The following is a 213,895-nucleotide window of genomic DNA, read 5'->3' on the forward strand; positions in this document are numbered from 1 at the left end:
TAAAATGTAGAGCCAAAGCTCCACCTTGGTTTGAGACATCTGTACAGATTGTGCATGCTCTCATACTTACACAGGATTTCTCAGCCATATGAATATGAAGCTCAGGTGGCTGTTTATTGCAGTGATGTGAACTTCAAAGAAATTAACATTTTCAGAAAAAGTAAATTCAGTTGCTTTGAAAATGCAATGTGTACTTTGGTCCATGCTGCTTATCTTGACAGCAAGACCGCTTGCAAAAGAGATTAAGACTTCCTGGTTAAATAAAGATTAAAAAAGAAAAATCATTCAGGTATTTTTAAGTTGAGCATTCACCATTGAAACTATATACACATGACAGTAAATAAGTTTAGGTCCACTGAACCAAAAACATCTAACTGACGTCTTAAACGTAAAGTAGTAAACGGGCACCAATGTAAGCACAAAGCCACAAGAAGTCTGATTCAAATTATGCTTTATTTGTTAGGTTTTTAAATGGAATAACATGAAGACTACATGAGTGTATTCAGGAGCCTGGCCCTGACGACATCCTACACAATAAATAGGAATAACATACTGGATGTTAAGTGTGCAGCAGAGTCTGCCTCTTACGCGCACAGAATGCCTGATGGTTCGGAGATTACCTCCATCATCACTTTCTCTTTAAGCTCCAGAGGCGGGGAGGGGGAGGGAGGTGCAAGTAGGACTGCACGCTTGGCTTCACCACAAACACACACACACACACACACACACACACACACAAAAAAAATAAACACATCACACACACAGAGCGACAAGATTCCAGTCTTCTTAAAAATATATAAACCAAATAATACCATGGATTCATGTAAAACACTACACTACTATCTGTGCAGCTCCCGTTCGTGTAAAAGTCTGACATGTGGCAAGTCATCCTCAAACAATTACTTAAAAATATGTTCTCTTTAGCTTTTAGAAGGAAAATCTGCAAATTTCACAAAGTAAACACTAGAAAAAAAAATTGTTGCGCAGCATGTCCTCAAGTAGTAAATCCCTATGGGTCATAAAAACAGGAAACATGAGATATTAAAAGAGAGAAACGTAGCACCAGACTGACCTTAACGCTGCCTAACTAACCAGGCGCATAAAACACAACAGCTCCCTTTTAAAAGTTTCAAACACTGATTGCATTCTCCCACTCAGAGCAAATAAAGCAATCAGGTCTGGCCTCAGAGTATAGAAAAATACTGCCCACAACAAATCCGCTTCCTCGCAGCAGCGTGAATTCCCTAAAACTTCCCAAATCATCGAGTCTCCCACTTGCTTCAGCATCTCATTACCTTCCCGTTCACCTCTTCCTCACTAATGCCCTCAGCGCTTTCAAAGTACAGTTTAGAGAGCACATACAATTTGCAGTACCTTCATTCCCCACATACTGTATTTCATCTGTATCCCAGTCAGTCCCGGTACAGTACTGTACCCAGTAAAGCTTCAGTCCTTCAGAAAACCTGAATTTAAGCCCTTTGTGTTGGTCCCATAAAAACAGCATCTCCCATCAGTCTATGCGATCAAAGAAACAAGAGCACAACATATGCAGGAAAAAAAAAAAAGCTCATAATGTACACCTCTCCCTTTCATTATATCCTGTATAGTGGGACAAATGTTACCATTTACATCATTAATCAAGCAAAATGCAGAGACCATTAGAATCAAGAAGAAAAATGTTAACACTTGAAACTGGCAGTATCTTTCATTTGTTAATGTTTAAATGTCTATTTCACATAGAAATGACACCGACAAGTCTCTGATGCCCCAGAGGCCCAGCCTCCAGATACACGACGCTCATTTCAGTTTCCGTTGATCTCCATGGGACCTCCTTTAGGTATGAGGAGGCTCATCCTGCCTGCAGTGCTGGCTGCACTTTTGATCACCTCCATCCATCTGTGAAGAGCAGACATGCTACTGTAATCTGATGGATGAAGAACTGCACGGTTGGAGGAATCAACTGACCTGAATCAACTTACCTTTCAAAGGTGTACTCGCTCTCTGCTCTGAAAAAGTATACGTGAGACTTGAACTGAAGTTTGAAGACGTACTCCTTGTGAATGCTGTCCGATTCCTCGGGCGTGCTGACCGTGTAGCCGAGCAGTGGAAGGCTAGCCAGCGGGAAGTCGTCCTGCAAACGAGACATCGACAGACACCTCAGTGACGTGCTTTTACGTGGGCTCGATCTTTGTCACAGATCTATGAGGGCTGACCTGATGTGTCTTATAGAAGAACAAGCAGAAGTTGGTGAAAACGACCCAGAGTTTCTGCCAACCGTTACTGTTCTTGAACTTCCTCAGGAGGTAACCCGAGAGCTGGTTCTACAGAGGAAAGAGGAGAATGGAACAAGGTTAGACACTGATGATTGCTAAAATTAAATGGATTTAATGCTGGAGTTTAAAGTTTCATTCATGTGATCTGTAGATAATGCATGTTTGTGTGTTAATTCTAAGGTGAAAGAGTTAATGCATGCTGGCGCTCTGAAGGTGGAGTTTGATCTGTAGTAATTATAACAGTAGTTTTGTTTTGCTCATGCACGTCCATGTGATACACGGCCTCACTAACCCTGCGTTTCATCAACAAGTGGTTGTAACTCGGCTGTTTTTGCTAATGTGCTTCTGCGTTAGCTGCCAAGAAGACTATTCAGTTTGTTCACCATTACCATGGTGATTTAACCAGGTAAAGAGAGACCTTCCTGGCACAGTAAACTCTGGCTTGCCAACACACAGCCCTCAGCTCTGATTTGCATCTAAAAATTTGAAACCGCCACCATCTTAGTCCAACCGAGGAGAGATACAAGCATGAGCATATCAGTTCTTGCTTAAACTCTGATTCAGATTTTGATTTACAAAACCCAAACCTTAAAAAACAAACCATTTTTGCTTTCATGCTTCTGTTAAATTTTTATATAATTCTATTCAGTACACTAAGGAGTCTACCCAACAGGGAGATTAGCCGTGGAGCTGTTTTTCTTTCTGACACTTGGAGACTGAAATAAATATCTGGCATTTTTAAAATGCTAAAACACTTTTCTAGTTTTCCTGACCAAAGTGCTTAAAATTTCATTACCCAATGTGAGGCTCAAACACAACCCTTGAATAAAGAGTCTCAAGCTCCACAGCCTGGCTCCTTCGCTCTGCTTCCAACTTCTCAATCTGGTATTTAAAATATATGCATTTTCCGTTCTTCATTATCTAAATGCTCGTGTTGCCTTCATTTTTGCGTGCTTTACTTCTAATAATTCTTCTATTTAACATTATTTGTTTTGGTAGGAAGATCCAAACTGAAATGGAGACTTTAATTTGTTTTGAATGCATCTCCTGGGACACAAAGTAGCAATTCTAGCAATAAATTGACAAATAAGATGTTTGTATTTCTTGGAATTCCAACATCACTCTTCATCAATTCTAACTCTTTATGACTTTAGGGAGGGAACACGGTCACTGTGTAGCTCAGTATTCTCTTTCGGGTCAGTGGATCGAGTACCTGGTTCATGCGGAGGTAATCAGTGAGAGAGAGGTTCTGGTTTCGGTACCAGCAAACATGTGTGATGGTATTTGGTCTTTGGCCCTGACCGAGGAGATAGCGAGGAGGAAGTTCTGGTGAGATAGCCGGAGAACCAAAGACTGGAGGAGGTTGAAGAGAGAGAGAGAGAGAGGCGGGGAAAAAAGGAACAAGAGGGTGCAGAAAAAAGTGTTAGCATGTTAGCTCTGAGAAGTGGAAAGAAGAGCATGTTAGGAAATCCTTCAGGTCTGTGGGGTGAAAAGCCAGTGTCAGAGGAAGGTTCTTGCATGCACATAAAGAACAGAAGATGATCTATCAAGGAGAAATTGACTGTTAGAGCCTTAAAGAACTTAAAATGGAAAAAGGTGGAAAAAATGAGCATTTAAAAAAGGCGTTAAAGGGTTCAGAAGAAAACAGAATGCAAAGCCATTTCCGCTCACTCCACTGATGCTGGTATGAAGATGGGAGGTTTGATGTACGTGCTGTTGGTGTGTGTCGTGTGCATGCTGGTGTATGTAAATGGCAGTGTTTGCATGTAATTTGGGGCAGGGGAGGAGTACCTCCACAGCCAGGCTGTGGTCAGACATAGACACACTGGTGTTGCGATGCCAGCACACATGCATGGTTGTGTTGGCACGGTGGTGCGTCTGCTTGTCCAGTGAAGTGCGGGAGGAGTTCATGTCATCCTCAGACTCCTGCTCCAGAGAAACCTCGTCGGACGACCCTAAGGGGGGAGGATGGAGGACAGGAAGTTGTGTAGAGGAGAGGAGGGGGAGGGATTAACAGTACGTTTGGGGTGTTTGTGTCCAAACGGGATTTTCTGCTCACTAAGCTGAGAAAAAACTCAAAATAGCCACAAAAACACACATTTACACTCAAGGCTGTGTAGGTATCGAGTTTAAAAGAAAACTTACGGTTGGAGCGATCGCTGAGTCCAGCGTCAAGAAAGATGCTGGATTTCTCTTGAGACTTCTTGGCCATGTCGATAGCCAAGTTCAGATCCTCAATCCACTTTCCCATCTCCACTTTAGAGCTGAAATCACAAACAGACAAATTACGGCGTTGCGGACACTTTTTTAGAGAGAACTGAGGATGATGTAACACATTATTGGGATACTTCCAGTTTATTATAACAGGGTTCTTCGTTTCTGTGCTTTTGGCCTGAATTTGTAGAGATTTTAAATCAAGACCATAAGAACTTTAGAGATGTAAGAATGTGGTGATGTGGCCAATGAAGTCTGACAGGCCAAAAACAACATAAGCCACTTTACTTTGAGGAAAAACCCACCAAGTATTCAGACTACTATACTAACAAGGGCAGGTCAAGGCAAACCAGAAACATGACTCTTATACTGATGGAAGTTTACAGTGGATGGCTCAGGTAATGATGTTTATATTACAGTGAACACACATATTTATCACTCGTGCCAATAAAAGGAGCAGTATTTGACTGGATTCAGGCACCTGGTGTTTGCTGAAGGTTCACTTAGAACACCTGTTTGGATCTGCATTAGATTTACTTGCATTTATTTGATGTTTATTTGTGATGGTAATAATTACATGGGACTGGAAGTACATGATACACACAAATGTGCTGTTCACTGCATGCACAGTCACATGCCACTACTCCAACTTCTCCCCTTCCTAGTCTTACCTGGCAGCCACCACAATGGTCCTCTGAGCAGAGTAAATGGTGAAGCAGTGAGGCACCGACCATTCATTTTCACTTTCTTCTACCTATAAGCAGAAAAAGGAAACTATTAAAAGAAAGCAAAAATGCAAGCTAGATGGAGGAAACGGGTGAAATCCAAATAATGTTCTTCACCATGAATGGTTTCAGATCAGGAGCAGAAAGGGAGAACAAATGTAAAACGTCTGGAGTCACAGCGAGACCTGGGAAAGAGCCTCTACTGAAGCATCTATGTGTCTGGAGGTAAACTGTGGTGTGGTCATCTTATCTTTCATATCCTAATGATATCCATGTGTAAGTCAAAACACACATCACCGTGCCCTGCTGATAGTTCACCCTTGTATTTATTTGTATAGAATTATGAGTAGTTATGACAGGCAGAGGCCGACATGTCTGTGTGTCTTGAGTAAACACTGTATATTTAATTAAAAAAAAAAAAAAATGGATGTAGCCATTAAGACATCACCCATTGATTTGTGATCATTTTGGCAGTCACCACCTCAGTGTTTTGAACCTGTACAGATGATGGAGGGGTGGATCTGACTGAGAAACCAGCAGAAACTTCTCCATCACAAAGTCGTCACACTGAATTATTCTTCAAGTCTCAGTTCAAGTAAAATAGCTGATAATTTAGTAAACATGTGTATTAGGTACACAGGAGTGTGTAATGCTGTCATAAGTGAGAAGCAGGCTCATTTTCTCAGATTTCTATGCAGCATTACTTCTTTTTGGAATCAGAATCACTGCCCCCTGCTGGCCATTAGAAAGAATGCAAGTTTAGGCTTTAAACATTTGCTTCATGTTTCAAAAGCTGAGGCTATTTCCATTTCTTTTTATATGGAGTCTATTGTCTTGAGATGAGCTTTTTGCTTTTTCTACATGGGCATGGGAGGAAAGAAGGGTCGGTTTGGGCATCCAAGCTGGCAGAGCTCAGAGGACTTACCGGTGCATCCAACACTATGAGCTGCAGCCAGAAGCAAAGCAGAGACATGTAAAGTTAGGAGACCCTCACCCTCCCTTCTCAACACTTTGTGTGTCAGAAGAATTGGAGTACCTGATTATGAGATGTTAGCTTTTGTGTAAACCTAACTACAGAGTCTTATTGGGAGCTTTAATGGTTAAAACAGGATGGCAGAGGTTAAGAGAAGAGACTGCAGACTCACTATCATGCCATGAAGGGGCAGCTGTCCATGGACTTTGAACTGATTGGTTGCTGTAACACCTTTGCTTGTGTAAAGGAGCATGTCAGAGAACTGAAAAGACATGAAGGCAAAGATTAAAAAGTGCTAACAATGATTAGAAGCTTTAGACGTTAAGTGGAAGTAGATTTTGTTTTTAACTAACCAGGAAAAACATCCTCTGCTGTAGCCCCTTTTTGGTGAGCTTGTACAAGCACCCCTCTCGAATGAACTCCTGTAAAAAAAATAAAAAATAAAAAAAGACAACCTTGTTAGATTGTATGCACTCATTTCCTGCACTTCGCTCTGTGCCACTGCACCCACCCTGCCTGGTGCAGTCAAGTTCTCGATGCCGATCAGGTCTCTCTGCAGCTCTGTGAGCTTCTGGAAATTCTCCAGCCGGATAAGACTGCTTTGAAGCTGAGTGGCTATCTCCGCCACTTCCTTCAGAGCCTCTGTATGGGAAGACAAATGAATAACCAGAAGATGATACATGGCAGACTTATCACATTCCTGCTACAGTGACGACCAAGTAAAGTGGAAATGATTTTCCACATGAATACCGTTTCCTTTGAAAGTTTTAATATTTCTCTTACACATTAATATATGATGTATTAATCTTGTCTCAAAGAATGAATAAAACTAGACTATTTCACTACAAACCTGCTTGTGATAACACTCAAAGATAGTAAATATACTGAAGCATTTCCAGATTAATAGCGGTAGTCGTAGCGTTTTCAGTGGGAGAAACGTTTGTCACTCATCCAAGCGTCTTTAGTGTCAGCTGACTGCAGCTTTCCCCACCTTATAAACTGTACATTTTCATAATTCATATTATACAAATGTACTACATATTATATAATGCATATGCAGTGAATAAACTTGTGAATACTTGATTGGGTGAAAGTAAGCGGTCTTCACCAGAGGGACAATGTGCTCTTGCTGCATGCTACCATTTGCAGTTCCCTTGCTTACTACTAGTTGATGCATTCGAATGTTACAAAGGACTGATGCTGTGAGATGGTGGGGTATTATCATCACCGTCATGACGTAAAAGAAGCTTTAGAAAACTCACCCTTGCAGTCGTCATAATCGCGGTGGGCAGGGGAATAATGCTTGCACAGTCTCTCCAGGATTAGCTTGTAGTGCATGAGTCGCTGGATGGGCTTGAGCAGGAATGTGTTGAGGGGCAGGTAGCAGACCTTCTGCAATTCAAACTCTTTGTAGACTGTCTCCAGCTTCTTCAGCCTCTTGGAGGCCTTCTCCAGCTCTGTTAACACTTCATCGTGTTTCTGTAGATAACTGGTGAATTCCTGGAGACCAAACGAGACTCTGGTCACTCTGTTTGTCAGCCAATTGTGAAAGAATAAATAAACATGTTAAACTAACTGAAGTTGTCCTACCTTAAGGGCACACATGTTCTTCAGCATCACGTCGCCAATCCTCTGGTAGTCTCCTTTGACATGAGCATTTGAACGCCCCTCCCTTAGGAAAAAACAAACAAAAACATGTACGGAGTTTCTTATTAGTGAAGCTCCTGCCTGATGAAATGGTGTTTCTCTCACTCTCAAACACAGAACTTTTTAAATTGCAATGACGTCACTCCCCAGTTACAAAATCCAACTTCCAAGGTACATTGAACACCCACAACCAGAAGCACCTACCAGAGAGCCAGTCTCTGGTCCAATTCCTTCAGGAAACCTCGGTGGAACTCGTAGATGGGGTCGATGTTGGAGAACAGGAGGGTCATCAGGCCTTCGGGCATGGCGTTTTCTTTGATCACAGCACTACGGAACCACTGGGAATAGCCAAACGCAAAAGTCCCGTTAGTACATGGGTGTGAATGAAAACGGCAAGTCTGGTTTAACGCTTGCTGATGCTGAAGAAAAGTGTCCCAACTCTTCTTCACAGCGTCCTTCCCAAAAGCAAATCTCGTCTCTATGTAGTTATTTAGGCAGCAATTCTGAAGGAGGATAAACTTTATGTCTCAGTAACCATGAAAATACACTGCATGTGTTGAATCCCCAGTGAAACCTGATTGCAAAAAATTCAAGTTTAGTAAAATTTGCTAAGTTTGCATGTGCAAAGTTTCATCACAGCTTCATTAACCATCAATCCAAAGCACTGCTCACGCCACCAGAGCCCTGAACAAAGGCCATGCTAATTCACACTATGCTAGAAAAAGTACATGTCGACTACAAGCATAAATGCCTTTAAGGGGAGCAGTGTTACAACACATCTGGCTTTCTGAGATTTCATTCTGATGCCAGTGTCCGTCTCTCTCTCTCTCTCGTCATATATTGGTACAGAATTAAAAGCATGAGGATTTTATTCCAAAACTTGACATTCAACCTATGAAAGCACCTGACGCTGACTCACTATACATTAAGGAGAAATGGGAAAGAGTGTGTTCGTAAGATTAGCCAAAACTATTCTACAAACAATGGTATGGCATTTAAAATAGAAGGCCTTTTATTTCTTTATTGGACTTCAGAAAATATAAATTATAGGGTTTGATGCCAGTTTCGCATCTTAAGGACTGAAGGTTGAATTACCCAGTAATATAAAAACCCCAAGAAAAACATCCAAAACAATTATCATCATCAATATGCAACACACTGAGTTAGACTCAATTTTACACATGGAAACACTGCATGTGCATGTATTATGCAAAATGATATCATGTTAATAGAAGTTCATACATGCATGACACAGCAGAACTGCACAATTTCAGATTGATTACCCATTTTTGCTCCTACAGCTTTTGTTTATGTATTTTTTATTGATTTTGTCCAAATGTCCTTAAAGTTTCAAAAGAAAAACTTACCACAGTGATGACCTCGAGGTCCTTCAGGTATGTTCGCTCTGTGGTCAGAATCTCTTTGGCAATGAAATAGGCCTTATCGGTGGGATATCGCTGCGGTGAGAGACATCAGTTAACACTCGTGCTGTCAAAAAGAAAACTCAAAACTTTTAAGCAAAACTAACTTTCCCTCCACTGAAAAAACAAACAAAACAAACAGAACACCCCCCCAAAAAAACCTCCCATCCCATTGTTAATTAGAGGGACTGAGTGAGTGAGTGAGTGTGTACTCTGTGCTTTAGGGTTGTGAGGCAGGTTGTTGGAAGGATTGGCATGTAAGAGGTGTACCTTCCTCCTGCCTTCCTCCTCCTCCTCTAGCCTGGCATTGCTGCCCACCTCGCTCAGGATGGGGCTTTGCAGGGGCGACGGGGTCTGGCCCGGCAGGCTGAGGTTCGACATCTGGAAGGAGGGCGACAGGCAGAGGGGACCTTTAGAGGCGACGGGGGAGAGCTGAGGGCTGTCCACCACTGAATCTGTGGAAGAGGGAAAATTTAAATTATAAAATGCTTATCTTTATATCACCTTATATTGTGTCAGATTTCAGTAAAAGGATAAAAACAAAGACGGGTTAAAAAACTAATTATACAGATTAAACATGAGCTTTTCAGGGCAGAGCTTAAGACAACCAAGACCTCTGCGTGTAGTTGACCTCCTTCAGAAACCGTACGCAACTATTAAAATTGATCTTCATCCAAACCATTTTTTCCACCCCTAAATTATCTCATTTCCTATTAAAGAAAAAACAAAGCCACAGATTCTAACAAATCCAAGTTCATCACACACAAGCCACAAATAAAGGGAAGGCAACAAAGGCAAGTAATAGTTCCCACATTCCCCCCCCCCCCGCCCTGGTTTCAAACGCCCTCTACGAGGAAGACAAACAGTAAGCTACACAGGCTCGATTCACGGCAGAGAACCGGCTCTGCTGCTTTTGTTCTGCACAGAAAATCAGGAGACAAAACAAGCAGATGAAACGCCAGGTCATTATCTTAACAGAGTCATGGGTCACCACAGCTGTTCTTCCACTTCTATTAGAGAGGGAAGGGGGGGGGGGGGGGGGGGGGGGAGGCTGGGAGGAGAAAGAAAGAAAGGAAAAAAAAAAAAAAAAAAAAAGACCGCTCCACGACTCACTACTCGACCCGGAAATAATTGCTCATGCAAAGAGTTATCAGGAATGCGGCCTGTCTGGAGGGCAAACAGTTGTTTATAGTTTATTTGAAGTGCCCCCACCACAGGGACTGACACGAGGGGAGGAGAGGGAGCGGACGTCGGGCTCCACAGCGGGAGGATGGGGGGGGTTTGCTGTGGAATGACTTGGCACAAGGCCCGTCTAAACAGAGAGCGCGAGCACACACACACACAGCTGGAATTAGGTTGAGGAATCTTGTGTACAAGTCCGACCCAACCCCCAACAGCATGTGCGTCTGTTGCCTCAAATATGACGGGAAACTGCTGTATATCGAATTCTTCCTCTAATAACGTTAGCAGGATCCCTGGAGTGTCATGCGATACACTCTGAACACACCAGGGAGTGGTGTCAGTGTAGGATATTAATGAGTCAATGCAAACATTTTGGCTGAATGACAGATTTGTGCGCAATAAAAAACCGATTTGTAGTTGTTCCTGCAACTAAAACACCGTCAGGATACAGCAGCAGATATATTATATGCAACATACGTAAACTTCATCCTCCACGTTCTTGACCATTAAGCTAATATCCAACACCAAAAGGGTTTGTGTTCCACCATTACTACTCCTTTGAGTTTAATCTGCAACTTTAAAGAATTTTAAGTCTGACATTCATGGTACCCAAAAGTGATTACTTTATTCTTTAAAGTAAAAACATACAAAACATTAAGTACAGGCTGTTTATGATTAGTAAAAATATACATGTTCAGGATTAAGGTGTGATTACTTTGTGTCTAAGTGCAGGTTAGCTGGTTATAATTGTCAGCTAGTCGTTAATGAAAACTTTAGTTAAGTGGGAAGAATCACATGGTAGAAAAAAATAAAAATAAAGAGCCATCAAGACAAATCCTCCAGATCAGAAAACTCTGAAGCAAAATACGATTACTCCATGGTGACACAGAAACACCCGTCCACACCCGTGACTGCAGAGTCTGCAGAAACACTTTGGGTGTGTTTTGCCCATCCTTCAAAATGACAATGAGGACAGATGAGATTTACCCATCTGATGTCTACTGATTACAAAAAAATAAAGACAAAAAAAAACTGCATTGAGGTGCAAGTGCTGCACACAACAAAGGAGATTCTGTAAAATGTACAGAAAAATCAAGTAGAATTGAGTTCGGGCACATTAAAGAGATGAAAATCAAAGCTTGTATCATCGTCATCTTAGTTGGGTTAAATGTAGAATCAGCCCTTACAAATCCTTACACCAGATATATCTCAGTCGAGCAAACATTACAGGGAAATATTCTGTCCACACTGATGTGTTAATAACCCGACATGCCTGGATTTTTCCTATAAAATTACTTAGAAATGTGCAAAAAAAACCAAAAACAACCCTGTTTCCTAAAAAAGTTATCAAAAGGATTTCCTGTAAGTTTTTAGGTCTGATCAAATGTTTGAAAAGGTGCTTCATTGCTCTGCTTTCATTTGTTAATCAAGAAGTTTAAAACACTAAAGCCTTACATACAAACAGGTGATACATTCATTCTGTAGAAAGTGGTGCTAACGGCGCACTTAATGGCTCATCAGTACACCGTTTACATTCTTTTTTTTTTCATGTTGAGCTGAGTTAAAATGTTAGCTGGTGTTGGCTTTCTAAAAATATAATTATATAGACATTCTAAACCTATCAAAACAAAAGAAAACTACCACAGCTGGGGATTTTGGGATGTGAACAATGCTGACTTTCGCCAGCAGGTGGCAGCAAGGTACAAGTGGGGCAGGGAAAAAAAAAAAAAAAAAAAGACTTAATGGCATGCCCTGTGTTTTTTTTTTTTGTTTTTTTTTTTTTTTTAAAAAGGGGGGCTTTAATATTCATTTGAACAGGGACTAATATTGGTTTCATTTTTCAACCCTGAGATTAGACACAGATTACCATCTACCAGAAAACTCTACACTGCCCAGTAAGTGCCAGATATTATTTTTAAAAACAAACAAGTAGTTAAGAAGTTAAATGCTTGTTAAGTACTTTAAGTACATTTAGCTCATTTTTATTCCAACCTGTAGGTCAGGACAGAATTTTCTTTTTAAAAAGTAGAAAATTATTAAAAATTCTGCATTACTTACAAGCTTAAATTATCTGAAACCATCATCTCAAGTGATCAACTTTACACACAGAAGAATAACTTTTCCATTAAACACTCACTATTCAAGTGGAAGGTAATTTGGATAACTTGTCCTATGCTAATGCGTACATTAGCGTTTTAACAGGAGTCATGTTGTGTCTTAAAAAGATAAAGCTTCCAAAATAAATGCTTTTTTCCAAAATGCATTTCAATATTTTCTCTTAAAAGGCTAAATGTTACAGAGAAGACAACTGTAAAAGAGATGGCATTCGAGGCTCTCGTAAAAATAAGAGCCAAATTCCATGAGAAGATAGAAATGATGTTAAAAATAAAAGAACCTCCTCAACCAGACAAGGCAGGAAATAAAAGCTAAGATTATAGCACTGCCTGCAACTAAAGTTGTGTATGGGGAAGGTCAAAGTGAAATGATGTGGTGTCTTCACTGAGAAGCCTCAAAGTTCAGGTGATGGCGATGATGATGAAGAAGAACCCATTTTTTTCAACAACTACAAACATCTTTTAAGTGCTGGTTCAATGGTGAAATGTGCCGAATTATGCTTCAGTAGGAAATCTGCCATGTAGCCAAAAACTCCTCTTAACCTTTCACATAACCAGACGTGCACCTCTTGAGAAATGCAGCCCGCAGAGACTGATGTGGAAGGTTATGGTGTAGGGTTAAGAGGAGTTTCCGGTTACCACACAGATTTCCCGCTGAAGCATAATTCAGGTAATATAATGTCATCTCTACATTTGGACAGCCCTAGACTGTCTTCAAGTGCTTTACATTTTAACATGTGGGGATCCAGAGGGGTCTGCTAGTGTCAGAGCCTGCAGATTGTGACACTGCAGGAGGAACCCCTCGATTCCACTGTTTCCCGTCAAAGGATTGCTATAAAATAGGTTCTGCTCAGGGGGAAGGACGCTGTCAGAGCCCCAGTCGGAGTCTGAATCTGAGCTACCATTCCCTGAACCCTCTGTGGCAGTGGGCGGGTAGCTGAGCTGCTCCAGCTGCTCCACCAGGTCACTGAACTGCACCGCGGAGCTGCTCTCCGAGCGCACAGAGTACGCTGGGAAGTTGACCATGGAGCTGGCCTCCGACTGGATGTCAGACCCAGGCAGGCGAAGCGAGGAGGTGTCAGCGCCTCCGTAGCCCGCTGACATGGACTCCCCTGCAGAGCTGAGCCCCAGGTTATCCAAGGAGCTGCACTCTGAGCGGTTGTTAACCAAAGAACTAGTCTCAGAGTGACCTACAATACTGTCAGGGAAGGGATTGGGGTTCCCATTCAGATCTTCAATTCCCACACTAAAGAGCCGGTTTTTGCTAAGCTCTAGTTCCTCCATTAAATCAAAGTTATCTACTTTATCCTCCAGCCCATAAGAGTAGGCCTCAACACCCCCGGCATAGAAGGAAATCTCAGTGGGATCGTCATCAATGAACTCCTCAGTAACCTGCAGTGGTGAGCTGGACAATGAGAACATGGGGTTCTGTTTAGTACGCAAAAGCTCTGCCTCAAAAGCCTCAGGTGTAAAAAACCCCGTCCTCTTCCCTCCACCCCACTTGGCCCCACGCTCATTATCCTCATTGCCATTTTTGGAGGGCTGTGACTGAGCAGTGCCACTCTCTGAACACACAAACAAGGGGCTGCAGTGTCCTGCTGCCTGATTGCTGGGGGCACCTTGAAAAGCGTAGGGTGACGGGGAAGTAGGCTTGATGGGCTCTTCCTTCGGAGGGCTGGGGGGTCTGGTGGCTTGCAGAGGGGACTGAAGCTGCTGCTGCTGAGAAGGTGCTGGAGACTGACTCAGTGCGGTCAAAGGCTGGGGCTGAGGTTGGCGTTCTGTTAGCGGGAAAACGCTAGGGATGTGCATTGACTGGAAAGTCACGGCTGCGGAGGAAGACGAGCCCGGGAACCTGAGACTGTCATTGAATGAAAAGCTCTGAAAAAAAACAAAGCAACACAGAAGAGAGACACAAAAAACAAAAAAAAAAACAAAACCAGAGAGAGGACAGCAGAAAGAGATAAAGGGAGAAAAAGATCCGTGTTAGCTTATCCATTAACCAAATCTATGGCTGTATTATCACCACATGTTGCAGTATTTACCTGTTTTGGCACATCGGTTGCGAGGGATCGAGCTGACATTCTTACTTTACTGTTCCTTCTGAAAGAAAATAAGATCTCCATGTCATCTTGTAACAATTACCGTTATGATTTTATGCAGATTTCTCTTCCAGTGGATGCTTAAGAAGAATTAGAAAGAAACGGCTTCTCTTTGTGATAAATTGTGTGTCTAAACTCAAACACACACACATACCTCTGGTAAGGGGTCCGCTTTGCTCCATTTTCCCTGACATATTCCACAAGCTGCTTCTGGGTCCTTCCGCTGGCAGAAAGAGTTTTAATTAAACCACTTCAATGTACTAAACCAGTAACAGTGACACATGGCATTATTTTTATGTCTTTAGTCAATACCTGTATCTGAAAGAGGAGCCTCTAGTGAAAAGGACAGCTTTGGATTTGGGCTGTGGGTGGTCAAACAGTCGGAAGAATGAGTGGTACTCAACGCAGATCTTCCAGAAGACTTTGCACTGGTCTCGACTGCCCATCAAAAATTCAAGAGTGTCCTGATGGGGGCCCTAAAACAAAGATTAATAAAAAGCAGAATGCATACAGCCATCTGGTCTCAGTCTCAGTGTATATGAAATCTAAGATTGAAGGACACTGAAAACACTTACATGGACTTCTGGGTGAAGCTTGATCAGGAAACGTTTTCTTTTGAAGCTCAGTTTGCGAATCTTGGACCAATTGAAGGTATTTATTTTTGTGTGGCCCTGAGAGAGAAATACAGGTGGAATAAAAGACAGACACAATCATCAGTAACACTGTTAGGATATATGCACAAGGAAGACATTTGGATTTAGAGCAGCAGTCACCTGAAAAACCTGCAGGCCCATGTGAGCGACAGAGAGGTTGATCTTGGTGCCTTCGCGATCAGCTGCTGGGTGGAAGCGGACGCCGTACATTTCCAGTTTACGGGCGATCTCTAGGATCTGGAAGTCTGATTCAGCAGGAGTCTGCCCCCTGGTATCAACAACATAACAGAAGTTATTAATACTCACTGTAACAGCAGGTCCTCTACGTGCTGTTCTTACAGTGCACAGGTGGAAGGGTTCCTGACAGGTTCAGATTTATGTGCACATAAACAAACCCTTTTTTTGGCTCTACGTTCTGTGTAACGTGCTGGCTTTATACACAGCAGATTTAACAAACAAGAGAAAGATACTATGATGGGCCTAATGTAGAGTAGGGCCCGTCACAGATTTGTTTCCTGCCAAATTCAGTAAATAAAAATTACTGTGTTTCAGTGAAGGAACTGAGACCTCCCAAATAATTGCATTAGCACTGAACAAGCTAGATGCCAATTACACCCCATTATGGCTTGTTTAGCACAAAGACAATGCCTCTGTTAATCACAGTCAGTGCTTACACTACAGATTACAGCCAAGCAGCTCAATCGCATTTGTTGCAACAAAATTGGGAGATGAGCTAAAAAAAAAAAAAATAATAATAATAATTTCAGCGCATTGTCAATAGAATCACAGTCACCGACTCAGCCGTGACGCTGTCATTCAATCCAAATGTACAATTTTGATCAGGCGGAAGTTATACTGTAAATGTCAAATTTACTGATATGAATGTGAAGTCGTTTTGTGTTAACAGTGTTCCCACGTAGTTTCAGTCCTTGGGAACACCATTTTTAGCTTTCTGGCTGTTACCGATTAAACTTGGGTGTTTAAAATAAAAAGCCTAGTGCCAGAGGGCTTAAAACGCTGCTTTTTAAAAATCTTCCCATCCGTGTAGTGAAATGATTAAAAAAAATAAATCATTTTGTAGTATCTCATGTAGTGTTTGTAATTTAGCAGCTTTGAGTTGCTCTAGATCACTTGTATAAACACACCAACATGTCACCTTACGGTCTTGTGATTCACATCTTCCCTTAATCAAATTAACTGTCTACCCCATTAATTTATTGAATTATTTCTCATCAAGTTGGGCAATAATCATACAGCATTCAAAGTGTTCGGTTTAACACTACACTATAAATACGTACAGTTAAAGAATAAAAAATAAAGTTACCACATAAAATTGAAACTGAGCACGACAGCATGAACTTTAGAGCGAGCAGCGCGACCTTAAATCCCTTATAATTTCGAGGATTTTAGTTATCTAAAAATGGTGTGATTACAACCAAAAAGCATGTTAGAAAGACATATCCATCCAATCATCACAGTCTTCTAATTTTGTTCATCTGTTAAGCAGTTAAATCTCCTTAGGGCCCTCCCCTGCCCTACTGGCCTTATGGCTAATAGACCGGCCAGAGCAAAGGATTAGGCCAGGGAGCTCGTTGCTTGTGCTTCCACGCTGGCAACCAAGGGAAGATTAGCAAAAGTCTTTAGAGCTGCCTAACACACTGGGTTGAAAAGAGTCCCCATTGGCCACAGGATAGCACTGCTTTAGCATGGGAGCCAATGATGGGAAAAGTGGAGTGAGAGGTTTTGTAACACGCTGAAAACTGGGAAAAACCCTCACTGTGGTTTGTTTAGCAAGAACACTCAATAGTCACACTTCATTGACCTCATTACAGTAAACCGTGTTAAACATCATTAAAAGAAAAAGAAAAAAAGTGCACTGCGCCTGGGTGCTAAAGTTTCAAGATCAGTTTTCAGGAAATTACTATTTATTCGAGCTCATCCAGAAACAAACACCTGAACAAATAAACATGTTGAATAAGTCTCCAGCATCTTCCTACATAAGGGCCTTATTTCTTTATAGTCGTACAAGGCTGGTTGAGGGCGGTCACACTAACAAATTGTTTTCACACATGAATTTTAAGCTATTTCGGGTGAATATGTGTTTCTTTTTTCTCCTCCCCACATTTACTAGTGGCACACAGCAGGAACTGGCATGCTTGAGAGGAGTTTGCACTGCTGGAAATACTCTGTGGGGCTGTCTGGGTAACGCATGCAGCAGGGACAACATGATTCCCAAACGTAGCAGTGAAGCCTCAAACATGCTCCTCTACCAGATGTTTTGTAGAAAAGTGCAGGGCTACAGTGCAGTGGAAGAATGGCTACAGACAGCCAAACATGAGTAATCACATGGGATGGTTTTATGTAAAGCTTAGGAAGTGACATTTAAACACATTTTTATGCCCAAATAGCTGGAACCCATTTAGAGAACGGGACAAAATAACCAAGAAACTTTATACTCAACATGCTGGAGTGTTTAGTCAAATGCTGAACACTCACAGTGACTCTTTTCAGAATGGTTTATGCATGTCTGAATAAAACCAGGGAGACACAGTAATGCAGAAACTCAGATGTCTGAAAGAAGCAACACTTAACAGGCTGATGCGGGTGTTACAGTTTCCACATCAGCGAGGGACCACTTCGATCTGAGTGACGTAAATGTAGTCATCAAGCAGAGAGCGCAAGGCTCCGTCTGCACGCTCCGTCTTTAGGCAGACTTGGAAAGAGACAATACAACATAATGACTGCTTGCCTGTGGTGACTGCAGCTGTCTGTTTGCAGCTGAGTATAACCCCTGCCTGTCAAACCAACAAGGCTATGAATCCCATGTCTTATATAGGCCAATGGTACATTCCATACAAGATGCATCTGGACTTTTGGGGCTCACTGCTTTGGTTTTGTTTACTTTGCAAAAATGCGTTTCACAAACAGTCACACAGCCTTGATGCGGATTCTGCAACATGTGCTGCAGACAGCACAGAGCGCATTATAAAAACACAGCCAGAGTCCATCTGCTGGAAAAATTGTGCGATAACAGGCTTGCACAAAGCATACTTCTCAGCATGTTTCAATATTAGAACACGCACACGCTGATAACGACAACATGTGTCGCCAGCGGTGAGCTATGATCACCGACTGCTGGGTTGAAGCAGGGGGAAAGGAGCTAAAATGGTTCGTTTCAGATAGACGATCGACTGTAGGGTAACCCAGTACAAGATAAAAGAAACAAAACCTTTTTGCTGTGACTCATGCAAAGCTCCACAAGAAGAAAAGGTCTAAATAAATGAGCCAGTACTACAGTACGTGCTGTGCGTGTGCACTTTTAAGAGGAAAAGCTAAAATCATTTGTTTAATTTGAAGCTTGCATCTCATCTGCCAGTGAAATAAACCCGTGCTATTTTTCATCTACCAGTATGAAAATTCAGCTTCTTATCATCCATACCAATCATGGTATCACAGTGATCGTTTGCATTTCCCCTGCATCCTCACTGCAGGCCAATCTAACAAACCCACAATATGATGGCAATGCCTGGAAGCGACTTCGATGTCACAGTTAACTTGTTTCAAATCGCCTCAACATGTGGTCATCTGGAGAAAATAATGAACTGCATTTATTCTCAGAAGTGCACAGTCAGCAGCTGCATCAGAACAATCTGCAGGCGGCTGGTCTACCGTGAAAGTCGCTACATGACCGTCTGAAGAAGCTGAAAGTCTGGCTGACTTTAATTTTGGTAATGACATCAGGAACACGGCTCGCATCCCTGTTTATGTTTACAGGTCAGATTCAAGTATTCTGAGTGCGCGAGGAATGCGAGAAAGGAAAGCAGCCATAAACCGAACTACAGGAGTCAGACGGTTAGAGCAATTTGGAAAAGAGGGAGAAAGATTTCACTTAGACAAAACTTACAGGTGCCTGCGATGGAGCTCCATGATCCGTTCTTGTACTTTCTCTTGGTAAGGTAACAGCTTGTTTATCCTCAGGTATTCCCTGTCTGCTGTGTCATCGTAGTCGCCGATCTCCGCTGTGATTTATGGAGAGAAAACGAAGCGAGACTACGCTCATTTCAGGTTTTAACAGATTGTTTCTATTCTTTTCTGACCTGTAGATTTGCTATTACTTTAGATTATAGCTCACAAATGATTCCCTACACAATTTGCTGCAAATTACCATAAGAATTGCTTTTTGAATCTAGACATTTGCGCTTTCTCATCTGGTCTCTTAATACCATTTTTAAAAACCTTTAAGAGGAGGTATAACACACTGAACCCTGGGATTTTTTTTTTTACAGAGTATAAGAAAATACTGAAAAGAACCTTTTAAGATCTGTGGTTTCTGTGAACAGGATTATGTTCTGAAACAAATCGAGCAAACCAGTTACTAGAGATTTTACAAGTGCTCTTACTACTGCATAATTTAATTTAGTCTGATAACACTGTCGGCTTTAACAAAAACAGAAAGAACTTACATTGGACAAGGTGAGAGGCCAGCAGGGCACCAGTATTTTCTGTGCAGATCAACCTGCCCTCCATCAGATCCCTTTTCATTTGCAGGGAGAATAAATACCTAAAGGAGAGGGGGGAAAAAAGCATGTGCACACACACACACACACACACACACACACACACACACACACACACAGTCATAAGCTAAGTGTCCATCTATTTATGTTCATGAGAAGTAAATAAGCACAAACTAAGCTCATCATGGATTAAGCATCTTTAGGAACCTTAAGTGCCATTTAAACAAATAACTCTTGGAAAAACAACGATCACAAAGTTTTTAACTGCAGAAAAAGTAATTTTAAAGAAGACAAAGCATAACAGAGCTTCTATTTAAAAAAAAAAAGAAAAAGGGGGAAGAAAAACAGAAACCATGTTCCTCCAGCTCCTCATACAGGTAGAGATAAAAGTGATATTCAAAAGGAAATTACAGTCACTGACCGGGTGTACTCCTCCTGCAGCTGACCCGGATCGGGGGGAAAGAATTTCACTGACAGTCTAAAAAGCGTATTTGCTGGTCCTGTAAACGCACAAGCAGATTATCAATGCCCAAAACACTTTATTAGGTGGATTCAGAGCTAAGAATCAGCCTCACTTACTTCTGACTTGTTTTGAAATGGGTTTTGTGGGTTCCAGCCAAACCTAAAGAGAAAAAAATAAATAAAAATAATAGAACATAATGTGAACTATAACTTTGACAGGTGGTGGCAGGATAACTTCAGTGACTCCCTTGTAACACAGCGACTGTTTGCTGCTTCAGCCCCATTTGAAACAGAAGAGAGATGTCACAATGCTGTTGGCAAAACACTGGCTTCAGTGTAGGAGGCTGCTCAAGCCGTACATCTGGGGCTGATTGAGGGAGGAATGCGCTCGATCCAGACAGACATACTGAGAAATTGGTATCAGCTGATTGCTGCCTGAATTCTACTCAATTCCTAGTCACACATGTGCCAGTTTGTATATAAATTTCTATTAAAAATGAAAAAAAGCTTTCTGGTTTCTGCTTCTACTCCAATTCTACTGGCTAACCACACTTGAGCAGGCTTTGGTAAATGGTCAGTGTAGAGCATAAAAGAGGGATTACATTTGCCAAAACATTCCTGAAACCATCAGCTATCATCTGATGTTGTTTTAAGTTTAAAAACAAATAAATACATAAATAAAAACCTGCATTTGACCTGGATATCCCATAGCTACACTTGAACTTTAAAAAAAAAAAAACTACCCACAAAGACTGACTAGTAGCAATGGGCTGGTCGAGGAATGTCACTGAAATTTAGAAAACATTGGGGACATCAACTATAAGGACAACATTAAAGTTAGCGTCAAGCCAACTACACAACCACTGCGCAATCAGTGATGGGTGTGTCGCTCGATACGTGGGCAGGATTACATCAGCAGACTCGCTGATTGGTTCTGGAAGTGTACAAATGCATGTGTAGAAATAATCAGAGGCAAAGTACTGAAACCATATCTATGGGAAACCCAACGAAATGAGTAGAATGCAAGTATTCCAAGTATTGATTTACCAAACATGTAATAAGCAAACCCTTCAAACACACGAGCTTTTCAAATGTGCCAATTTGAGGCTTATTCTCATCTTACTCTGCAGCACTGAATATCTGAGGATTTTGGACTGTTTTCACAGCTTTTTTTGGTACGTCATTTAAAATCCCATGGTGCAGTGGTTTACACATTTGTCTAACAAGCAAAATATGCCCAGATTGATTTTGAGAGGAGACATAAACCCCTTATTGTTGCTTGAGGAAGGCCATCCAGTGTAAAAATCTGCCAAACCAAGCAGGATTTAGAAACTTCAGATATGTAGTGCCATCATGAAATTTGGGGGAGACTACTCCTTAAACAATATCTGAACGCCACTTTGACCATTTTCCCTTCAAAGTCACCTTGTTCACCTGGAGACCTTTTCAGGTTCTGCTACCTTTCTGAAGTCACTCCTGTTTGAAAAGTTGTACATTTTGGATTTCATCCAAGTTCTCAAATGTTGTGCAGACAGCAAACAACAACAACTCTACTTTCATGCCCAGGATCATCGCTGGTGATCAAACTGCAGTCCACAAGATGTTCGTGGAAGAGTCTGCAGTGCATGAGGAAGATTGACGCCATTAACCCTCTCCCCATAAGTCACAGGACTTGTTTAGCTCTGCTTTAACACCCTTTGGCATCTGGTGGAGAAGATTCTATATAAGCAGAAGTAAAACAATCAAACCAATGCTATTCACATGAAGTGCCTCTCATTGACTTCCACACATTTCCATTACAGCCATTAAATGCAAGTTTAATGGATGTAGAGGAGATCAGGTGAGCAACACAGAGCCTCAAGATCAACGAGACTGAACAGGACCTCTGGAGTGATATAGAAACAGCAGAGGTGCACACAGGGGGTGACCCCGTGGGACAGATTAGCCCAATTCAAATTAGTTTTTGGTTTTATGAGTACCGAATTCAGTCCTCACAGCTGGGAAGCTTTAACAAAGCGAATGATTCATGACTCGGATGATTAATCATGAAAACATTTTCCAATTATTTGTTAAACTCTCAATATATTATTATTCTTCTGAGTAAGAGCTTCCTGAACGATGAAATAACTGATGAGGACACAGCAGCTACTCCCAAAAGAATCTCAGTGTGTGCCCTGCTGGGTCACCGATAGTTCATGACATCAGCTGCAGCCAAGCTTCCTTCATACGCTCAGTAAAAATTCACTATGCGTAAAAGATTTAGTTTGTTAATGGAAGAAGCTCCTTTAAAAACCAGACTGCAGAGCAGCAAACGTAGTGTATATTTAAACACTGTATAGTTTTCAGTCCTCGGAAAGCTGAGCGTACATGAGCAAAGAGGCCGCGGTGCGTCTTATTAAACAACACTGGCCTCATTCTCTTTGAAGAAGATATATAGTGGGCTCCATAACTCCTCTCTGCTGCTTTACAAAAACTGCTAGGTGGTCTTGAATTCCACTTATGTTTCTGGAAGAGTAAAACAATGGAAAGTCTGACATGTGTATATGAGCACTGCTGCCAGACAAGTTAAAAATATTCCAAAGTAATATACTACTCAAGTCCAGAGAAAACACTACCTCACTGTTTGCATTGCTGAAGAAGAGCAACTAATGACTTATAAGTCCATGTTGTTCCCCGAATGCCCATCCTGTTGTCATCAAGCATTTTAAAAAGTTTGCCTCAACCAATCAGTGCACAAGTCAGCTCCTCCATGTCCAATGTGTCCGCTTCAAACAGGAAATGGAGATGTACGTACCCAGTTCATCTGCATGTTCTGAAACTCGAGGCCAAAGTAATCACTCTCTATGAGGTTGCCTCTGTGGAAAACCTCAGAGAGAAGGATCTGTCCAAGAGCCTTTGGCTGAAAGAAAAAGAAGAAAAGCAGAAGAATTTCATCACTATGTCAACACAAAGATTTCAGAAGTTCTGTGACAATAGATCTTATGAGAAGCGAAAGTGCATTGCTTTAAAAGACAAAATATTCACAAAGATTCCACAGATGGAGAGCATCATCAAAAACCAATTTCAACTAAGCCCGAAGAGAACGAGGACACGCTTGTGTTCAAAGCGAGCGCTGAATAAATGCCGTCTGCCTGTGTGGTGCAGAAAATATTCGCAGCTGTAAATGATCCACTCCATTGTGTGTTTTATGGTTGCGTATGTTCCATCTGTCGATTTAAATACTTTTTCTCGACTTGGATGAGTGTCTGAACTTACTGTATTTCGCCGTTTATCTGGGCCTGAGAAGTGTGCATGCGGGAATTCTGCACAAGTTTACCATCTCAATGCTCTGGGGTTTGCTTTCACTAAATGAAGAACTAATTACTATGTATGAAGAACACACTGCACTTGAGGTTTGGAATCCTAGCTTGCGATTTTTTGAGAAAATTATAGCCTGAAACATCTGGTTGTAATGTAAAATAGTATTTTTAAAAGCCTTATAAAAAGTACTGCTTTGCATTGGCTAAAGTAAAGGATTACAACTCAAAGCATGCCAGGAGATTTACTGTAGTCGGTCTTTTCATTACTTTGATACAATCACATGTTCTGCATTCAGAAAATCTATAAATTGCAGGTGAAACCTACTGACACAACATCCATAAATTTAGGAATCTCTTGTAAAATTCCCCCTTTTTCCACACATTCAAGGTATCTGATTCCAGCTGACCTCAAACGGAGAACAAAAAATGGTGTGTTAAAATACTTTGTCTGGGCTGCCTTTGAGTGCAGGCCAAACATACGATCCAGACAACGTCAGCGAGATTTTTTGCGCAATGACTCGGGAGCCAAATGTAAGGAACGCTTTGAGGTATTTTGTCAATTTGACTCATTCAGTGAGTGCTTCATTAACAAAGTTATTAGAGCAAAACCAAATCTTCCCTGTGGTTAGACAATGTTTCCATACACTAATCCTCATTTCTTCTCAGTGTTCTTGAGGTTTACCATGTACACCTCATCCTGTTACAAGTCGGGGGAAATTCAGTCTAACCAGCAAACAAAGTTTGAAACCACACTGTCAAACAGCTACAATCAGCCTAATCACCACACGATTAATGTTTAGGTTTAATCAAACAGAACTGAGGCCGCTAGTTCGACAAGAAACCCAGAAGCAGTTGGCAGGTTTGACCTGCTGAGGATTATGTTCTCAATGCAGTAGCCATGAGCAAACTATTTAATGCCATCTTTTTCTTGGCACTTTGTCATTGTGTTACTCATTAACCCTCTGCTGGAATTGTGAACGTGTGTTTTAAGAGCACAGTAAGATCAAACTTTGACATGTAGCATTATCTTTTACAGTCAGACAGGGAGGGATAGCATTTTCTCATTGACCCAGCTAGCCTCTTTGCTAGCTGCCAGGTGAAGCCAGGCAGCTAGCAAAGAGGAAAGGGTACAGCTACTGCACATCATTCCCCCCCTAAGAAAGTTCTTTCCAGCATCACTGCAGTGAAATTCCATGTAGCCCGCAGATAATATTTTCCCCTCAACCAACTTCCTCTTATGCTGTCCAATTTGGTTTATCTCTCTGTGAAGTCACTGTTTACTTTGTGGGCACACACTTAAATGTTGGCAACCCTGCAGCAGTTTAAGTACAGCTGAAGTATTTTACAGTGGAACAAAAAAAAAAAAAAAGAAAGATAAAAGTAGATGTTATGAAAAATGCCTGAATTTAAAAGTTTATAAACTACAAATATAAATTGGCCAATAATGTACCAAAAGCAAACATTTTGGTACAAAAGCAGTCTTCAAGTTCAGACAACTCCAAGAAGCAACCACAGTACGAATGAAGTTTTACACTACACAGACATCAGAGTTAAACGGCTTAAAAATGAAATTGACTTTTAGTCGCGGTTGCCAATAAATCCATATTTTAGCTGTTGAATCACATGACTCATTCTTTTGGAAGGGCCTGGAATCTAAACTGGTTCCAAACTGTCCAATCCATTTGAATTGTTTGCCTCCGAGCTTATCAGCTCCTTTATCAGAGCTGGCTTATTTTTCCTGACAGTTGAACATTGCAACACTGTGACATCAGTATCATGGTGGTGGAGCTTTTGCACACCTGAGTCATATGAAAGCCTTTAAAAGAAACACTATTTGAGTTCTCAGAGTCATAGATAAGAAAACAATTGTACCGACCCGTGAAGGCGTCTGACACAGAAAACTGAGTTGAAACTAAATGGCATGGGCATATCCAGCCCCGTTTCTAGATATAAATATCTTTTGAAAGCATGAAAATCTACTACCAAAATTGGCCAAACTGATTAAAAATAATCCAAATTTACTTTGCTGTTTAACTCCACCTTTAAATGTAATTTATCAGTTCTTCTTTGCCACTAATGTATCATAAACCAATGGGCGGCACCGCAGAAGCCCTCCTGGCATCTTAAGTAAAGTCACATCTGTGATGTGACAGCGAGATCATGCAGAGTTTGTTCACACCCTACTTGTGGTGTGGACCACAGTCTCATCTCCACACCAACATTAAGGCAGGTCAATGGGTCACCCAATCAAGCTCCAAAAGCAGCGGGGGATTATGGCAAACAGATGTTTCTCTGGAAGACAAATCTCCCCTTGTTTGTGTGTATGTGCGCTGGGAGCAGGGGTGAGTACAAGTAAAAGCTTAAAAAACAGCCTGCTAAGGGAGAGGACTGCCTTCCTCATGCACAGAGAATTTCAAGGGGGGGAAATGGAAAAAAATACAGGTGCAATTCAAAAATGCAGGGATTTGTTGTACCTTGCATGACAGGTTAAACACTGTTTAAAGATCACGGTGAAAGGCAGAGGGCTCTAGCAGAACCTCCCACTGACAGCAGGGGTGTGTTGGGGCTTGCATTTGCCACAGTGGGAGGTACACTGTCATTTTTCACGGTGGTATACATTTTGACGTTAAACAGGTTCTTCGATGGATTTTATAACTGAATGGCAATTTCCCTTCTTCTCGCTGCCTGGCTTTAGGACACGCCCGTGGACAGCTGGCAGTCATGTTGTTTGTTGGCAAATCAACTGTGGAAGGTGGTAATCGGGATCAGATGTTTTACAGAGTGCCTTCTGCTCAAGTCACCTGTATAACCCAGAATTTACAGCCTCTGCTTGGCATTTAAAACATGAGGGGAGAAAAAGGAGAAGAAAAAAATTCAGTAGGTGGTGGTAAATTACTCCCTGCAGCAGGAAAGATTACCATAACAGTAAGAGCAGAGAGGAGTTGTTTGAGGTATTTAACAAGAAGTCCTTCAAGGCACAGCCATTAGATAGTTTAGCCACTTCAGTACACAGTGGGGTAGCGTGAGTGCTTTGTGGGGATGAGAGCCGAATGCTTCTCAGCCTGTGTTTGGTATGAAGAACAAGATTACTGCTTTTGTGAGCATGTCCGCGTAACCGACGCCACAGATAACAAACTGAGATACACCACTCTGACATTACTTTATCCAAATTCCCTTTGGAAGAAAGTCTTTCCACTGGACAACCATCGTACAACACTTCCAGGAACTTATTTAGCTATCCATTTCAAACCATTATCTAAATTGACTTTAATTTCAAACATCACGTAACATAAAAACTGCATGCATAGAATCATTAGTGAGATCAGATGGGGAAAAAAAACTCTTAAAAATCTTTGCTTTTTCTGCTCCCAAAATAAGGTTTTGAACAGTTTTTCCTCTACAAGAGTGCCATGTGTCTCGATCTTGCAATCTCTTGTTAATGCCAGAAACTTCCACACAATTTAAATAAGTTTTTTTTTTACCCCTCTGGATTGTAGTGCCATTTATTCATCTAAATTGTTCAACACACAAAACAATTATTCATTAAAAATCCATGTAAAATGTCTCTAAAGAAATGACAATCTGAATAAATAACACTCTGGGCCAGAGGAAAATTGTGTATTGTTAACTTTAGTGTAAATCATCCATTTTAAAGGATAATTAAACACTTTGTTGCATTTCACACCGACTGCATCGTTGCAAGAACGGCTCACAGATGAAACAGGACTTTAAAGCACACATCACGGTTGAATTACACTGTTTGAGTTATCTAGTTAGTCCAAATGTGATTTCAGGGACAGGCCAGGGGGGTTTGGAATTCCTCGGCCCAACTTTCGACAGGGCTTCACTCCTGACCGTGTCCCCTTCCCCCACCACCTCGGCTCAAACTTTGTACTAGCCATGACTGCTCCCTCTGAACTGCCCCTCTTGGTTGTCAACCTTGCTATTTATGTGCTTGTTTGCTAACACTAAAGCAAAGCCTGCCTGGATTCCCTCCCACCAGCACCCTGACTATAAACACATTTTCACACAGCTAGGTTCCGCAACCCACTCTCTGCCCTTTTTTTTTTTTTTTTGCAAGTTTTAAGCTGGAAGTTAAGGCCAGCAAAGGGGCTGGCTGTGCTGGATAAAAGAGGCCTGTGTTTCCCCTGCCCCGCTGGCCCAGCCTCCCTGTCCAGAAACCACAAGGCTGAGCTTTCTCCTGTGCTGGGTGGCTGTGGGAGGGGTCTGTGGACAAGAGTCGTGCAAGCAAATGTCTGCTGATGATGACCCATGTCAGGTAACTGCAGCAGAGGAAGGCCAGCAGATCAAAGACTGATCTGATTGGACTGTCTTAGGTCCAGGCTAAAGACATTATATGGCCAGAAATACAAACACCTTCGCACGCAATATGATTTTACAGTTCAGAGTTATCACACGTAATGAAAGATGTGATGTAACGGTAAAGAAATAAATATGGAGAATGACAGCTGTTATTCTAGGAATGCACCAATATATCAGCAGAATATTGTAATCAAAAGACGTCAAAATCTATAAATTATGCGGCATCTACATTTTAAAAGCACAACGCAAAGCAGAAATACTCCAAAAATGTTCCCATACATTTATCCCCCCTGACTCAGAGAAACCACACAAAACAAAGCAGAAAACAAGAACATCTATATCAAGAAAATTTGCACAATGGATGAATCCCTTGTGGCTTTCCTGTGTGTAATTTTGAGTGAAGTGTATTTTTGCTTCACTGTACAGTAAGAGGGGCAGTAAATGGCAGGTGATGGAGACTGTACACAAGATATTTGGGCAGCTGAGCAACCAAAACGCCACAATGAGGGGAGGCAGTTACTTGAAGGCCACAACCATGGCAAACATTCCACACTGCAATTTTGTATCTATTTTTGCACACGGACTCCACGAGGGAGAAAAAAAATATATAATTAAAAGCATAGGAAAAGTTGTGCTGGCTCAATCAGTTCTCTTTGAAGTGACTGGACAGATAGGCACAAACTGAGCGCACATTTCTGATGCGTTTAGCTGAGCAGCCATTCAATACACAAGGATAAAAACTATTCACCCACCAGCCCACGACTCCTCACAATGAATGAACAGAAATATTAAGCAGTGAACAACAGAGCCTCTCAGAGGCCATCTTGTTCCTGGTAAACTCCAGTCTGCTTGACAACAGCACTGCCGTCATTCTCTTTTTGCAGCCATGTATTTCGGTCTGCCACCTCCTATCAACACCACGTGCGGAGCCGCGCTGAACTCAGACCTCAGTCAGCCTGTCAGAACTCAGAGAACCACATTTTCTTGAGACCAATTAAATTTTCTTCAGACTGAACAGCACACAGGTCTGCTTCCATGCAAGTCTAACATATGCCCGTTACGCGCTATTAGCTTAAGACTTTGAGACAACATATGGTGCATAAGATTATGAAACGTCTGCCTCAGCAGTACTCCTGAACTGCAACTCTTGTGGCTACACAAGGATTTAGGATACACACAGGAAAGTATAAATATACAAACCTATTCGAACACAATTAGCAGCTGCCAGGTCTTTTTATTACACTTCACCATCAACCAGCCACTGAATTGAGCATTTAATCATTGTACAGACTCTACTTCGATTTGTTTTCCCCTTCACATAAAAAGCCAGGAAGCATGCTCTGATAGAGTGGCTTCCTTATTGCTTCCTATTGGCCTTCTCGGTGACTCCTGCTGCAACTTGGCAAGCAGACATGGCAAAGCAGAGTCACAGCATGGATCTCAAAGTTTGTTCAACAGCGAGTATTTAAATGGGATCAACTTCTCTAAAGTAATTCCAATGAATAGAAGAAAACAAAAGCAAGAATATTTGGCTAGGATTTATACACTGTGTGTGATGACTGTGTGAGTAACCAAATGCTTCTGTAAAATTTAGACTTCGTAAATCCCCCCCCCCCCGAAAAAAAGAATTATAAAAACAACCCAGAAAGACCAGACTCCTAACTTTTAATACCTACTCCTTTGGAAGTCAAGCTTTAGGGACAGTAAAGAGAACTGCTACCACTTGGACCTGGAGCAGAAATCACAGCCAAGAAACCAAGAGGCGCCCTGCTGAGTTACACTAAGTTGCCCCAATAAGAAGCCTTAAAGAGGAAGGGATTTCAGCACCAAAGCCATGTGGCAGCTGTCACCAAGACACACAGACACACACAAACCAGGGCGACCAAGGCCTCCAAGGTAAGATGGAGCAATCCGGAGACATATTTTAAGTAAACAAACGAGGATGCACGAACCACACACAGTAGAACCTACTTCTATATCAAAGAACTCCTGAGAGTCGTCCAGCCCCTGCACACGGATCTGTATTCCTCTGCCTTGGCTTATTCTCCTGTTGACCATGTTACCACTGAGACTCTGGCCCGGCTCCAGAGTGCTGATCCCAGCATTGAACTGGGCTCCCAGTCTTGTGCCAGGGGTCTGCAGGACCCTGTATGAACCCTCTATCTCCCCCATTCCAGCTCAGGGAAACGCTCCTGCAAATTCAGAAAGCAACAAATATTAACACAAAACTTCCACTGATCAAATATTTTCTTTGTTCTAAGGACAAACTATTTGGGCATAAAAAAAAACAAAAAACAAAAACAGTCCAAACAGCTTCCTTTAACTGCGAAGTTGCGAAGCCGTTTACGCACACCTGAGGCTCATTCATAGGAAATGGACCGCATTACGCTTACATACAGAAGACTAAAGTAATAATGACCCAAACCATTTATATTTAACCTCAAGCAGAAGTGCAGGTTGGCACAAAAGACGGCCTAACATACGAAAAGAACCGACGGCGCACCGATTTTGCCCTTCATGCGGGGCCCAAAAGTCCCACCAAGACGTAAACCGCGTTTACAGCAACACTTAAAGCCAGAAAAGCTTTCGGGAAAAGCATGAGGAATGTTTAAGGTGAGGTTTGTTTTCTTGATGAGAAACTCAGCTCAGTGGATTCCAGTGTACGGTCGAGAACCGAAGCTAAGTTAATTATCTTAACCGAGAATTAGATCCGAAAAAGTCGCCACACGAGAAAACAAAAAAGGAAATTTGCTCAAAAGCGGTTTTAAACTTACCGTTCTGCCCGAAAAGAAACTAAACGCTAAAAGTTTGAAACGCCGAAGAGGACACTACTCCGCTCCATGGTCATCGTCAGCCAAACGAGTGCGCACTCAACAGCGGTTTATCATTGGCTACAGCAGAGCCGTCTGTCCTGCCATTGGTTCAAATGTGGCTAAGGATCGTAGGCAGGAGAGCCAAGATATACTTTCTTCTACTTTAAATGGCTTTCACGGATGGAGAAGAAGGAACTCACCAGTCGGAATATTTCTTTTACGAGAGTAATGTTGCAAAAAGTAAATGGGGATTTGCGCCAAGAGTCAAAGTCGATAATAAGAAGTGTTTTATATCATTAGTTTGGTCTGATTTGACCCACAAAGCGAAACTGCCATTATTTAAGTTTGGGCTAAAGTCTGACCCGTAGGTGATGTAAATAGACTTCACTGTAAACTTCTAAGTGGTACAAATTTAGTAACACAGTTCTCCGAACACATTGTGTGTGAATGTGTGTGTGTGTGTGTGTGTGTGTGTGTGTTATCCTATTTAACCATCCAGTCTGATCTATAAGTCTTTAAATACCTCAGATCTGAATTACATCAGGACAATGGGCACTTTGCACTGCGGTCCAATGTCCGGTAAGTCCATTTTAAAGACAAAAACTATGTGAGGTAAGGAGGAGGACTTTTTTTTATTGTGGAGGCGCTCCCCCTACTGTTCTCTCTCAAAAAATCCCAAACAACGTTGCATCATGCTTTAAAAATGCTTTGATAGGTTCTATAATTAAATCTGATGTATATGCACGCATTTCGACTGAATGTGTGTTTCTCATAAACCAAAATGTGTACCAACACACCGCAGAAATAATGTTTATGCTGAAGTACAAGTATTGATAATAGAAATCCTGTTTGGAATGAGGAATGATGGGGATAAGGCGAGGCTATGGGTTACTAATCGAATGCAATCGATTAACTGATCATCAGTAAGCGGGAGCACCTCTATGAAGGCAGAGGTTTTGGCAGTTTGCTGGTCTGGAGCAGTCAGGTCAGACCATTTACAAGTGGAAAACACTCATGGCACTTGGTAGTCCCCCCCAGGAATGGACGACTCAGCAAATTCACCTGCAGCTCAGAGAAACTGCAGAAAACCAAAGAGCTACATGTCAGACGCTACAGACGTCAGTTAGACTTCTGAAACGATGTCCTTTGGACAGGTAGAATCACAGTGGAGACACTTGGCTATAATGCACGACATGTAATTTAAGCCAAAACAAAATACAACCTATCAACACCTCAGACCAACTCATAGCACGGTGGTGCTGACATCTGGGCTTGTTCTGCAGCCACAGGACCCGGGCACTTCGGAGTCACTGAGTCATCCATGAACTCTTCTGTGTACCTGCTGATTCCCCTCCCCGACTGGGAGGAAAGTTCCTGTTTGAGCCATCCGTCCCATAGCTATTCTGAATATAGAAATCAATTGTTGGCTATATTAAAGCTAAAGGGTTCCCCAGTCCTCTTGCCAACATAGTGATAGGAAGCCCTCTTCTGTTACTAGTTTGTTTCAGTGCTCTTTGCCTGTTAAACCTGTTTCTCTATCTCCCTTTTCAGTCCAGACTCATTCCTGGAACCCTGTTTGTTTGGTACACAACTCACTTGTGGACAGTGGACACCTCCGGCAAATTTTGCCTGCTCTTGCTTGTTTTCTCTGCTACTTGCAAAGGAAAGGTATTAGCCATTCACAACCTACCTGATCCCCCCCCCCCCCCCCCCCCCACCTCTCTGACACCCCTTGATTTTCTCCTGCTGACAAAGTGTTCCTCCAAAGCTTCAATTTACCATCCTAACAAGTAAGACTGTCTGAAATATTCATAAGCTCCGCAATAATCAATTCCTCCCGCCTGGGCTGCAGTTAACACCCTCTCCGCCCTGCAGCAGAGCTCCTCTGCATCCCTGTAGTGAAGCTACTCTTCCCCGTCACTTACCTGTTGCCCGTTAATAACTCACTACCATTCAATGAACTCTGTAAAGCTGCCAATCGTCGCTGATCTTTGAGTCTGATCTTTGCATTTAGATTCAGACTAGTTCATCACAACACTAAAATATTCTAGAACGGATCTGTCTGCAACATAAAGCTTGGCTACACCTTTTTCTGAAGACCAGAAAAAGAAAAAAATTAGGGTGTCAAATGCTGTGGCAGAACCTTAAGAGAGCTGTCCATAAACGAATGGCCACAAACCTAACCTGAACGACCTGAAGCATCATTTCAAAGAGGAACAGTGATATGACTGATAAACACATACAGAAAATGATTAGTTGCTGCTGAAGGTGGTTTTGCAGGTTAATGATTCACGACTTTACTGCAGACAGCCCTGTGAAAACTTTTCCACATAACTGTATTTGAATGTAATGTGCAAATTATTTTCGTAATATGAAAATGTGTATCTATCACCTGGTATTTCAAGTCTTAACAAACACAGACATTCAAATAACATAAGACACTTTTCATGTTTAAAATAATTAATTTTTATCTAAGATAAATTCTCTGCTATTATATGTTGTGTTTTATTGCAGGACTTTAGTATTTTTTAGTATTTTAAAGCAGACAGTGCCCAAAGAGAACTGGTGCTTTTCATTGGAGCGATGACAACTGACAGCTGAACCACTATGACCTTTGCATATAACCAGCTACAGTCCTGGCCATAATTATCAGTTTCCCTGAATTTCAAATTCATAATTGAAAACCTGAATGCAAATGAAGCTATTTTGTTTATACAAGCCAGGTCAAGATGATCACCATGGCATCTGGAAATGTTGTAGACTTCAGAGAGTAGTTGACCACAATTATTAGAAAGTATTTGCGGCGGAGGTGTGGTTCGCGGCTCCACTGCAGAGGTTGGGTGGTCCAGTGGGCTCAAGGGGCAGTGCCAGGGAGCCTGGCAGGGCAGCTGGAAGCAATTCCGTAATTACACTGTCCCTATTTCAGTGACGTCGGGACCTGGAGGAAGGAAGGACAGGTGAAGACAGCTGGAAGTCTGAATAGTACTGAAGGGATAGAGGGATTTGCTACAGCAGCATCTCTTTGAGGGAAAGGATAAAGGGACTGAGGGACGCAGAGATGCACATTTTGTAAATAAACACACGGTCACAAGCATGCTGAGTGTCTTGAGTGTTTGCTGGGGTCACATCATTATTTAAAATTACGCTATTTGTCCAAATACTTCTGAGTCTCTGAAAATGAGAGACTATGTATAAAACCAGATTGACAAAAACTGTGTCACTGTATAAATAGTCGTAGACATAACTGTATCTGCTTAATGTCTCAACAAGAGGCCGTCATTCATCCTTGCTTCTTTTTGGAGAGAAGTTTTGATGATGTTTTTCTGATTTTTGTTCATTTAAAACAACATTTTATTTGATGCAAAACATTAAATGGAAAGATAAAAATGATCTGCTAATAGAAAGACAAAGAATGCAATCTGAACTGGATGACTTTCCCATGTTCCACACTGTCTTTTGATCTGTGTTCATTATCTGCAAGAAGCCCTGGGCCTCATCACAGTGCCCGTCATGTGTGATGAAATTAGTCTGGTAGATCTGAAGCCTCGGATTTGTTTGAAGATACAGTTTGTGCTGTTTCTTTATACGTGATATTATTTAAAAAAAAAGAGCATAAATTGAAAACAATAAAACATAAAAATTAACTGTGTGTAACAGATATTAAACATGACCAAACTTTCAAATTATGATGCCAGTTTATTTTTGGGTAACCCTGTGAACTAAGACCTCTAAACATTTGGTTTGTTTTTTCAACTCTTTATGATATTAGTGAGAGCAGTTAGCCCTTTGTATAAATCCAGAGACAGACGCCACAAATTCTCTACTCATACAAATATCTAAAATACTGAAATAAACTCTTTTCATTGACAGACTGAATACATTTATAACTAAGCACAAAATATTACAGATCAAGATCCATTGCATTAACTAAAATTGTATCAATCAAAGAAAGTATGCAGCTGGAGCTTTTATCAGCTTAAAGGAAGATTTTGACACAACTGATCACCAGGCTTTAATGAATAAAGTGGAAAGGTATGGTGTTAGAGGGGTGGCACTAGACTAGGTGGAAAGCTAAGGCAACAATTTGTGGAGATAAGACAGCACTAGAAAAAATTGTGTGAATGCCTTGCAGTGGAATCTGAAAACAGCAGAAGGAGGAGAACAATCTGCTGAAAAGAGCTGAAGAAGCTGAAGTTTGTGCCGAAAGCAGCTAAAGAATCTGGAATTTTTGCTGAAAAGCAGTGAAAGCCAAAGATTCTGCTAAAAAGCAGTGAAGAAGCCTAAATTTGCACTGAAAAGATGTGAAAAAGTTAAACTATCTCCTGAAAGGAAAGTTTGCCACAAGCTGGTTAATCAGCAGAACTTGTGCTGAAAAGAGGTTTCTGCTGAAAAAGCTGGGAGCTGAAAAGGGGTGAAAAAACAGAAAATTCTACTGAAAAGGGGTGAGAAGCTGAAATTTGTATTGAAAACGGTTAAAAAAAAAAGGTTAACTGTGAACTGAAAAAATTGTTGCCATAAGCAGGATTTGAACCCAGGCCTCCTGCTCTGAGAACGGCTGCTCATCTCACTGAGCTAAAACACAGCTCAACCCGGCAAGCAAAATCAGTGACCACACTGATGATGTGGTCCATTCATGTCAATGGGCAAAAAAATTGCATGAAAAATTCAATATCTCAAAAAGTATAGAAGTAATGAGTACCAAAAGTCATATTTCAGCATTAGCAGAAAGAGCAGAAATTTTTTTAAAGTTTGAATGGCGAAAATCGGATAAAAACTGTGGAAGTAGTTCCACGGCGAAGAATCATGGAGCAACTAGAATAAAGTATAAAGAATAAAGAGAAACAGGAACTCAATAGTGTTAAAATGATTGAACATTGCTTGTGGAGTCCCACAGGGGTCAGTATTGGATTCAAAACTCTATGTGAGCTGGGATGTCAAATTAACCTGAGGCAGTGGGCCACACTTCTGTCAGTGTAAGGAAGTCCAACTACACATTTAGAAAAAGAAAAGGTGTAGTTTTTCTAAATGACAAAGAAATGCTGCTGTAGTAAATGAAAGAAATGTGTATTTTTTATTTTTTTTTTTACTATTGGTCCATTCTAAAAATAAACAAAAACTGATTTTTTTCATAGTAGATTATAAAAACAGGACTTTTCTGACATTTAATTGTTTATTGATTAGTATGAATGGCTATGGGGAAGGTCATTATTAGTAGGAGAAGCTGCAAAACTTACAATTAAAAGTCCAAAATTTATCTTCTCCTTCTTTTTTCCAAAGCTTTCCAGTGGCCCAGATTTGAGTCTTTGTTGTGCCAATTCTGCCTTTTGTTTGACACCCCTGATGCAGATCATCAGATACTGTTCTCATTTTATTTGTGGTTGATACAAATATTCTGATAAATATAACTGGACATAAATGTCAGATTAAATTTCTTGGGCGGGCGGGCGGGCGGGCAGGCACACACGCACACACACACACAAACACACAGGGGCCAGGGGCGGGAGCCTGCAATGAGCACCACCCCGGCAGAGGAGAGAGACAGAGAGAGCAAAAAAAACAAAAAAACCCCAAAACATGTTGCCTATCACAGAGTCAGCCAGCAAGGCACGGGGACCAGGACAATTGTAAAGCAGGTAAAGTTTCAAGAACACAATAACATTTTATTCTTGAAATCAAACTTGTTCAAATTAATGAGCCTTGTTAAAGATCATACTGCACAAGTACTGTACACTGTAAAATCTAATTAGTTCACAGAACTCAAAAAAACTATGCAAACTCGTTGCCTCAAAAAAAATTGAGTAAAGTTTTACTTAAGATGATTAAGCTAGGGCAACTTACCCATGATGAGTACACTGTAAAGCCTCAGTAGTTCCTAGAACTCAAAAAAAATGAGTAGAGTTTGCTTAAGATAATTAAGTTACTCATTTTGAGTACACTCTACAAACTCGTTAGTTCCCAGAACTCAAAAAAACTATGCAAACTCGTTGCCTCAAAAAATTGAGTACAGTTTACTTAAGATGACTAAGTTAAGGCAACTTATTCACTTTGAGTACAGAGTAAAAATCTATTTGGTTTCCAGAACTCAAAAAAAATATGCAAACTCGTTGCCTCAAACAAACTAAGTAAAGCTTACTTAAGATGAATGTTAGGACAACTTATTCATTGCAAGTATGCAGTATTAAGAATAACTTGATATTTCTGACTGTATAATACTTATTGTTTACCTACTGTCAAACATTTCAAGTTCAACTAAATGAAAAAAACAATTTGTGGTAACCTGAATATGATTAAAAATAATTAACAACACTTTTTGTAATGATGTTAAAATCAGCCCAACTTTTATTTTCAAACACAACAAAGTATAACAGCCAACATATCTTCTGCTGAACAACAAACAATTATATTGCCATCACTGTTATAATCTTACAATGAAACAAAGTCTCAGATTTAATTATTCAGAAAACAAGTTTAGGCCTACCACAAGTTTGTTTTGTACTTACATTACTTATATAATCAAAATAAAATATTTATTGTTCTGTCACAAGTGCAGTCTCTAATTTAAACAACACATTTGTTTTTCATTCCAACACATGAACTGGAATGTTGGAATGTTGTAATATTTTAAGGATGGCTAGTCATTCAGGCATTACTGCCTGAATGACTATCATGGATCGAGGTGAACCAAATGTAAGTGCAGAAGAAAGTCTTTAAATTCCCTTAAGTACAGTGGCAGTGGATGTGGGTTGGAGATGCAATGAGCTTGAACCTGCAGACGACCATCTTCACTGACCACACCATCTGTGACGGAGGACTCATCTCTCCTGGTGTCCTGCAAGCAAACAATCATATTTTTTGGAACATGAACTTAATTGCTTTCTCAAAACATTTTTTTTATGCATTTGGTATAGAACAGACTCAAATTTAGACAATCTCAGGCTCAGGTGAATTGGAACAGCACTTGTTCTCCGACGTATCACAAGTCCACCAGACAAGTACACACAAGTAGGCATACACAGGCTCTGACAACTGCGGTGGACAAATGCGATCCTCCTTTTCCCCAGATTACCCTTTCTGGGTAACAAAATAAACTTTTAAGATATTTTCAGGCGAGAATGTAGCTGTGTAATGCTCAAATATCAACTTAATTTATCAAAATATCACATATTTGCAAAAGTGCTTCAACGTTTTCGGAGAGCTTTGTTATCCACCAGCGCGATAGCTGACCGGGAGGTCAAGGCTGAGCACAGCTAACTCTTGTATCGTTTTCAACCCCCCTGCGGTCTTTTGATACTCAGGTTAAACATTATATATATAGTTAGTTATGGCTATGGATTGAAAATACCCCCCACACCCCACCCCTAATGGCTGCACCTCCCGAAAAATTTTGTCTGGGCTCTTATCTCACTTTTTTTTATTTCAAACAATCAACAGAAAATTTCACAGACATATTTTTATATAAGGTTTTTAAGGCTGTGGTGTTAATTTGTAAGTAACATGAGCCCAGCAGCAGCAGCAACACTAGGCTAACACTAACTAGCTAGCAAGATTATAAACCTGGTGCTAAACTAAGAGATGCCACAAAATCAGTTTGAATAAGAGTAAACATTTACTCACCAAGTCAGTGTATCAGGTAAAGATCCACAGCAATGACAATAATAATATCTTGAGCTGAAGCTTCTCCAGGTTTGCTCAACATATTCCATAAAAAAGGCTGGTACCATGAACATCTGGACTGATCTGAGAGGGAGGAGGACAGTAGTGACGTGGTATTTTCAAAACACATCTTTCATCCTTCTGCACCGAGAAGCAACATTTCCAGCTTACTTAGTTTTTCTAAGTTAAGACAACTCAAATAAATTAAGTCGATCAGCGTTTTTGCATAAAAAGTACTGGTAACTTACTTAAATTGAGTTCTAATAACAAATTGATTAAAAATTGAGTTCAGCCTACTTAATATTTTTAATTAAACAGAATATTAGATTTTACAGTGTATGAAACATAGAATAACCTGTCACCAGCAAATATATGGAAGATGTTCTCTAGAGATGGGTTATAATCTAAGGAGAAAATATAATTTAACACTTTGTAAAGCTCAGACAATAGAGAAAATCTTTTGTGTTTTTATCTGTGGGGTCAAACTATGGATGAATCTTTCAGTATAGAATAAAACATTAAAAACAAACAAACAACGACTTTCAATTCAATTCAATTTTATTTACACAGCACCAAACCATAGCAGCAGCCATATGATAGTGAGAAAGACAGCTTAAAATATAACAGGCAAATTTACAGATACTGAAGGCTGTTGGAAACTGTAAAACATGGAAATTTCAACATCTTTGACAAGAAATAAAACTGGAAAAAACACTACAAGGATAGCTGAGTGACTTCAGCTGTTACATAAGTTGGGGTACAACTGTGCAGATTACAAATTCAGTGGATGGCAGCACCGTTGGTGCTGTTGCCAAATTTTAGGTTGCTGCCTGTTCTGCTAGAGAACAGAGCGAATATTATCTATACTTACTTACTTATTTCATTACAAATGTCTGACAGCTTTAGATTTTACAGCTAACACTATTAGACAGTGAAAATATTTGCCAAGATCTGCAGTAATATGTTTATTCAGCTTCTAAAGCTAAAGAAACGAAACATTGCCAGGTAAGTTGAAAAATGCATAGCCAGAAAGATGACAACAAGACTGTTGGGATTACAGAGAGGAACCCTACAATTATTTGAATAGCTTAAGGGATATGATGTCTAATCAGTGTATTAAACTATAAACAATGGTAATATGCAACAAAAACATCAAATATAGTAAAATACTGATAGGACAGTTTTTCTGCACAATAAAGACTTTTAGTGCACACTGCTGGTAGTACTATCTGCCATTTGTTAAGTAGGTTTAAGAATGCAAGATAAATATTAGTGTATAATTAATAATATAACTATTGTTCATCATTTTACCACATTAATCATTATTCCACTGCTTTAAATTTTGAGAGTTCTTTACAACACTGTCCTATTTCAGAAACTAACTGCTTTTCAGTATCAGTTTCTTAACTTAATTTGTTCATAGCACCTGTTTCCAAAACCACTCGTCCAGATGTAGCTTTGCATACTTAAGATACTGACCTTTGAAAAAAGCCTGCAATAAAGTTTTCTTAACTCTTTCCCTGTTTATGGATTATCTTTGGGAAATTCAGCAGTGTAGTAGTTCTCTGTGCTATGCTGCTGCTCCTCTGCAGTCCTGTTTTTGTTTTCCGAGAGAAATTCAAGTTTATCTATACATTTTCTTTTCTTGTCAGGTCTTGAATTACACAATTTTCCTTAGATGCCATTACTGAATCAGGATGTACAGTTGTTATTGTCAGCTTTGTTTTTATTCAGCATTTCTATTAGAGTAGCAACATATCACACCATAGTTCTTATACTGGATCTTGGTGCAGCCAATCACAACCTGTCAATAGAAATCAATTTTCTTCTGATTGGTTACCCCCTCCAAACAGAAGACGTGAAACGCAGGTGGACGAGGGTTCTCTATTCACAGCCAGAGCTATGGGCCTGAGATGACCATATAAGGAATATCCAGTCTCCCTGACACTGTACAGAACTATGATAGATGATCCTGACTGACTATAACGAGTGTCAGCTTTTTTCTACATTCACAGGTGTTGGCTCTGTGATGTCAGAGATGGCTTGGTGTGTCTAAATGCTTATAACGTCACATGGCGTGTAACAAATAATGATGCAAACTTTCTGTGACTTTTGTTTAAGGTGACGCTTAAACATTCAGCAAAAGATGCCAGCGCAATAGTCTTGAGAATGTGACTAGACAAGTTTTGTTGACTTTTTAACAAAGATTATTAAGGTAGATACTGTTAAAACAATTACACCAAGCCCAGTTCTTTGGTATTGATTCATTATTATGAGTCACCTCAGCAGGTTATTCAACAAGACCTAAGCATGGGTTTATATAATTTCCATGTTGTCATTGCTGTTTGTTTGACTTGGGGATCATGTCCATCACCGTCGAGGCGGTTTGACCCTTTAAACCTTACCTAACAGCAAGGCCGACTGCCAAGCTTGTCAAAATCAGTGTCCTTAGTATGAGTCAACCTGCATGACCTGGGAGGGCGTTAAAGAAATATGTTGTCCATAATTATAATATAGATCGTGGAATAGACATGTAAGTCATTAGATTCATCCATCCATTCGCTTATCCTTTTTCAGGGTCACGGGGGAAGCTGGAGCCTATTCCAGCTGTCACCCTATCCCAGCGGGGTACACCCTGGACAGATCACCAGTCTGTTGCAGTGCTAACACATAGAGACACAGACAACCATTCGCTCTGACATTCACACCTATGAATCAATTAAACTATCCCCACCAGCTGCATGTCTTTGGACTGTAGGAGGAAGCCGGAGTACCCGGGGAGAACCCACACAAACACGGGGAGAACAAACTCCACACTGATGGTGGAACTGAACTCAGGACCTTCTTGCTGTGAGGCAACTGTGCTACCACCGTGCTACCGTGCTGCTGTGGTTAGAATCATAACCACAAAATTTAAAATAATAATAAAAATTAATTAAACTCTCACCAGTTACTTTTTTTTTTGTTTGTTTTTTTCTTTAAATTGCAGAAATTTCCTTCATTTATGCCTAATATTTATTTCATTTGAACAACAGCCATCTCACGGCGCTTTAGTAGGGCCAAGAGCCTATAATATCTGAGAGAAAAACAAAAACTCAGATGATTACATATGAGTTGTTTTTGGGATTGTATGAAGGAAAAAAGACAAAGTTTAAAAAAAGAAGGAGGAGGAGGAGGAATGTAAAGAGGGAAGTGGAGAAGGTAGGCTTAGTGTATAAGAAGTCCCCCAGTAGCTGAGTCTTTATAGCAGCATAACTGAGGGATGGTTCAGGGTCACCTTTTTAAGCCCTAATCTTAAGAGATGACCTGGGTGACTGAGAACCTACACAGATAATCTAGCACTAACTAATCTTTATCAAACAGGAAAGGTTTGAGCTTAATCTTAAAAATAAAAATGCTGTCTGTCTCCTGAATCCAAACTGGGAGCTGGCTCTGCAGAGGAGGGGCCTGACAGCTGAAAACTCAGCTTCCCATTCTACTTTTGGAAATGGTAAATGGCCTGTATTTGTATAGTGCTTTACTAGTCCCTAAGGACTCCAAAGCGCTTTACATATTCAGTCATCCACCCATTCACATTCACACACTGGTGATTTACATTTACTTTGTTACAACTTTGCAATTAAAATGGATGGAAAAACTGATATGCATTTTTTTTCTGCACAATTGAACTATATCGCATATTTGGAATTGTTAGTTGACCTACGCATGTCTTTGGATGGTGGGAAGAAACCAGAGTGCCCAAAGAGAATCCATGCAGGTTCATGCAGAACAGGGAAACTTCACATAAAGGCCTGAAGATTAGAATCCAGGACCTTCTTGGTGTGTCTCCCTTCTTATTTATTATATTATTATAATATATGATTGTATATCATTGTTGCTGATTATATAAACAAAATGTAATAACAATGTAATTAAAAATGATAACAAAGACTTGCACTTAATTAGGCAGGATTCACATAGCACTTTGAGAATGGGCCCCTATGTGTAGAAGCATGAATGGGGTACATGGTGTAGCCTATAGATAAGGGACCACTCTGTGCTACCTGAGATAAAGAAGACTTCGAAAAACGTGTGTATTTTATGTTTGAGTGAATTAATATTAATGAGCTATGGCAATTTTCCTTTGGGGAAGGTCAAAACCTCTTTGGTAGGTCCCCAATTATTTTATATGTAAGAAACACTTATGAGTTAAATGTTATACTGATCACTTACTTAAAAGCCCTGTTTATTTCATATTTAAATGTGATATTGATAATAACAAATGAATTTGTAGTTGTTATTTCATTTTATTAATTTATATTTTACTTTAGCGGGACTTTGAACTGTTTAGAAGAGAGGACAACTTTAATCCCGTTTTTTATCACATGATTTTCTTGCTCAGTGTGATCAAAGTTCAGAACTTATACTGCTGGAGATGAGAAGAAGTTATTTGTAACCAGACTCTCTGGAGTGACGTTGGAGGACGTGATTGGTGGGCGGTTCTGGTATATATCCGTCCGGCTTCCATCCCACCTTCTCGCCAGTGGAATTTCATCTCAGCTTCTGCACCTTCAGGGCAGACGAGAACATAAAAATAAGTAAGTACTTTTTAGTTTCCTCCTGAACGTGACTATATCCTCTTTACACATGACTTCAGTTTTTTATGCCATAGCTGTGCTCGTTAAAAGCGGACAGTTTTCCCATGAACCCAGATCGTTATAGCGTGCTCTGGCCTGACTCCGTGTCATTTCTCCCGTGCTCAGCTGTATGCCTACGTGGACTTAGCCAGCTAGAAGAACCAACTGTATTCGAAGCTAACATTAGCACGCTAGCTAAAGGCTCTCAGTTCAACTAGTTTTAACGAGCTCAGCAGTGTTGGCTAAAACATATAAAAACGACAACACATCGGGTTGAGAATGTGTTCAGAATTACGGTACTGTTTTAGTTGTTGATTCGCTGCCATCTTAATGCTGTTAGCTGTTTTGAGGCACAGCCTGAAGTTGTGTGTGGGTCTCGTTGAGCTAACTTCACCATTAGCTGAGGGGCTACGTGTCACACGCCGCATTCAAAGTTTTTAGCAAGTTTGCTAACCGGCTAAGGGTTTGGATTCAGTAATCCGTGACTCACTGATTATCCCGGTGAATATCCCACCTCAGATAGGAGACCCATATATTTACAGTAACCCCGACAGTAGGGACAGTGTTAGTTTGTCTCGATCTCTTACATTTTTTTTAATGGTTGACCAATGTTAGCCAAATGACGGCAGCTAGCATTAACTAAAATGTGTCGTTGGCAGCTGTCAGCTTTTGGTTAACTTGATATCGTGTTAGCTGGCAGTCACACTAACCAGCCTCTTAAATCCTTAATCTGGGATTGGGGTATAATGTCATAAAGGCTCGAAGGTTGTCATGCTGAAGCTAATGGGAGTTTAACTAGCAAAGGCGAGCCAGGCACTCTGAACTTGTTAGCAGTTCGTTAGTACAAGTTGTCTCCAATACGTAACGTAAAATGTCATTTAGCTGCATTACACTGGTTTAAACTAGTAATAAGTCTAATTAATGGTTGATACAGCTGTACCCGTGGCATGTTTATTTAATGTTCTGGGGTCTCTCTGGTGAATGCTCTCCACTTACACTCTTATTTTGGTTTTAGGCTACACATTTTTTCTTTCCTTGTTATTGTGTTTTTTGTTTTTTGTTTTTTTTTTTTTTTTTTTAAAGAAAAAAACAACCTCTTAAATTCTTTATCTTGTATAATTGCATTAATAAACATTATTAAATTGCACAGGCTCTGCTGGAAGAAGCGGTTCACTTGTATGGTTTTAATATTGACTGTGTTATAGTGTGTAGTAAAAAAAAAAAATGAAAGAATTTGCTGATATCTCGGAGGAGAAGGCAAAGTAATTTGTCCTGACAGTTGAGGAATTTGCATGTTTCATTTCAAGCAACGGATGTATACTGTGGTTACATGTGAAGAGGTGATGGCTCCAGGACAACTTCAAGTATAAAAAGAATCTCATTGCTTAGCACTGTAAATATGTGGCCTCCGTCTGGGTCACGATCCTGTTTCTGGACCCCCCTTTTCTTTCCTTTTCTTTTTTTGAGCAGACTTTTTACTCTGGAATTGCCAAAGTTGTGCCAAAACACACTTGCACTTTAGTGCTGTGGCAGCTATTTGTTGAACCAAACTGCTAATCAAAAGGCCTCTGGCCTTTCAAGGGCAAGTATCATATCAGGCCAGTTCTTTCTTTTCCAAGGAAAATTTGTTCAAAGAAAAGGGTTTCCTGAATCCTGTTGCTATTCTGGAGTGCTCTCCGTATTGCATATAGACTGGTCCTATACCTGCTTACCTCCAGCAGATGATTTAAAAAAGATAATAGTGGTGTCCTGATACACAAAGTGACGATATCATGAGCATGCCTTAAACATTTGTTATTTCTAACAACCACTTTATGGCTGTGTAGAAGCCTATAGAAAAACAAGTCCTTTCTGTGTGGCATTTGTAAATGCCTGTTGACTTTACTGTGGATAATTTCGGATCATACTGAAACTGAACATTTTGTAAATGATATTGTAAATTATGGCATCTGAAGCAATCAGACTTCCAATTTATGTTAATTAATAAATGGCGACTACAAATGTAACTTACCCTGTTTACATAAGAACTCTGCCAAATCAACCATGTGGAGCTATCTGCTGGGGCGATCCTTTGTGGAAAAAAGGAAGCAGACAAAAGTATCTTTCGTTTGCATAGTGTCCAGACTATGCTTTCAGGCTCTTGGAAATACTCCTGACACTGGTTTAGTTTATAAACTGATCAGATAGAAGCTGAGACATTTTGAAGACGTTCCTCAAATACCCATGTTGGATTGGGTCTGATTAGTTTGAGCATGCATCAAGACATCATTGGTAGGCTCACTTGCATTTGTAATTTCATCCTTATTGCTTGGTACTCCCACCCACTGAGATGCCGTCCTCTGACATGTCGTCCCATTTGCTTTGCAACAAGTCAGCCAAAGTTTTCCTCCGCCCTGACCGCCTTATGCTGGTGTTGCTTTCAGAGAAGTGTATTCCTTTTCAGTTCCACCTTATTGTTTCTTCACACAAAGAAATCTCAGGTCTTCTTGCCAATGCGGTTCCTTTTTCCTCTTCCTTATGGTTTTTCTATGAGCAGCCAAACCTCTGCACCCTGTAACACCAGCACGTGAATGGTCAATTAGATAAATGTACAGGCGTTTTTTGGGGGGACTCTTTATTAGAAACTGTTTTGGGCTTGTGATTTGTCTTCCAAATAAAAACATAAGTGCTAAGCTTTATTAACAGCAGCTGTACACGGCCATTCTATCACTAGTCGCTTTAATAATATTAATGAGAACAGGCCACATGTTGTCACTTCTGCCAACGCTAACAAATGGAGCTAGAAACCTACTTTTTAGTGCGTCTTCTTATAATATTGGGCTTTCCAAAGAAAGTGCCTGGCAGATCGTACACCTCTTCCCAAACAACACTCGTTGAGTTAATAACATTCGTCCTATGGGAGTCTGTCCACACCTCAGTGGAAAATTTGACTGTTTCCAAGGGTTGTTGAGCAAGTGAGGAAATCTGTGACATCAAACTAGCGAAATGAATCCCAAGTGTTTCTGAGACCTCAGCACAGCCATGTCAATAAGGACATTTAATGCGAATTGTTCACTGTGTGCTTTTACAGGCTCTTGCATGAGAGCGTGATAGCCTGGTTACCTGGCTCACACACAGCAGCTTCATCACTTGCCAGCTCTGTCCTTTTTGTACGACAAGGCAGCGTCCTGATTATGAAAGCCAGATGCTTGTTGAGGAGAGCGAGCTCCAGCGGCAGCTATGCTTTACTGCTGTTCACTAATGCATTTCTTGGCATCTGCTTTATCTGAACATTTCTTAATTTACCATTTGGTTTCAGCCATGAGTTGGCAGTGTTTATCTTACTGGGCTCATCAGAACCACAACTATAACAAAATGTGCAATTAGGCCTGACGAGTGGATATGTCTGTGAAGCATGAGTATGTTTTTTCTTTTTCCTTATATTGGCTCTGTTTGTAATCAGTATCCACTATTACTGTGCAATTTAATGATCTACATTTTAAATGCAGGTCATGGTGTAAGACTCATACACAGACGTTTATCTGAAAACATGGTTTTCTTTGTGGATTTAAACTGAGGTCCCAGATTTTTTTTTTTTAACAGTTGTTTTTTTTTTTCTTTTTCTGCTTTCTAGGCAAAAGCTGGCAGGCTGACGGGAGCTTTCATCTTTACAGGACGGATTATCTGGTAACTGACCATTTAGCTGGTAAGTTTGTACAGTTTTTATATTGGCACTTACTTTTGCCAACATAACATTAAGTCGTCTTCTTCTTTTTTTTTTCTTTAAGTTATTTAGACAGTTTTACTCAAATATTCACTGATTAGTGAGTAATTATGGCCTCCAACAAAATGATACATTGTCATGAACTTAGAATTAATGCATTAAAAATGCATCGGCGCAGGCCCTGGTTTGTGGAAGCAGCCAGGTTTTGCCTCCATTTTTAATACAGTAGTGCTGTTCTACCTAATCACTTGTGTATAAACAGCTGCCACATACATGGTACAACTAGTTTAATTTAACAATCGCAAATACATTTTTCAAACCATAATAAGCCTTTAAGTTTTGTACATGTATTTTGTATCTGTCCTCCCGCATTTCCTTAACCTCCTCACTTCAAGCCCCATCTCCTGAACTGTGTCAGGGTTCTAACACAAATGTGCAAAAATATGCTTATTTATTCATAATGTCGTCGTAATTACTAGTTATCAGATTAGATATACGATCCTCTCATCTCCGTTTGGCTGATAATGAGACTGCTAAACAGTAGCTGGTTTTAAGTTAACATTATGGCAGCTAGCATGAGTCCTTAAAAATCACTCTCCCTCTGATAAACGGTTTGATCACATTCTCACATTATAGGAGTTTATTCGGTAAGAGTCCAGGTCCAACAATTTTGGCTGTTTAGTTAGGATCTCCTAAATAACTCACCTCAGTATCCTTATCATCAGACTCTTTTCACAAAGTTTTACAGCCTCACCCAGAGTAAATAGACATGGACACCCATCATATTGACAATCAAAGTAAACAGCAGACTGACCGCCTACGCTCGTTACAGATGATCGTTACAGTTTTTTTTTTTTTTCTTCTTCTTTTTCTTCCTTCCCCTCATGGATAACTTTGGATTTGGATCACTGGTGCTTTAAATTTTTTTGCAGTGAAACACTTCAAAGTTACCTGACAGCTTCACTTAAAATAAGTTTCCAGGCCAAGAATGATCAGTTGTAACCGTAAAGAGATTTAATTTATAGTGCCGCTAATGAGCAGTGGGCACAAGAAGTTTATGCAGTCTGACAAGGAGGAGGCCCCACTGCAAGGGTGTTCATAGAGCAGCTAAACACACAGCCACATGGAAGCAAATTTCCCACAATTTACAGATCGATGACAAAACAAAGTCAGGATGTAGTCTTTATGCTTTCAGATGAATTTCAGTCACGCTTGGGAGGGGAAACTCCTCACTGAAGCAACTTGCATTCCTGTGCTTTGGCTAGAATTGATGTTTGTCTACAAAACAAGAAGAACGAGGTGATGGCTTTGGCTGATATCAAGTTTCATCATTGATGGTTAAACCGAACTGACCTGTAGTTGGAACACAGAGTGCAGTTGTTGTTTTTAATGGAACTCTATCATCAACTTCGTTTATAATTCAGAAAGCCGAAACGTCAACAAGATCAATTAATTTCATTTTGTTTTTTTAAAATAACTGTTATAGATAAGCGGATTGGCCTTGTGGTTTCTTTCTTGGAAAGAATTATTGGTTCAAAGATCCTAGACGGGGCTGCTGAGCTTTATGTTGGCGGATTTTTGCTTTAATCCTATCCAGCGTGGACATGCAGAGGGGTCAGTGGGGTAAAATCCTCTTAACCTTGCAGCCTTGTCACTTGGCTACATTTCTTAGAATAGAACTGGAGAAGATGGTTGAACAGAGTTCCTGTTGGAAAAACAAAATGTGCTGTAGCTGCAGCCCCGCCCACACCACCGCTCTGCTAGGACGTAATCTCTTCAGTTACTCCCCACTTAGACTCGGCATACATTAGCAAAGTGCTGACGTGTGAATGTGATGAGTGACTATTCTGTCGCACATGGCTTTCTCTGATAAATGTAGATTAGATAAAGGTGAACATCCCAAAGTCCGTGTGTGATAAGCTTGTTTAGCACATTAAACTGTGCTTGTGACACTTTCACCACTTGAAACAAGGGCCTTGCTAAAATTGCCTGTGAGTGCATGCAAAACTCAGTTTCTTGGTTAAACAAAGAGTGCATTATAGCTATCACTGTCACTGCTGTTATGCAAATTACATACACAGGGCTAACTAACTGGTTCAATCCAAAAAGTTAAAACCCAGAGACTTATAGTGAAGTGTTGTAACGAGCATGCACCAGTATAATGTTTTCCAATACAATACCAGTATTCTAGCTTTGGGTGTCTGCGGTTAGGAGGGTTATATTAATAAGTTGTATTTATCATTGGGAGAAAGAAACAGGGATTCATTTAAAAAAAAAAAAAAAGAAAAAAAGAAAAAAAATGCATCAGAATAAAAATGTGCTGAATTGGTAATTATTGATACAATAAATGAAAACAGGCTGAAGATAAAAGCCATGGAAAAATAAAATTCAACTGGCTTCATTCACCTAAATTATTTGCTCTAGTCTCCTTTCAGCTCAGTGTGAGTCATAAGGCTGCAGACTGCCAGTTCACCTCACACATTTACGCTCATGGTGCTGTTATAAGTGCAGTGCAAGTTTAACACTGAACAAACATCCTTGATTACTAATCTTTTATGTAATGTTTGTCTGATGAAACATGACTGAATGTGAATGAGGGAGAGAGAAGCTGACTCGTCGAAGCTTTTCAGCTAACTCAGCCAGTTTTGAACTAGAGTAAAGGAAACAAACAAACTTCAGCACACAGAAAAGTTATTGTAGCAGGTTATTCTAGCTGCTACGGTTGACACAGGACGAAGTAAAAACAGAACGACAGAGAACTGAGCGACCTCCATTTCGAGCATCAGCTCTGTCCATCCTTAATTTCTACAAATCAGAAAGAAATCCGACGACATCTCTTGTATGAACGAGGTGAATTTGAGAAAAAGCTCAAAATGAGCAGACTACGTCTCCTTTGAGACTTGTATATGTATTTTCTTGCTATGTGTACTGTTACTAAGCTTGTGAAGATGACGTAAGCTCTTCTTTTAGTGGCACACTCGGACTCCGTGTTAACGTGGGATTTCGACCATGAGCTCAGTCGCTGTACTTACGCAGGAAACCTTCAATGCGCACCGCAGTGGGCTTTTGCCAGAGCAGGGTGGTGGTGAGTATTTGGACATAAGACTCTATGGCCTGTAAAATGCAAGCCGAGCCACAAGTGGCTTCATGGTGTATGTCTTTCCTATGTGCACAGCTGCTGTGGCAGGACCCAGTGCTGGAGAGGATGAGGAAGCCCTTCCTACCTACAAGGAAGCCTTCCCACCTCTCCCCGAGAAGGCGGCCCAACCTGAGGGGACCCAGGAAACTTCCAGCGCCTGGGCATCAAAGATCCGTCCTCTCAAGTCTTCGATTATCACCCAGGTACAACTTCTCCTTTGAAATAGTAATGCAGTTATAGAACTTTTTTTTTTTTTTTTAGAGTCTGCCACAGGATCTTAATTATATGATTTGAAAGTAAATGACAAAGACATTAATTAAGAGTTTACTACATGCATTATATATTTAGAGATATGTGTAGCAATAGGAGACTTAAATAATCAAATGACAAATATGATCCTTCCATGTAAGTGGATTGTAGTTGTGTATGTCAAAGCTAAAATGTCTGTTTCCTGCTGATGATGGATTCTTCTCCACTGGGCATGGCAGCTGTTTCTGTGTACAGGGCGACACTGGATGTTGTAAAAAGACGAACCTTTAAGAAGGGTTTTCCTCCTCGTCGTGTAATAACTGTCTCTGTATGTTCTGTGACACTAGTGGTTGGTACGAAGACGGCATGCTCTGCGACACGCAGCAGTAAACATGGTGAAATAAACAACCATAGCACAGACACATACAGCTACAGTGACACAGGAAGCCTTATCAGTCATTTAGAATCAATTAAAGAAATGATTACCCATAAATAGCAGGAGATTTGTGTGACTCAAACCGTTATCTGTGGAAATTAGGCTTCTGTAAGCAAGTCAGGAGAAAAACTGACTCAAAGCTTTAAAAAGCATCGGCGGGTCAAATTTTTTTTTCTTGTTCTTTCCAGATTCTTCTGGAAAATGACTTAATTGATTAAACTTGGGGAGGAGAGAGCTTGAGCCTTATCTAATAGATGAGGTATAATGCTGTTTACACAAATGCTGTGTTTAAAGACCATTCAGAACAGTCAGTGTTGTTTGATGTACGGCCTTGATTTAAATAGTGCAGAAGCATGTGCCACTTGGCTCCCTAAATAACAATGCATTTGTTATACATCTGTTAGGCTAACGTTAGTAATGCTAGCACTGCAGATTTATTTATTTAATTTTTTTTCCCTGTGCAGGTTAACGTGAGCCTGTGTTGTTAGTCATGTTATTTACTCTTCTAAGCTTTCAGCAGTCTAAGCACTCCGCTGGTTGATAGGGACATCATCAGTCTTACTTCCCACTTGCCTGTTTCATAACTTGCCGTCCAAAAGTGGGTTGCTGTCGCCCGCTTCCGTCAGTGTGGGCAGCTAGCTGTGTTGACCCGATGGTTGACGGGTGTTGTACACAAAGAAAAGATGAATCATTAGTTTCCATGTCTAAATTTTTTGGTGCTGATTACTGCAGTGTTTAAATAAATCAGATGTCTACTTTAGGGTGGGGGGTGGGTGTGACTAGTGAATTAATGGATCATTATCTTTCCTTTTTAAATAAAATGTTTAATTCATTGGCATGTTTTCAGTATGATATAAAACGGAAGGAAAAACATTTATATTTGAGAATGAGAAGGGTTTTAGTAGAAGGAACATTTTTGTGTATTTTGGTTACAGATCTTGGTGAGGATTACCCGAGCTGGTGGTGTTCTATTTGAACGCATTTGTTTGCCTCACATTTTAGGTTTTCTTTGTGTCAAGCTAATCCTGTTTGTCACAGATTTTTTTTTACATGAACTATGTTTTCCTAGGTTTTCCATGTGCCGTTGGAGGAGCGCAAGTACAAGGACATCAACCAGTTTGGGGAAGGAGACCAAGCAAAGGTTTGCGTAGACATCATGCATAAGACCGGAGCGCACCTGGAACTCTCCTTAGCAAAAGATCAGGGTCTCTCCATCATGGTGTCTGGAAAGTTGGATGCCGTGATGAAGGCCCGTAAGGAGATTGTGTCCCGACTGCAGACTCAGGTTAAGAGATTTGCCTTTATTGGTTTTCTTAAATGATAAGTTGCAGACTGTGGTACCAAATTTGCCTTCTAATCTAAACCAACAGGCTTCAGCTAGTGTTGGCATCCCCAAGGAGCACCATCGTTTTGTCATTGGCAAAAACGGGGAGAAGCTTCAGGAGCTGGAGCTCAAGACTGCCACCAAAATCCAGATCCCACGACCTGACGACCTCAGCAACCAGATCAAGATCTCTGGTACCAAGGAGGGGCTGGAGAAGGCAAAGCATGAGATCCTGTTGATCTCTGCTGAGCAGGTAATTTACCACCTCACGCCAACACCTTTTTAAGGATATCTGTATATAATTTGTTCAAAGTTTGTTTTATAGCTCTTCCAAATCTGATACATTAGCAATTTTCCTCTTTTTAGGACAAGCGTGCTGTGGAGAGGGTGAACATTGAAAAAGCGTACCACCCATTCATCACCGGTGCCTACAATAAGCTAGTGGGCGAGATGATGCAAGAGACTGGTGCCCGCATCAATGTCCCCCCTCAGAGTGTGAATAAGACTGAGATCGTCATCACTGGGGAAAAGGAGCAGGTGGCCCTTGCTGTGACTAAGATCAAAAAGGTTTATGAAGACAAGGTATGCAAATAAGCACTGAGAAATTGTGTCCAGACTGCAGCAACAGTCAGATTTTCATATTTTTCTATAGCTGGTATTGCTGTTTATCATCTAGATTGACACCAGTAATCGTCCTGCCCTGCACATTGTGTTCCTTTGTCCAGATAAATGGAACAAAAAATGAAAATATTTACTTTGTGCAAAGTCCCTCACCTTCTTGTCTGTCTTGTAGAAAAAGAACACCACCACTATTGCTGTGGAGGTGAAGAAGTCTCAGCACAAATATGTGATCGGCCCCAAGGGAAACACCCTGCAGGAGATTCTGGATAGAACTGGCGTCTCAGTTGAGATCCCACCTTCTGACAGCAGCTCAGAAACTGTCATCCTTCGTGGAGAGCCCGACCGTCTGGGTCAGGCTCTCACTGAAGTTTATGCCAAGGTACATTTACCATGTGAAGACTGGTAATGTTAAGAGTTATTTAAACATATGAGAATTGAGGAGTAACGACAGCATTTTTCCTTCTACAGGCAAACAGTTACACTGTTTCCTCGGTCTCAGCTCCTTCTTGGCTTCATCGTTTCATTATTGGGAAGAAGGGCCAGAACTTGGCAAAGATCACTCAACAAATGCCCAAGGTGTGTTAAATGCTCTTAAATAAAGTACTTGTTTAATTTTTTTTAAACCTGCTTTTGACTTCTGTCTCATGTATTTTGAATGAAGGTGCACATTGAGTTCACTGAGGGAGAAGACAAGATCACCCTGGAGGGTCCTATCAAAGATGTGCAAATGGTGCAAGGCCAGATTGAAGCCATGGTTACAGATTTGGTAAGTGTGTTGAATCTTTAGTCACACAGAAATTTGTCAGGCTATGTTTCTCCCTGAAATTGGCTGATAGGGAAGCCTGTCACCTCCCTGTGGCCTTGCACACGGTAATGAAAACTGTAAGCTTCAGCGAAATTTATACGCTTGTGTTGTAAATTTTTGTAAAAGGCTGTAAATGTGTTTATTCCTGCTGTAAAGTTGAACATTTTTAAATGTTTAAATTTGAAGTCGTATCAAGTGAGAATGAGCAAACCTTAAGTGCTAGACAACAAGCTCCTCATGATTTTTGTTGTTTTGATAGGTAAGCCGAATGGACTACGCAGAGATTAGTGTGGATCCCAAATTCCACCGTCACCTGATTGGAAAAGGAGGTGTTAATAGTGAGTATATTGCTGTCAGATGCTGCAACAACAACAACAAGGAATATTTTTCTGAAACAATGCATTTACTTATTAATTTAGTCAACCGGATCAAAGAGGTGCACAAGGTGACTGTCCGCATCCCCCCTGATAATGAAAAGAGCAACCTGATCCGCATTGAGGGGGATCCCCAGGGTGTGCAGGAAGCCAAGAAGGAGCTGCTAGAGCTTGCGTCACGCATGGTTAGTTCAAGCTTCAGTTTAGAGGCAAAATTCTGCAAATGATTTCCTGTTATGTCTCTAATTGCATGGTTTCATGTAGGAGAACGAGCGTACAAAGGACTTGATCATCGAACAACGTTTTCACAGGGCCATCATTGGCCAAAAAGGGGAGAAGATTAAGGAAGTGCGGGACAAATTCCCAGAGGTGAGCTGTAAATCATCATTGTGGTTGTTTCTCTGTTTTGTTTTGTTGTCCCCCCTTTTCTTTTTCTTTTTTTTTTTTCTCTCTCCCCTTCTTCTTCCCTCTGCTTTAACCTTGGAAAATTTACTCCCTTACCTCTAAATGTTTGTTCCAGGTCATCATTAACTTCCCTGACCCAGCACAGAAAAGTGACATTGTTCAACTTCGGGGCCCAAGAACTGAAGTAGAAAAATGTTCAAAGTTTATGAACAAGATAGTGGCTGAAATGGTAAATCTCAGTTTGACTTGAAGTTTAAAATGCTGTGCTAGTGTATTTGTATTTTATTGCAGCGTTGAAGTGTCATTAAGTGTTAACCTTCAGTGATTCCTTTGGTCAGGTGGAGAACAGCTATTCTGTCTCAGTCCCCATCTTCAAGCAGTTCCACAGAAACATCATTGGAAAAGGAGGGTCAAACATCAAGAAGGTACTGCACGTTTTCCGATTCTGAATTCACGTTAAATCGGCGTGTTAATTTATTTTAAGTTTGATTTGACACCTCCTTTATTTTTTTGCTTTGTAGATTCGAGAGGAAACGAACACCAAAATTGATCTGCCTGCTGAGAACAGCAATTCAGAGATGATTGTCATCACTGGGAAGAAGGCAAACTGTGAAGCAGCACGGACTCGGATCTTGGCCATTCAGAAGGATCTGGTAGGCACTCATTTTAGCATGTGTGGGGATTTTTATTTTTATTTTTTTTTAAATTTAAACTAGGGTTGTTTTCAAATCTTGTCTTGTTTGCTTTAATAAATTGTCATGTTGTCCAGGCGAACATCTCAGAAGTGGATGTGTCCATTCCCTCGAAGCTGCACAACTCCTTGATTGGGTCGAAGGGACGTTTGGTGCGATCCATCATGGAGGAGTGTGGCGGCGTGCACATTCACTTTCCCACAGAGGGCTCAGGGATTGATAAGGTCACCATCAGAGGCCCTGCAGAGGAGGTGGAGAAAGCTAAGCAGCAGCTGCTTGCCTTGGCGGAGGAGAAGGTTTGTAAATATGTGTCTGAATTAAAGCTGAACTTTTGTTCAACTCATTGTTTTGAAGTTGTGGGGTGAAGAGAATGAGAAGGTAAAAAGGCAAAGAGCTCCTTTTGTATTAGCACATGCTGAGCATTTGTTTCGGTCATCCTTTTAGTCGCTCGCAAATGGCTAAGAAAATGTTTCTGAAGTTTGATTTGGTTAGTTATTATCCCATTATCAGGGAGTTCATGCATTTCAGTTGGAAAAAGACTTGAACAAAGACCTTATGTAGTTAAAAGCTACTTGTAATAAATGTCAGCCTAATTTTATCCATTTTGTTTTCCTTAGCAAACAAAGAGTCACACTGTTGAGCTGCATGCAAAACCAGAGTACCACAAATTCCTTATTGGGAAAGGTGGTGGAAACATCCGTAAGGTTCGTGACAGCACCGGCGCCAGAATCATCTTTCCCACCCCTGAGGACAAAGACCAGGAACTCATCACTGTGGTTGGCACCGAGGAAGCAGTACGGGATGCACAGAAAGAGCTGGAGGAACTCATCAAGAGTTTGGTAAGATTTCAAATGAGTTCTGTCAACAGTTGGATGAAATGAACCAACAATTCGGTTAATTTTATTTTTTGTGTTACAGGACAATGTTGTTGAGGACACTATGAACGTTGACCCCAAGCATCATCGCTACTTTGTAGCCCGCCGTGGCCAAGTCCTTAGGGACCTTGCTGATGAGTATGGTGGGGTTATGGTGAGCTTCCCCCGCACAGCTTCTCAGAGTGATAAAGTTACCCTTAAAGGAGCCAAAGAGTGTGTGGAAGCTGCCAAAAAACGCATGCAGGAGATTGTGGAGGACTTGGTTAGTAGTGTTTTGTTAAGGGAAGTCTTTCTGTTTATTCTCCTCTTTGAAATGTAACAAGCTTTTCTTCTTTTTATTTTTCAGGAGGCTCAAGTGACTATGGAGTGTGTAATTCCTCAGAAGTTCCACCGTTCAATCATGGGTCCTAAGGGCTCACGGATCCAGCAGATCACTAGAGATCACAACGTGCAGATCAAGTTCCCAGAACGCGAGGACCCACAAGGTAAATAGTAAAGACCTGCAGTGTGTCTATTACTTTAGTTTCTGTCTTAATATAACTTTCATTATGAGAACATTGATATTTTTATTTATTTTTAAGTAACACTTTATTTATAAATAAATAAAATAATTGTACTTAGTTTTGAAACTGATGGTTGATATTTTTAGCCAACAAAAAGCATTTGGGCATGTACATTTATTTATTTTTTTTTTTGAATACTCTGATTTTCTTTTAGCTGCACCTCCTGCTGAGGCTCCTGTCCAGGAGAATGGAGAAGCTGACGGTGAAGTGAAGGAGCCAGTTGATCCCAACGCGCCCAAGAAGTGCGATGTGATTATAATTTCTGGACGCAAAGAGCGGTGCGAGGCTGCCATCGAAGCACTGAAGGTTGGACTTCATATTCAAGCTCAGGAATGTTAAAAAGCAACTTTTTGAAGAACTACAGCTAACTGTCTTCCTTCTTTAGGCCCTGGTTCCTGTAACTATTGAGGTGGAAGTGCCTTTTGAGCTTCATCGCTACATCATTGGACAGAAAGGAAGTGGAATTCGCAAGATGATGGAGGATTTTGAGGTGTGTTGCAGATGTCTTTATAGGAATGAAGGAGCCTTGATGTTTTACTGGATATTTGATCTGGCATCACTGTCTCTCTCCAGGTTAATATTCAAGTGCCTGCTCCTGAGCAGCAGTCTGATAAAATCGCCATCACCGGCTTGGCCAGTCTTCTCGACCGCGCCAAAGAGGGCCTCTTGGAGCGCGTCAAAGAGCTGCAGGCCGAGCAGGAGGATCGGGTTAGTATTTGCTTACTAAAATGCATCAATTGTGGCACTTAATGTGTGTTGAGGCTGAACTATGGTGTCTTTATTTCTGTGTTGACGATTTATAGTCAAATGGTGCACTAATCTTTTCAGATTAGCTCAAAGGGCACCCTTATCATAATCCTCAAGTGAACAAAGGGCTTAATAATTAGTCTTATCTTAGGCAAACATCAGGTTGAGTAGTAGTGGGAAATGGCCAGCTGTCAGACTTTATGAAATTCCAACCCAACATTTTGCCACCTTTTCTCAAACCCTCTGCAGGCACTCAGGAGCTTCAAGCTGACCATCACTGTGGACCCCAAGTATCACCCCAAGATAATCGGCCGCAAGGGTGCCATTATTACAAACATCCGCACTGAGCATGATGTTAACATCCAGTTCCCAGAGAAGAATGATGAAAACCAGGTATGTCTATGGCTTATGGTATTAAATCGAAATGGGCTTCCTGATAATGGTGCTCGATATCGGGCCAGATGCTTGGTATAAGGGTGTTTTTGTTTTTTTTTTAAATTAATTCTGCTGTGTCTCCATAGGATCAGATTACTATTACAGGGTATGAGCACAAAGCCATAGCTGCACGAGATGCCATTCAGGCCATCGTGGATGAGCTGGAAGAGATGATCTCTGAGGACATCACCCTGGACAGCAGGGTCCATGCTCGCATCATTGGCGCCCGTGGCAAGGGCATTCGCAAGATCATGGATGAGTTTAAGGTTAGGATGGTGAAACGAGAAGGTGTAGGTAGCTGCTCTACAAATCTGTGTATAATGACAGAGACAAAGAGGTGTGGGGGGAAAATCCTCTCCCCCCCACACAAAAAAAACTATCAGAAGGGAAAAGGTTAAACCTGCCAGACAGCACAGTCACAGCTGTGCTCACATACAGAAATGAATGATATTGTAATTAGTGGAATAGGTCATTCCAAATACTGCACTTTCTGTATTCTTACAAACTTTAACTTCTCTTTTAAACTCTTCAGGTTGATCTCAGGTTTCCCCAGAGTGGAGCTGCAGACCCAAACCTCGTGACAGTCACCGGTCGCCCTGAGCTTGTGGATGAAGCCATCGACCATCTCCTCAACCTGGAAGAGGAATACGTAAGCTTCCCTCTCCAGATAATGTCCAAAACAAAAAGTGCTTTGTGTGAGTTAATTGGTACTTACACAGTTTGTTTTGTGTCAGATGGCAGATGTTGTGGAAAATGAGGCAAAGATGGCTTATATGAGGCCTTCTGGCAGTAGCGCTGCTGCCGCCGACGAACAGCGTGGCCCATCCAAAGGCTTCGTGGTGAGGGAGGCTCCCTGGGCTACTGCCAATGAGAAGGTGAGGGTCTTCTAATATCAAGGTCAAAAATCTGCAAAGTGGTCACGCCCTTTTCTTTTTAAATCCTCATTTTCCTTTTTTTTTTTTCCTACCCTTAAGGCCCCTGATATGAGCAGCTCTGAAGATTTCCCAAGCTTTGGAGCCCCAGTGGCAACCAAGGCCTCACCCTGGGGACCAAAGCGCTTCTAAGCCGTGCTGCTACAGACGGGCCTGAAATTAACCAACACAATCTACCCCGTTATTCTCCCCAACCCCCTCTTGACCTGGACTGACCGCTGACCCTAAAAGTCTTCAGTTCTAAGACTGTCATCCTTCTGTCTACTTATCTCGGTCTAGCCTCGCAGATTCAGTCTAAAAGTGTTCTAAGATACTGTAATTGACTTGTGAGCTCTGTTTCTGCATTAAATACTGTCTTATGCTTAAAAAAAACAAACAAAAAAAACAACCCATTGTTACGGTGAAGTCTACAGTCTGTAAAAGACCGATGTTTAAATGTTGATTAGACAAGACATTTCATTGTGGTTTGAACTGTTATACCAAATTCAGTGGTGGCCAGACATGAGGTTCTTTTTATTTTATTTTTAAATTTTTTTTTTTTTAAAAATTTAATTTAATTTAAAATTTTTTTTTGAGCTGCCCTTATCTTAGTTGCCTTCGCAGGGTGGGGTGAAGCAATTGAATTGCTGCTGGTGACCTATTCAGACATGAAGCCTGACCAGCGAGGCCAGCTGTTTCAGTATCCCACCCCTCTCCTGCCTTATTCATGTAGCTGCGTGAAAATTGTCAGTCATTAGCCCTCAAGCACACTCTAGTGGTTGTCCTCCGTCACGTCGTTCCATTTGCTTGTAACTGTGCTTCTGTGTATACTGTCAAGTAGTGGCATGTACCTTGTAGCCTTATGAATTGGTGAACTTTTCAAAGGGGGTGTGGGAGTGGAGGAAGGGTAGGGAAGGGGGCGGGGGGTGGTTTTAGCCAGTGCAGAATGGCACCTACTCAAACTGCCAGATGCTTGGAGATCATGCCAGAACTAAACCTCTTGCAACACTAGGCCTAGAGCTCCAACGTATCCAACCTCACACTAACTGTTGGACCTATATTTTTTTTTTTTTCTTTTCATTTTTCTTTTTTTTTCTTTTCTTTTTTTGACATTCAAAAGTAAGTCACTCTACAAAATAAAATGACTGTGTGTTTGTGATCAAAACGGCAGACCATCGTGTGCCAACTACCTGTCTAGTGATGTCCTGTGTTACTCATCCTCTGTATTGGGTCAGTGTCCAGTCCTTTTGTCTTCCAGTTGCTATGCAGATTGCTCTGTTAAATAGCAATGGCCCTTTTTATTTTTAATCAGCCTTACAACTAGAAAGATACAAACCAGGTAGAGATGATGTTGAGGTGCATTTTTAATGGACAACTGGAAGGTATGTCTATTGTTTCCTCAAACTCTCGGGACAGTCCCGCCCCCCCCCCCCCCCCCCCCCCCCGCCCCCCCACCTCTCCTCCTCAATTACTAGTTTACTTTGCTCGAGTGCAGATTTAGCTTGTCAGCTGCTAATTCAGCATCTAGCATCAGCCTACCTTGGTTTCTATCCTCCTAGTATTGAATGAAAGATTATGCAAATACCATTGAAGTGAACGGTTATGGATGACACTGGAAAAGAAATTGTCCAAAAAAGTCAATAAAAATTGAAAACGCTCTGTGCTTCTTCATCCTCCCCCCCCCCCCCCCCCCCCCCCCCCCTTATCAAGCAGAATTTCTAATTTTTCAATGAACTCTCACACACAGAAAACACGATCAATATAATAATCTGCCCATGCCATGCATGGAGACTCATCGAGATTGTTTTCTCTTTTCTAATTTGATGTCTGTGGTGATCTAAAACTAGGTGCAACGTTAGTCAGATATTGTATTAATGAACAATAACATGATTCCTAATATTCAGAGCAAAAATCCCAGGAATTGTATCACTACTTCGGTCTTATTTTACCAAATTTAACAGTTTTAAAGTCACCAGAATTTATGTTTTTATAAATAACCTAATGAGAAATCCCTTCATTGTTGGTGTTTATCCTGTTAAAATAATGTGATGTTCAGGTCCCGGAGATGTCACAGCATATCTTTACTAGGCAGCAACGGTGATGTAAAACTTAGTGCTCATCATGGTGTTACATAAAAACAAACAAGCAAACAACAACAAAAAACAATTTCAACAAAAAGTGCAAAAATAAAGTCACAGAATATAGGTAAAACATTTCACGTTCATCAAATAATAAGAAAATTTATTTTAAGCCACAGATTTATCAATAAGCCAAAAAAGAAAAATCCAGGCAGAAGATGAGCCTGATTATTGGTTAAAAAAAAAAAAATAAAAATAAAAAAGACTTTTCATAACTTGTTTTGAGCTGCTATCCCATATGGTGATCCAAACCTTTAAAGTTTACCCCAAATGCCAGTTTTTAGCTTTTCTCCAGTTTATTAAAATAAAACACATCAAACTTCCAGGGTATCAGTGCTTGTTTCTATTCCTCTAATGTCATAGACATGAAACTGGTGTAGTTGTACTGTTGAAACTACAATACCTGTGATACTGATACCTGTGATACTGATGAAATCAAAAGGTTATTACAGAAAAATGCTTATCAGAAATCAGGTGTTGTCATCAGACTGTGACATAAAATGAATCTGGTTGTCTTCAGACCTGGAAATTTGATGTTGAGTTCTGACAAAAATAAACAAAAAATGAGCACATTTAAAACGTTTGGCCTGTAGTTTGGAAAACACTCATTTTATGAGGGCAAAATTTTGTCCTCATAGTATGAACTAATGCAAAAAACGGGCTGACTCTGAGGGGGTCAGGTGGGAAATGGAACCATCTTTGTAGTCCTTACTCTTTTCTGAGTCTGGGCAAATGTGTGAAACAGCGCCCCCTGGGTTGTAAAGGCTGATAAAAATCAAATAGCCTCAAACGAGAGTAGGGTTGAATTGATGAATTGTAGCAAGGTGAGTTCATAAGCATTAAATAAATAAGAATAATATAGTTACAGTTGAGGTCAGTCTATAACTGTGGATGGGAAGGTCTTGGGACGGAGCGGTCACACGTTACCTGAAACAAGCCTGGAATTGTTAGCTAGCTAACATCAGCGTTCTGTTTGCTAACAAAAGCTTTGGACAACTTCCAGCTGTATCGAGTTTATTTTATTTATTTATTTTTTCAATAAAATCGTCGGACGTAACATAGTGTGGATCCTTCCTCATGAAAGACACAAAAGTGGACGGGACATCAATAAAGTGAGTAAAAGTATCTCTTCTCAGTTTGTGGTCACCTGGTCACACCTGTGGCTGAGTGTGAATTTAACTACGTCTGTTTATTTGTTATTGTTCGTATCACACGTCTTCGTTGGGTTTTAGTAATATGCTGACGGTAATTTGTGATCTAAGCCAGAACACAGTGTATTTAAAAAAAAGCTTTAAGAAAGCAGAAACAAACAAACAAACAAACCCAAAATATAATGACAACACAAAACAGCTCAAGTTGGTAAAAAAAAAGAAAAGAAATACTAGGAAGTAGTGAAATAAAATAAATAAAAATTAAATAAAAAAATTAAATAAAATACAACTAAAAGTCAGGGGAGTGGTTGAATGTGTTACAATAAGGAGCTCAACAAGGTTACAATCTAGAGTAAATAAATTTTTATTTTAATAAATAAAAATGGAAATAAAATTATATCAAAACTTAATATCTTCAATTAAAAAATGTTCGATTTTCTTGCTGCTTCATATTCTGTCCTTCATTAACAAAAAAACAAACAAAAAAAACAAACAAAAAATACTGTGTTCAGTTTCACTTAAATGCAGGTCAATAAAACGGCACCAACACACTATCGTGTTCATTCATGACAGTTTCGGTTCATGTTTTTCATATAGTTGTCTGGGCTCCATGTCCAGTGGTTCTGTGCCCCATCAGAAACAACGTGCCCCTCAGTTTGAGAACCACTAATATGACAGAAAAGTGTTGAGAAAGAGCAGGGTTGAATAAACTATTGACATAAGCGAACAGATAATTCACTGCCAGACTGATGTGGAGGACTTCCTGTGTTTGTCTGTGAAGATTCTCAGTCACTTCCTGTGTTTGTCAAATACACCTGAAAGGTAAACTAAAAATGTTATTTAGTGTGATGGCCAGCATCATACCGAAAAGATAAAATCTATAAAATTAGTTTGTTCAGTTTGCTGTTTGTTATTGAATTTGCTGATAGAGCAGTATATTAGGGGTGGGGGAAAAAATCGATTCTGTGTAGTATCGTGATATTTTGTTTGCTAATAATGTATCGATACAGGGACAGCAGAAATCGATATTTTGTTACAAAAAAGGTTTTGTTGATCCTTTTTCTGAGCAAGAATCCTGACATTCCTTCACTGTCCAAATGTGTTTAACTTTTTTTTGGCAGCAATAAACATGACAGTTTACTTATTTTAATTTAAGACATGTTTTATTTTAATTAAGTTTAAAACTTTTTTATTTAATGTAAAATTATATTTTGTTTTAATTTACTTTCAAATTCTTCAGTTGCTGAAGGGGCTGCATAGTTTTCATAAATTGCATAGTTCAGAATAGCTAAGTTGGACTAGACTGTAATACAAACCGTTCAGTTTGTCAACAATAAAACTGACTGAAATGAGAGAAAGACTGAGTGCGAGACTTTGATATTAGATAAAATGAATATTGATAAAGTTTACCTTTATGTACAGAATCTGAATATCGCAAAATATTTTTAAAAAATTGCAATAATATCGTATCGTGCGTTAAGTATTGTGATAATATCGTATCGTGGGATGTATGGTGATTCCCACCTCTACAGTATATACATATATGAGAAATATTCACCACAATGTAGAGCAGACGACAAAGAAACTAAATGTAGGGCAAAGATGATGTGTGTTAGATAATTTGAGGAACGATATCGGTGCTAAGAGGTCGTGTAAATCCTAATAGGAAACACTGTTGGTGTCACCATTATCAGGTCATTGTTTTGGAAATCCTCCTTCCTATTGATGCTCCTGAAAACTACTGAAAAAGGTAGTTTGTAATCACTGTTGAGTATTCCTCTGCTGAGCTCTTTCAGTATCACAAGGTTCAGAGCTCTCCTCCCTTTCGTGGATTACATGTGTACATGTTTGTGAACAGGCAGCAAAGAAATGGAGATGAATGTTTTCCTCCCTCCCCGGTCTCCTCTTGAAAGCTGATAGTCGCACTTTCAACACTCATGAAGCGCTCCTGTGTTTGAAAGGAGCAACGTAAAGCTCTCACCAGAGCTCTGAGGCATAATCATGACACAATTAAGATAATTTCCCAACCACTGCTGGTGGCAAGAAAAGCAATTTTTACGCCTTGTAATCGAGTCTGGCTGTCAGATTAAGATAGCAGGTGATTTGAGGGAAATTGTCTTGGCTAACTCTTTGGAGTGGGATCCAGGTGGCCTCAGGTATCTCTTTGCCCATTGAGGTTGCCTGGAAGGTAATGCAGGTTTGATTTTGAAAATGAAAGAAACATTTGAGTGGTGGATTTGTGTCTCTGGGCATTTGTCATCTTATTACCTGCCTCTGCTGCCATCTACTCCTGCATCTTGCCACATGAAAGAGCCAAGTGGCCCGTTATCTCTCTCACACTTTCTTTCTCTGTTTCCCCTTTTCTGTCTCCGACTTGCCATCCAATGACAAACTCCAAATTTGACCCATACTGTATGAGATTACCACATGTGGGGGTTGGAAATCTTGGTCAATGTTAGCTTCTTGTGGTTGATTTTTCAGCCATTTTGGTTTTTAGGAATGTCAGAATGGAAAAAAAAAATGCTGTCCTACTTGGTCAAATGGATCTGGTTTTGGATCATGGCAAGTTAACTACTTCAAACAATACAATTTAAATATCTGTAACAATTATTTGATTAATTCAGCCAACTGACAAACTAATCAGGAAGTATTAAAAGCAAAAAACCAAAAATGACAACAATAATCCAAAGAAATATAACGTAATGATTTTCAAATAATCATTAAGTTATAAATGGTCTTCGTATTTCTTATCTTAAAATGTACTTTTCCCCCTTGTTTCCATCATTGCCTGGCAGTTTGTAACATGCTGCTACATCCAAAAGGTAATGCACCTTGAAGCTGTTTGCCAGCCAGCAAAAATAGACGAACAGCTGCTCGCAACCAGGTGGCAAGATTAGATATTGCCTCTGTACATGCAAAGCCAAAGATGGCTACTGTGGAGCTTCTTCAAAAATATAAATGAGAATGAAGTCCAGTCCAAACCAGGTGAAGCTACCATGTTACAAGTTTACACCAACTATGTACACTATCGTTTGAGAGCAGTTTGGGGTCGTTGTTCTTTAAGGATCTGAGCGTATATCGAGTAATATTTCTGCTTGAAGTATTTAGCAGTATTTAGCGACCTGAAAGAAGCACCTCGTGAAAATCTGGCAACTTTTCAGAAAATCCTAATGGATTGTTCAATGTAAGAGTTGCTTGCTTTATTTTTTTTGTTTCTTTGCAGCTGGCACCATTCAGTGAGTGACAACGGTTTACACAGCTTGATATCCTTAATGAATGTGAATTAGCTGAAGATTTTAAAATGAACTGTCTGATTATTGATGATTTTACATGTAATTATATTCACATATGTACATGTTCACATAGCATGTCTATGAAATTTGTATCTTAGCAAAGCAGCATGTACTTAGCTAACAATGTAGTGTTTAACTTCACTGTTTTATGCTTGTTCTGTCATCTAATAACAGAAAAAGCAACTACATAAGTTAAACATGCATCTCATTTCTATATGGAGAATATAGTAGTGACATTGGTACAGTATTCCTGCAGCAGACAAGTGGGCCATGACATTAGCCTCCAGAAAAGAAGGACATTGTTGGGAAATTCACAAAGAACCCAGTGACTGGATCATGAAAATGTATGTTAAGCTCTTCATTTTGTAAATTTGGGTGAATTTGCCAAAAAAAAAAAAGAGGCAAATAATAAAAGACTGCAAAAGACCTTTCTAAAAAAAACCCCAAAGTTCTAGTAAATTTCTTTTTATTATAATTTCAAATAGAAGTATGAACTGCATAGCACATGTGATGGAGAATGAAGCTGCAGTTGAAGCCACAGTTTAAATCCTTATATCCACTAGATGGCATCGATAGACTTGAGTTTGATCTCTCAGCCAGCAGCAGCCTCTATACTACTGTCCAGCTCACCCCATACATGTTCACATATTAAATTCATTGTAAACAGATGTGGATAGCCCCTCACTGTTCACTGAAATATACTGTTCACTGCTGTTTTTCAGGTGTTGAGAGGAAATGCTTGTTACATTTTTGAAGTCTTTCACCCGCTGTGACATTATAAGTAACATTTCTTCCTTTTCTCTTATTCTGTTAAATTTGAATTCTTGCTTTCCTGGTAGTTTTAACAGAAAAAATAAATTGACAAGTTTTCTCTCCACCAGTGGAAAGAAAACCATTCAGACCCTGAGTGTACATTTTACCTGTTTTGGCATACCGGCTGAATTTAGTCATTTTCATCTAGTTTATAATGAGTTTGATGGTTTACATCCTGTGTGTTAGATGCATCTAGTTAAACATTATGGTGTTCATCTTAAGCTATTCTACATGATTGAAATAGTAAATAGTTATAAAAGAAAAGTAGAAATTGCCATAGTGTCTCCTGGCTTGCCTCCCTAATTTTCATATTTTAGTTGCTAAAAGAAATTCTCCATCTGTCTGTGTGTCTAGGTCAATTTGGATTTTAGGGCCCTGGCAGTAAATGGCACTGGCAGACTGTGGAATCCCCTTGCGTTCAAGACTGGCAGGGCTCAATCAAATGATGAGAGGCGACACATTCATATGCTGGTGAATACAACGTTCCCTGACACACGCTCTCGGAAAAGGCTTGGCCACATGAAATATTGCTGAACTTGAACACTTCCATAAAAAACCCTACTTCAATTTGCCTTCTGATTTGCCTTGCATTGGGTTTGACTCGGTCAAGTTAATAATAATAAAAAAAATCAACAACCACATTTCGGCGAATTCTTGAATCCGTTGACAGGATAGGAGTACCGTATCCCAAGATTTTAGCGTGAGAATGGGCAGGCCACATAACTCAAATATTTATTTGACTGTGTCAGCACTTCTGGAGTGAAAAGGAGCAAAGAAAAGCAGGCTGTGATGGTGGGGAATCTGTTATACTGACCAGTAGGGGTCACATTTGGCCAGGAAATTTTTTTTCCAGCCATTTCCATGCCCTTTGTGCAATTAAAATGTAAACAAAAGAATCTGCAAAATCAAAATCCTTTCTATATTTTTTAATTTAAAAAACAAAAATTGCAGTTTTATTTCTAATGTCCTGTTTTTTACCCATTAGCTGATAGCTTTGTTTGTTTGTTTTCCCACCATGCACTAGACAACAATCTTCCCTACCACATTTTTAAGACATACAAAAACAATCAGTTTGAATAATATCCTGCTTAACATGGATAGCCAATACAAAAGTTCGATAAGATACTCCCATATTTTCGCAGTAGTCACACAGCAACATTCTTGCTCCTGCTCACATGCTTCAAACAACCTTTGACATTATATATTGGACCACATTTGGCTGCCAGACTACTTGTGATTTCACAAAATCAGACCTGCAGGTGCACATCTTAAATTCGGATTCAAAGCAAGTGAAAATATACTTTTCTCCCCTTCAGCGTTTGAGAACAGCCCGCATGGGTTTGCACGTCATTCTGAAGGGTGAAGCTCAAACATTCAAAAATAACACATTATAAGCACTTCGAGTCGAGAGAGGGGGGGGGTCTTTAATATCCTCATGAGCTGGCAAAGGTGTGTTTGCATCAGTAGCGTTTGTATGATGACGGCAATGTTTTAACATGAAATTGGACATTTCATATTCATACTTTCATAGTGGATATAATGGGGTTTTTTTTTGGCTGTGAAAATCATGAAGTGAAGTCTTAGTGAAATAATATCTACTTAAAAATGAATTTGCTAAATTGCCTCTGTAAATGTCATTGCTAACATTGTAGAGGCTCTATAATAATGCATGGTTCTGTTGATCACTGTGCACAAGAGGAAAATAAAGGATCATTTATGAAACTAACAAGCAACAAGAGAATAGAGCTTTTATGGTCCTTGGTGTATCAGCTGAGATAGTGCATGGTTGACCAACCAGAGCAACTTTGAGTACTTTAAGAGCTGCTGAAAGCGGTAGAAGAAGTGGAAAAGAGAGTGAAAGAAACTGACATGAATAAAAAGCACATATAAGTAAATCACTGACTGGCAGAATAATATGATAGTTTTCAGTTAGCATTAATTGCACTGGATTGGCTAGAAACAAAACCTTGCTACTTATTAAATCAAATCAAATCACTTTTTATTGTCACATCACATGTGCAGGTACATTGGTACAGTACATGTGAGTGAAATTCTTGTGTGCGAGCTTCACAAGCATTAGCTTCACAAGTTATTAGCTGAATAACTGCTTAAAACTGAAAGCCAGGTTTCCGTACAGACATGCCAAGAGGGAGGTTGTCATTTGATGTTTATTGCTGCTTTAATTTATATGATTCAAAGCGAGCCTTTAGCACTGTAGTGTGTGATACTTGAAGAAAAAAAACAAAAAAACACTGCAAAATGATAAGACCGCAGGAAATGTTTGACGCTTTTTCTTCCCAGCATTGCAGTCTGTGTTTAGCAAGTTATTTTCTAGGTAATCTGATTTGGCTGCTGTGCCGAAACACATCTGGGTGTTGTTTTTAAATTGTTTTACCACTTAAACAAAGCACGGGGAGAGAAAAAGAGAAAACTTGAGGTGAGTTTCTACATAAAAGGTGTTAGATAGCACACATAGCCTCATGTTCCTGCACGCTCCAGCCCGCAGCTGCTGCCATCTCTCATTGCTCAGCCTTGTTTTTAAGACAAACCTTACCACAACACCCTGATGTACAGACAAGATGGCACAGAGCATTACTGTTTGTTGTTGCATCTCGAACTCATAATTTAAAAGTTGTTTTTGTTCACTGAATTTAAGGTAACTGTTTGAATGGCAATTAACTTGACTTTTGGGTGAAACAGTTGATTCATTTTGCACTGGGTCATAAACCTGTTAGATACATAAATAATAGTTATATTTAAAGGGGCGTACCAATGTTTTTTAAGCTTTAGCTCTTATCATGACTCATGAATACTTAAATGCAGTTTGTTCCGTTAATTTCTGTAGTGTTTAAAAGTCTGTTTCTCTGAGTTGTGTGAGCAGTCACAGAAACATCAGGTCGGGAAAGCTGTTATGTTAAGTAACAATTATTTATTTTGTTGCATTCAGTAATTATTTTAGATTACCTTGGCGAAAGTAAGTAAAAGCAAGTGTTTTCTAGTATTATTTTTTGTTGTACATAAAGAAAATGCAGCAAATTTGAGTTACTTTATCTTAACGGTGCCCTGTGGATGTGCAGTTTGTTTTGTTGTTGGGTAAATATTTTGTTTGTTGTTCTTACATGCAAATATGCAAACACGTGGGTGCCGTGACACACATTCCTGCTGTGTCGTTAACACTATTAAAGTGACTGACAGGTGGCAGTAAATTAGTTAAGAGAATCACCCTGACAAATGCAAGGACAGTTTTTTTTAAAAATATGTTTTGTTGTCATGATTTAAACCTGAACGTGTGGGTTTGTAAGAGACCCATACAGGATACCTTTGGTCTGATGGGATTAATGCGGTATCAGAACTCCTCAGCATCTCTTTCCCTGTCCTGCAGAAGGTTCATGCTAGCTGGTGATGAAAAATGACTGCAGGAAAGGGGATCTGGTGAGGCCCTTTTGCACAATGACAATGTCTGAACTACAGCCTCCTCGACTTGCCGTGCCTCAGCGACAGCCCTTTAGTATTTCCTGTCAAACAGAGCATTGTTGCTTTTAGTTCACCTTAAGTGTCTAGACAGTGGTTTTCCTGCTCCGTTGGTTCTCTTGGATTGAGGCCAAATCTTCACTCTTGGAGGTGATAAGAGTCTTATCTTGCTGTTAGAGGGTCTAGAGACTGGAGCAGAGCTCAAGTGAGTGTCACTCAGGTGGGAGTGTGGGCACCTTTTAAGAGCAGCAGGGGATAGTCAGCCAACTTCCAGTATTGACGATGAAATGTGCAAACATCAGACCTGCATAGTCACATGACTTTTGCCAAGTTTGACGTCTCCAAGCTCTACAGAAAGAACGCGTGCTATCCCCGTTTTAATTGATATTTTCATTACCATTTGTTCATCAGTTTGCGTATTTACACGAGTAGGCAAAAGCAAAGTGTCCGATGTGACCGAAACTCGCTAGAGGGGATCACTGACAAAAGAGATCCCATAAAATTTTAGATCTGGATTGCGCTCTTTCTCTGCTCTCCAATTGTCCTTCTAGTTTTTGAATTTCTCTGTATTAGTAACGCATTGTACAACGTACGGGGGCATGTAAAGGTGCCCAGAAATATGCAGAAACTAACGAAAGGGCTGAACAATGGAAAACAACAGTTTCCAGAAACAGCCTTTCACTTTCCAGCACGACTGTGATAAATTATGAGATTGAGGTCATCCGTTGACGTACAATAAACAGCCTACGTTCTTGCTGACAAAGGCCAAGAGGGTAATACAACGAGTATTCAGACGCTTCCCTTTATGCTTGTCTTTGCTGAAGACGGTTTGTTGTGAGTCCAAGGTCCCTCAAGTAAAAATCAGTCTGTGAATTGTATGCTGGTCCTTGTTTGAAGTCCTTTGTGGTGAAATTCCTCAGAAGGTAACACAAGAATGCTGCTTTTATTCTCAGCATAGTTGATCCACAATATTGGCAAATGGTCCTTAATTCCTCTCCATGCAAGGTAACTCTTCAGCTTGAAGTAATTCAGACTCTTTTCTTTTCACTGTGAAAGGTGGGCTTGTGTTGTGAAATGAAAAGGATTCCATAGATGTGGATGATTTATTCAAGGAAAAAGCACTAAGACTTTGGAATGAGAAGCATGACTGTATTCTTTTGTGAAGGACACGTTATTTTGTACACACAAGGCAAAATCTATGGCTGCTCAATTCATTCTGTGCTGCACAAAAGAAACTGAATTGATAAAAGGATGTGAGGGGAGGGGGAAAAGTTTGTCTGAATTCATAGACGGTCCCCCCCCCACCCCGCACCCGACGTGTTCAACCGATTGACACCGTGATGCACATTTCAAAGCTGATAGCCTTGTGGACCATTTTGGGCCATTTGAGATGAAGGCAGATAAAAGCTGTAACCCTGCACACGCATTTTGATTCATTTTTTAATGATTTATTTTTTTAATACAGCTCATTCTTTAAAAAGTTGTTTTCAGAATCCATCCTAAAAATACATGGAATAATGGGGCATATTCAGCTCCATTTTCCACCATTTTTCATGTGAAAATGACATCAGATAATTGAAAGTTGCCTAAAATTCAGACTTTATATTCTTAAATTGTGTTATTTTTTTATTTTATTTTTGCCATATGTGTTGTATAATCACTGTTTTGATGCTTCAGTGGCGCTGACATTTGATGGCGCAGGCTGTCAGGCCTTGTCTTGGATTAAGGGCAGCATCAGGCAGACATATGTCCTTTCTGCTTTTGTAATGGTTGGTTTTTTTATCTGGGTGAAATATAATTTTTATCTCACTTCATTCAGTATGACAGTTCCTCAAAATCGCTCCACACCAAGGGATATTCATTACTTTTTGTAGACCTGCCTGGGTAGCCCGTCAACTTTTCATCTCCCTACATCTCTCATCTATTTCACTCTCTCAGAAAGCCTTTTTTTTTTTTTTTTTTGTGGCAATTTTCCTGCTTTACTTTGCTATGACCTTCCTGCTTAAATTGCTTGGCTTGTGTTATTCACAGTTTGAGATTTACAGAGAATAATATTGCGCCATAGGATTTCCCACACTCTTAGGTGCCCAATAACTTGTGACAGAATTTCTGTGACCTGGTTGTCTGTATTTTCTCAGCTTAGGTGGAGGTGATGGGAGGCTGTAGTTCTCATCTAGCTTCGCTGAACAAAATGCTCAACCTGTCATGTGGAGCTGAAACTGCGCCCCAAGTTCAAAGGAGCCGATTCATTCAAGAACACTCGATGAAAAACGGAACTAATAAAGCATATATTTCAGCTTTTTAAATAATTTAATCAGCAGCAGCAAGGCCTGAATGAGCAGGTCCCTGCATAGGTTTGCGTTAGCTGCACATATTACAGTGCGGCTCTGGACTCAGAGGTCAGCAGGAGTAGCCTGTAGCAGCTGCACTTGCAAATATGGAATATAATAACAGCCATAATGGGTGATGTAAAAGCCTCTTTACACTTTTTTTCCCTCTTTTACTTCATTTGAGACAGTGAGCGCTTATCTCTTGTCTTGTCACTACAACACAAGATGTATGAAAGGAGATGTGAACAAGTAGACCTGATTCAAGTTTCTTTCCCTCTATCTTGCAAAGAGGCTTTCACATTGTCAGTCTCTTATTTGTGGCACATAATGGTGTCTGGAACTCTCTGTGGTCCATTGTCAACTACAGGACTGGTTGTCCATTTGGAACATCTAAAATACTGGGAGGGCTTTAATCTTTCTTCATTATTTTCCAATTTTGGATAAATGTGCTCATAATGCCCCCCTCCTCTTATAAATGAAACTCTTTGACTCTCTCTCCACATCCCTCATTTTTTCCTCGCCACACTTTTCACCTGCTTTCATCTTTTACGCAGGACGAATAAGTAGTCCAAGTGTACGCTCCAAATGTGGAGATAGAAGGATAATTGAGTCGATAAACATTAGGGTCAGGGTGAGATCATTGTTGGGGCTTGTTCAGGAGGTGCTTAGTCCAATATCAATACGCATATTACCATATTTTGGTTATTTGCCATATTTGCCAGCAGGAATTGACCCATGAAGGGCTACTTCGCAAAACTGTGATTGTGTGGATGGTTAACAGGACACTTAGGGTCACATTGTGACTGCCTGCCTGCTATAGCATTTTCTGTACAGAGCAGCATCTTATAATGCAACATGCAACCAGTCTGCAATTTATTTTGATATCTGAGATGAAAAATTGAAGAAGTATGACCTCTCTAATTCTGCCGCAGACTACATTTGTGATGTGAAAATTTATATAATTTGCGACATGCTCGGTAGAAATAGGTCACATGAAATATCAATGTGCCTTGATCTGACCCCAGAGAATGTTGCGAGTGTGACAGATGTGATTGGTTACGAGTATGCACATCAGCCTGAACGCTTGGAGCTCTCGCTGCTGGTCACCAGCACTTAGAAGAGCAGATATGAAGCACAGAGTGACACTGCTAGCATAGGGATTGAACCATGGTTTCATAAAATTACAGGTTACAGATGTAAACAAGGAAACTTTTGTATAGCCCTAAGTAATGAAGATGCATCAGTACATGTGTGCAATTATGAATTATCTGAACCCGAATAGGGGGAATCCCCCTCCCACCAAAAAACCACCAATAACAACAGCTGTAAGCTAATGCTGTTCCACTGCCTGGAGGTATGTATTTGGAAATAGGCTAAAAAAATCCCAACAGATGCTCATTTGATGCCCATGTCAGCCATGTTGATTCAATAACTGTGTAGTGGAATGGTTATCATGCTGAGATTCACTGGGACATGCACAAATGTGACATTACCATATCATGTATATAAATGAAACCTTATTTCTTTCGCCAAATGTGCTTTCAGTTAAGTGAAAATATCTGTTAGAAAATTGGAGCTACTTTTTAAAATGACAACAAATTAGAAGTTAAAGGGACAAGCAAGGGCAAGTTTTTTTTTTTTTTTAAACTGCCACCACTGAATTTTAATATATCACATATCTTAGTCTGGAGGGTTTAAAGCGATACTTGGAGGAAAACCTGTAATAATGTGGCAATTGTGTGGCAGTCGCCTAGTTTGAAGTCTCAGCATTAGCATTTTGACCATAATGTTTTTTGAATCTACTAAACTACGCTAAACAGCAGACTAAGAAAATAATTGAACTTCAGCAAAACTGAAGCATAAACTTTGTTTATAATTCACAGCAAGTCATATTATTTATTAGAAAATGTTCCAAAACGAAGCAAAATTCCGAACACTGTGAAGGCATCCAGGTCAGTGAAATGAAGTAGTTAAGGTGAGGCCTAGCAGACACTGACCAGTTACAGCTGATGTCAGCAAACCAGTCTGTCAAAGTGGCCACACTGACAACTTCGGGCCATACCAGTATCCATATTGATGGTAAAAAATAATTTAAGGGGACAAAACTTTTTCTTGTTCCAGGTATATAAAAGTGCTTTTTCATGTCAGTCAAGCTCGGCATTTTAACAACACTCCCAGAAGAACAAACTACTAACCACAACACTTAAACTACACTGTACTAAACTGTAACTGTAATCTGACCGAACCAATGCTCTGTGGTTTTTATGATATTATCGTGTTAGAGCAGGTTTTAAACAACATCGTACTCCTCTGGTCTCTAAAAAATCTGAACACAGGTCATGTTTTCTATAATAAGTATAATGCTTTAAGGAACATATCTCTGATTTTTCTTTAGTCATTAAATGTGTGGTCTTTAAGCTGCATCCAAGGTCATTTCCCCGGGCAGTAGACTTAAAGTAGGAAAAACTAAGCTTCTTAATGTTTTATACTCATAAAAACAAAGAAAACAGGAGTTGTTTTCCTATATTCTAAAATGTCATTATTTGTTCCAGAAACTTGTTAAAGATGCAGTCAAATGACAGCTAAATGACATATTTTAGTCTTACCTGCAGTTTTACTTTAAAGACCTTGATCACTCAGAAACCAGTTTCATATCACGAGCACAGTAAGTGACTCAGTAGCCATTTGTCAACTGACTTCATTAAAAGCATACTATAGCGTCTGCTGCTGTTCACTGTTGCTCACAATCCTGCTGTTGTTTGATTTTCTTTGTGTTTCCATTTTAACCACCTTCTTCAGTTTAGCCTTCACCTGCTTGGGTTTTAGTGGCACATCAAACACCTTGTTGCTCATTGAAGTTTGAAATTTTGCCAACAAGCTGAGGTTTTATTGCAGACTATGAGGAAAAAGGACAAAAAAGGACAGTGTTTTTAGCCTTTGTCCTTCAGTGATGTAAATGTTATATTTTTTTTATCACTTCACTGGGTAATACTGTAAGTGTGAAAATTAAGGTGTGACATTAATTTTCTTGGTGTGTTCTTGTCTTTATTGCCTTTAAAGAGCTTGATCACAGGGGGGCGTGTGATTGTTGGAGTTTTCTTTGTTTTCTATGTATTATTATAGTCTTTACTTTGGGGTGGCAGTAGCCCAGGTGGTAGAGCAGGCCACCTACCAATTGGAAGGTAGGTTGGTCTGAATACCAAATGTCATTGAGTGAGATGCTAACTTGTCGCTATATAAATAAAATTGCATTTAATTAACCATACTTTGACAGGAACTTATGTAAAAGGCTGAAAATAATAGAGAGCTTGTACCTTTGGTCCATTTTATATACAATGACCAGCCACCTCATTAGGTACTGCTTGTAAGCATTGGGTTGGACCTCCCTTTAGCTTCAGAACTACCGTAATTTCTCATGGCACAGATTCAATAAGGTGCTGGAAACATTCCTTTTGGTTTATATTGACATGTTGATAGCATTACATGGTTGCTGCAGGTTTGTCAGCTGCGCATCCGTATTGCAAATGTCCTGTTTCACCATATCCCAAGAGTGGTTTATTGGAATGAGATCTGGTGTCTGCTGAGGCCACTTAAATGGCCACTTGAACCATTTTGAGATGATTTGAGCTTTGTGACACAGCACGTTATCTTGCTGCTGGAAGCAGCTGCCAGAAGATGGGTACACCATGGTCATAGAGGACGTGGTCAGCAACATAACTCTGGTAAACTGTGGTATTTCAAGAAGGTTCAGTTGAAACAGTTGACACAAGGCATGGGGAATCCATACTTTCATGTTTGTGTCAAATTCTGACCCTAACAGACTCATCATATCAGCATTTTTCTAGTCTTCTATTATCCTATTATCCTTTTTTTGGGAATTGTAGCCTCAGTTTCCCGTTCTTAGCTGACAGGAGGGGCACCCAGTGTGTGAATATTAATGTGGTGTGGTCTTCTGCCTCTGTAGATTCAAATATGTTTTGTGTTTAAAGATGCTCTGGCTATTCTCTTCTGACCTTAAGTAGGCATTTTTGGATATTTCAGTTAAGTTGCTGCCCTGTGATTGGCTTGAAATGAATTTCTATTTTCTTTTAAAAAATCCTCCAGTGTTGAAGATTATATTTCAATTTAACCATTAAATATATTAAGAGCTTTTGTAAATGTTTTAGAGCACAGTTATTACTGGGACCATAAACATTGCTAATGAGAAAAACTAGTTAACCAGCAGAGAAAAACTAGTTAAAATAGGCCCTACCTTCACCTGGTTCAGTAGTTAAAAAGTGACTTTCACACAAAAAGCATAAATGCAGGACTTGTTTACATTAAATTTATGTTTGGTGTTTCTTTATGTCTCTGAGATCACTGCCATACTAAATAACAAATTTATTGCTACCACTTTTGTTCACTTCAGACGTTATAACTGTAAGACAGGGGTTAGACGTAGCAAAGTACGTCTCTAATCCCCGTCTGTCTCCTTGAGGAGTCCTTAATTCCAAAGAGCACCTGAATTTGTCAAGTAGCACTCTGGCATTTACTGTTTCTACTGTAGTGAAGTAGTTTATACCTTATCATTGTTACATTTACTTAATATTTAGCCAAGAGCGTACCTATTTTACCATTATATTAAGTATTTTGTTTCTGAGGAATCATCACCTGTGAAGATGACAGGCATTTTAATGATTGTACTGTACTTTTCAGCCTGCCTATCTGCTCACACAGCATCCTGGATGCTTCATATTATGGTGTGACACAAAGAGAATGTTAAAATTATCATATGTGCTGCACCTCATGAGCAATAGTGAGTCAACAGTACAGTCATGTTTTAACAGTAGCGATGAGTAAGTGAAGTGATAATAAATACAGTGTACGATACTGTATGAATGATGGAACTTATGGATAAAAAACGTCTTTTCTCTGAACAGTTGGGAGAGAGACATAAAGCGTCTTTATTTCCACTCGTATTGGGTGGAAAGTGAGTTTGGAAAACCGCAAATCTCTGCTTTTTGCAAAGCAGTCATTGGTATGGATCAATAATCCTGCCAATCCATCACAGATATCTGCTGAGCTGTGGGGCAGTAAATCTGACTCATTGCCCCTTAAAGCCTCGCAGAGGGATAGTGTTTGAGAAATCGTTTTCCTAGAAATAATTCAACTTTAATTCTTAAAATATAATAAACAGCACAGTTTAGGCTGTAATAGCAGAACATGTATATCCTAAAGAAAATCCACCACATTTGTTAGAGTCTGGTTCCCCATCCCAAGGCTTTCAAACCTGGTCACCTTTCACCAAAGACTTGCCCTTCATGCTCGACTGCTTACCAGCTCAGTAGTGCAGGCTGGACATCACCTAAGCGAAAGAGAGCAAAATGGTCACACATTATACCCCCTTTGATAATTTTGCTCTTTTATTTTTCATTTCTGGGATTTCTCCTGGCATGTTCTGCAATCACAAACCCAGGGCAAGTCAGATATTACAATAATTACATCAGATTTGTCGTGATCACAGGACACATGCTTGTTGTAGCTCAAAGGATCATTTCTGCTGTAGATGGTTTAGTTTTGGTCATAAGGCAGAATTAATACACATTTACAGATCAGTGTTAATATACTGCATCTCTCAACAAAGCGGTTAAAAGAGTGCACACAGTCATATTTTCACCAGCGCACACGGTGATGTCTGTCAACCACATTTGTACCTAAAAATGTCTGCACGACATGGAAGCTTATAAAGCTGTCAGGAGAAAACGAGAGACAAGGTATAAATTATCAATATAATATGGAGGTGAAGATGAATAGAATAAAATGAAAGCTGGTATGAGGCATGCAGAAGGGAGAGAAAAAAACAGTTTTGAATTAAGCATTCATTGAGAAAAAAAAAAAAAAATCTGAATTTCTGGGTCCTAATCTTTCGCTCCAAGCACTGCACTGCTAAGCTCTGGTTTGGGATGACAGGTCCCCCACCTGGACAAGCTTGGACAATGTCTCTGCTATGTCTCATTTCTGTGGGAACAGTGCTGCACAGACAGCTAATCACGTCCGGAACCAAAGGCACCTGCCCTATCTGCCTCTACATTTGGTCGGGAATCTTTAAAGAGGCTAAACCTCACTTTCATGCTTGTCTTTTATTCACGGTAAGTGCTTATCGAAACCGAGCTGTTGCCACTGCCCCATCTTCCCTCCCACAAGCTCTGAGAATGCTTGACGTAAGTACAGCCAATCTGGGTAAATACGAATCTCTCCTTACTGTCACTGCTGGCATATTATGCCCCTGAGGGAACATTCTTTTCATAATATCATAAGCTGCTTAGCGGTGTGCTTCTATTTAAGGCATACATATTAATAGCTATAAGGAAATCATATTTGAACTGTTCCCTGCAATCAATGTCTTTGGGTTTGCTGTTATACTTTGTATAAGAAGGTGCTAATAACTTGAAGGCACTTACACTGGGCAATCTAATCCCTTTGTATGATAAAGACTTGTCTTGGCAGGAGAGTGTGCCAGATCATAGGACAAGGTGCTGCAGAGGTTTAGTCCCTCAAATCACAACCCCGCGCTTTCTTTCCCTCCTCTTTTCACTGGGAAATACAAGCAATTTGAGACGCAGAAGCCAAAGTTATTACACTAATACAAAAAGTTGTGTGATGCACTTGACAACAGCTGATTTAACCCCTTCCTGTAATGTGTGTTTGCAGAAAATTTCAGCAGTGCCAGCAGTGCCATGGCTTCTTCCTGCTTCATGCTTGTAGCGGATTAAACGGCAGTAAATTTGAGTGAGAGAGCATTTGGAGGGAATTCTAATGAGCAGAACTGGATCTTTAGTTCAGGAACAAATATCGGCATTATTAAAGAATCTATTATTTATTTTTGCGATTAGTTGTTTTCTGCCTCAAATAATAAATGGTGAAATATTTCCTTTTTTGTCTCACGACCATTTAAAAATCTAGAGAAAACCTGAAAACTCACACGTTGGAGAAGGAACATTATTTGCGTCTGCCTAAAAATATTTTAACCAAACGTTGCTACAGATTAATTGAATAAACTTAGAATTTGCTGGAAATAACAAAATCTTAAACTGAGAATTCTTTACTTGTAATTTGAATGGGTTGTTCTTTTTAGAGAAAAGAAAAGCAATCACAAAATGTACAAAATAACATCTGAGGTGCTTCAGTAATGAACACACAACTACTACATGTTCCAAATAATACTAGCTTGCGCTGAAATATTAGTTTGTAGTCCCATATTAGACTCGTCTTTCGACTTCACAGTGAACATGAATACTCAGCAATTAGGTCTTTGCAGGAATCGAGAAGGAGAAATTATTACACTCTCACGGAAGTTGGTGATACTGTAAATTTTTGAAAACGCTTTGATTCTTTCTCAATTGAAGTTCAGGACAAATCTCAGTGAAGCTTTATAAGCTGCGGGAGTCAGATGATTCAGGGTAGAATCAGAACTCATTAAAACACTGATATTACTCTCCTCTCCATTTATACTCCAAGGATATTTCTATAATAAGAAAAATGCATTTGAGACGCTTTAAAACTGCACTCGCATGCAAGGCGCTCGTATAGACTTGGCCGTTGGCACCGGAGAACACAGGTTCAGTAGAGGCTAATGGTGTAAGAAGACATGGACACTTGCTTGAAAACTATATCACCAATGACAAGGAAAAAAGACTCAGCGAGCAGCTATGTGAGGTCAAAAACACATCTTCTGTACACCTGAAAACATTTTTTCTTTTATTGATTTCTAAATCATAAGGACCTAACTCACAGACAGCCACCCAGACACGGATGAGCATGGGAACGTCACCTGAATGTTAGCTGATACTGTGGCAGCGTGTCCCTCGTCCAGCAGGGGGTGCTGGCTCACAGTACTTAGAGCCGGCAACCAGGAGGAAGAAATTGGCGCCGGTTGCTGGGGCACAGCTCTCTGAGCCCAGATGAGTGCTTCAATTGTAGGGATATTTTCCTCTAAGCCTGTGGTTGACAGCAACACAGTGCACTTATTTAAAGCAATTTCAAACATGTCTTGTCTGACAAGTTTTAAATCCTACTTAACACCCCGTAACAGCCACGAGTTTACTGTCAGAATTAAAGAAGAGAATTCTCAAAGGGAGAGAAATTATCACTTTCATTTTGTTCACCGCTGTTGTTTATAAAGGACATGGCAGGGATGTTTACCTAGGGATGAATATATTATTACCATTTTGCTACACAGTGTTTTTCATCTTGGAGAAAGGGCTCTTTAAAAAGTTTACCATATATTTTTTTTAATTGCTGCCATTACAGCTAAAGGAATAAAAGCGAGCCTTAACCTTCAGTGGCTTTCAGACTAAAAGCTCAGATTTGAATGGAAAGAAAGCCCTTTAATGCCTCATATTAATAACAACAGTCTATACATTTTCATCTCTCTTTGTCACCTTCAGCATAAAATGATTCTCTTTTTGATTTCATTTCATGATCTAATTTTCAGCATTTGCTTTGGCTGCGTCTTCTCCGGCTCGCACCTTTTGTGTTTATTGCTGTTGCCACCCAACAAAGCATTTTATTTACATTAAGACATAGGGGAACAAATCTAGGCCTGCCTTAGCACCGGCTCATGTCGTGCCTGCAGAGACGGGCTTTTCCTGCTCAGATTCCACTTTTTTTTTTTTATCAGTCACCAAAAGAAGAAAAAAAAAAAAACAAATCACCAAATGTAACAATCTTTCTCCTGTCCTCCTTGTGATTGCATGTTAGGAACGGAGGTGATAAGCACACTGGTACGTGTTGTTGCTGTGTGAAAGACACCCTTTATCGGCTCATACCTCTGACTTGTGCTTAGTCTAGTCAGCCGGAGAAATATGACGGAAATCTGATATGGGAATGGTCCCATCTCAACATCAGCGCAAGTGCACGCCTCGCAAGCCAATGTTTATGCTTCCCGGGTCTTGTGTTCTCAGGGGAAAAATGTCAATAGAGTGTCACGGGGCGCATCTTGCCAATGAGAGGATGTCGTCTGACCCATGAGCTGAATAATACTGTCGTGTGTTTGTAACACTGTTTGTATTTTGGCATTAAAATTGGGAATTTTTTGGAACATTTTTGTGTTTTATTGTGTAAACTACACTCGCAAAGCTCAGATAGCGATCATTTTGTTAACATCTGTCAGTGCATGTGGATATAAAGGATATTTTTCTCTTGTCAAACAGCAGTATGACAGCTATGAGATCGGGACAGAGCGTCTCTAATTACAGCTGCGGTAGAGGTCAGCACATCTCGCCTTTTCTGCTTTCTCACATGAATCACTGCATGTTGAAGTGTCAGGTCTAAATTTCACAGTCAGTTCAGTCATTTTCTGACATACTTGCACGTAAATTTAGTGTTTGATGCTTTAAAGTCGAGGATGGCTTTTTCCGGGGTGTGCAGTGTTGATGCAGTTTTTGAAAGATCGCTTCTTGATATTATTGTTTCTTTTTCTTCCCAGATAACTTCTCAAAGGTTATCCTGCCCCCTTATCGCACGGTGGTCTTTGCACCTCGCCCCTCCTGACTTTGTGTCGTCTCCTTGAGCACCTTTTTGATTTCTCGGCTCTTTCGAGGTTTGTCAAAAACGACCGGGGGGGTCTCGGAGAAAGACTGAACAAAGGCATTTGTTTCCAGCTATTTTGCCACCATCAATGGCAACATCTTGCTCGCTAGCTGTGCAGAGCGAATGGCAATGTGGATGGGGGTATTTGGAGGTGGAAGAAAGAAGATGCTATCCGGGCTAAATGAGGGAAGATTCACACAGTATAATGAAGGCTGGACCCATGGCTTCACAGCTGATGTGTATCTAAAAAGGCCTGGTAAATACTGTTTCGGAACAGAAGGCTTTATCTGCAGATATACATATCCCCTGCAACCACTGGCCCCCACATGAGGGCCAGAGCTATCTCTCGGATCACTTTTATTCTTGTTTTTTTTTTTTTTTTTTTTAATCTGAAAGGGTGAAAATGTGAGACTTCAGTTTAACTCTTTAAGAGTTTGCATGAATTCAACTGAACTGGAAATCTAATACCGAATCTAAGAAAAATATGGGAATGTTATTTTTTCTTTCTACATTTTTATGACAGCAACGCATCATTTATTTCTGTATAAACTAAGCAGGCAGGGTGTGTTCTGCAAGCCCAAGTTTCTTGCAAAAGGCTGCTAGTAGGATTAAAGCTGATGTAAATGGAGCTTCCAAGCATTTTTACATGTCATTTACTTTGCTGAGGGCTGGTGGCAGTCCCACTCCCCATGTTTCCTATTTTAAATGACTATAGATAATATATACAGTACATGATTCAGAGTGCACACGTCTTGTAATGTCTCCACTCATTATTTAGTTTACACCAGCAGAGATCCTTCACTAAAAGAATAAAATGTGTATGATGCACATTTAAAATTAACCCACTGTGGCCAGATGGGTGGTTTTAGACTAGATAAAAAGATTTACATTAATGTGTCTTATTTATATTGTATTTCGTTTTTTCATCAAAGCTAATGAAGCCACACTTTACATGACCTAAATATGTAAATGACTTTTTTTTAAAGGTTTCTTTTATGAATGAAACATTACATTTAGACACAAATTATCCTATCTGCCAAAAGCTAAAACAGAATTCTGTGAAACCTTATCCTTGTTCATTTTTTACTCTGCATGAGAAAATACATAAAATGGGAGAGATACAGTAACTGAATAAACATTATCTAAGCCAAAGTATGTTTTCTTTTGCTTTTCTCAGAGACAGATTTTATGTATCCTTGAGATTTACCGTCCGTCCATCAATTCATCCATTTTCTTAGCCGCTTATTCAACTCAGGGTCGCGGGTGGACTGGAACGTGTTGAATGTATTTTTTTGTCATTAAAACTTTTTTACAAAGACAGTTTGAATTTTATAAAACTTGAATTGTTTATGTTTGACATTGGCTGCAAGTTGTTGTTTTTTTGCATCTTTACATTGCTGAATTTGTTAGCGTATTATTCCTTTAAAACAGTGAAACCCATATCACTTTTAGTGGTTAGAAATTTCACAAGAATGAATATGTGTGTATATATAATATAACAAATATTATATTGTAAAATGAGTCAGATGAAGTCAGATAATGTTAGCACCAAAGTTTAGGTAGTTTGATGCAAACTTCTTGAGGGCTTGTTGCTCTCAGAATTTACTCAAAATATCCAGGTAATTTTAGGGTTTGAAGCACAGCTTTCAAGTTTTACAATATTTTTGTAACTCTGCTTATAAAGTTGTTTGTAAATGTTGTACAAAGCGCAGATAAAATTGAGGATTTTCAGATGTTTTGCTGCCTTGTGGCAAACAGCCCCCGGCACAGTGCAGCTCTCAGACCGGACGGTATGGAATCTCAGCTTTAGGCAATAAGATGCAAAGAGATGTGGAAATTGACAGACATAAATAATGAGTAAGCCTGAGCAATCCCATTTAGTTAGTTGAAATCACAGTATTGCTTCCAAGGAGCCAAGACCTTACCATTCAGAGAAGTTGGGCCTTGGCTTAGATGGTGCAGGTTGTGTGTCCTCTACAGAAGAGATTGTTTCCTCCTGTCACTGCAATTGAGCTATTGCAAAGGTGTGAAAAAAGAGTGGGGAAAAAGGTCAACTGGATGTGAAGCTACTATTATCAGCAATCTTCCACTGGCTTCCATAAGCAGCTTGTTTCTAAGCTGCAACCTAGCCAAGCAGGAAGAGAATATAATTTTAGCCAATCTCCTGGTAGCATGGGTGCACAGAAAGCCATTGTAAAGCTAGCAAAATAGTCACAATAGAGTCACTGGCCTTCCAGATAAAGATCTGCATAGGTAATGCCAGGGCAGCGATGAAGGCAATTTTTAAACTCCACTCCCTCTGACCACAATCCCCTGGCAAAGGAAGAGGAGGATGGCAGGTTTTATTGTGTGTAATTATGAGTGGTGCAGAGAATGGTGAACCACCTAATCTTTAAACCTACTCTAAGCTCTGCTTGCTTCACGGGCTCATTGTGTTTTAAAGGACTTTAAATGACCTCCAAGACAGACTGTTTTTGTTTCAGTGCAATTAAGAATCGACAGAGGTTTTCTTACTATATTTTTTTAACAATGTAGTTGCAAGACCAGCTTTTAGAAATGAACGAATTAAAGCAGCAGTCTCCAACCTTTTTTGAATTGTATTGTAGGTGCATTATAACTACAACACTGCTTTACTGAGGCACAGAGCAAAGTAAAGAAAATAAACTGTAGTTTGAAGGTTTTTGGTACAATAGTGTAACAGACAGACTGCTGCAAAGCTGAATTTAATGCCTCTCATAGAGTGTTTGTTCATCGTCCTTGTAGATTCTGCATATACTAATCAAACAAAAACAACTGCCTGGTCCAAACTGTGTGTGAACATTCTATGAGAAATTACAAAAGACACAAATGCTGTCCTTCGTTCATCTTGAGCTATTTTGTCCATTTAAAGTCATATATTGGCTCAGTATATTGAATTATAACAGTAATTATAATAATGATTAATTATTTCCCCTGGAGTAAGAAGTTCTAGTCACATGTTTGACTCTTAATCCAACAGGAATACTTTTGCTCAGCAGTCCACCTGAAAAATCGATGTAAACTCTAAGTTGTGAACTCGCTGGTTTGATTCCTGTCTCCTACAGTGTGCATGGTGAAGTGTCCTGAGTCAAGTCGCTGAATTTCACACCCGAGTTGATCAAAAAACGATTGGTGCAGGAAAAAACGGGGATGCCAAGCTAGAAAACTAAAAAAAGTCGGGCGACTCAATTTAAAAGTCTTTGATGTCAGAAATCCAACCCTAGGTTTAGTCAAGAAACTGTCAGGTCATGTTAGTTATATCTCTTTACAGCAATTATTTAAAAAAACTGTTCTATCATTGACATAAAAAAAAAACCTGTTTCTTGTTAGCTTGCTGGTATCCATTAAATTTGCACTAGGACACCTTTGAGTTCTGCATTTAATCCTTATCATGGAAGAATAAAATGAGTGATGTTGAGTTTTTAAAAACTCAACATCACAAGTCACAATAACACGTTCGTCTGAAACGATAATAAAAAACACAACCTCAAAACTGAAACAATAATGTAGAAAAAAATATTATTTTCAGTATTAAATGTATTCTCTATCAACTTTCTTTCTTTGTGTTCCTTTATCATCATGTGCAGCTAATGCTAACTATTTTTTTTTTAATTAAATATCAGAAAGTGAGTTTGTAGCATATATCATGCTTATTGTGTCAGTGGGTGTTTTTAATGCTTTAGATTCCCTCCATACAGAAGCTGTGATGTTATCTGGTATGTGACGAAAACATCGATACAAAATCATTACATTCTTTTTAGTGTTAGCGCATAGCTGATAAACAAGCTTTTAATTGAGGAGGTTGACCTCTGATCAACAGGCTGAAAAAATGTAGCAAAACTATGCAGCTTGTTGAGGGTTTCTTGCAGTAGCCTTGTGGTGAGTGATGGCGGTGATGGAAGTTTGGTTCACATTATGAACCAACACCCCCCCAACTGGTTTGTGAAAGGAACATGAAGTATCCATGCTATGGAGTTATTTAATCCATTAAATATTTATTTCACTAAAAGTGACGAAATAACCAATTTCTGCACCTCTTGCGTGCTAAAGCTCCGTGCCCATTTGGCATCGCTACCTGACGAAGTAATTCATTGATCATGCTTGCATGCCATGTGAGCACAAAAGACGAAGCCATGCTAACTTCATCTTCTGAGTATAGGCATGGTGGACATTGTGCCTTAAACAATGTACTGTATCTCATAATTGAGTCCGGCACTTTCATCCTTTTTAATTACACAGGCACAAGCTCTAACACCTCACCTGGGACTCTGGGCTTTTCTCTTTACTGTTGTCTTCATGTAGCTGCAAGGCTTCACTGAACCAGTAGGAAGGTGATACTACTCATCGTCGGTATGTTTAATGGCCTTAAGCATCCTTCGTTTACTGAATGACTAAATCCCACACTACACAGGTGCAGTCTTAGTATATGCTAATAGCATGCAAGTTTTATAGCTACAGTTCACTTCATTTATGATGCCAAAAACAGCAGTTTTCTTGCTGCGAGGTCTGGCAGATGGTTGGCAGTGAATACTAGGTGTGTGTTCAATTCTATATCCCTTATGTTTACATTGGATCCACAGTAGTTATGAGCTAGGTGTAGATCTGGGCATTTCTAACTGCTAGGTCTGTGTTAGCATCACACACTGTGTATGAAGGACATTAACCTTCATGGGTGCTTGTAAAAATTGAAGCTGTATTGGCACCAGTTGATTTTTATTAGTGGTCTCAACATAGTTTGCTATTTATTTAACATTATCATCTATTGTGCAGTTAGTGGTAACTTGTATCACTACTAAAAGTTGCCATTTTTGTTGTATCGCCCCCAGTGAACTTATGATACATCAGGTCTTTTTATGTAAATTTAGAACAAATCAAGAATAAAATGAATGAAAGTGAATAATCTAAATAAAAAGAACATCAAGTCACTTGAATTGAAATGAACCTGCAGTCCTATCACTCCTTTCTGACTATACGCAATCATCCATTGAAACTGATATAGATCAATCATATCAAGCTAAATAAAGTCAAACACATTTGTTTCTTTTAAAACGACTTATTTTGCCTTCAGCTAAGCTCACACAATTCTCAGACTGAAGTATAATATGACAGATAGCCTGTGTTAATGTTACTGCTGTTAGAAATAGCTCTTTAGCTTGACCAACCTTATACAAATCACACCAGCTTAATCAGTCTTTTGGTATTTGCTGCCACCAGTAGAAATGAGGGAGTATTAACACTGCAGTTCAGCATGTTTTGTTTTAGTTTTGTTGCTAAAGTGCTGCTGGTCCTGAACCTCAGCTCGGCCTGTGTTAGCCAAACAGCTGCTTGGTGCTTCATTGTTAGTTTAGCATTGACATGAGATTCAGTTGGCCTCAGACTAGACTTGGCAGCTTTCAGACTGCAACTCTTTTCATAACTTAAAGCTGGAGAGTTCATCAACAGCTAGCAGAGCCAGGCAGAGAAGTTTTTTTCCCCTTTGAGTAGCAGTGAGGTGCACTCCTTTCACTTTTGTGTAGCATGAACAGAAACATGCCTGTAACACGCCAGTAAATGTAGCTGCCTGTGCTGTCCCATGCCTTCCTGCCTATGCTTAAATAGCACAAGAAAGCTTGTTAGAAAGGATCCACCATTTACACAGCAACGTTTAGCAAAACCATTGCTACTCAGTGTTTCACATTCGATCCCCTGAATATGGAAACTCTAAGTACATAAGATTAATGATAGAGCTGTGTGCTAACAAATACTTATTTCTGGAAATTAGCATTCTGATGCAACTTTTCAAAATGAATTAAACCTTTAATAGTTCAATAACGGCAAATGATGAAATATGACTAATGGCAGAGCCAAGAAGAGTTGTTTGGCTGGCAGCAAGGTTGACTTTCAGGGTTTTATTCCTCCTACTGTTTCCGTCTTAGCTACTAATTTCCTACTGTTCACATGGTTGCTTGGTATTGCATACATCGTTGCCTCAGTATTTAAGAATGCAAAGCTCACAGCAGTTAAAGAGGAGCAAACGCATTCTCAAATCAAGTCACAATCTCTCAGAGATTCTCTATGCCCACACTTTGAAAACAATACGGTACATGAAAACAGAACAATTCAACCCCTCAGAAAAACAGTACTAAACACTCAGCTGAATAATTATGCTCTTAACTGTTCATCTATCATTTTTGTGTGGTCAACCACAAAAGGGTCAATAAAATAGCACTAAAAATGTTGAATTACAATAAAACCATTCACACTGATTTATCAGCACATTTTAGTTTATTGAGCTCTAGAAAGACTTGACTTCATGCTGTTGGAACATTTAGATATTTTTCATTGACAAAACAATTAATAAATGTAATTAACTGTTAAACTTTGTTTTCTTTGGCATTTTTTTATAGATTCAAGTGGGGAGGCTCTAATGGGGATCCCAAGTGACAAAATCAACATGATGTTGTACTCAATACGACTGAACAACAAGCAACCAAGTAGCCTAAAAGCTCATCATCAGAATGTTTACGGGGGTCACAGGCTAAGAGGGACTACGTCTTCTGTAAAACCAGACGTCTTTTTGGAATTTACCTCTGCTGGCAAATGTAGACTGACTAAAATATGTATATAGACTTTGTGATTTCACTCACTGGTTAGCCAGTGTCCCCAGCCTTGATCCGAGCATTTGCATTATCGTGTTCGGGGTGGATTTAACTGTCATACCGAGGGAGATTGCAGGATTGTAAGCTTACAACCCTACCATTCCCTGCTTTATTGTCTCTTGATTGCAAAAGGAACCAAAACTTACAAAATAAGACTCTTGCAGCTAAGGCCATAAATGAATTTGAAAGGCCAAGTCTTTGTGTAAATGTCTGTAAAACTGGACTTTTGTAACCACAGAAGTCGCTTCCAGTCCAGACCTATTAGCATGCCTGTAAACTGAATCTTGTTCTTCTAGTCTTTTTTTAGTAATAGAGTTTTGTCACTGACATTGCAGCTGGTTAGAAAAGTCAACAAACCACTGACGTATTTCTCCATTGTACATACTGGATCTTGTTTTGCAGTCTTTTATGTGTCATATCTTGTATAATGAGTTGCGAGAGAGGTTTGGGATTCGAGGCCACTGTTTAGTGTTTACCTTTACATAGTCATGCTTTTGGTTTCTGGTGGTTTGGGATTTTTTTTAAATTAAAAATCAATACATACAGTTTTTAAATCTGTTTACTGTATGTCCAGATTATTATACAGACCAGTTTAGTGTTTGAAGATAACGCACAGACAAAACAATTCAAGGTTGTTGTGGAATTCCAGCATCAGGCACGAAGCAGATAAAATTCTTGAGATCTGTAAAGTATCACTTCCAGCTGTTGTTAAAATCATCACAGCTGTCTTCAGTTAAAACACTGTATTGTCTGATGCAAAGGTGGCTATAATAGAGGCCTGTGATTGTAGCCACAATACAGATGGCATCTTCCTGTTATCTTCCATAAAATCCTAACAGGACAACGAAGGTGAGGTTTCAGGCTCGAGAAGAATGCCGGGATTACATGTTTCAATGTTTTTGAAGACGAATCGCCATCCTTTATGTCCCACTGTAATATTTAATTACGGTAAATGTTTGTGTGTCTTGCAGCTGGTGGTAGAGGTACACAAACCTAATCAGTGCTAAAGCTGCAGATGTTATTATTCATGTGGGAAGCAGTGAATTGTTTTTCCGTCTACATACCGGAAAGGCATGTTTATGTGTTTGGAATTTTGCAAGGACAAACCAAAGTGAAAATAAGGCTAATTTCTCAATGTGTGCTATCTAATTAAAAGCTAATTATTTGAAATAGGCTTTATAATGGCTAGTCTTGACCTTTTCACGAAACAGTAATAGGAGAGGCATACGCATGCAGCATCTGGATGTTTTAGAATAATCTCTGAAATACTCTAAAACAGTTTGTCCTTAACCACGCCAGATACAGAGGTGCTATCTCACTGCTTTTGTTTCCTTAGTTTTACTGTATTGCAGGGTTCACTGGAAGAGGTCACAGCTTTGTATCAGCATTGTGGGAGTAGAAAAAAAACAACATTTTTTTTTAAGATAAACCATTCTTTTCTTCTCGGTGCTGAAAAAAATAGCTCTGCGCTCACACATCTTGTGCAGCATAAAAAAAAAGCCACATTCTCTCATATTGGCCTGTCTGGGATGGAAGAATGCTGCTTTGCTTGAGGTAAGGAGAAGCAATGGCCATTTAATTAACCTTTCCTGCCTCAGTCTGCTCACGACAATTTTGCCTGTGACTCCCTTTAATAGTTTAATGACCTTGCTGTCAGTAAGACTGAGAAGGACTGAGTCAAGGTATGATTTAATTAAAAGAGTCCATATGTTTAAGACTGTACCCACGGAGATGCAGAAACATTGGGGTTCGTGGTAGTGACAGAAGTGACCTCACTATTGAGTTTCAAAATGACAGCGTGCAGCGCAGTGTAAATAATTAGACGGGAAATGCGAAAGAGAAAAACACCCTTTGAATAAGTCGTCTGTTTGTTTGTCACTAGCCTTAGGTAGTTTTTGTAATCAATGTCCAGTAATGCTGACTTTATCCACAATATGGTGCTAGTGTCCCTTTCAGAAAAGACATTGCTTCCATATGCAAAGTAGTTGCCTTGAAGAATATATATGCAGTAGCCAAAGCTTTATTATTGCGGTGTGGGTTTGGAGAAGGTTAAATGTTCCCATTACTGCTTTTCATCGGTAGGTCTAGATAACTGTAGATGCAAAGGTTTTACATTTAAATAGCTTTGTTTCTGATTACACTGAAATGATTTAGGAATTTTCACAAGGTTTTGACAATGCTACATCTTCCTCAAGAAAACTGACCCATTTACTGCAGCTCATATTTGCTTATAATATCCAAATACCTGCTATGTTTATCATTCTCATTATTAAAATCCTGCTGCCTAGTGTTCCACTGATTTTCCACGTACTGCTGGTACGTCATGTCTAACAACCAGTTGTGTCCTGATTTCATCCTGCTGTTGGTACCCAGACTAATTTTGCATTAGTCATTTTTGTAGTTTGAGACACTGGGTGGATAGGCTGAACCTCAGGTCTACTAATAGTGTTGTCTACTTACATTGCACGGAGATGGAACATTATGTATGTCAAATAGTGGTTTTGGGCTTTTGGAGAATAAGTTTAGGTTGCAGGTCTATATAATGTTTCATGTCAGGTGGAACCACAAAGTACTTTAATAAGCGTTAGCTACCATAGACCTAGCAGTCACCAAACTATGTAGACAATGTAAAAATTAAGTCTGTAGAGCTCAGCCATAAGCACCCATTTTTTTAAGGGTTTTGGTGCATTTCTCATTCATTTTCGTCACTAACGTTTTAGAAAGTCTAATAATGAACTACTAATCCCACAATGCACTGTAAATCCCCAAAATTCCACAGTAAAGAACCTTAAATTGAATCAGTTTCATTCAACTTATAATAATAATATAATTTGTCATTTTTGTGGTGTGTGTGTTTAGTAAAGTATAGCCTGGTTATCAATATGACACAGTGGTTCATTTTAGACTGTGAACACTGCAGTTTTGGACGTTTGGCACTTGCAAAGAGCCCACATGTTTGTGGGTTGAAAAAGTGGCCACCGATCAGAGATATTGCTATTAGTTTAGGATTGTGGATACAAGAGTTTGCTTCCTTGGTATTGTTGGTAAAATATGTTTTTGTTAAAACATGCTTGATTTTATTCAGACTTGTGGTTTCTACAGGAACACATACAATTGTTTCACAATGTTGTAACCTTTAGTGAAACTACTTTGAATGGGTTCAGTGTTATGGCTCTTAATCCTAATCCTAATGGAGAATATGAGTGGAATTTTTTATTTCAGGAACATCAACACTCAATTTTCAGGCTTTTTTAAGGTCCTGCTATGGGCCATTGACATATAAACATGGGTGTAGCCACCTTGCTGCCATCCATTGGTTTTGCAATCTGCATTTTGAACCTGTAACATTAACATTACTTTTTTAAAAACTAGTTACCTTTTATGGGTGCCAGGGTAGATAAAAGCTAAATTGTCGGCTAACTCTAGCAAGCTTGGTTGGCAAGTTGCATTCATAAACTGTATGTGTGCAAATCACAGACACACATAATAGAATGTTACTCACCAAAACTGAAGGATAAACTTCTGGGATGGACAGTATAACAAGCCTTAATAGCCATAATATTAATCAGTCAGAACACTGATCAAATGATAAAATACAACAGACATAAACAAGAGCTTTCATAGTTAACCCCACCCCCCCCTAAAATCTAAGACTAAGACTTTGAGTTGTTCGAGCAAAAGTATAAAATATATTTGCTTGCAGTTCTGTTCAACTTGCTTCTAGGCATACACCTCATTGTGAAGCAATTTAGAGAGAAAAGGAGAGGCTGAAAGAGGATTGCAAGAAAATAAAGAACAACAGGAGGTGATGTTTCTTAGCAATTGCAGGATATCGCTTCATAATAGCTGTTAGCAGTGCTAATGCTAACTAAGATTTCATCAGGACATCAGGGTGAAGGAGGCTGGAGTTTCATCTTGTTTCAAGAATTTTCATGAATGCAGGGCTGTTGGAATACATGGCAGGGGGCTTTAGCCAGGTGGTAACTCTATAATTGCTATGACCACTTACTAACACATAATAACATGGTCTTTTATTTTCTGGTAAGTACCGGTTCTCCCACTGTGGAGCCAAAATGGCCACTCTGCTGTAATCATTGTTTAGTCATTTAATGTAATAGCAACACACTGGGAAGGCAATAATTTCCTTGCTCACACATAAAAAGTTGCAGCAGAGATCTTAAAAGTTCATGTTTGGAGACAATGACTTTAGCTTCTTACGTTTTCTATTTTGTGGTTCAAACGGGACACTGGCTCTCTATCCCCCCTCGCAGCAGACTCTGCCTGCTCAGAGAATGATGGAAGACTGCCATGGTCACCTGTGACAGCTCAGCTGACTGTCATACACAGTACCGGTCCACTGATGAGAGTGAAATTACTTCATAATAGTAGGGGTGTTCCTGGGTTTATATAACGATATGATAATCCTCTTTTCACACAATGATGATAATGATCATTATTATGGCAGGGGAGTAGGGGGCGAGGAAACCGCTTGGAATGGAGACTTTGCTGCATAATCCTCCTGCCTTGAAAGGTTAAATACGGATTTGAATATTATGATCCCCCACTCTGAAAATGATAGTACCGTATTTGAAGCAAATGTGCTCATTGTGCACTTTACCTTGTGGAGCAGCATGAGTGGCACACTCCACCAAAGAAGACATGCTTGCAGTGCTGTATTTGCACAAATGCTAGTGGGAAAAGAGCATTATGAAGAATAACTGACTGGAGAAATCCACTGTTAGAGGCATTGTTGTCATACTTAAGTTTAATTGGGGCTGTAGTAGCCTAAAGGTTTGCAAGACAGACTTTGGACCAGAATCACCAGAGCAGAAAAATATGCTTTCAGAAGTAAATGTGCGATTCTTTCTGCTCCTTTAATGTTGCCCTACAGTATCACCCTGCTTTCTAACTTAGCTACAGCTGTTGTAGTTCAGTAGTTTTGTGGCCATCATGATAACGGTTTATTGAGCTGCTTCCAGGTGCTAATGTACAGTATGATGGGGACATCAAAGATTTTAAAGGAAGAGTATTTTCATTCTAGCCAAGTGTAGCTGCTCAGTTTGTGGTTAGCAGTGTAGAAAGGACATACTTCCTATATAAAATCACTCTTTGTGCAGGGGGTATGAAGTATAGATAATTTAGTTGGGAGTCTTTAACTCACGGTGATGAATTGGTGGCGTGTGGAGGCTATACTCCGCCTTTCGCCCTATGACACCATGAATATGGTCAAGCCATTAAGAAAACAGCTGTATGGGTTTTTTAAGCCATTCCTTTTTAAACCAGTTCTCATATGTCATATTTTCATCACAGTATGATAAATCTAATGATAAGGAACACAGCTGTTTATTGCTTTAGCGGTTAGCAAACTCCAGATTTAACATGAGAAATCTTGAAAGACTCAGTGCAGGTTAGTGTGGGCATCTCATATTCAGTACTTAAAAAAAAAAGCTGGTTAAAATGGATCTTTGCTTATTTGTCTGATGACACCTAACAGTAACAGATTGTGGCAGATCAAGAGTGATGTCGCAGTGCACTAAAGTATACGTAAATATAACCACAGACAAGTAAACAGATTAAGCTGCTAGTTTAAGGAAGTATGCAATGATTGTGATCTTTTGATTTTTCAATGCTTTAAAAATGTTGCTAAAAAGTTGCCACTAACTTTCCTTTTTTCTAGAATTCTAATTCCACTGTGTAATATTGTGCTACCTAGCATAATCATTTACTCTGCATGGTGTAAATGCCTTTCTTTGCTTAAATTTAGTTATAACTCGATAATTAGGCCTGCTGGAGTTTAGTATATCAAACAGCTTCTATTCAAGACTGTGTGCTGACTGCAGCTCTGTTCATGAAAATGAGTCACTCATGTTTGTATAAAGACCTTGCTCACATAGTCTTTCTATTCAAACATTCTGATTACTGATGATAATCAATAACTGGGATTGGGCATTTTTAAATATGTGACTCACCACTCAAGGATTTTATAATTGTGTAGAGACCTTGAATATTATCAGCGTATTATTAACTGACTGGATTTCCTTTGACTATATATGTACATGATTTGGTTCTTGGATTCTTTTGTCTTTTGGTTACATGCACCTGGGGTCCACAAATTTTAGCGAGCTTGTGGGGTTGGTTTACATCCATGAATAGATGAATATGGAGTATTAGAAGTTTTTAAGGTACACTTACTGTTGTTCTAGCAACTCTGCATGCAAACATGCTGCTGTCATTGGCAGCAGTCGACAAAATTGCCAAGACTTGCCACAGAGCATTTGCCAGAGAAATGTCTTTATGTTGCCAAATAAATATTGCTTTTTAAGGCACATAATGCAGAATAGACTGTTTGCTTGATCTGTAGCAAATGTAGCAGAGTAGCATTCCAGCTGAGCACAGAGGTGATAAATTATCCGTTCACTTTGAGTAACAAGTTTGTCAAAGATATTCCTGGAAAGGTAATAAATGTTAACCTCGTCATTTTCCCATCTCAACATAACTAATGTACTGTGTGTACATATATATATATATATATATATATATATATATATATATATATATATATATAAACACCCAGCACGCCCCTGCGGGCGGTTTATCCTTCAAGCTCGGGTCCTCTACCAGAGGCCTGGGATATACACATATATATATACACACATATATATATATATATATATATATATATATACACATATATATATACTAGAGATGGACCGATCCGATATTACGTATCGGTATCGGTCCGATACTGACCTAAATTACTGGATCGGATATCGGAGAAAAATAAAAAATGTAATCCGATCCATTAAATATCATGAAAGCACTTCACAAAACTTGCAACACGCCGTAACTCACCTCAGAACGTTAGCACGTCGGAGCAGTATGCATCACGTGATAGAGCGGCTGTGGCATGCGGGACCTGTGGTGGTCTGGATAGCATGTGGAGCTTCGCTAGCAACCCGGCATTTCATCTCCGACAAAGTTATCCCCGAGAGAAGTAAAGCACGTGTGTAAGTCCATCTCTGAATGTTTGTAAAGCATTCCTGCGTTAAGCTTAACGAGCGACTGCCTCTCGCTCTCCGGCTGCTACTTCAATCATGAAACTGCTTAACGATCAGCTGATCGGCTTTTCTGTCGCAAGTCCGTGTCTCTTGTTTGCTTTTGGCCCACTTTGCACCAGACACAGGAAACCAGCGGCTGAACAACAGCAGCACGTTTAAGCTTGATCAGCTGTTGTTAGAATTTATTTATTATTACTTTCTACACCAGGATCTTTTTCTACGTAGCTGACGGCTGGTAACTGTGCAGGGGCGGATCTAGCAAAGTTTAGCCAGGGGGGCCGATAGGGCATTAACAGGGAAAAGAGGGCACAAAGACATACTTTTCTTTCTTATTCTCATTTAAAATGTCGAGCTTTTAATTATTTAATATTTATCTGAATCTTACACCCAAAGTTTTAATCTGATGTAAAATGTATAGAAGTCCATTATTGTATATAGTAACTGTTAAGTCTAATATACCCTAGTAAAAGAGCAACTCTGCAGCAGAGACATTGAGCTGTTAGCCATTAGCATGCGTCCGTACTACCTGCCCCGGGAGTTCTCGCATGTTATCGCGATAACAGCGTATGTCCCCCCCTCGGCCAATGCGGATGCAGCCTGTGACTCTCTCCACTCTGTGGTCAGCAGACTGCAAACACAATCACCGAGAGCCCTTCTCATAATATCAGGGGACTTCAATCATGCCTCACTGGACTCCACACTGCCCACCTTCACCCAGTATGTGACCTGCCCAACCAGAGTCAATAAAACACTGGACTTACTGTATGCCAATGCAGAAGAGGCATACAGTTCATCACCTCTCCCTCCCCTAGGCAGATCTGATCACAACCTGGTGCACCTTGTCCCTGTGTATGAGCCCTTAGTGCGCAGGGAGCCACCAGCCACCCGCACAGTACAGAGATGGTCGGAGGAGAGCGAGGAGGCTCTTAAGGATTGTTTTGAGTCGACTGTGTGGGAGGTGATTTGTGATGACCACGGAGAGGACATCGACAGCCTTACTACATGCATTACTGACTATATAAATTTCTGTGTGGATAACACCGTACCTACCAGGACTGTACGGTGTTTCTCCAACAACAAACCTTGGATTACCCCAGAAATTAAAACCGTCCTCAAGCAGAAGAGGAGGGCCTTCAAATCCAGAGACAAAGAGGAGTTGAAAAGGGTGCAGAGAGAGCTGAGGGGACTGATAAGGAATGGGAAGGACAGCTACAGGCAGAAGATGGAGAACCAGCTTCAACAAAACAACGTTGGTGAAGTCTGGAGAGGCCTCAGAACCATCTCGGGCCACAAACAGCAGAACTCTCTGCCTGGGAGGGATGTGAGGTGGGCAAATGAACTGAATCATTTCTTCAACAGATTTGATTCAGCCATGAGGCAGTCTGCAACATCGGCTGCAGACTCACCCACCCCCACTGCTGCTGTTCCACCTCAGACTCTTCACACCTCCTCTATTCACCCTGCTCACTCCCCCCCACCCCCAACTACAGCATCCAATACACACTCAACACAAAGCTCCAGCCTGTCTCTCTCAACCACCCAGGTTAGGAGGGAACTGAGGAGGATTAATGGCAAGAAGGCAGCGGGTCCAGATGGCATCAGCTCGAGGGTCGTCAGGTCCTGCGCGGACCAACTGTGTGGGGTGATGGAGCACCTCTTCAACCTGAGCCTGAGGTTGGGAAGAGTCCCACAGCTCTGGAAAACCTCCTGTGTTGTACCAGTGCCAAAGACTTCACGCCCCAAGGACCTCAACAGCTACAGGCCGGTGGCTCTGACATCCCACCTGATGAAGACCCTGGAGCGGTTGGTCCTGGCTCAGCTTCGGCGCCTTATAAGCTCATCACTGGACCCACTTCAGTTTGCCTACCAGCCTGGCATTGGAGCGGATGATGCCGTCATTCACCTCCTACATCGTTCCCTCGCTCACCTGGAGACCGCTGGAAGCACTGTGAGAATTATGTTCTTTGATTTCTCCAGTGCCTTCAACACCATTCTTCCCTCGGTTCTAAAGGACAAGCTGGTGAACTCTGGAGTGGACCATCACCTCACTACCTGGATTTTGGACTACCTCACCGACCGACCACAGTATGTGAGGACTCAGGGCTGTGTGTCGGACAGGGTCATCTGCAGTACGGGGGCCCCACAGGGAACGGTTCTGGCTCCGTTCCTCTTCACCATCTACACTGCAGACTTCTCCCACAATTCCACCCAGTGCTTCCTGCAGAAGTTCTCTGATGACTCTGCAATAGTCGGCCTCATCACTGATGGGGACGACAAGGAGTACAGAGGTCTGACCCAAGACTTTGTGGACTGGTGCCAGCTGAACTACCTCCAGATCAACGCCAGTAAAACCAAGGAACTGGTGGTAGACTTCCGCAGGCACAAGCATTCTCCACTGCAACCACTGAACATCCAAGGTATGGACATTGAGGCTGTGGACAGCTACAGATACCTTGGTGTTCATCTGAACAATAGACTGGACTGGACTCATAACTCAGACGCCCTCTACAGGAAAGGGCAGAGCAGGCTGTACCTGCTGCGGAGACTCAGGTCATTTGGAGTGGAGGGCCCACTCCTGAAGACCTTCTATGACTCTGTCGTGGCTTCTGCTATCTTTTATGGTGTGGTCTGCTGGGGCGGCAGCATCTCTGCTGGGGACAGGAAGAGACTGAACAGGGTGATCCGAAGGGCCAGCTCTGTTCTAGGATGTCCTCTGGACCCAGTGGAGGTGGTGAGTGACAGGAGAATGGTGGCTAAGCTGTCATCCCTGTTGGACAACATCTCCCACCCCATGCAGCAGACTGTGACAGCACTGAGCAGCTCCTTCAGTGGGAGACTGCGGCACCCACAGTGTGGGACGGAGAGATTTCGCAGGTCTTTCCTCCCCACTGCTGTCAGACTCCATAATAAAGACTTTAACTGATCAAACACACACATCCATACATATGCAATAATACTAAGTGCAATAATCCTTTCTGTCATCGTTGTATTTTTACTCAGTTGTATATAGCATTTGTATTTGTATTCTATTTTTATCTTATTGTATATTTATTTTATTTTATTCTACTGTATATAGTATTTTATTTTATTCTACAGTTGTGTACTGTATTTATTCTTATTGTATTCTAATTTTTGCCTCATAACTTTTGCACTGTCCACTTCCTGCTGTGACAAAACAAATTTCCCACGTGTGGGACTAATAAAGGTTATCTTATCTTATCTTATCTTAAGCTATAGTACTTTTCCCTTTGGGAAGGTACCATCTGTGCAGTCTGCAATTTTGTTGAAGAAAGATGTTGAATCTATTTAATATTTCTTGAAAAATAATTGATTTCTGTGCATTTTTTTCACACTGCATCAAATTAAGGTTGATTACGTCGATTAAGCATCATGAGGTGGAGCGTGAGGGGTGGTTCCCTATTTTTTATTTTTTTATTTTTGTTGTTGCTGGGAGTTGGAACCCTATTAGTTAGGTTGCTTAATATTTATGCTAAGTACTCTTTAAAATACCAGAATAGGGAGGTGTAGGTTTAAGTTTATTAGATTGATCAGTATTGCTGAACTATGAAATATTTTTTTTTGCATACAGGTATAACAGAATAGCTTTAGTGTAGTTGTTGTTTTAAACTTGAGTATGAACTTATACAAAATGCAGCAAGATATTTAAAAAACAGTTTTGTTGATTAAAACACACTATATCGGATTCATATCGGTATCGGCAGATATCCAAATTTATGATATCGGTATCGGTATCGGACATAAAAAAGTGGTATCGTGCCATCTCTAATATATACACATATATATATATATATATATATATATATATATATATATATATATATATATATATATATATATTATATATATATATATACACATATATATATATATACATATATATACACATATATATATATATATGTGTACACATATATATGTACACATATATATGTACACATACATATATGTACACATATATATATGTGTATATATATAAATAAAAAAAATCCAGTGTGGTTGAACTGCAGTGCATTTCAGTCAGCATTGAAGGAAGCGGCCCTGTCTTTAAAGGATGTAGTCAAGTGCCAGGCTAAACTTTGTTCATGAAAGAGAACTATAAATGTAAGTATTGATTGTTGATGACCACTGAATGTGAGAAGTTCTTGACTGACAAACTTGTTGAACATGCAGACATTTTTCCAAAGTACCTCTGGTCGCTCACTTGACGAAAAATTGAATGAACTTTGGGTCAACTATTTTTATGTGTGAATGAAGTGTTTTTGCGCCATCTTTTCTATCACAACATCACACACCTATTGCATTATGTGCTGAACAATTGTATCTGCACAATTTAAAGCTGAAGCGTTTGATTAAAGCAGCTGCTGGCTCTCAACCCCATTTTTTTTAAAATTCACTGTAATTAAGGAAGAAGAAGAAAAGCTTTTGTGCGGTTGAAACTGCCACATAGTGATGTGAGCGATTCATTCAAAAGGAAGGTTAGGCACCACTTCAGAGTAAAAAATTGCGAACTGCTTAGTACGTGCAACAGTGAGGCATCTAGGAGTAAAAGTGAGCACAGCAGGCTTCTATGTGGGAGATAAACAATGTGTTTCATGCTTAGACCTCTCCTTCTGGCAGCATCCCTTGATAGTAATCCTGACATTCGGACTTCACACATCTCTCTGACTGAATATCCAGCCTAAATTCTGGTGGTTGTTCCCATTTAATAAATAGACCATGTGACATGTACACAGCAAACTGGATAATCCACAACACATAGTGTAGTTGATCAACTTGCTTGATAATTTAAATCGCCACTATAATATATGATATACCATAACCAATTGTTAGGGATTACATGGGGAACAAGTAATATCTTAAGTGGACGTCTAACAAATACAACACAATACAGATGTACTGTTTGTTTTGGGAAACAAAGCATCAACTGATTATGTGTGCACTATGCGGCTCCCATGAGACATGATACTGAAGAACATCACCGGTGTCAACCATCAGCCTCTTTATTAATGCTAGAAGACACACTGTGCTGATGTTGAGCAGTATTATGTGTCGTGGTACTAATAGTTGTTAGAATTATGTGTTTTTCCTTGAATAAATCATAGTAGGTAATCATAGTATGCCTCATCCTCAGTCTTTTTGTTATTTTTGTATTCTGTGTTTTCTTGCTATTCTTTATATATGTTTCTTTGTGCTCAGATTTAGTCTAGACTCCCCAATGACTCCCTGGTGTGGCCTTGTATCTTGTGACAATACTTTGTAGACTTAGTCTCAATGTTAGGTTTTTCTCTCTTACATTACTTCCAGTTTCATTTTGATACTCTCTCTTGTCTCCTGTGTTTAGTTTTACTTTCCTTGTCTGATTCTCCTTAATTATCCTTAATTTCAACTGTGTCTTGTTATCGAAACAAGAATCCTGGGGTTTCCAGCTCCCCCAGTAATCTCACATCTCTCTCGCTATCTCTCTATATATGTATTAGCACAAGAATGACTGTGATGCCAGCCCATCAAAAAAATCCATTATTAGAGCACAAACCAGGTTTAATGATTGATGGAATAGAAAAAGCTAGAATTAGCGCAGCAATAAGGTGTTCGAATAATTATTCATAGTTAGAACCTGCAGCAATTATTGATGATTGAAAATGTGTTTTCAATCATCCAGTTTCCTCAATAACATTGGGGTTAGCTGCTGAAACAGACAGCTTCAGAGTAATTCTTTGCTCATTTTCTACATTTATTATAATATTTCTGTACTTTGCAAATTGTTTTCTAAATCTTCCTTTTCTTGAGAGCCATTGTAATATAATGAACCAATAATTATTTTTAGGGCTTTATGCTAAATCACAACTTGATATCAGATTTTAATTATGTAATCTTGTGACTAAATTATCTTTCTTTAAGGCAAAAAAAAAAATCCCTAAACTGTGCAACTTAAAGTATATTCTGCCTGCAGAATATTTAGTGTCTGCAGAGCTCTGGCTACAGTAGCCTGTCTGCATATATGTGTGCCTGTGTCACTCTGTGCTTGCTGTACACGTGTATAATGTGAGACTAGTATGTGCAATACAGTGGGAGAGAGTGCAGTAGAAGCTGTGCAGTTTGTGCCAAATTTCAAACATGATTTACATTCTCAATGTAATGTATTAAAACGTTGACAGGGCAAAAGGGATTCACAAGATGCTGCATTAGAAACTCAATTTCTGTGATGAATTGCCTGAAGCCACTGAATTACAAACTGCTCCCTACCACCTTCCTCGACTCACCCCCTCCCATGGCTCAGAAGTTTTTTTTTGTGCGTGTCAAAATCTTCTTAAACCTCTCTCTTAATCTGATCTGCTGAATGTGAGAGGGTGAAAGGATTTTCAGACTAAAAAGCATTCATTTTTCGTCTTGTTGTGCATTGCCTTTTCCAAGTGCTGGGTCAGTAATATTCAAAATTTGCTGCTTGGCTCTTCCGTCTCCCCGGCAGCAATCTGCTTGTCTCGGGCTTATGGACGTCCTTTCCATACCTGCATTTTTTTGTCATTATCTGTGACTGGTGAAAAGCTGCCACTAGACTAAACTAAGTGTAAGCATTATTAACTAAGTCGTTTATGTTGGTGATGACAAATATTTGTATGGGTTTTAGTACCATATAATATACAGCGATGATATACCATTTACATATATCCTTTATAGACAGGGTGACTCTGAAAAGCTAAATAAAAAGTAACACCCTTGAAAGAAACATTAATTAAAAGGTAAAACAGTCATTATAGGGCTTTATACGATGATAAATAACATCATTATCATCAACATCACTAACATCATCAATAGCAACATTACACACTAGTTCTTTAAGATTAGCATGCTTTATTATGCATTTATTAGGCGATAACTATGCCCCTTTTGACAGTTAACTATGCTTTCTGCAGCTACTAGTTCTCAATAGAGAACAATAACATACTGTGATTTATAAATATATTAGGCTAGACAATTTGCAGAGCCTAAACACCGCCTATGGAAAACCGCAGGAAAACAGTTGCTAACAGAAACACACAACATATAAAACTAATGTGTTAAAAAGAGGGCAGCTATTAAGGCTGTTTTACTAAATATATGTGTGTTATTGCTAATAAACACATGATATGATCCTGAAGGGTGATACACCAAACACGGCTGCATCGTGTTCGGCTCTGCTGTGGTCGCTAAAGCTAACTGTTAGCTAATGAGTTGCTGGACATGTCCATGGTGCCTCTTCTTTTTGCTCTGGGTTATTCTTGATAAAAATCTTCAAAATAAAAGTCTGAAGTTAGACTAAAACTGCTGTGCATTACACACTCACAGTGTGATTTGAAGCTCTGGAGATGATGGAGCGAAACCTTGTCTTATGTCACATCCAAGGTAAATGAAGTTGCATAAAAATAATTTCATTGGGTGTTTGCTTTGACTGAACCAAAGGAAATGTGATAACTGTTATTTTTGTATTTGAACCCAAATTTTGTTGCAATGTTTCCCATGGTTTGAGAATTTACTTGTGGTGTTAGACGGCGAGACTTCAGTTTATAGGTGTTCAGTAGCTAATGGACATGCGAGAGATCAGCAGCTGTGAAATTTACAACAAAACGACTTTGTTTGGATGAGTGTCATTTATAATATTTCTCAAACTATACACCGCCCTTCGAGACTTCATCGATTCCTCAGGAAAACATCAGTGCAGTGTAAAGGTTGTTTAGAATTGCACAAAGCATTCATGCATGAAAAATTATTTTATTTATTAGTGAGGTACTTAAAGCAAGATATGTGTTTCAGTTTGTAAAGAATCTTCCCCTATAGAAGAAAAAGAGTGTAAAAAGTTTGTTGCGCTAAGGTCGAACTGTATGAGTTAGAATGAAAGAGCTAAATTTACAATAGAAATAAAGCAAACAAAGCTTCAGTAGAAACTTCTCTAACTTGTCCTTACAGTACAATACCTTTCGTTACTTTTCACGCGCTGTTTCAAAACACTGTTTTCATAAAGTACACGGTTTTGTTTCTTCGTGCTCATATTAAGACTGAAGTTTTGACAGAATGCAGTATTTAGATGTATTTTCATGCAACCATTTGGAACTGCAATAGTCGGCCTCATCACTGATGGGGACGACAGGGAGTACAGAGGACTGACTCAAGACTTTGTGGACTGGTGCCAGCTGAACTACCTCCAGATCAACGCCAGTAAAACCAAGGAACTGGTGGTAGACTTCCGCAGGCACAAGCATTCTCCACTGCAACCACTGAACATCCAAGGTATGGACATTGAGGCTGTGGACAGCTACAGGTACCTTGGTGTTCATCTGAACAATAGACTGGACTGGACTCATAACTCAGACGCCCTCTACAGGAAAGGGCAGAGCAGGCTGTACCTGCTGCGGAGACTCAGGTCGTTTGGAGTGGAGGGCCCACTCCTGAAGAAATTCTATGACTCTGTTGTGGCTTCTGCTATCTTTTATGGCGTGGTCTGCTGGGGCGGCAGCATCTCTGCTGGGGACAGGAAGAGACTGAACAGGGTGATCCGAAGGGCCAGCTCTGTTCTAGGATGCCCTCTGGACCCAGTGGAGGTGGTGAGTGACAGGAGAACGGCGGCTAAGCTGTCATCCCTGATGGACAACATCTCCCACCCCATGCAGCAGACTGTGACAGCACTGAGCAGCTCCTTCAGTGGGAGACTGCGGCACCCACGGTGTGGGACGGAGAGATTTCGCAGGTCTTTCCTCCCCACTGCTGTCAGACTCCATAATAAAGACTTTAACTGATCAAGCACACACATCCATACATATGCAATAATACTAAGTGCAATAATCCTTTCTGTCATCGTTGTATTTTACTCAGTTGTATATAGTATTTGTATTTGTATTCTATTTTTATCTTATTGTATATTTATTTTATTTTATTCTACTGTATATAGTATTTTATTTTATTCTATTCTGTACAGTTGTGTACTGTATTTATTCTTATTGTATTCTAATTTTTGCCTCATAACTTTTGCACTGTCCACTTCCTGCTGTGACAAAACAAATTTCCCACGTGTGGGACTAATAAAGGTTATCTTATCTTATCTTATCTTAACACACTGTGCTTCTCTGCTGAGAACGACAACAGAGAAATCGATTCGGTTGCTTAGTAGTTCGAAGATGTTCAGTGATGTTTATAATTCAGAAAAAAACCCACTGAGTTTGAGATGAATACAGCTGCTCCCCATTGAAACACAGCAAAACCTTTTTTCTTCTTGTGAACTGAAATAAAACCATGCAACAACCTTCAAAACTGGATCAAATCTAGAAATGACAGTGATTTAAACTGTTTGTGCGTTTTGGATATTTGGATACATTAAAGTTACTTGTGTTACTTGAGTAACCTGTAAAAGATCCTTGAATAGTGACTGGTTGGAGACACGTATCTTTGGTTGTGATGTCAAGAAGTCTTTTAAATTTTACAGAAAAAGAGGAATTTGATATTAAAATAATGTATCTGGAGATAATGGTCATTTCAATGGCAAAATCATAATTCCCTGAATGCATTTTACTTGTTAAACAATCTGCATGAATGCTTGATTTGAGTCTGTTCTTTACAAAAAGAGCTGTCATGACTGTGTTTCAGTTGGAGCTCACACACCATTCTCAGCCACCCAGCATGATGGTTGTGCGGGAGAAATGATTGTATTATACTATGTCAGGTCAGGTAATTACAGCAAAACACTAATAAAGGTGAATCTTGACCCACAGTCATTTTGAGGTCCTTTTGTCTTTCAGCACATTATTTCCTTTGCTTTACTTACTCCCAGATTGTGGCATGTGCAGTTCATTTCACGTTTATTCACTTATGCAGTTTTGAAGTTGAAGGAAATTCAGTGAATCAAAGGGTTTTTCTTAACTCTGTGAGAAAATAATGTTTTATGTACTTATCATTGTTTAAAAAAAGTTATCCTCCTAATTTTTGCCTGAGGTGGTGCATAATAGAGCATACATACTGTACCATACCATACTTTATTTATATAGCGCCAACACATGGCCGACCAAATGGCTGTACAGCAGAAATATAAGAAGTACAATAAGAATAATAAATACAGTTAATATATAACAATAAAATAACACTGTCAGTTGACCACCATCAAAGGCCAGCAAATAAGAATGTTTTTAACCTGGATTTAAAGACTACGGCCTAATGTGAAGAGGAAGATCATTGTAACGCTTCGGGGCCACAACAGAGAATAGATACATGGTCCATATGTTTTTGGACACTTTGTAGTTTTGCTTCTGTACATCACAACAGTGGATTTTAAAAGTTATCATTACGGTGTGATTGAAATAAGGATTTTCAGATTTAATTATGTGGCTTTAACAATGTACTGTATTAACTGTTAGGGAATTACAGCTGTTTTTATACACAGTCCCCCTTTTTTGAAGGCCCAGAAGTAATTGGACAGTTGAGTGACTGGCAGTTTTATGGGGAGTAGAGTTGCCTGTTGCCTTGATATTCCATGAAAAACTGAACAGATAAAATATTTGGAGATGATGAGGTCCAAATACATTGATGAAAGTAATTCAAAGCTGTGAGCTAACATGTTCTTTTCCTGTCTAGGACCGTTAGCACCCTGGGAATTATGACTTGATGGTGAAAAGCAAAGGTGGAAGTCAAGGCTTGGGCAGGCAGGGACTTTGAGTGGGTGAATAAGTCAAAACGGGGTGTGTGTTATATGGTTATGGATGTGACATCCGAACACGTTTGTGTGATGCTTCGTTTTCTCTTTTACAATGGAGGACAACAGCGCTAGTCATTGGCTTAGTTGAATTACTATGTGGATGTCAAACTGAATTTTACCTTCAGCACAGAAGTATCAGAAAAAAAATCTGATTTTGCAATTAACTTGGTTAGTCATTATGAAAATGTAGCAAATGTTAATTTTAATGAATACGAATTTAAAAGATTCTTAAAATATCCTTTGCAGACGTGGCTTTTGCAGACTGTAGGGTGCCCACCCAGAAAAACAAAGTGTGTGCTCTCTTTTTTGTTTTTCTTTTGGCTTTGAGATGCATGTGTCAGAAATAGGAAAATAAAAATCTAAAAATTGAATTGAGAGCTAGAAGATGAACACAATAAGTATCCGGAGGAGGAAAGTACTTTTTCACACAAGTGTCTGATTCATTGTTCTTTGGGTTCATGTTTTATAAGGATGATGGTGCCGGCCCATGTGATTGTGCCTCTCCTCATTGTTCTTGTTGATTTACAGCAGCAGTACAATGGTGTAATAGGAGTTTGGCTTTGGTGCTTTAGAAGAGGTTTTGAGTAATGCAAGCGGGGTCTTTTGTTTGTGAGCTTGATTGCGAGGAGTGGGGAAGCCTCGGAGCTGTCATCCCAATAAAGAAAGCTCCTCTGCACAGTGTTAACACCAGCATCCACTCAAAAGAGGGGGAAAACAGATTTAGTTCACTGCTGTTTGCTTTTCACACAGAAAGGCCATGCATTAATGGAAATCCAAATATTCCAGCATTACCAGAGGATGATAATGTAAATTCAAGTTAATATTGGTACAATGTGTGTGTGACAGTTTGCCATAATGCGCTCTTCCTGGATTAGTCATTCATTAAACAGGTTTGCCATGCAAAGCCACTGTCAGATTTTTGTCAAGGAGGACAGAAAAAGAGAGAAAACAGTGCCAGCAGAAGCTCTTACAATTAAAATCTGTAGCCTGATTATGGTGACCAGTTTAATCTCACGCATGTGAGTTCCTCTGTAGAATTGGAGCAACAATTCTTTGCAATAATAGAACAGAAGAGACAGGCAAGACAAAGGATTGTATTAAAGCGCTCTGTTTGGTGTAAAAGAAGCTGGGAAGCATTGTCAGGAAAATTATGTTGTTTCACATTAGATGCTTTAGAATAACAGCATCTATTTATACCTCTTTTCTACTCCTTCAATGTGGCAGCTATTTACTTTGCAGTGCTTTATAATGTGAAATCTGAGAGAAAGATCAAGTGCTTTTGTGTTTAGTGTGCAGAGATCTCACAGAGATGTATGGGTTTTGTGTTATAGAGTCCTGTTTTGTTGTGCTTGTGGGTTTGTATCTATGGTGACACGTAAAAGTGGTTCTCCTTTGAAACATTCTACCAACATTTTTTATTTTAAATATTTATTTTAAGGTCTGCATGCAATTCTGATTATAGCTTTCTTTGGATCAGACTATCTGTTGCTTGATTTAAAATTTGTCATTATATTTATACTGTGTATATGCCCAAACACCTTCATGTCCTGTCAACGTCAAGCATTCCTGATTGAATTAGGTACATTGAGAGCTGCAGATCCTAATTCAAACTGCTTGTCTGAGTACACAAAGTTAAAATTATGGGTAGAAATAACTGCGCTCCTGCCATTCTTGTAAATTAGAATGCTTTATTTTGCAGTATGTACTTTTTTCATATCACATATTACTTTGCTACATCAACAAGAATGATTCCTGATTCTCCTTTTCCATATGTTAAAATGCTTGCGGCGGGGGGGCACAGGGAAAAACCCCGAGCTGATCTGTAGTGTGTTTGCTGGTCTCCCTCTAGAGTCAGCAGTTCATCAAAGGTTAAAAATGTTGGCCTTAAAAAGCTGTCAGTTGTTACACAAAGCTTGGCCAAACTGTCATTTTCATCACAAAAACACATCACACCCAAATAACCATGTAAATCCACTGTTTTCCATCAAACCAGATTACAAGTCTGATTCCTGGCTTTTAATCTGACTACTATATACACACAGGGTGACAACCACACACACACGCACACACAAGCCCGTTCAGCTATCTTAGTGGGGACCTTCATTGACATAATGGTTTCCCTAGCCCCTTACCCTAACCATTAAAAATGATTGCCTAACCCTTACCCTAATACCTAACCATAACCTAATTGTAACCCTGACACTAGAACCACATTTTGAGCCTCAAAAAGGCCTTCAAACTTGTGAGGTCCGGTGAGTGTGTCCTCACAAGTGACTGTTGGTTCTCACAAGTATAGTAGAATGCAGATTTCGGTCTTCACAAAGATAGCTAGACAGGAACACACACACACACACACACACACACACACACACACACACACACACACACACACACACACGATGGATACAATTCACTGTTGGAAACTAAAGATGCACACAGCTGCCACGAATTATTGGCTTTTTCTAGGTGACAATAAATGACACAGACATGATTACTTAGCAGCTTCATATATTCACGGTTTGTAATAGCGTTGGACATAACAAGAGTGTCAAAAATGAAGAATTCTCAGTTATCGGTGGAATCTGTGTGGATGAAGGTTAACTGAATTTCTTTAAACAATGTATGAGATGCTTTAAATTGTAACATACATCAATTTGTAGATTTCTTTCAGTTAAAGACAAACTAGCTTAAAATATACTCCAACACTAATGACGTTTGCCTTCTTGTAAAGACATAACCTACATTTTTACTATACATTAACAATGCAGATAAAAGATGTCTGTAGCCACCGTGACGTCACCCATTGGGTAACGAAGCTGTGAAGTGATTTCTCTGACAGCTTCATGGTGTTTTGAAGACTAACAAGTTGTCAGTCAAAAGCTGTTAACCAATGAGCGTGCAGTGCCCCCAGAGTCAGCTCACATGCTAATTTACCCTCCTTTCTCTGACTCTTAGAATGTCCATAATTTACCTGACGTGAAAGTAGCGACTGAGCCCTTAAACTCTTCGGTAAGGTGTTTACTGAGGGGACAGAAAAAGGCCAGTATGAGTCTGTTTAAAACGGGGTGACTGTAGTTCAGGAGGTAGAGCAGGTCATCCACTTATTGGAAGGTGGTGGTTTAATCCTTGCCTTCTCCACTCTGCATGCTGAAGTATCCCTGGACAAGATACGGAACCCTAAGTTCCTTTCTGATGCTTCAGATGCGTGAGCACTAGATGGGAATGGCTTTTTTGTATAAAGCACTTTGTTTTTAGTGCTCCACCATAGTAGAAAACATTGCTGGCCATTTCATTTCATTTCATTTCATTTCAATTCAGTTCAGTTTTATTTACAGTTATCTCAAGATGCTTTATATTGTAAGGTAAGGTAAGAAAACAGAGAAAACCCCAACAATCAGACTACACCCTATGAACAAGCACTTGGCGACAGTTGGAAGGAAAAACTCCCTTTTAACAGGAAGAAGCCTCCAGAAGAACCAGGTTCAAGGAGGAGTAGCGATCTGCTGCAAATAACTGGGGGTGAGGGGAGGAGGACAGGACACACTGTGGAAATAGTAAAATAATAGGAAAAAATAAAATAATACTGAAGTTAGTATAACCTCAAAAATATGTCTAAATAAAAAAAGACGTCTATATAATATGTGCAGTTGCATTCAGTTTTATCTATATAGTGCCAAATCACAACACGAGTCAACTGAAGGCACTTTATATGGTAACGTATACCTTACAATAATAAATCACTTTGTAATGATTCCTCAGAGAGAAAAAGTCACACTTTTCTTTAACATGTTAAGTTACTGACTTACATGTTTAGCTGTAAGCTTCATTTTGTGAGGAAGGCACACTTTCTGCTTCCATGAGGCTTGAAACTATAATTAGGGCTGCATCAGGTGACGGTACTATAGAGAGGTTTGTTAGACCCATGCAACTGGTCAGCATCCTACCTTCACATATAATGTTGACATTTTTGCAGTCATGTTTCCATAGCCCTGTCTCTATATATGTAAATGGACACCAGCTTCGAACCATAAATCCTGCTGTTATGCAGGTATAAGCTCAGACTGTTGGAGGACTTCCCCGATGTGAGTGCGCTGAGCACTTCTCTAGTCTCTTTTTTCAGTTATGTGCTCTTTCATATGCTACTACTGCATATCATTTTTTTTGTTTTGCCTTCTCTCTTTTGTAGTTGCGTTTTGTCCTGTTTATTTGTTGTCTCTCTGTGTTCCTTTCGAACCGTTCTCAGCCCCAACTAGTTGCTACTTTAATCCAGTGTGAGGATAAAAATATTCATTTTAGCAGCTTTAAGTAAAATTTGAATAACTGTTTATTGGGTTTATTGTGTAACCAAAAGGTTTGAATACTTCTTCTGCCACTATGTTACAGTATTCCTAGTTTCGTATCTGCAACCAATAAATGCAATCATTCTTATTCATAGTGGATTTGGGCATCTTCTTTTTCTGCTGACACATTTCTTCAAGGATTTTCTGTAGGGTGCGGCTAGTGCCTCATTCATTTTGAAAGAAATAACGAGATACAATGCACCCGTTTGGATAAAAAACGGCAGATAGTAATACAAGTTTGTTTGACTGCTTTTGTGATCACCACCTTCAGGACGCACAAGCATCATAAATACTCCATACATCCTCTCATACAATTCTGGCTTTGGGTGCACGCTGTTTGTCCCTCTTTGGATTTGATAAAAAAAGATTAGTCTCTGGAGAATGTGTTGTTACTGTCATAAAGGGAAGGCCATGTCCACATTATTATATTTCTCATCACGGGCAGCAGTGTGCAGCTTTTCAGAGCACTTTAATCTGCTCCCCAGCCGGACACATGGGACTTGGCCTTGCCCCCTCGTCACCCCGGCTGACTCACGGTGGTAAATATCAGATGGGGCCTCTGCACAGCACAGACACGATACAATCAGCATTCAGAACAATGCCCTGCATAATAGGAGTTTTTCAACTGGTGGCTACAGCCCAAAGGACCATTCTGACATGCATATATGACAAAAAATAAGAAACGAAATCTTCACTACCTTTTATTACCCTCGTAGCTACCTGGAATGTAGGTTTTGTGAACTTCTGTAACACATTCATGTCTACAAGTTATTTTTCTTTTCAGTTTTCTGACCTTTCTTATAGCAATAAATTTACTTTTCTATTTTTTTACTTTTTCTTAAATAAAGACCCTTTTCAGACGGCTTTGAAGACGTATAAATACTTTCTTTTGACTAAAGGTCTGCATATTGTTGTTGCCGTCTCTTCTTTGGTTTTCCATTTAAAAAGGTTCAATTGCTTGGCTGCCTGGTTCCCCTCCATTATCAAAAGAAATCACAATCTTTCAGTATGTGAATGAGTGATGACCATGATTTTCAATTATAAGCATTTTGAATATATCATATGATTTGTTTCTCTTGCTGTTGTGTTGTTGCGGTCTCACCAATCATGCTCAAACACATTTTATCCTGATTTTTGGTGTGCTTAAAAAGCTCTGCTTACTATATGTATCTTTAGATCTGAGATGTAGATCTTGGACTGGTAATTTTTTTACAAAATCAGTCAATTTCTACCACTAATCACAATTGCTTCCCTACTCCTGCACAATTATCCTTTCAGAAGAAATGTTATTTAAAATCTGTTTTTAAAAAAATCATTAAAAGCTAAATCTAGGCAAACAGATTTTTTCAGGAGAAGACGCAGCAAAGTTTTAAGATTTTGTGTGTGGCACCAATTTTTTGAAAAGCTGTAAAAATTGCAGAAATGCTGCTGAATAATTGTTTTCCTTTCATTCTGACTGACACTTATTGTTATTCCTATTTGAGCACCGTTTTGTTATTAATCAGTCAGGTCATGTGGCGAGTGCTGTCACTGTTGAAATAGCTTTAATATGGACTGCCCCTCTGGGACAAACTTGGTCATTAACTCTAATGCCATTTTCTGCTACAGAAACCTTCACCCCTCCTATTTCACCCCCTTCATTGATTCCAAAATCAAGAGGCAAACGACTCCCAAGACATTTAAGCACACTCAATTCCCCTCCTCGGAAACTAAAGAGGCAGGATCGAGTCTTTTGTCTGAACTCTGACCTGTTACTCCTCTGCACATAATCTGCGTCAGCCTGAGGACACAGGGACTCACTTCACCTAGACTGACTTAAACAATTTGTGTCTTGTTAAAAGCACGTGGGCACATCATTTACGGGGCTAAGTAGGGAGGGGTGCAGGGAGGGCGTTGGGAGAGCGAGCCACAAAGCCTGTGATGAGGATGAGGGGAGGACAGGTCAGATGGTAAGCTGCATCTTTAACATAGCTGCTATTGATTTTAGATTCTCCCCATGGGAGAGACAAAATGTCAGATGCACAGAGTGAACAGTTAGCACCTCTGTCTGTGTCTCTATTTGTGCTAAAATTGGCAGTAAGCAACAGACTGAAGGCTTCAGGTGCACAAAATATCTAATCAACTCTCATAATACAAAGCTGACAACTTTTTTATGTCCTGCTCTTCAGACGAGTTTGTTCTGTTTTGTGAAACTGGAACTGCACTATGTACGTATGTAGTGTAACAGAATTTTAAACTGGATTATTTTTGTGCTTAGGAATCATCTCATACTCTATATCCTTTAACATTTTTAGACTTCTGTGCTTATATAGACAAAAAATTACCTACAAAGAAGAAAACCTTGGTTATTTGTTGACAGTCTTGGTGTGGCAGGTGTGTGAATATTTGACAATGTGGGGAGACTATCGAATTATTTATTATTTGAAAAAATATTAGCATGGAAAAAGACACAAGAGATAATTTTAATAGGCAGTAATCTAGTTAAATTAACGTTTAACATTGCTGGCCATTTGTACACCCCCTGAAAGGTTGTCTGATGCTAACATGTTGTCATGTTTATATGCGCTGGGTACTCCTTTAGCATCATTGACCTTTGTCTAAGTTAGCATTTTGCTAGATGAGGGTGTCTAACAACCAATAATGCCACATTTTCTTCCTGTTTTAGAAAAGTGATTGGTTCTCAAATATTTGATAAAAAAAACAGCACAGTCATTCAAAATGACTTCTAGCTGAAGTTCTTGAGATATTAGAATATTTGATGTAAATATATTAAATAGTTAAAGACAATATTAGAACACAATTGGTCATCTGTAACAGACTCCAACAACAAGAAGGCTTCAATGCACTGTAGAGATCTATTACTGTTATAACTGAGATCCACAACTATCCAACCTCATACTTAGTCACTCTCCTCCTCCTCAGCCAAACTACCAAAGCTTGTGTACCTACTTCACTTTACTATGTACATCTTGCTAGTACCAGGTCAGACCCACTTCAGAACTGCCTTAAGCGTAGCTTATACTCCATTGCAAACACAGTCTAGTTGGAGACCTGACATCTTTGAAGTTCAAAGACTTTGAAGTCAATGACCACAGTGAAGATGGGCACACTGTGGTCATTGAAGACTGAACAGCAGCAACAATGCTCCGGTAGGCTGTGGTGTTTAAATGATGCTCAGTTGGGACTAGAAAAGCTGCCCAAAGTGTGCCAAGAAATATTCCCTACACCAGCGGTCCCCAACCTTTAAGGTGTTGTGGATAAATACAACAAAATAAAACCAGTACCGGTACCAAAAAAAGAAGATTTATTCACAACACACGAGAAAACACGGAAAAAACGGGCAGGGATAGCTCAATAGGTATAGTGGTCGCCTCACGATCGGAAGGTTACCCTGAGGTACCCATGAGCACACTGCTCCCCAGGTGCTAGATTGGTAGCTGCCCACTGCTTCACTGAGTTAATGGGTTAAATGCAGAGAGGAATTTCCCCACGGGGATCAATTAAGTATACATTATTCTTCTTATTATTAAAAGACCAAGGGAAACCGAGTTAATGATAATAACGATAAAAACCGATAAAAACCCCGAAAACCATAAATTTTATACCCGAGCCGATACTCTCGTGGCCCAGTACCGGTCTGTGGCCCGGGGGTTGGGGACTGCTGCCCTACACCATTACACTAAAACCATCAGCCTGAATCGTTGATACGAGGATCCACAAACGTTAAAACCCACAAAAAATTTTGACCCGACCATGTGAAAGTGGAAGCAGAAATCATGACTCATCAGAATGTTGGTCCAATCAAAGTCCAATCTTGGTGAGCCTGTGTGCAGTGTAGCCTCAATTTTAGCTAACAGGAGTGGTACCTGGTGTGACCTTCTGCTATTTTTCTGCTCCCTTTCTTCTTCAAGATTCAGTGTGTTGTATATTAAGAGATGCTCTTCTGCATCTATCAACTTGAAGAAATCTGGCCATTCTTCTCCGACGTCTGACATCGACATGGCATTTTCTCACAGAGAACTACCGCTTACTGGATATTTGGTCTTGTTCTAATCTGGTCGTGTGGGACAATCCCAGTAGATCAGCAAACACTAAGATTGCCTTTCTGGCACAAATACCCATACCACATTCAAAGTCACTTAAATCACCTTTCTTCTCCATTCGGATGCTCAGAACAAACTTTAACTCATTGCATTGACAATCTCTATTTGCTTAAATGCATTTAGTTTTTGTGATATAATGGGCTGCAAATATTTTCATTAAAGTGTAGTCGAACAACTATACTTAATGAAGTGGCTGTTGTAAATTTCTTATTGATAAATCCTTGTATCCTAGTGAAAAATAGTAGTGAAAATAGTAAAAAAATGTGGATAACTCAGTTTTCTGTTTCCCTTGGGCATCAGGATACGGGCATCTCTCACCGTTACAGGAAGTGGTATTCTCCTTCAGTGGACCTGTACAGGGCATTCCAGCTTGATTGGATAGCTGTCAAGATCAGTGTTAATACCAGGTGTTAATACCTGGTGTGCATGCTATGTAAAGCTTTATCGGGGTTTAGGAAAGCCAAATATCTTACTAGCATTACCTAAAAGAAGTCCCACACCAGTGAGAATTCTTTACCTCTCAACTGAAGGTATCAGCACAGCGTTAGCTCTTAAATATATGAACTCGGATTTTTCTAGAAATAACTTAATTTTCATTACTACCTTTTAGAAAAACTAGACCTAATCTAAAATTTGTAAAAGTAGTTCCATAAAAGGATGTACTGAACCAAAAATGAAAAACATACTCAAAAGCATGCCTTTTATAAACTACCAATTCACTATTGTATACTGAAGAGGTCAGAGAAAAATGCCTGTACAAGTGCTAACAATATAGAGAGTATAGTAAATAAAGCATGAAATCCCTCTCTACCAAAATGAAAGGTACTAATGCCCGTTGAAATAAGCAATAAGGCATTGAAAATGATGCATTTAAGAGAAAATATATTACCATTTGAAATGGACTCAGCTGTTGTCTGTTAATTAGATGTCCTTGAGCAATAGAGGCTGTCTTCAAAAGCAACAATAGATCTTTTCAGCATGTTTCTATGGCTTTGCTATTTAGGCCTTCCCTTCTAGACTGTTCAAGGCAACCACGAGCCCCTCTTTGGACCGAGCATGTTTTCCTTGTTGTCTTTATCGTTTTGTATCATTTAGAGTCACTGTTATCCTTATCGAGATATTTCAATTACATGGCTTCTTTGCCACAATGTAATTTATTGAATCACTGGTTTGCAGGAGATGTGGCCTAATCACGGATTCTTTCTGTACTTATCAATGAGCTCCAACAGGAAAATCATTTCAGTCAATAAATGCATTTTTGTTTACTATTCATATACCATTAAAATGTATTTCTGCTTCTCTGAAGTTATAATCCTTGAAGCTTTTCATCACATGACAGTGCATTCTTGATACTACATACAAACTTTCATATTTACATCCGGTAGTTACCTTTCTGAAATCCTCTTTAGTTTTAATTCTGTGGCATGATCCATCATTGCTTTGGAAAAAAAATCATGATGCATATGCATTTTTTAAACTCTTGGAGCTGTATGATATTGTAGACAAGGTATATTCTTGATAAGATCATCTCAGGTGTAGATCTCTGGCTGTGTGCACACCCCCTGCTGTTCAGACATTTTGTTTGAGAGGCAAAGCTAGTTGAAAGAAAGTTGTCTTAAAGGAGGAGGAGCTAAAATTGCTTTTTTTCAGACACGATGAACTGAGGGGCCAAATAGGATTGTTCTGAAATATAATTTAAAGATACTGTAACAGAGTCCAAGAAAAGAAAGCTTGCACTAGATGTGTACTACTAATACTAATACTAATACTACTGCAACTACTAATAGTAATAATAATATTTAATTACCACATTTTAATCTTGTATCTAACTAATTTTACTATATTATTATAGTTTATATTATACTATATTTGATTGGGGGAACTGCTGTATCAAAGCAGATGGCACCAAATATTACAATAAAAACACACTTTAACAAGGACAGATGTGAAGTTTAAGAAAAAGGTGAAAACTTGCAGTTTCAGATATCTCCTCCGTGTCACCTGCAGGGGAGTGCCACCTCTATTTCAAGCCTAAGCTTTGACTATTGCAGTATTTAAAGAGCCTGTCCAGGGTGTAGACAGGTGTCAATCTGATGCACAGCTAACACAGAGAGACACACAACCATTCACACTCAAATTCACACCGATGGGCAATTTAAAATCGCAAATTAACCTAACCCCACAAACTGGGTGGCTTTGGATTGTGGGAGGAAGCCAGAGTAGCCACTCAAACACGGGGCGTACAGGCAAACTCCCCACAGAAAGGCCCTGGTCAGGCCTTCTTGCTGTGAGGCAAGAATGCAAACCACTAAATATAATGTAAAAATATATGTTAGATTAAAACTCTGATGACACCCAGCTATACTCAAAAGAATTCATGCCACAATTGCTTTATATATGTCCAAGAAACAAAAGTATTTTGTTTCCAGAGCTGTAATTTTGTAATTTATTATTTATTTCTGTATTTTTTTGGGGTGGGTGGGTGGTGGGTTGGTTGGAATGTTTAGCTGTTTGCATCAACTTCCTGCCGGCGGAGTAAGAGAAGAGACTTGACGCAGCAGTCTGGTGTGGATCAGAGGTTTCCCTTCCCTGAATCAGTAGTGCACAGAGCAGGTTAACAGTCCTGTGCCCAGGGAGATGAAAAAGCATAAATTAAAGCGCTCCCTCAAGGAGAAGAGGGGGTGCTGGGTTACCACGGCATTATCAGCGCCGGGTGAGAAGCACACAGAGCTCAGTTTCATCCTCATGTTCTTTGTTAACACAAAGGGGGTCACCTCCATATGAAAGGAAATATAATAACACACAGATCCTCGCACAATGGCCGACTGCTGACAAATTCTCACCTAATTCTGCCCTTATATTCGCCATTCTAAACTTGGGAGAGGCATCAAAGCTGATGTGATACAGAGCAAGAAAAAAAAAAGGGAGAGAGAGCCATGTGGAACACAATATATTTGCTGATGAAAAATATAGCACGAAAATAAAACAAGCATGCACATGCTCACTTGAGAAATGTTTTAATTATATACAAAAGAATGTGGCTAATAAAGGAGGGAATTAAGGCAAATGCTCAGAGCGATTGTGGGAATTTGGCCAAAAGGAAATGAGTTGCCTCACAACCTCGCTCCCTCTCTCCTTCTCTCTCTCACTCCCCGCCATTAAAAAGCATGCAACTTCAAGCAGTTTTTTAATCAGCTAAAAAACATATGTGGCTTTGCAGCTAAGACAGCTTGCCCAGGCGCTGATAAATGCCTATCACTAATTTGCATACGGTAGAAGCTACCCTTTAATCAGAACCTCTAATCCCTGACGGTATTAATGATTTTTTTTTCCTGCTCGTATAGTATCATGTTTGCTAATTCCAAAGTGATCAGCTTCTTGTATGCGTCTCTTTTTTTGTGCTGGCATAATGGCCGAGTTGAGAACTTCTGTTATCCTACTTTGGCACATAATTAGGACTACAAAGGGGGACAAATCATGCTGAATGGGACTCACAAAGAAGCGCTCCTTTTTTCAACCCCTTCTTTTTCTGCTGAGCTCTCGTTAACAGTTGTGTCACTTCATATATAGCCGCAGAAATGGGGAGAATTTGATGCCAAATCTCGAGCACACGCGACAGCGCTTAAGAGTTCTGCCCAGGCACTGAGAAAAATATCAAAATTTACCATGTAATTAAAATGTCTATCACCCTTCGGCTGCTTTAGAGGTTGCATTTTCTCCTTAAAGTGCCACTCTAGGCTACAACACATTCCTCTTAATTTCTTTGCTAAGCACCTTGCTGAGTACTTGTGTTTGACCTTATTTTCTACTTTCATAAAAATAAAATCTGCTCTGACTTTACTGAATTAAAATGAAAACAACCGAAGAGAAAATATCACCGGCTTGACGAGGACCATTGCTAAAATAATTGCTAAGTAAAATAGTCCTGTACTGGAAAAGTAAATACCTCAAAAGCAGCGTGGCCTGTAGTTTTGGGTCACGATGCTGTGTGTGTGTAAGAAGTGGATTAAAAAATGAAATAGAATGTCAACTAGGTACACACGACAGCTGATTTATACAATTCATTTGGGCCATTACTTTTCATTAAAGATCAAATGAAATGGGTACTTACTTACTAAGAGGCCTTTGGGGAGCTGAATTGCAGAGAAGAAAGAAGATTAAACTTTACATTCAGCCCCAAATTTAATTCAGAAGTAATCAATCGCATAATGGGCCAGCAACTGTAGCCGGGGTGATTGAAATGAAATTACCATATTTTTAATCTTAATTTTCCACACTGTTTATCTGACACTGTCAATATAAAATACAAACAGATAATGAAATAGCATTATATTGACACTACAATCATCTCTCGAGCAGCCCTCTGTGATTAAACCGCTGGAATGTTTGATTACATTTTGTTGGCTGACATTACAAATGACACGGATGCTTCGCCGAGACTTGCTGCCGGCTGGAAAATGAGCCTATCCATCAAGGACTCCTGGCAGCTTCTCCCTTCCAGTCGATGGCTACTGCCAACGGTCTGGGCACCCTTCTGTCAAGCCGTTTAGCACCCTAAAGAGGGAGGGAAGTGTGGTGGTGTGCGGGGGCTCTTAGGGGGTGGAAGGAGGTTGAAAAAGATGGTGGCGGGTGAGGGGGTGAGACAAGTGATTCACGGCTAATGATACAAAAGCAAAGAAGCCACAGAGTGGGAGAGAGAAAAATGTCTCAGGCAACATATCGCCCATGCAGGTGTCTCTTGGCCTACCATAAAGGGACCATAAAGCCCTCACAATGCAAGGCCCACACTCTGCAAATCAACAGCTCAGCCGCTGCCCTGGATTTGGTCTGCACTGCAGTCATCAAGCCCTGTCCACAGCTATACCTAACCGACTCCATGAATAGCCTAATTACTTTTTAAGGGGCTCATCAATTATTGGTTTGCTCTTTGGAAATCAAGACAACGGGAACAATATGACTACTTCATAATATTCACACAGGAGGGTATTTCGTTCTTATTCTTAAGTTTATTTTACAACTTTACAGTTTAGGTGACCAGCTGCCTGTTTAATAAGGAACATTTTACTATAAGAACAACGATTGTGAACAGTTCTCAAACTAACAAATGAATGTTTCATTTATTTATCAAGGGGAATACATAAGTAAACATATCAGATTTAGCCCAAGTGATCATTTTCAGTTGCAGATTAATATATATATATTTTTAAATAGCTGATATGAAATGCTTTGAGTCCTACAACCCACAGTTGTTTAAAAGAGACGAAATAATGGCTGTCCTCCAGTGCAACTCATTGTTTCATACAACAACAAAAATGAAAGAAAAAGCTGATCTCCTACACAAACGCAGACAGATGAGAAAATTGTCTGCCTTTGCACATCTGCACTGTCAAACTGTGGGAGAAACATTAATCTGGCAAACCACCTGTTGAGGTGACACAGCATTTTCTCTGCCGCTGAAGTGCCAACCTCAGATAGCGTTATTAATCTCGCTGCGGTTTGCTTAAGTGCAGCAGAAGCCTTTACGATGTCTGTCGTGAGATTCGTCCTTACTCTGCACTCTTAATATTGCATTCTGCATTAACAATGAAAGCACACTATTGTTGTTACATTGTGACAAAGTTGCAGGAAGACAGCGAGGATGAGCTGAAGCAGTCAATCTGCAGCTGTCACAGCTGATGGATGGAAGAGCCGCTTGACAGAGGGGTAGTTACCATAGCTGCACTCTTCTTTTCTAAAGAACAGGCCTTGAGTGTTGAATGAGGCTTTTACCAGGCTAAATATGGGACTGTCTCATTCCCACTATTGCTACTATTGCTGCTGCCGCCGCCACCTTTAGTGCTGCTCCTGAGAGTGGGAGTGAACTGTCTGAAGTAAGGTCATATAAATCAGAAAATATATCATACATCAAAATTACAGACAACGTTACTGTTTTTGCTTTTAGAACAAAAATGACAAAATCATGGTTTGCAGTGTCTCAGAGTTGGAAGCAAACGATGGCCGCATTTGTGAAATCAGTGGTAGTGGCAGTACTGAAGGTCACGCTGATAAGACCTAAGATTTCCACCCCAGAATTGCATTGTGTGTCGACCTTGAGGCCCCCCGAAGTCGATCAAACCTGCATAGCGGCTGCTCCACCACAGGACAGCCAAGTTCAGAGAGATGTGGAATAACTGAGGATCAGTGCTTAGCCTGGGACCTGGTGAGGCAGAGCCTAACAACACACTGAAATTATTTGGGTCAGAGAACCTCAAACCCAGACTCACGTTCCAAGTAACTATGTTCAGCATTCCTTTGATGTGATGTCTCATTTTCTGATTGATATGCTTTACTTTTGTGAAATTTTACTTTAATGTAAAAGGTTTTATAGTGTATTTTAATGTAGTTGTATAAAAAAAATCTTGTTTTGTAACAAGTGTATGAAACATTAAATATCAAAATCAAGCAAGTTAATCTTACCTGAAAAGTTATTATGGATGGATGAGTGGATGATTATGTGGGTGGATGGATATATCAATGATACGTTGTTAATACTTAAAATCCTGCACTTCATATTTGGTTTGAGCAGTAAACATGCTATATCTGTGCTGAATATTGTACATAAAAGTAAAAGAAATCTCTTTTTGTCAAGTAAGATCTTGAGAGTTGAACAGGAGCCTAACTGAGCTAAGCTCTGTTTTTTGTACTCTACTGTGATTAAATGATTTAGTTGGTGATTAAGACAAGTTTTAGACACTTTTGCATTTTGAATGAATGAATGAATGAATGAATGAATGCTTTATTGGCCATATGCAGGTTGCCCCACAGAGGAATAGGACCCCCTATTCCTTTTGTGTTACAACCTAAAAATAAACGGTTGTGAATTTTGAAGCTATTAGATGTCCCAGACATGCTATTTGCTAAAAAGAAAGCAGCTAAATGAGACTGCAGAATCTTTAAGGACATTCAGGATCATAATGATCATAAAGTCATGTGACCATACTGTAGCATTTTAAAAACCATAAAAGAGGGATCAAGTATCTTGCTGAACAAAAAGTCTAATTATCACACACGTTTCCCCACAGAGCTTCCATTATTTTTGAAAGTTATTTAAATTTTTTTTTAAATTTCTGATGAAAAATCCTGAGAAAGCCTGAGATCATAGAAAATAGCATTAGCTGTTTATGGGAAGCAGGATGATGCTTCCTTGTAATTTTGCCCACAAAAAACTGGCTTCTGTTTTGATCCCTTGCATATCTTTTCATATAAATTTTAGTTGTTGATTGATAAACACTAGTTATATGTATTTATAGCAAGTTATATTATTACAATTATTATTATATTGTAGTGATTTATAAAAGTTTAAGCAAGTTGTTAGGCACTTCTGTACAGCTGGAATAGAGGAATACTTACTTTGAATGCTGATCTATTTCTCAGTGCCCAGTCACTGAACCGTACTGAGGCTTGTCACAGTGCTGTTATGTGAAAAAAAACCCTTACATAACTATAAACCTTATATAACTAAAATACTTGCAATAGAAATCTCGTGCTTAAAAATATCCTCCCCTTATCAATATCTATACCTGTATCTACTCTGCAGGGAAATAGTTCCTATGCAGAGCTGAAAACCTCGCAGTTGGATCAAATTTGATATTCCAAATTGGGGTCTTAGTAGATATCCTGGATTAGATGCTTCTGGTACAAAATAAATAAATATATATATACTGAGTTGTTATATACCCAGATGCCTTAGACTGATGAAGGAGACAGAAATACATCTCGCAAGCCCAGATATCGCACCGGACGTATATAGCTCTGGTTGTAGTACAGCTAATAGGCGATGTTCATAAATCTCAGACTGGCCTATCGATGTTTAATTAGAATATTAGTGCACTGGTGTACAGGAGCTGTTAATCTAACTATGTGGCCGAATTGTAAGTGACCAAAACATGCAGAGCTGCAAAGTGTTGTTCACATGGACTTGTTTTGTGTCTAGAGACTCCAAAAAGATAAAGTTAAAGGACATTCATGCAGTGCAGGACTCGGTATGCCTCACAAATCTGTTGCAGAATTATGATGTTCACTCTAAATGTTTTTAAAAAAATTATATTATGGAACTAATAGAACTATAATATCAACATGATATAAGCATTTCGACATGAAAGTTGCACTTTAAACATAAAGTGCAACTGAATTCTGTATCATAAACAAGTTTCCAGCATCAGTAATAAAGCAAACCATAGCTGCCACTGATACACAATTTTGTGGAACTTCCATAGCCAGTCTAACATCTGAACAATTGACAGTTCATAGCGTACGGATAGTTGATGCAGTCGGTTTTGACTCATGGCTGACTTTAGGTGGGGTCCTATTGTTGGCAGCAAAAGGTTTCACACCAAGCATCAGAGGTGTGAACACAGAAACTATCCTGAGGCATGTTACTGTTCAGGTTTCCTTTTATATTTCTGCCTCCCTCTGTCTTCCAACTCGTCTTCCATTTAATTTAACATCTGTAGACAGGTGTTCCACTAATATTATTCCTCGAGGTAATTCAATCTTGTATTTAGCTGCAAAGTTTCCCCAGAAGAGTGAAAAGTAAGCGTCACACATAAAAACAAACCAGATAAATATTTGTAACCCTGCTTCTGTGCAACTCCTCATTCCTCAGCATATCTACAAAAGAGGAGAACACTGCAAATTTAGCATGTTAGCATCCACACAGCAACAACGGCTATATTAATGAGAAATATGCTGAGATGAAACAAACCAAACTTGTCTTTTCTAATGGTTGTTTAAAGCGAATTACTGTTCTTTACTAGAATATGTAGTGCAGTATATCCAGATATTAGAAATAAATACATATCACAGTGCAAGGTGCAATCTCCTTTTGGGAGGTTGGAATGGCAGATAGACAAACACTATACCCCACTTTCATTTGCAATTAAAACCTAACCTGTGTTAATTTACTGTGACCACCTGTGCTAAATATACCACGGTCACTGACGCTGGAGCTTGTGGTTAAAAAAACCGCACGACAGAATCCCAGCCTCTGGGATCCATATCACACTCTTTGTATTGAGTGGTGCTGTCACAGCACAACAGTGTCACACAACTTCAGCCTTTGCTACTGAGACAGTCTTGTGTGCTCAAGTGCAAAAGCTTGCTTAAAAGGAATTATAGGGCTCCACACAGAGGTGTCTTCATTCAAAGCTGAACCTATTCCACCTATTCATGAAAAGTCGGACCCGTCCTTGGACACTGTGGTATGTTTAAATAATTACATTTTTTATTTTTATTTCTGTCTTTGTTCAAGTTTTTGTGTAGATTTAGGTCTTCTGTATCCAAAGGAGAACCTTGATCTCAAATATAAAGGAACAGAAACTATAGGAAGCCTCTGTGTAAGAAAGTACATAACATGAAATATCAGGAAAAGGCCAGTTTTGTAGATCCGTGGGTGTACTCACAATGATGGGTGAACATCACGAAATACTGCAGCTTTTAAACCCTCAGTCATATCCTGCAGGTTCTGGAACCTAGTATGGCCTTTGCAACCTGTTGATGCTACGCTGCTTCTAACCTTAGTAACATTTACACTACCTGAAAATTATGTAATTTCATAATCATTTAGAACTTGTTGACTCCTTGAAACCTCCTCCTCTGCATCCTCTTGATGCTTTTGCAACATTTTGTCCTCTGTCTCTGCATCTGTTGATACTGTTTTGCTCTTCCAGCGACCTTTTACCGTTTGCAAATTATCTCTTGTTCGGAGACTTTTTGCTAGCAGGAATTTCCAGCATCACCCTAGTCTGTTTCTCCTTTAGCTATTTTTAGTCCTCCTTTACATGAACATTACATCTAACGGCTAGTTGAAAGCATAAAATACACTTGGGTTGCTTGTAAGGCTGAATGCCCTGCAAAGATGAATACCTGAAAGTGAAAAAAGAATAAAGATGTTGTTGTTGTATTATATAGCTGTCAGCAGAGTCTTGCTTGAACAATACTGAAGTAAAAATGTATGCTTTAGAAATGTCAAAGTGGTAAAGAAAACTGCCTAGTTAAAATGAATTGTTGTTTTTCAGCATTTCCCTGTTTTTCACTGTTAAACAATGAAAGGAAGGCTTTATTCAGTGCTGAGATCAAATTAACCTCAAAACACTTGTTTAATAAAGAGCTTGTCAGTTTTTTTAAATTCATAAAGTCTCTGGGTACTGCCTTTGTGTTTCTTTTACAGAGATTCTCTTTAACCCAAGGACTAAACATTTTAAGAAATTTGTGAATAGCCTTTGCTTTAAGACTCAGTTGAGGAGTTTTAAAGCTAAGACCGTACCTCTAGAAGGAACAAAGTTGCATGAAGAATCAAGCTCATTTTTAAAATCATTTTGCCTGCTAGAACATTGGCTTGGTAATTTAGGTTGGTCTTTACAGATTTAGTTTGGATTGCATTAATATTTGATAAAAATGATTATTGTGAGGTAGTGAATTCTAATTTCTTGTGACCTCACCTCATTTTTTCTTCAAAAAGCACCAAAATTAAGCTGGGAGTTTGTTCTAAAAAGTCTTCATAGTGGATTAATACTGCTGTCCTTCAAGGATATGTATTTCCTTTGGTGCTACTAGTTAGTAAGAATGAAAGGTGGAATGGTTTTTATGATCATCTAGCCTTCTGTTGCCTTTTCGGTGAAACTTTCCAACACATTGAATGGAAGGCCGTTATAATGTTTTAGACATGAATCAGTCATTTTTCCTGCATGGAGTACACAGTTATTTTGCTTTACTCCCATTTTTGGTCTGAAAAAGTGCTGGTGTCATTAATATACATAAATGTCCTCCTCCATCAACACAAGGTTCACATCTACAGGTCTAATAGACTTGAAGTAGCTTTAAACAATACAGACACTGGAAAATCACCCTGCCACTCCATGACCCTGAAGCAAACTGGTAACAGTTGTTTTATATTAAAGCTTTTGAATTCACAGCAATGGCCCCACATTATGAGAACAGTTTGAACTTTTGTTGTATTTCAGTGTGATTTAAATTTGCATCACTGATTTGTGTCGTGAAATGACCTCTTCATCTTCTTTCTGTTGTCTAATTAGGCTTTTGATGACAAACCTGCGTCTGTGTGAGCGCACTGTAACATCATGACATCAACAACACTGGACATAAAATCTGTTGATGGGTTAACAATATAAAATGGGCATTAGGAGCAGAGTTGAATTACAACAGAAACTTGCATGTGTGTATGAGAAGGAGGAGCTCGTGGTGGTGGTCGAAGGTGTCTACTATCAAAAAGCTGTTGCTTGAAATTCCTTGCTGCTCATTTCATGGCTGAAATCAAAGTAGAGGCTGGAGGTGGCTCATGGTGCATGGTCCTGCCTCTGATATTTATGTGAAAAAAACCTTAAATATATATTTTTCCAAACCCCTTTGATCAAAACCATAATGAAGACTTTCAGAATCACAGTGTTTACCCCTCAAAGTTTGCAGTTTCAGGCTACAGCTCTATGGGGGCCCATTTATTGTCACCTATCTTGTGATGAATTTTGGTGAAAAAAGAGAGTGAAAGAGAGGTATTTATTGCAATTAAAAGGGTTGTGTTCTAACATTATAAGCTAAGATGATGAGTATGTTAGACCTAGCATAATATAAGCATGTCGACATTGTGATTTAGCATGTTAGCTTTAAGCTTGGGGCAGTGGTAAGCACTTTGCACAGTCTCACAGGCAGCCAGCATGGCTGTGGCCTCTCTGTTAGTCAACCTGGACAAAAAGTCACACAGTAGTTGAACTCCAGCCATTCTGCCAGAATTTCAATGATGGAAAAAAAAGGAAGCATTTCACAGTCCCCCTGACAAGCTAGCTAAGGGACAGCGGCCACTTAGGAATCACGCCACCTGTTGGAGGACAATGAGCCTTTCACATAAAGTGAGACAGACATCCCCTTACTCCCCCCTCATTTTGTCAAGGCATAACCTTTTTCCCCCTTCAAAATGCAGCAACTCTTTCCAATTGAGTTGTTGTTGCTGCCATTGCTATTGGCTTTCAATAAGGCACGGGGTTATCAAAGAGTGAAGGAGAAATTGCCTTGGCTCTGCCGTAGCCCTGATTGCACTATCAGAGCCGTCAGGGAGGTTCTTTATAAAGGGAGGGCACGAGGGAGAGCGAGGTGGCGGCTGGCGTTGCCCCCCTGATAAATCAGTGCGTGCTGGCAGCCACTGCTTAGTGCAGCCAGGCAGCACCAGAGTGTCGCAGTTCAGGGTCGGTACTTGGCAAGCCCCCCTCTCAAACAGGGCTGTCTGCACCCGACCGCAGACCGCGCTGCTCCCCAGCCTGATCCTCCACCGCTGCCCTTGTCAAGGTTTGTTTGTTTATCCCTCATCCCCCTCTACTCACCATACAATACTGCTTCCCGCCATGCCAAATTATTCTCCCCCTTTTTTCTAACTTATTCTGCATATTTCTCAACTTCATTTATTAAATTAGAAAACTCTCGTCACATGAATTTGAAACATGCCTCTGTTTTGTTTTTCTTTATTTTGGGGTCTTGCAGCTCTTTACAGAACCAGAAACGGTTACCTCATAGGCAGAAAAAGAAAAGTTCAGTTTCTTAGTTTTAACTTTTGTTTTGATTCTTTCTTTAGCTGGCGGGGTTTTATGACTATACACCGAGAATATTACAGTTTTCAACAATGAAAATCCTTTTTTTTGTTATTTTTTTTTAAGAAAAACTAAGAGAAAGAAATGCAGAAATGTTTCAAGAGCTTACACATTTATGATTAACAAGATTGTATATTTGTTTAAAGTGCATATTTAGATAAACTTCAATAAAATCTCACCATCTAGGGAAGAAATTATGCCACCATTAACATTTCTCATAAATTTGTCCTCTTCAGCTCCCATTGGATGCTCAAGTTTATAACCCCCCAATAAAATTCTTGATTTGTTGTGCTCTCAAGTGTTTGCTTGATAAGGCCACAGCACAGCCATAACTTCCAGTGAACTGACAAACCTACACCTCCCTCCCGCTTGTCTTCCACCGCCGTTTTCATTCTGCCTTCCAAAGAAACGTGATTCCGATTGTTGAAACTCATGAAATCAAATGAAATTAAAGCGTTGCAGTTACACAAGGGAGAACGAGAGCAGGGGAAAAATATTTAATTAATCCTCCACTCCAAGTGCAATGGGTTAATGCAGATGCTTCTTGCTGCTGCTGTGAGATTGCCCTTAGTGTTCAATTACACATACCTAAAAAGGCACGGGTTTAGAGTCCTGATTAATTTCAGATTTATACTGTCATTTGCTTCACCTCTCTAATTTCTCCTGCCACTAGAAATCAGTTTGGAGATGCACTGCACCTCAACTTTTCCAATTAGACGGACATGAATATAGTGGTTGATGACATTAAGAGTGTATTGATGTACATGAAGCGCTGGGACTGTGATGACACCAAGAGACCAACCATCTGCAAAAATGTTAATATTAACAGGCCAAGTTCTGTTAGCTTCGTTTAAATTTACATTTAAAAATATGCATTGGAACATCTGAGTTGATCATTGATGCTTCCTTATGTATCTGAGATTCTCATTTCTCATTAGGGAGAGCTGTACATGTTATACATTGGGGAGAAATGCATACATTTACATGACTCTTGTGTGCTTGCACATGGATGCTGCTTGACGTGAGAACAGTGAGGAAAATGGTAGTGCATAGTAAAACGATGCAAAAAAGGTTGAAAAAGTAAAAATAAAATATATAAATGATTTGGTGGGCATTTACCTTGGAAGGATTTGACTGACGAACCAGGATTTACATGCTAGGAGATGTGTGCTACAGTATATTCAGCGACACGACAAAGAACTGGCCATCAAACACAAAGTCTGATGTTAAGAGTGCGCATTTAGAAACTCAGTGTTTAGAAAGGTTTAGCAACTCTAACTTTTATAAATAAGATAAGATAAATTTACAGTCCTGAAGTAACTACTTACTACTGAGTCCCATGCTATTGGAGGCTGTATCTATCATCAGTTTCGGTGATGGTAAATTCTTAAACTGTCAGTGAAAAAGTGTTTTAAACCTGCATTCTTTCTACTGGCCTGCAGGGGGCAACTCAACTTACAAAAGCACATCCAGATGTCTATGATAAAATGACTCTTGGCTCTGTTTGTCTTTGACCTCAGTAAAGACTTTCCTGATGAATTTCAGGCATGAATTGCTAGTTTGAACCCAAAAAGACATAATGTCTAATTTATCAAGTATTCCCGTTAAAAATAAGAATAAAGCACAACTTTACAGTGTTGCCTGGTTTCTCAGTCAGATCCACCCTTTGTTCGTCATGCTTTAGAACAGTGATCCCCAACCTTTTTTGCACCATGGACCAGTTTATGACCGACAATGTTTTCACTGACTGGCCTTTAAGGTGTCGCGGATAGATACAACAAAATAAAACCGGTACCAAAAAAAGAAGATTCATTCATAACACATGGGAAAAGACCCAGGGAAACCGAGTTAACGATAAAAACAATAAAAAATAACCCTGAAAACCATAAATTTCACACCCGAGCCTCAACTCTCGCGGCCCAGTACCAAAGGACTCACGGACCGGTACTGGTCTGTGGGCCGGGGGTTGGGCACCGCTGTTTTAGAACACCAAGATGGCAACCATGGAACTGTGCTCAGCTTGAGTCTTCACATGATGGTTGTTGTTGTCACGTTGCAGAGCTTTTATTGCACTCATAGAAACATGATGAATTGTTGTCTCACTGTCTTACCTTTAATATGCTTCGATGTGCCGCTCTGCTCCGTGTGTCTTCTTTCAAAGTGACGCACTCAGAGTGTATCAGAGCAGAGGAGAGACATACTCAGAGAAACAGAGAGAGCAACAGAACTGCAGCGATCGTCACAGTGAGCCAAGACTCCAAACTGCTTTGGACTGTGCTGTCATTTTGCTTTTACAGTGAGGTGTGGAAGTCGCTCTTTCAGGATCTTTCATTATTAGTAGTAACATTTTGCGAGGCATGGACTAATGTGCACTAACATACCAGCCATACCAGCTGCCTGAATAATTAACAGAGAAGCTCAGATTCCTACAAAAAAAAAGGTATTGACACAATTACTCCTGTCTAATGTAACGCGTATAAAATGTTTAAAATATACTTCTACAATCTTTATTTTTATGTGTAGATTTAATATGTTGCTATAATGTTGTTAAAATCTAAACTCTCTTTCATTTCCTGCAATATTACTAAATCTAATAATATATTAGGTTTGTTTAAATAATCACTTGTCAAAATTGTGTCAACAAGTGAGTCTCATCATCCCTAAAAGATCCAGAGTGTACTCCGGCAGCTTCCTGCAGCACTGGAGACAGACCCCTCGGCTGGGCCTCCTCCTCCTCTTCTTCCTCCGCCCGAGCCATGAAGCCAAGGGACGCGTGGGGCCTTTTGTCTGTGCAGTGTGGGGGGCCGCAGATGTCATTCCCCAGAGACATGGCGGAGGTTAATGATCTCACAGCCTCTGCTAAAATAAATAAATCATTTCCAGCCAAGAGTGTGCATAAATCTTCGCTCAAACGGCGATTTGCTGGAGCAAGCACCACCAGTTGCTAATGACTGTGTTTTTTTTTTCCTTGATTGCCCGAGGGGATAGGCTATGACACAGCTGAGTTCTTTCTCTCACTCTCTCTGTTCCCTTTCTCTCCCTCTTGCTCTCTCTCTCTCTCTCTCTCTCTCTCTCTCTCTCTCTCTCTCTCTCTCTCTCTCTCTCTCACTCACACACACACACACACACACACACACACACACACACACACACACACACACACACACTTTTTGTAGCTATTTTAATTCCCAGCATGTTTTGTCAGGGGACATTAGCTGGCTGACGGGCGTCTGGTTTGGATTGGGGGGGGGATTGGTAGTGACAGTGGTAGCTGTTTCTTGTTATAGTATGAGATGCGTGTGGGGGTGCTGCTGTCATGCGCAACACAGGGCAGCATAACGCAACACAACCCTTCACTCACAAATCTGTACAAATCCGTTTTTGTAGCCTACATCAGCGTATGCTTTCCTTAAGTCTGCATACCCAAAGTAGACAATTTTAATATTACTTTGAGCTGTGTTATTGTTATTGTGGTGTCATGCTGTCTAGAATTTATACTCATTAGTTGAGCCATTGATGAGCAGCTGTATCATATCTTATACTATACTTATACTAAGTACCAATAAGTAATTTTAAATTTTTTTCTAAATAAAATTTTAGTTTACAATGATCTGTTTACATACAACAGAAATTATTTTTTTTAGTAATTTTTCAAGCATATTACTGATATTTTTAAATGAGGATTTCTGTATTTAAAAAAAAAAAGTTTGCTAAAAATTATGAATCTGTTAACTATTAGTTGCAATATTGGTTTTATTCTCTTAATTCTCTCACATGTTTAGAAACACAATAGGTCACTTTTGTTCTTAACACTGACAAATGCATTAACCTAATGATGTAACACATGCTTTTATGTGGTGCCATGCAGTGGTCCCCAAATTATGAAATGATATGGTAATTTATGCGTGCACTTACTCTCAGTCTACAGTATGTTATAAGATAATGACTGACAGGTTGAACAAACACTGTGCTGTATAATGACACAGCAGTAACTTGTGTCACTAATTAGAGAACAGCCTCGTCTTGTGTGGCTTTAGCTGTTAGCTGCTTAAGTAGTCTCATCAATAGACATGGTTCAGTAATCAATGAACACATTCAGAGCTAATTAAGAGAGTCACACTCAATTAGTAAAAATTCACAAGATGAATGATTTATCTTTATTGGAAATGACTGAAATAGAAACATATTTTATAGAATGATTCAACATGTGGAGCATTTAGAGAAATGCCATGAATTTGCTTTTTTTTTAAGCAAATAAATTACAACCAGGGTTTTTATTAACTTACATTTTCACATGTTGTATTTTAATATATCAAAGCCAACTCGAACAGTTTTACTCGTGGTACACTACCTCGACAAAGAAAATACATGTATGGATCTTTATTTCAAGGTGAACGGGAGGCCAAACACTCCTAGAATTCATAGATCAAATCATAACTGTATTGACTGGTGGGTTGTTTTTTTTTCCTAAATAAAAAAGCAACAACAAAGTAAATAAATAAAGTCATTACCAGAGCTTAGAACAGAGGCACCCGATTTTCTCTTTTATCCTGCAACAACAAAAAGAAGAAGACAGAGGAGGAAGAAATAACAAAAAAAAAAGGAGAGAGAGAAAGAATTGCACAGAGGCTTTTCTTTTCTTTAAAATGCTGCATTAGGTCTTTTCCTGCAGTCAGTTTTCATAGTTCAAAGCTGGCAGTTCAATAAATAGCTGGAACTGGCACATCTCTGTTCTTGCAAAAAGAAATCAATGTTAATCCTATTACCGGCAGTTATCACCTAGCCCAGAAACGGTGGCAAGTAAGGAAAAAAAAACTGAGATGTCAAAGCGGGAAGGGGAAAGAGAGCGAGAGAAAGGGAGAGAGAGAGCGAGTCACCCTTCATTCACTTTCAAACACAGTTTTGATAATTTACTTCTGTAGAAGAAGAAGAAGGGAGGCGGGGGGATGGGAGGAGGGGAGTGAGCTTCAGTTACTAGGAAATGTGTGTGTTTATATGTGTGTGTGCGTGCGTGTATGCGTGCGCTTGTATGCCTGTGGAGAGGGGGGTCCAGGGCTACTGATGTATTCGCACATAATGCTTGGATCAGACCCTGCTGCTGTAAGCAAGATGTTTGAGGCACAAAACATCATTTTTGAAAAATGTTCACACCGCTTAGCAATCCTCTTCCTGGAGCGCCCTGACATCTGGCCTTTCTCCTTCTCCCCTTCTCCCACTTCCACTCCATCCTCTTTGCTTCTCAGTCGGTTTTTGGAGGAATTGAGGGCTGGTACTGTGGCACATTTGAAAGAAAATTATCACTGTGCTAAATGTGTAGGTGCTTTCCTTCCATTGTAATGTTTTTCTTTTTTTAAAAAAACCCCATTGCAATGGAATCAATTAACAGGAATGATTCCGGTGGATTTATTTTGGGGTGCCGTTCCCTTTTCTTGTGCTTTCTCACTCTCGTTTTTCCTTTGGATAAGACACGTGATATTATCTACAACAATAAATTGTTTTAATAATATAATCCTTCTTTAGTCTACTGAAATTTCAGAAAAAAAGCCCACTATTTCTTGAATCCAGAGGTGATGCCTTCAGATGCTTTTTTTTTTTTTTGTAAGAGCAGCAATCCATATATATTATGCTCGGAGTCACATAAAACAGAGAACAAGGACCAAGTATTTATAATCAGGAAGCTGGACCTGGGGCATTTTTGTTTAAAGCAAACCAAAAACCAAATCAGTTATTGAAGTATTTTCAGATTAGTCTTGTGCTGATCAGAAAATCAAGTATTTAATCTCAAAACAAAGGCAAACTTCCAGTGAACTCAGTCCATATCAATGATTGACTGAATCCAAATGATTAATAGTAGAAAATATTTATGATGGAAAAAAACAAAGGTTTTAGAAAACGCTTAAGGCTGGTCCCAGCTTGTCCAAAATGTATTTTACTCACTTAGGTTTTAAACATTCAGAAAAGAAAACAATAGAAAAGACATTTAAAATTTAAGAAGTCTCTGCAAGATGATGCTGTCATTTTATAGACAGAATAATAAGTAGTTGATTAATCTGTAAAGAAAGTTGATGCAGCTTTATAGGTAAGTACTATGCTCTAAGACAAAATTCAGCCAGAAAACTTTAAATGATTAGCTGATTAATCAGTTTGCAAGAAAATAAGCGTTTTTAACTGTTAGTGAGACAAAAAAAAGCACAGTCTGTTTGTATTTGACAAACCAAACAGCCTTTTATGAGAGAAATTTAAAAAGACAGTTTTAATTCATATTTTTTAATAAAAATTGGTATTTGACTTTTGTTATCGCACAAAATAAAACGTTAAAAACAAACAAAAAAAGCCAAACATTTGCTGTTTCCTGCTTTTCAGATGTGCAGATTTGATGCTGGTCTGTCATATGTGATGGTAAACCTTTGGGTTGTGCACTTGGTTGGAAACGATGAGCTTCAGCTGTTATCGGAGACTTCATAGACGAGAGGTAACGATCAGCAGATTGACTGTTAATGAAGATCGTTTTTAGTCGCAGCCTTCCTGCCCCCCTCTGCTGAATATCAGTGCCACAAAAGATGGATTGCACTTCACTTCAGTGTTCTATAACTGTATATACTGACTGCAAATAAAACTCTCACAAAACAAAACACGTTGCCATTTAAAATCGCATTTCTCCAATGAACACACCAAAACCCCTAGATTAGGCCTAATCACTGTCACCAGGAAGCAGAATCGGGCCCTCTCACTGGCGGATTAAGTCTTCTGTTGTTGTTGTCCTTATTGTTATTGCTGAGAAATAATTACAGCTGAATCTCATCAAAGCCAATTCAATTCTTGGCAGGACTCTGCTCCGTTTTTCTCTTCCTTTCACAGAGGAACCTGAGTTTTCCCCTGTATGAAAGTAAAGATTAAAGTAGTTAAATACTGAGGGGGAAACTGAGGAGACGTGGACGGACGCAGGAAAAGTCTCGTTGCTTTCAAATACTGTTGTTCCAAAGAATGACAAAATGCATCTTGCTGACATAGCTTTTCACCTTGACTTGAGTGACTTTGTATGAATTTATTTCCTGTGCCGCGTGCAAGCAAGTGACCCCATTCCAGACTAGCCCATTCTATATTCTTATAATAAATTAGATGGCGATGCGGGGGCTTTAACATGTAAAATAGTGGTGACATGCTAAATAATGAGGCAGGCCAGAATTATGTAGCCCTGGCGTGCGGGCTCTGGGGTATTCCCAGGCCTCAGAGTAGCCCCGGCCTCCTCCTCGGTGCCCGCTGAGGAGGGGAGGGGGGGACGGCGGAGCACTGAATATGAAAATGGAATTAATGTACCAACGCCCAAAGGTAGATTACACTGTGGCATCCCTTTTGGCCATGCTTCCCTCTGTTTAGGACTAACAGCAAAAAGAGAAACGTTTTATTCATCATGGAAATTGGGGTTTTTATTACTCCCCGGTGGAATTTGAGATGTATTATGCTGTTCTTTTTTTGATGCTGTAGGTCATTTCAACACAGCGCGTTGAGGTGTAATGTCCCGATCATCTCGCTCATGTTTGGGCAGTTCATAGGGCACTTTTGGGAGTGATGCACATCTAGGAGTGAGTAATGATTGCGATAAAGATGCAGAGCGCTGTGAATTCTAGCCAGAATGTAATCATCTTACAATGACTTTGTGACTTGGACAACTGCAGCTATTTGACTAGTATCATTGTTACTTCTGAATACTGAGTATATTTGGCGCTTGAGTGTTGTGCAACCTTGAAGCTCTATGGTAAACTCTCCTGTTTTATTGCCATTGTTGCAGCAGGAGACAGATTTACCAGGTTTAATACAGGCGATTTTAGTTTGCTTGTAAACCTGCTTTACAACCCCCCTGGCTTTTTGTCTGGGGTGGGGGATTAACTGATGAGCATTACTTGTCCTTCAAGTGACAAACACACAGCAACCCAAACTCGTATCAGACACTTTATTGCCATCTCTCAGCAAATACAAGAGTGACTGATCTGTTAGCCCATTAGGACATTTAGCAAAGTAATTCCTATCTGAAACACAAACGCTCGCATTCTTTGAAAAATATCTGAGCGATAAACGCAGACACGCTTTGGGATTTGTTACAGGATGAAAAATGACCTCATCCTCTCTGTTTTCTTTCACTTTTTGCCAGCTTTCCTCTTTGGCACAGACACTGTCCTGGCTGTTATAATGGGTGATATGTTATATGTGTGAATGCTGGCTGGATTAAATTTTTAATGGCTCCAAGGGCAGTCATCCTGACCGTTAGGGGGGGAAAAAGGAAAAAAACCCTCCCTTGCTACAACGCATGTTATTGCAAACACATTCCTGTTCTTCTCTCTAAGGATTGTTAAACACCTTTCTCCTGCGACAGTTGTCACAACTTTCTGATACTGCTGCAAATTAGAAAGCTGTCTGTCTGAGCTCAGGATCAGCAAGGCAGAAGTTGCATCAGATAAATGGCGCGATAAGAAGGCAATCAGTATTCAAGGGGTGATGTTATGAAGTGGGAGATCACTAAAAGCCCGACGTGAGTTATGTGCGCTGATTGTCACCCAACATTATGCACACTGTTTGAGGCTAAATAACCCAGTGTGTGGATCATAAACTGTTCCTCTTGCATGCCACCTTGAAGCAAGGGAGGCACCCCCTTCATAAACAACTCTGTCATTTTAAGTAAGTATCACCCTGCTTACCAGGCACCTTTCGTGCGTGAGCTGCACCTAATTTAGAAGCTTTTAAATCTTTCGCAAGTGTTGTTGTGAGAAACGCCTGGTTGCAAATGTCTTTTATTGAATGCTGACTCTGTAGTATTACAGGCTTGCAGATATGCCTGGTGTAATATGTCCCTATAGCTTTATCTTGTAATAGTAAAGTGTATTAATTTTCCTGGACTGGAAGAGAGAGAGGGAGACAGTGTGTGTGTGTGTGTGAAGGGTTAGAATTGACTCTATTTGGGATTGGAACGACTTGCCTCGGACGCCAAACACGGTTTTCACGCAAGGACTGCAAAAGATGAAGTGTTTAGGGGGGGAAAAAACGTGCTTTCAGCTGATAGATTTCTTAAATAAGCCTACTGGTTTATCACAATCCGCAATGAAGAGCAGGATCGGAGTAATTAAAGACTTTTACAAGAGTAGCATTCTCGAAATTGGAATTCAAAGTCTACTTAGCATGGTCACTGGCAGGGGATTCACCTATGACGTTGTGCTTCATACTAATTTACTGTATAGTTAAAGTACATACAGAGCTATTTAGACAGGCCAGTGTGTGCATTATACATAGAGTATAGAGGCAGACTATGAGGTGCATGCGAATGGTGTGACTTTATGTGAACTGCTGGTGAGAGACTCTTATAGCTGCCTACTTTATAAGTAATTTGATTTGCGCGCAGAATTCATAATTCAACCCTGTTTGTGACTGGATTTCGGCTAAATATAATGAACCAGTAAAAAGACTGTCACGCATGTACGTCCTCAGAGTTCAGAAAAACATCACCTTTTCTGTTTTATTTTAGTCATGTCCAGACAATAAATCTGTCATTTGTATATTTGGAAGGACGGCAAAGCTTCATAAACTCTTCACAGATTGTCCCTTATAGCTGTTTAAAGTCGCCCCTAAAATCAAGCTGACTAAAGAGTCTCGTATTTGCTCAGATAAAAACACTATACACACCACTCTAAGCAGTGAGGAAATGGCAAAAATGGAGGAGACTGCCGGTGGTCTCCCAAGTTTGTACAGCAGTGCTTTTCCTGATAATGCCACACATTCGGGTTTCTGCTTTCAGTAGCCTTCGCACGAGTGCTCCAGTCTCACACGGCACTTAAGTGTGATTAATAAGGTGCAGCGTTGTGTGTATGTGTGCGCGTATACGTGTGTGTTGGGGGGTGGCGGTGGTGGGGGAGTTTATGTCAAGATAAACGTGGAAATGACCTAGCAGTCACCAGCTTTTTCCTTTCGGCAACTGCACAGCGCCTAGCTCGAGAACAGGAGAGGCTGGGGTTTTTATCAAGCCGAGGGCTCAGACCACCAGAGGCTCTTGTGAAGGAAGGAAATTACCGGGTGCAAACATTCACAATACCCCAACTCAATTCCCCCTCCCTCATCTCTCTCTTTTCCTTCTCTCTCTGACTTCCACTCTCCTGTCCCTATGTTTATCAGGTTTTGGGGCACTGTATTTTGATGTCAATAAGCAATTTTTCTTGCCTGGTCTCCTGCCTGACCCCTTTAATCCATCAATATATTATTAGAGATAAAGTTTTGTGGACGCCTGCTGCAGTCACAAGATAAATGACATCTCTGAAGTCACGCATTAAAGACTAGATTAAGGCCTTGTGACTGTGTCTTCAGTGCTCATCTGTGCGCCTCTGTCCAACCTATCACACTAAGTGACAAGAAAGAAAAATAATGAACTGAGGCAGAAAAAGCAAAGAGATATTTCTTACACACACAACCCGCGTCTGTCTTCAGCCGGGATTAGGACGCATTAGAGGCGTGCTGGAGAAGAGGAGAGAGGCAGCGAGGGAGCGTTGCTGTTTGTGTGTGTCTAGGCTGAAAGAAAGGGAATTTTAGCCCTCTATCCTCTTTAAACCAAAGGGAAACAGGCGCTTTGTCTGAAACATTGTCAGCCTTATTTGTTGATCCAGCAGATGGAAAGATTTTATTATATTTAACACGCACAGAGTATTTGTATGCAGTCCATATTTGAGTGTGGTGTTTATTTAAGATTCAAATTAGATTCTTAGCTTGATAAATTAAGGGACTCTGTGAAAATTATTCAGGTGGGGTGGAGAGAGAATTTTATTACATTTTCCTCTTTTCCGGCATCGCAAAATAATACAGTATGGAAAATTCGTAGTATGTTAATGGGACAGCAGGTGAAATTATCAGAAATCCTACTAATTTGGGCCAATTTGAGGGTGCAGATTGGTTGTTTTTCAGAATTTAAATTAGCTGAGATCGGCATGATATCATATGTCAAAATCCGAATTTTGTCAGTAAAATGCGATTTGTTAGGCAACTGCAGTCATTTCCATGTTTCTTTCTCTGTTCTTATTGGGTATGTCATGTTGCCGTCTTTATAAGAAGGAATGTTTTTAAGTAGCACTGATACTTCTTTTTTAAAGTAAAGTAATATTTCATATCCTTTCATACTGAATATCTGTACATCGAGGCTCGTCACTGCTCTCTTTATTCGACAGTATTCCTCTAACAAGTAGGCCCGTAAAACCTCTAACTAATAGACAGGATTACAGACGTAAAGTGACATTTTTATAGCTTAAACTCCTGACTACCTGGACTAGCAGATATTAAAAGCATATCTGGTAGCACTTAGCGTTAAGTGGGACCAAGTGCTTATTAACTTTCTGATGCTCTAAGTCCGTGTCTGTTCCAGCCTGGGCTGATACGAGTTGGAAGTCCACGGTAAATGAATGCGGATGGATTTATGCTGGTCTTAGACCCGGTTATCAGCAGTTGTCACTTAAAACGGCGCCGGCCACGCTGACATTGTCACAACTGTGCAACAATGGGCGATATTTGAATTTCCCATTAAACTCTTCATGCCGCTTGTGTTTTCATGTGGAACCCCTTACCTGAGCAGGCTTTCCCTCCAAAAAAACACAGCTATATTCTCCCTCCAGCCGGAAAAGAGAAGAATCTGTTGTAGAATTATTCTCGCTCACATTCACACGTAACCTCTTTAGTGTTTTTGCCCTTTGAACCCGTCGACATGCATTCCTCAAATTCTGCATCCATTCGGTGGTCAGTTATTAGTAAGGAGAGGGCATGGCATTATTGTGTTTGTTTTGTGCAGAAATACATTGAAAAATCTAACTTCTAAAATCAATTAAATCCTTTTCACATGAGGTTGAGATAAAAGAGAAAGCAGACATGAAGCAGATGAATGCCTCAAACTCAAAAGTGTGAATTCATTTGACTGGCTTTAAGAGACAAAATGCTCAAGGTTTTTCTGCAATAGCCAATTATATTAGATCTGCTCGTTCTCTGTATTTATCGTGACTTTAAAGGTGAGGACTGAGGTAAATGGGGCCCTTCCGTGCTCACATATTGTCCCCTTGTTTCTTTCTGTAGACAGTTATTTAATTTCATGCATTCCATAAACTCCATCATACAATTACAAATTAATTTCTTTACCACAGTCATTGCTTTTAGAAGGTCCATCCTTTCTCTTTCACGGTGATTTCAAACTTAATCTCTTACATAGTTAACTTAGTTTAAGCTGAATATGACTGATGTTCTCTCTGTTATAAGAATCTCACTTCATTGAATGGTTTGAGGCTTTTGTCAAAGAAACAGTCCTTTTAGCCTTTAGCTTTAAAGTCTAACATTTAACAAAACCATAGAAATAATTGTAATTGTAAGTGAACTGCTTGTGATACAAATTGCAGCTATTATTCATTCAGTTTTCATATAACTAGATTTAATTTTATTATTTAGTTCTGCTACAATTCACACTGAAAGTATGTATTTGCACATTTGAAAACTTAACCTTGTATCCCTGCAGGAGCTATTTTATTATGTGACAATATTGCCACACATTAACTTGAATTTTTTATTTTTATTTTTTACATCTTGAATGTTTAATGTTGGCTTTTTAATCTGCTACTGAAAGCCCTGCTTTTCAACCATATAACTCCATCAGTAATTTTCATTCAGTGTTTTCAGTTCCTGTCATGCGGAGTGGAACTGAGGTTAACTATCAAGTGTTCCGCCAATGCTCTGTGCTGTCATTTGTTTACATTTTCATCCCTTTTGCCGCCTGGTTGTGCTCGATGTGTTTCTGCCTCAAGTAGTGAAGCAAGTTGTTGTTTCCACTGTTAGAGGGAATAACCTTCTTGCATATTTTGCAAAGTACTGTGCTTTGTTGGAGGTTGTCATAGTAGCTTCCTTTTGGTGGAATTAAATCATGCAGACATGCAGTTCTTATTCTCACACATGCCTGGGCTTGTCTCATTGTTTTACACTAGGTAGCTCCATGATGTTGCTTGAGCATGTTATACCGACATATTATTGATAATATTATATTACATAGCTTTATTGACCACCCTCTGTATCACTTACTGGACAGACAGCAGAGCACCCTAACAGACTGATTCATCTCAGCTGCCACAAGGACAAATACTGGTAATCTTTTATACTTCATGCATTAAGTCTTTTAATACTTTTTTTAGTACTCCAACTGCTGCAAAAGAATAATTAATAACAGGATAAATAGAGTATTTCTTTTTACTTCCTATTTTATCAGAATGTTTTAGAAGTCTGTTCTTTATGGCCTTTCTAAGGCTTAACACATCTTTTCTGAATAGTGTTGATTCATGTAAAACAAATGGTTAAATCTTTTTTTTTTTTTGTAAATTGAATCTCCACCTCGTTCACAAGATACTGCTGTGCCTAAGTTTTGCTAATAAGTTTGTACTGTATTGGGAATAGATGACACTTAAACAACTGACCATGTTATTCTGGCTGATATGGTTGAAAAAACATTTTGGCTTATAGCCGTTGACTGACGGTTGATGGTTTTCTTTCGTCTTTCGTGTCTTTGTTCAGTTTTTTGAGCTGGACTGTGCAAAACTGATAAATGTTGGCCGCTGACATGAGTGACTACCATCGTATTTGTTGATATATCTTTCAGCAGGGCTCATATTTGGTTTTATATTCATGTTTTTAATGTGTTAATGAGAGCCAGTTTCCTTAACGCGTTCTCCAATTACTCGTATTTCTATCTACTGCTAACATTTTAACCTCATATATAGTTAAAAATGGAAGACCATAACATTCTTCTTCCCTATGGCAGTGAAAACAAGGATCGCAAGAATAAGATGTGAGTGGTGGGTAAAAAATTCAAATCATGTACAGAAGCCCCACCCACCTGTTGTTCAGAGGAACTACCATTTAGAAGACAGCTGTCTTAAATAGGGCTAAATCTGCTTGTTTCACACTCTGGGTAACATGAGGGACCACATAGCCTCAATATAAGAAGGATTATTTTAAACCATGAGTCATACAAAGCTACTCAAGAAGAGTCCAAGAATAGAAATTTAGAGCTTGAAATGAGCAGAAAAGATGCCTTTTCAGATACTAACAGCACTCTCCTCTAAATGGTATCATAAAAGTTGTTTGTGTAGCTCATAGTTCATTTGCAAAGTTTCTTTGGTTTTAGTACTTTCTCCTTCATTAGTCAGCAAACAGCTCAACACTTCCTTCCTAATATTTGCTTTTTTCTACTCAGCAATAATTACTATTATGAAACCCTGCAGTGGAACTTTACTTTTCTCGATCATGACTACTTAAGGAACCCATATGGAAAGGAAATAGTAAAAACATATATGATTTACTCATGAAAGTGGCCACTTTCTCATTACTTTCATATACACTGAACAAAAATATAAACGCAACACTTTTGTCTTTGCTCCCATTCCCCATGGGATGGACGTAGAGACCTAAAATTCATTCCAGATACACAATATAACCATCCCTCCCAAACAGTGGTCACAAATCAGTCCAAATGTGTGGTAGTGGGCACGTCTGCTATATTGAGATAATCCATCCCACCTCATAGGTGTGCCACATCAGGATGCTGATCTGACATCATGAGTAGTGCACAGGTGTACCTCAGACTGCCCACAACAAAAGGCCACCCTGGAATGTGCAGTTTTTTGCGCTATTGGGGGTCTGGGGACCCAGAACCGGTTAGTATCTGGTGTGACCACCATTTGCCTCATGCAGTGCAACACATCGTCGCATGGAGTCTATCAGATTGTCAATTGTGGCCTGTGGAATGTTGGTCCACTCCACTTCAATGGCTGTGCGAGGTTGTTGGATATTCGTGGGAACTGGTACACGCTGTCGTATACGCCGGTCAAGCACATCCCGAACATGCTCAATGGGTGACATGTCCGGTGAGTATGCTGGCCATGCAAGAACTGGGACATTCTCAGCTGGCCTCTGCCCTGAACAATGTGAACCATGATTCATCCGTGAAGCGCACACCTCTCCAACGTGCCAGACGCCATCGAATGTGAGCATTTGCCCACACAAGTCTGCTACGGCGACGAGCTGGAGTCAGGTCAAGACCCCGATGAGGACGACGGGCATGCAGTTGAGCGTCCCTGAGACGGTTTCTGACAGTTTGTGCAGAAATTGTTTGGTTGTGCAAACCAATTGTTCCAGCAGCTGTCTGGGTGGCTGGTCTCAGACGATCTTGGAGGTGAACCTGCTGGATGTGGAGGTCCTGGGCTGGTGTGGTTACACGAGGTCTGCGGTTGTGAGGCCGGTTGGATGTGCTGCCATATTCTCTGAAACGCCTGTAGAGACGGCTTATGGTTGAGAAATGAACATTCAATGCACGGGCGACAGATCTGGTTGACATTCCTGCTGTCAGCATGCCAATTGCACGCTCCCTCATTGCTTGTGGCATCTGTGGCATTTTGCTGTGAGACAAAACTGCACATTCCAGGGTGGCCTTTTGTTGTGGGCAGTCTGAGGTACACCTGTGCACTACTCATGATGTCAGATCAGCATCCTGATGTGGCACACCTGTGAGGTGGGATGGATTATTTCAATATAGCAGATGTGCCCACTACCACACATTTGGACTGATTTGTGACCACTGTTTGGGAGGGATGGTTATATTGTGTATCTGGAATGAATTTTAGGTCTCTACGTCCATCCCATGGGGAATGGGAGCAAAAACAAAAGTGTTGCGTTTATATTTTTGTTCAGTGTATTTCATATATACAAGTTTCATTATATAATTTTTCAAGGGATCTTATATGTGTTTTCACTCTTGTATGCTTTTCATACAAGTTTCATACAAGACAGATAAAAACTTTATAAGACTTATATATATCTTTTCCATATGGGAAGTGCCCTCTTTTTCTATGCACGCATATTTTTCATTTATTTTTTGCTGGGTGAATTTATTTATTTATTTTTGAGCAAATGAATGTGACGGCACTTTAATAGCTGCATGTTCTTGGACATACAATAGCAGCTCTTTGAGTGTGGTGGGCTGGGGCTGATGGCATTGTGAGTTATGTGCCCCCGCCCCCTATGAGAGCTAACCAAAACAGATCAGTAGATAGCCTTTCTGAGCATGCTGAGTGTTAATCTACACTGCAGGGCCCTGTGGAGTGCATGATGGATCTGTAGTGATCAGTTAAAACCACATTGATGATAAACTAATGAATCAAGGCCTGCATTAATCACATCGCAGCTCGCACAGAAAAGACGAATGGAAATGCAAAAGTTCCATGCTAATGATGAACTACTAACAATTTGCAGGTGCACAAGGAGAAGGGGAAAATTACACACTGCGGTTTCATGCATAATCTTGGAAGATATTAATATATCTCACCCCCCTCCGCCTTTAGAGGCATAATCAAATTTCATTACCAGCCAAACCGACATGATTAAACAGAACAGAGTCGGAGTTCAGAGCCTCACACTGCGGCACACGTTGGCTGCCACTCACAGACGTCTCCACCCCCTTCATCATTCACAAACTCCCGCCCCCACCTCCACCCCTGCACCCCGGCATGGCTGGCCCCACTGGCTCACACAGATCCAAATCAGCATTTCATGTCCAGCCTCACATCTTTGACCACAGGTTTACTCTGCTTATGCCTTTATCTGTCAGTCATGTGAGTCCCGGGAGAGCAGCTCATCTGGAGATTCTGAAAAAACTGGTTTCTCTCAGGTGGGATAAAGACAACAGTCGTACAGTGAATACCTGCCCCGAATCATGTCTGACAAACTGATAAACTGCTCTGACGTGCTATGAAATGCATACCGGCTATAGGTTTTGAAATCAAATAGTTTCATGTAAGAGTATGATTCATGCCATGTAGCATTAGGAGGGATAAGCCTACAGTAAATGCCGTTTCTGTTCAAATTTCTGCATTGGTGCTTCGTCTCCTTCTGAATTCATTCCTTTACATAAACCGCCCGACTGTTATTTTCTGTTCCAGCTGTCTGCATGTCAACTACGGTTAAATAAAGTCAAGCTGTTCCCATCCTAGCCTGAGTTGGGTTGGGGTCAATCCACTCTGCTCTTCTGCTCCATTGACCCCTCCAGTTTCTGTTATCTTCTCCCATCATGCTTTTAGAGTAAGAGTATCTGCTTGTGACCTGTTTCCTATTCGTGCTCTTCTGTTTTTTTAACAATTCATTTATTAACTTAACTCTGGATCATATGTGTTTCCTCCTGTAAATGTGTGTGATGCAGAGTGAAAGGGATATTCTATATTTTTTTGTATCTGTCATTTTCTTTCTATCTCCCGTATGACTTCTTAATCCATCTGAATGCATAGAAGATAATGTTTTGGGCGAAATAACATAAGAGGAAAGATAGACTCCCAAGGACCAATATCTTTATTGCTTGGAGGATAAACGGATTATGTCAACCATTTTCTGCTGCTGACAGCTTTTCTTATTAACCGATTTTATTTTTAATCTGCCAAGGAAGAAATGCGGTTTTATGTCACAATAAAACGCTGGTCACATCTAATGCTGCCCTCAAACAAACAGATTTCTCAAAGCCATGCTGGGAAATTTGAAATAACTTTAAAGAGGGGTTTTGGGGAAAAGGGTGGTGGTGGTGCTAGAAAGGGGGTGAGGGGAGGGGGGGCGGTCTTCATCCACAAGCTTGTTTAACTGAGGAGTAAAAAGATTTTTAAAGTCCTTCACAGCTGTATTCTTCTTTTAAATATTTATTTCTTTATTTTTGCTGATCTCCGTAGAAAAAGCAGCATCCATCATGACAAAATAGCTTGCGTGTGGGCTCTGCTGAGTCCATTCACGCGGCTCACATTAGGATAATACAAAGAAAAGCGCGGATGCTTCACTTAAGTGTGTAAGAAGGCAGCAGTGGCTTCGATAAACAAAAGTGGGCATCGTAACGCTGCCAAAATCAGCCTTACTATCTCAGGTGAACCTTCTACCTCTCCGTTAAGTGTGTGCAGGAGATTCTGGGGATAATCTAAAATGAAACCATTTGACCAGATTTATATGGAGGGGGTGTTGGGTGTGTGGTGCCACGGAGCTATCGTTAACCTCGGGGCTTTAGCGCTCACTGCTCTCTCATTTCATGCTCGTGATCTGAGGGTGTGAATTAGCCATTGCCCCCAGCAACCCAACTTAGTTACCGGCTGGACAACATGAAAGCAATACACAGAGCTGCATAAAGAATCCTCTCAAAGCCCCCTCCCTCCTCCACACCCTACATCCCTACCTTCTCCTGGGGGACTGAGAGGGTGGTGATGGGTAGGTGGGGGAGGCCCGTGTCATGTCTGTAATGGACAAGTGGCAGGATCATCTTTTCCTGGGCTGGGGAGCTTAAAGTAAAAATATTCAGATTTACTTTGTGATTTTCAAATGTACTCAAGCTTCTAGTAAGTCAGAAATAACACAGAGGGAAATAGCGCATCAGGAAACACAGATCATGACTGAGAATAGAATCATTTTTAATTTCTTTATGAGCACAAAAGACTTTACTTTTTTTTCTTCCCCTTTTAGAAAACTGAGAAAGCCCCCCCAAAAATGCAGAACAATTTGATCAACAGCTAATGTATTTCCAGCCATATTTGCCTACATTCACTTAATCCATGTGGCCATAAAGCAAATGCAATTCTATATAGCGTAAGTCTGTATTTTGGTGAAAGTATTTCAGCATTTTAAATGGATTTGGTTTGTGTGCAGACTGTTCCAATGATGGAATAACAACGCTGTTTTTTTCAGGAAGGAATGATTGAGCTCGATACTGTCTGTGTGTGTGTGTCTGTGTGTTTGCACTGCTGCTGCAGGAGTAATACTGACATCAGTGCAGATATGGAGGCAGACGCCGGAATCAAGTCGCATGTCATTAAGGCATCCAAATTCTTCACAAATACCCATGACTGCATGCTGACACACTCTGTGACAGGCAACAGTTTGCCTTAAGAAGGAGCAATATCCACTCCTGTTTAAATGTTTATTGGAAACTCATGGAGGCAAAAATAAGGAATAATGCATAAACAGTAAGATACAGGAACACCATATGGACCATTTAGAGCTCATGCAGGAACTTCCTTAAACTTGCTTAAACATTTAATAAAATCTCGTCATGCTGATTACTGTGATTATGATCACATTTTTTTAAATCTGCTTTGACGTCATCTACTTGTAGGTGTTCTGCGAGTGACATCACCTATGATTTTTCCTCCAGCCACACTGTGGCGCTGCTTTGTGAAGCTGATCACACTATGGATTCATTTCATTTGACTAATGCGACACCTCGCTTCCTCTTGACTCGGCTCCTCCCAGCGGGAGATATAAGAGAGGGAGAGAGATGTGAGGATGGAAGGGTTGTGTTTACCACACAGGATAACCTCACTCCCTCCCTCCAGCATCATTTTTGAAGAGACGGCAACTACTCATGATTCACAGCCTCTCAAATGTCAAAGAGTTCCCCTGAAAAATGCTGCGTGCCTCTTGACACAAAATCTACGACTCAGATAGTCTGTGAAACACTGAAACCGCGTTCTTCTTGGGCTCAGGCTGGATAATCATAATAAACCTTGATATTCTTTATTTGATAATTAATATGCTGCTGGTACTGCCTGTTCCTTTTTACCTGCAGTATTAAAAATGATCAAGTTCTACTACAGTAAAGGTGTTTCCACAACTGCTAATTAGATAGTGAAGCTCATTATGATCAAACGGGGGAGACCTTTCATTAAAACTAGAACTGCAGAATACTTCAATTCAATTCAATTTTATTTATATAGCGCCAAATCACAACAAAAGTCACCTCAAGGCGCTTCACAGATACAGAGAAAAACCCAACAATCATATGACCCCCTATGAGCAAGCATTTTGGCGACAGTGGGAAGGAAAAACTCCCTTTTAACAGGAAGAAACCTCTGGCAGAACCAGGCTCAGGGAGGGGCGGGGCCATCTGCTGCGACCGGTTGGGGTGAGAGAAGGAAAACAGGATAAAGACATGCTGTGGAAGAGAGACAGAGATTAATAAAAGATATGGTTCAATGCAGAGAGGTCTATTAACACATAGTGAGTGAGAAAGGTGACTGGAAAGGAAAAAACTCAATGCATCATGGGAATCCCCCGGCAGCCTACGTCTATTGCAGCATAACTAAGGGAGGATTCAGGGTCACCTGGTCCAGCCCTGTTATGACCCAGGGTCATTATCTGCGGTACGGTGTTGTTATTGTTTGTGTTTGTATTCAGTGATGCTTGTTTCCAGGTGGAGGCCGCCCATTGGTGGAGGAAGGAAAGAGGCCAGCTACAAAAGGGGTTGGACTGGGCCGGCGAGGAGACTTCCTGGCTTCCCGTGAGCTGTGTGTCTGGGGGACCGTCGTGGGGTGTGACTGTACGGGGCTGCAATATAAATGTTGAAAAAGAGTTTACCTGAGCTTGGTAGCTGTAGGAGTGGGAAGCCGTTTTCTTTCATTACCCTCTTTTCTCCTGTTTCGGGTAGGGAGACAGGTTAGAGAATTGTATGTTGTTTTGGAATCGTGGGAGGTAAGGTAGTTTTGTTTTTCTTTCTAGTGTGATTTGTTTGTTGTTTTGGCATCGCCCACCCTGAAGCTCGCTACCTGTTCAGTAAATAAATTAACTAATTCTCGTCAATCTGCCGCGGTGTGATTTATTTTGTCGTTATTATGTGTAGGGTTTATCTTTTTGTTGTGTTGCACCCCGGCCTCGGGCCGGTGTGTAACAAGCCCTAACTATATGCTTTAGCAAAAAGGAAAGTTTTAAGCCTAATCTTGAAAGTAGAGATAGTGTCTGTCTCCCGAATCCAAACTGGAAGCTGGTTCCACAGAAGAGGGGCCTGAAAACTGAAGGCTCTCCCTCCCATTCTACTTTTAAATACTCTAGGAACAACAAGTAGGCCTGCAGAGCGAGAGCAAAGTGCTCTAATAGGGTGATATGGTACTACAAGGTCATTAAGATGGGGCCTGATTATTTAAGACCTTGTATGTGAGGAGCAGGATTTTGAATTCAATTCTGGATTTAACAGGAAGCCAATGAAGGGAATCCAATACAGGAGAAATCTGCTCTCTCTTTTCAGTCCCTGTCAGGACTCTTGCTGCAGCATTTTGGATTAGCTGAAGGCTTTTCAGTTTTTTGGACATCCTGATAATAATGAATTACAGTCGTCCAGCCTGGAAGTAATAAATGCATGAACTAGTTTTTCAGCGTCACTCGGAGACAGGATATTTCTAACTTTAGAGATGTTGCGCAAATGGAAGAAAGCAGTCCTACATATTTGTTTAATATGTGCGTTGAAGGACATGTCCTGGTCAAAAATGACTCCAAGGTTCCTCACAGCGTTACTGGAGGCCAAGGTAATGCCATCCAGAATAAGAATCTGGTTAGATACCATATTTCTAAGAGTTTCAGGGCCGAGTACAATAACCTCAGTTTTATCTGAATTAAGAAGCAAAAAGTTAGCGGCCATCCAGGTCTTTATGTCTTTAAGACATTCCTGCAGTTTAACTAATTGGTGTGTGTTATCTGGCTTCATGGACAGATAGAGCTGGGCGTCATCTGCATAGCAGTGAAAATTTATGCTATGTCTTCTAATGATGCTGCCTAGGGGAAGCATGTATAATGTAAACAGAATTGGTCCTAACACTGAACCCTGTGGAACTCCATAATTAACCTCAGTGTGTGAAGAGGACTCTCCATTTACATGTACAAATTGGAGTCTATTAGATAGACATGATACAAACCACTGCAGCACAGTACCTGTAATACCTACAGCATGTTCTAATCGCTCTAATAGGATATTATGGTCAACAGTATCGAATGCTGCACTGAGGTCTAGCAGGACAAGCACAGAGATGAGTCCACTGTCAGAGGCCATAAGAAGATCTTTTGTAATCTTCACTAAAGCTGTTTCTGTGCTGTGATGAGCTCTGAAACCTGACTGAAACTCTTCAAATAAACCATTCCTCTGCAGATGATCTGTTAGCTGTTTGACAACTACTCTTTCAAGGATTTTTGATACGAAAGGAAGGTTGGAGATTGGCCTATAATTAGCTAAGACTGCTGGGTCTAGGGATGGCTTTTTGAGTAAAGGTTTAACTACAGCCAGCTTGAAGACCTGTGTTACATAGCTGATTATTAGAGATAGATTGATCATATTTAAGATCGAAGAATTAATTAATGGCAGGACTTCTTTGGGCAGTTTTGTAGGAATGGGGCCTAGGGGCAAAAGTTTGTTGTTGGGCCCCATTTGATACCTAGGCCCCACCTGGACTTCTATGGCTGAAAGGATTCAATTTGTTGATTATCTGAACAACAAAATACAAATAATCCCCAGGGAATGGAGCAAAATAGTCATAAATATAAATTATTATTTCAGTATCACTTGTACATTTTCTTTAAAAAATTATTTAAGTCATATCACAATTAACTTTATTGTAATCACATCATTATCAAGATGTGATTACAAGACAGTGCTGACCTGTATTTTATTATATCTGACTGTGGATAGGTTTAGGCAGAAAGATGGCATGGTTGACTTTAGTCAAGACCCAGTTACACACTTGCCTTAGACACCTGTCGTCAACCACCTGGTAACCACCAGTTGCTAGGGAAAAGCGTAAATTCTTTATCTGCTTGGCGAGTGCTTGCTGGAGATTTCTGGTATTGGTTGCAAAGAAGTATATGAAACCACTGATGTGATTACTTTCATTGCTAGAAGGTTTCTGGGGTTGGCAGTAGTTTGCTTGGAAGATTTGTGTGATTTGTCTACAAATGCTTGTAAACTACTTGGAGCCGCAGTGAAACTGTGAAAGCTGGATTCAAACCAGAAACAGAGAACATTCACTTTCAATGTGAAAGATTTGCTTTTTGAAATCTGTAGGTTGGAGCAGCAATGCACAACTTTTGCTCCACAACATCAGTGTGTGCAGACATATCAGTGTCTTGCATCTGCAGCTTTTTGCAGCACTCTCACTGCCACCAATGCCACTTCATGACAGCCAGCAACCACTCAGCAACTGGTTGGGGAATACGCATAGGTCTCTAACCGGTCTCTTAGCTTGTGTGACTGAGTCCTTTGATCCTTTTGTAGCATTTACTAAAAGTTTCTCATTAATTTTCCTGGTTAGTGTAGTCAGGATTTCAGAAAAAATAAATTTTTCACCAAGGCAAGATGTTCCAGAGCTTAACTTGAGTCTGTACTTTAGTTGTGCAAATTTAAAAATAAATGTAAAATGAATCAAATTGGGAACAACCAGCTTCATCCAAACTGCAGCTGGTAACTGTTTCATAAAACAGTCTTATCTTTTCTTATTTTCTAAATGCATCTACTGTAAACGCCATGTGTGATTTACATTTACTTTTGACATTGCACCATTTCTCCGCTTGGACTGTTTATTTAAGCAGTTCAAGTGATGCTGATCAGTCTTATCTGTAGAAAGGAGAGCAGTGCAAGAAACATTAACAGAATTAGCGGAGATAGATCCATCCCCTATCATTAATAACAATCCTCCTCAATTTCTCCTCAGACTTTCAGATGTTTGCATATCATTTGTATTTTTAATTGGTGAAGTTTGATTAAACCCAGCCCCTAGTGTTATATGGCATTAGGCACTGCCATATGTTTAGTTGTGTGCAGATACCCATTTCCATAATCATTTTGCCTGTTTGAGGCGCTCGTTTATTTGCTGCTCGGCTTTGATTGCATCTGCCTCAACTTAAATGATGCCTTGTGAGTTTTTCAGTTCATCGCTGTGACCTTTAATCTACGACTTACAGAATGCTCCCATCTATCATGGTTGTCACTTTGAAATTCCTAATCTCGTCTGAAAAGTCTTTACAAGTGCAGCTGGATTTAGTCTGTGATAATTAATCATATTCAAATGCATGAAAACAAATTTTGTTTACATGTTTGCGATCACCTAAAATGAGAAAAATGAGGGAGGAGTGTGCGGCCCTGTGAGTGAGGTGAGGTGTGCATTTGCATAACATTTAGTTTAAACAAGCAAGAGGAGGATGATTTGTTTAGAGCAGCACAGAAATGAAGGGGGGGGGGATGTGCTTCTTTAATTTTTCATTCAAATCTCATTCAGATCAGAGCATTTTATTTTCCTTCTTATATTTCTTAAAAGCAGAGCTGTTAATTTGACAGATCATGTTCATTTTTTATTAATGTAAATGCTGTTCGGCTGCGTTCCACCAAAGGCAGCAAAAGTTAATCTGCTTTATCACACAAGCAACAGGGGGCAGTTTTTGTTTTACAACTTATAGAGTCATTAAGTCAAGTCAAACATGAAATTCAGTATTTGTGCTACAGAAGTAATCCTTGTGTGCTTATGGGGTAATTACACTTCTGCCTTGATTTCACGCATTTCAACTTAATAATAAATGCCTCCACCCAATCGCTACTCGCTCGCCATCCTAAATATACCATACAGTTAGGGCGGCCAGATCCCTGCAAGCTAAATGTGTTGCAAAGAGTCAGTTTGTGTGGGACAGTGTGGAACATGTTGCTGGAGCTCAGACATACATATGTGCAAACAAATTCTGCAGTTTAATGACTTTGGTGTTCAAATACACTGTATTTTAGTTTCTTGCAAACATAATGAGACGACAACATTTTCGATTAAAGAGCAATAACATTTTTAAGCGTTTTGAAAAATCTACACAGATATAATTGACATAGTCAAAAACATCAGGACAATGGTTTTTTTATTCATCGCCTGCATTGCATGCAGTTTGGCAGTGCTGATATGCATTGTCTTCAAAAAATAAAGTTCCTTAGCTGTACTTACTTAATTTAAGGGTGTTTTTTTTAAGGATAAGTCACATGAACCTATATATACAGAATATTAAACTAAACTTATTTAAAGTCAAATGCACTTTACACAGCCATAGTTTATGGCTTATTCACACTAGAGTAAAAACAGGATGTCACCTTCCTTGTGACTATGTGAATCAGGTTTCCCGGTGATTACATTGAATTTATTTCCTGCATCATGCAGGCAAAACGTACAGATCAAAAATTAAGAGAAAATATATTTAAAATCACTCATTTAAATGACGTAAAGGCATTGTTTGCAACTCAGTCTTGACAAGCTTAAATTTCTTTAGCACTTACTGGGATGGGTTCACATTTTTTCAAAACAATAGCTGCACACCCATATACGCACAGAGCCATTAATACCAGGTACAACAATGTATCTGGAATTTCCATCTTCATAAACATGTACTATTTTTGAAGATGGGTGAGGTCCGAGAACTCATTGGCATTTCAGTTGCTGTAATCACATCTAAGGGTTTACTATAGGGTGTTTATTTATTTATGAAATAGATTCTTCTCTAATAAATCTCTAGACCTGTGAAACCACTGCATTTAACTTTGTCAATAATAATAATAATACTGATAATAATACCTAAATGTTCTTCATTTTGTTTACTGTATTAACACAATCATATTTATTTGTGATTAATAACTTGTGATGTCTGTTTTCCAGTCAATAATTTCACTGTCAAATGTAGTATAATTTAAAGATTGTAGTGGATCTGCATAATCACACAATTCCCATGGAACTAAACAACAATCCCATTTGTATTTCTTTATGATTTTGGAGACCCCTAACTCTTCTTTCCCACACCTTTACATTACATTACAATATGAGATTCAGCAGCGTATCAAAAATTTGATTAAAGATGTTCCATATGATTCTCACACAGTCTTGGACACTTTGGCTGTGTGTTCTAAACTATAACCTATTTAAAGATGGCTGAGGTTGAAATTCTTCTTAGAGATCCCACTGAACAGTGAAAATCAGACTGCTTGAGACAGTTTTTTTAGATTTAGAATCACAGATTGATTAGGAGCAATGATGACAACAAGCAAAACCTGTTCGAGTGCTCATACAAGCATGCGATTATTGGTATAAAGAAAAGAAAACATGATTGCAGTGAAGTCTTCTCAAGTTACCTCAAGTGATATACACCAATGCACTATGATGACTTTCTGCCTTTGTCTTATGCCCATGATATAACAATGTTGTGTAATGCTCCAAAACCAACCGTGCGGTATAAACAGTAACTGCAGTTTATTAAGACCGACTTCAGATTTTTAAAAATGCATTATAAACTACCAATAAGTGCAAACTTGGAATTTAATTGTATTTATTAATTATTTACCTATTATATTTGTTAATCTTAATTGTGTTTTGTTGATTGAAATTGTAGATTAAAATATGCAGTCAACTTGATATCATCTGACATTAATTAACAAGGCATTTCTGTAGGTTTAATGTACGGTTTTTTGAACTACCATTATTATGTGGTCTTTACCTATAATTACCTTAAGGTGACTGATGTGATTTGGTGCTATATAAATAAAACTGAACTAAACTGAATTTAATTATATATTTAATTATATAGTTATAAATGTTTTGCATTGGTCTATTTCTGTTCATCATAGCTGTTTTCACTCAGGATGGAAAAGTTTGCCACCATGAAATCACCCAGAAGTTTAACCAACTGCATCCCCAAACTGTAAAGTGTAAAGGCACAGATACATGCATTGGTTGGTTAGTGCTTAGTTACAGACTAATGAAATGTGAAAAATCTCTTACAAACCCACACAGTAAGATTATTTGTCAACTGACATGAAAAACAAAAGCACGAACACAGCAGAGAGGTCTACCTTTGTGACTCCTGTAAGATGTAACTATGCTTAAAATGTTTGTCAGTTGGACGTAGTTAAATAGAAGTCTGTGGGAAACGAGTCTCAACTGGCAGTTTTTGGCTCTTTGACAGTGACTTTATTTTCAGTCTTGAAGGTTGTTGCTTGGTTTTTGCACATGAACTCGAGACCACAGCTTGTCCAGAATTGTGTTTCTAATTAGTTAACAATAATTGACATTGTCAAAGGAGCTTGCAAAGAAAAGCGTCTGGACTTCTTTAAGTTGCTTGAAGACGTTTCACCTCTCATCCGAGAAGCTTCTTCAGTTCTAAGGTCAAATGGTGGAGAGTCCCAGATATAAACCTAGTGGGAGTATCCCCCCACAGAGGGACAAAAGGACCCCCTGATGATCCTCTAATCGCCTGAGCCAAGGTGTGAAACTGGGCGTGGGTCCCAATCAGCCAGAGTTTCGGGTGTGTTCATTGTGAAACCTGGCCCCACCTTATCATGCGAATTCCTGAGGTCAGATGGCCCAGGATGTGAGTGGGCGTTAAGGCGTCTGGGATGGGATCTCAAAACTGGATTATAGATGGAAGAGAGTTGGTGTCGTAAACCCCCGCCTCTGTTCAAAGATGGTCGCTCACAGTGGACATAGATGGCTTCTTTCACTCCTCTTTCAAACCATCTGTCCTCTCTGTCCAAAATGTGAACATTGGCATCCTCGAAAGAGTGTCCTTTATCCTTAAGATGCAGATGGACTGCTGAGTCTTGTCCTGTGGAGGTGGCTCTTCTGTGTTGTGCCATGCGCTTGTGAAGTGGCTGTTTGGTCTCTCCAATGTAGAGGTCTGAGCATTCCTCGCTGCACTGTACAGCATACACCACATTGTTAAGTTTGTGTTTTGGCGTTTTTGTCTTTCGGGTGAACCAGTTTCTGTCTGAGCGTGTTGCTGGGTCTGAAATACACTGGGATGTCATGTTTGGAGAAAACTCTCCTGAGTTTCTCTGATACGCCGGCTACATAGGGGATGACAATGTTGTTGCGTCTGTCCTCCCTCGCTGGTGTCTGATCTTCTTTTCTGTGCCTCTTTGCTGACTTTAAGAACGCCCATTTAGGATAGCCGCACGTTTTGAGTGCTTCCTTTACATGTGTGTGTTCCTTCTTTTTCCCTTCAGGCTTAGAGGGAACATGTTCTGCCCGGTGGTTCTGCCCTACACCACCGGGCAGAACAAAAACGCCAAAACACAAACTTAACAATGTGGTGTATGCTGTACAGTGCAGCGAGGAATGCTCAGACCTCTACATTGGAGAGACCAAACAGCCACTTCACAAGCGCATGGCACAACACAGAAGAGCCACCTCCACAGGACAAGACTCAGCAGTCCATCTGCATCTTAAGGATAAAGGACACTCTTTCGAGGATGCCAATGTTCACATTTTGGACAGAGAGGACAGATGGTTTGAAAGAGGAGTGAAAGAAGCCATCTATGTCCACTGTGAGCGACCATCTTTGAACAGAGGCGGGGGTTTACGACACCAACTCTCTGCCATCTATAATCCAGTTTTGAGATCCCTTCCCAGACGCCTTAACGCCCACTCACATCCTGGGCCATCTGACCTCAGGAATTCGCATGATAAGGTGGGGCCAGGTTTCACAATGAACACACCCGAAACTCTGGCTGATTGGGACCCACGCCCAGTTTCCCACCTTGCTCAGGCGATTAGAGGATCATCAGGGGGTCCTTTTGTCCCTCTGTGGGGTTTCACTCCCACTAGGTTTATATCTGGGACTCTCCACCATTTGACCTTAGAACTGAAGAAGCTTCTCGGATGAGAGGTGAAACGTCTTCAAGCAACTTAAAGAAGTCCAGACGCTTTTCTTTGCAAGCTCCTTTGACTACGATGACCTGGATGACTGAGAACCTTCACAGACAATAATTGACATTCTCACTCATGGAAATGCTTTGTCATTTTTTTCAATATAAAGATGCTTTCCGAATAGATTCTGCAGGAGACAAGATAGAGTTTCACCAGCTATGAATACACTAGACTATAATCTACACTGTTCTCATGCAAGTGCAGTCAGATTTTGTACCTTTGTCCTCTTCCATACATCTAAGTTGGGTAACATCTTTTAAAAGTTGCACACCCATATACGCACTGAGCCATTGTTGCCAGGTACAACAGCTAATGTGGAATTTCTACCTCAGTAAACATGTACTATTTTGAAGATGGGTGAGGTCCGAGAACTCATTGGTATTTTGCATCTAAGGGTTTACTCTAGGATGTTTATTTATTTATGAAAGAGAGCTTTCTATAATAAAACTCAACTATCGTTTCTAATTAGTTAACATTTAGCAAAGATTGTTAACTAATTAGAAACACACACACACACACACACACAAAGATGCTTTTCGAATCTATTCTGCAGGAGGCAAGACACGAGATAGAGTTTCACCAGCTATGAATACACTAGACCAGCGGTCCCCAACCCCCGGGCCTCGGACCGGTACCGGTCCATGAGTCGTTTGGTACTGGGCCGCGAGAGTTGAGGCTCAGGTGTGAAATGTATAGTTTTCAGGATTTTTATCGGTTTTCAGCGTTATTTTGTTATCGTTTTTATCGTTTACTCGTGTGTTATGAATAAATTTTCTTTTTTTCGGTACCGGTACTAGTTTTATTTTGTTGTATTTATCCGCGACACCTTAAAGGCCGGTCCATGAAAATATTGTCGGGCATAAACCGGTTTGTGGCGCAAAAAAGGTTGGGGACCGCTGCACTAGACTATAAACTGTTCTCATGCAGGTGCAATTAGATTTTTTACCTTTGCGCTCTTCCATGCATCTAAGTTGGTTAATATATTTTAAAAGTTCAGGGCTTCACTGCATTTGTGAAAGTGTCTTATGTCTATATATTGTTCATGTAAAAACTCTGAAATACTTTAGACAATGAAGCCTAAGCATGATGACCCTCTAACAAAATATTCACTTTTCGTTATATTTTTCTACAATTTGTTACCTTTCGTATGTGTATTATTATTTTTTGCATCTTCAGATTCTATTGAAGTTTGTAGTGTTTTCCTTTAATAAAGAACAGATTGAAGTAGAAAGGACACTCGCATTCATGAAAAACGAACCACATATTCCGCCCAACAACAGCGGGTTTTTTTTATTGTACGTCTAAACTGTAGTAATGAGAAAGAAGCTGACCTCCAATGAAAGAAGATTGATATCTTTGTAGACTTTCTCTGCTGTGGACGCTCCTAAAGGGTATTTCTTTAGCAGAAGCGTGTCCTGGTTATGTTTTCTCTTTGAAAAAGACACATTCTTTCTAAAGAGGAAGGGAAAAAACATTTCACTTTTCAATTACCCCCAGCTCCTTCACCTCTCCCATCCTCCCCAGGTTTAGTTTCCAAGGAGAGGAGAAAAAGAGAAGGGATGCTTTTCATTGGCATGGCAGCAACCCTCCCTCTCATTCTTCTCCTATCATTCCAGCTACCACTTTTATGCATGAAACAGAGAGGCAGATTGAAAGCATTCACTGGCCATTCAGACAATGAAGAAAGGGGATCCTCAGAGCTTTATTAGATATGAAGATCTACAATAAAAATCAATTTCTGGGCTCTTTATGCAGTTTAAATGACAAAGCCTCAACCCATTCAGCCATTGTGTGCAGGAAAGTAATTCGGCAGCACCGGCCGAGACAAGAGCACCGTATACTTTCTGACCTGCGATTGCAGATTCTAATATGATACAGACCTACTGACATAATAGGAGGCACTTAATATCATCTGTTGAGAAGAAAAAAAGTTATCTCATATCTTTTGGTAGATAGATGGATGGGGGGTGAGGTTTAAACCATTTCATGGGCAGAATACTAAACAGGCTGAGATGGACAGTTGATCATTTCACCCTAATATATAATGTCAAATGTAACACTGAATTAAGCTAGATGGTTAAGTACTGGTGGGGAAAATGGTAATAACAAGGTATGGTTACTATATGAGTTTATATATGATCTTTTTGTATCAATCTGTATGTTTGATTTTTGTCCTGGCCAGGCGCTGTTAAAGAAGACTGATAAGACAACGTAAGCCTGTGGACTTCGGATGATTAGATTTTGATCGCCTAATGCCATCAATCTGATTGGTCCCCAGATTCATGCAGCAACATAATAATGAGCCCAAAATACTGTCAGTCGTGATTGAACCTAGAGTCCTGAAACGCATCATATTGTGTTTCACCAACAGAACCATGACTTCAGTATCATTAATCAGTGCGTGATTACATCAAGAGACGGAACCGAGCCAGTGTAGCTCTACAAACAACTCTGGAAATGTCTTAAAAAATGTGCAAAATCTGCCTTAAATTTGGGCTTTTTTTTAAAGACAAATTATGGCAAAAATATTTTTTTAAGACAAATGAGCTTGTCAGTCTGTCCAGTCACAGTTTAATCAAAGTTTCACACAGTGATCACCCAAACTGCACAAGGTCAGGGTCATATTTGTTGGTTTCATTTTTTTTCTAATTTTCACAGCATAACCTTTATGCACACTACTTAAAATTTCACCAAATTCTCGCTCCTGATTTATTGAACAATGTTAAATTCAAACTGTTAAGAAGGTCGTTAATGTAAGATTCTCCACAATGACAAAATCTGAATGCAAATAATCATAAAGAAAGAACTTCATGAAACTGCAAATTATGTGATAGCTCCAAATATCACTTTGCCAGAAGTGTTGCATATCATGTGTTTCCTGTTAGATGGTATTGATCATGATCATGAAGGGAGTAGTCCTACAGGTTGACTTCCAAATTAGGAGGAAATGGTTAAGGCTTCGCTATCATTATTATGTTAAAATCAGTACCGTATTTTCTGCACTATAAGGCGCACTTAAAATCCTTTAATTTCCTCAAAAATCGACAGTGCGTCTTATAATCCGGTGTACCCTATGCATGAATTCTGGTTCTGCTTATTGACCTCGAACCGATTTTACGTGGTACACAGCGCTCAAAAATCTGTCAAAAAATGTTTTAGTACGACTTTAGTAAGCTACAGAGCCGCACCGCTTGATGGATTATCGGAGCATTGCGGCTGCTGTAGTCAGGAGCCTCACGGAGTAATCTGGGTCCAAGCTCCACTTCAGGTCCCAAAGCCAAACGAAAACTGCGGCATCACTGACAGTTAAAAACTGTCCAAATTCTTTCATTTTTAATAAAATGATCAGCTTTGCTGCTTTATCAGGTGTAACACTTAAGTTTAACATTCAAGCATCCATGAAAATAGAATTTATTAAATTCAACGGAGTTAGAAGTTAGCAGGAAGTTAGCTCGCTAGTTTCCACCAAAACATGATATAGCATGTTCTGACTGAGAGATTTCTGAAAAAATTTAAACATACAGCTCTGCTATCGCTTCCAACATAAACGAAGACAGAAAACTAAACAGCAGTGACGTTTGTAGGGTTACTGAAGTTGGGCTAGCTGGTATATAATGATGTGCTACGTGATCGCTAGCGACACAGCTATGTTAGCATAACATAAACACAGTGAAGCTGGAGGATGAACGCTAATTTTTTTCCACTCGATAAAAGTTAACGTAAGGGTTCCTGATGGTTAGGGACAAATGCAATTGCATGGCAGGATGCTGTAAATGGACCAAACTTCAGTCAGGAGAACAACTGAGATAATCCATCCGCAATACGAAGTTAGTCATTAATATACTGCAACAACACGGGAATAGAGCAGCTGCGAGAGAATGAATCAATGGTACGGAAGTGGAGGAAGCAAGAAGAATGAGTAAAGTTTGACTTATCTGATTGTTTTGTTTCACTTAATGCGCCTTATAATCCAGTGCGCCTTATGGTCAGAAAAATACGGTATTATGGTCATTGCTATGCTGATGTGTTCACATGTTTCCAAACTTTTTATGGTCATCGGTACTACTGACAAAATACTCATAGTACTCGTAATATTTCTCAATCAATACATTTGTCATGGATATGACTGTTTGTGAGCCAACCAATAACAAGAAAACATATAATATTTTTTCTGTACTTCACCAATTAAAATAATTTATGAACTCTAATGGATCATGTGCAGGATATGCTTCTGGTTTTATGATGTTAACCAACTAGAAAAACAAAAAATAATAATGGCCCTTTTTCAAAATTTGGTGCCTATACACTTTATGCAGAATTGAAACTGTTCCATTTATACTGACTACTTGATGTGTGATGGCGCACTCGAAACTACCATGTCTTTAAGTAACGATGTGTAGATGTGAATTTTAAGTTCAAAGGCTGCACTGATATGTCAGGTACAGGTTAAGATCAAAGCTGGTTCTAGTGATACAGTCATGAGTTTGGAGGCTCATCAAATACTTCGCACAAACTCACTTTAATTCTTTTGAGAGTGCTTTTTCTGTGTTTATGCTCAAAACAGAGAAATTGTAGTGAGCATCTTTAACTTAAGACTTGTCAGAATAAATGACAAACACATTAAGTAAAGAAAATACGGCTTCTGTGGCAACATAGTGGCCTCATTTAAACCAAGAATGCTTTTTAAAAATGTGGCACTAATGAAGCTTTACACTACCATGTGCCCAGAAGATGATGATAGACTACACCCCAATTTCCAATCACATTACTCTATCTCAAATGTTAGGTCTTTCAGTGTTTTAGGAGCACTGTGTATCTTACCAGCTGTCATATACAAGCTTGCAGTGACAGTAACTTGAACTGCATGTTGCTGTAAATATCTAATGTTTAATGAAGAAAGTCATTTGATGAAAAGGAGCAGTGGGCAGTGCAGTAATACAGAGATAATGTGTTTGAAATGAAGATGTAATTGCAGTTAGAAGGCTGTGTTTATGTTGTTTTGAGCCTTTCGTAATAAAGTACATTAATATATAATACTATAAATCAAATATTTTCCCTGTCATATTTATATTCATTTGTTCTGTGCCTGTAGCTCTTCTCTTGGTGTCTTAGATGTTTTTGTTGCAACCCCAGCTGTCGTCTCACATTTCAGATGATTAGTTGTTGTGTTACACCTTTCTGCTTGTGACCTGAACTGCGGTGTTCTACTGTTTCAAGAAAACTCTTGTAATCGATGACATGTGACGGAGCAAACTCAACATGATAAATGATCCATGTAGCTGTAATGAAAAGGACTCCTTTTTTTGAGACCATGCTTTCATTCTTCTCTGATGGAGACATGGATGAATTGGATGTGCGTACCACATCTCCAAGGGCAGGGAGATAAATATTATGCGTTACTTCTCCTCCGAAGTGTCACCTCAAGTCTGGTTACCAGCGGAAAAGCAATTGTTTCATTTCGGTGTCTCGACTGCAAGACATGTGCTATTTCAAATTAAACCTTCAAGGTCCCAAAGTCATTTATTTGTGTCAAAACGAAGGCAGAATGGAATTCTGAGAAACAACAATAAATTCACTGCGGATGTAAGAAATCACAATAAATTCTCAGCATCTTAGCAGCAAGTGCTGTTTGCTTGTGGAGCAGAATAATATCCAGGATGCAGCGCGTCATTCAGGGCCTGAAAATGTGGAACTAATCTTCCTAAAAAGACTACTATTTGGCTTCTTTGTTTTTTTTTTTCCCATTCAGCCTTCCCCAAGTGTCGGATACCCTAACGTTCGTCCATGGGGAAAGTCGATGAATATGACTAGCCTCCTCCACCTCCTGTGCCATGAGAGTGTGAGAGGATCCTGATTCAGTGATAGCGCAGAGAAGCCTCCTTGAGTGTTTGCAAAGTGTGGACCTTGAGAAGAACGGCTTTGCCAAAAATCCTCTTGTGGCCCCAGAGACCACAGCACAGTGCTCAGTGAAAACAAAGATGTTATAAGCTAGCTTAGCTATTATCGCGCCTTTGCACTACATCTCCCCTGACGCTGCATTCAAATCAGCCTCTATTTATTTGCTTTTTTATTTATTTACTACCACATTTTTCTCCCTTTTTCTGAAGCAAAAAATCACTAAAAGGATTATTTGTGGAATAGCTACAATAATTAGCAATGCTCACGCCTTTTAAATTCAGGCAAACTGGGCTGTATTTTCCTTCAATCCAAGCATTACCATTAGCATAGAGTAGGTGAGAGGCACAAAGGGTTATGAGTCTGTGAAACTGACAAAAGGGCGAAAAAGGAGACTACTGTACTTCAGTAACAGGCACACAATTTTTTAAAAGCATGAAATAAATAATAACATCAGAATTTAAAGAATCATATGTTTGTCTCAATAAAACTGTGTGTACATCAGTGGGGTTCACAGTTCTTCCGATCACTTTAGAGCAGATATTTCAGCATAATATAAAATATTGCTCTACACAGATCAGAAAAATGCTACTAAATGGTGACATGTGAGAGGAAATATTAAAAATCTCCACAAGCGACGTCCCTCATCCTCCTGGTAGGTAATTTAGTAACAAAATGAAGAGGACTATATGCAGAGGTGGCAAGAGTGCAAGTCAGGCACTTAAAAACAATCCGGTAAAAGTTCAAGTACTGATTCAACTTCTTCACTCAAGTAAAAGTGAAAAAGTACACGCTCTGAATTGTACTCAAAGTAAGACAGTAAAAAGTAGCTCTTTGAAATACATTCATACAAGCTTCTTTTGTGCAAAGCTAACTGAACTTTGTGCTATATTAATATACTGATATATAAATACAATAATATTAACACACAGGAATATAAACTTTCTTTGTATTGCCATTACAGTGGGGGGTTTAAGTAGGATATGGCAGGTGGGGAAGCTGTAATCTCAGTTGCAGTAGCCCAACATTGGGAAAAGAATCACAACTCACAATAATTTCTGATGTGAGCTCCAGTAGATTTTTTCTTTTCTGTAGAGGCGGCAATCAGCTGACCCGTGCTGGTGCTTTTATGGCTCTGAGGTTTACTGCTCTTTGTGGATTTTCACAAATTAATTCAACGCGATGTAAGCAAACGCTTTATCGCTAACCCTTAGATTGACAGGATACCATTTATACTGTCCTTATACTAGACAGTATACAGTTGGTATAAAGACTTAATTCAGTGAATGAATCTAAGCATCATCAGCTTAAAGTCAAATTAATCTCTACTGTAGCCTAACGCTGGCCATGAACTGCAGTCCAACACAAGGCTTTCCTGTAAATTCAGTACATTAAGGTAATCTGTCCTGCTCTAAACTGCCAGTATTTGAATAACACAAAGTCAGTATGTCAGTTTGTTTTCACAAGGCCGTTTCACAAAATGAAAAAACCCAAGTTCAGATCCAGTATCTGATTTTTAAAAAAATGCCACTGAGCAGTCCTTACCTTTAAATATAACCTCTCTTTTTCCTCTCCCGTCCTGTCTTTCTTACATCTTTCTCCATCTCTGAGTGAAGTTATCTCTCACTCTTTTCTGTTGTTGGGAAATACAGCAGGTGTACCTTTTGCTAGCGACACACTGTGTGACAAACTGCACACAGTTTGTGTGTTTGCTGATATTTGTTGAGCTGATAGAAACGTTGCATTTAAAATTACCTGCCACTTAAGAAACATTACTCCCGTTATGCTCACTCCTCTTCAGTAGCACTAGCTAGATGCTGAAGTACCGCGAGCACAACTTATGGACATTTGCACCAAAAAGGCTGTTTGTTCCAGCCCACTTTACCCCCTGAGTATAGTGCTACAAATGTGCTATAGATGCATAAATTACATATTTTTTTCCCTTTCAGCTCTTTGTATTTGTTAGGCCCCGGTGATAGATAAACCAATAGGATTCTCTTTTATGTGTTATTGTTCCCTCCATTTAGTTTGATGTTTTAAGGCACGCAGTGATGGGAAATAATAATTCCCCTCAAATACATTAGACTAAAAGTAATGAGCCTGGTTTGTAAGGATGTAGGAAAGTACAGATATAGGAAGTAAAAAAGTTGTCAGAAAAATAAATAGTCAAATAAATGCTCAACAAATTATTTCCCACCTCTGATTATAACACTATAAATAGATACAACAAGAGGTGATGTTGCAGCATCATCTGTATCCGGTCGTTAAGTGATGACGTGACGAATCCTACTTCCGGGCCTAAAGTAGTCTGCGTTTAATATGGCTTTTGTGTTGTTAACATGTTTAATGTTATGTATTTTCTTCTATTTGATCTCAAAAAGCTCCTAAAACAGTCAGTGATCACTGTTGACCTCCCTCGGCTTTTATTACCGCTAATCATTTATTTAAGCTTAGTTTTTAAAACCTTAGGATGTAACTATAGCCCAGCCCATGCAGCAGTATATGAATGACTAACCTCATATTATGGATGGATTATCTCAGTTGTTCTCCTGGCTGAAGTTTGGTCCATTTACAGCATTTGGCCCGCGAAGCCATACCAAATTACTATTAGAGCTGGCCTACTGGTATTATACAGCTAATATATATATTGTTTAGTATTAAGCTTTGCTTGTTCCATATTCAGTTTTTCAGCAAAACTTGTTTGAGTCCATAAGAAAAGATTCATTCTTATATCTAGAGGAAGACTTTTTTTTCAATAAATATTAACGTTAGCCCGCGACTTTGTTCCAGTTTTGAATTTTGGCCCGCTGTGTATTTGAGTTTGACACCCCTGATTTACAGCATCCTGCCATGCGATTACATTTGTTCCTGACCACCGAGAACACTCACGTTAACTTTTATCGAGTGGAAAAAAAGTTAGCTTGTTTATATTATGCTAACATAGCTGTGTCGCTAGCGATCACGTAGCACATCATTATATACCAGCTAGCCAAACTTCAGTAACCCTACAAACGTCACTGCTGTTTAGTTTTCTGTCTTCATTTATGTTGGAAGTGATAACAGAGCTGTACGTTTTAATTTGTTTCCAAAACCCCGCAGTCAGGACATGCTATATTGTATTTTGATAGAAGCTAGCGAGCTAACTTCCTGCTAACTTCTAACTCCGTTAAATGTCATAAATTCCGTTTTCATGGATGCCTGGATGTTAAACTCAATTGTTACACCTGGTAGAGCAGAACGCTGATCATTTTATTAAAGATGAAAGACATTAGACAGTTTTTCAACTCTCAGTAATGCCATAGTGATCGTTTGATATATGGACCTGCAGCGGAGTTTAGGCCCAGACACGGCTAGTGACTTCAGACTTAACGACCGGATTGTTTAGCGCAGCGTCATGCTGAAATAAGTATATACCAGAGAAATCTGTGGATTTGCATGAAACTTGTAAGTAAAGTGAGGTCAAAATAATTCAATAAGAAATAATTTCTAGGATATTACAGTGTACAATTGGCTAAAGTATCATTATTCTGCATTTCTAAAAGATTTGTATGTAACACAGACTCTCTGAGGTACATGCCCTGTGGATCTTGCAAGTCTTTTCCATTGTAAATAAACTTTTTGTGTTCTAATTAAGGTGTAAAAATAGCAGTTAAGTATCAGCGACATGAGCTAAAAATACTAATGTTGGTGACATAAGGTTCTCTCACAGTGCTTGAGTTGGAAGCATTTGTGAGCGCCAGTTGACTTGGCTACCAGTTTCCGTCTGCTTCCTAATTACATGAGCAATGTTTTCTCCAACTGTCTTCTCAGTGCACAACCACACAGCTGCAATTGCATGATGGTTCCCTGAAGGCAGACGCCAGCTGTTGTTGCTTATAAAAGTGTGTTTATACAGCGTGGTAGAATAATGTATAATGTGACATATGATTAGAAAGGAACGGTAACAAACAAAACAATTAAACACCTGCAAAGTAAGAAAATAGAGAAAGAGACTGTAAATGTGTTATTGTGAAAGGACAATTTAAAGAAACTGCCTATAATGCACTAAACAGCAAGAATATTTGGTAATTTCGACAAAAAAATAGATTTCAATAAATTAGAAAATATGCACATACAAGCAAAACAAAAGTGAAATGATATGGTTATAGAAAAGAGGGCAATGGGTTAAGACAAAACAGTGGGATGTGAGGATAAACCTCATCGTTCCAGTCATCCAGATTGGATTTTAATTTAATTTGATTCCCTTATGATTAAGAAACCCCGCTTATTTAAAAAAGAAGAAGAAGACGGCTTTTTGAAAAACAATCAAGCTTTATTGCACTGATTTTTAGACAGTTGTTTAAATGAACCAGTGAATCCTCGTGTTATCGTGAACAAAGACCGTGATCCTGCTATCAGACACTTCATTCATGTCTCCTCAATGCCTGAAAGACAAAGTGGGTAGCACAACAAATTCATTTCGAGCAGTGCTAAAACATGATCGGCATCTGTATAGGCGCGGGGTCTTATTGCCAAGATTAATTATATTCATTATACGGCACAGTGCATACAAATGACCTCGTTTCCTGTTCGATACATGCTCTGTTTTTGAATATTGTGCTCAAAACAGATTTGTTAAGCCATAGATACAGCAAGTTGCATTAACTGCTTTTTGCCGGTTTATTTTAAAAACAAGGGCACGTCTTGTTTCTAAGACGTGTAGTATGTGGTAAGTTCTTTATTCACAGGTTAAAGATGAGCGTATCATGTTCGTGTCGTGCTCTACTACTTATCAACTCCTGTGCCAATGTCCTCATGCTTTCTTCAGTTATGGAAAGTGTGGTTATAAAGCATGGAAGCAGCTCTTCTATCTGTAGTGTGTCATTGCTGGTTTATTTGAATGAACAGGGAGCTTTGATCAAAACCAACTGAAAAGACTTAAATAGGAGCTACGTGCTACTTTTTGTGTGCAGAGTATGAACTCTTCTTTCATTGATGATGATGCAGGGAGCTGGAGGTCAGTGGCACTGCTTACCAATGTTTTCGTATGAGATCACAACCTGGGTCATTCAACTCAATACAATATTGTAAACCGTTAACAATGAAATTAGCTTACTTGATGATATGTATGTTGGATAGAGTTGATATATTCTAACGAGGTTTGCCTGAGTCCGCTAAGTGTAACTCAGAATAAGTACTTCAGATGAAGCACACTTGAACTGCACATTTTTCCAGTGACAGTGTAGTAGCCCTTAGAAAAATTCTACATTCTGTATTACACTTTGTATTTTTCAGAAAAAAAAATGCAAAACTAGCAGACTCTTTGGAGAAAGTGACAAATTAGGAAGATGGCTAAATCTATAAGAGTTTGTAATTGATGGGTTCAAAGTTGTAAGGAATAAAATCATCAATTAGTTTGTATGTTTTGTGAAAAGAGAAGCAGCCACATTTTTTAATGGATTATTAGTTAATACTCCGTATTTTGTAAAGATAAATAGAGGATCAGTTGTCTTTCAACTGTGTGGACGCACTCCATCTGCACTGTCAAAGACAGCTGGTGATGTTTTTCTGCTGTGCAATGTCGATGAGTTCAGTAAAGCTACACTTAAACTAGTTCTCCACCTGCTGCGGGCTCTGGTTCACAATTGTGGAGCTGAAGTTTGTCCAAGTACAGGTGTCTTTCTGGAGAAGTGAATGGAACTCTACAGCGGTGAAAGTAGAGGGGAACATGACACAGAAAGGACCCAGGCTAGTGAGTTACAACTGACTAAGCTTTCAGAATAAAATGAAGGGGATTGTTCACTAGTAAACTGACTAATTGATGTTGATGTTCTCGGATGGATAAAACAATCAAGAATATGCTAAAATGAGTCACAAATGTACTTGATTTAGATGCTTGACTGCTATTATACTTGGGCTGCCTGCTCAAGTAAAGTGTGCTGTTAAGACACTTTCTAAGAGCTCATAAGTATATGGTGGATACTGTAGATAAACGTGTTTTGCAGTACATGGATGGATTCAGGATGAGTTTGTATTATTATGCTTCAGCATCACTGCTTCGATCTGAGTTTTATTTCTAAATTTCTTGCTCTTAGCCATGAGCCTGCAGCCATCTAAGTCTAAACGTCCCCCTGCAGAACCTCGTTACGGTTGACGGGCGCCTCTGTAAAGATGTAACGTCAGTACTGGCCTGGAAGTGCCTGAGCTGATTATTTCTTTTTTTTTAATTTTAAATTCGAGTCAGCTTTGAAGCATTTGAAAATTAGTCCTGTGTTTTTGTCTCTTTTTTTATTTGGGTATTCACTTGGGACATCAAATATGTATCTTTTAATTGCTTGCTTGCTGTGCTCTGTTGTGCTGTGTGACACAATACTTGGTCTGTTTGTGTTGCTTTTATTATTGTTGTGTTCATATTGTCATTTCAGTGTTCTTTGAATGCCTTTAACCAGGTTTCCTTTGAAAGACAAAAAAAAAGAAAGCCATGCACAAGTCCTCTCAGTGACTCGCAGCACTGTACGATCTCAAAGACTCTCAATGACTGTCAACATTCACTTTAGCATCTTAGTTTTGACTCTAACACTGGTCTTGCTTTTATACAAGTCATTTATGAGGAATACAAGTAAGCTAGCTATTAATGTGCTTGTGTTTATCACATTGTGCAGGTTTGTTTTTTAATCATCTGTATTAGCATTTCAGACAGCTTTTTCCAAGCTTCATGCATGTTTTGAATATTGGTCAGAGATCCGGGTTTTAACATTGGGATGAGAGGTTTGAAATGACAGCACACAGATACTCCAATCAGTTAAAACTTAAACATGTAATTTGCCCACAGATACAAATGTGCATATGTATATTTTTAGCAGCATTTATAGGTTTTAGGACACTTCTTCAGAAGTCAAAAGTGTAAATTTGATCAGTTTGATGTCTAATAGCATGCAAACAATTGTATAATGAACAATGTTAATAATAGCTGTATTTCACTTTAGTGTATCATGGCTGGTTATTGCAAAGTCACATGAAGTCAGTGGATTTGCTGTCAGTGGTTATGTGTATTCACACAGGTTTCTTTGTGTTCAGTTCAACTCTGGTGAACTTCCAGAAATTCATTGCACTGACCCACAAAACACTCCTTTATATGATTACAAATGGTCTGCAGACAGTTATTAAACAACAGTCTGTGGTTGTATGACTTGTGTTGATCTGTCTGCAGCCAGCAGTTATCTCGGAGAGCTTTTCATACCTTTTCAAAAGAAAATCAGAGTGAATTATTAGCTGCATGGATAAAATGAATTGATCCACGATCCAAACATGCCTTCCCATATGGAAAAGATATATATAAATCTTATAAAGTTTGTATCTGTCTTGTGTGAAACTTGTATGAAAAGCATACAAGAGTGAAAACAGATATAAGATCCCTTGAAAAATTATGTAATGAAACTTGTATGTTTTGGATACTTACTAAAACAATGTATGAAAGTAATGAGAAAGTGGCCACTTTCATGAGTAAATCATGTAAGCCTTATATGATTTACTCATGAAAGTGGCCACTTTCATGAGTAATCACATATAAGTTTTTACTATTTCTTTTCCATATGGGTTTTTTTGGCCCAGTGGGATTGTCAGCACGATTCAGTAGCAGCATCATAAGTGCGTCTCTTAACACATATATACATATAAAAAACATTGTTGGATTCAGATAACGTCATTGTTCAGAAAAAGGAAAATAATTGAGTTGTTTTTGTAGCGTTTTAGCATTTAACTTGTCCACTAGCCCTTCAGGGCTTGTAGAGCACAATTTTCTTTTAATAATTATTAACATTTCTTTCCCTAGAATGAGTTTGGATAAGAGCACAATCAGTACAACGAACCAGCAGAATGAATAAATACGAACAGCATGATAAGAGTGTAATAATGTTGTTAAAAATATGCACATCATCCCTTAATTTGTACTCTAAGTATCTGTATTTTTTATTTTTAATACTGAGCAGAAAAGCACTTTCTTTGCATGACACTGACTATAAGATATAAGCAGTACGAGTTGTTGTTTAAACAGAATAATGACAGACAGCCTCAGGTACACTTCTTAGTAATACCTGTGCTTCATAATGCAGGGCATACAGTATAACCTCTGCAGCGTTTATGGAGTAGTGATGGCATGATGGGACCTTAACTTTCAGCATTCTTATCCATCCAGAACTATTACCACACCAGTCCTCCGCCTCGCCTCTCCACACTAGAGAAAAAAAAAATCAAAGAGGGTATTAGGCAGCGGGGTTATTCCCGACACTTTGCTGGAGGCTGGCGTTAATCTGTGCGTTTTGGAGAAACGAGGTTAGTTAAGCATTTTAATGGCCCTAGCCCTGTGATAATTAGGCCTGCCCTGGAGGGAGCTCCAGTTGAGCCACTTGGGCCTTGAAATGGAGCCAGGGAACTAAAGCTCTGCACGCACACAATGATCCTGAACTAATTCCCTGAGTAAATATTTTCTGCTGTTCACTCCACAGCCTCTTTCTCTTCAAAGTTGTAAAAGGCCTGTTTCCTTTTTCTTTCACACTTTCACTTTTTTTTAAATTCCCCCCTCCCTCTGTGGATATTTTTAGTATAGACACTTGGAGCAGTTTTATAGATATTTTAGTCTTTTCTTTCTTTCTTTCTCGCTTTAGTTCTTTCTTTCTTTCCTTCTTTCTTTCTTCATTATGTGATAAGGCTTTTGCGACATGGTTTTGAACAGTTTTCTAGCGTACATTTTTACACAATCAATGAGCACTTAGAGACGGAGACATTCTGTTGTCTTGTCTGACTGGCATGGCCCTTGACCTCGGGGCCCGTGGAGGGGCCGTCTGACTGACTGATCCGATCGTCCTAAAGGGGATAGGAAGTCTCTGAACATTGTGTATCCTTCCCTTCCTGTGTGTGTCTGGGGCTCCCACAACACCGAGAAGCCCCTGAGCTACAGCTGTTATTGTTTCTCTGCACAAAAGACAGACATCACATTAAAAGTCCTCTGTATCATCTTGAACTCACATTAGTCTTTGTCAACAGAAGAATCAAAAGCATGCATCGGCCCTGACAATTGAGCATAAAAAATTATTCATGAATATCAGAGACGTGCAGTAATAAGTCTATTAACGTGGAATAAAATGCACAGTTCCTGATTTGTATTTGAATGAAGGCATCAGTTTAGGCGGAACATATCCTGCCATTAAGTTGTCAATCTACAAGTTTGTGCCTGGGTGATAAAGTTGGTCAGCTTTCAGAGTGGCTGTTTGGAGGATGTTTTGAGTGACACGTGGCCCTCGAGCAACAGAAGTCAGCGTCCGGGTTTCCCGGGGACACTACTTGTTTGGCTCAGGGAACCTTTGTGAGAAGTATCTTCATCTCACTGCTGCTCATTCGGCCCATTTCTCCAGGCCACAGTGTCAGGCATCATTTATCTCTGACAGTGAAGCTGTCTAGAGTGTGTGAGCTCAGGCTTGTGTGTTTGTGCGAGCACGCGTCTGCCAGTGTTTCTGCACTGGCTGCGTGTCGCTGCGTGTCATATGGGTGTCCCAAGGACAATCCCCAGCGCAGGCCACAGTGGAATGAGAGGGGAAGATGAATGTTTTGTGAACATTGGAAAATACCATTAAAGCTACCTGTGCTGTGCTTGATTGATTTACTGAACCACAGTGGCTGGATGTTAACATAAAACCAGCAAATGGCTTCAATTTAAATATGTTACTTATCAACACTCTACAGTCCATCAATGTAAAAAAAAATCTTTAATTTAGTAGGAAGTGTGTAATTTTTCATTATACAGTAATTAGATGATATTAATTACAAAACATTTGTTAAGTTGGCTGACATGTGATGGCTGCCAGGCTGACTAATGTACATGCTACTTCAACTCCACTAATGCAGAGGGGGAGCTGCAGGAACAGGTGACGGAGGCAAGTGTAACAGGAACTTTTAATTGTAGTTTAGCCCATTTAACCATCTTGTAGGCATAAATGAATGCTAGCAGGAGCAAAGGAAATAAAACCTGTGAAGTCTAAGTAAGGTCAGATACAATGACAAGGTGTGCCATACATGTGTGATTAATATACATATAGATTTTCTTTCTTTGGTATGAAGAGTAATACTCTGGTGTGGTAGTATATTTCTCAGTCATGTAAAGTCATGTATAGGAAAAACACACCTCCTTTAATCATTTTTTTTTTTTTTATCTTCGGCTTTGTAGTGGATCTATTCAGCTTTTGTTATTTTCTTTAATGTCTTTATGTTGAACATGACCAAAGTTTCTTATACTAAGGTCAGTCTATGCACAAATAACCCCAATCCAAAATCTTAAGTGCTCAATTTCATGCTGTTTTTTTTCTCCTCTTAATTCTGTATGATGTCACAGAGTTTTAAAGGACAGCCAATCAGAATAAAAGTTGGCACTATTTCTTAATACAAGATGAAAAAGAATTATTTTCAACTTTGAATCATGCAGAGCTACTCTAATGGAGTCCAGGCATTAAAATATGGAGCTGGAAATGAGCAGAATAGGTTTCATCTAAACAAATCCGATCGGTTTTATCCACATCTGTTTCAAACAGGAATTAATAGATAATTCTGTGAGCATTTGATGATTGGCTTTAAAAAATGTAAGAACGTATTTCTTAAAAGCTATTTTTTCCTACGGTGTCAGTCTCTAAGAACCCGTCCTTTAAAACATTCAACACTTTCATAAACAACTTCAGATACTGAAGACAGCTTTTTATGAACATGAGGTATATCTTATCCCAGTGTATTAGCTGAACCCTTGCCATGCACATTCTCCTTTTGTCCTGCACTTCCTCTTCAATCCCTCCTCTTCTCTGGGAGTCCTCTGCACCCCGCCTCTTTGTCCCATCTCAAGGCCGTGGCCAGTCTGGTCTCAGGCCCATGCTCCTAGCAGCTACTGACCCTTTGTGCCACCTTTATCACAGACTTCTTCACCGTGGGCTACTTAACCACAGCGCTAACTGCAGGTCCTGCGGGTCTCTGTGATTGTGCTCTGCATTGAGCAGAGAGATGAGGATTAACACCGACACTCGATAAAGGGGTCAGAGGTGTGCAGTGATTATTTGTGTGTGTGTATTACGGGAACGAGAGAGAGAAAAAGAGAGACGGAGGGAAAGGGAGTGTGCGCAAAAAGGTAAGCCTGTGTGTGTCTGTTTGTGTATGTGTGCAGCTCTCACAGGATAGAGGATGAAGCAGGTGGAAGGGGGTTGGGGACATGGCTGCAAGGTTGAGGTGAAATAGATGGATAAGGTTAGCTGAGTTATCAGACAGGAGCATCACAATCAAGCTGTCAGCTCAATGCCTCCCTCTCTCTGCTCTCTCCCTCTTTTTGATAAACAGAGGAATAGGATTACAATTTGGACTGGTCCCGGGGCAGCGAGGAAGCCTGCCCTGCCTTTCAGCTGCATTCTCTGCTCTATGAAAGGAGCACAAGAAAGGCACAAATCTGCCAAGCAGGGCTTTCTGGGTGGGGAAGCCTAGTGGAAAAAGGAAGAAGGGCATTTTGCCAAAGAACAAGGTGTTAAGGTTAGATCATAATAGAAAAAATCTAAATCCCAAGCATTTCTTTAAAAGTCGTGTTCATTGACATTACACCATCATTTCTCACTCACCTGCAATGAAATGTAGCCACTCGTCCATGTGTCACTTTGATCATTTGAGTTTGTAATGCTTGCACCACTAAACACATAGAAATTTCACTTTTGTGCCAACCAGCGGGCAAACTTTAGACATTACAATTCATTTTAAATTAAATTATCTCCTCTTTTACTCGTTATTTAAATTGCTTAGATATACTGTACTTTAACCTGTTAATATGAAGTTTAATTATGTGATGTTTTATCTCCATTACTCGAGATTTTGAATTTTTTAAAGAAACCAGATGACACCAAGTACTTTATTCTTGCTTGTTTAAATATATTTCTTTAAAATAGAACATCGGATGTAAACACAGTATAAAAAACATGATTTTTTCTTATTATATTATATATAAAAAGAGAGAGAGACAGATAATATTCCATTTTGTAGTGTAAATATCTATTTAATTCTGTAATTGCTAGTGAATTTTTTATTTAACTCTTATTTGAATAGCTCAATCAGCAGTCGTTGCTCAATAATACACATGACATATGCATAGATGAATTGCAGAATAAAATACAGGCACATCCCAAATTATTATAACATTAAAGAAACATAGGGGTATGCTCACATGTGACTTGCCTGTCTTTTAAAATGACCCCGATTGAATGTAATGAGATGCGTAATGAGCTCCCTAAAATTCAATTGCTCTTTACAGCTGATTCCCAGCAAAGGGTTCAAACCTTATTTGAAGTTCATTTATAAAAATTTAACATGTGATGCCCCAAATAAGAAGAAATTGGTTATTTATTAGTGTTGATAATCCAATCTCAGTGCCCTGAGACGTAGTGAGAGGTAGAGAAAGATCAAAGCCTGAGAATAACATTAACTTACATGAATACTAAATATTGTCATTTCGAACAAGTTAAATATATTTCTATGGCATTTCCTGGTAACTACCGCTGAAACCATTCAACACATTAAATGCTGCAATACATTAATATTAATTGGATGACACTGTCCTTTCTTTTCTAAAAGTAATAAACATTATTCCTGTGATGACAGCACAAAAGCCCACGTTGTGGTTGTTTTATCTACTTTGTTCGGGACACAAAAGGCTCACTGTTCCTGCGGTCCCATTGCTGACTGATCAGAGAGATTTTTTTAAGCGTTAACTCTGCAGAGAGTGGAGAAATAATGTTGGGACAGCGACCAGAGCAGCAAGGCAATTAAAACAAATTAATTATGGTTGGGGCGCACGAGCAAGACCCGCTAAAGCGTGAACTCGCAGAGGCATCGGAGCCTCGTATCAGAACCCTCCAAGAAAAAGGGCCGGGCATTTGCTATCTCATTATCTACAAGGGAAGAGGACTTCCACCCTGTGACCCCGATGTACAGAGACCCTCAGTCCCCGACTATAGACACAGCGAGAGTGGCCGTCTGCTGTTCTGGCTGGCGAATGCATGGCTGAGCAGGAATTAAACCTGTGCTCCTGCTCCCCCAGCCAGGGTCCATTGCAGTCACTGACCCGTTTTTCTTCTCCTCATCTGCATGTACATAAATTCACTTTTCAGCTAAGAATTACTCATTGAAATATCTATTATTCTTCCCTTGTTCCCTTGCCATTTTACTGGCAGGGGTTGTCCAGGGAGCCAAGTGACCTTCATGTTGTTGCACTCAGTCCTGTCTGCAGTGCAGCAGTAAAATCCCACCTTCTCTTTGTGGGACAATATAATCACTAAAACTTGGAGGTGGCCAAGTCTGGTTACTTCCATATTTACATTTCTTTCTCCCATGCACCGTATTTGTGTCACGCCCAGATTTTGTTGTTTTCAACCGTGGAATCAGATAAATGAATTAGCATTGTATCAGCAGCTGTAGATTTCCACATTTATGTTCCTTTTGTTTCATGGAAGTAAAAACTTGTTTGGCAGCTTTAACTCGGAGCAGCGACAATTGTTTTTGTTCAAATAGGATCAGTAGCAGCAGGAGAATCATGAACATCTCATCATAAGCTCAGGCAACAAGTGAATCGTCCCCCAAAACCTGAACGAGCAGAGACACTGACACAGATCCATGTGCTATTCTTTTGTAAAAACCAAATCCCTCTTTTCCTCCTTTCTCAGCCATAATATGGCTTCCAAGCAAGGTCCAGCCAGAAATCTTGCGGCATGGCCGTGAAATAAAGGAAGTGCTGCCATGCCTGACTATGCCAGTGAATAATGCCAAAGCAAATTGCTTAGGGAGAGTTTGGTCCAATTGGATGCCATCCCTTGGTATGTAATTCCCATGGCACGTCGTTGGCAATAGCGTTGCACGCCTCAATCAGGTGTGGGGGCCTGGAGGAGACCCTGCTCATTTGCATGTCCAAGTATGAGGGGAATTCCTCTTAGGAATGAGCCAGCCTTTGATGTGGGCATTCCCACTTGGATTACTGGACTAAAATAGACAGTAATGGATCAGTGAAGTCATTCATCACCAGTGTGTGGTTTGCCCAGTCCTCCTTCACCTCCTAAACCACACTTGGCTTCAAAGAGAGCCATCAATTGAGCTTCTTTTGCCAGGACACTTGCTGGAGAAGAGACTGATGTTAATGACAAGCGATGACTTTAATTTCAGATCAGTTTGGTGATCGATCGCTGTCATAAGGTGACTTCCAAATAATGTCTGCTTTAGATGCTTTTTTGTTATAAAAATGTTAGATTGTCTAGAATTTGTGTCTTTGTAAGGGTTTCTAACCACAACAGAAATGTACATACACAATACTGCGATAAATTGCTACGTTTTTCATACTTCAGAAGATACACTAGGCAATGCTAGCTTAACAGAGCGAGAGACCGAACTAAGCGGTAAGTTGTGGGTTCTTTTACAGAATTTATAAAATGGCCTTTAAGTCAAAATAGAAGTTGTATTATTTAATAGTATTTTGTTTTGTTTTAGTTTTTTTTCAGATGTTTTGATATAATCAGGTGGGTGCTATGAATATAACCTGCCTTTAATACAGGGAACAGAGTGGTTGTACATGACATATTCAAACTGTCAAGATAATTTTAGAAAAGAGTGTGTGTGGAACACAGTGTACAAAAGATGGACGTAGCCTCAAGGTTATAAAATAGCATTGTTTCTAAAGACCAGCAGGGGGCGACTATTCCGATACAAAGAAGCTAGACTGTGTAACGTGCTACAGAACTACAGTTAGCATTTTTTTAGCTGCTTATTAACATTTGTTAGCACTCTAAGGAGCTTGGAAAGAAAAGTGTCTGGACTTCTTTAAGTTGCTTGAAGACGTTTCACCTCTCATCCGAGAAGCTTCTTCAGTTCTAGGGTCAAATGGTGGAGAGTCCCAGATTTAAACCCCGTGGGAGTATCCCCCCAAAGAGGGACAAAAGGACCCCCTGATCATCCTCTACTTTATCACATGAGCCAAGGTGTGAAAACGGGTGTGGGTCACAATCAGTCAGGGTTTCGGGTGAGCTCATTGTGAAACCTAGCCCCACCCTATCGTGTGATTTCCTGACGTCAGTGGGTGTTAAGGCGTCTGGGAAGGGATCTCAAAACTGGATTATAGATGGCAGACAGTTTATGTCGTAAACCACCGCCTCTGTTCAAAGATGGTCACTCACAGTGGACATAAATGGCTTCTTTCACTCCTCTTTCAAAGAGGAGTGAAAGAAGCCACTACAATGACCTGGATGACTGAGAACCTTCACAGACATTTGTTAGCACTGTTGCACTGTTTACCAGCTGTTAGCATTTAACAAATGTGACTGCTGAAGTTGATGCGGACATTCAATATCATCACTACAAGCACAGTTGTGTTGCCTGTGTAGATCATTTAAAACTATCGTGACAGCATTTAAAAAACCAGGCTAAAGTCGTAAATGTTCAAGTTTTCCTGTTTTGTTTCCTGACATTGCAAAGCTTCTAGATTAACATGTTCAAAAAAAAGTCTCCTTTTGTCCTTATGATCTCAATATAGAAATAGTCACTCATTGCACATTCATAAACGATTAAACTCTTGATAAAAACTCTACTAAGTTTATTCGAAACTGCTGATCAGTCAAAGCTTGCATAGATTTATCGCCACAGGCTATAGAGGGAGAAGCGCCAGCATCACTAAGGGGGCGAATTTCTCTGGCTGCCCGGTCAGGTTGCACGGGTGGGTGTGCTGAGATGATTCAATGATTTTTGGTTAAATCGTGCATTGTTTACTTGCAGTTAATACACTTACGAAACTGTTCAATAAACAAATTTTTTAGGACATCGTTTTGAGAGATATTTGAGATATTGTGGAAGTTAAGATAAGAAACAGTCGAACTATTGGATACTTCAGTTGTTCCTGAATGCGTCATTGCTTTGCTGTTATTGTGTTTAGCTGGCATTTTCAGTAACAGGCTTTATACTAAGCACACTCTTACTTCCCTTTGCATTGTGTGCACAGTACAGAATATGTATGCAGGGTCACGAGTGCTGACAGGCGTTTGTTGAACAATGCTCACTCATCCACGGCAGAGCGAATGCCTCTCAGTGGAGCTATTCTCCATGCAATGCTCAGGACACAGAAGGGACAAGCACTCGGGGTGTGATATTTCACTCACTGTTGTTTCAGTGAATTAGGTGACTGACGCTTGAGGGCCCACTTATTTGATAACCTAACATATGCATTAGGATGTTATACTCACTATCAAAGCAGTGGAGTTGGCCTGATATGGATGGCGTGGAGCTTTTTGTTCATTTGCTCTTGAATTTGACTGTCACTGCAACTTCCATCATCTGAAGAGTGAAAACTAATTATTTGCTCACCTTGGCTGTAATATATTGGAATAACCCTGCCGGTTTGATCTCTGACTGAATTTCTGTGGCCGTAAACCTGTCTGCTTTCCATACAGTAACAGCTACCAAAAGAGTTTTTTATTGCAGCTGTGTATCTTACCACAACAGGTAAACCGAGAGAGGACAGTTGGAGAAGAATGAAGGAGAGCGAGAGACATGGGAATAAAAAGATAAACAGTTCGACCTTCTGTTTCTGCCAATTTCCAGTGGTCGCCCCCCTCCTTAGCCTTCTCTTTCCCTTTTTCGCCCTCAGCCCTGTGTCGGACGAATCCTTTTTGGAGGGATAAATAGCACTGCTGCGCTTTGATAGCCCCAGTCCCAAACAGCAGTTACCGATAAATAAAAGGAACTTTCTCCATTTATCTCTGTGAGAAAGAAGTTCCTATTAGGGTCCCCATAGCCACGGGGCCTTTCCCTCCTTCACTGCACAGCTTTGTAGATTGCCTGCTTGGTTTAAGGTGCTATTGAGTGCTCACCAGGACAATTACATGCCAGGACCCCCCTCCGGAAATGTCCCTCCCCTCCACTTCCCTCACCCGTCCTGTACCTCTGTGCCAGTGTTGTGGGAGATGCTATCCGTGATAGCGTTGGATGGGAATGGTGTGCGCGGCGCGTTGTGTAATTGCGAGTACGTGTGTGTGTGTGAGTTCCCTGTTGGAAGAGGGGACAGAGGGGGGAGAGTGATAATGGCCTCTCTGAATGGTATGGAATAAAGTATCATTGCTTAGTGCCTGGAGTCAGACAGTGATGCTAATGCAAATGGTTTTTACCCCCACCTTTCTGTCTGGTATAATGATAGCCCCACAAACAGTATGTATGAAGAAACAGAGCAAAGGAGGTATATAAATAAAAATAGCACGCACCTCAGTGAAAATGACTTTTTGTTGCCTTCAGGGAACTTAAGACACACCTTTACACTTTCCCTCTGGGCCTCCTCTATTTCCTTCTCTTGATATTTTTTTTTATCATTTGATAACATATAAAGTAGAGATTTCTGCAAGGAGCAATATAGCAGTTAAAAAAAAAATCGTGTTGGGTTTTAGAAAGGCTTGGCCCTAGAACCGGGCATGTCAATCTCATTTCCAACAGCCTCACAAAATCAACGTGTTTTCAACACATAAATTAGATGTGTGTATTGGTTATAGGGTGCACAAGTCCAAGGCTTCACCTTGAGAAGATACTGATATTTTCCAGCATATTGTTAAATCATAAACAGCCAATTGGTTGACACGGGTGTGCTTTTCAAACGGCGCATCTTGCCGGATGAATGTCTGCCGAAGAAAAAGCAAAGAGTCTAAAGCCATTGTCTGTCTTTCAGCCGGAGTCTCGGAGGAAAGTATCGTCACAATTGGAAGTGTGGGCAGTTTGAGCCGGAGCGTATGCAGAGAGCGAGGAAGACAGAGTGGGAAAGCGATGCCATAAATCTCTGACCACAGAGGGGAGAGGCTGATCCAGGATCGAGCCGAGGATCTTAGATTCTAGAGTACCACAAAAGGCGTCTATCAGAGCAAGGACAGCCTCAGCGCTCATCTCTACAGATGCATCATTGGGATGCAGAGAGTGCCGGCGTGTCGACTGTATCAGCTTCCTACCCTGCAGCACCGCCAGAAGAGGAGTTCACGGACACGGGGAGGAGGGGGGGGCCTGCTGCCAAGAGGTTTCTGAAGACAGCCTGCAAACTGATAGAGAGGGCAGCGCTAATCAAGGAGCCTGCAGGCCCTTGTGCTCATGCTCGGGCCTGTTTCTATATCCCCACTCCTCCGTCTGCTGCGTTCACTCGCTTTTGCTCTCGGAGCCTAAGCTCCTTTTATTTCATGGTGTCAGTTTTCAAAGGCTCGTCTTTTGTCTCATGAAAAGCTGAGTGACTTAGCCATCCATTTGTGGAGTGGACTTATTGTTGAATTGTTGAAATTGTCTCTTGTACAGAAACACTGACTAAATCTTGAGTGAAACAAAGCAAATAATGATATAATTCATTATTAGAAATGACTCTGTTCTCTTCTGTATTTATTACAGGCACAATCAAAATTCTCAGTTTTCCTTGGGCTGAAATGATAAAATGTTCACCTCGCTTTTTCTCCAAAATAGTAACTCTGCTTCTTCTGACAGCTGGGGCAGCCTTATATAAATACTATAAATGGTCACTGCCTTACACAATGCCTTTGTAATATATCTTTTGGCTTCACAGTGCCCTAATATCTGGGTAAAGTTTCATAAGGGTGCCTTTTGGCGGCCTGAGCTAAGTGGTCTTAGCTGCCTGTGATAGGCCTGTGTGCTGAGCAGGTTCTGGAGATAGCAGCTCTCTGGTGGCATGGCTTCTCTCACAGGTCCCTCCCTGGCAGAAAGCAAAAGAAAGGGAATAAAGAGGGGCTGGGAGAGAAAGGAAGGAGGCAGGAGGGAATTGACACAGAGCTTGGCGAGGAGCCAGAGCCGGCCTCCTCGCGTCTAATGTACGAACGGGGATTTATTTAAACAGTGAGAAGAGAGGACAGCTTCACAGTGCCAGATTAATTCCGCTTTTTATTCAGAAAATAAAAGAGACTTTGAATTATTAAGAGATAGCGGGATTAGAGGCCTCTCTTTCCAACCCCAATCTACGCTCCTTTTAATTTCCACTTTATTAGAATTCTTTTTGAAGTATTTTAATGTGGACAAAAGGAGAAGAAGAGAGAGAAAGCAGAAAATATTAAATATCAGTTAAACTGCATTAAACATAAGCCCAAGCCTCCATTTTTTTTTCACAGTCATATTGATCCTACTCTTTCACTTCTCAATTATCAACTTTTATTGTAGGTTCAGCCAAGTGCAGAGGCCGATTTTGAAATGAAACGGCTTCTATCTTCTATTCATCCTCGGGGCTGTGGTGGGGTTTCTCGCTCCCTCACACTCTCTCTTCACTTCACTTCCTTAAACCCCACTCAAAATGTGTCAGCGAGGGCGATTGTGTAGCACTCGGAGGAGGAGGAGGTGGAGGAGGCTGCCGGTTCTCACGTCTTTCTCGGCTCGGGTCAGCACAGATGGTCGGCGGTATCAACAGGGGAAGACAGGCCCAGGTCAGATTGTCCCGGTGAAGTGGACCGCAACTGCCATCTTACTTGGGGAAAATAAAAAATTCAAACACCGTTTTCCTGCCACCATTCCCAGCTATAATGCTATATTTTTAGCCACCCCCTGTTTACTTACTATGCACTTTATGCTATATTTGCTTCTTAGCTCTCCATCGAGGGAGAAGCTTGCCCTCACATTACCGGCGAGCCGAGCAGTACAGCATTGTGCCCTCTCCAAATCTCAGCAGCCATAGGAATTTGATTGTGCCGGAGGATTCTCTCTGTCAGACAACCGGTCCATAATCTCTGGCAATTCTTTGTGCAGGAGGATTACCACTGAAAGTGTTACCACATATTTACAACTACTCCACTAACTCTCAACAGGCTCTCCTGCATCCAGCCCAGCCACAGCTAAGCCACAGTTAACATAGGAAATCAAGCTGAGATTTAGGACATCGCCTTCTAAATCTAAGTGTGCGAGCTCTATCTGTACAAATAATAAAACGCTGGTTCTTTTTCACTGTTGAGTTTAGCTCAGATTTAACCTCAAGGATTACCTGAGTGTAAAAAAAAAAAGGGGGAAAAAAGAAACGGGTTGTGGGAGTGAGGGGTACACATCTGTTTATGTGTAAAGCACTTGACATCGTCCTCCCCAGGGATAGATCAGTTGCCCCACAGTAAACACAGCCATTCATGTGAAAATGATTGCTCTGTAATTAACAATTCAGGTTTACACAAAGCTATATTGGTGGAGAGGATGTAGCTTAAAAATATTTTTAACTTGATATTAATACTATTTTCCTATGTTAATAGATTGAGCTTAAAGGATGAACCAGTTCATGAACCATGAACCAGTTCATTAAACTATATGCCATTTTTACCAGTATTTACCACGTTCATTTGCTCCATGAAAACAAGCAAGGCGAGGGTCAAGGGGCCGTTCCAGCAGTCCTCCTTTTTTAGCATCTGTGTCTTATCGCTCCATCGGAGCCCAAGTGTTTCATTCAAAGTCCAACTAGATAGGCCTTGTGTCTGGCTGTTGTTATTGAAATAAACTGGGCCTGCGCTGCCACCCCGGCCTGCCCCCCTCTTGCCCCCGTCTATTCTGAACAAGTGTATCTTCAGAAACACGCCAGCTTGTTATGGTAATGACCTGCATGCCCCCCCCACCATTCTGTGTGTGCCGTTGGGGGTGAGGCTTTGCTCTTTTTTAGGGGGGGGTGTTTAGAGGGGACAACCCAAAAGGATGTACGAGGGCAGGGCTTGTTATGACAAGGTAAAGCTTGAGACATAATAATAAAAAAGAAAAGATGCCCCACTGTACATTATAATTTATGACATGTTTGGGAATTTTAGAAACAGTAATAATTATTATAGAGTTTATTTCATTGCAACACATAAATACATATCTTTTTGTTGTTGCAGTTCAAACATGCAGACATACACACACACTCACACAAGCCAAAACCAAACTATTATGTCAGCTCGACTCATGGCATATGTGAGATCTTATTTCCATCATTACAAAAATGCTGGGCACAAACTGACAAGCATAACCTAAGCACTAAATGGAAATCATCCAATATCTGATGCTAACAACAGCCAACAGTAGGGGGAAAAGTGTCGCTTCTCTGACAAGAGAAATCCCTGGCAAATAATCCGCTGGAATGTTGACTGGATGGGTTTAGGAAGAAGAACTACAACTGCAGTCGGGCAGGAAATATTCCTCACTCAGTCGGTCCTGCTGCACTGAGCGGCTATAATTAAAATAGCAATGAATTCAACCCCTGGACAGGAGCCTCTCTAAAAGCCAATTGTGTGGCTAGATAGCGCAAAAAGAATTGTGTGCAAAGAAAAATAAACAGAGAACAATGTCAAAACTCTGTGTTGAAAGAATGCCGATAAGGATCATCTATTTAAACAAACCTAATGCTTGACTGCTTGTTGTGAGCTACATTTCATACATAAAATATGTTCTGTCACTGATATTGGCCCTTATCTAAAGGGAGAGAGGCAGGCGAAATTTGCAGCCTGTGTGGAAGCAATGGGCTGTTTGTGGAGAGTGATAGAGGCCCAGAGCTGGAGATGCACGCCAGATAGCATCTGTCTGTCTGTCAGGCGTGCAGGCGGGCTGGAGCGGTGGGGATACACAGGGAGACAGAGACAGAGGAGGGGGCAGGAAACACACAGCGCGGACCAGCAGACCAAAAGGCCCTGCCTCCCGAGGAAATAGGTGACTCCCAGCGCACTGGGCTGCCGCCTCCCCCTCCTCCTCCCACATCATACAGACCCCCGTCAAATGCCAGTTCACTTGTAGGATGTTCCCCAATGGACCGTGACAACAAAGAGAGGAGAGTAAACAATACGCAGGCTGCCAGCGCTGCGGTGGGTGGTGCACTGTATGTGTAACAGCAACAGGGACATGTTAAGTTAAGTCGCAGAGGTTGAAGGGTAAATGTGAACCTGTAAGGTGGTCGTCTTTGGGCCCTTTGCTGCGATCCAATCAGAGCTTTACCTTTTATCACGCTGACCCGCCTCATTATGAGAGCGACCTTGGTGTTAGCGGCGTGCTCGTGATGAATTAGTCTGGCGAACTGAGAATAGACTAACACAGCAAAGTCAAGGCTGCAGCAGCCCAGGGGCAGATACTGTTAGCTTGTAGGACATTCCATATAACAGAAGCGCGGAGGTCAGGTGGAAGCCGAGCCCCAAATGGAACAGGAAATACAGCAAGCATCCTTTCTGTTTGTTTTCCTATAGGAACTGATCACAAACCAACGTAGATGTGCACTTTTGTTTGTGTTGCATTCATTATATGTAGGTATGTGACAGAAGAAGGTTAAACACGTGCATAAGTATGCATGTCCAAGTGTTTAAAAGCAATTTGCAGATCTTTCCCTACCTGGGCTGTGTAAACCAGGCTGGATATTTAAACAGGATTATCTGTTGGAATAAGGTTTGAGATGCGAGATGCTACCGTGCTGAAAAATTCCATTTGTCAGATCACTGGCTTTCATGAATACTTAAGAATGAAGGAGGGGAAAAAAATCTACTGCTGAGTATCCCAGACTAATTACACTTGTAGAACACAGTGAGGCATATGAACAAATTAATATATGCACTTAATTTAAAGAAAGAGAAGCGTTTTAAAGTCAAAAATCCCATAGATTTGGAGGATTGTCGCCGCTTGTGCTAACCGCAGAGGTGAATGACGGCACGGGAGGGATTACCAGGCAATGTCACGTTGCACATCAGTGACCTGAAGATGAACACTGCTTCAGTTCCTTCAGCCTATTTGCACACAACTATTAAGAGAACTCCACAGTTTACTGAGCCTGATGGTAAATCACAGTTTGATCTGTGAAAAAACAAGTGCAGACCAGTGTGGGGGCGCCTCTTTTGGCTAGTCCGGTTAATTTGAGACTGGTCAGGAAAAAGTCTGTATTGTTTATTTGCCGTATTGACCAAACTGATCAATACTTACCTGCTCTCTTGTATAAATAAGTTTCCCCTAGATGACACTGTTAATCTACAGCAATGTTATTCATGCGCAGTTCAAACATTAAAAGCATACGGCTGCTTATAGAAGTCACTATAGCTGCTGTTCAAGACATCAGTATGCATTGATTAGACCTTGCAATGACATTCATACATTATACACAACGTGACTAAGGACCTTAAACTTGAAGGGGAAAAAACTCCTTTAAGATTATTAGGATCAGATATGACAGTAATGCAAACGACTGCCTTAAAAATCAATAACATACTAAGCTCTGGTGAGTAATTATTTCTGTGATTAGTATTGATCAGCCGCTATGTCGAGTTTCCATTTTATTGGTAGAACATTGGTGAGACAACTGACACTGGAGATGTGTATGTGTGTGTGTGTGTGTGTGAGTCTGCAATAGAAATTCAATCATAAAGTGTCTGCATGCAGTGAATTAGAGGAGAATATTTAATCCACTCAAGTGAAGTTTTGCTTCTTTTCTTCTGCACACTTTTAAAGATACCATTTTTTCTGTTGCCCAAAAATTTTATCTGTATTCTAATTTGCTTGTCCTTTTTTAAGTGGACAAAGTTCTATATTTTCATATGACATGAATTATAGGGTGGAGGTCAGAGTAGATGGTGGGTGTATGAAGCACGACACTGGGAACTGCATCCTGACAGTGAAAGCAGGAAGTTGACAAAGTAGCAGAAGTTTCTGTTTTCTGTGTGTGGACTGAGTGATGATTTCATTTAACTTTATTTCATTTGAGTTTTTAAGTTTTGCATGAACTTCACTGCAGTTTTTATGCAGTTTTATGACCAAGTCGTGGTTTCCATTTGCATGGAAAAATGTTTTTTTGGAAGTTTAATCCATTCAGAGGAGACTGAGACAATCTTGTGTGCCCTATTATGTTTAAGTTGAATCTACAAGTTTTTGCATACTATGACCAAAAAGCCATGATCAACATAAGAGAATGTCACGCAACATCAACAACATGTGGCTGGTGGACCTAAGAGCAGACCACAGCGACCTCACAGAACAAAAACCAGTCAACATCCCAGGTCTCACGAATGAAGAGCTGCACATAACTGGGACCTGACATGATCGGCACTCTTCATGAACACCTGATAGCACAAATAAGGCGGCTGCTAACAGCCAGGCAGTCATCTGGACTGGCTAATACAGTCACGACCATCAAAATACCAGCCTCTCCACAACACGGGAGCTCCTCTCAGGCATCGTATCGACCGAGCTGAGTACGCACATATGTCAACAAATGACAGCAGCTCATAAGGGCATTGCATCTGTGCTGATACGTTGAACGCTTCTTATATAAAACATAATTCAGGCACATTTTCTTACAGCATCTATAATGTGCATCTGCAAATTATTATAAAAACATTTATTTTTTTCGTATTAAAGTTCTAGTTTAATGGTTTAAGTGTTGCAGTGTTATTTTTTTAAATTTTTATTTATTATTTGTACAGCTTTAGCATATTATTTCAGAGCTGAAACGCACATTTTTCTCCATCACGTTTCCGTGGTTATGCTAAAGGGAGAAGAGGCTGAGATCAGTAAGACAAGTGAGTGATCTATAGTTTTTTTCCTGAGACAGATTGTGCGGAAGGTTGCAGAGATTAGTCACATCTGGGGCTTTTAAGAATGCTGCAAATTGTGGCCTTTCTTTAACGCAGCCGATAAGGCATTAAATGAAGGGAGCTGCCTTATCAGCCCGCTGCTACCCATAAATCACAATTGCCTGCTCCCCTTCTGTACCCCTGGTGGTTTCTATCTGCATCCTGGGGCTGGCAAGATCCCACCATCACCGCCACTACCACTACCACATCACACAATAATCACACCATTTGCCTCCTAATTCACCCTCTACAGACAGTGCATTAGAAGCATTCTTCCATTATATTTCCCACTCATCTGTTCTCACTCAGTCTCTCTTTCTGTCTGTTCTCCTCTGCCTCTCACTGTCTGTCTTGCCTTGTGTGTATTCACAAGTCTTCAAACGGGGGGAATCATTCTTCCTGTGAGTGCTATCAGACTTTAATCCACAGAAAAACACTGACACTTCACTACCAATTCAAATGAATAGGATGTGGAAACAGCCTTTAATGGGATATTGTTCTCTCTTTGTCTCATTCAAACCAAAAGGAAAATAGAGTGGATACCATAAGCTTTAATGAGCTTGTGTAACTGACTCACATTTAATTATTTCTTTATTTTCTTCTCAATAATTATATGGCACTGACAGTGATTTTGTTGTGCTTGCCTGACACTTTAAATTGCCTGAGCTCAAGAGTGACTGAAACAGAAATATTACCGATCAAACACAGGAGGAATTCGAGTCCGGTGAAGAGTGTTTGGCTTTTTCTGGATATGAGAGATAAACCGACTAGAGGAACAACAGTTTTATTCAACATACAAAAAAATAGATTAGCATATTGTTTGTAAATGTATGGCTAACCTGATATTAGCAGGATAGAGAAACAGTAAACACAAGTCAGTAGTTGGAGATGCCGCTTGGCTCATTGTTAGTATGGAGTCAGGCTGTCTGTTTGTATGATAAGCTACCCTTGCCCAGCCTTTACACATAATACACAGACATGAAAGTGGTATGGAGCTCTGGGTAAAATATTTTAGTTAATTGATATAATTACTTGGTCACCGTGATTAGATAATTGACACATTTTAACCACAAATATACCACGGCACACTTTCTTTATCTTTCCCTCATAACATTAACTTATCTAAGAGTCAGGTTAAGGGGTTTACCTTAAGTTTTCCTTGTTGTAAGTTGATGTTAATGTTGAAAATTAAATACCAGTGAAAATAATTGCAAATATTTGTATAGATACTTTTATGTCATAATGTTTTTTTTAATATACTTGTTCTTGAAACTATCTTGTCACCTGACTCTCACTTTCTTTTCTTGGGCTGCAGGACTAATTAATCGTTTTTTGTTTGGTGGTATCGGGAGACATCCACGATTGTGTTATGCAGCTTTAATATGTACAATTTTGAATCTTTAAATCTTTATTAACATGTCTTTTACCCTTAACCCGTGGAATAATGTATAGGTTTTAGTGTACATGAAACGAAAACATCAAATCTGCACCACTGACAGACTGAAATGATGTTTGGCAATTTGATGAAGCTAAATCAACTAAGTGATTAGTGTTTTAACTCAGTGTTTGGATCAAATAATCTTAGTTTTATTCATCCAGATGATATTTCTAGAGAAAGAAACTCCAAAGCAAGTCTTCAGCAGTGCTAAAATAATGGCTTTTCACAAAAGCTGTCAAATTTAAAATTCATCCTAATTACTGGGAGAGATTTCTGTGGCTGTGTGCGCTTATCACCCGGTACCTGTGTGGCAGGTGATAGAGGTGAGAGTGGAGGCAGCCTACGTGGCAGCAGCAGGGATGATGGAGCAGCTAAGCCTGAGGAGGAGTGAAAGGCGTGGGCCTGGCCTGTGTTGTGTTGCTGAAGCCCTAACTGGAGACAGATTAAGGACTGTGCATTTATCTTTGCTTGTAAATGAGTGACTGGCCAGTGTTGTTACTGCCAGGCCAGGGTATTGGAACAAGAGGCTTAAGATGTTATCAGCGAATGCTGTGCCTGCAGGCACTCTGAAGATTATAAGGCATGGAAAAAGACAGTGGGAAAAGTGTTGACAAACAACCAGGGGTTATTAAGCATTAATTATATGCTAAGCTAACGCTCTCTCTGACCCATCAACACAAAGCTTATGAGACCTTAGGGGTTCAGCGTCCCTTTTATCAAGGTCAAAAGTCATCAGTTGAGTTTGATTGGCTCTGAGCGTCGTGTGTAAAACAGACAAAGAGTATCAAGGTCCTCCGCTTGTCTTCTTCTGTTTCCAACTGAGAAAAGTCAACAACCCCTTTTTTTGGATTTTGTCGATATGATCAAGATCTTGTCACATTGCGCTGTGACATTAAAAATAAGTACCACAAATATTTAACCAAGTAAGTACAGTTGTTGGCCTTGAATCATATTTCACAAACAACAAAAAAATTTATTCTGCAACTAGAAATGGTAGCCACATGTTGTTGTACAAGTTCTGTATTTTGTCATTATTTTTTGTATTATGTAAGTAAATTGGCACCTGTTTTATCCTTCAAGTCATCTGACCTGAAAAGTCATATAGGTCACAGTCCCTATCGCCTGATAGGACCCATGGGAGCTCTTGCTGAATAAGCTTCCTGGTCTGGAAGATATACAGCACAGATATTATTCCTTGTCTGTTCACTTTAAAGGATTAAGTGGGTAAAAACTCAGTTTAAAGAAAGACTGGAGGTCTGGTTGAAAGCTCCATAGCTGAAGTCACCTGCCTGTCAGTGGCAGAGTATCCCTAGTAGTTGCTATTTTTTCCACAAATGTTAGATTAATGTTCAGTATGATTGCTTTGACCATGGATTACAGTGCTGGGTCATCCTGCAAATAAATCTTCTACATAGCATTAGCTAGCGGTATGTTATAAATTAACATTACATTAGGTAACCATGTCTGCAGCTATTAGGATGAAGTAACAAAAAGTAAATATAATGTCAATATGACTTTAATACAGTTCCTTATTAGTGAACATCGTAACAGCTTGAGTAATGCTAGATAATAGTATGTAATATCATGATCTCATCCTATTGTACCTCACGACAATCGTTGGTTACATTTTGATTGAGAGAACTGTACAGGCACTGAAATTTGTTGCTGTGGGTTTAGAGTTTTGTTTATTTTCTTGTAGAAAGATTGATTTTCACATTGGAGACAAACAAAAATACTTTGATGTCAAGGTTACAGCAATAGACGGTTAAGATTTTGGAGTGGTTAAGGTTGAAAGTAGCGTTAACTTTCTGTTTGAAACAAAAAACAAACAAACAAGCAAAACCATCTTTTGTAGAAGGCTGAAGCTTGTTCAACCCACACATCCACCCAGACAACCTCCCTTTGTGAATCTTCCAGGTCAGAGGAAACACCTCACATCATCCACAACAACACATAGCTGTGTGGCAAAGGCACTTCACAAACAACAGATGAGATTACTTATTTATGGGCACACAGCCTCGATTTTAGAGACTCGTTCAATTGAGTTAGTTAGTCCAGGCTGGAACCGTGGAGTATTTTAAAACTAGACCTGGCCTCTGGGTCTTAAAAGTGATGCTGATAAACCTTAAGCTTGTGTCTTTTTTAATAGTCAGCAGGGAGTCAATGAGATTGAGATCCCTCAGCTCAGCCCCATCCAGAGGTGCAATAGAAGGACGTAATATTTATCCTTTTGACGTGTTAAATGATACAGAGTGCTATAATAAAGTTGATCTGTATGTGCATTGCTAATAGTAAATCGCCTTTTTTTAACCAAAGTGAAATGAAATGGTTGTAATACCTGACCTTCTGACCTTTTACTGTGATTTGGTGTGTGTGTGTGTGTGTGTGTGTGTGTGTGTGTGTGTGTGTGTGTGTGTGTGTGTGTGTGTGGGCTTGTTTTGCACCAGCAGGGAATGTAAACATGGCTCATAGCCATAAACGAGCTCGTCTGAGGTCTGCAGTGCTTGGTGTGAATGACTAAGCAAATATTCAGAGAAAGTTTGGTTTTAACATTTAACATGATTTAATAAGAGAAATGCAAACGTTTTATGTGAGAAAAAGTATTAATGTTACTGAATTAACGAGATGTCGTGTCGTAATGAAGTGATTTTAAAGTTTCGATTTTGTGCTAAGTCATGTTGAAGTGAGCCCACAGGAAGACAGAGAGGGTGTGGAGAGAGGGGATGATAAGGTGTGGCGGATATCGGGTGACTGGATGTCAGGAACGTGATTGGATAAACCTGGAAATAGAAAAAGAAGTTTGACTGTTGATTTGGGAAAACGACTCTTCTCTCAATAAATGCTTTCCTGGTGGGTTTATTGCCTTAATCAATAGTTTAAAGACTTTTTGAATACAACTTGATGGATGAAAACTGGAGATTGTTTTATGCTGGGCCTACCTTGTTATTATCCAACATATTCAGCTTGTAGCTTCAAGTTGGAATCACACTAAATTTTATTTTATTTAAAAACAGTATTACTATTACGGAAGAGGACTAGTGCCACTGGGGGAAAACGTGGGCACGTTTTTCTCTTTTCCAGAATTCTGAAATAATTCTGACTTTATTCTGAGATTAAAGTCAGAATTATCTCAGAATTCTGGTGTGTATAAAATGGTACAGACAAACGTGCAGTCACTTATTACAAGAACACATAATGCATAAATTAAGCATAAATTAAGGGAGGTAAACATAATAAAAATGATCGACACATAAAAATGTTTTTTGTTATGTATAACAAAGCCTCTTCCCTGGCTTTGGATATGATCTTTTCTGATGTTACTTCTTATGGGGCTTATTTACACGTGTTTTTTTTCCAATACTCTTAAACTCCATAAGTCTAATATTGTGGCAAAAGCATTATAGACTGCTTCAGGTTTCTCATTAACTGATGTAAAATCGCTCCATATGGCCCAGACTCAGAAATTAGAGGACTTCATACTCGACTCCTCAAATTTAATCAGACTTGTGACTCTACTTTAATTTCAATGCCTGTGACTCATGACTCACTTTGGGCTTGACAGCAGCTGTGACACCTTGACACCTGTTCTGACAATCTCTCTTTAGCTGGCAGATAAATAAAATACTGTGGTTTTTTTCTCTCTTCAGTTTCACATCCCCTCTGAACCAAAGCCACCAGCAGCCATTCAGAATAGAGCACGAGTGGAGATTACCTCCTGAAATCTCCTGTATCCCTTCTAGACACCACCCAGCTGCAGAGACAGTTACAAATTGGTATTTGGAAGACATGCTTCTGAAGATAATTAGCTTTACTTTCAAGGATTACACTGTCGACAACAAAACAAGAACTGCAATTTGCAAGACCTGAGGGTGGCAGATTGCAGGCAGAAATACTACAACTTCAAAGTTTGTACTATTTGAGATTTCACAAAGAGAGGTTAGACTGAAGGGTTGGTTAGAAAAGCTTTGTGTTACAAGGTAACTATTAAATCTGTACTTGCACGTGCCCGAAACTGCATTCATACTAAAATAATGCATGAGCAATGGTCCTGACACAACAACACAGACAATGGAGATAGTCAGTGCTAAAAGTATGAGCAAAATACACTTTACAGTCTTCGCCATGTGTGGTGCTTCAAAAACAGTGCAGCCTACCTATGAGCTTATCTGCTTTATTATATATCAGATAACAGATTTGATATGATTTCACACTGGTACTTTGCAGTGTAAAGTGCAATTACACGTTCCCAATGTTCCAAAATGAATACTGCCTGTACACAGTAGCACTGCATCCAGGATCCGTATAGCTGGAACATACCGTTGCATCACAACATTGAGCCTTGAACTTTGACCTCACTATTTGTGGCATAAAATTGTAAGTAAAAAAAATGATCTGGCTACATCCTTTAAATCATCTGTTTGTGTTCTCTTGCAACATATACAACATACTGTGCTGTGGAGAGGGATGTGGGTCAAAATGGCTAGAAAAGCATGCTGGCTGAAACCATCAGGGCATCCTGCTATTCATAACATACCAGCATGCCAGAAAATCTTTTTCATGTACACATAGCATAGAAGTATAGCTATATTCTTAAATAGCACATGCTCTTATATAAAACATAATTGAAATGGCAAAGAAAGAATTTTATCATTGATACTCCAGCAGAATTGAACAGAACAGAACAGAATAGAATAGAACAGAATAGAACAGACCTCTATTGTCTATTCTGTTGATCGATTGCTGTTTATTCTGGCAATGGAGACAAAAAGGAATACTTACTTTATTATACCATGCAATAATATGATCACTCATTGATTTAGAGTGCATTTCCCTTCTTGGGGAACAAGTAGACTCAACCTATGCCATTAATAAAATGCCCACACAGCAACAATCAGTGTTTCCTTTCTCTGTAGGAATCAAGAGTTGAGATTTTTCTATAATATTCGCACATCTGCACATCCTTTATACGAGCACAAAGCAATAACAGCTAATCAAATTTAATAACAAACAAGAAAAACTTCAAGGAGATGATTTATTGTAACATGTTAATTTTAACAACAATCCTGTCTGGACTCAGCCCATACATAGACTAGACAGACAGATAGAAAGATATAGATAAAGGTATAAATATAGATAGATAGATAGATAGACTGTATCTCATAGATGGATGTAGCTTCCAGGTCTAAGGGACGCTGATCTGGAAATGCCTATCTATCACATGCTCACATCCTGAGTAAAGCATCAAAGGATTCAGTATCTCTCCCAAGGACACTTCGGCATACAGACTGCAGGAACTGGGTTGCCACAGTTGCCCATAGAAACCTATGGAAGAATTCAAAATTCCGACAGATAGTTGATGATTCACATTCTTAAGTGCTGCTGCTCCTGATCTTAGTCCAGCTTATTGCTGCCACTGGTAACCGGTTCAAGTTCAAGGCTCGGAGATAAGAGTATTTTACCCAGTTTATTTGTGTTAGCTTCAGCGTAGCCTGTTATAGATTTATTACAGCAGCGTACGTTTCATATCAGTCTTTCTCAATCTGCCTCCCAGGGCAATCCAGGGAATCCCAAAGTAAACTTCTCACATGAGGATAGATGGAGCATATAATAAAAATGTACACAGGATCATTTCGTTTACTTTGTTGAAACAAGCTTAGGGGGATAATAACTATACTTCTAGCAACATATGTCAACGCATATGTGAACACTAAACCTATAATGTGTGACCGCAGGTCATACATTCACATTTATTTTGAGGGTCCACAAGCTAATGGCAATGACTTACCATGTAACAAGCAAACAGAATACCAAAAGCACTGTGGAGCTCTGCAGAGGCACATTTTGAGAGACACGTTGAAGGTGGAGGAGTATGGAGTGGTAACAGAGAAGGCCCCGTGCTTCTGTCATGACACCAGCTGACCTCATACTGTAGGTAAGGACTCGGAGAATACGGATTCAAGAGATGAAAGAAGCGACAGATGTAAAACCCGGGCTTTTGGGCATTCTGAGCAAGATTATGCTTGCCCTTCTCCCTGTGCCCTCCCCAATGCACTGTACTTCAAATAATCCTGTAGCAGTCTGCGGACTGTGTCTTACTTGTTAACTTCACTGCTACTAGTCCTTTAAAAAGGTTATAGACTCATAGAATGGATGCCAGGAGTACAGCCTGAATAAACGTGGCTGACACCCCGAGGCGGGTTTTGAATTTTTCATTACAGGTCACAGGAAAGCAGGAGAATTCGGATGTCAAAGGTCATGTTTTGGTGTCAGGCCTGCAGAGTCTAAGTGCAAGGACTTCTTCATACACTCGCTGCTGTCACACAGGGAGGAAGACAAACCAGTTCCTGCACAGACTTCAATAGCTCACCGCAACCCAACCTCAAGACACATTCAGTGTTTCGTGAGAGTCTTAGCTGTGAATGGATACACACCCCAGAGAATGCAAGCTTGCAGGCCGTGTGTAAGAGCTCCTAAAACACAGTATGTGACTAGTGAAAAATGACATTACTTTGCATAAATAAACTCTACAAGAAATACAATTTCAGAAATGTGAACAAGCCAGTCCCTTATTGCTCAGTCACGCTACCGGCCAGCAACCTCCTTGCAACTAGGAAAAACTGGTGGTCAACATGGTGTTTCCTTCAAAACTATTTAGCCTCAAAGTTAACAGTGTAACAGTATCTGCCTCAAACTGTTTAGTACAGAATCTTGACTTTAGTTTAAGGCTTTCTTGGTGATCCGAACAGCTACTTTCAGACACCTGCTCATGCTGCCGTACTTGCGTAGCTGTAGATCGACTGATCTTTTTGCCCTTGCATTATGAGAGATGACTTGATCGAAGTTATTTTTGGGTGTCAGTGAATCAGGCTCTTTGTTATGTTACTTATGCTGCACCTGATCAGGTTATTATGTAGGGTGGGACGTATTGTTGGGGAAACAGTTGCTGTTAGGGAGTGTCAGTGCCTTCAGGGCTGAGTGCTTGTTCTGCTAAGAATCCAAATGAATCCCAGGACCCAAGGTTTCCCAGCATAACCTTTAAATTTATTGATATGATGAGTGTTCTTCACCGCTCATCATTCATCACTAGTTTTATTGTTTCGATCGATCGAGGCGAACAACTAAGCAAAGTAGCCGTTCCACTTTTATCTGGAACATATGGGATCGATGTGCCATGTTGGTTTTCATGTCGCTTTCAATCTCTTTCTATTTGATGAATTTCCATACTTTCCCCAAAGCCTACCTGCACTTTCATAACATAATTGAAATGAGAACATGTGCTTCATCACATGGGTTTGATGAAGCCTTTGACAGATTGTGATGAATAAGCTATATTTTCTCAACATTAGGTTAATTACTGTCATTTGTAACAAATGGAATTTAAGTGGTGCCAAAGCAAATACTGGATTCTGACTAAATATGAGTAATCTGTCACTCTGAACGATTTCAAATTTCATTTATGTCACAGAGCATCATGTAGTCACCACTATAGCTTGAAGGAAATTAAAGATTATGGCTGTGAGGATTACATTCAAGAGAACCTATCCTGAGTTCATACCCTGTTTGTCTTGTCTTAAATTTTAGTCATTCGTACTATACGACTACTGCAGACAGGTGGGAAGGCAAAAGAAATATTTAATTGAGAGTATCTTTATTGATTTTAAATGATAATAATAATAATAATTACAAACAAACAAATAAAAAGAAACAAACAAACCAAAACAACAACTCTCTCCTTCTTTTCAATCCGCGGCAATTTACGTCTACAAATAAAGTCTTCTTCAGAACACAAAAGGACAAGTAAAGGAAACAAAATGTTCCAATTCACCCAGTAAATCCTTCTCATCAGTTACAAATACTGCAGGGTTATTAACTGGGCCACTAAATCATTTTAATCAAATTTTCACATGAATTAAAACCTCAAGTATATCTTTCATTCTCTGTTGAACCTCTTGAAAGAGTTCTCCACCGGGTTTTCATTTTTCTTTCAACTACATTTTAATAACATTAGTTTATAACACATTTCTTCTTTAAAACCGTTTTTCACGACAAATTGCACAGTGGAATAACCTTTTCGCCTTCTGTTTCACAAGGTCTCCTGTAAACTTGTAAAGGTCGGCTGGATGTTTATCAGGCTCCTTCCTTCCGTGCTCTATGCCAACACAAAACTCACCCCAGCATTTTGCAACTCTCAGCGACACCCAGCTGCCTTTTCCTCACCTTTTTTTCTCAGAGCAACATGAAACAAACCAGAGAGCAAGCAATTTTATTGTTCAGTGGTATCTTTAATTGTGATGAAAAAGGATTATGCAGATTTCTGTAAGCCTCCCTGACAAGACATATTTCAAAGTGAATAGGCCATAGAACAGGAATATGTGTCAGTGGTGGAGGCTTAGTGGAACGTCTTCTCAATAATAGGGTAATCCTGGAGTCTAGGGATCCCTCATTTACCCTCTCAGCCGAGAGATGATGTGCAATGGTCTCCAATTATAGCCCATGGTGTCTTTAAAGACAAAGAAAAGGACTCAGACTGTGTGACTAAATGTCATAAAGATATTGTTTTTATCTTAATTACTCTGACCAGAAGTATAGGGTAGCATTACCGAAAGAAACAAAATAAGTCAGTTGTCTGTAATAAAGACAGACAAACATGTGACAGTGTTCAGTTACCTGATTGAGAAATCAAAAATGGCAAATAAACCTCATAAACAAAACTTTTTTTGTATCATGTTCATCAAGGTCCTGTCAATAATGGGAGGGTAGAAACCTTGTTATTACAATGTAATGACAGTATAAATGATAGATATAAAAGGAATATATTTAAATACATACATAAAATAATAATGCTATATATTTTTTCCTCACATTTGATAAAATAACACCTATATTTGACAAATTATTGCCATGATAAATTATTTCCTTCTTTTTCTTCTTCTTGTTATTGCCAAAGATGTTTACTAAATGCATTCAGAGACATCAGACAGCGAACACAGGCGAAATGAGGAAGGAATGTATCTGACTGACAAACAGCCTTGCTTGCTACCATAAACTAATCAAAAAAATATTTGCTGAAATCACAGTTTAAGCGAGCTAAGCGAGTTGTGTTCCTGATACAGTTCTGTATAATTGGACTTCTTTTTGATTACATTTTAAGTAAGACCTTATTTACAGCAAATAAAGTCATCATGGAAATTGTAATTAAAGCCAATAATGAAGTAGACAGTAAGGTCTTTTTTAAACGGTGTGACCTTTTTGGAGCCAGAGGAGTTGCTCCCCTGATGGCCATTAGAACAAATGCCTGATTAAGCTGCTGTTACAGCAAAGCTACATCCATCTTTGATATACAGTCTTCGATCGATGCTGTTGCCGATCACGTGTTGTGTTTTGGGAAAAACATGAAATTTCAAATATCTGATTAAACAATTTTTTTTTACAGTCATTAGTGTTGCTTTTGAAAGCTCTTCTTACTGCTCGAAGCATTCTTATAACTGTTTACCTTTTGAATGTAAAGTTGGTGTGTGTGTGTGTAAGGAAAAGAACTGACTAGCTGTTGTCTGTGGGCGCAGGCTGATTCAGTCATTTAATGCTAACAAAGAGAGTAAAATGAAGAGTGAAAAGTGCTGTGTGATTTCTGAAAAGGATAAACAAAAACTAAGACTAATTGCTGCTGGAGGTCAGCATTTCAAATGCATGTTCAAAGTGTTGGGTGTTGCCATAAATTTATAGCAGTCACAGTTATTTATTAACCTGAATGGGCAATTTCGCAGTGAATCTGCAGAGAAAGGGGACATGAAAAGTTGTGAAGAATTGATGATGGACTCTTTGAAAGTGAGCGAGATAAAATTGGCCATGAAATCTGAAGCTTGGAATTAAATTGGCTGGAAGAAGAGGAGGGGGAAAGGTGCGATGTGTGATCACAAAAACACAAGTGTCTTTGTGAAAAAGCCAAGTTTAATTTGCACATCAGTTAAATGCATAATTAAAGAGGAGATCTGTCTGGCTGAAGGAAAGCCTAATCAGGAGAAATGTAGCAAAAAGCTGAGATGCTGATAGCAATTTGTGTTTGCTTTGCTGTTTGTCTCTCAGTGTTCGTCCTCATTCAAATTCACCCGCAGTTTTCCACAGTCGTTAGCATAGTTCACATTTAATAGCAATAAGCTCTATTTTGTTATTTGTGTTTTTTCAACTTGAGGGAATACTTTTTTATTTTTATGGTGGGGCAAAAGAAGAAGAAAGGCTGAGAGGAATGGCTGTAAATGGTTGTGAAAGAGTTGTGCTGGATCAGTGCACATTTTTCAGGTATGTCAGAAAACCATACAAACATGTGCTGGACATGATACAGAAACAACAGTTGGCGCATGCACACGTTTTAGATCAACATTCAGGAGTCCACCACGTGATTCAGTGGCTTGCGGAACCACATTTAGTAACATAACTTGAAGTAATAATTTTCTTTATCAGCCTCTCACATTGTTACGCAAACATTTTGGCCCAGTCTTCTTTACGTTTTTGCGTCTTTTCATTGAGTTATTGAGGTTTTTGTTTATGCACAGCTCTCTTAAGGTCCAATTACAGCATTTCAATCAGGGTAAGGTCTGGACTTTGACTGAATCATTGCAGCACCTTGATTCTTTTATTTTTCAGCCTTATCCTGTGTTTGGTATTCTCCAAGCGTGCCGCTGTGCAAACATGTCCTCTTTGATCTTGTTTGTCCAAAGGACATTTTGTCAAAGTACAGAAGTGGTTTGTTCTTTGTTCAGATGAAACTTTGCAAGCCTGTCCCACCACCAGTTCTAGAGGCTTTCTTATGGCTACCCTTCCAAACGAGCCATATTAATTTTCACGATTTTAACGTTTAACATGATAGCCGAGGCCTGTTGAGTTTGAGCTGTTGCTCTTGGGTTTTTTCCAGTTTCTTTCAGCATTGCACAGTCTGGCCTGGAGGTGCTTTTGCTGGGATGTCCACTCCTGGGAGGATTGTTGCGTTGTGCTAACACAGACATGAAGGCTCAGCTGTCCAAACCTTTGATTTTTTACGACTGTTAAAAATGATGATGAAGCATTGTTATTAAAGATCTTCCAAGTTTTATCTGCCAGTAACAAACTTTGACACGATGACAATTACAAAGCAAAATAAATTAATACAAATCATCAAAATTGTATTATAAATTTATTTATTATTGTATTATAATACAGTAATAAAGAAGCTTTTATATTGGATTGTTCCAAACACAATATATTTTCTATAGTTCAAGTTACACTGCATCAGGCAGTTATAGCCACATTAAGATTTTTATTTTAAGTGTATTTTTCAAAATTTAGATGTTAAGAGTAATATTGAAATATTGTTTTGAAGAAAAGTCAAAAGGGTGAAACTTCAAAAGCTAAAAGAGAAGTCATTTCCTGCTTTATGATAACATGGAAAATGAACTTTTCATGTTATTTCTATGTAACTTCATTATATCAAAAATCATACAATAATAGTACAAAGTAGGACTAATAGAACTTGCTGAAAATGTTTTTATTTTTCATTGAACAGGTGAGAAATGCATGCAGAATACAAGAGAAGTTTTGAAAAACTATAGGATATATATTTTTAAAAATCTATTTTTGTTCCTTAAATAATTCTCTTAATATAAAAGTTCTGTTTTTTTTTGCATCTTTTAGGCAACGATGGGTTTTCATTGCAGGTTGCATTCAAGTTTTTAAAAATTGTGCTTTGTTTAGTATTTAGGGGATCTCATACAAAATGCTTTCAACATCTTAAAAAATCTGTGGAATACTTTGAGAAAGAACAGATCATTCTGATTGTTGTTTAGTCGCTATGTTGCACAGGTGAAAGTCTAGTTAAGTGTCTGATGTCAGAGGTATATTACCCCTTATCTGTGTGTTTTACCATTGTTTACTTAAAACATTTTAAACTGCTAAAGTTTTCTGTACTTGATAATTTACTTTAAGTACTTAATGTTAATGTAAATGTTCAGGAATGTCATTTAATATTAAAACCATTAAAATGTTCAGTACAGCTATAGATCTTTGGTTATTATAAGGAAGGGTCTGCTCAACATTTGCATTTAAAGGTGAATGTAAGTTTAATCCCGAACATTCCAAGGCGTTCACATGCAGGCCGTCAAATGCAGCTGGCCTGTCAGGCACGGCTGGATTCGCAGAGATACAGAGATCGTACGAGGTGTTCTTTGTCACTGTTGCCCGCCATGGCGGTACTGGATGCCCAGAGATAACAACCCCATTTTAAAGAGCTACAGTCCACATTAGGAGGTTGAAGGGATGGCAGTGGAGCCGATCACAAGTGTGTCAGCCAGGAGACTAGATTCAGCTTTGCACTTCAGAGCTCATTTTGGTTGTTGTTAGGTTTGCAGTTAAACTTGCACTTTCACATTGTTAACTCTGTGTCTTGAAAAATTAGACTTACTCGATGAGTTTAAACATGATACCAAGACAACCTTAACAAGAATCCATACTAAAAAGATCAGAAGCATTTTGTTTCTTGAACTTTTTAGGCTTTTAGGCGATTCAGTATCTGTGCATCCCTGCAGATGGCGGAAAGCTAACACAACATGTGTTTTCTGTATATGCATTGTTATTCCACAGAACAGAACTCATGTTGCATTGAAATGGGGTAGCTGCAGCTCATGAGGTAGAGCAGCCCTTCAGAAGGTTAGCAGTTCAGTCCCTGGCTGCTGCTCCAGTGTGCACGAGCAAGATACTGAACCTCAAGGTGCTCTCCAATGCTCCAGGTTTGTCAAATTTTATTTTGAATTGTCAGATTCAAATTGAAAAACCAGCACAATCATTTTTACTTTTTTATTTTTGGGCCGGTTAGTGCTCAGCTGGAAGTTGACAAAGATGCAAAGACTGCCTCTTTTCTCCTTTTGTTGGTCATAGACCATTATTCAGGTGTAGTGTGTGGTCAAGGTCAGGCCCATGGAGCTGGATCACTAACCCAGCAAAGCAGTTCCACAACCCCAGGAATCAGTTTACGGTGTGGCTGTTGTTTTGCGCTCATTCCCTTATACATTTGTTTTTAAAAATGGGAATACATAGAATTAAATGATGATAGTGATTTTTCCAACACCAGTAGGCGGTAGGTGAAGTGTCTTGCACAACGACCGAGACTGTCCGAGCCGGGGCTCGAACCGGCAACCTTCCAATTACAAGGCGAACTCCCAACTCTTGAGCCACAATCGCCCTGCTTCTCATTGCTTCTGATGTGGGCAGATCTTTAAGACACACTTTAAAGCCTTAACTTAAGGGTGAATGTTTCGAAATCTAATTATAATTTAATTACTGTTTGCTTCAAATTCATTTGCATACAGCACACTGCAAACAATATACAAATGAAAGGGTCTGGGTTACAGCAGCCACGTCCTTTTATCTCACTGATTACTTACAGTTTGTACTTCAAATCATTTTATTGGTTTGACTTGAATTGTGCTGAGTAATTCTGTGATTGGACAATAAAAGGTCAAGGAAATGTGTCCTGTAGCGAGATCACTTTGTTCCAGAAATGCTGGGATGTTCTTTAAAATGTTAATAAAAAAATAGTTTCACTGAAACTTGTGAAAAGCCACAGTTGAATCAGAAATTTTATTTGGTCCGGGTTTTTTTTAGCTACAAGTTGGGACAAGGCCATGTTTCCCATTGTGTTGTTTTACCACCTGTTTTAACAACACTCTGTAAGCCCCGTGGAAGCGAGACAAATGTGGCAGTTTTGAAAGAAAAGTCTTCTTCCATTCCTCCTTGTTTTAGGATTTCATCAACACTTCACAGCCTTCTTTGTTGGGTATTTTGTTCCATATTCCACCAAATGCCTTTAACAAGGCACAGCTCTGACCTGCAGATAGGCTACATTGTCAGCCGCGCTTGCAACTGAGCCTGGCAGCTATAATGAAGATTACAGTTTGATGTTTTCTCTACAGATTTACAAGTTTAAACACATTTTGGAATGATTACAAATCACCATTGTTTATGTATGTTTCCATTTTACTTAGCAAAACAACTTCTTTGGACACGCTGCAGCCTCACTCCTTTAAAATCATATTTATTAGCTATACATTAAAGATCATTGATGGTAAGAAGAAGAATAGCAGTAAAAAGAGAATACAGAAAATGAAACCACTAAAAATAGAAAGAATGGTTGGCAGCAAACGATTAAAACAACTGCCTACTTTGGTTTTCTTTAGTCTTTGAAGCTTTATATGAAACTGCAGTGCACATACAGTTCTTATAGTAACAGTCTGTCTGAGCTATCGAATCATTTTGTTCAGTTGTATTCATTCTGTGCTGGAACTCTGTGACTGAGTGGCTCTCCAGTAGCTGCGGTTTGTTGCGCTCAGATGGGACGGAGACCGAGATGGGTGATATCAACCAACTTATCCAAGATTGCTCGATTCAAAGGGGTGCGTTCAATTGAGAATCAAATCAACCTTCTTATTAACACGAGACATCATCTACATCAAAGTCCCTTCCTCAAGTCTGTCACTTGAAAGAGTCTGGTTAGGACCAGGGTGCAATCCGCTGCCCGGGGAGGTCCTTTGTGCATCATGGTAATAGAGAACAAAGAAGGCCAAAACCTTATGCTATTAAAATAGATTCACCAAAACCAATTGTAGTATATTAGCTCGGAAATGACACGGAGGAACTGATGAGGGTTTTTCGTGGCAGATGGAGTTTCCCCATACCATGAAATTTGTATACTTGGCTACTAAGAAAACAATTCTTGCTGGTACGTTGAGCAGCCTTCCTGTTTTCACAGGGAAAGTGACACTGGCAGAGTGAGAGAGTGTGAAGCCTCTTTAATTGCCTTCGGTCACCCACAACGTTGAACCGAAGTGCCACGCAGCTTAGCAAAGGAACCGGGCAGAGGGCCTGATAGATATTTTATCGCCCAAGTTAACGGTTAATGAATTCCCAAAGTGAAATCTGTCACTTCAAAAATAAAGAGGAAGGCAAATTAAAGGGAGATAGAGAGAGACAGGGGAAGAAAGGGACTGGAGAGGGTGACACAGTTTTAGAATGCCCTATCTTTTGGCCATCCCCGTTTTTCAATGGAATAAAGAAAACTCAGCCTCTTTCTTCTCCTCTTTTCTTCCTCCACTTCTTTTTTCTCCCTCCCATCCTCCTATCTCTCAGACCGCTTTTCTCTGAAAAAATTCTCATGAATGATTTATATGTGTCTTGTTATCAGCAACGATTTCTATAGACCCCAACGCATTCACCAAGACATTTGTGGCGTAATTGTTAATTTTAATGCCATAATGGCTTCAGATGGGAGCTCTGATTAGACATTTATTACACAATTAAATGAAACATACTCAAGAATCACAAAAGCCTTCCGTAATTATTTCAGGCCATTAATAAAATGGGCATTAAATTATATTGGACACAAAAGAGAAGTGAAATAGATTTCCATTAGAGCAATAGAGGCAGAGAGGGGTAATAGATCCTGCCTGAATTCACTCTGAAATTAATTGTTGCCCAGCCTATTTCCACACACAGTGGAATAAATGAATGAGAAAAGAGAGGAAGAGAAGAACGAGTTGGTGGCCAAGAGAGCGAGGGGAGGGGTTACATTAAGAGCCTCTGATAAAACCCTTTTGTTTGACGTACTACAATGGCCCCTCAATTTGAAAAAGAGAGGGAGAGTCAGACCAATTTCAATCTTAGTCCACCCCTCCAGAGTTCTGACTCGAGGTTATATCCTCTTTTCAAGTTCAGTTTGCTTTTGAATAAACAGCTATCACCTACCTGCAAATGCGTATATCGAAATGCGCCGCTTATTAGAAAATAATGTGTGGGGCAGCACCAGCCAAACCAGCCAAAGACAACCGCTAGTTTCAAAAAAAAGTGGAATAAATGACAGGAAATCAATCTTTCCTTTGATTAATAAATGACCCGCCTTTGACATCAGGCTGCCTTCCTGCTGCAGTCTGATGGAGGTCAGGAGATAGCTGTGATTCAATCAAAATAGAGACAGAAATGTCAGGAAAGATGTAGCTCAAGTATTAAAAAAAAAGAGAGCGTTTACAATGGACCGCATTTATTTTCCCCATTTCTGAACTGAGATTATGACAGTTAAAACACATCAAAGCCCGATGTATGGCAAAGACTTTTTGAAGCCGTTTCCAATGGGAGCTCTAAATTGAACCTCCTTTTGAACTACCAGTCTCTTGAGATCTTCTGCAAAAGTGTAAAAGAAATGGAAACTGATATCTCATAAGACTAGGACAGATCATTCAACAAAAATTAATTAATCATCCACTGATACAGATTTGGAGAATTGTATTACTCTCTCGCTCTGTCACTCTTCCTGGCTTCAAAAGCTCTTGGATTCTTCAGCTGTCTCTTCTACGTTATTGCACATTTGATTTTTTTTCATGTTACATTACCTACAGTGCAGCTTACTGGCTGTGCTTTTCTTTCCCCCAATAAAGCCTTTTTGGAATCATAATTCAGGACGCAAAAGTCTGTAAACAAAGCAGAGAGAAAACATACCAGCAGAGGCTGATTGATATGTAGAATTTGGTGGTGTTAAAGAGTCACGACGTGGAATATTAATTTTTAATTTCAGTTTTGAATTCATCACCTGACTCCCAGCAGCCTTGCAGCACATCTTGAGGTTCAGGTCCCAGATCAGTCCTGTGGTGAAAGATAAAAAACGACAGGCCCTAGGTGAACAGGAATCTATGAATATGGCTATAGGATGTAAAGGATGATCTGGCCTTTACTTGACTCTTTATATGTTGGGCCAGACACTTTTACAGCGCAGTCGACCAGCAAAATGTGCTCGCTTGCCTTTGCTTTACCCCTGGCAGTCTACATTATAACCGGCAAATCCAATTAATCAAAACATTATATTTCATAAAGTGCCATATTAAAAAGCATTTTTTCAATAATTAAAAAGGTCTGACAGAGCCTGAATGCCAATGCTGGGCGTGCACTCCAACAGACAAATTACATCCACTGATGAGATATGGCTCGTGGCTATAATGAGAGGTAATAAATGTGTCCGAGGTGTTATCGCGAATATTTTACTTAAAAGGTTGTAAAGCAGCTGTTAATTTGAAAACGTCCCCAAATACAAAATGTCGTCGTGTGACTAAAAAAAGCTGTGATTTGGGAGCTCTTGTCAGAAATGAGTTCTGTACATCATCATCTTGTTAACCGTGTTGGTATTTAGTAATTAATTTTACCTCAAGCTTTGAAGCAATAAGTGAACAACTGAATGTGAAATGATGCAAGCTCACTGGAACTCAACATGGAATGAAAGCTATGTTGGAGCTATAAAGAACTCCATCTTCATTTTATGGTGAAGGTTTTTCTGGTATCGTAGGATGAAGTTTTTTTCTTTCTGAAGTTCTGCACCTGTTCCCAAAAGATTGGGAAGGACAGATGAGGACTTGACAGTGAATATTTTGTAAAGGTATTTCATACATGGTCCTAAAGCTGAATATCAGTTTCTTAAGATCCACAATTAAAGTATCTATACTTGGACTTTTGCTTTGTTTTGATTTTGAAAACTCTTTATCCTGTTGATGGAGAAAAGATTATTTGTTGTATTAAAACTTTATCGCAAGTTTCTCTTATCAATATAAAGTTGTGGCATTTGATCATTTTTGTAGTAGAAATCTAAATTGTAAATAAAAAATCGGGGCTTACTGGGTCAAAAGGAAGAATTCTAGACGTGGTACAGTTGTGACAGATCTGTTTTTCACATGCAGTTTGATATCTGTAGTTTCCTCGTGATGAATCCAGCACAAGTCTGTTGTGGCATCTGCATCCGCCATCTGCAAGAAAGGATCGGCAGACATGATCCCATAAACTCACTCCCAAGTCCTTAGAAGTTGTTTGGTAACCCAGGGGACACAAAAGAAATTCCCTTGGTGATTTGTCTGATATGTGTGGAAGTGAGGACAGATGGTAGAAGATCTAACCTCACAGAATCAAAACATGTCGTAGGAGAACTGTATGTCAGGAATTTAGAAGTTGTGATTGTAAAAGCCTTCTTCTAGCAGAATTTCTATACACATGTATTTTATTGTTGCTCATTGCCCATTGCAGGAAGGTCAGATCAATGGTTTACAGGATTCATTTCCATAAGCAATTCTCTTCACCTCATACGTTACTCAGCGGTATTCTTTACCACAGATTGTTTCTTTTAATCACACACCTGAAGGTTAGTGTAAGTGTAATGCAAGAACGTGGAACATAAAATCAGCCTTTATGCGGATGATGTGTTACTCTTTCTCCAAAATTCACAAACCAATATCTCTGGGGTGATTGAATTGATAAACTCTTTTGCAAGAATATCAGATTACTCAATTAACTGGTCAAAATCTACAGTCCTACCGATTAATTGCTCCTTCCATAATTCCTCTTCTACACCACTGCAATCGGGAAATATAAAATATTTAGGTATTAATGTTTCTCCCAAGCTTGCAGATCTAACTAAATTAAACCATATCCCACTTTTAAAGAAGGTAGAAGATGATCTGGCTAGATGGAAATCTCTACCCATATCACTCATGGGAAGGGTTGCCGCTATAAAAATGATGGTCTTACCAAAAATAAATTATTTATTCTCAATGATCCCAACTAAACCGCCACAAGATTGGTTCAGATCTCTAGATTCATGTATGTCCAAATTCCTTTGGAAAAATAAACCCCCACGTATAAGCTTAAAAACACTACAAAAGACCAAGGATAAAGGAGGACTAGAACTGCCTAACTTTCAGCACTACTTCTTAGCCAACAGGCTTCAGTTTATCTCAGGATGGCTAAAACACACCCTCTTAGATGAACCTTGGCTAGATGTAGAACAAGCACTCTGCAATAATCTAGAGATCTCAGACCTACCATTTATCAGCTCAAACATCCAACGACATGAATGCTTTAAAAGCATCAACATCAGCTCTTCTCTGACAGCATGGTGGGAGTTTCTAAAATTGACGGCGTCTTCATTAATCCCATGCAAACGTACACCTATCTGGAACAACCCTGACATATTACAAAACAATAATATGATAAACTTTTCAGATTGGAGTGATAAAGGAATCAAATATTTAGAACATATACTAGAAGGAACAGAATTTATTTCATTTGACGGACTAGTTACACAATATGGGATCAACAAGAAAAGATTTTTAGAATATCAACAAATTAAATCCATAGTAAAAAAGAAATTTAAACCGGGTCATGTTGAACTACAAACACCACCAAGTGTGGTTCAATTTCTTACTCTTAAACCCCCCAAATTACTATCCAAAATATACAGAATGCTTTCTAAAACAGATGAATCAATATCACTTCCTATTGCAAAATGGGAAGCGGATTTATCAGTTAACTTAGACCTAAACTTCTGGTCTCAGATTTGCTTAAAAACCTTTCATCTAATTAGAAATCCCAGTCTTCAATTAATTCAATACAAAATATTACATAGAGTGCACTATACAGGTCATCGGATGTTCAAGATGGGCTTTACGTCTACCAACAACTGCTCACACTGCCAAACCAATTCACCGGACAATTATATCCACGCTCTTTGGTTCTGTCCACCAGTTCAGAAGTTTTGGCGCGAGATATGTGAAGACTTATCGAAGTGTCTGAAATGTAACATTCCAACTTCCCCCTTAGTGTGTTTGTTGGGCAGCTTAGATAATGTCACTTCAGAAAAGAATATAGCCCATATGGTTTTCACTGCCCTATGCATAGCCAAGAAAACAGTCCTCATGAACTGGAAAAATAAAAATAATCTTAATTCTAACCAATATAGAAATTATCTATTAGATTACATTAGTCTTGATACAGCCTCTGCCACCACATCAGATCAATTGCTCTGGGCAATAAAAGGTGAATCAAATGGACCATTACGGCAAGGCTGGGATGGTCAGTTTGGTAAAGTAAATCCGTTGGGCATCTTTCTTTGCCTTTAGACAACAATTCTGATGGCAAAAGAGCCAAACGGGACAGGCCAAAAAAAAAAAAGAAAAAAAGAAATGAGTTCTGTACATCATCATCTTGTTAACCATGTTGGTATTTAGTAATTAATTTTACCTCAAGCTTTGCTTGGCATTAGCAAAGTAAAGCTTTCTCATATCTGATTTTCTTTCCAATATAGAAGCAATAAGTGAACAACTGAATGTGAAATGATGCAAGCTCACTGGAACTCAACATGGAATGAAAGCTATGTTGGAGCTATAAAGAACTCCATCTTCATTTTATGGTGAAGGTTTTTCTGGTATCGTAGGATGAAGTTTTTTTCTTTCTGAAGTTCTGCACCTGTTCCCAAAAGATTGGGAAGGACAGATGAGGACTTGACAGTGAATATTTTGTAAAGGTATTTCATACATGGTCCTAAAGCTGAATATCAGTTTCTTAAGATCCACAATTAAAGTATCTATACTTGGACTTTTGCTTTGTTTTGATTTTGAAAACTCTTTATCCTGTTGATGGAGAAAAGATTATTTGTTGTATTAAAACTTTATCGCAAGTTTCTCTTATCAATATAAAGTTGTGGCATTTGGTCATTTTTGTAGTAGAAATCTAAATTGTAAATAAAAAATCGGGGCTTACTGGGTCAAAAGGAAGAATTCTAGACGTGGTACAGTTGTGACAGATCTGTTTTTCACATGCAGTTTGATATCTGTAGTTTCCTCGTGATGAATCCAGCACAAGTCTGTTGTGGCATCTGCATCCGCCATCTGCAAGAAAGGATCGGCAGACATGATCCCATAAACTCACTCCCAAGTCCTTAGAAGTTGTTTGGTAACCCAGGGAACACAAAAGAAATTCCCTTGGTGATTTGTCTGATATGTGTGGAAGTGAGGACAGATGGTAGAAGATCTAACCTCACAGAATCAAAACATGTCGTAGGAGAACTGTATGTCAGGAATTTAGAAGTTGTGATTGTAAAAGCCTTCTTCTAGCAGAATTTCTATATACATGTATTTTATTGTTGCTCATTGCCCATTGCAGGAAGGTCAGATCAATGGTTTACAGGATTCATTTCCATAAGCAATTCTCTTCACCTCATACGTTACTCAGCGGTATTCTTTACCACAGATTGTTTCTTTTAATCACACACCTGAAGGTTAGTGTAACTCAGCCATTTCTATAAGTTGCAAATTTCACTAACATTCCATAGTCTGGTCACTGTGTTGCTGTTACTCGTTTTCTGTGTGCGCTTTAAGTTGAACTCCATCATTGGCAAGAAGACAATCACAGTACCAGGCAAAATAAGCAGATGTCAGGGAGATGATGATCATGAATGTCAGTGGAGATGCTTGGCCATCGGGCAGAGACTGACGATGTCTGGACACTATAGTTGCTGCATAGAGCGGAAAGCTGAGGGTAAGGTGAGGGGGCATGTTGAAAGACTAAAGCGCTAACTCTAGGGCCTTGTAGAGTTGTTTAACAAGTGAGAACTCAGATCAGTTCTTTAATTCTTGAACATTGTTGAGTTGGTCAACAGGCTACCATAAACTGATTTATTTGGGTCTTTGCCTGAAGGCTAGGTTCTTATCATCTGTCCTTATAACTTTAGTACCTTCAACCAGGTCAGTAGTTAACAGTTTCTATTTAATTTCTATCCTCTATTGTTTTGAAATGACAAGAAAAACATCTGGACCTGGATAGAAATTCTAAAGACTAATATGAGCGTTGTGCGTCAGAGGTTCTGATACTACTGAAGACATGCTGAATAACTATGGCATCTTGCAACATGGCAGCTTCCCAAACAAAGCTCTTTTGGTTAGTTCTTCCCACTGACTCTGGATATATTTTTTAGTACCCCCGGGCATCATGTGACCATTTCAGAGTTACCTGATAGGTCTGGCATACCCAGTAAACATACTCATCAGTTAACCTGATCTGAGGGACGAAGATGTCTAAAGTCTTTTGGTTTTACCTGAACTCCGCATAGACTTGTATTCTGGATGTGTTTAAGCTCTTAGAAAACCCCGGAACACCACGTTAACAGCCAGCAGTGTCAACGTGTCTGCTTATTGAAATATTTTAGATTATTAAATAAACTGTTTAGCGTCAAAATAATAAGGTTTGCATAACACCAGTTAACCCTGCTTTGAAATGGATGTATTTGTTGTTTAAATCGTATATACATATGCATCACTACTTATTGAATTTTTTTCTGAATATGCATCTTATATTATTGTTTGGTAGCAGTTCAGATTCTCATTTATGCTGGTTAAATCTTATCTACTGAGTCACAGTCTCATGTGAAAGGCTGAAATCCCCCTGCAAGGAAGGCCAGCTCTAAATGAGTTTTTTTTTTCTCTTAATGAAGGTCAGGAGAGAGTCACATCTTTCCTTTTGTGATAATTTATCCCTATCTCCTGTTATCTCTGTTTTGCCCCTTTAATCCTAATTGTATTGTATAATTGTGTGATGTGGACCTCTTGGTCTTTGAAGTATTGGCCCTATCCTTTCATTATTACCTGATGCCTTGAACCTCCGTTAATTTTTTTTCAGCTCCGTTCTGCATTATCCAGTGTTGGAGAATAAAGGAGAGAGCAGCTTAAGTTCAGTCATTTTCAAATTTTCTTTAAGTCTGATTTCTCTATCTTCCTGAGAAATAATTTCACCACAAAGATATATATTGAGCTTAGTAATATAGTCTGCATGTTGGCAGTACATCTCAAATGCGGCTCATTGCTGTTTTGATTGCTTCTCAGTGTTAGTGAATGGTACTTGTAAAGGAATAATGTAAAAAGATCTGCCCTATTGTATGCAGAATTTGAGTTTTAGAATCGCTTCTATATGAGTGAAAGAAAGCCCGTTTTGTGTCTTTAACATTGCACGTATAATTATCAACAGCCAAAGTCTGAATATGCATTTTTTTGTACCATTGCTGGGGATAAACAGCTTGACCATGAACACTCAGTTTTCAATATATGAGGCTATAAATGAAGCTGATAGAACATTTTGTCTATACATGGTTAAAAAGACATTCTACTTTGTGCTTTAACTGTTAAATGCTTTTACATTCAGACTGAACATTTCATAGAGATGTGTGCATATAAGGTTCTGCAAAATTAAAGCGAAAGAACAACTTTCAAGGAGAGCTCACTATTATCTGTGCAAACTACTGAATAAGTATTGAAGCAAAACTGTAAATGGCATTGTCTAATTGCTGTATGGTTCTACTTTTATATTAGCAGATCGTCACCACCTATGAGCCATTCATCTTGAGAACAATGATTCAATATAATAACATAATAGATGATGCTGTAATACATGCTGTATCCAACATGCACTGGCCGAGTTAGACTTAATCCTGCACTGATGCTACAGTACAGGACACGCAGACATATTCTGACAACATAAAAATGTTTGTGTGCCTAAGATAATTTCTGTTGCCACAATTTATTAGTTCCAAATATGGTTCAGCAGTAGTTCTTCCACACTGTGGAAAAAATAGGCTTAAAAACATTCTGCTGGGAAGAAGGAAAAAAGTTAGGAAAGTTGTAGACCATGTGAGTTGTCTCGGTTTCTAATATTTTATTTTTACAGAGAACCATCACTAAATAGGATGGAAATACAATAAAAGGCATTGAAATGTCAACCCTAGCTTTTAAGAGTTTTTGAGGGGAGGACGCAAGTGTGCAGTAAAGAAAACCTCTTACCGCTTCAGCACCATGGACAGTTACGGTAGGGGAGCTTACCTCAATGCTCTCCACGGGAACCCAAGTTGGCTAATAGGCTCTCCGTGTGTCAGGCCGCTCCCCATTCACTTTTTAAGGCGAGATGGATGGACATGTGTCCTCAGATAATCCTAGTTTATGTGTGTGCGCACGCATGTGTGCTGTGTTTGTCTCGCGCGCTCCTCTATGTTTGGGTGTGATTTAAATTTATTAGACTCAAAATTTAAATTTTGTTCTATTTCCATAAAAGCCAACATTAAACTTCCCAGTAGGCTGATTTTCAGTGTACAATACTGATAGTGTGTTTCATTTTGGGAGTCATTTCTAAGCCAAATATATTCCGTTACAGGCATTTTTTTTTCACTTTTTAAAATTCTGTTTATATGTTGTTATCAGATCTTTTGGCATTTCCAAATAACTTAGGTTTGGACATCTTTTTACATTCAGGTGTAAAACCCAAACCCCCAAATTTCTTTACTGCATTTTTTTATTATTATCTCAGAGCAAAAATGTACCGCGGCTGCATGTAATAAAACTAAAGATGGAAATAATAATCATCATCTGAGTCCTTGACGAATCAAACCCTATTGCATTTCTCATTATCCCGGTAAATTGTCGAGGGAACTTTCAGGCGTGCATTTATTAGACAATCAGTTTTTGAATAAGAAACATAGCCGACTTCTCCCTCGTGAGTATAGGAGGCTCAGCCCCTAAAATAATTTCCTCTTATCTAATTCATTGATCATAAAATGAAGCCGGTGTGAGCATGCAGCAGCAGCAGCAGCCTACATGTTAAATTGCATGCGCTGTTCTGCGATAGATAGCATAGCACAATTTAAAACTTCAATGCAAGCCGAAATATACAGTGCAAACATGCGGCATACTACCTCGCGGTTGCAGATGAGCGTCATATAGCCTGCCGATTGGGAGGATTGTGTAGGAGCTGTTTCTTTCTCTTTTTTCTACCTCTTTCCCCCCTTTTTTCCTGCCATCCTGCCATCGCGGATGTACTGGGAGGGGGAAGAAAAAAAAAGTCGGAGACGTTCTCAACTGATTGTTCTCTGGGTCGGGGTGAGGAGGATCTTTCTCCCAAAACGATCATATTTTAGACGATATATTCAAGTTGTTTTTTTTTTGGTTTGTTTTTTGTAAAGACAGATGTGATGGAAATCTTCTTGTTCCAAGCTGCCGATTGACGCATGCGTGTGCGAGGAGACAGGGAGCGTAGAGAGAGCGTGAAAAAGAGACAGAGATGGGGATGAAATGTGGGAAAATCAGACAGAAAAACGAACTACGCTTTGCTTTATTTTGGGTCTCGAAATAAAACGAGGTTTGGGTCACGATAGTCAATGTATTGCCCGCGGACGTGTGCAAAAATCTGCGGGTTTTTTAGACGGGTCATTCTGTATAAGAAACACGCGTGTGAGTGTGATGTGATGACATGTTAAAGAACCGAAAACCATCTTTAGAGTATCTGTTTACATTAAGCCACACAAAGAAGAGAGGAAGATGAGATGATAATACGCAGCCCGCAAAATACACATATGTACAGAGAGAGAGAGAGAGAGAGAGAGAGAGAGATGGAGGCCAAAGACAACCTTAAATAAATCTGCTTAGCAGTGTAACTAACCGGGGTTGTATCTCCACTTACAGCATTTTGACGGTGTGTGTAGAGGGGGGAAAAAAATCATCCGCCTGCCTTTCGCTTAATAATCACAGCTGAAAGTATCATATATCAAGCACATTAGCCCGAGGGCTATTAGGCAGTGGTCCTGGTTGACATTTGCATTTTAAAACGATCACTCTGCGCCTCTTTAAAAAGAACAATCTGTCAAATCGATGTGAACTAATGCAGCAATTACAGACGCACAATGACGGCTCCTCTTAACGTTTGTAGTTATTGCTATATGTAATATTTCCTCGCTGTTTGTAATTCTGCCGATGCCTAGTTTTAGTTTTACACATTGGCACGCGTGGGCCCAAACCGTGTGCGCGCCCGTGTTTATCATCATATGTGCGTGCTCGTGGGAGTTAGGTGGTTTAAGGGAATGCTAACAAAAAAATGGACTTGTAAGAGGTTTTTGTGACCCCGTCCACACCCCCCAGCTACCCCACCAGCAGCGGGATAACAGAGGTTAAAACCGGCTGAAGTGTCATTGAGCAACAGTGGAAGACCTCTCGGTTGCAAATGAACTGTCGTGCTTTTATTATTATAATGACTATTTTTAATGTTATTTATTTATTTTTATTATGTGAAAATGCGAATAAAACCGGGTTCCGCTGTATTAAAGGCCCACAGATACGTGTGCATTTTTGGGGGACTTTACATCCAGAGTGCTCCCCGGCGTCCGTGCGTAAAGCTGTACAGTAAATTGGTTGCACGGTATAGTCACCTCTCTGGATTGAAGTCAGGTTTTAACTGGAAAAGAGGTTGAAGGTCCATGTTTGTTGCGATTCATTACATTAAATGGAATCGGGAAGGGATCCTGGGTATTACCCCCCCTCCACACACACCACACACACACACACACACCCCTTTCCTTATTTTTCTTCTTTTTTTTCTACTACTACCTCCCGCTCTTTGTTTATGTTGTAATGTACATATTTTTTCGTGAAGGTATTATAATAGCCGCTCTCCGTGCTGATTGGGCGCTCAGGTTGGTGAGTGAACGCCCTGCAGATTATGTCAGATTGCGTGCAGAAACCAAACCAGCCCAGCCTTTGAACTTCACCGCTTTTGGCTCGTATTCACGCTCTTCCGCTCATTTCCAAGCCAGGTGCTTGACGACAAACCTCAGAGAGAGAGAGAGAGCGCGTGTGTGGCAGAAAAAAAACCACCTAATACTTTTACGACTCCAGCAAACTGACTGCGGAACATCGCTTTCACCTTTGTGGATTTTTTTTACGTGTGTGCGTCTCGCATGTGTTTTTTCCCGTATTGCCTGGCGCAGGTCTGACAGAGTTGTTACTGGACTTAAACGAAGGCGCACCAGTGTTTAAACTCGGGGAAAACGCACCGGGCGCTGGATTTTTCTTTTCTTTTCTTTTGCTTTTGTTTTCCAGAATCTGAAGATCCCAGGCGGGGCATGACTGGTATCGGGCATCTAGACAGGTGAATAGTTTGCCTTCTTTCCGATCAGAACTTTTCCTCGTCATTAAAATTGGGGATAAAAGTATAGTCTTAAGATGTCAAAGCC

At 39.7% G+C, this 213,895-nt stretch overlaps 4 protein-coding genes and 1 long non-coding RNA gene across 7 annotated transcripts in view; 3 read left to right on the top strand and 2 right to left on the bottom strand.

The window, feature by feature from the left end:
- Positions 1–436: 436 nt before the first annotated feature.
- On the bottom strand, positions 437–30,833 carry farp2 (FERM, RhoGEF and pleckstrin domain protein 2). 3 transcript variants are annotated; one of them, XM_085264090.1, is made up of 28 exons: positions 30,677–30,833; positions 29,874–30,094; positions 23,075–23,179; positions 20,398–20,440; positions 20,240–20,318; positions 19,765–19,862; positions 19,206–19,320; positions 15,422–15,569; positions 15,224–15,319; positions 14,961–15,124; positions 14,803–14,871; positions 14,592–14,649; positions 14,169–14,427; positions 9,572–9,708; positions 9,200–9,289; positions 8,037–8,170; positions 7,776–7,857; positions 7,448–7,685; positions 6,697–6,827; positions 6,539–6,607; positions 6,358–6,447; positions 6,138–6,158; positions 5,159–5,241; positions 4,419–4,537; positions 4,065–4,228; positions 2,214–2,321; positions 1,980–2,131; positions 437–1,896 (listed from the first exon to the last, which is right to left on the bottom strand). In XM_085264090.1, exons 2-28 carry the CDS (start codon positions 30,072–30,074, stop codon positions 1,803–1,805), a joined length of 3,147 nt encoding a protein of 1,048 aa, XP_085120216.1. In that variant the 5' UTR covers positions 30,075–30,094; positions 30,677–30,833; the 3' UTR covers positions 437–1,802. The 3 variants fall into 3 exon arrangements, with proteins under 3 accessions (XP_085120216.1, XP_085120213.1, XP_085120214.1); XM_085264087.1 differs by having other exon boundaries at positions 9,524–9,708; XM_085264088.1 differs by lacking the exon at positions 6,138–6,158 and having other exon boundaries at positions 9,524–9,708.
- Positions 30,834–42,795: 11,962 nt separating this feature from the next.
- Positions 42,796–59,175, top strand: hdlbpa (high density lipoprotein binding protein a). The gene is made up of 28 exons (XM_085263907.1): positions 42,796–42,945; positions 46,598–46,669; positions 49,658–49,772; positions 49,863–50,029; positions 51,581–51,796; positions 51,882–52,088; positions 52,202–52,417; positions 52,629–52,835; positions 52,925–53,032; positions 53,118–53,222; positions 53,521–53,599; positions 53,681–53,820; positions 53,900–54,004; positions 54,156–54,269; positions 54,379–54,465; positions 54,562–54,693; positions 54,810–55,028; positions 55,350–55,571; positions 55,651–55,869; positions 55,954–56,092; positions 56,325–56,476; positions 56,556–56,660; positions 56,744–56,878; positions 57,167–57,310; positions 57,439–57,618; positions 57,885–58,001; positions 58,087–58,227; positions 58,327–59,175. The coding sequence occupies exons 3-28, from the start codon at positions 49,697–49,699 to the stop codon at positions 58,414–58,416; spliced, it is 3,822 nt and encodes a 1,273-aa protein (XP_085120033.1). The 5' UTR covers positions 42,796–42,945; positions 46,598–46,669; positions 49,658–49,696; the 3' UTR covers positions 58,417–59,175.
- A 792-nt stretch (positions 59,176–59,967) lies between these two features.
- LOC146546869 (uncharacterized) lies at positions 59,968–178,862 on the top strand. The gene is made up of 3 exons (XR_014890635.1): positions 59,968–61,513; positions 66,013–66,129; positions 178,730–178,862. It is a non-coding gene; the product is annotated as an uncharacterized LOC146546869 (long non-coding RNA).
- Positions 178,863–200,342: 21,480 nt separating this feature from the next.
- Positions 200,343–211,722, bottom strand: LOC146546870 (uncharacterized). Its single transcript, XM_085265832.1, has 5 exons — positions 211,586–211,722; positions 207,613–207,740; positions 203,627–203,679; positions 203,430–203,507; positions 200,343–203,220 (listed from the first exon to the last, which is right to left on the bottom strand). Exons 1-5 carry the CDS (start codon positions 211,607–211,609, stop codon positions 203,126–203,128), a joined length of 378 nt encoding a protein of 125 aa, XP_085121958.1. The 5' UTR covers positions 211,610–211,722; the 3' UTR covers positions 200,343–203,125.
- Positions 211,723–213,212: 1,490 nt separating this feature from the next.
- The window catches only part of sox14 (SRY-box transcription factor 14), a 2,243-nt gene continuing 1,560 nt past the window's right edge, over positions 213,213–213,895 (top strand). Inside the window, exon 1 of the mRNA XM_085265214.1 lies at positions 213,213–213,895. This exon is cut by the window's right edge and continues 1,560 nt beyond it. Within this exon, the coding sequence (XP_085121340.1) occupies positions 213,885–213,895 (11 nt within the window). The 5' untranslated portion in view covers positions 213,213–213,884.

Source organism: Mchenga conophoros, linkage group LG23 (assembly GCF_057382185.1).
Source record: "Mchenga conophoros isolate Kocher_MC1m ecotype Shallow Benthic linkage group LG23, M_conophoros_male_GT1.1, whole genome shotgun sequence".
Lineage (NCBI taxonomy): Eukaryota > Metazoa > Chordata > Actinopteri > Cichliformes > Cichlidae > Mchenga > Mchenga conophoros.

Coding starts and splice junctions, on each gene's coding strand:
- farp2 (XM_085264087.1), bottom strand. CDS start 30,074: ATGGGGGAGATAGAGGGTTCATACAGGGTCCTGCAGACCCCTGGCACA. Junction 7,686..7,775: donor AGAACATGTGTGCCCTTAAG/GTAGGACAACTT, acceptor TTTGGTCTCCAG/GAATTCACCAGTTATCTACA. Junction 4,538..5,158: donor ACCATTGTGGTGGCTGCCAG/GTAAGACTAGGA, acceptor TTGTGATTTCAG/CTCTAAAGTGGAGATGGGAA.
- hdlbpa (XM_085263907.1), top strand. CDS start 49,697: ATGAGCTCAGTCGCTGTACTTACGCAGGAAACCTTCAATGCGCACCGC. Junction 52,089..52,201: donor TGTTGATCTCTGCTGAGCAG/GTAATTTACCAC, acceptor TCCTCTTTTTAG/GACAAGCGTGCTGTGGAGAG. Junction 53,033..53,117: donor TCACTCAACAAATGCCCAAG/GTGTGTTAAATG, acceptor TTTTGAATGAAG/GTGCACATTGAGTTCACTGA.
- LOC146546870 (XM_085265832.1), bottom strand. CDS start 211,609: ATGACGCTCATCTGCAACCGCGAG. Junction 207,741..211,585: donor CGCTCATCTGCAACCGCGAG/GTAGTATGCCGC, acceptor CCTTTCTTGCAG/ATGGCGGATGCAGATGCCAC. Junction 203,680..207,612: donor GAATTCTTCCTTTTGACCCA/GTAAGCCCCGAT, acceptor CTTTCACCACAG/GACTGATCTGGGACCTGAAC.